At 38.4% G+C, this 288358-nt stretch overlaps 2 protein-coding genes and 2 pseudogenes across 11 annotated transcripts; all 4 read right to left on the reverse strand.

Annotated features, from left to right (window-relative positions):
- Positions 1 to 2952: 2952 nt before the first annotated feature.
- On the reverse strand, positions 2953 to 127139 carry NR3C1 (nuclear receptor subfamily 3 group C member 1). 10 transcript variants are annotated; one of them, XM_036845696.1, is made up of 10 exons: positions 126152 to 126256; positions 125766 to 125909; positions 121367 to 122578; positions 36437 to 36603; positions 30565 to 30681; positions 23717 to 23995; positions 23079 to 23223; positions 19062 to 19192; positions 7716 to 7873; positions 2953 to 7128 (listed from the first exon to the last, which is right to left on the reverse strand). In XM_036845696.1, exons 3-10 carry the CDS (start codon positions 122563 to 122565, stop codon positions 6976 to 6978), a joined length of 2349 nt encoding a protein of 782 aa, XP_036701591.1. In that variant the 5' UTR covers positions 122566 to 122578; positions 125766 to 125909; positions 126152 to 126256; the 3' UTR covers positions 2953 to 6975. The 10 variants fall into 10 exon arrangements, with proteins under 10 accessions (XP_036701591.1, XP_036701600.1, XP_036701592.1 ...); XM_036845705.1 differs by lacking the exons at positions 125766 to 125909; positions 126152 to 126256 and adding an exon at positions 126938 to 127139 and having other exon boundaries at positions 36440 to 36603; XM_036845697.1 differs by lacking the exons at positions 125766 to 125909; positions 126152 to 126256 and adding an exon at positions 126938 to 127089.
- On the reverse strand, positions 83152 to 84571 carry LOC118891874 (annotated as a pseudogene).
- A 38954-nt stretch (positions 127140 to 166093) lies between the features above and the next one.
- On the reverse strand, positions 166094 to 166781 carry LOC118893110 (chromobox protein homolog 3-like). The gene has a single exon (XM_036848323.1). The coding sequence runs from the start codon at positions 166654 to 166656 to the stop codon at positions 166165 to 166167; it is 492 nt and encodes a 163-aa protein (XP_036704218.1). The 5' UTR covers positions 166657 to 166781; the 3' UTR covers positions 166094 to 166164.
- Positions 166782 to 252292: 85511 nt separating this feature from the next.
- Positions 252293 to 253087, reverse strand: LOC118893318 (annotated as a pseudogene).
- Positions 253088 to 288358: the final 35271 nt, after the last annotated feature.

Consider the following 288358-nt stretch of genomic DNA (forward strand, 5'->3'; position numbering starts at 1 on the left):
GAGTTTTATTTTTATCTCCATTCCTTGCAATGCTAGCAAACAACCCTAATGGTTTTGGATGACCTAGATTCTTATTTCCAGCATAATCCCGTGTATACTCAAAGACAGTACTTTCCAAGACAATGCCACATTAATAGAAAAGCTATGGCTTATTTACATTGTGTACACATATTATTCTATTGACTATTTATGGTGAGGGTATAGAAGGTGAACAGTATAAACTGTCTTTTATTCAAGTGGGTTGGATAGAGTTAGGAAAGTTTTTTGGGTTTCTGATGTTGTCTGTATCAGCGGTCCCCAATCTTTTTGGCACCAGGGACCGGTTTTGTGGAAGACAATTTTTCCACGGACCTGTGTGGGGGGAAGTTTCAGGAGGTAGTGAGAGTGGTGGGGAGCAATGGGGAGCAGCAGAAGCAGCTTCGCTTGCTCGCTCGCTGTCGCTCACCTTGCCCGCTGTCGCTCACCTTGCCCGCTGTTGCTCACCTCCTGCTGTCTGGTTCCTAACGCCAACTATCAGTCCACGGCCTGGGGGTTGGGGACCCCTGGTCTGTATGAACTGTTTTGTTCTGAGATTAGCATGTCTGTAACCGAATAAAGTAAAAAATGTTTCCCTAGCAAAGTATTGTTTCATTTTAACTGGGAAACAGAAGCTTGATAAAAAAGGAGACTGCTATAGTTCCTAATGCTCTTAAGAGCCACTTACTGCCAGTTAATAGAGATTAGCTGAAGGTCTAAAAAAATATTCAACTAGTGTAAATGCCTCTGTATTTTCAACACCCAAAATCAGGCTCCTACTTGCCAAACTAAGAATAAATTTTGCATCAATTTTCATTTATAAACAACTGTCTTCCTCATTTTGAGTGTAGCCTATGTGCCTTATATAGCTTGAAGAAATAAGTTTGTTGATTTTCCTTTAGGTGTTAGTGAGACAGCTTCCTTGTATATTTGACAAACCAAAGGGTATTGTCATCTCTGGGCAGCTGTTTTTACCATCAACATCCCCAAGGGATAGGACACATGTTTTTTTAAAAATGAATTTATTTATTTATTTATTTATTTATGGCTGCGTTGGGTCTTCGTTGCTGTATGCGGGCTTTCTCTAGTTGCGGTGAGCGGGCGCTCTTCTTTGTTGCGGTGCACGGGCTTCTCACTGTGGTGGCTTCTCTTTGTTGCGGAGCACGGGATCTAGGCGCACAGGCTTCAGTAGTTGTGGCACACGGGCTCTAGAGCGCAGGCTCAGTAGTTGTGGCGCACAGGCTTAGTTGCCCTGTGGCATGTGGGATCTTCCCAGACCAGGGCTCAAACCTGTGTCCCGTGCATTGGCAGGCGGATTCTTAACCACTGTGCCACCAGGGAAGCCCAGGACACATTTTTTTTTTTTTTTTTTTTCAGGACACATGTTTTTAAGAGAAGGAATTATCATTGTTAAATGTCTAAGTCAAAATTGATATGGTAGTAAAAATGATTAGATTAAATGAGATCATGTCAAAAGGCTGATATAGAATGGTCAATATGGGTTCATTTAATCTAGTTAGGAGCTTCGTATTAATAATTTCTCAGTAGTGCTTAAGAGCATGGACTTTTGAGCCAGATGCCCAGTGTTTAAAAAAAAAAAAAAGTCATACTTAACCACTTCCAAGCTTTGTGACCTAGGCAAGTTAGTTGTTTAAGCCACAGTCTCCTCATAAAAATACAATGAGGTTAATAGTACTACTTTATAGTAGCACTTTATAGGGTTGTTAAGTTTAAATGAGATAGTATATTGAAACATGATGCCTGGCACAAAGTAAGTGCTCAGTAAATGTGAAACACTAGCTTAGTTTAACAACAGAAAACACCAGTTCCCTGGGAGCTTGTAGACTAGAGGCATGTTTTCTGACATGTGATAAATGTGGCCTCATTACAAAGATTTTTCATTCAAACTTCAATAAAATGGGAGTTAGTTAGCAGGTATGAATCAGTTTAAACTCTGAGCTTTTCCCTTTATAAAACAGAGTTAATATCTTCCTCAGAATTTGTTTTTATTTCATTCATTTATTGGGTAGGCGAGGATTAACTGGTATAATGTATGTGAAAGTGTTCTACAAATGTAAGGCTAATACTTGAAGTGAATGGTAAAGCAATAACGTGTACTGGTGCCATATCATCTGGCATTTCTGCATTGTACCTTAAGACACTGGGAAAGGAGGTTTGTTGTATACACTTTCGCAAGTGACTGACTGAGGGTAGCAATAGTATTTTTCTTGTTCATATTCTAGCTTCAGTATTTATTATATAGTGGGTACATAGCAAATACTTGGTGCACATATGATGGATAAGGCAAACTTGGTTTTAAAATCATAATACCCTTTCCTTAGGGATGGAGGTCACTTGTGGAGAGAAGAGTGTTGATAGGAAAGTTTGTTAGATCATCCAGTTCATGGATATGACCTGAACACAATATGCTTTTGGAAATACTATATAGATTGTATAGAATAGCTGGCTTACCATTTTACCCCTTCTGCTTTTATTGTCTATAATGTGCAACACTGCTATATTTACTAAATGTTTATGTCCTTTTCTGGAGAAAGAGCTGATTTTAAATTAAGATAAGAATTTTGACTAGATAATACATTTATTTACATAAAATATCAATTTTCATGATAAAGAAAGACTGTTACAGTTGGAGAAGGCTTAGGAGTGAGTTCTTCCTTCCCTTAATAGCCTTTGCAGTAGTTGGTACATGACCATTTGAGGCATAGATGGGACAGTCTTTGGGTCTTTGAAGCCAGGGTTAAGCTCATTTTGAATTTCTCCCATATTAGCGTGTAACCGTTGCCACATTGACATTTAAATGTCCACTTTAGCATCTTAAGCTTCCTGAAGTGGTAACTCCACCTTCAGTAGAAGAGGGAGGAAAAAAGCAGGAAAATTGGAACTGCATGAGTTCTACAAAAGCATGTTGGAGTCATATAATGAAAAAGCAGATTTTTTTTTATTATTATGTTTCTCCATATTTGGCATTGCTGTAAATGGCTAACTAACATTTACTGCCAATTCAGTACAAATGTGTGGTTTGGTAATACCAGAACAGCAACTTTAAATGAAAAATAAAAGTTAAACATTTCCACACAAGATTTTACAGTCTGACATTTCACTGCGTAGGTAAAAAGACACTTTTTTTTTTAAACTACAGATTATTATTCAGCATGAATAAAAAACTACAACTTTTATTTTTAAACAGGAGTCACTGGTTTTAATTTTTACACATTTTAAAATTACTGTGATAAAAAATAATGAAAAAGCTTCTTAATAATGCCATACACAGTATAATATAGATTTGTCCCCATTATATAGCATTTGTTTAATATACAAAATAGAATATTGACACACTTGAATCTATGTGTAGTTAAGCAAGTTATTCGAGGAGGGTATTTTCATACAGCCTTTCATCAGAAAATAAAATCCTTCTTTCAGGCATCTTCTAGAGAGAAGGTAATCCTTTCCCAAAAACCTGGTAACTAATCCTTGGTGGACCAGGCTGACTGAAAACGATAAACTTCCATTCCACGTGGTTAACATGTCCTCCTTACACTCTTACTTTCTCTTCCAATTCTCAAACCAGGCACAGAAAAACACTTTCATCTACAGCTACAGTCTTTTGGGTGATCCACCAAGATCAAAATCTCACTGAGGGCTGCCACAGTTCTTGACTTCTATCAGATCAAAGTATAATAATATTGTTTATCTCATGGTGATGTAGTTTTAGGATATTTAACAGAGAACTAAAATGATAAGACTTAACGATAATAGGTTGTGTAGATAGATAAGTGAAATTGGAATTGCTCCTTCTCCCATCCCCCAGTTCTGAAGTGAGGCTGGCTTTCCTTTATATGCATATCCAGAGCTCATCCTATGCTAAATATTAAGCTCTTCATAAACACTAATCATGCTAGTTTTCCTTTTGGGGTGTGTTTTTTTTTTTTTTTCCCAGGAGAAGGAAGGTGCTCTTTTAGGGTCCCCTCCCATAGTTTTAGACAGTTGGGTATACATATCCCAAAGCACTTGTATAGTATCCCATAGCAAGGCCTAAAAATACAGAGAGGGTCACTTTTTTCTACCAGTAATTAAAAATACTTTTCAGGATTTGTTGTGAGTCACCTAGGCACGTCACCTCTCGCTGAAATTACTACAAACGTCAACAGTTTGGGATGGCAAGATACAACATACATAGAAGATGAAGCTGCTTTCAAATAGCACCATAGCTTTCTTCACTTAAATCCATAATTATACTCACACATAATTCAGGTAAATTTCTTCTTTCCCACATATCCTAAATTGTCACAGCTTCTTTTTCCATTTAATGTACAGCCTCCTATAGTTTTATGAGTGTCAGTCCATTTCCTTTTAACCACAAAGTGCACATATCTTTTATTCACTGAGCTCTATTTCTGGGGAGCCAAGGTTGTTGGGGCTAAAGTCCAGATTCCCGTGTGATGTGCTTTCTGCAGCGTTCTATAAATGAATAATAATTTATCTTTCAGAAGCTCTTTCTGAAACGTAACACTGTCGCTGATGATAATATTCAAGCGGTATTTCTTAGGCACCAAAAATTTCACATCCAGCTGGGTTACAAACCATTTTAAAATACTTTGAGATCAATTTAAACAATTACAAAGGAATAGCCCCTTTTAGAGAGCATTCAAAAAGCAAATGATTACATTTTTTATTAAATAATTTCTCTAAAATACCGAAAAATAAGAACATTCAAAAAGCATTCAAAGAAAACATAAACATGTCCTCATTTGGAAAGGAACTCTTGTAGGAAAGAAAGGAGTTAGTGTATTATTGGCAACCTATGAGATTCTGCACTATTTACATATTGCTGGTACCTCTATGCGTATTATTGCCAAACTTCTAAAGCCTCTGTTTTTATTAAACTGTTGGAGAGGCTGTACGTGATGGTGCCTGTAGGTGTGTAAGCACCGCCTTTCTGTCCCCTGTTTAAACACTTTAGCGCAAGGGGAGGTTCAGTAAACTAAACCTGCGCAGACAGACTCACTGTTGGAATGAGAAGGGTGGCCATTCTGGGAGGCAGAGGGTAACTTCCTCTCTGACCTCAATGGGACGGAGCCTCGAGAACCTTCATAGCACACAGGGCCAGTCTCCATTTCCCTCTTCCTCTAGAGCAGACCTGTTTGGTTTCTGAGCCCACTGCTGCCTGTATGAATGCTCGCACACATTATAAATCATAGAGGTTATCCGTCAACATTTCTTTGACCCCTACAAAAAATATATAACATGTCATGATAAAACAATCTCATCTAAAAATCATTCTTATTTTACACTATACAAGCTATTTTACAATCATTTTAATAAATTGCATGTAAAGCTGCAGTAGCCCTTCCCTTCCCAGATTAGTGAATACCAATATGATATATATCTGAAACTATAACTAAATATAAAAATATATTAGAAGTTTCATATTTTTAATATTAGATTTTCAGTTTTCTATTACACAAATAATTTGGCCACCTTGAATAGAAATCAAATTTCTTGTGGCTTAGTAAATACAAGTTTTGAGTTTACAGAAAGTTGGTAAGGTGCACACAGAAAGGGCTACTACAGCTTCTATCTTGTTTAAAATGATAATTCTCAACAGTGAGGAGGAGAAATTCACATGACTTTTGTTGAACTCCATGGCACACATAAGGATGTGAGGGATGTATAGTTTTACGAACACGGAAGTCTGACGTATAGTCCTAAATCAGAAAAATCAGTAGCTGAGCTTTCCTGTACCCCCAGGAAAGAAAGACCAATTGGTGACAAATGGGAATGTGAAAATGGGTGTCTAGCCACTTTTGCCATATTACAGACTTTGGGGGGGGGGGTGTAAAGTTTAGAGGGAGGAATTACTTGGACAGATTAAAATCTTCTCAGCTGTGTTTCAGCTGGTTATCTGGAATCATAACTTTTAAGAAGTTATACAAACTACAACAAAAGGTCCTGAAAGACAGTTTACCAACTTTCTTGCCATCTAACCATTGCAGAGATAGGGCGTTAGGTACAAACAGGGCCTCTTGGTAGTTTTATTTTTTTTATTTTTTATTTTTTAATTTTTTTTAATTAGTCTTTTGTAATCCATGGTTTACCCAGCAGGTCACTGGACTACGTGCTCTACACCAGTTAGGACGGTTAATTTGCACAATCTATATAATTCTCCACTGAAGCAGATATGTACAAAATATGAGCTTTTTTGACAAGAAAACTGGAGATTTGAGTCAATTTTTGTGGTCTTCTGATAGCTAAGTGCCATCAGGTTAGAAGCACCAACCCATTTTCACACAGAAGATTAATGTTTAGAGTTTATTTAGGAAAGCTATGAACTAGCTGCCCATCTTAAACAGCTATACAATAACTTGAATACAAAAATTATGTAAGAAAAAATGAGCAAGCATAGTTCACTGAATATAAAGGAAATTGTTAAAACCAGACAGTAATAGCTATAAAAGGCACAACTTCCCTTTTCTGATATACACTTGTAAACTTTTTTCAGGTTTCCATGCATAAATCAAAAAATGCTATCCTAACTATACAGGGGAAAATACACCAACAAAAAGTCTAGAAAATCTTGTCCAGCCAACTGTGAAAAGTATGAGCAGAAAGTTCATCACGCAGACTTCGGGCACTGGTGGTTTAGGTGCCATCCTTCTCTGAAAGTGGAGCTTACCCCTGTGTTATTGTTTCTAATTTCTGGGATCCACCAACTATCACTTTCTACTTTTCCCATCACTGAAAAGTGATGGCTCAACTGCTTCTGTTGCCAAGTCTTGGCCCTCTATAAACCACATGTAGTGCGTATTTAAAACGAAACAAAAACCAAAACCAGACAAAAACAAAAAAGAAAAACAAAACTGCTACAGGACAGATTGACAGTGTGTACAATAAAAGCTATAAATTCAACTTTCTTTAAGGCAACCCTTCTTATTAAGGCAGTCACTTTTGATGAAACAGAAGTTTTTTGATATTTCCACTTGAATATTTTGGTATCTGATTGGTGATGATTTCAGCTAACATCTCTGGGAATTCAATACTCATGGTCTTATCCAAAAATGTTTGGAAGCAATAGTTAAGGAGATTTTCAACCACCTGCAAGAGAATATATAGTAATGATCAGTCTTAAAAACTTAGCAGTAGGGATATCTCATGCTTGTTGTTGGCCTCTATTTTTTTTTTTTTTTTTTTAAATTTCTGACTTAGAATATACCAATCTCTGCTGGAATTCCCCAGGTGAAAAAGAAGTTTACCCAAATAAAATGAGCACTCAGGTACCAAAGATCTTTGAATTTCTTAAATTGTATATAGAATTATATGGAATTAAGTATTTTGTGAAGAATTGCAGTACCATAGTATATGAAGGACACATTCGAACTTACTGGATAAATTCATACAAAAATAAGGAATTCTACCTTTTAAAAAAATAGTGCTGTTAAATTCTGTACTAGCATCATGATGTTAGATGCACATAACTAGATGAAACAGTATTTCATAATTGGCCTTAGGAGAAATGTGTGCCAAACTGAACTTTATAGGTTGAAATCAAACCATCACGAAAATCCATAAATGGGAAAAAAAAAACCCCCAACAACTACTGGTATATAATTATATACACTAATCAGGACATACTTTATGTCTCAAAAATTCTTTTGATATTTGGATTTTTGTTTGACACTTACATCATGCATGGAGTCCAAGAGTTTTGTCAGCTGGTAAAACCGCTGCCAGTTCTGACTGGAGTTTCCTTCTCTCTTGACGATGGCTTTTCCTAGCTCTTTGATGTAGGTCATTCTAATTTCATCAAATAGCTCTTGACTCTTCAAACCTTCCTTAGGAACTAAAAGGTTAAGATGTAATCAATTAAAGAATTTTCTTGTGATAACTTTTCATTTATGCAAGTAGGGCATTTATTAGTAGTAGCACATTTCATGATTTACATAGTCTTATCTGTTCTTAATGCACTCCATTAAAACATAAGCATTTTCGAAGGATTATGAAACTACAGCCATGAGAGAATATGGGATAATAGAACATTGGAGGACTTAACTTTGGGTTTATCACTTTGTTTCTCATTTATGAATGGAGCTGGTAAGCACCTTCCTCCTTAGTTCACAAAGCTAATTTGAAGACCAAATGAATAATACATTGACTGTCATTCTGCCCTTGAGTTTAATTCTAGTACAGACATAGACGGTTTCAACAAAACAGTGTTTATTCTTTCAATTACATCTTGGAATATCTGTGATATCACCAGTCAATTAGGACCTTAAAATCAGCATGCAATACATTTTATTAATCAGTGTGTTAACATACTGAGTTGGTACAATTCCAGTCTAAAAAGAAACTTGTTTTTTTATGTGGCTTATATATATGCCTTACTGGGGAGCAAATATCTGCCTTTCCTTATGTACAGAAATACAGAAAATACCTCATGGATCATAAAGTTGGTATAAAATCAGTTTTTTACATTACTCTTCAAAAAATGATACCAGTAAGAGGGACTGTGAACAGAGTGTTAACCATGGTTTCACTTAGTCTTGCAGAGATTATGACTTTTGTGGATGCTACATTTCTTAAAGTGTGCTCCTAGGAACTCTGGTTCTGTGTTAATGATGATTAGGGAAAAAAGGATTTGATGGTCAGAATTTAGCAAAACTAAGTGTTTAATACAAAGTTAGGCAGATTTCTGGATTTCAGGACTTCTCAGAGCTATAATTATGCACTCTCCAGGGAGGGGAACACATTGTTTCCCGAACTTAAACTTCATTGCTGCTGACATCTTAGAAAATGCTGGAATAGAGGAAAAGCAGTGGGTTCAGGAGAAGGAAGTCTTTTTCATTCTTACTTGCCCTGTGGACTTGAGTATAACCTCCCTGAGCCCGTTTCCTACTCTTTCTCAGTGAATTAAAAAAAAATTTTTTATTTAAAAAAATTTAGATATAATTAATATATAACATTACAATAATTTCAGGTGTATAACAATGATTTAATATTTGTATATATTGCAAAATGATCACCACAGTAAGTCTAGTTAACATCCATCACCATAAATTGTTACAAAACTTTTCTTGTGATCAACTTTTGAAGATTTTACCCTTAGCAATTTTCAAATATACAGTATCATTATTAACTGTAGGCACCCTGCTGTACATCTCCATGAATTATTTATTTTATAGCTAGAAGTCTGTACTCTCTAAACTCTTCACCCATTTCTCCCATCCCCCAACACCAGCCCCCCAACACACACACAACTCTTTATCCACCAGTTTGTACTCTGTGTCCATGAGCTTTTGTTTTTAGATTCCACATACAAGTAAGATTATATGGTATTTGTCTTCTCTGACTTATTTCACTTAGCATAATGCCCTCAAGGTCCATCCACGTTGTTGCAAATGATGAGATTTCATTCTTTCTTATGGCTGAGTAATATGCCAGCAAATATATATACCACATTTTCTTTATGCAGTCATCCATCAGCGGACACTTAGGCTGTTTCCGTATCTTGGCTATCATAAATTATTCTGCAGTGAACGTGGGGGTGCACTTCTCTTTTCCATATCTTTTTTTGTTTCCTATGGTTAAATACCCCAAAGTGGAATTGCTGGATCATACAGTAGTTCTATTTTTAATTTGCTGAAAAACCTCCATACTGTTTTCTATAGTGGCTGCACCAATTTACATTCCCTGAAGAGTGCACAAAGGTCCCCTTTTTCTCCACACCCTTGCCAACACTTGTTTTCTTTGGGCTTTTTGATAATAGTCATTCTAATAGATGTAAGGTGTGGTTTTGATTTGCATGCATTTCCCTGATGACTAATGATGTTAAGCACCTTCTTATGTACTTGTTGACTGTTTGTATGTCTTTGTGAGATGTCTGTTCAGGTCCTTCGCCCATTTTAAAAACCAGGGTATTTGTTTTTTTGCTATTGAGTTGTATGAGTTCTTTATACGTTGTGGATATTAACCCCTAATCAGATATATGATTTGCAAATATTTCCTCTCATTTGGTAGGTTGCCTCTTCATTCTGTTGATGGTTCCCTTTGCTGTGTAGAAGCTCTTTAGTTTGATATAGTCTCATTTGTTTATTTTGCTTTTGTTGCCTTGGCTTTTGGTGTCCAATCTGAAAAATCAACCCCAAGACGGACATCAAGGAGCTTACGGCCTATGTTTTCTTCTAGGACTTCTATGATTTCAGGACTTATGTTCAAGTCTGATGTATTTTGAGTTAATTTTTGTGTCTGGTGTAAGAAAGTGGTCCAGTTTCATTCTTTTGCATGTAGCTGTCCAGTTTTCCCAACATCTTTACTAAAGAGACTGTTGTTTCCCCATTGTATACTGTTGGCTCCTTTGTCAATATATGCACGGCTTTATTTCTTGGCTCTCAATTATGTTCCATTGATCTTTGTGAATGGTTTTATGCCAGTACCATACTGTACAGCTTTATAATATAGTTTGAAACCAGGGTGTGTGTTCAGCTTTGTTCTTCTTTCTCAAGATTGCTTTGGCTATTCTGGGTCTTTATGCTTCCATACAAATTTTAGGATTGTTTGTTCTGTTTCTGTGACAAATGCCATAGGAATTTTGATAGGGATTGCATTGAATCTGTTGATTTCTTTGAACAGTATGGACATTTTAACAATATTAATTCTTCCAAACATAAGCACACAATGTCCATTTTTTTTTTAATTTCCTTCAGTTTCTTTCACTGAAACGTCTTAGTTTTCAGCGTACAAGTCTTTTACCTCTGTGGTTAAATTTATTCCTATGTTTTTTGTTCTTTTTGATGCAACTGTAAATGGAATTGTTTTCTTAATTTTTTGTAAATTGAATTTGTATCCTGCAACTTCACTGAATTTATTAGTTCAAACAGTTTTTTTTGATGGCATCTTTAGGGTTTTCTATATATAAAATCAGATCATCTGCAAATAGTGAGGGTTTTACCTATTAAAAAATTTTTTTTTCAAATAGTTTTATTGATTACAATTAAACAGGCAGTAATAATTAGACCACCCAGGATGTGCGGACCCCAGTTAGAGTTTTACTTCTTCCTTTTTTGATTTTGGATGCCTTTTATTTCTTTTTCTTGCCTAACTGCTCTGGCTAGAACTTCCAGTACTAGGTTGACTAGAAGTGGCTAGAGTGGGCATCCTTGGCTCTCACTCCTTATTTCAGAGGAAAAGCTTTCAGCTTTTCACCACTGAGTATGACATTAGCTGTGGGCTTGTCATATATGGCCTTTATTATGTTCGGATACCCTATTTCTATACTGGGTTTGTTGAGAGTTTTTATTATAAATGGATGTTGAATTTTTCTTTTTAAATAACATCTCTATTGGAGTATAATTGCTTTACAATGGTGTGTTAGTTTCTGCTGTGTAACAAAGTGAATCAGCTCTACATATATCCCCATATCTCTTCCCTCTTGCGTCTCCCTCCCATGGATGTTGAATTTTGTCAAATGCTTTTTCTACATTTACTGAGATGATCATATGTTTTTATCCTTCATTTTTTTAATGTGGTATATCACTCTCATAGGATTTTGGTTAGGATTAGACCAAAGAATACATATGAAAACGTCTTGATTCCATAAAGCAAAGTCGACACTTCTGAGATGTCAGTATTAGTGTGAAAATGAAGGCCACTTAATCAGGAGTGATACTCTTATCACTGCCATGTTTAAAGTGGGTTACAAATAATCTAGTTATTGCTAATTTTTAAAATAATGACTGCTTATTTATAAATTTTTTTTCCCTGCTGGTTGTCCTCATTCTAAAAATAATTAGGGGAGAAATCCTATTCAGTATTTATATTTAAAAGAATTTCATCCATTCCAAATTACCCCCAATAATCCTTGGGATTTTTGCTTAATGTAGTTCAGGGCCATATATTCAGAATTATTTTCCTGGTGAGTAGAATGCTTTATCTAATGAGTATCTTTAAATATAGAACTGTTTTGGGGGGCCTTAGAGTCTATTTTGATAATAATGTAGCTGCTTCAGCTTTCTTTTGGGTAAAGCCGTGGTCAGCAATGACCCACTACCTGCAGCCTGTTTTTGTAAATAAAGTTTTACTGAAACACAGCCATGCCTGTTCTCCTTAAGTATTGTTGATGACTGTGGTCACGTCACAAGGGGCAGAGTTTGAGTACTACTGACAGAGACTGTATGCAAAGCTGAAAACATTTACCATCTGGCCTTTTACAGAAAGTTTGCCACCACTGGGTTACACTATGCATAGTATATCAGCCACTCAACATCTTTATTTAGGTATATCTCTTGTAAATAGCACAAAGTTGGATTGTTTTCTTAGTCCAGTCTTGCACTTTCTATATCTTTTTATCTTGGAGCCTTGGAGCATTTAGTCCATCTATATTTAATGAAATTGCTGATATATTTGAATTATTTGTACCATCTACTTGTTACTTCCTCTTATCATGCCTTTGTTTATGCTTCCCCACCCACCGCCTCTCATTTCTTTTATTCTTTTGGATTGGTTTTTCTTACCATGTTCTCCCCCCAACCCCTCATGGTTTGGTATGTACTTTGTATACTCTGTACACTCTTTCTATTTCTTGTTGTCATCCTTGAAATTTAAACACTCATTTTTAACTTATCAAACTTGCCTTTTTTTAAAAAAATAAATATTTATCTTTGGCTGCGGTGGCTCTTTGTTGCTGCGCGCGGGCTTTCTCTAGTTGTGGCGAGTGGGGGCTACTCTGTTGCGGAGCAGGGGCTCTAGGTGCATGGGCTTCAGTAGTTGTGGCACGTGGGCTCATTAGTTGTGGCTTGCAGGCTCAGTAGTTGTGGCACACAGGCTTAGCTGCTCCGCAGCATGTGGGATCTTCCCGGACCAGGGCTTGAACCCATGTTCTGCATTGGCAGGTGGATTCTTAACCACTGCGCCACCAGGGAAGCCCACCTTCTTGCGTGTATGTAACTATTGTGTACTTTAGTTGTATTTTTTAACTCCCCAAAGACACTATTACTGTTATTTTATACAGTGTTAGTTTAAATGTATCTAAATATTTACCACTTTCTGTGTTCTTTTTTCCCTCTTCAAAGATGGGATTACTTTCCTTAGCCTAAGTATATCCTTTAATATTACTTTACTGAGGATCTGTGGTGGCAAATTTTCTTTTGACCTTCATTAAAAATAAATAGGACTATTGGTATATTTAGGTCTTTCAAATTTAAAGTGGTTGAGATATTTGGATTAATATCTACATGTTTGTGACTGTTTTCTACTCACTGTTCTTGTTATTTCCTTTTTTCTGCCTTTTCTAGTTTTTATTGTGTTGTGTATGATTCTATTTTTCTCTCCTCTCAGTATATCAATTATTACTTCTTTTTAGAGTTGTGTTTAGTGGCTGCCCTAGAGTTTGCAATGTACATTTACAACTAATCTACATCTCCTTTCAAATAGCACTGCACTATTTTATAGGTAGTGCAGGTATCCTTAAAACAGAGTATTCCCAATTCTTCACCCCCATCCTTTTAACATTGCTAACATTCATTTCACTTATCCATATGTTATAATTATCCCATACACTGTTGCTATTATTACTTTAAACAGTTATTAGATCAATTAAGAAGAAAAATGAAATTTTATTTTCATCTATTCCTTCTCTAGAGCTCTTCCTTTCTTTAAGTAGATCCGTGTTTCTGAACTAAATTAATCTCCTTTCCTCAGCAGAACTTCTTTTAACATTTTATGCAAGGCAGGTCTTCTACGACTAATTCTCCCAGATTTTTGTCTGTGAAAGTCTTCCTTTTGCCTTCACTTATGAAGGGTACTTTCACTGGACACCAAATCTTACATGGGTGATCTTTTTCTTTCTTTCAACACTGAATAAATAGTTCACTACCTTCTTGCTTGCATGGTTTCTAATGAGAATTCTAATGTAATTTTTATCCTTGTTCTTTATAAGGAACAAGTAAGCTGTTTTTTCCTCTGGCCTCTTTCAAGATTTCCTTATTGTCTTTGGTTTTCTGTAATTTGAGTAAAATATGCCTAGGTGTAGATTTTTTGCTGTTTATTTACCTTTCTGGGTATTTTCCGAGCTTCCTGGATCTGTGCTTTGGCGTGTGTCATTAATTTTGGAAATTTATCAGCCTTTATTGCTTCAAATATTTCTTCTGTTCCTTCCTTTTTTTTTACTTCTGATATTCCCATTACTTGTACGTTACACCTTTTGTAATTGTCCTCACAGTTCTTGAATGTTTTGTTGCATTTTTTTCATTTCTTTTTCTCTTTGCATTTGAGTTTGGGAAGTTTCTACTGAGGTATCTTCAAGCTCAGTGATTCTTTCCTTGGCTGTGTCAAATCTGCTGATGAGCCCAGCATTCTTCATTTTCATTACAGTATTTTTAATTAATTTCTAGCATTTCATTTTGATTCTTTCTTAGAGTTTCTACCTCTCTGCTTACAAAACCCATATATTCTCTTGTATGTTTACTTTTTCCATTAGAGCCCTTAATATATTTATTGTTGTTATGTTAAATTCCCTATCTGATAATTATAACATCTGTGTTATGTCTGAGTCTGGTTTTGATGCATGTCTCTCCAGATTGTAGTTTTAAATTTTTTGCTGAGAGCTGGATATGACATATCAGAACTGAGGTAATTAATTAGGCTTTTAATCTGGTTAGGAGCAGGTTGTGTTTAAGGCTTGCTGAAGCTATAGGTGTTAAGAGGTTTCAGTTTCCTCTAATTTCCTTGTTCTTATTTTTTTCCCCCTGTTGTCTTTGAGTTTCCCTAAGAACACCTTCTTAAATAGCTGTGTTCTGTAGGTCTCCCAGTTGTAATTCTGGATTATACTGGAACTCTGTTAATATGATTGTAAGGTGTTGGGGATGTGGAGTGTTTTATACTTTTATGGTTAAATCTCAGGTTTTTCTTTTTTCTTTTTTGTTTTTTTTTAAATTAATTATAGTAGGCCTGAGTCCCTAGGCTCTGACCTTTAGACGTGCTTCTGAACCTTTTTTTTTTTCCCTCCTCCTTCTCCTCCCTTACATGAGATACGAAGGTAAAGGGGGCTGGAATTATCTATTTGCCCGTTTCGCCACGTCAGAAACATGAGGGAATCTTTCTCTGATCTTCACCTTGAAAACCTGGTGGGGCTTCTGGAGGTAAACCCCAGAAAACTGTGGGGGACAACCCCCCTAAGACTGGGTCCCCAGAGTTTTTAACATGCCAGCTTTTCCTCACTTCATCTCCAGAAATTCATCAAAAATACTGTAAGTGTTCCTATGTTACTGGCTCCAGTAGCTTCTGTTTCCAGAAAGCTGATCTCGGCTGAGCTTCTCTGTATTTGCCTGTTTCTCCAGATTTTCAGGTAGTGGTTTGCCCTGTGACCTTACTTCACTGATGGATCTAAAAAGAAGTCATTGACTGTCAGTTTGCTCAGCTTTTACTTATTTGTGAGGATGGGAATGATAACTGCCAAGCTGTTTAATTGTGAGAGCTGAAACTGGAAAGCCACCCTCATTTTTCAATTTTTTTTTCCTTAGCTTTCTGAAAAAACTTTTACTCCACTTTCTTCAATTGCTGCTGTTCTGGAAAGTTTTCAGCCATTATATCTTTTCTCCTTTCATTTTGGATCTCTGATAATTATAATAAGACCAGAGCTTTTTTCAGCTGGTGTGCTATGAATGGGTTACAAATGTGTTGATAATGTCTGTTATGCTGGTTGCCACTGGTTGCAAGTAGCCTTATTCATTTACCTCATTGTGCTACGTATGAATGATATTTTTTATGTTCATTATGACATGAAAAGAGTTGTGAAGCACTGTTTTAGACCTCCTCCCTCAATCATGCCTCTTATTGTTGTTCATTTACATACATACATAACACACATATATAAATAATGAATACATGTACATGTATACACACATATATATGCATCTTAAAAATTGTATTCTGGCTAATTTCTTCAGATATGTATTTCAGTTTAAAGTCTCTTCAAATGCATCTAATCTGCCTTTAGAGCCATCATTTTTTTTTTACAATTGCACTTGTCTTTAAACTTACTAAGTATACTAATTTACCAGGCTTTGCAAATATCCTCTAAGAGAAAGCTAGCTTCAGAATGCAGCTTACCTCTTTCAGTACCTGCCTGCACAAAGTTTTAGTCTAGCATTTTTTAGTGGGAGGTAAGGATACCTATGTCAGAGTAGAAGTCTAATTATATCTTAAGGTATGTATTTTCATTCTTCTGATTTTATTTTTTTTTTAAAGAACCAGTGATATATACTGGTTCAATTTACTTTTTCTTATCATCTACAATGGAAAAAAAAATACATATAGCTCAGTGAGTCTGGAATGTATAAAACTTAAAGCATCATTTTTTACCAGTAAGGTTAGTCAGTATCTTAGCACTGACCTGTACCTGGATATTACCAATCAAAATGATTCATGATCAGAAATTTAACTGTTTCCTCAAATAACATCAAGCTCACTTCTTTAACAAGAGTACTGCTATAGGTAACCTTAAAAATTAGTATTTTTAATGGGTTGTGGAAATTTTTCTTACTTTGATTGAAATATTAATATTCCTTAAATCTAGTGACATTAAACAACCTTTTGTAAAATGAAGATAGTATGAAAGCATTAATATTGATGTGTGCTTTGGAAAAGCTTAAACAGGTATAGTCATGTGCAGTTATTTAGCAACTTTGAAACCACAGTTGTTACTAATGGAATGAAACCTTTTTTTAAAAATTGGAAAGCTACTTGTTTGTATATGAAAGAGGTACTCAGCTATCAACTCTGTATTTTATAAATACTAACCTAATCATTTTTACTGGAGTGACCTGAAGTTTATAATGCTAACTGGTTCACAGACCTTCTTTTATTAGTTGTTGAAAATGCCACATTTTTACTAAGGTAGATAGACGAGATACTTCGTATTTTTCAAAAGTTTTCTAGTATGCCTTTCCTAGCTGAAAGTAGTCTCACTGAAGTTCATATACCAATAACTTCATCTAAACTTTCAAGATTGTTCTATAAACTCTAGATAGAATCTGTCCAGCAGTCCAGCTCCAGTGCTGCATTAACCAACCTTCTAATAGTAATCAAGCACACCTTTTGTAGGTTATATCTTTTTCTCCCATAATTTTTTTTTTAAATTAATTTTTACTGGAGTATAGTTGATTCACAATGTTGTGTTAATTTCTGCTGTACAGTAAAGTGAATCAGTTATATTGTATATATACATATACCCACTCTTTTTAGATTCTTTTCCCCTATAGGCCATTACAGAGTATTGAGTAGAGTTCCCTGTGCTATATGGTAGGTTCTTATTAGTTATCTATTTTATGTATAGTAGTGTGTATATGTCAATTCCAATCTCCCAATTTATCCCTCCCCCCGCTTCCCCCTTGGCAACCATAAGTTTTTCTACATCTATGACTCTTTCTGTTTTGTAAATAAGTTCATTTGTATCATTTTTTATTAATTAATTAATTAATTTATTTATTTATTTTTGGCTGTGTTGGGTCTTCACTTCTTGTGTGAGGGCTTTCTCTAGTTGCGGTGAGCGGGGGCCACTCTTCAATCGCGGTGCACGGGCCTCTCACTGTCGCAGCCTCTCTTGTTGTGGAGCACAAGCTCCAGATGCGCAGGCTCAGTAGTTGTGGCTCACGGGCCTAGCTGCTCTGCGGCATGTGGGATCTTCCCAGACCAGGGCTTGAACCAGGGTCCCCTACATCGGCAGGCAGATTCTCAACCACTGCGCCACCAGGGAAGCCCCATTTGTATCATTTTTTAAGATTTCATGTATAAGCAATATCATATGATATTTGTCTTTCTCTGTCTGACTGACTTCACTCAGTATGACAATCTCTAGGTCCATCCATGTTGCTGCAAATGACATTATTTTGTTCTTTTTTTATGGCTAATACTCTACTCTATTGTATATTACCACATCTTCTTTATCCATTCCTCTGTTGATGGACATTTAGGTGGCTTCCATGTCTTGGCTATTGTAAATAGTGCTGCAGTGAACATTGGGGTGCATGTATCTTTTCGAATTATGGTTTTCTACAGATATATGTCTTGGAGCGGGATTGCTGGATCATATGGTAGCTCTATTTTTAGTTTTTCAAGAAACTTTTTATACTGTCCTCCATAGTGGGTGTATCAATTTACATTCCCACCAACAGTGCAAGAGGGTTCCCTTTTCTTCACACCCTCTCCAGCATTTACTGTTTGTAGATTTTTGTGGTGCTAGCCATTCTGACTGGTGTGAGGTGATACCTCATTGTAGTTTTTGATTTGCAGTTCTCTAGTGATGTTGAGCAGCTTTTCATGTGACTCTTGGCCATTTCTTTGTCAGTATTTCTTCTTTGGAGATATGTCTATTTAGATCTTCTGCCCATTTTTGATTGGGTTATTTTTTTGATATTGAGCTGCATTAACTGTTTGTATATTTTAGAGATTAATCCTTTGTTGGTTGGTCACTTTGTTTGCAAATATTTTCTCCCATTCTGTGGGCTGTCTTTTCGTTTTGTTTATGGCTTCCTTTGCTGTGCAAAAGCTTTTAAGTTTTATTAGGTCTCATCTGTAATTTCGTATACACAGTAGTACTCATTGTATAACTAAAATTTTTCACCAAATAACAGTGTAGTAGAGAAACAAAAATCATTCTTGTTGGCATTCCTTCTCTGTGTCTTCTATACTGGCATTGTCAAAGGTTGCAGGACAGAAGAAGGCTGTAGATATTCCAGATCAGTAGAGACCTCCTCCTCCCTGCCATGTGATTCATATACCTCTCCATTTCTCCATGATACCTATCTATCTTATTAATCTTGGTATCACTGACTGTACCTTTCTAAAATTTTACATTTATGAAAATCTAAGGTACCTGACTAGCAGGAAATAGTAGACTTGGTATAATCATTAGTGCTTTGTATACAAATAAACCTGTGCTTTGTATACAAATAAACCTTTGTTTCTAGACTTCTATATTTTACGCTTTTGAATATTTAGGTGACTATTTATTAGAAGAGAGTAGGTGTTCTACCAACCTGAAGAGAGAAGCAGTAAGGTTTTCATACAGAGATACTCTTCATAAGATACCTGAAGTCTGTTTAACTCAGAGGAAACATATAGCATATGTTTACATTGGTCATACATGCAGGGTAAAGCCATTCTCTGCCTGTGAAAGACAAATATCAGTGTTTGAGTTAGGAAGAAATAATTCTTGTTCCCCAAAAAAGTACTTTTTTGTTCTATTTTGCAAAGCCATGAACTCATCTAACTATTGCAATTAATGCTAATTCTCTCTGGATTAGAATTTTGGAAAACTTTCCTTAATATAGTGGAGAAATTATTATTCTACATTTGTTTTATTTAAGTATTTTAGAATTTATTTCTACAGAATTTATTACCAGGTTTTATGGTAGTATTTGAATATGTCCAGTTAGACAACACAGTTTTTAAAATCCTACCCATTTGAAAATCAAACGGTATTTTTTTTCACAGCATTCCATTCTAAAGACAACTATATGTGATACTGTTTACAGTTATGTAGAGGGTCAGAATTAGAACTTGACTGTAGGCTTTCTGATACCCAAAATCCGCCTCTGACTGACATTATGCGACTGAATATTCTTCCAACTAAAGGTACCCCAAATGAATTCTCAATTAGGATTCTCAACAGTTAGTATCACATCTATGATTTTCAAATAGACTCTCAAACACTAAGAGCCTGAAACTGAGCCTCATTCATGCTTTTAAAAATGCCTCAAGATCTGTTTTTTTTTTTTAAATTTTCTGACAAAGTGATCTTGGACTTCTTAACAGAAAAAAAAAAAGATGATTATTATCACAACAGCATAAGGATACAAGAATGGGAAATAAGAATGCCCACTTAAAAGCTGTTGTTTCTGTAAGCCATTTATCCTCCAATAAAGTTGAACACTGAGAAGAAATTTCTGTTAACTCCTACTTTATGTAAGAAATACCAGGTTATGCTATAACTGTTAAAGTCTAAATTTGAGTGCCCCCCAAATAAAAACTCTGAATTAGATTAATTTTATAAAAGAGGATATGTTGGTGTTTCATATAAATTCAGAGTTTTAATCCCAATTAAATGACTTCAAATTGCCTTTTAGAAAGTGACTATGAAGAGTAAATATAGTCAACAACATGTTGTTTTGGTTTAAAGATTTTTTTTTTTGATGTGGACCATTTTTAAACTCTTTATTGAATTTGTTACAACATTGATTCTGTTTTATGTTTTGGATTTTTGGCTGCGAGGCATGTGGGATCTTAGCTCCCCAACCAGGGATCGAACCCACACCCCCTGCATTGGAAGGCGAAGTCTTAACCACTGGACCGGCAGGGAAGTCCCTGTCAACATGTTTTTAACTTTTTAAGTAAGCATGGTCAGATTCTGAAATGAGCAAGTACTAAGAAATTTCAAATGTCTTTGAATATACATATAAGTAAGCTACATATTTTGATCAGTTAAATTTGATCAAACAACTTAAAATCTTGTCAAATTGTGATGCAGTGGTTTGAGCAGTCTTTTTTGGCAATAGATAGTCAAGGTGACTTCTTTCTTTGAAGTAGATACCTAAGAGTATGTGTGGAGATCTGGTCTGGTGAACCACATGGCAGTGCCTACTAACTGAGAGCAGAGATATGGCCCCTTCTTGGAATACAAAGAGTCTGATTATAGTACATATTTCACATGCCTCTTGTCATGTTTCTTCTCACTATGAAGACTGGTCTTCTCCTTCAGGTCTCACTCAGCTCAAATGAATGACACCTCCTCCAAGAAGCTATTAGCCACCCTATCTGAAAAAGACCTCTCTCTAGTAAAAACTCCATCACAGTCTGAGATTATTTTATTTGATGGTTATCTGTGTCTCCCCAACTAGAGTGTAAGCAATAAAGGTCAGGAACTTTGTCTTGTCCTCTGCTAATACTGTACCAGGCACATATTAGGAGTGTGGTCAGTATTTGATGTTCCCCTGTAATCCATTTTCCATCATGTTTTCCTCTGTTTGAAACCCCCCCTCCCCCGTGCACTGGTTTCTTCATGCTCTGAGAATAAAATCTAAACTCTATTTCATGGCCTACAAGATGCTGCTTGACTTGGTCCCTGTCCACTTCTCTAAACTCACAGAATATCCTCAGTGGCTTTCTCTCAGTTCCTTACACATGCCAAGGTTGTTTCCAGCCTTTGTACTCATCTTTTCTGCCTGAGATGCCCTACCTTTCCTATAAGCTTGTTCTTTTGTACTATTTAGTGCTCAGCTATTTAGAGAGGCCTTCTATGGTCCCCGAATCTAACGTAGCCTATACCCCTCTCCCTTCTCCTCCCCACACACTATTCTCTCATGGCTCTCGGAAATAATTTTGGTCATTTATTTGATTTTCCTCATCAGTATGTTAGCAGGGGCCTCATCTATTATATAGCTCAAGCTCTTAAATAGTGTCTGGCACTTGGTAAGTACTCAAATATGATTATTACCAATAGAGCAGCAACACCAAGTTTAACTCAATAATTCAGCCTCTTTTAAAATAGTTAGAGCTAGCATCATCCAGTCTCTACTAAAATAGATACAATAATTCGAGCTTACTACATAAGGCAAGCCCCCTCCCATTTCACACTCAGCTCAGCTCAAATAGATGCTTTTCTATAACTTCTACCTGTTATTTTTGTGCCTGGCATACCCAACAGATAAAACAATATGTTTGCTTTATCTTCACAGGATATCTTTTTAGGCTGTCCTCATCATTCTCAAGTGTCCTTTTCTCCTTCCTCCATTCATCCTCTGTTCATCAGTTGATGTTAATTTCCAAACTCCTTGCCACTCTGGACATATTTACAATTGTCAGTCAGTCACTGTTACTTTTAATATGGCATCCTGAACACAAACTACTAATGCCATCATTAACTCACATAGAGTACAACAAGACTATTATTCTAATAATGTGGTTTAAGACTTCATTAATTTTTTTGGAATCCTTAGTCAGTAGCACCCAGAGCTCACAATTTTAAAATCTCTACCTTTTTTCACATGAACACGAATCTCCTTCATTTTTCACTCTGCCCAGACCAATGGGTATGTATATATGAGTGTGTGACTCTCCTGTTTGCATTCTAATAAAGGAAATAAGCTGTGAGTACTAAAAGGTAGAAAGTGATAAGAGCTAGGGATGTACAGCAGAGAGGCTTTACATGGTGGTATGAACATCATGAGCTAGGGGTATGTTTGAAGAATAGATCATTCTGAGTGGGAACAAAGAGTATGTGAAGGAGAACAACGAGAGATAAAATTAGGCCGGATTCTGGGAAGCCAGAAACCATGCTGAGTATGCACTGAGTGCTCACTGAAGACACCTGTGTGTTGGGGTGATAACATTATATGATCAAACTGCGTTAGGAAGAAAAACTTAGCATGATGGAGGATAAACTGGAGGCGGAAAACTAGTTAGAAAACAACTGCAATGGGTAAGGGGGAATGGATATCTGAAGTATTTCACAGGCCTAGAGGACTAGAGAATAGCTGATTTATCAAATCTTAAAGTGTGGTTGGTTCTCTCCCAAATTTAAAAATAAAATCTTGTTCCCATGTTCTTTCCAAGTCACAGACATTGAGTGAGCCTTGCCATGCAAAGAGATACCTCTTGTCTCTGGGTCCAGACCTGTCATCCCCTCATCCTAGTTGTCCTCATCTGTAATTGTCCCTGCTGAAAGCAAGATCAGTATGAATTGCATCATGCAGTGCAAACACTGCATCTGTTTCCTTTCTGAAATAGGGTTATATAATTAAAACAACGCCACAGTAAGATTCCTTTTTACTTGCTGTAGACTTTACTGACCCAAAGCAATGCTATTTAAAAAAATATCCTTAAATATGTCCTGGTACAGTAATAATGCCACATGTAATTTGCTCTGCATTACACTTGGCCTGCCTTAAGCATTGATAAACTCTATTTCAAGTTTGCCCAGTTCCAAGACACCTGGTAGGATTGATTCAGTCCTGAAGGAATATGAATACAGGGAAAATGACTCACAAATGACTTACTCATTAATAATCAGATCAGGAGCAAAACACAGCAAGTTTGAACTTGATTGTCTATATGATCTCCACCCCAGGGCGAATGACATGAGGAACATCCATGAATATTGCAGTAGGGTCATTTGGTCATCCAGATGTAAGTTCCTGAATCCTGAATTAAGAGGAATAAAGGTATAAGGAAACATTCTAGTTGCCAAAGAGAAGATCATCTCTCTGGGAACTGCCAAAGACAGTTTTGGAGGACTCTTAACAGAGAGAGGAAATGAAGGACAAACTGGGCACAGTTTTCCTTTGTCATCTGACATGTTAAGCACCAAAGCCCTCAGTACTTTTTAATAGCATTCAATGTAAGAAAACTTAAGAGTTGCCAGTTTTTGTCACCTTTTGCCTATGTGAGTAAATATGGACTAAATAGTAAAATGCTATACTAAATAGTAAAATAGAAAGCCAAGAGTCCTGTCCTGGGATGTTACTCATTCAGTGAATTTAAGTTAAACAAACTTCCCCTGATATTTATACCTCTTTCCCCCTTGATGGAGTGGGGATGGCAGGAGGCCATGGGACCAGGGCGATAGAAAGCCCGAATGTTTTATTTAAAAGATTCTTAAGACTTGTGCCTTAGCTACGTTATCTTTGCATCTTACCTGGTATCGCCTTCGCCCATTTCACCGCTGCGATCACCTGCCGCCCACCTAACATGTTGAGTGTGGTCATGATCCGCCAAGTTGTATCTGGAATGGAGCTGTCGTAGCCCGCATATATCACCTCCGGCTCAATGACCTCCAGCAGTGACACCAGGGTAGGGGTGAGTTGCGGTAACGTTGCAGGGACTATTGTTTTGTTAGCAGAATTTTCAGAAGTTTCCTGTGAGACTCCTGTAGTGGCCTGCTGAATTCCTTTTATCTTTTTCTTTGTTTTTCGAGCTGTGGGTATATTAAAAAAAATACACAGAAATCAGCTGTAATGGGAAAATCTGGGCAGCACAGTTTATTAAAGAGGTATTTTAATTTCTGCAACTATTTAATTTGAAAGAGGAGAAATCTTTTATTTAGCAATTATGATAAGAAGAGAAAAACACATTTTTGCCTGAAAGCAAAGGATCAAGAGGAACCCGTTCATTTATTAATTTCCTCTACAGATAAGCCATTCTTCATTATAGTTATACTTTATATCAAATTAAGTGTCTTACAACACTATGTTAAAACAATATAAACAAATCACTCACCTAGATTCTTCCATAAAGTAATTTCTGTCTCAGTTTCACCCCAAAGTAAAAATTTTCATTAGTTATACAAGGCAAATTACTTTTATTATCAATTGAAAGAAAGAATCTCAGTTTGTAATCCCAGACTAGTAACTGTGGCTTACGGTTAATCTAATTATGGGTATATGTAATGAAGAGAGTGATACTGTTTATACGCTTGCAAAAAGTCCACTTCTTATCAAGACAGTAAGATGACATAGGAGATCACACACTAAAAAGAGTATTAGTTCTAACAGCAGAAAAATCCACTTTTTACCTTTATATGATGGATACTATATGGGACTTAAAAACCTTTGAAGAGAAAAACTTTAAATTTCTTTACATAAATTACCAGTGGGTAATTTCCCTTTTATAAGAGATTTATATTCATGACTCTATAAGCCTAAAGTATCCATTTTCAGGTAATATATAAAGTAACTAAAACCATCTTTTATTTTTGACTTAGTTTGGAACAGTACAGTCAAATTACAGCATGGATTCTATAGATTTTTTAGTCTTCATACTCTTGAATTTACTTGTTCTAGTGACAAATAAAAATATTAGGCAAGAAAAGAATTTTAGTATTCCTAAAGAGAAAGCACTCAGAACTCCAAGGAAGGGCAAGGAATGTAATTTGTATGAAAGAAGAAATGTACCTATCTCAGTTGTCAGGTATACGAACCATTTTGCTAAGGGAAAAGTAAATGCTAATCACATTTAAAAATAATTATTAGATCCTCTGTCCCTAAAATGCCAAAGTACCTAGTTTGTGGAGGACAGATGTGGTGGCGAGAACTATGTATCTCAACGTACAGTGTTAGAAAGGGAAAAAACCCTGTTGTTTACATTGAATAGAATGGTCCCATTTCTTATTGTGCTCTGTGCTGAGACATTTAAGAATTTTTAGTTAACATTTCAAAACAGAGAAACAGGATCGCGATAGATCTGTTCTAATTTATTTTACCATGCTCTATTGAAGATACAGTATGCTGTAGTAGTAGAGAGAGCATAAATATGAAACCAGCATGTTTGAATATAACCCTGACTCTGCCACTGAGTAGTTGGGTATCTGTGCAAGTTACTCCCTGGGCCTTAGTTTCCTCTTCTGTAAAATGAGGATAATATTAGTACCTACCTCACAGGGTCCGTTGATAATTAAGTCAGTTAAAATATATAAAATGTGTAAAATAGTTCTTGGCATATGTTAAGTGCTATATAAGAATGATCATTGCTGCAACTGGTAGTAAAATACAGTTGTAGAATATTTTGAATTCACGTAGTCCAAGTCTACAGAGAAGTGATGAAGTTTTAAAAAAGGAAGAGCTCCTACACGTAAGGAAACCCTTTAAACAACCAAAGGTATCTCACTGACACCCAGATCTCCAAATCATGGAATGTACTTTGTTGACAAAGTAAACAAGAACATGCATATCCCCAATCAATACACTGAAACAGTACTGTAAAAACTTCAATTAACCATAACTTTAAATTTGTCTAGAATATGTGTTCCTACACTCCACATTAGAACAAAGAAGAAAGGACAATGACAAACTGGAGGATTTTAAAGTCTTCTCACCATAAAACTAGAAGAGAACATAGGCAAAACATTCTGATAAGAAAATAAGTCTGTCTCCCAAGGCAATAGAAATGAAAACCAAAATAAACAAATGAGACCTAATCAAACTTACAAGCTTTTGCACAGCAAAGGAAACCATACAAAAAAAAATGAAAAGACAATCTACAGACTGGGAGAAAATATTTGTAAATGATGTGACTGACAAGGGCTTAATTTCCAAAATATACAAACAGCTCATACAACTCGACAACAAAGAAACAAACAACCCATTCGAAAAACAGGCAGAAGACCTAGATAGACATTTCTCCAAAGAAATACAGATGGCCAATAGGCACATGAAAAGATGCTCAACATTGCTAATTATTAGAGAAATGCAAATTAAAACTACAATGAGGCACCACCTCATGCCAGTCAGAATGGCCATCATTAAGAAGTCTACAAATAACAAGTGCTGGAGAGGGTGTGGAGAAAAGGGAACCCTCCTGCACTGCTGGTGGGAATGTAAGTTGGTATAACTACTGTGGAAAACAGTATGGAGGTTCCTCAGAAAATGAAAAATAGAGTTACCATATGATCCAGCAATCCCACTCCTGGGCATATATCCAGACAAAACTATAATTCAAAAAGAGGGATGCATCCCTATGTTCATAGCAGCACTGTTCACAATAGCCAAGACACGTTAACAACCTAAGTCTCCATCGACAGATGAATGGATAAAGAAGATATGGTACATGTACACAGTGGAGTACTACTCAGACATAAAAAAAACCCCAAAAATAATGCCATTTGATGCAACTAGAGATTAGCATACTAAGTAAAATAAGTCAGAAAGAGAAAGACAAATACCATATGATATCACTTATATGTGGAATCTGAAATATAGGACACAAATGAACCTATCTACGAAACAGAAACAGACTCATGGACACAGAGAATAGACTGGTGGCTGCCAAGGGAGAGTGTGGTGGGAGAGGGCTGGATTGGGAGTTTGGGATTAGCAGATGTGAACTGGTACATAAAGAATGGATAAATAACAAGGCCCTAATGTATAGCACAGGGAACTACATTCAGTATCCTGTGATAAAGTATGACGGAAAAGAATATGAAAAGAATGCATATATATGTATAACTGAGTCACTCTGCTGTACAGCAGTAATTACCACAACACTGTAATTCAACTATACTTCAATAAAAAATAAAAACGTAAAAAAATAAAGATCAAAGGAAAAAAATGAAAAAAATCATCTTCTATACTCAATATATAATCAGTTTAATTTCTTACTGCTTATCTATAGTCCTAAGAGAGAACTGATGCTTCTGAATAAAGCTCAGAAAGGCCTATTGAGCCCAACTGTGTTGTGCTATGTACTATTTTCACATAACTGGGGCAAGGAGTCGTTAATTGAATTAGTTAAGCAATCACTATTTTTAATCACAATTTAGTTAATAAGATTTTACTCTAAAGTTCCTGACCCCTTGGAGCATACAGGAGATTAGCAGTCAATATATGATCTCTACAGAAGTGTTCGTGAGTCTGTGATAGCTCCATTTCATTCTTAAGAAAAGTAAAGAAATCTTATTTAGCTTAAAACTTAGCTTAAAAATATTAGTTATGAAATCTGATACCATAAGCCTCCTTGCCTATAAGTTCCACTTGACCCTTATGACAAAAATAAAACTATAATTACCTTAAAATGAAAAACCATTTAGGATCACCGTTAAAAACCTTACTGTACTCTAATGCCAGGCACTTTAAGCAGTGAAGAAGGCTGCCTTAAAATAAATCTTGAGAATCACTTGGTATGGAGCAACAGTATCAAAATACAGCACTTGCAGTACTAAATTACATTTATGGAGAGCACTGGGCTCTGAGAGAGTTGACTGCTTCTGCAGAATTACTCTGGCACTATCATGAAACTGCCTGGCTTAGGGGAAACACTGCGATGAACAAGAGAACATTTTTAAAGATTGTTTAAAAAAAAAACAGAGAAGAACAATGTAGTTTAGCCATGTGTTTCATGCTTAAGTACTAAGTATTATTGCCCACCAAAGACTTCTGGGACACACACATACCTACTCCAAATAAAAGTTTTATATATACTGGAATAATTAAAAACAAAAGTGAGGCTTTCACACTAAAACCACATATACACAAAAACTCCATTAGATTTTTTAAAGCCTTTCTTTAAATTTTTCTACAAGTAGAGTTACATTATCAACTGCATGATATGTGCTACCTAATAACTAATATATTATTAAATAACAAACTAGAACTGTGTAGTGTAAGTGGACATAAGGTTAATCTTGGTTCTACTTGAAGGTGGTTTCAATATGAGGGTCCAAAATAACCTCTTTGAGTAGAAGAATGTATATCAAAGATTAGCATGTAGTAGCTCTTGACAAAGGCAGGTTTCCCCACTATTCTGATATTTTATATGACAACTTATAGAAGCATGCAGTGTGGTTGTTTTTTATTTCAGTGTTTTGAGAAATTGCAGCTTAGTTTAAGTTGTACGTTTAAATTTTATTCATTCAAAAAAGTTGACTTTTCAACAGAAGACTTTTCAACGGATTAGAAATGGCAGTGATGGTATATTTGATAATACAGAGAAAATGAGATGTCACTCGCTGCCTTGGTCTTCTGGTGAGGTGAAGGCAAAGGGCACTACAGTTGTTACTAAATTGTAAGAAGGAGGAGAAATGGGACAAACTTACTAACCTGGTCCATCAGAATCATTATTTTATAGGTGATACATCTTATTTCTTTTGAATAAAAAAATTCCCTTATACTTGGGATAGGGAAGGAATTGCTCAAAAGAGCATTATATGCTTAAAGCTCCAAAGATCAAAGTTAAGCTTGATGTGTATTTGGGAAAGCACCTAAAATGTTACTGGGTAAGCAACCACACTATATTAGTGATATGACAGAATTTTATTTGAGCTTGTCCTTTGAGTAAACTTATTTCTAAATATAAGATAGCTGAGATGAAAACATGGGGATTAAAGGAAAGTAGTAAAACTGGGGCTGGAGAAAAAAATATATAAACCAAGCACTAAAACCTGACATGCGTTAGTATATATTTATTTAAATGGTGAGAGAACAGAAAAATGAAACTTAAAATATGCACAGAAATGTGATATGTAAGAAAGTTAGGAATAACTATCTGGTTTTTTTTGTAACAAGAAGAAATTATCCTTGTGGCACTGAATGTGTAATCAATCTCTGTAGCTTTTGTAACACCTACAAGAAGATGGGCATTTATCATTTTCTTTTTTCTTTTTTTTTTAACATTTTTGGGGTTTTGTTTTTTTGGCCGCAGCATGCGGGATCTTAGTTCCCCAACCAGGGATTGAACCCATGCCCCCTGCATTGGAAGCGCAGAGAACCGCTGGATCACCAGGAAAGTCCCAGCTTATCATTTTCTTTAAAGCAATGTTTAACATGTTGATACTCTGTAATAAAGTGATTGGTGTGTCATGAAGGTCTGTAAACATGGTGAAGAAAAGACTAATTTAATCTGTCTTTTTTGCTATCGAAGTAATAAGAAGAACTGAGAAGATAATGTTGTGTGTCTGGTTTGGGGAATCAGACTATAGTCACACCCATAAATCTACTTTATATTTAAAAACATATACACACAGTGTGTCCTAGATAGCACCAACAGTCTCTCTTCTGTCAAAAGAACCACATGGTTTCCATTCTCCCTCTAATATCACCATATTAGACAAGATTAGTCTTTCCAAAATACAAGTCTGATCATATCTCTGCCCTTATTTTCCACCTAACTCCTAGATTTAAAATTCAATGTTGCTTCTTCTAGGAAGCTTTCCCTGCCTTTTAGGACAGAATTAGGTGACCTTCCTCTTGCTCCTGTAGCTCTCTATTTCTTTTGTAGTGTGCTGTACCATTTTGTGATTGACTCTGCAACCTAACTAGACAGTAAAGTACTTGAATACAGGCACTATTTTACTGATGTTGAATGCAGACACTGTTTTATTCGTTTTATGTCTAGTGCTTGCCTTGGTGAGTACTTGCTGAATCAAAGTGCACAGGGGTTATTAGATCACCACTACCACCTTCATGGAACTTGCAGTTTCAACTAAGGCAAAATTCCAAACTTTTTTCCAGAGGAAAGATTTTAAATGATGAGATCAATTTTAATTATACAGCTTGTTATATAAACCAGGATATGAAACTTATAACTAGTTTCAGATTTCTTCTTTGCTTGAAAAACAAAACAAACAAAACCCATCCAATGCCTCCTTGAGGAGTTTTTCCCCCCCTGTAGATTTGTAACAAAAGATTTATATATACACATATGTGCCAAGTAAAAGGTAAATAACAGAATAATGGACATGCAACTATATCTGGTATAAAAACATTTCTAACCCTAGCAAATAGTTTTGAGGTTGAAAAAAGAAATAAGAAAGATCAAAGTAATGTTTCTTCAAGTCTTATAAGTTTCATTATTACATAATTTTCTTTCTTAGCATATAGTCTGGCTACACTGAATTCAGTGTGTACAGTAAAAGTTGGTGAATAAACAAGCAGAATATGAAATACTCATTAAAAAATCCTGCTTTTAATTATTACATCTGCTTATGTATATTTTAAAAAGTAAAACAAATTTTTATATGATGCAGAGACAGTTCATTTTAGATATTTACATTACCTTCCAGGTTCATTCCTGCTTGAAGACATTTTCTATAGCGGCATGCTGGGCAGTTTTTTCTTCGAATTTTATCAATGATGCAATCATTTCTTCCAGCACAAAGATAATTGTGCTGTCCTATATGGAAAATAAAGGCACTGTTAAAATTTCACAGGCCTTAAAGGATATTTTTATGGAGAGGCTCTTTGCTGTTGTTGTTGTTTTGGGTGGAACATAGCCAAGGACCAAAGGCACTGATTAAGGAACATATAGTGTACTTTCTTACATTCATTACAAAGTTGAGAGGTCAACTTAAAATAAAAAGCCTTTCGTATTCTGTTTGACATAGTTCATTAAAAAAAAACTTTACTGCAGTATACATATAGAAAAGCTCACAAATCCTAAGTGTACCACGTAACCTAATAAATTTTCGTAAGCCAAACACTTCCATGTAATCAGCTCTCATATCAAGCAGCAGAACGGTTCCCCCACAAACCCTCTTCTTGCCCCCTTCCAGTCACTACCTACCAGGGGTAACCTCTTTCTTGATAAGCTGTTCTTTAAATTGTGCTTTAAACAGTTTCTTCTTCTAACAATTATAGAAGATCTCTGTATTTTATTTATTTATTCTATTTATAGAAGATCTCACTATTTTATTATGACTTCTAACTTAATGCTAAGGAGGACTAGAGAAAGAGGAAACTGGTTTAAAAATACTGTGAGAGTCCCAAAGGGAAAATGACTTTAATTCAGCATTGTACCACCGTATGCAAATAAAGCGTGGTCCCCTTCCAAATTTTTAAATAAAGTGATAGGTAAACACTTAAATTATGTTAAGGTCGCCAGCAATTAGTTAGGTGTATCACAGACTTGGCAAACTAAGCTACTGTATATAGGACTTAGGGAGATTTGTTCATTATTTCACATGCTTTTTGACTCCAAATACTGAAGATCGTTACTGTCTAAAATCTTCTGCCACCCAGTATTAAATGTGCTAAGAGGTAGAAATGCAGTTTTCACCTGTCAAAAATTTTCAAGGAAAATTTAAAAGGGAAAGACAGAAAGTCTTCCTACACTCTCCCTCCCCTCAATTGTACCCTCTTTTGTTGAAGAAAACTATCTGAAGATTTGCTAGCCTGGCAAAAACTGAAAGAATCCTCCTACACAAGGCCAGCATATCTAAATAGATACACTAGATAATTAAGAGTCTGTGTCTTTACACTAGAGGGGATGGTCTTCAGAAGACTACAGGACATTTGTCTTCTCAAAAATAAATCATATTCAAAGAAAAGAGAAAACATCATAATCATCAGTTCATTAGGTTGAATATACCTAGTCTGATTTCTGGGAAAAGATACTTTATGCATAGAATAATCTACTTGACTTGGATGAAAAAAAACTATATTCATTTCTTCCTAACATGTTAAATCACAGTGCTAACTGTTAAGCATTAGTTTGGGGTAGATGGTTAACTGTATCAGGTTCAATTCTTTGTGAGAAATAGGCCACAGAATTGACTAACGGTCTACAATTCAGCTTTGTTCCAGAGTTGTTCTCCAATGCCAAATGTCTGTACGAGCTGTTTCAATTCCTTTCTGTATTGTGTAAGTTTGCTAGCTTCTTTACTTGGACATGAAATGGAAGCACTAATGCAATAATTCTATCCTCTATACAGTTTAAGTAGGAACAACAGATGCCATCATAATTGAAGCAGTTACAATACAAAGAAGTTCTACCCCATAAGAATATCCCTGAATCATTGTCCTGTAGTTGATTGAAAAAATTACTCATTGCTAAACACAGAAAAAGTTTCAGTGCGTTATTTATATCTAACCAAAAGATGAGAATGTGCATGTTATGCTAATAATGATTTCTTTATCCCAGGCATGTCTTGAGCACAATTAAGAATCTGAGCTACACAATCAGGGGGCATTGTACCTTCATAAGTTCAAATCAGCTCTATCTGGGTATTAGTATGAAGTTGGACAAGCCTTTGGGTGTCTTATCTATAAAAAGAGGAGTTTTGAATAGTGGTCACTATTTACAAGGCATGGACATGTACCACTAATAGTCACTCCCTGTCAGTCATTTTGATAAGACAATAAGACATCTTAGTTTGGAATTCCTGTGTCTTCTACCACTTGGTAAATTCCCTTTCTAACTAAAAAGAGAGAGTAGATGTCAGGAGAAGAGCCTTCGGGCCAGCTGGAATTTCTCAACATTGTTTTGTTTGCATTGTATTTATTTTTATGGTAAAAATCTATTTTTGGCAATTGATTCTATTTCTATTTCTGGTAGGTGTGGTAGCCAGCCTCCAACAAGATGGCCCCCAGTGGTCTCTGTTTCCTGGTATTCACACTCTTAGATAGTCCCTTCCCAAACTATACCAGCACTGGTCTGTGTGACCAATAAAATACGGCACAAGTGACAAGTATGTCACATCTGAGATTAAGTTATAAAGATATTATGTTCCCATATTCGTCACAGCCTCTCTTGTGGATCATTTGTTCCAGGGGAGGCCAGCTGCTATGTTGAGAGCGGCACTAGAGGAGGCCCACATAATGAGGAACTGAAGCTTCCTGTGAAAAGCAATGTTAATGGGCTGGGAAGTGGATCCTCTAGCCCCGCTCAAGCCTTCAGATGACTGCAGCTTCCACCAACAGTCTGAATGTAACTTCATGAGAGTCCCAGGACTACCCAGCTAATGAGCTGCTCCCAAATTCCTGACTCTCAGAAGCTGTGTGATATAATAAACATCTGTTGTTTTAAGCTACTAATTTTGGGGGTAATTTGTTACACATCAATAGATAACTAATACAGTAGGGATAGTAAAGTTGTTTTAAAAAAAGTTATAAAAAAGACTGATCCAAGAAAAATATTAGGTAGTAAATAGAACAGTGATGCTTGGACATGATCAAGATAATGAAAGTGGTATAGGAAATGGGCAACACAGCAAAGGGCATGTCCTAGGGTTTTCTGTAGTTTGTATACCCTATTGGAAGTATCCAAGTTTCAAATGTGAGCTGTGACTGTCAGCTTGAGCATCCTTCTTTACTGCTCTCAGAAACAGTGTGGTATAGTGCAAAGTGCACTTGGCAAAGGGCCAGGAAGCCCTTGGTCTGATCTGCAGCTCTACTGCCTAGCTGTGTGATCTCAGTAATGTTTATTAACCTTTCTGAACCCCCTGTTTCTCCATCTGTAAAGTTGGAAAATTAGCACCTACCTTGCTGTGCTTCTGCAAGGGTTAAAGGCAGTTGTGTAGAAGGTTCTTAAAATAGTGCCTAGCACATTGTAAGCACTCAATAAACACTAGCTATTAAATAATTCCCTTGTGATTGCTTTCATCTCAGTATTTAACTAGATTATAAACTGCCAGGAGATGTGATTTTTATCCTTCCAGGAAGTCAGTATAGCATTGAGATTGAGCCTGTTTGGAGACAGCTACGTTTGAATCCTAGCTCTGTCAAACCGTGTGAGCTTCAGTTTCCTAGTCTATCAAATATGGATCATAATAGCATCTAAGATCTCACGGAGCTGTTAATTAAGTGGTATGACATATAAAACACAGTGCTTGGTACATCATAAATTAAGGGTAGCTGATATCCATCTCCATTATGACCCACCAACAAAGATTATATGCAATTTGTGCAAAGGGAACATAAGAAAAAGGGACTCAGTGAAAAAAAAGATCATTCAGCTAGTATACATCTAAAGAAATGGAGCTACCCAAATTCTTCTCTGTATGCAAAAAAGCAACTCCCAGAATAATGAATAAAAAAATTCAAAATATCAACCCTCGATCTGGGTTGTATGGATAATAAATAAGTAAAACTTTTGCAAATTTCCTAAAAATATTTAAATGTTTGGGTATTTACAATACTTTGCCAGTTTGGTGGGCAACCTATAATTTCTAGCAGGTGTTAAAAATGGAATGAATGTAGTGTAATGAAAATCATACAAGCTTCATCTTTGTAACTGTTCAAGAAAGTGCTCCAAAATATGTATCTGGACTTAAAAACAGACTTCCATCATGTCTAGAAGGGAAACATGAGTTAGGTTAGCAAATGATTACAGAATTTTAGAGCTGGAAGTGACCCTGGAGAAAATTTAAGTCCAAATAAAGGATTTACTTAACACAGTTCACATTTTAACCTTTTCTTATTAATCATGTAATCTAGCCATCGTATTTAACTGAAATACTTATATGATATACATTTTGAAATAGTATAGCTAATATTCAATGAAATTTTACCTTAAAACAAATATAAGAATTTAATTCTAAAGCAGAAATTAAGCCCAGAGGGCATATGGCCTGCAGTGATGTCTTATTTGTAGTATGTTTAGCTTTTTTTTTCTTTTTTAAATTGCATTTGGATGCTTTTAGGTAGGGCATGCTTGCACTCTCTAACATAAATAACTGCCCTTCTTTGCCCAGTTGTATTATATTTGGCCAGAATGACCCACACTCAGTCCCTGTAGGCATTGGAATTGGAATTTGTAGCCCTGTTTTAAGGAATGATTTTAGTTGAAATGAGGACAAATGAAAAAAAAATTTTTTTAAATTCCTGTATTTCTCTTAAGGCTCCATTGTCTCATTCTGAATTTCACTTTCAGAATTAAAGTTTGTCAATATTATTTTGATATACAGGAATACTGTAATACTGTTACCACTGCATTTATATATACTATGGAAAGAACTAATCAGTGAAGAAAGTGCTGAATAAAGTAAAGTGAGGACAAGAAGAACCTTCCGTCTGTGGTGAATAACATCTACTTTGTTAGAGACATTGCATTAGTTAGGGGTGGGCTTTACTTAATGACTCTACTCAGTAGTTGGATGATACCAAACTGGTTAAAGCCTGCATCCCTGTGCTCTCTGCGGGATAACACAGGTAATTTTATAGTTTGTTAATATACTAAAAGCAATCCAAACAAAAGAAAATGACTCATCTAACTCTTAAGGACATGCAAACTCAACTGAAGCCAGATAATAATAATAATCTTTCTCGTACTGTGAATGAATATGTTAATTTTTAAAAAATATAATTATCTAATCAGAGCTTTAGGTAATCCATTCAGGCCACACTGCCTTCCAAATGCTTTACAAATAACTAAATTACAAAACAGTTTTTTCTAAGACGATTCACTGGTAATATTAAAAAATTTTAGTGTGACTTCCAATAATTTGCTTATGGAATGAATTTTTCCTTCTTTAAGGAGCTGATGTGCAGGCTGAACCTGTAACAAGGGTAAAATTTATATGAATATAATATTTGTCAAGTGAAATCACCTTCTCTAAAACACCTTCTTTCCTGACCTCCTCAGGCAGTTTGTCACTTTCTCCTCTGTATTATAATCTGTGTACCTTGTAACTGTTAACTCATCTTTCACTTCCAAGTACACTGTGACCTCCCAGAGAGCAGGGATCAGGTCTTACACCACATTTATATCACAAAGCACAGCCCTGGCTTATTGGAAAACAAAACAAAACACTTTCCCCCCTCACAGTTCTCATTATCACTCATTTTTGCCAGACTGGAATAGTTGGTGGCTTTAAAACCAGCTAATTCATGGGAATTGAAGCCCATAATACTAACACAATGAGCACTAATTACTGCTGAAACCTAACACCATCATTTCACATGATAGCACTTTCTTAGTTATCTTCTGTTCTCTGACCATACTCCCTCCCTTCAGTTTATAGTTTTCTATTTTATTCTAGTTTGTTTTTTAAAGTATCTCTTCCCCACTAGAGCACTTAGGAGCTACCCTCCTCTCCCTGCTTTTACTGACTTCTAGCCTTAATGGGCTTTGCATGTAATAGAAATTTCAGAATCCACTCTGAGAAATAGGAACCAAATAGAGGAATAATAAAACTCTTCAAAACACACACTACCTTCCACTGCTCTTTTGAAGAATACTTTACAGCTTCCACAAGTTAAGACCCCATAATGACATCCCGAAGCTTCATCAGAGCACACTAGGCAGAGTTTGGGAGGTGGTCCCGTTGCTGCTGAGGAGCTGGATGGAGGAGAGCTTACATCTGGTCTCATTCCAGGGCTAAAAAAGGAAGAAAGCAGTGTTACAATTTAATTGTCATGACTGTCAAAGAAGTATCAAAATACAGTTCTCTTGCCTTCTCACTCCACAGTGAGCATGTTCACACTGAAACTGGCTTCGAGTACTAGCAAGCATTAAAATATCCTACCTAGATATAGTCAAATAATGTTTTATTCTTCTTCTATACACAATTAAGAGTGAAGTAATTTCTTTTTAAGTATTCCTTGGGAGTTCCCTGGTGGTCTGGTGGTTAGGATTTGGTACTTGCACTGCCATAGTCCAGGTTCAATCCTTGGTCGGGGAACTGAAATCCCAGAAGCCATGTGGCGTGGCAAAAAAAAAAAAGAAAAGTATCCCTTAAAAAGAATGGACTTAGATATTATAATTTTTAGTTGCTTGGGAGTTGTTTATAATCACCTTTACTAAAGTATCATTTACATACAGTAACATTAACCACTTATAAGTGTACAATTGATGAGTTTTGTTAAATGGATAATTGTGTAACTACCACCATGATCAAGAGATATAGTATATATCCATCAACTGCCAAAGATTCCTTAGGACATCATTTTTTTTCCTCCAATTTTACGATATTGTACAGGCATAGGACAATTCTTTAATTGCTTAGGACATCATTTTTTTTCCTCTAATTTTAAGATATTGTACAGGGATCTTTCTAATTTCATTCAAGTCTCGTTACAATTCTACCCATTCCTCTACTTGAGTTAAAATTTCTTACAATACACACATAATTTATTCTATTGTGCTTCACTTTATTGCACTTAACAGATGCTGCAAAATTGTCAGATGGTTAGTATTTTTTAGCAACAAAGTATTTTATTTTTTTTTTGAATTTTTGAATTTTATTTAATTTACTTTTTATACAGCAGGTTCTTATTAGTTATCTATTTTAGCCATATTAGTGTATACATGTCAATCCCAATCTCCCAGTTCATCACACCACCCCCACCACCACTCTCCCCGCTTGGTGCCCATAGGTTTGTTCTCTACATCTGTGTCTCTATTTCAGCCCTGCAAACCGGTTCATCTGTACCATTTTTCTAGGTTCCACATATATGCATTAATATACGATATTTTTCTCTTTCTGACTTACTTCACTCTGTATGACAGTCCCTAGATCCATCCACATCTCTACAAATGACCCAATTTCGTTCCTTTTTATGGCCGAGTAATATTCCATTGTATATATGTACCACATCTTCTCTATTCATTCATCTGTCGATGGGCATTTAGGTTGCTTCCGTGACCTGGCTATTGTAAATAGTGCTGCAGTGAACATTGGGGTGCATGTGTCTTTCTGAATTATGGTTTTCTCTGGGTATACGCCCAACAAAGTATTTTAAAATTAAGGTATGTACATTGTTTTTCAGACACACTGCACACTTAACAGACTATAGTATAGTGTAAACATAACTTTTATATGCACTGGGAAGTGACTTGCTTTACTGCAACATTTTCTTTCTTGCTGTGGTCTGGAACCAAACCAGCAGTATCTCTGAGGTATGACTGTCCAGCATCTCTCATTCCCAACGTCATCCTAGCTGAAATAACAGTTTTTTATGACTTAGAAGAGAATGATGCAGAAACATTACCTCCTATAACTTTCTAGTCTGGCTTGCAGCAAGTAAGACTTTTTTCCAGCACTGGGCTTTCAACAGTAAGAACTATGCTGCCCTCCCCACTCTGTGTACATATGCCCTGGAGAAAAAGATGGAAAATGGGAATCTGCTTCTCCTGCTAGGTCTTGTTTTCATTTTGTAGATTTCTCGCCACAAAAGATAAATATTCTTTTTCTAATTTGTTGTTTTGAGAATTTTCAAACACTCAAAAGTTGAAAGTATTGTGCAATGGATATATAGCCTTTACTTACACTCACCAATTCTCAACATTTTGCCACATTTGCTTATAAAGATATATCTTTATAAACCAATGAAACAGTGATCCCTTTAATGCTAGAGGAAAAATTAACTATAAAAACCTTCATTATAGATGATACAGTGGTTTCCAGTGTTGTATATTTCTAAGGAATGTTCATCTTACATGCTAACTTTAGAACCAAAACTGTATTGTATAACTCAAAAGAGTTCCTAACCTTTCTAACCTTGTGTAACTAAAAAGAGTCCCTGAAAATAGTTTCTAGAGACTGCTAATTCCTTCTCTGGTTATGTGTTCTTCAAAAATATGGATGGTAGCAATCTGTTGATTTTGGAACTTTACACATTAAAGTGTATTGTTCATCACCTATATAAGAAATCTCTCTCTGAGATTTTCTTTATCTGCCTATTCTCTAAAAGAGATGGTATTTAGGAATAAATTATCCATAAATAATAAATTATTATTAAATCTCAATTACAAATACACTTAAACTAAATCACAGAGCAAACTGACTTAAGAAATTGTTTGGATTATTAACATGGTTAGAAATTATATTTATTAAGTAACATCTTTTTGTTATTCTGTTTTTGGAATAAAAGTTAAAAGTTGGACTTCCCTGGTGGCACAGTGGTTAAGCATCTGCCTGCCAATGCAGGGGACACGGGTTTGAGCCCTGGTCCAGGAAGATCCCACATGCCGTGGAGCAACTAAGCCCATGCGCCACAACTACTGAGCCTGTGCTCTAGAGCCCGTGAGCCACAACTACTGAAGCCCGTGTGCCTAGAGCCCGTGCTCTGCAACAAGAGAAGCCACCGCAATGAGAAGCCCGTGCACCGCAACGAAGAGTAGCCTCCGCTTGCCGCAACTAGAGAAAGCCCGCGCGCAGCAACGAACACCCAACACAGCCAAAAATTTTAAATAAATAAATATAAAAAACGTTAAAAGTTAATTGTAGAATGACAATTTGTTTTGTAAATGTCACTTTAAATAATTAGGTCGATAAACTCCAAAGCTCCCCCTGAATTCTGTCCTCAGAGGAAGCTAGCCAACCCTATGTTTATCTAGAGGCTTAGCGAATGACAGCATCCCCACCACTCCAGTTCTGGGAATAGGCCCCAGGGTTTCATATTGTTCTCTGAACACTGTCAAGGAGAATTTCTGGATGCTTCCGTATCACAAGGCATTGATCCCTTGCTAGATTTGGGAGAGTGTACTGAGTGCATATTGAAAGCCTACAATGGAAGAGAATAACCTGAAATGACTCTGCTGTAGGTCTGGCATGAACCATCCTTGATTAATGGAAACTTGTGACTAATGTAGCAGAGCTGCTCTGGGCCAGAGTTTTACAGAGAAGTAGGAAGGTCTTGGAGTGAGTGAACAGAGCAATGTGTTAGGGAAGCAAAAAATTCCTTGGCTTCTGTTCTGAAGATGCTCCTATTCCTGCTCAGCCAGTCTCTGTCATCTGACATCTATTTTTAGGGACCAACCAGTTGTTTGTATATTTAGTTTATGGAAAATAAGTGCAATATTTATTGATTTGAAAGGTTAACTCTGTAATGTTTCCTCAACTAATTTTATATATATACACACACACACACACACACACACACACAAAGAAATACATACTAAAAATGTCTAAACAGTACTTTGGTACTATTTTATAGTTTTAAAACACTTTCATGAATAGAATCTCATCTGTCCTCACAACAACCCTGTGAAAAGGATGCCATCACATCTAGATGAGGTCACGTAGTTGTTGGAAGTTGATCAGGGAGCCTGTTTGTGGTCAAATTGACATGTTTCAGATCCCAGTTCTACCATTTCAAAGCTTATGTGACCTTGGATAGGTATCTACTACTTTGAACCTCTGTTTTCTCACAAGTAAACTGGAAGGACATCACCTGTGTGTGTGTGTTGTGAAAACAAGAGAACACACAGAAAGTCTAGCACATAGTTCCTCCCTCTAGCAGGCACCTGATAAATGTTCATTCTTTTCTCTTTCAGGAAAATGAGATTTTATGAGAAAGCCTGATATAAGTATTATGTAAGTAGTATTAAGTCTAAAATCTAGGACAGTATTCCCAAATTCTCAGTTATAATTAGAGCACATGCAAAACATGTTCAGGCCACTCAACTGTGAGCTAGAGATGGCAAACAAAACAGAAAGTTAAAACTAAATGAACAGGGCTTTCCTGGTGGCGCAGTGGTTGAGTCCTCCTGCCAATGCAGGGGACACAGGTTTGAGCCCTGATCAGAGAAGATCTCACAAACCACGGAGCAACTAAGCCCATGCGCCACAACTGCTGAGCCTGCACTCTAGAGCCTGTAAGCCACAACTACTGAAGCCCATGCACCTAGAGCCTGTGCTCTACAACAAGAGAAGCCACCACAATGAGAAGCCTGTGCACTGCAATGAAGAGTAGCCCCTGCTCGCCACAACTAGAGATAGCCCGCAGGCAGCAATGAAGACCCAACACAGCCATAAAAAAAAAAAAAGAAAAAAAAAAAAACTACATGAACAAATGGACTGATCAAACTGCAACTAAGAATCTGGAACTTAAGTCAGGCCTTTGGCATCCCTTCTGGTAGTCATTCTAGGCTACATCAGATAAAAACTAAATACGTGGAAAGCTGCTAAGTGTACCATTGACATCAATGGAAAAAAATCAGTTTTTGTCACACAAATATGAGCACTATGATGGCCTATAGTGAACACCATTGGGAGAAATGAATGAACACAAAATGTTATTCAATTGCAAACGTGACCCTATGATACTGCTAAAAGGGCTGGGGTTCAACAAAATGGTTAGAACTCAAAGGAAAACCATATGGAATCATCATCTTTTAATAAGGATACATGACAACAAGAAAGAAAAAGCACACCATAATAAGACTGCATATTACACCCCTTTTGAACAGAAAAGCTGAAATGTCCCGGTCTTTGCTCAGTGTGTGTTTACAGCTGTGTCAAACATTCTGAAGATGCTAAGAGGTTCTATTATGAACTGACTGTATCCAGAGTGCTTTCTTTTAAGTGAAGAGTGGAAATAACAAAATGTGTTGTTTCAGGTGAATACCTGAATGCTGTCTCCCACTCAAAATGGAAAGTGTGCTGGACATCAAGTTATTCCTGAGGCTACTGAGTTTACATCAGAGAGAGAAAAGACACATATAAAGCAGGTTTTTCTATATAATTGTCTTGCAAGAAAGACAGTTGATGAAAGGAGGATCACGGATGGATGGAAGTTACACACCTTGAGAAACATGTAAAATGTGCAGGTAAATTACACCCTTTCAGCACATGATTCCTGGCATCTGAATGCCAGGCACTGTGAGGATACAGAGGTCATATCCTATATGGAAGTCATATCATACCTGAAAATGTGTTACTGAAATGATAGTGGACCTAGAAACTTTGATCCAGGTAGGAGTAGCAGAATATTTTTGGCTGCTTCAGTGTCATGGTAGCACTACTAGGAAGTGATTCAGCTATATATATAGACAAATCTGGGTTTACATCCTAGCTCCAGTGCTTTAACAACTGTGTGACTGTGGCTAGCTGATAAACCCTTGACTCTTTTTCCTTATTAGTACCATTTTAGGACTTTCTGTGTCGATTATATATTTGAGTTACATAAAGTACTGGCACACACTTGGTGATCATCAAACAATATGTTTCTCCTTAACCCTCAGGCATTAACTTCTTTTTTCTCCCTCCCCCCAACTTCTCCTTCCTTTCTGGAGGATCCCAAGGAATGAGAAGTGCTTTGAAGAACCTTCCCTGTGAGCCAGGGGAAGGTTAATGGTCCTCCAGAAACTTAAGTTCAGGTAATTGTAGATATTCTTTCTTGATTCTGCACCAAAAATCGACAATTTAGTTTTGTAAAGGTTAGTGTTGCAATGAGGAATCTAAAACCATATCAGTGCACTTTTTTGTATCTATGTTACATTAAAATCCACTGGTCTGTTTTGAACTTTGAATGGATCTTTTACCCATGCATGATTTTGAACTATCATGCATTAGTCATTTGGAAAATACTGGTTCACTAAGTTATGCAGATCTTCCAAATGTTGACACAGTTCATTATACAGTATAAGAGTTGTATTTCTCAAGTTCACAGTGGCAGATACAAGGTTTCTAAAATTCTGAATTTTGTTTGGAAAACTCTAATTTTTATTGATTGGCAACAAGTACTGTCAGTTGTCTTCCTTGAAGTGATAAGCTCACTTCAGTCATTTTTGAGAAAACATTTGCCATATTCCCAAGGCTGAAAACCCGTAGTTTATCCATTCTATACCATGAAAAAAGTAGTTTGTTCAACTCACAACTTAAAGAAAAGCACATGTAAGACTGTTTGAGACAACCCTCAAATACTATATGCAGCATAAGTGCTTTACACAAAATGGATATTAAGAAGACACATATATTAAAGGGTGGAGATTTAAGTGAATTAGTATATTGCTTCCTCAAAGGTATCTTTAAGTGGAACTGGCTTGCTTTCTTCTTTAACTGTGAGTATACTGCAGTTAAATACAATGACTACTGTACCCTAAGACACCAGCAGTTTTACTCATCATTGGTTTTGGTACCATCACTGCAAATGTCAACAGAGTGAAAAATGCAAATAAAGACTATGTATTATCATGAAAATAGTTTTGAAAGGAATGGGGACTCCCAGGGGTCCATAGATCACATGTTGAGAACTGCTGTTACAGAGGATAGTGAGAACTTTAAGTCAGACATGCTAGAATTCATAACCTAACTGCAATGTAGTAGCTTCACGACCTTTTAATGTCTCTAAATCTCAATTGCCTTATTTCTAAATGGGGACTGTAATGTACTTGGCAAAATGATACAGTATTGCTTACTAAGTGAGAGGCTTTCCCCCACAGAGGAAGGAAGAGAGATGATAAACTACTATAAACCCAAATGGTGTGGTTGGCTTAGCCTTCAATTTAAGTGAATTTAATCAACAATTTTTCAATGAAATGCAAGAAATTCATTTTGGAAAAAAGCAAAACTGATATTATCTCAGAAAGCAAATATTAATTAACATGGGAAAAACTCCTGGAAATAAAGCTGCTACAACTCGATTAATTTTTACCAACTACAAATGGAATAGGTATATTCTCACTGGCTTACCAGTTTCTATCCTTATACCATAAAGTAGTGGCTCTCAATTGGGAGCAGTTTTACTCCCCAGGGGACATCTGGCTACCTCTGGAGACATTTTTGGTTGTCACAGCTCGGGAAATGCTACTGGTATCTAGTGGGAAGAGGCTAGGGTGCCGCTAAACCTCCTACAATGCACAGCAGACAGTCTTCCACAACAAATAATTATCCAGCTTCAATGTCAATAGTGCTGAGGTTAAGAAATCCTTGCTATAAATCTTTAAGCAACATAAAAGTGGAAAAAAAAAAAACAACAAAAAAAGAAAATTCAACAAGGACCAGAAACTTATTGTAAAACCTAAACTATCGTATAAAATGGAACAACTGCCCTACTGAGGTAGCTGTAAATATTCTTTGATTCAAGACAAGTCCAAAAAGAGATTCAAAACAGAGCTGAGCCCAGGGACTATACAAGTTTAGTGATTAGCTTGAGTTAGTAATTTACTTTTATTTTTCCCTCTAGCACTAGCATTAAGAGGTGATTTTTACACATTAAAGTCACCTGCACTTTTCTTATCTTTGTTCATTAGGAAAAATGTAAATACTCAGCTGCACACACCAGGTGATTATATTTTCTGACTGCCCATTTATCCCTGCATTAGCTAAAGGATTACTGATTTGTTTGATAGTAAGCTATGGAATAGTTTTCAAATCAAATAGAAAAATACTCTGGGGGAAGGCTTTCACAATATTTCTGTTAAATGGTTTTAGCAGAGTGCATTTTATCTTATTTAGCAAGCCAAAAAAAAAAAAAAGACTGATTAAACTCTTTGTATTTGTTGAGAGAGGTTTCTATTGGTTTTAACTTTAGGTGCCTACTAAGACAGTTTCCTCCAACTATGCATCCTTTATACTCACTCATCTTAGGGAGGAAGTTAGAGCAACAAAACCTGTACTGTAAACCTGTACTGTAGTGACCAGGAACATTTTCAGTAAAGGATGACTGTTAGAGGAGATGTCTTTTTTTAGATCTCTGAGACACCAATGGCCTGTCATTTAACATCTCTGCACTTAGTTTCCCTGTCTGTAAAATGAAGGTGTTGAATCAATAAACTCCAAAGAAGCTGTCACTATTTCCCAAGGTAGGGGTAGGAAGTAGGCAAGAATATACTTGGGTCTGTGAAAGACTTCTTTGGACCTGTATTTTTATTTATATGAAGAGAGAATATGGTCACCCTATCTATATGCTCCTTTCTTAAAGTCTAATCTAACATGTTTTCCTCTGTTTTTCTTTCTCTCTGGAAGGATCAGTCCTCAGTCTAGTGATTGTGCTGGGTAACTTAGTTCCTAAGAGATGAAATCTTGTTTCATGTTTTCAGTTCCGTTTGCTCAGGCCTGCACTGAGGGACATGAGTTTCAATGAAAGGAGGAGTAATGATGCTCTAGTAAAAGAACACTAAGACCAAGAGTAAGTAGCAAGCACAGTGAGGAAAAAACTTTTTTCATTACATGGTTATTTCTAGAATGAAGACCTGATTTTGTTCTATCTGATGCTTTCTTGCTTCTTAAGAGCACACAAGAATAACTATGATTTCGTACATGCAGAATTATGAATGTGACATCTTCAAATAAGGCAAGAACAGGTTTGAGACAATGTTACACTTACTGCCTTCTTCTAATATATATATTTATATATCTAGGGTTGATGGCTGTGGAGTTGTATTTTTGAGCTTGAATCTCACTTGTGATTTTTTTAAAAATGTCCTTTCATGACTTGTTTTTTCTCATATACCAATGTATTTGTAGTTTTACTTGGGTTTTATTTTTAGGGAGTGGGGTGGTAATACCTTGTCTTCCTACAGTACTATTCAGTAGGTAACTTAGGAGTCAAGTCCCATAGCTGAATGCCGTTGTTACTATAATTATTTGTAATTCCATTATAAGCTTTAATTGGGGCTTGTACCTGCATCTTTTGTATTTTGTACATTCAGTTATTTGGACTTTGGGAGTCCTCTTTGGTTTTAGTCATGTGTGTCTACTTTGTAGATTTCACCAACTGTGGTCTATTTTGGGTTTGTACTTTAATTTAGAATAGTGGTATGTTGATGGTTTGTATTTTATTTCATTTTACATTAGTTTGAAGTAAATTATTTAATTTTTGGATTCTGGAATTTTGATCATTTACTGTAATTTGTAATATAACTGCTGTGAAATGCTTGACAAGAAAAAACGCTGTTCATTTCCACCTCAACTACAACCACCACATATTTCTAAATATCTTACTCCATTCTCAGAGAGACTTGACTTCCTCTCACTATACTTAGTAACCCTTAGTACTTAGTTGCCAATTCCAACCCTTTTCCACATCCTATTTATTATTCCCTATGATGTACCTTTCCCTTTCTGTCCACTCTGCCTCCATCTTAATGCATGTCTTCCCGCACCTCTTGCCTTAACCACTGCAGTGGTTTCTACTAAGTAGTCCTCCTGGCTCTGGCTGCTTCTCTTTCCATTATGCCCCCTACAACGCTAAAACTCATTTTTCTCATCATCACTAAAAATCTCCGAGGCTCTTCCATGTAATAAGCAGTACAAGCCCAACATGGTCCACAATCTGGTTCCTCTTTCTATCTCCAATTATATGTTTTCCCACTCCTCTACACGAACCATTTGGTTTCTTTATCACCTTAGGGATCCTGTATTCTAAAAATATTTATTTTTTATTTAATATTCATTTAATTTATTTATTTGGCTGCGCTGGGTCTTAGTTGTGGCACATGGGATCCTCATCATGTGCGGGATCTTTTTTAGTTGCAGCATGAGGGATCCAGTTCCCTGACCACAGATCAAACCCAGACCCCCTGCATTGGGAGCGCGGAGTCCCATCTACTGGACCACCAGGGAAGTCCCTCTACAAATGTTTATGAAGTGACTACTGTGTGCCTCATTTCCCTCGAAGCTTGTCCTAAGATCTCTTCTTCCAGCCTGGAGTGTCTGCCATGGCCTTTCTGATCCAAGACAACCTCTAGACTCCCTTAAACACTGCCATGTAGCACTTTACACATGATACCCTTTTGATTTATATTTCCATCAATAATTCCTTTCAGGTAGGGTCCATGTCTTAGGCCTCTTATATCACCAGCATCTTGTTACAGTGTCCAGTATATGTTATTTTATTTAGCTTATTTATATGTTACATCTTTATATGTTCTGCAAACGAATTTGAGGCAGCTAACATGTTAACTGTATTATGGGTACAATCTCATAAACATCTATCACCTCACTACTACTAGGAGCTACTCTGCAAGCTCTTTCTTTATATACATTATCCCCTTTAATCCTCTCCACAAACGTACGAGGTGGGTACTGTTTTCAGTGTTTTACAGATGAGGAAGCAGATTTAGAGAAGCTGACTTGCCTACAGTGACACAGTAACTAGCAAAGTCAGGATTCAAATGCCTATCTTTCTGACACCAAAATCGGCATTCTTAACCAGTATTCCACCTCCCTCACTACAATAAAGTGGCAAAACTGAGAAGACGAGGTAGATCTAGGTCTTCAAATTGAGGAATGAATTGCCTTCTACTTTGAGGGCTGAGGTTTGATCTCTCAGTGATATACAGCAAAAGGAAGCAAATTCCCTGTGCCTGCTTCCAAACATGATCTGCAAAAGATTTTTGCCCAAATAAGGATTGCCAGAGCAGGTCAAATAGGTAAAAACAATTGCCTTAAAATTGTGCGACAGTCTGTGTATCATTTGAAAATTTAGTCAAACTAATGTATATCTCATACTGTACAATTAGCACAATTCCTACTAAGATGTTTATAAAATCAAACAAAATGCAGAACAGCTGTGTCTACATTCATATTTATTTTAGTATAAAGGAAAGAACAAAACCCTCAAAACCAACCTGAAGTTGGTCTAAAGCCACATACTCCCACCTTCAGTCAAAAGCCAAGACTTGATTCTTAAATTAGATTAGATTCTTAAATTAGTATGAGAACTTCCTTACTTATATACATTTCCCTCAGGTTTTGATGACGATGCTCTCACTTCACACCCTGATTCTTAGATATCCACTGAAACAATTTAAAGGAATAATTTGAAGTATTTATATACAGTGAGAACATTGGTAAACTTGTCCCTAGAAGAGGAAGGAAGAAAGGAGTAAGAAATTAGTCTCTGGAATGATGTAAAAGTTACTTATTCCTTTCTTCCTTCCTCTTCTAGGGACGTCTGCAATGCAGGCAGTTAGATGAAAAATTTAAGACTGGGAAGGTTTTCAGGTAGGTGGAACAAAACACTCCCATCATAGTAATAATCATATTGGACACCAATTTGTTGACTTTTAGTTCTACAAACCAAGATCCATGGCTAAGTACTTTAATAAATGTATTATCTCAAATAATCCTTACCACTAGTCCATTTTACAAATGAGAATACAGAAATTAAGCCATGTGTTTGGCCAAAGTCGCATTAGCACAATCTGGATTTGAATTCAGCACTGTCTGATTCCAAAATCCAGGCTCCTTACCCTCATCACTGTGTTACCTGGCAGGGACCCGCAGGGTAATACCTGTTCAGCTTGACAAGAGTTTTTAAAAGTGTGTGTGAGTCATCAAGTAGATAGTCTTGAGGTAAAGGTAAACATCAAAAATAATTTCTGTTTTTCCCTCTTCTGACTATCCTGGTTATCACAATGAAGTAGAAATTATCTATAATTAAAAAGATACAAAAGTATCCTAGTCACTTCCATTTTTCCTTTAGATTCTTATTATACTGACTTAAATCTTAAATTAGCATATTCACATTCTACATTATTAAGACAATGTCACATGAGCCATTAAATACTGAATTAGTAACACGGAGACCTCGTATCAAAAATACAAAAATAGAAGTGTTTTGCATATTCAAAACACCATTTTTGCCCTTAGAGGAGCTTTGAAGCAGTTATGCCTGACTTAATTCTATTAGACCTTAGAATTTTTTGAAATGCATTTAATTTTTATGAAATATACTGCTCCACCAAAGTATCCAGCTGGGGATATACGATGATGTGAATGATTTCTGTATTATTTTGAAAAATGCATAACACTTAATAGGATCCAGCCTTAACTAGAAAGGAGCTGTCTAGCCACAGTACCAGTTTTATAGATGGAAGATTTACGTCTATTGACTAGAAGAAAATCATGGACATAAATTAACATGTCCACTGATGTCAAGAAGACTGATAGAGCCAAAAAAGAAAAAAACTGTTGTTATTTAATTTAAAGGTGCTAAGGTAGTAGAATTATATATTCAACTGGACTACATAATAACAGCTACCATTTAGCACTTCTTATGTCTTAGGCACCTGACATACTCTATAATCCTCATTAATATCCTGAAAGCAGATGTTACTAATCCCATTGTATAGAAGCATAAATTGAAACTCAGAACTTAGAAATTAAAGCTCAACTAGTTAGAGAACTAGTCCCAGGACCCTTTATACAAAATCAGTACACAGAAATCTGTTGCATTTCTATACACTAACAATGAAAGATCAGAAAGAGAAAATTCAAGAAACTATCCCATTTACCATCACATCGAAAAGAATAAAATACCTAGGAATAAAACCTACCTAAGGAGGCAAAAGCCCCGTACTCGGAAAACCATAAGACGCTGATGAAAGAAATCAAAGATGACACAGACGGAAAGATACACCATGGTCTTAACCTGGACGAATTAATATTGTCAAAATGACTATACTACCCAAGGCAATCTACAGATTCAGTACAATCCCTATCAAATTACCAATGGCATTTTTCACAGAACTAGAACAAAAAAACCTTAAAAATTTGTGTGGAGACACGAAAGACCCTGAATAGCCAAAGCAATCTAGAGAAAGAAAAACAGAGCTGGAGGAATCAGGCACCCTGACTTCAGACTATACTACAAAGCGACAGTCACCAAAACAGTATGGTACTGGCACAAAAACAGAAATATAGATCAATGGTACAAGATAGAAAGCCCAGAAATAAACCCACGCACCTATGGTCAATTGATCTACGACAAAGGAGGCAAGACTATACAATGGAGAAAAGACAGTCTCTTCAATAAGTGGTGCTGGGAAAACTGGACAGCTACATGTAAAAGAATGACACTAGAACATTCTTTAACACCATATGCAAAAATAAACTCAAAATGGATTAAAGACCTAAATGTAAGACTGGATACTGTAAAACTTTTAGAGGGAAACACAGGCAGAACGGTCTTTGACATAAAGTGCACCAAGATGTTTTTCGATCCATTTCCTAGAGTAATGGAAATAACAAAAACAAACAAATGGGCCCTAATTAAAATCAAAAGCTTTTGCACAGCCATAAACAAAATGAAAAGACAACCCACAGAATGAGAGAAAATATTTGAAAATGATGTGACCGACAAGGGATTAATTTCCAAAATTTACAAACAGCTCATGAGGCTCAATATCAAAAAACCAAACATTCCAATCGAAAAATGGATAGAAGACCTAAACAGGCATTTCTCCAAAGAAGACATACAGATGGCCAAGAGGCACATGAAAAGATGCTCAACATCATTAATTATTAGAGAAATGCAAATCAAAACTACAATGAGGTATCACCTCACACCAGTCAAAATGGCTATCATCAAAAAATCCACAAACAATAAATGCTGGAGGGGGTGTGGAAAGAAGGGATCCCTCCTACAATGTTGGTGGGAAAGTAAATTGGTGCAGCCACTATGGAGAACAGTATGGAAGTTCCTTAAAAAACTAAAAATAGAGCTGCCATATGACCCTGCAATCCCACTCCTGGGCATATATCCGGAGAAAAACATGGTTCAAAAGGATTCAGGCACCCTAATGTTCACTGCAGCACTATTTACAATAGCCAAGACATGGAAGCCACCTGAATGGGTAAAGAAGATGTGGAACATATATACAATGTCATATTATTCCACTATTTAAAAGAATGAAACAATGCCATGTGCAGCAACATGGATGGACCTAGAGATTATCATACTAAGTGAAGTAAGTCAGTTAGAGAAAGACAAATATCTTATGACATCACTTATATGTGGAATCTAAAAAAAAAAAAAGATATAAATGAACTTATTTACAAAACAGAAACAGACTCACATACTTAGAGAATGAACTTATGGTTGGGGGCGGCGGGGATAGATTAGGAGTTTGGGATTGACATGTGCACACTGCTATATTTAAAACAGATAAACAACAAGGACCTACTGTATAGCACAGGGAACTCTGCTGAATACTCCGTAATAACCTAAATGGGAAAAGAGTTTGAAAAAGAATAGATACATGTATATATATATAACTGAATCACTTTGCTGTACACCCCAAACTGACACAACATTGTCAATCAACTATACTCCAATAGAAAAAAAAAAATAATACTATTGAGAGGCAAAGTCTAAATCTGTATCAAAATGCAAATTTAAAAATTTATTTAGATGTATTTTCAGTTTATTTGAAAAGTCTACTGCTTTTTAAATTTTTAGCACATATAGTAATAGACTTCTGGCTAACTATATGGTAGATTAAATTAGTACAACATTATAGTGATAATAGGATGTTAAGAGCTCCTGTTTCAGAGAAACTAAGGTCAAGTGATACCCAAAGTAACAGTTACCATAGATCTAGAATTACTACTTTTCACCAATTCTCACTTATTATCTATTTACCGTGCATTCTCCAGGCATAGATAAAAAAGGCTGACTACATTTTGAAAACACATGTGAATTGTTCTGAAATTCCTGTGCTAAATTATATAATTAAATATCAGTCTAAACATACTGAAAATATAATGTACTATAACTTCAATATGTTTGTCTATGTACAGATTTTCTCAATAAAATTTCATAACAGTGATAAGCAACATAAGCTATCATATAGTTTCACTTTGCTGAACTTAACAATAAAGAACAAGCAAGCTTTCATTTTTCTGTAGATTACTGCAGTTCAATTTAGAATATTAGACAAGTAACGTGTTTCTTCTAAAATGGTGTCTGCTAACATTTCAGATACCATATGGGAATGGAAAAGAAACTTTGAAAGCAAGTGATGACATGATTTTTGCTTTAAAAAGTTTTGGGGATATTCCTAGGAGTATAAAAATTTCAAGGGCACGAGCAGCGCTTTTTTGAGAACAGATAAATGGTAGCTACTGTTGTAGTGGGAAACTTGCAATCTGCAAGCTCTGAATTTGATATGCAATTATGATCAAATAATAGTAATTCTTTTTCTAAAATAATTTGCAGAAGATTTGAAAACAAAATCAACGCTGTATTCTCACAAACTTAAACACTTTATCAAAAGTATTACAAAAATTGTTTTTAACTAAACCACATCCCTTCCTTAAAAGAATAAGAACGTGAGTAGTCAGCCATTAGAGAGTGTTTTAAAATTGAGTTCTTATGTAAGCAGTTAGTTCTGTACGCAGGAAACAGAACGTGCTGAATACCAGTGCAGATCTGACATCCCTGTTTGAAATTTCAATTTTTCTCACGGTCCCCAAAAAGAGTAATATAAAGGAAAATTTTTATTTCTGAAATGTAGTGTAAGCCTGAAAAGAATGAGAAACAGTTTTACGATAGAGCACATGAAAGGCTCACACTTTCTTGCCACTGCAGTGGGTAGCTGAAATGACTCGTTGACTCTATTTGTGGGCTTGAAGGTCTCATTTGGAATAGAAAATTGCTTCTCTCCCTGCAAGCATCATGCGCAGTAGAGTGTTACTTGCTAAGGCGGTTCTAGGTGTGGACTTGCCCCATTTTTCATTCATGTGGGAAAGGAAAACTGAATAAACTCAATACAACTATGATCCCCACACTGAGGAAAACTTGTTACTATGTCCATAAAAAGCCCAAACTATTTTTTCCTAGTTTATTTCTTTATATCTAATCCATAATCTACTCCAGGATTATTGCTTTACATTCATTTAGAAATATACAAGTAGATACATTAAAAAAGTAATTTGCCAAATAAAGCTAAACTGGAAGATACTTTTTAAAATTATAAAAATAATATTTAGTTAAGAAATTTGGAAAACACCAAAAAGTTTATATTAGAAAAAAATGCCATCTTACTTTTGTCAGAGAAAACCCAGCAAACACTTCTATACAAATCCTTCATCTTATTTAATTTATTTTGGGGATAACACTATAGATGGCTCAGCGTTTTATATGTGAGACATGGTTCATTGCTGTTCGTTACTTAGCATTTTGAGAAAACGTCCTATATGTCAATAGATAATCTTTTATTACATGATTCTCTGATGGTGGCAAAGTTTTAACTTAGCCAGTCCCTCATTATTGGTCATTCTTTGTTTTTGTTTTCTCACTATTATAAATACCACTGCATAAACCTTTCCAAACATCTTTGATTATATACTTAAGTTTAATACCTAGAAGGGCAAGGAAAGCCAATGGACAATTTAGGGCTTTCCACACATGGTGTTAAACTGCCTACCCTCCCTTGTTCCAGGAAAGCAGGCACATGCATGTCCCTACATCCACTCCAAATAGAAAACAAATCTGGTCAGCTGTCAATTGATGATCACTGCCTATTTCTCTACTGGGGTATTTGTCTTCTCTTGATTTGTAAGAATGTTTTAGACATTAAGTATTTCAACACTTAGTCCATTGAGGATGTATCTATAAAGCCCTAATTTTAAATCAATTTAAAAATATTTCAAGTCTGATGGTACGGTCTATGATCATCAGAGCCTGTACTATTGCTCACTTGATACTTCTTTTAGCCATATTATTGTTTGAAGTGTCTGTGAGCTTGAAAATAAAATGACCATCCATCTATATAGTTCTGGTTAAAGATGATATTTTTAACGCAAGCTTTTATTTCAGCTCCCTCTGGAGCCCAGTGAAATAAGAGTAATGACATTTGTTTTAAAAGGCATAAACCTCTAAGAATAAAGATAAGAGAAGTGATTTTTTGTCAATTATACCACAACAGCGCTGGGGGGAAAAAGAGAAGAGATAATACCAGCAATATTTTATATTGGATTGGGTGTTCTGGGGTCTGTTAAGTTACCAGTGGGGAAAGCTAAGAAGCAACCTAATTAGTATGACAGAACTTCCAAAAAGCTCAGAAACTTGGGTTAAAGGTAGGGTCAAAATCAGGAAGATTGGTTCAAAGTCTGTTGAGCATTTACAGCTTTCTTTTTATAGAAATGGCAGGCCAGGTTATGGGGCCAACTTGCCTGACAAAAACAAAATGCTGGATAAAAAATTTTTTGAAAAATCACCTTAAAAGCACTAGTGAGCTGACAAAATGATACAGGATTTAGGCTAAAATCTAAGGAAAAGCACCCTAGCCACTTGTCCTCTGAGAATATTTACAAATTTAGGTTTCAAATAAAAGGACAGAAAACCTGCTAGAAAAAATGGACAAAAAACTTATACTTTATAAAATAGGAACTCCAAAATTTTATCAGCCTTGTTAGTAATCAGGGAAATGTAAATTAGAACCACTATGAAATACCATTATACACACACACCAGATGGCCAAAAATTAAACATTTAACAATAAGAAGGAACTGAACTGAGTTTAAATGGTACATCACTTTTAAAGGCAGTTTGGCATTACCCAGTAAAGATGAAGACAAGAATGTCCCAAGATCCAGCAACTGCACCACCTGACATATACCAAGAAATTAATATTCATCAAGACATTAATGTGCATATACAGTAAGATGTATACCAATGCTGACAGCAGCATTTTTTGTAATAAACCAAAACTAGAAACTACTCAAATGTTCATAATAATGGAATGGATATATAAACAGTGGTACAATTCTAAACAGCAGTGAACTACCATTAAATATAGTAACATGGATGAATTATGTAATGTAGAGTGAAAGAAACTAGACACAAAATAGTACATGGAATATTATTCTATTCATTAAAGTTCAGAAAGATGCAAACTAAGATATTGTTTAAGGATGTATGTATAGGTAGTAAGGAAAGCAAGAAAATAATTATCATAAGTGTCAGGATAGTGGTTACCTCTAGGGAGGGGGAGCAAAATGGGACTGTAATCTTGGAAGTTCACGCTGCAGGCTTCCAGGGTACTGGCAATGTTCTTTTTCTTTTCCTGGATGATACTGACACAAGTGCTAGCTTTATAATTATTCAATAAATTGTATATACATGTGTTTTGTTTATTCTTTTTTTTAAAAAATAAATTTATTGAATTTATTTATTTTTGGCTGTGTTGGGTCTTTGTTGCTGGGTGCGGGCTTTCTCTAGTTGCGGCGAGCGGGGGCTACTCTCTGTTGCGGTACATGGGCTTCTCATTGCGGTGGCTTCTCTTGTTGCGGAGCACAGGCTCTAGGCAGGTGGGCTTCAGTAGCTGTGGCACGTAGGCTCAGTACTTGTGGCATGCGGGCTCTAGAGCGCAGGCTCAGTAGTTGTGGCGCACGGGCTTAGTTGCTCCACGACATGTGGGATCTTCCCAGAGCAGGGTTCGAACCTGTGTCCCCTGCACTGGCAGGCGGATTCTTAACCACTGCGCCACCAAGGAAGCCCTGTTTATTCTTATGTATGCTCTGTTTTATAGTAAATTCTTTTTTAAACTCTAAATAAAATAAATAGGGAAAGGCACAAATAACTTAATCGCTATATTACATCTCCTATTCCAATCCCTGATGATTTCTTTCCTTTTGTTGTCTGCATTTTCTCTTTCTGGAACTCTTTGGTCCTCTCATTTTCTCTCCTATTTTCCATTTCTTTGTCTCTTTTTTCTTATTTCTGGGTTAATATCCCAATCCTTCTACTGAGCTTTGCACCTATGCTGTCACCTTTTTAATTTCCAAGAGTTTGCTTTTATTCTCCAAAACGTCTTCCCTTTTTTAAAACCCCTTACTCTTATTTGATGAATGCAATATTTTTCTTATCTCTGAGCATACAGATGATAGGTTTTTGGAAAGTCCCTTCTCTCTGCATATTTTCTGTTTCCTCCAAGGTGGATTCCTCTGTTATTTTGATCCCAGTTTTTGAAACTAGAAGTTATCATCCTTCCTTTCACCCTATCTGTCCCCTCCTAGACAGAAGATTGAAGGCCTTTCTCTGTAAAGAGCAAAATAAAAGGGCTCTGGAATGAAGGATTCCAGACAGGGCTGAGGGCAGAGGTACCTTACAAAAAAACAGGAGGATTAAGTGAACTGTTACATACCCAATATCCATGGAATTTTCATATGGTCTGAAGAACAGAGAGGTAAAAAAGACTTGATGAAAAATTAATAGTACTTAAGGGACCTGAGAGACGATATCAAATTGCCTAACATACATGTAAATGAAGTCTCAGAAGTGGAAGACAGTGAGAACGAAGCAGAAAGATATTCAAAGAAATACTGGCTAAAAAGAAATTGGAATAAATCAATATGTTTAGTATGGTGACAGAGCACAATATATAAACCTCAACCCTCTTTCTATATATTGCAACAAACAATTCAAAAATGAAATTTAAAATTAATGTCACTTACGATTACAGCAAAACAAATACATATATATACACACAAAACATAGAATAAATGGGGAAAAAAGGTAAGAGCTCTAAGGGAAAATTAGAAAACACTGTTGAAAGAAACTAAAGAATATCTAACTAAATGGAAGGATATAAAATGTTAGTTATGTGTGTTCTCACCATATTGATTTATAAATTGAATGCAATACCAATCGTAATCTCAGCAGGCTTTTTGTGTGTGTGTAGAAACTGACAAGCCGACTCTCAAAATTTACATGGAAATGCAAAAATTTAGAAGATCCAAACCTTGGTTCTGCCTTCTGGGAGGGTTAAATATTTTGAAAGATGGTATCATTCATTTACCAAATATTTTTGAGTGCCAGCCATTAAGTATACATAATGAAGGCAGCTCATCCATTAAAAATGAAACAATTTTTCAATCTGTGGGCGTATGCAAAACTCTTCTTTCAGATGTTTTATAAGCTCTTGTAGTTTCAAAATATTAACCTATATTACTTGGTTTAGTCAAAAGCCTGAAATATACTAAACAAGTCATTGCTCCAAAGAAAAAAATCAGCAAAAATTGACAGTGGAATGTTAAAGGAAAGCAAATCAACTTAAAGGAAAGTTCCTTTTGCCAAAGGCTTGGTTGGATGTGTTGACTCCGAATTATAGCTGTTCTTTTATTTATGAGGTTCTCATTTGAGTACTTTAAAAAATTAAAGGTAAGTGCTCTGATGGCTTATAGTAAAAGGAGGTGCTCTACTTAAGCAAAGTCATTAGAACAATAGTGACTTTGAACAGAAGAAGTGAAAACAGAAGTCAATCACTCAGCAACCAGAATGCCAATCACAAAAGTACAAAGAACTACATCCACCATTGGTCTTTTCAGGGACATCTGTATATACTGTTCACAGCTGCCCTAAGGAACATGCCTTTTCAACGCCAGAAGACAAGTCTTCTAACTGCCAAAACTCTTTTAACAGGACATATGCTTCATATCCTTTAGTATTAATACAGTTATTTTGCTTTACAACCAGAAAGTTGAAAGTGAAATGACATTAAATACTTAATATAAACCTGCTCTTAAATATTCTTAGAGAATTATTATTCTTCCATTATTAAAGTAGTATCCTTGGGAAAGAAAAGGCCTATTTGAAATAAATTATGACTGAATATAGCATTATTCAATTTACAACAGATAATATACACAAATGCCCTCAATTTTTATTATGAATTGAGCTGAAATGTTCTTACTATGGAACATTTGGGCTTGACATGACTAGAGTTTTGTGGCAAAGAAAACACAGAGAAGGAAGAGAGGAGAAATGAATGTCTTTCATCACATCATGTCCTGGCTCACACCCATTTGATGCTTGTCCAGGATGACGTGACTGATGAGTCATAAGCTCTTCTACTGACGCCACATTCAAAATGACAAATTGGTCTCTCAGACCTTCAGCAGGAATCCAGGACGGCCACAGTCAAAACAGTATGAATAACAAAGAGGTGCCTTGCAGGTGTTTCACAGAAAAAAAGGCTCTGAAACATGTTCTAACAGAATTTCTTTCCTGTTGGTTACCTCATGTAATCTGCTAATTTGCTAATTTAATCTACAATTAATTATTGTTAATTTTCACTTAATATGTGTTACGCACTGTGCCAAATGCAGCACAGGAATTATCTTGATTATTTTCATCTTGGTGACATCTTTCAGAATGGGCTCTACTACTATCCTCACTTTAAGAATAAAGAAACAGGGCTTGTTTGAATAATCCAAATGATGCTGAATATATGTTGACTGAATGAATAAATAATTACTGAATGAATAAAAAAAAAAAAGAGGGCTTCCCTGGTGGTGCAGTGGTTAAGAATCCTCCTGCCAATGCAGGGGACACGGGTTCAAGCCCTGGTCCACGAAGATCCCACATGCCATGGAGCAACTAAGCCCGTGCGCCACAACTGCTGAGCCTGTGCTCTAGAGCCCGTGAGCCACAACTACTGAGCCCATGTGCCACAACTACTGAAGCCTGCACACCTAGATCTAGCCCGTGCTCTGCAACAAGAGAAGCCACCGCAATGAGAAGCCCTCGCACCACAACAAAGAGTAGCCCCCACTTGCTGCAACTAGAGAAAGCCCGCACGCAGCAACCAAGACCCACCACAGCCAAAAAAAAAAAGAATAAAGAAACAGGCTCAGAGGGTCAATTGTCCAAGGCCACCAAGGTGGTAGCTCTTTGAGAACTGGAATCTAGATTCTCAAACATCTTGCTGAAGAGTTTCTTTACTGAGTTCTGTGCTCCTCTGCATTTTGATGACAGATCAATAACATTTACTATGCATACACATTTGAAGAATCAAGTTTTAGGAGAAGTTGGAAAAGCCATCAAAAGGCAGTAAGATAAAAATGATAGCAAAACCAAGAGAAGGAGATGCCGCAAAATGTTTTGAGATGGAACCATAAAGTCCTGAGCAAGGAAGGAAGGATGACCTAATTCTTAACCAGGAGCTATAGGAGATAGGAAACGTGCTATGTACTTAGGATTACAATGAGAAGTTAGATAGACACAGATTCTGTTTTCATGAAGCTTCTATAGCCCACTATAAGAGACATGCAAGGAGATGGGCAGTTATAATATTCTATGATTCATGCTGCCATGGGAGAATATGGTAGGACCTTTAGGTAGAGAGAGGTGTCAGGGAAGTGTTCCTGGAGGAGATGACATCAATGCTAAAAGCTGGAAAGGTAAGGAGAAGAGGGAGTGAGGTCAAGGGAGAAAAGATAGCATGTGCAGAGGTCTTTTGATATAGAGTATGGCTCTTTTGGGAACCTCAAAGTAAAGACAACAGAACAGGACCAAGAAAAATACTAAAGAACAGTAGAAAATACTGTCTAACCAAGGTCCCAAGAGATCTGGAAGCCATGAAGTGCAAACGTTAGATAGCATCTAGGGAAAGGTGGTAAGACAGAAATTTTAGTAACAAATGGTCATAGTGCATTTTCATATTTAGAAAGGCACAGCATTTTAGTGCAAAGCAGATCCCTGTCCCCCCCATTCCCAGAAATGGGCAACCAGAGAAATTCCAGATGTCTTACCACCAACTCACTGAGTGACCATCGATAACTTATTCAGCTTCCCTGGAATTCCAAGCTCCCTCTTCTGTGACACACAGATAAAGCCACTTATCTTGCAGGTGGCAGGAGCTGGACCTGATACTTTTCTCAGGATTTTTTCAGTTATAATATCCATGATTCTCTAACTCAGACACATAATGGCAAACAACCAGAGATGAACAACAACAGTAACACTATCTTAGTGAGAACCGGTAATAGCAGGTGTGTATTAAGGACCAAGCAATGTGAGTGAACTCGACATTCCTTACCTTAATCAATCTTCACCACTGCCATATGAGGTAGGTACTACTACTATCCCCAAACAGACAAGGAAGATGCAAACTCAGAGAAGTTACCTGTCCAAGGTCATGTAACTAGCAATTAGTGGAGCCAGATTTCTCTTCTAGGCATTCCAGCTACAGAGTGCATGCCCTTAACCAGCAGCATGTGCTCTATGCTGCCTCTCTTTTACGCACTGTTAGTAGCAATAGTCCTAGTACTGTCATCCTGTGTATATTGATAATACTTAACCTTTTCAAAATATTTTCACATTAGCAATTTGTCTTATTTTCATAATATTCTTGGAAGGTAAACAGTATTATTATCCCTATTTAGAGATGAGGTAACTGAAGCTCTGCAAGGTCCCGAGGGATTTAGTGATGGCACTACGACTAAAATCCAGATTTTATGACCTCCATTTCTGTGCTCTTCCAAATACAGCAAGTAATATAGATTTAAAAAGCCAACATCATAGAGAGATAAATTGCATATGTTCTCACTCAACTGTTTGTGGTTAATTAATTTATAAAAGGGCAATTAATAAAAAGTATTTACTTTTATAAATCAATTTTAGGCTAGCATTTTTTCTGAATTATAGTTTTATTAATTATGTTCCTGTAAGGCATAACATGGAGCAGTCTTTAAGCTACTTTACTGTGATATAGTACTTAACATTTAAATATTATATATTATTATATCTAGTTTGGGGAATCCAGACTTTAAAAGGACTAGGATAAATTAGACACGAAAGAGAGAAAAATAGACTCCCAACAGTCTTCCACTACTTATCATCATTGTATAAAAGTTTGCTTTTCTCTAACATGAAGTCAGTTCTTAAACTTTATTTCAGTGTATCCTGTTAGCACACAAGTCAACCACATAGAGCCATATCAAAATAATAGCGATGATAACAATTAATATTGAGTAATTACTATGTACTAAACACTGGTCTAAGTATTTTATAAATATTAGCTCTTTCTAACCCTTACAAAAACCTTACCTTATTCAATCCTCACTACAACCATATGAGGTAGATACTATTATTATCCCCAAATAACCAAGGAAAATGCACTCAGAGAAGTTACCTGCCCAAGGTCATATAACTAGCAATTAGTGGCGTCAAATTTCTCATCTTGCACATGCATTATTATTAGCCCCATTTTATGGATGAAGAAATTTAGGCTCAGAAAGGTTAGGTAATTTTCCCAAAGAAAGTGACACAACTAGAAAATATCTGTATCTGGATCCCAAATGAGGTAGACTACTCCAGATGCCACTCTCTTAACCACTATGCTAAACATACAATGTTATACCTTTAATAAAGGGCAGATTATTAAGAGGCATACATTGCATGCTGTCAGAATCCTAAATCTAGGTTATCAAAGTAAGTTACTGAAAAGCTAGAGACAACTGGCAAGCGATTGAGCTGATATCCACTTGGTTAAATGAGACAGTGGCTGTGGTCAGCCAAGGGGCTATGTCAGGGTCACTGTTCCACTGTTTCCTTTTTTCCTCCTTCCTCACAACAAACTTAAAATTTTGGGCATTTGCCATTTCAGGTATGGCACAGTCTCCTAATTTGTTCCCACCTAGGTCCCACCCACAGACCTCAAATCTTCAATCCATACAGAGTGGTCTCCCAAAGAAAAGATGAGACAGGATGGAAGAGGAAAATAGGTCTCTATCCAGCTACTTAAAAAGTCAGCGTCAGTTTATGATTTTTCCATCTACTATGCCATCAATACATTAAAATAATTTGACAAAAGGCCTAGGGCCTTGAACAATATATAGGAAACTGGATTTTTGTGTTTTTATAATAAAATTATAAATCTAGAAAATTAAAATTTCCCAAATTTGGATACTCTCAGGATTACAAGGAGACGACTGCCACCAAAATAACTTTCAGATCCCAGGAGTGGTTAAAATGAAACATTCTTAAAAGATGTTAATAAAGTATAGCAGCAAAACTGAAATGACGAGAAACTTCAAAACTTAATTATACTTTTAAAAACTAAAAACGTAGCAAGCAGTTTTTAAATTTAGGGAGAAAAAATTAGAATCAGAAAATCAAATAAGATTCTTTTATAATTAAAGGTTGCTTGGCAGAAACACAGTACATGTTACAAAGGTTACTGAAAACTGGTTTCTAATGTTACCAAAGCAGCAATAAGAGGGTGACCTTGTATGTGCTCAGTGTCTTATGATTTACAATACAGGCTTCAGTAAGTAGCACTGTAAAAGACATCCCTTTTCAGAGGAGAAGCTCCTCTTAATAAGAAGTCCCCCCTCAATCTTTTCCTGATGCTTAGATGTAACAGTATATAAAATGTATATCTGATACAAAGAATGCCAAATATCCACATATCCATAAATATAAAAATCTTTTGCAATTATCTTTAACTGCAATTTATTCTAATTGTCTTTTATTAAAGTGGTAAGAAAGTAGAGACTAAAATTCAAAATATTCTCATTTGTTACAAAAGTAACATTTTTATAAATTGCAGTCACTACCATTTGTAAGAAATGAAACTGGAATTAGTACTGGCATTTCCCCCTTATTTCTATTAAAAAACAAAGAGAAAAAAACTTGCATGCGAAAACTTGTAACTTAAGCCAGTGCCACTACCTCTGTGCCCCAAATCTTATGTTAATTATTTTTACAGGGTTATCACACTGTTAAAGAATTAAAGGCCTTCTTCTTCTCTTGTAAATTCCACTTAAATTATATGACATTTCTGATATCTGTCATAGACATGAGAGGGCATACACAATGACTTTTTTGGGAAACCCATTTTACTATGCATAGAAATGGAGATTGCCAAGAGCTTAATTAGGTAGGAACTTTTGGTACCCACGAATTTCAGCTCAAAAAGGCCACCACCTCTCCCTAGTCAAGAATGTGCAATCGCACTCCCATGGTAGAAACTTAGACCAAACTGTATACGGAGGAATATCATTTGGTGAAATGACGTTGATACTTTCAGGCAGGTAAAAGCTCTATCAAATATATGTCACTAAAATGCAGTTTTGGGGGCTTCCCTGGTGGCGCAGTGGTTAAGAATCCGCCTACCAAGGCAGGGGACATGGGTTCCAGCCCTGGTCCAGGAAGATCCCACATGCTGCGGAGCAGTGAAGCTCGTGCGCCACAACTACTGAGCCTGCGCTCTAGAGCCCACGAGCCACAACTACTGAGCCCACAAGCCACAACTACTGAAGCCCACGCGCCTAGAGCCCGTGCTCTGCAACAAAGAGAAGCCACCGCAATGAGAAGCCTGTGCACCGCAACAAAGAGTAGCCCCCGCTCGCCGCAACTAGAGAAAGCCCACGTGCAGCAACAAAGACCCAACGCAGCCAAAAATAGATAATTTTTAAAAAATGTAGCTTTTATGCAATCCCTCAAAAACCAATAGCTTTGCTTTGTAGAAGATAGAGGCCAAGTTTCTTCATTTAGCAAATACAGCTCTCCACAGCCTGTGCCCAGTCTGCCTTTCCAGGTTGAGCTCTTGCTCCTTTAAGTACACACTCCAGTGTCAGCTTTCAAACTCTGTCCTCTGACCACATTATCTGAAATCCTGTCCATTTGTGTCTTTTTGGTCTGAGGCCTAGACCCTCAAAATACAGGTAGCCTGATAGAGTTACCCTGCACACAATTCTTTAGTATTCATCTCAAATCTCAGGACCTCCATGAAGGTTTAAAATTTTTTCCAGCTCAAAGTTATGATGATAGATATCTGTTGATTTTGCCTCACATCCTCAACTCACCTTTCGTATAGCATACTTTGGGACTTCAATTATAAGATATGAAACGTGACTTCTGATAAAACTACTGAAAATGCCCACTGAAACTATAAGCTACAACACTGACTAAAAATCAGGGCAGGTTCTAAGGTACTGTAAAACTACTTTTAAAAACTGATTTAATGATCAGATAAACTGGTATAGGTGATTCTCATTATTTGCAGCTTCCGTATTTGCAAGTTTGCCTACTTGCTGAAATTTACTTTTAACTCCAAAATCAATTGCTCACAGTGCTTTCCTGGCCTTTTGTGGATAAGCACAGAATGGTGAAAAATTTGAGTTGCTTAATGCGCACGTTCCCAGCTGATGTCAAACAAAATGACACTATGAAACACTATGTTTCAGATCTCATACTGTAAACAAGTGTCCTTTTTGTGGTATATTTAATGCCATGTTTTTGCATTTTTGTGTTTTTTGCTGGTGACTTCCCTGTTTAAAATGAACTGTTTAGTATTCCTAAGCACAAGAAGGTTGTGATGTACCTTAAGAGGAGTGATACAGTGTCAGAAAAGCTTTGATCAGGCCTGATGTACAGTGCTACTGGCCATGAGTTCAATGTAAATGAATTAGTGATACTTATTAAATAAGGCATCTTTAAGTAGGAACACACATGAAACAAGGTTACATATTGATAGGTTGGCAAAAACATTGTGAACAAAGGATCATAGAAACCTAACCCTGTATTTGTCCTAGTAGTATCTGCCTCTCAGTATTTGCTAACTTGATGTTCATTGAGAGTACTCTGGAACATAACTAGAGTGAATAATGAGAACAGACTATATATATCCATATGATGAATATCATACACCCACTGAAAAGAATGATTAGATGAAGGGTCAGCAATTTTTTTCTGTAAAGGGCTAGACAATAAATATTATACGCTCTGCGGACTGTGTGTCACGTACTCTTTGTTTACTTGTTTGTTTTTACAATCCTTTAGATATGTAAAAACCATTCTTGGCTCATGGCTTTTGAAGGGCCAGGTTTGGCTTGTGGGCTGTAGGCCTGCCAACCCCTGATGTAGATCTAGATGCATTATCCATACCCATCCATTATCCTTATCATTATGCATATCCATCCATCTATCCATAAATACGTTCATGCATTTATCCACTGAATCACTCCTTCATTCAACACATTATTATATGAATATACTTTTTTGTCAGAATATTAATTGCTTTTCCTTTTTAAAAAAATCTAAGGGCTCAATTTAAAGTTTGTATATGAATATAGAAAGAGAATGGGTTTTACTATATTGTAAATATTTTTCCACAAATACTCCTTGGATTGGCGGAGGAAAACATCCAAATAATTACTTTTCTCTCCATGCATGCCATCCTAGTGAAATTTTATACAAATTCCTAATTATTGCTGAGTAACGTGTGGTAAAAACTGAAATAAGGAATGGGTGGAGGGTAGAAGCTTCTTAAACTCAGAAGAAGAATTCTCTTCTTAACCCTCCCAAGTCCCTGAGAAAGGATGGAGAGTCAAAGATGATCATACTGTCTTTTTTTGGTGCTGGTGGTTAAAAAATGTTCACACAATCTCCCTTAGCTGCACTGCTTTACAAAACAGCCGAGCTTCCCCATTGACACCATTTTCCTTACGACACTGTCTGACGATGGCTACTCTCCTCTCACAGCTTCAATCTGAGATTAACGGCCAAGAAGAGGAATTAGAAACCTCTTCCTTCCCTCTGCCACTGCTGTTACTCTCTTTACCATGACTCAGTAATCCCTTATGTGCGAGAGCTGTACGTGGAATAGGCTTTTCTTTCCATCCCCTAATCCTCCTTGCTAGTATTTATCATTTCAGAGGATTTTAATCCTTCTTCTAGGTCTACTTTGGAGCTTGGATATCTTTCCATTCTGTCACCTACCACTATCCATTGGCTGAATATTCTGCCCACACCCAGGCCTCAGTTTTTTGCTTCAGTTACAGTGGTCTAAAACACAGTATTTCCTAGAACAAATTCAACTCTTCTACCTCTTATCCTGCTCCTTTCCTACATCTTTCATAGTCTTGTTTCCTTGCCTTCCAACTTCCTCTCTCTTCCTGCTCACTTTTTCATATTTATTTTTTGCATAAATATTTTGAATATTTATTTAATATTTATTGAGCACCCATCATGTACCAGACACTGGGTATATCACAGTGAAAAAGACCGACACAGTCCTCTACTCTCACAGAACTTTTAGACTAATGGGAGACAGAGATAAGTAATGCTAGGATAGAGAAAATGCCTGGTACTGAGGAGGGGCATCTAACCCGGATGTGGGGGATCAGGAACGGGCTTGCTTGAGGATGTGAGTTTTAGCTGGCTTTTGGCTACCCAGGAGGAGGAGCTGGCTAGCCAGGTGGAAAGGATATGGGGTTAGAGGTGGGGTGATGTATACAGAACAGCATTATGCAAAGGCACAGACACAAGAAAGAGGGAAATAATAGCAGTTTGGAAAGGTTACACAATAAAAAGCTTATTGCCAGATCCTAAAAATCCTTGAAATCACGGTAAACTGTTAGACTGTCCTGAAGCAATGAAGACCATAAGGCATTATAAAGAGGGGAGTGATCTGATCATTATCTGTATGTTTGAATGCTCTAGCTGCAGGACAGGGTATAAGATCAAAGAAGGAAGCAAAAGGAAGCATGGCTTGGAATAAGCTGATGAATTATTTTGGACGTGTTGAGCTTGAGAGGACTATAACTCATCCAAGAGAAGACAGTCAGTAGGTAGTTGGAAATAAGGGTCAGGAGGTCGAGAGAATGCATCTGAGCTGGAGATACAGAAAATATGGGTGTCCACTGCATGTGGACAGGTTGTAGCCAAAGCAACAGAAGAGATAAGATTATTCAGGAAGAGGGAGAAAGTGAGAAGAGGGCCTAGTTCAGAGCTCTGAGAAACTCTAAAAGGAAGAGGAACTTGCAAAGAGGAGGCCAGAGAGGTAAAAGGAGGAAAACTAGAAAGAGTACTATGTTACAAAAACCATAGGAAGAAGCCTTTACAAATAGGATCCTGGTATCTAGCACAGGGCTGGTACACAGTAGGTTCCTGGAAAGTGTCCACTGGATTTAAGAACAAGAAGGTAATCGGTAACTTTGGAAAGATGTCAATAGTGTAGACAGAAACCAGTGATTCTCCAAGGTCAATCGGTTGCCTCATCATATCTTCCAAGTGACTCTCACATCTGTCCATGTATTTCCTTCTCCACTGCCACTACTCCAGTTCATGCTTTTACTACTACTTGCCTGATCTTTGTTAATGGCTCATATAACCACCTTTCTATATGGTCTCTCTTCTGCAGCTCTCCCTTCCTCAAATAAAACAAAGCAGTATATAACTAATCCTACAGGTGACTGCCAGAGTAATTTTTTTAAGATACAGCTTAGAGCAAATCAGTCCTGGGTCAAAAACATAATGGTTGGGGCTTCCCTGGTGGTGCAGTGGTTAAGACTCTGCCTGCCAGTGCAGGGGACCTGGGTTCGAGCCCTGGTCCAGGAAGATCCCACATGCCATGGAGCAACAAAGCCCGTGCACCACAACTACTGAGCCTGCGCTCTAGAGCCCATGAGCCACAACTACTGAAGCCCGCGTGCCTAGAGCCCGTGCTCCGCAACAAGAGAAGCCACTGCAATAAGAAGCCTGCGTAATGCAACGAAGAGTAGCCCCTGCTCCCCACAACTAGAGAAAGCCCGTGCGCAGCAGCGAGGACCCAACACAGCCAAAAATAAATAAATAAATAAATTTATTTTAAAAAAAACCCAAAGAACATAATGGTTCTCTACTGCCTTCAGAATAAAATCCAAACTCCTTAGAGTGACACTGAAAGACTTCCATTATTTTGTACCAATCTGTGTCCAGTCATTTTGCCCACACTCTTAACAGCCCACACTCCACACACTTGACTTTGTAAAAAAAGGATCTTAAAATTTTTTTTAAACATTTTTAAAAAGTCAAGATTTTAATTATAAGCACATAGGTGAGAGTAATTTTTTCTTTTATTAAGAAAAAGGGGGGTGGATGGGTCCGGGGCTGTATTTACCCCACCACCATGAACAAAAACATCTGATAGAGCAGAACTGTCATATAACTCAGATACTCCCTGTTGTGTTATGGCATGAAACATATAGCTTAAAGAGGGAAAATGGTGTTTTATTTTTTTAATATTTTATTTTATTTTTTTGGAAATGGTGTTTTAAACACTTAAAAATGAATTTTATAAATACTAAACTGTTTGTAGAAAATATTTCCACCCTCTTATCAGTTCACTCATTCTACTACATTCTCAGCTAAGTAAAATGACAAGAAATAATGGCTTTCTTTTTAAAGGTTTTCCCCCTACCAATCTTGTAGAAGCTGTCCAATGGTTTGTAATTGGAAGATAGTAGTTTGTACATACTGTACTAGACCAGCAAGTGTCATAGCTTCATAACTTTCCAGTTATACCACATGCTTATCAGGAAATAATTATATGGGTCAAAAGCCATTTAAGACTTTCAGACCAATTTTACTCCAAACAGATCAGAGAGGCCTGGGACACATCTAAAAGAGATATTAAAGATGACCTAACAGGTCAAGTGGGTTTTGTTATGTAATTTTAGGCATAGCTGAATCCCTCACAACATTCCCATTCCCTTAATTTTGGGGGTTTTTTTGGTGGCTTTCTAAGATTTTGCACAATGACATATGTGGGTAAACACACACTTGATGCAGTGCAGTGATGATAAAAATGCTTAGCAATATGTTGCCCTTTTATAATTTATGCTGCTTGCCTTGGTACTACATTACGTGGTGAATGAAATAAATGATATACAAATATAAATGCATATATATGTTCACATATATACAGATATATAAATGAAATGATCCTAGGATCAATCAGAAGATTACTGTGCACTTTATAAATCCTATATCCCAAACAAATAATATTTATGCAAAACTTTTTCTTACTGAGATCGGTACAGCAAAAATTTATTATTGTGGACTTAAAATTTCACTTAATAGCATGAATTGATTATCATGGACATATCTTCTTGGTTTATAGAGGAATGCCATGAAGTCTGTTTCCCTTCTGTAATTGTAGTTTATCATGTTCTCAATTAGAGAAAAAACATTTTCATTCATATTGCTGAAAATCTCAACATCTTCTATAACGTGTCTTTTTTACATGCCGGGTTAATTTTTCAGTCACAAAATATTGTTAATATTTAAATATGACAGAATACTCCTACAATGGCCACAGCTATCATGTTAACAGCAATTCTCAGAAGAAATATCTGAAGCATTTAGAAGGCTTTATCAATATATAAATAACCAATCCTGAGCCCCCAAATTTGAATTTATTAAATCTGCTATTTTCTCGGCAGCCCGAGAATTTCCCAGGGGATTCTAATTTGGTGATTAGCTACTTTTTACTCATCACAGTCTTTGCACCAGTTAGAAGTGACAGAACATATAATTTATATGTTACATACTTGGCGCACACAATCAAAATAATTTAGTGCCTCTGTCATTGCTAAATTCTAGTTTAATTCAAATTAAGATAAATGTCTTGACTTCACGTCTTTTTGGTAAACTGCCATGGATACTTTTTAGAGATAACGGCCAATATCTTAGTATTGTTTACATCACCAAATATCCTAATTTTTAGCCCATTACTACAGTTCAAAATAAGTAAAGCATTATTGTACAAAATGGCAAATGCTAATCCCAGTTCTGACCTGCTTTTTTAGTTTTCAAGAGGAAAGGAGTTTCACGTTATTTGAGTTCCGTAAACTTTGGTAACAACAGAGATGTTCAAACCTAACCCTTCTAGATTTTATTCTTTCTGAAATGTTGACAGAACCATAGGGCTTATTTATTAACTTGAGTTTCATGAATGAGCTTTTAACTAGTTCCAAGAATTTCCTCATTGGTAAAATGATAAAATATTGTATGTATCTGTGTCTCGTGAAGTTTTTCTTTGGGAGCAGGTCAGTTACTTTCATCAGATTCTCAAGAGGGCTTATGGCCCAAGAAAACTTAAAAATACTGATTCAGTGAGAATTGAAACATTCACTAAAGTACACTGTATGCTCTAAAAAATTTATTTTCATATTTTAACAATGAAAGAAGGACAGGCTATCTAAAATCAAATGTCCTTCTGTTTACAGCTTGCAGTTATATTAGTTTTAAATGCATTGAAAGAACAGACAGGAATATAAGTGATCTTAGAAAGGGAAACATATGCCACCTCAATAAATGTCTCCTCACCGAAAGAAAACTTACTGATTTGTTTTAATAATCAGGTATTACACCATGCAGTTAAATCCTACCTGAAAGACTTTCAGGTATGAAAGAGGTTTTAAAGTATTTAAGGGTGCAAGATACAAACTAATGTATCACTTCATTCTTAAGTGATAATATAAGATTTTACTGTCAAAAGACACGTTATTTTTCTTAGATTTTAATGCTTTAATTTTTTCTTAACATCTTTATTGGAGTATAATTGCTTTACAATGTTGTTAGTTTCTGCAATATAACAAAGTGAATCAGCTATATGTATACATATATCCCCTCACTTTTGCATCTCCCTCCCAACCCTCCCTATCCCACCCCTCTAGGTGGTCACAAAGCAGAGCTGATCTCCCTGTGCTATGTAGCTGCTTCCCACTAGCTATCTATTTTGCAACTGGTAGTGTAAATATGTCAGTGCTACTCTCCCACTTCGTCCCAGCTTACCTTTACCCCTGCCCATGTCCTCAAGTCCATTATCTAGGTCTGCGTCTTTATTCCTGTCCTGCCCCTAGGTTCATCAGAACCTTTTTTTTTTTTTTTAGATTCCATATATATGTGTTAGCATATGGTATTTTTCTCTTTCTGACTTACTTCACTCCGCATGACAGACTCTAGCTCCATCCACCTCACTACGAATAACTCAGTTTCATTTCTTTTTCTGGCTAAGTAATATTCCATTGTATGTATGTGCCACATCTTTTTTATCCATTCATCTGTCAATGGACACCTAGGTTGCTTCCATGTCCTGGCAATTGTAAATAGTGCTGCAATGAACATTGTGGTACATGACTCTTTTTGAATTATGGTTTTCTCAGGGTATATGCCCAGTAGTGGGATTGCTGGGTCATACGGTAATTCTATTTTTAGTTTTTTAAGGAACCCCCATACTGTTCACAGTGGCTGTATCAATTTACATTCTGAACAACAGTGCAAGAGGGTTCCCTTTTCTCCACACCCTCTCCAGCATTTACTGTTTGTAGACTTTTTGATGATGGCCATTCTAACTGGTGTGAGGTGATACCTCATTATAGTTTTGATTTGCATTTCTCTAATGATTAGTGATGTTGAGCATCCTTTTATGTGTTTGTTGACAATCTGTATATCTTCTTGGGAGAAATGTCTATTTAGATCTTCTGCCCATTTTTGGATTGAGCTGTTTGTTTTTTTGAGATTGAGCTGCATGAGCTGCTTGTATATTTTGGAGATTAATCCTTTGTCAGTTGCTTTGTTTGCAAATATTTTCTCCCCTTCTGAGGGCTGTCTTTTCATCTTGTTTATGGTTTCCTTTGCTGTGCAAAAGCTTTTAAGTTTCATTAGGTTCCATTTGTTTATTTTTGTTTTTATTTCCATTTCTCTAGGAGGTGGGTTAAAAAGGATCTTGCTGTGATTTATGTCAAAGAGTGTTCTGCCTATGTTTTCCTCTAAGAGTTTTATGGTGTCTGGCCTTACATTTAGGCCTTTAATCCATTTTGAGTTTATTTTTGTGTATGGTGTTAGGGAGTGTTCTAATTTCATTCTTTTACACATAGCTGTCCAGTTTTCCCAGCACCACTTAACTGAAGAGGCTGTCTTTTCTCCATTGTATATTCTTGCCTCCTTTATCAAAGATAAGGTGAACATATGTGCACGGGTTTATCTCTGGGCTTTCTATCCTGTTCCACTGATCTATATTTCTGTTTCTGTGCCAGTACCATACTGTCTTGATTATTGTAGCTATGTAGTATAGTCTGAAGTCAGTGAGCCTGATTCCTCCAGCCCCATTTTTGTTTCTCAAGATTGCTTTGGCTATTTGGGGTCTTTTGTGTTTCCATACAATTTGTGAAATTTTTTGTTCTAGTTCTGTGAAAAATGCCATTGGTAGTTTGATAGGGATTGCACTGAATCTGTAGATTGCTTTGGGTAGTACAGTCATTTTCATAATATTGATTCTTCCAATCCAAGAACATGGTATATCTCTCCATCTGTTTGTATCGTCTTTAATTTCTTTCATCAGTGTCTTAGAGTTTTCTGCATACAGGTCTTTTGTCTACTTAGGTAGGTTTATTCCTAGGTCTTTTATTCGTTTTGTTGCAATGATAAATGGGAGTGTTTCCTTAATTTGTCTTTCAGGTTTTTCATCATTACTGTATAGGAATGCAAGAGATTTCTGTGCATTAATTTTGTATCCTGCTACTTTACCAAATTCATTGAGTAGCTCTAGTAGTTTTCTGGTAGCATCTTTAGGATTCTCTATGTATAGTATTGTCATCTGCAAACAGTGACAGCTTTACTTCTTCTTTTCTGCTTTGGATTCCTTTTATTTCTTTTTCTTCTCTGATTGCTGTGGCTAAAACTTCCAAAACTATGTTGAATAATAGTGGTGAGAATGGGCCTCCTTGTCTTGTTCCTGATCTTAGAGGAAATGGTTTCACCTTTTCACCATTGAGAATGATGTTGGCTGTGGGTTTGTCATATATGGCCTTTATTATGGTGAGGTAAGTTCCCCATATGCCTACTTTCTGGAGATTTTTTTTATCATAAATGGGTGTTGAATTTTGTCAAAAGCTTTTTCCTGCATCTGTTGAGATGATCATATGGTTTTTATCCTTCAGTCTGTTAATATGGTGTATCACATTGATTGATTTGCATATATTGAAGAATCCTTGCATTCCTGGGACAAACCCCACTTGATCATGGTGTATGATCCTTTTAATGTGCTGCTGGATTCTGTTTGCTAGTATTTTGTTGAGGATTTTTGCATCTGTGTTCATCAGTGATATTGGTCAGTAGTTTTCTTTGTGACATCTTTGTCTGGTTTTGGTATCAGGGTGGTGGTGGCCTCATAGAATGAGTTTGGGAGTGTTCCTCCCTCTGCTATATTATGGAGGAGTTTGAGAAGGATAGGTCTTAGCTCTTCTTCTCTAAATGTTTGATAGAATTTGCCTGTGAAGCCATCTGGTCCTGGGCTTTTGTTTGTTGGAAGATTTTAAATCACAGTTTCAATTTCAGTGCTTGTGACTGGTCCGTTTATATTTTCTATTTCTTCCTGGTTCAGTCTCGGAAGGTTGTGCTTTTCTAAGAATTTATCCATTTCTTCCAGGTTGTCCATTTTATTGGCATATAGTTGCTTGTAGTAATCCCTCATGATTCTTTGTATTTCTGCAGGGTTAGTTGTTACTTCTCCTTTTTCATTTCTAATTCTCTTGATTTGAGTCTTCTCCCTTTTTTTCCTTGATGAGTCTGGCTAGTGGTTTATTAATTTTGTTTATCTTCTCAAAGAACCAGCTTTTAGTTTTATTGATCTTTGCTATTGTTTCCTTCATTTCTTTTTCATTTATTTCTGATCTGATCTTTATGATTTCTTTCCTTCTGCTAACTTTGGGGATTTTTTGCTTTAGGTGGAAGGTTAGGTTGTTTATTTGAGATTTTTCTTGTCTCTTGAGGTAGGATTGTATTGCTATAAACTTCCCCTCTTAGAACTGCTTTTGCTGCATCCATTGGTTTTGGGTTGTTATGTTTTCATTGTCAGTCATTCGTTTCTAGGTATTTTTTGATTTCCTCTTTGATTTCTTCAGTGATCTCTTGGTTATTTAGTAGTGTATTGTTTAGCCTCCCTATGTTTGTATTTTTTAGTTTTCTTCCTATAATTGTTATTTAGTCTCATAGTGTTATGGTTGGAAAAGATACTTGATACGATTTCAATTTTCTTAAGTTTACCAAGACTTGATCTGTGACTGAAGATATGATCTATCCTGCAGAATGTTCCATGAGCACTTGAGAAGAAAGTGTATTCTGTTGTTTTTGGATGGAATGTCCTGTAAGTATCAATTAAGTCCATCTTCTTTAATGTGTCATTTAAAGCTTGTGTTTCCTTATGTATTTTCATTTTGGATGATCTGTCCATTGGTGAAGTGGGGTGTTAAAGTCCCCTACTATTATTGTGTCACTGTTGATTTCCCCTTTTATGGCTGTTAGCATTTGCCTTATGTATTGAGGTGCTCCTATGTTGGGTGCATAAATATTTACAATTGTTACAACTTCTTCTTGGATTGATCCCTTGATCATTATGTAGTGTCCTTCTTTGTCTCTTGTAATAGTCTTTATTTTAAAGTCTATTTTATCTGATACGAGTACGGCTACTCTAGCTTTCTTTTGATTTCCATTTGCATGGAATATCTTTTTCCATGCTCTCACTTTCAGTCTGTATGCGTCCCTAGGTCTGAAGTGGGTGTCTTATAGACAGCATATATACGGGTCTTGTTTTCATAACCATTCAGCCAGTCTATGTCTTTTGGTTGGAGCGTTTAAACCATTTACATTTAAGGTAATTATTGATATGTATGTTCCTATTACCATTTTCTTAATTGTTTTGGGTTTGTTTTGTAGGTCTTTTCCTTCTCTTGTGTTTCCCACCTAGAGAAGTTCCTTTAGTATTTGCTGTAAAGCTGGTTTGTTGCTGCTGAATTCTCCTAGCTTTTGCTTGTCTATAAAGGTTCTAATTTCTCCGTGGAATATGAATGAGATCCTTGCTGGGTAGAGTGATCTTGGTTGTAGGTTTTTTTCCCTTTCATCACTTTAATATGTCCTGCCACTCCCTTCTGGCTTGCAGAGTTTCTGCTGAAAGATCAGCTGTAAACCTTATGGGGATTCCGTTGTATGTTATTTGTTGCTTTTCCCTTGCTGCTTTTAGTATTTAATTTTTGATAGTTTGATTAATATGTGTCTTGGCATGTTTCTCCTTGGATTTATTCTGTATGGGACTCTCTGCAGTTCCTGGAGTTGATAGACTATTTCCTTTCCCATGTTAGGCAAATTTTCAACTATAATCTCTTCAAGTATTTTCTCAGACCCTTTCTCTCTTCTTCTTCTGGGACCCCTATAATTCGAATGTTGGTGCGTTTAATGTTGTCCCCGAGGTCTCTGAGACTGTCCTCAATTCATTTCATTCTTTTTTGTTTATTCTGCTCTGTAGTTATTTCCACTATTTTATCTTCCAGGTCACTTATCCGTTCTTCTCCCTCACTTATTCTGTTATTGATTCCTTCTAGAGAATTTTTCATTTCATTTTTTGTGTTGTTCATTATTGTTTGTTTGCTCTTTAGTTCTTCTAGGTGCTTGTTAAATGTTTCTTGTATTTTCTCCATTCTATTTCCAAGATTTTGTATCATCTTTACTGTCATTACTCTGAATTCATTTTCGGGTAGAATGCCTGTTTCCTCTTCATTTGGTCTGGTGGGTTTTCACCTTGCTCCTTCATCTGCTGCATATTTCTCTGTCTTCCCATTTTGCTTAACTTACTGTGTTTGGGGTCTCCTTTTTGCAGGCTACAAGTTCACAGTTCTCATTGTTTTTAGTGTGTGTCCCCAGTGGGTAAGGTTGGTTCAGTGGCTTGTGTAGGCTTCCTGGTGGGGGGACTGGTGCCTGTGTGCTGGTGGGTGGGACTGGATCTTGTCTTTCTGGTGGGCAGGGCTGCATCTGTGTGTGTTTTGGGGTGTCTGTGAACTTAGTATGATTTGAGGCAGCCTCTCTGCTAATGGGTGGGGTTGTGTTCCTGTCTTGCTAGTTGTTTGGCGTGGGGTGTCCAGCACTGGAGCTTGCTGGCCGCTGGGTGGAGCTGGGTCTTAGTGTTGAGACGGAGATCTCTGGGGGAGCTCTTGCCGACTAATATTACATGAGGCTGGGAGGTCTCTGGTGGTCCAATGTCCTGAACTTCCCTCCCACCTCAGAGGCTCAGGCCTGACACCAGGCCGGAGCACCAAGACACCGTCAGCCACATGGCTCAGAAGAAAAGGGAGTAAAAAAGAAAGGAAAAAAAAAATATTTTTTAATAAATAATTAAAATAAAAAAATAATACTAAAAAAAAAAGAGAGCAACCAAACCAATAAAGAAATCCACTAATGATAAGAAGTGCTAAAAACTATACTACGATAAACATAAAAATCAGAAACAAGTCAGTCGCAGAAAGCAAACCCCAAGGCTACAGTTGCTCCCAAAATCCACCGCCTCAATTCTGGGTTGATTCATTGTCTATTCAGGTATTCCACAGATGCAGGGTACCTCAGGTTGATTGTGGGGATTTAATCCACTTCTCCTGAGGCTGCACGGAGAGATTTCCCTTTCTCTTCTGTGTTTGCACAGCTCCTGGAGTTAAATTTTGGTTTTGGCCCCACTTCTGCATGTAGGTTGCCCTCGGACTTCTGTTCCCACCCAGACAGGACGGCGTTAAAGCAGTGGCTGATTAGGATGCTCTGGCTCACTCATGCCGGGGGGAGGGAGGGGTACGGTAGTTATAATCAGAATGCGGGGCGAGACTGCAGCGGCAGAGGCCAACATGACATCGCAACAGCCTGAGGTGCGCCGTGTGTTCTCCCAGAGAAGCTGTCCTTGGATCACACAACGCTGGCAGTGGGGGGCTGCACAGGCTCCGGGGGCGGGTGTGTGGATAGTGACCTGTGCTTGCACACAGGATTCTCGGTGGCTGCAGCAGCAGCAGTAGCGGTTCATGCCCATCTCTGGGGTCCGAGGTGACAGCCGCGGCTCACACCTGTTTCTGGAGCTTGTTTAGGCGGTGCTCTGCCTTCTGTGGGCAGACAGGGAAGGAATCCCCTCTCCTCGCGCACCCCGACACAGTGGTCTCTTGCCTCTTAGGCAGGTTCAGAGTTTTTCCCGGACTCCCTCCCGTCTAGCTGTGGCGCACTAGCCCCCTTCAGGCTGTGTTCACGCAGCCAACCCCAGTTCTTTCCCTGGGATCTGACCTCCGAAGCCCGAGCCTCAGCTCCCAGCCACCATGCGCCCCAGCGGGTGAGCAGACAAGCCTCTCGGGCTGGTGAGTGCTGGTCGGCACCGATCCTCTGTGCGGGACTCTCTCTGCTTTGCCCTCTGCACCCCTGTTGCTGCACTCTCCTCCGTGGCTCTGAAGCTTCCCCCCCGCCCACCCCGTCTCCGCCAGTGAAGGGGCTTCCTAGTGTGTGGAAACTTTTCCTCCTTCACAGCTCCCTCCAGAGATGCAGGTCCCGTCCCTATTCTTTTGTCTCTGTTTTTTCTTTCTTCTTTTGCACTACCCAGGTACGTGGGGATTTTCTTGCCTTTTGGGGAGTCTGAGGTCTTCAGCCAGCGTTCAGTAGGCGTTCTGTAGGAGTTGTTCCTCATGTAGATGTATTTTTGATGTATTTGTGGGGAGGAAGGTGATCTCCACGTCTTACTCCTCTGCCATCTTGAAGGTCCCCCCTACTGCTTTAATTTTTAAAATAAATTTCAATTTAGACAAAATGTCCTCCATCCAATTTCCAAGTAAATAAAAATCTACAAAAATCTTTTAGAAACCTTCAAATTAATAATTTGAGTCCACAAAACTGCTCTAACCTTAATAGAAAAAAAAAAAAAACTAACCACAAGCATTTCTTGAATTGTGGATACAGTATGATAGAATATTCAAGAAGACCATTACGCCTTGACTAGTTTTTCAATAAAAAATTGTACAGAATTCAGGAGCCTCCACTTTTCATACAGGGATGACCCTCAGTTGGCTTAGGCGGTTAAATGATTCACTAGCTCCAAACAACTGCTTTGGGCATAATACATCTTTAAAGGAAAGGTAAGTTCTTTCCCTCTTTTCCAAGATATTTTTTGGGTTTATCTTATGTAAGTAAAAAAATAAAATGAAAAAAACTCAGTTTTTTATATAATATTTTTTTCCCAAAATAGTGTTGGCCAGTAAATTAAATTCTTTGAAACTAGGTCAGAGAAGCTCCCAAATAGAATCCCAAATAGACAAGGTGAGGGCAAGCCAATTCGAAAAATTTGTTTTAATATTTAAAACTGCCTTTTAAAACTTATCATTGTTATGTGAGAGGTATTCAGATCCAGTGAAATAGTACTGATAAGTTCCATGGGATTCCTAAAAGATCTTGTAAGCCTTGAAAGATCTTATGAGGTACTTAAATCAGTATAGTTGTGCCTTTTTTCCCTGTTTAAAAGAAGCGGAAATGAATAAGTTAAAAGGCATTTTCCTAACCCTGACTGCAAATCACAAGCTTGAGGCTGCTTGAAGCCAGCTGGCATGGTGCCCATTTACAGTAAGTTGTTTACTCCTTGTCGACCAATCATGCCACAAAGAATGAATGCCTACAGACAGAGTCAGACTGTCTTTTCAAGACAGAGCAAAAGAGAGGTTTATAAGCTTTATTAAATTCTTAGAGGTATTACTTTTAATACTGCTCTAAAATATTATAATCCAGTTTCCATAACCTCAGCGTTTTAAAGTCAAATAATTGCCCCTCAATAGACAATCTTAAAATAACAGTTTATCAGTGGAACGAGTGGTGTCCTCTAATCATTTTAAGTACCTTTTAAGTATAACTTTTAAAGGCTACAATATCTATCTTAAAATGGATTTGAACTTAATTAGACTGAAACCTTTAAATACACAGTGTTTAGCACGCAGATTGAGAATAGTAAAAGAAACAGAATGTCCAGAGGAAGAGTAAAAAACATAAAAAATGAACTCTCATTAACAAGAGAGACGTGGGTAAGAATAACACGATGATTCAAACAAGTGATTCCTGGTCTGCCCTCAGAAATCATGTTTGCTACCTGGCACTTGGAGAGCCTCTTCCCACCCACACTGGCTAGTTTAGGGAAAACCAGGTAGTAATAAACCTTTTTCTTTTGGACCAAACTTGTCTACTATTGCTATTCCCTAAATGTCTCCCCAGGGTTATCTGCCATCATTGTTATCAGCTGCCATTGAAAAGTTCAGAACATATCTTTCACTCAGTGTGTTCAATGAATGTTAAAATGAGTGACTGACAGACATAAAAAGGGAATGTCTCATCAAATAATCCTAGAATCAAGTCACCAACCATTCTGAACAAACCCCAGCTCAAAGGGCCCCAAGGAACCAAAAGTACTTTTAAAGCTGCATATCTGGAGCAAAAAGATGACCAAACACAGAAATGAGAGATACCTTCAACAGCCTCTGTGGAAAGAGGACGAAGCTAGTAAGACCACAGAAACATCCAAAGCTAACTACTGTAAAACAGAAAGCACTAGTATGTACGACTTGGCGTCTCTGGCTTCTTCCTTATATGCTTCTTGAGTCAATTTTTCAGTAGGTTCTAGAGACTTACACCTTTTACTATTAGAGGACCCTAAACAAATCATTTCATGACAGACATTTTCTAGTTATCTCAGTAATTTTACCTAATTTCCAAGCCCAAATGGCAGAGTGAATCATTTTATTAAATGTAGGATTATTTAGGCTCTCAGAGCTAGTATGGGTTGTTTTTTGTCTGTTTGTTTCTCCATGTTCTAAGTCCGTTATGCCCAGTAAATTCGGAGTGTTAGTTCCTGCAACCTTTGGTCCTATGATAATAATTCTTCTGCCATGTCTTTAAGTTTTTTGTGTTTCTCACTTTCCATTTTTTTAAAAAAATCATGTTCAAATTCTATCAAATAACTTACTAAATTATCCTATACTACTTTCTAAAAAAATTAGGGGTGGGGGGTTTAGTGTTAATGATCATCATACTTAGGTTAAATTTCTCTTCTAAGAGCCCCGAAAGAGGCCCCGAAAATATACACAGAGTACTGGGACTAGTTACAGGTCAGAGTACATGATATTTCTAAGATCTCACTAGGGTGTGAGGTTTAAATTAGACTTCACTAGGTAAATAAAATCAAATTCTATCTTTGTTACAATAGTAAATACCTGGAAAGGTGCCACACTCATGGCCTTGGGAATTATATAGTTTATAAACAGGATTTCAAAATAATGATGAGGCAAAAGTGGTACTTCCTCACTTCCTCAGTCACTTCTAAACCCAAAGGGCTAACAATCATCAATTATTCATTAAATAGGTTGAAAGTTTTATTTTATATGGGTAATGTATTTCCTAGTACATTTGCTACAGGACAGCAAGTTGGTTTGTCAACACAATGATAAATAGCCTGGTAATAAGGTTATGCATAGTATTGACAAAATTCAAATTTAATAGGTTGATAATTAAATATAATTCTTCTATAAATAGTTCCATTTTTCAGATAAATTTCTAACCTCACTTTCCCTTTCGATTTTAACCAATGAAAAAAACATAAACAAAAAACAGTTTTGTTTAACAAAACAACTCTATTCCGTACAAAATTGAGCATCAAAGCATGAGAAAGCTGAAACTGAAGGAAATCAAAAGATGTACATTTTACCTATTAAGTGAAAAATAATTCTATAATTAAAAAAATTTAAATGAATTCTGTAATCCTCATTTTAGAGCTGAACGAAAGAAGGGCAATGTAGGCACTACAAATAGGGTAATGAACTACAAGTAGGGTAATGCCATAGGCTTTTTTTCCCTCCTTTTCTTCACCTCCCCCACTATTTTTTATAAAAGTTTTTCAGAGTAGTACCTTCAAATTCACATTTTTAACATTCGATAAGAAAGAAAATTCTGTGGTATTAGTTGTCCTCACTGAAAAATACATACCTTCATAATTGTAATTTAATTGTCTCATATTAAGGTGGTATGTATTCCTAAGTATCATCTCATCTTCCCCCAAGCCTCACCTTCTCTTATATAGTTGTTACACATCCAGAACTAAAAGTAGTTCTGAAAGTTTGGTTAATAGGTAACCAAAAAACCTGAGGTAAACAAGAAAAAACTTTAGCAGATATTTTCTTGAATATCTTTTCAAGCCAAACGAACAGTTCTTTCATCTGAAAACAGCCCAGTTAAGATGCCTTGATCTTTAGGTTATTATGTGCTACTGAATAGGAAATTTATTTTCAGTAAAGTATGTCAGGATTTGGCTAAATGGGGCTGGGCTACAAGGAAATGAAAGTAGACATCTCTTCTCTTCGTATCCTCTCTTACCAGCAGCTCTTCCCATTCCCCACCCCAATAAACAAAACATTTATAGAATTGTTAAGTTTTGTTCTTTTTACTTCTTTATTCATCCTTTCAAATATTTTGCTGCCATTTTCCAAAAGACATTATTATTTAACATTCAGTATATAGAGAATTCTCCATCAGAGAATTTTTCTTAATCATATTCGGTGAGACCCATGTTAGTTCAGCAGTGGACAGGTCACAAGAGGACATGAGAAAGGAAGAAAGGCTCTGGGACACCTGCATTAACAGCAAGTATTCCACACAAGTAAATGATGTAATTTTGAAGAGGGATAGCCTTAATGTCATTTTGATCATGAGTCATGAATATCGTAGCATCCTCTGAACACTTTAGCCATTACAACCGTCTAATATCTGGTACCATTAAATACTTCTGAAAGGAATTCTACTGTGTAAATGTTACCAAAGAAATCTGAACACAAGAACCTCGTAACTATTCTCTTTGTCTGTAGTTTTACCTGCTTTAATCCGTTTTCCTAAAACAAGAGTTTTCAAGCCCTTAGCTGCAAAATCCTTCGTTTTAAAAAGTAAACCTTATGCAGAACCCCCAACACATAAAACAGGTAGAAGTGATATTATACTGATAAAGCATATTTTATACAAAATCATAATACTAATCTATATAGGAAGCAATCAGATCAGTGAAGCTGTTTTGCTAAAACCAGTAAAACTGAAATTGGAACGCCAGGCTTACCATCAAACTTGTATTTGTATTTAAACAGAGTTTGGAAACCGTTGCCCTAAAAAACCTCACATTGTCTCCATTATCAGCCCCAAGCCTCATTTCCAAACCTCTATCAAACCTTCTTTTCCTTGTAAAAATAAAGCCCGAACTTTAACAAGGCCCACCAAAATCTGGACTGTAACATATCTCTCACCAATTTCTTGCGGCAACTGTCTTCCAGTCAGTATGTTTTCTCAGTGTCCCTCAATATGCCAACTTAAATTCCTTCATTCGTTTACTTAACGTATATGTTCTGAGTGCCTATAATGAACCTCTAGATTTTTGCTAATTCTGTCCCTTTTTGCCTTAGAATCTTCCTCAATGATCCTCAACAAAAGCTTTCTCCTCTTATTTCCCAAAGTACTCAGTGACTTCTGCCACTCATGAATTCTGAAGTGATTGCCTTTATTAATTAATGGGCCACATGGTATATAGTCAATACTAATAGAGAAATGTACCAAAGTACACAATTGTTTCCTCAGTTTGGATTTTTAAAAATCAAGCTTTTATTTCTACTAAAGAAAATAAAACCATTTTTGAATTTCAAAATTAAAGATTTGAGTTTCATATATTTTATAGGAAAAAGCATACATGAATGCATAGTTTAAGTGGTATGTGTGGTTTCAGCTTACTCTGTTGAGTAATTAAAAATTTAAAAGCCACAGTGACACTGTGAAAAGCTTACTAGGTTGCAAAAGAAAAGCCACATTTTTCACATACGTGATTAAAGAATAATTATCCAAGGTATTTTTTTATAGCACAATATTTGATCAAAATTTTGTAATATAAAAATTTTGTTTTGAAATATACTAAATGCATGAGTTCTAATCTCTGCCACTATTTGCAAACTTAGTAAAACTACTTCTAGTGGATTATATATGATTTGGTTTTGAAAGATGTTTAGATTTTTTTCTCTGCAATTTTATGTACTATCAAGCTATTTTTTTAAAAAATTGGTAAAAGACGCCAGCCTTGTTTCAGAGAGGACTTGAATCAGCTTTAAAAGATAGGTAAAATTCAAGGTGGTAATTTTAAAGAGGGTGAAGTTTTCAAGCTCATCAATTACATTTCTATAGGAGTAGCTTACTAGATCACTGTTAAATTATTTAGAAACAAAATATTCAGGATACTCTCAGACTTTTTCTTTGCTGATTAATATAAGACTAATCTAAAATTTACTACTGCCACATAAAACATCAATATAAGAATAAAGAAATTTACCCATATTTAATCACATAGTTGCCAAAAGTGGTACTAGGCTTTGTCTTACCTGTAACATATAATGAAACATTAAAGACATTGCTCCACCTACTGACGTTTCTTTGGTTTCTGTTATCTCATTAAGGGACCCCTGTAAAGCAACTGATAAATAGTAAGCAGAGTGACTTCCAAGTTAAGCACACAGCCTAGCTCTACTGTAAATTGTCTCCACTATAAACTGACAGCTACTGCTGTACAGCACCTGAAGAGTTTTGTCTAGAGTCTATCCAGTGAAAAATAAAAACAAACAAAGCACACAGAAGTTACAACATACTGATTACTATTTAAAATAAGTTAAATACCCCACAGAAGAAGGAATGGGGATGAAGAAAAATAATCATGTCGCAGAACAATTCTGGATGGAGCATTTTCCTTTCAGCAACTGGAGAGTACTGAATATTTAGGTTGAAAACAGATTAGAGCTGTTTATCTAAACTCAGTCAATAGCTTGCTTTTTTGATTGTTAGATTAAGCTAGTTTTATTGACTATAAGTAGGAAGCACTGCTGAATGACAGAAGACAAACTAGGCAGCAACGATACAGGAATTAATGTCCCTGGATTAAGACCTTTGGATTACGGCATAATTAAAAATAATAAATTTTAATAGAATTATAAAAGAAAAGGAAATAAGAAAAGGAAAAAAGATAAGTTAACTGGCAAAAGTCTTCTATCAGTTATTTCCTAGACTATGGAGAGTCTTATTTTTTTTTTCATTGCCTCTTTGATCAGGTCTTTATTCACAATCAGCTGTCCAAAATGATTTGACCTTTACAGAATGAACAGATGTAAGTTTACGCAGCAGCCTTCTTTTCCTCTGTGGTGGGTTTTTTTTCTGTGGGCTTCTTTTTAGTGGGCTTCTTTTCAGATGCTGGTTTCCTGGTCACTGCAGCTTTTTTTCCCACCAAAGGCTTCTTTGGTTTCTTCAGCTTCTCAACGCAAACAGCCTTCTTTCCTTTCTTTTCCACCACAGGCTTCTTGCCTGGAATCCCCTTCTCATCTGATTTGGCTTCTAGCGCTGCTGCTGCCCTATCCATCTGGATTTTGTGGTTCTTGGCCTGGCGAAGAATGGTGTTCCGGCTCATCGTCTTTGCATATGGGTTTAGCTTCAACACGATTCTCAGGTTTTTCAGTGGATTCTTCTTTAGGACTCTGCGATGAACCTTCTTGCATGGTGCCCGGAGGGCTCTTTGGATCTCTGGGCTTTTCAAGATTCTGCTAAGGTGTGTGTTGAGCATCTTGTGCATGGGGAGGTTGTAGTTACTCCTGAGGAGGCAGCTTTATGCCAAGTGCCATACAGCTCCTCTAACTTGGGGAAAGCACTTGCAGTCCAAATGCAGGAACGTCCCACACGCCCACTAGGAGCAAGTTTCAAAATGTTCCGTTTGCTTACATTAAGCAAAGTAATTCCAGGGATGTTTCTGAAGGCCTTGATGATACCACTGTCCTCATTATAGATGATGCAGGGTCCCCTGCACTGGATACGGCGACGGTTTCTCATTTTGCCTTTGCCAGCTCTCATTCGCTGTGAGGCGTAGAACTTTTTGATAACATTCCAGGCCTTAAGTTCCTTCAGAAGCAAAACAGCCTCCTTGGTCTTCTTGTAGCCTTCAACTTTATCTTCAACCACCAAAGGAAGTTCAGGAACTTCCTCTATACGATGACCTTTAGACATGACCAGCGCTGGTAAAGCCGGGGCAGCCAACGCAGAGCAGATGGTATATCGCTTCTGCATTGTATTCACCCTGTGGTGCCAACGTCGCCAGGTCTTGGTTGGCGCAAACATGAGCCCCCCCCACGACACATATTTCCAAAAGCACCCTGGCCAGAACGGTGAGTGCCGCCACCTCGAACCCTGGGAATTCAAGCCACAGCTCTGCCAGTACCCCAAGACTCAGCACTGGTTTGATGACCTGCTAATTCACTGGCAGCATAGGGCTGTCTGTTGTTTTTGCGCAAGTTGGTGTGAAAAAGGTTCACAACATCTGGTTGAATGGGAGCCTTGAACACAGCAGGCAAAGTGACATTTTTGCCAGATGACTCCCCCTTTTCAGAGTACACTGATATCAGTGGACGAGCACACGCCATGGCGAGGAGAGGAAAAGGCCACACTCCCCTCAACCCGGCGGCTTCCACAGGAAAAGCCGATGGAGAGTCTTGATTCGGTGATAAATCAAGCATTCCCTGTTTCTATACACAATGCTTTTTAAAAATCATTTGTGATAAGTGAAAAGACACATGTTTTACAAGGGGGTGTGGGGATGAGGTGGGTAATGTCCTATTCCAAGAAAGCTAAAGTATACTACAGAATCCCTAGTTGTACTTCATTCTAAAGATACAATATTCAGTGATATATTTCTATACTTCACACGTTCTCTGATTTTTTCCCCCCTTTATTACTGAACAAAAAGTACACCTGATTAAGTGTAAGGAGCACGCAGGTAAAGCCAGAGATTGACTATTTGGTGCACACTCACAATTTCTATCACTGTCCTAATTTTATTAAATATAGAAACCCAACATTTTAATCCCTAAATCAGCACCATAATTTTTTCTCTTTTCAATTAATTTCACTAAAATTACATAAAAATATAATATAACAAATGGCATTTGAAATAAATTTTCAAACCCTAGAACTCTTTCTTCAAAGAAAAGCTTCACTGGAAATAAGGTATGTAATAAAACCTGGGTAGATTTCTCTGTGTTAGACCCCATCTCCTGGAGTTACCACTATAGTTCGTGACAGTTCTTCAGAGTAGTCTGAAAAACACTACTAAATCAATCAGTTGCTCAAATACCACCATACAGATAAAGATGACACTACTACTGAAACTTTTGGACGGTGGGCAGTACCACCAAAGAGTGGCTTGAAATGTTTGTCAGCTGCTATAAGAATTTTCTAGGTTTACCAAGAAAAGCAGTTTGGTGGAAAAGGCATAAATATGTACTTTTCAAACAAGTGCAGCTTCTTTACAAAATAGCTCATTTGTTCCAAAGTTGAACTTGTGACAGTTCAGGACCACTTGTGTAGTAGCCAATATACAAGACGATAGATTGTGAAGTTAAGACCAACAGTAAAACAGTTTGCAAGAGCTCTAATGCTGGCTTTTGGTGAATATGAATTCAGTTTCCAAACCAAAGGGCCATAATAGTATTTTCCATTATTCAGAATTGGAGAGACTTCAGAGAAAAAACATTTGGGTTTTACAAAAAGCACTTTTAATACAAGAGAGTGAAATTAGCACTCTGTAATGACTTAAATGGAAAAAGAATCTAAAAAAGAGTGGATATATGTGTATGTATAACTGATTCACTTTGCTGTGCAGCAGATACTAACACAACGTTGTAAATCAACTATACTCCAATAAAAATTTTAAAAAAGAGAGTGAAATTAGCAAAAATGGTGGAGTAAGGAACTCCAGATTCCACCCCCCACACGAGCAAAGAATAAAAAGGCACAAACGGTCAGAACCAATGTTTCTGGAACCCTCAAAGGCTTGCAGCAACCCAGACAAAGCTTATTCCAACACCCACCCCCCCCCCCCGCCACAGCCCCGCCACTGATTCTTGGTTAAGAATAGCAAACTTTGTGGTGTTTTTAACTTACCCAGTCCCATCCCCTACTCTCCAGCTTAGCAGTAGTCATGAAAATAACAGCCCACATTCCTAGTACCAGAGGTAGTAAAATGAACCGTATTTGCAAAGAATTCTGATTATTTGTTCTGACCATTCTGGTGGCTCCCTAGAAGACCACCTCAAAAAGACTGTCTTTATTTTGCCTAACTCAGACCTGGCTCAGTGCTAAAGTGCTATATTTCAGCGGTAGGGGGCAGGGTTGCAATGTGTGGCTGGGGGTGAGGGATTTGTTGGCAATGTTCATGCTAATGTCTTAGTTTGCTGTTGCTTGGGGTGATGGATAACAGTTGGGGGCAAACAATAAACTAACCAGAAAGCTTAGAAGGAAAGTCTGGAGCTTTGAAAAGGTCTGACATATTCTGGAAATCTAGAAGGCCGAATGCATGGCCTCAGGAAAGATCTAAGAAGGCCCTAGGATTTCACCTCCTATTGACCTTGAAGCTCTATGGAAGCTGGCAGTAAAGGCTAAGGCAGAGTTGGAGTTGTAAACTCCAGGAGTTAAAAGTTAAAGGCTCACCCTAACACACACACTGAGCCCCTGGGCAAAGATTGGAAAATTTTATTGTTTCCAGATATCTAATAAAACCACTGTTCAATCATTAATTGACACTAAGCAAATGGAACAGAGACTTCAGGGTCCACAATGGACAAAGAATACAACCTTTACAGAATTAGTTCAAACAGTCACTAAACAAACAGCATCTACAATACACATCGAAAACAACAAACACTGCAAAGGGGGAAGAGGTACCATATTGTAATATTTGAAATATCCAGTTTTCAAAAAAAATTACAAGGTATGCAAAGAAATAAGAAAGTATGGCACATGCACAACAGAAAAGAATAGAAGCGGACTGAGGAAGCCCAGATGTTGATCTTTCTAGACAAAGCTATTTTAACTGTGTTCCATGACATAAAGTAAACTATGTCTAAAGAACTTAAAGGAAAGTAAAAACAAAAATGTGTCATTAAATTGAGTAGATTAATAAAGAGATGTTATAAAACTGAACCAAATGGAAATTTTGGAGCAGAAAAGTATAATAACTGAAATGAAAAATTCACTGTTGGGGCTCAAAAGCAGATGTGAGCAGGCATAAGATTCAGTAAACTTGAAATGGAAAAAACAAACAAAAACACCAGAGGCTCAGAGACCTGTGGGACACCATGAAATACACCAACATATGCATAATGGGAGTCACATAAGGAAGAGAGAAGGGGGCAGCAAGAATATTTAAACAAATAGTGGCCAAAAATATGCCAAATTTTATGAAAAATATCCAAGAAGCCCAACAAACTCCAAAAGAATAGACACAAAAAGATCCACACATAGGCACATCATAAACTATCAAAAGCTAAAGACAGAATTTTGAAAGCAGCAAGAAAGATGCAACTCATTATGTTCAAGTGATTCTTAATAAGACTAACAAGTGATTTCTCATCAGAAACTACACAGGGGCAGGCCAGAAGACAGTAGGATGACATATTCAAAGTGCTATAAGAATTCAGAGTTAGTCAAGAATACTATATCTGGCAACACAATCCTTCAAAAATGAAGGAGAAATTAATATCTTCCCAAATAACAAAAACTGAGGCAGTTCATCATTAGAAAACCTGCCGTCCAACAAATGCTAATGGGAGTTCTTCAGGCTGAAATGAAAAGACACTACACAGTAACTCAAATACACATGAAGAAATAAAGTACACTAGGAAAGGTAACTACATAAGTAAATGCACAAGACAGTGTAAGTGTACCTTTTGTTTATCACTCCTTTTCCCTTTCTTATTGAAAAGACAACTGCATCAACAGTAATTATAAATCTAGGTGGATAGGCACACAATATATAAAGATGAAATCTGTAACAATAACAGACAATCTAATATAGAGATATATATAGACAATATGTAATCTCCAGGGCAACCAGTAAGAAAATAACTCAAAAAATAGAGTAAAAGAAATGACAAGTGAATTAAAATTATCACACTAGAAAACTTTAATACAAAAGAAGATAGTAATGGAGAAACTAAGGAACAAAAGAGTCCTCCTTGCCAGTAATTATATTAAATATCAACAGATTAAACTCTCAAATTAAAACACAGAGGATGGCAGAATGGATTTAAGAAAATGATCCAACTATATGCTGTCTACAGAGACTCAGATTTAAAGACAGAAATAAACTGAAAATAAAAAGATGGAAAAAGATATTCCATTCAAACAGCACACACGAGTGGCTACACTAATATCAGATAGAACAGACAACACAAATATTGTCTCCAGAGACAAAGATGGGCAGTGTATAATGATAAAAGTGAGTAACAAATATAAACATATATGCACCAAACAACAATATGAAGCAAAACCTAACAAAAGAGAAATAACCCAGTAATATTAGTTGGAAATTTTAATACCCCCACTTTCAATAATAGAACTAGAAAGAAATTTAGCAAGGAAATAGACACTTGAACACCACCCTATAACAATTAAATCTAAGAGACATCTGTAAAACACTCCAAAAGAAAAACACTACAAAAGAATAATATTAATTCTTGTCAAGTGCACATGGAACATTCTCTAGGATAGATGATACATTAGGCCATAAAACAAGTCAAATAAAATTTAAAAGGCTGAAATCATACAAATTATGTTCTCTGACCACAACAGAATGAAGTTAGAAATTAACAGAAGAAAATTCAGAAAATTCACAGATATATATAAATTAAACATTCCAAATAATCAGTGAGTTAAAGAAAGAAAAAAAAATCACAAGGGAAATGAGAAAATACCTTGAGATAAATGAAAACAAAATATAAAACATACCAAAATTTATGGGATGCAGCAAAAGCAGTGCTAAGAGGGAAATTTATAGCTGTAAATGTTTACCTTATAAAGAAGAAAGAACTGAAATCAATAGCTTTATCTCCCACCTTAAGAAACTAGAAAACAAAGAAGCATAAATAAAGGAATAATAAAGACTAGAGTGGAAATAAATGAAGTAGAGAATAGAAAAACAATAGAAAAGATCAACAAAACCCAAAGTTGCTTCAATGAAAAATCAATAAAAACTTTAGCTAGATTGACCAAAAAAAAAAAAAAAAGAAGACTTAAATGACTAGAATCAGAAATGAAAGTGTGAACATTACTACTGACCTTAGAAAAATAAAAAGGATTATAAAGGAATACAATGAACAACTGCATACCAACAAATTAGATAACCTGGATGAAATGGACACATTTCTAGAAACTACCAAAACTGTCTCAAAAAGTAACAGAAAATATCAAAGACCTATAATAAGTAAAGAGATTAAGTTAGTAATCAAAAAAATTCCAACAAAGCCCAGATGGCTTAGCTGGTGAATTTAACCAACTGTTTAAAGAAGAATTAAGAACAGGAGAGGAGGGAACACTTCCTAACTTGGTCTGAGGCCAGTATCATGATATCACAGCCAGACAGATACATTACAATGAAACTACAGAACAATATCCCTTATAAAGATAAGTGCAAAATCCTCAACAAAATACTGGCAAACTAAATCTAGATGCATACAAAAACCGTTATAAACCATAACCAAGTGAGAGTAATCCCAGGAACACAAGGTTCGTTCAGTGTATGAAATCAATTAATATAATAAACTATACAAGAGACTGAAAGCAAAACCACATAATCTTCTCAATAGATGCAGAAAAAACATTTGACAAAAATCCAACACCCTTTCATGATAAAAATACTTAACAAACTAGGAAAAGAGGGAACTTTTTCAATCTGATACAGGATATCTATGAAAAACCCACAGCTAACAACATACTGAAACTGAAAGTTTTCCCTCTGAGTTCAGGACCAATACAACATGCCCACTTTCACCACTGCTATTTAGCATTACACTGGAGGTTCTAGCTAGGGCAATTAGGCAGGAAACAGAAGTAAAAAGCATCCAGATTGGAAAGGAAGAAACAAAACTATTTCTACTTGGAAATGACAGGATCTTATGTATAGCAAATCTTAAAGAATCTACCCAAAAAACTTACTAGAGCTAATAAATTCAGCAGTTGCAGGATACAAAACAACACAACATATCAGTTGCATAACTATACTGTAGCAATGAACAACCTGAAAATGAAACTAAAAACAAACACAAAAAAACAAATTTACAACAGCTTCAAAAAGAATAAAAATACTTAGGAATAAATTTAACCAAAGAAGCACAAGAGCTGTATACTGAAAACTACAAAACACTGTAAAGAAATTAAAGATCTACACAAATGGAAAGATATCATGTGTTCATGAACTGGAAGACTTTAATATTGTTAAGATGGCAATATACCCCAAAGTGATCTACACGTTCAATGCAATCTCTATCAAAATTCCAACTGCCATTTTTCGGAAATGGACAAGCTGATCCTAAAACTCATGTGGATCTGCAAGAAACACAGAATAGCCAAAATAATTCTGAAAAAAGAACAAAGTTGGAGGGCTCATATTCCCAATTTCAAAACTTAGTATGAAAAAATAGTAATAAAAACAGTGTAGTATTGGCATAAAATCAGGCATGTAGACTGATGGAATAGAACTGACTGTCCAGAAATAAACCCATACTTTTATGGTTGGTCAGTTGATTTCAACCAGGGTATAGAAATCATTCAATGGAGAGATTAGTCTTTTCAACAAATAGTGGTGGGACAACTGGGTATCCATATGTAAAAGAATAAAGTTTGATCCCTACCTCATACTATATACAAAAATTAACTTAAAACAGATCAAAGAGTTAAATGTAAGTGCTGAAACTATAAAATTCTTAGAAGGCAACACAGGTGAAAAATCTGTGACCGTGGATTAGGCAACATTTTTTTAAAGATATGACAACAAAAGCACAAGCAAAGAAAAAATAAATTGGACTTCATTAAAATGAAAAACATCTGTGACTCAAATAACACGATCAAGAAAATGAAAGGACAACCCTCAGAATGGGAGAAAATATCTGCATATCACGTATCTGATAAGGGTCTAGTATTCAGAACATATAAACAACTCTTACAAACAACAATAAAAAGACAACCCAATTAAAAAACAGGCAAAGGATTTGAACAGACATTTCTCCAAAGATATACAAATGGCCAAGAAGCACTTGAAAATATGTTCAATTTCATTTGTCATTTGAGAAATGCAAATCAAAGCCCCAGTGAGATACACACACCCACTCAGACGGCCCTTATAAAAAAGAGAATAACAAGTATGGGCAAGGATGTGGAGAAATTAGAATTCTAATTTGTTGTTTGTGGAACTGGAAAATGGTATAGCCACTGTGCAAAAGTTTGGCAGTTCCTCAAAAGGTTAAACATAGGTATCTATGAATGCCCCTCCTAGGTATCTATGAAAGATAAATTAAAAACATATGTCCACACAAAAACTTATACACGAATGTTCGTAACAACATTATTCACAATAGCCAGAAAGTGGAAACAGCCTAAATGTCTATCAGCTGATGAGTGGATAAACAAAATGTGGTATAGTCATGTAATGGAATATTATTTAGTCATAAAAAGGAATGGAGTACTGTTAAATGTGACAACACAGATGAACCTTGAAAACATTCTAATTGCAGGAAGGCAGACACAAAAGGCCACTTACTGCATACCATTTATGTGAAATTTCCAGAATAGGCAAATCCATAGGACAAAAAGATTAATGATTGATCACCAAGGATGTTGCTAAACATCCTACAATGAACAGAACGTCTCCCAACAATAAAGAATTACCCAGTTCAAAATGTCAGTAGTGCTGAGGCTGAAAAATCCTGTTCTAATGTGAAGTTTAATCTATTAAATAGGAAAAAATAATCCATCATGTAGAATTATATTAATATGATTTTGAGACTACTCCAAATTTACTAGAGCTCTAATTCCTCATACATTTTGACAATATCAAATCAGATGGTAAAGGTGTGTTCAAATATCAGTTTCAAGTTTAGAGTGTACCTTAAAGGTCACCTATTTTAAGACATCCTTAAGATTTTGCAATTCAAGTAAGTTTCTTTTTCTGAGAAGAGTTCAACCATATTGGATATAAGGATTCTGGGAAATTTGAAAGCCATCACAGTGTTTTTAGAACTTGTTTTAAGGATGTTTCATCTGTAGAAATCTCCTGCCTATTGTACATTTACCTCTACTCATTGGAGAAGATGAGATTATGGGTTCTGAGGTTGGGATCCAGGACTTCATATTTGGCTTGGTGATCAGGTCATCTGGGCATCGTGCTGAAGAGGCTCTACACAATAATGTGTGTAACTGTAAGAAAGCTGTGAGCACACTGGTACCTGTGCATCTTTTCTAATCAGTTTCCCTGGAACTGGAATCTGACCAATCACTAGTCATTTATTCTTCTTTGAAAGATGAGATAAAAGACGTTCACAAAAGCTTTCAAAGGGAGCTCCTTATGGATGAAAGTGTTTGAAAACCATGAATATGGGCAGAAATGCCTTAGTTTACAAAATCAATGCACTTTTGAATGAAAAATATGAGAAGTAAATATTCATGTTTATAATTCTGTGAAGCAGAAAGCACTCAAGTATAGTGGGAAAAGGCACAGACTCAGAAGTAATGACCTAGTTTCAAATCGTGGCTCTGCTGAACTAACATCCAAGTCACTTAATCTCTCTGAACCTGTTTTCTTATTCAAAAGAATAGGGATAATTTTATATTTGCTCTAAGTACCTCACCAGATTATGAGGATCAAACAATAATACAATTTGTGAAAGGTGTTATAATAAATACTTACTTGCCTAATAAAGAATGTATTTCAATGGAGAGGTTTTTTTTAATGAACAAAGTTAAAAATTCATGGAAAAGGAGATTAAAATGGAATCTTGCTCTTTGGTTTAAGATACTAGTACAATACTAAAGCAGCTCAATGGATCTTCATGATAGTAGTCCCTCCAAACCCTTTTCCCCCAACCCTCAAAAAAGATGTTTTCTGATATCTACTCAAAAATAATAGCTCTGAAACACGTTGCAGATGCTATCAACTTAAGTTTACTCTCTTTGGCTGACTTTATGTCATCTTGGGCTGGCAGCTAGGAGCCAATGACAAAATGGTACCACTTGCACAGTCTCCAGGCAGAGGAAGCCTATTGACTTTTTGTTTTTAAAAGACCTACAAAATGGTAACTCTGAGGTATAATGTGCATTATCATCATCCTTCTCAAAAAGCCACTAATTATAAATATGTCATTACTATTTAGCCAACTTTACTTAAAATGAGGGAATAAGTTAATTTTCAGACTCTCTCTTCCGGGGCAGAATGATAATGAATTTCTTAAGCTGCATATTTACAGAAGGGAGTCTTGAGACATGAAGCCAGTATATTAAGGACACTGGCTACAGATGTGTGTTTTACAACACATTGGTCTTCCCAGGCTTTAGCAATGACTGGCCTTTAGCTGAAGTTATATTGGTCTGGCTTCAGGCTATTATTGGTTGTACCCCTACTCAAACACCTACTCGCCTGAGCAGTTTCATGACAGATGCAGAAGCCCCAAAGTTCTCACTTACAAGTTTTTATTGACTCCCAAGAAATCAATAAAATGGCTTGAAGAAAAGAAAACTCAAGTTCAAATACAATGGAATTAGGTCTATATAAAAGCAAATTATCAGGAACTATAAGTAGTTAGAAGCTTAGTATCTGAGATCATGAAGGCAATCTGACACTAACGATGTATCAATTCAGAAAAACTGTTAAAATTTGTTTTTAAAATGTCCATGAATTCTTTAGACCACAGCCAAACGAAAAATAAAATGAAAAGTATGGAGGGCTATTAATAAAAGTATAGAAGTATAGGAAACTAAATGTTTTCCATGAGTCTTACTCATAACTGAATGAGTCCTTAAGTGACCAAAGACCAGAAAAGGAAAAAACTGTATTTTACATTTGGGTGGTAGTCTTTAAAAATGTTTTTGTTTTTTCATTATATGTACATCCATGTTACATTACGTGGCTACTTGAAGTTACCAGACAAATTAGTAATACCTTAAATACCAGAATGAAAGTGTTTTTCTTAAAAGAAAACTCAATTAGAATTTTGAAAATAACTTTAACTTTCAATTTTCACACTTTTATTCCATCCTGGAAAGTGCCCTTGATTTCTGATTTACAACTAAAGCAGATTTGTACTGCACAGTCTAGCATTTAATTAGAAACCATTTTGATCTCTTCTTGTTACATATCAGTCTTTTTCATCATTCCATAAGACTGTAAGCTCCTGAGCAGGAATTCGGCTTTTTCTTTTCAGTCCTTACCAGGATATCAGAGTGCTCAGAAGACAGAGGAGCAGTGCTTGTTGACAGGCATTACCCTCAGCAGAAACTGCAGCTGTGACGCTCAGGAGTAACCAAAGTATGAAGCAAAAGAACTGTGAGCTTGAGAAGAAGAGCCCTGAGGATGCACCACGTCTCTGTCACTTACCAGATGGGTGTCAACTTGTTTCACCTCTCTTACCTTTTGTCTCTTTATCAATAAAGCAGTGGTAAATGATACATTTCTCCTAGCATTATCATTAAATGAGATCAAAAATGGGAATGTTCTGTATATTGTTAAGAATTCCGTGTTACTATAACTTACAATTATCTATGCCGCTGTTGCTAGGGTAAAATACTAATCACGTTTTTCTTTCCTTTCCCAAAGAATTGTTTTGTCTACCCACAAACTGCTCAACTGATTTTCTCCAACCTTTTTTCCCACCTCTCTTCCTTAGCCTTCATTTAACACTTCTAGTAAGTTTCAAAATTTTCTGCAGTAGGCCCCTATGTTTTAACACAGCTTGGTCACCATCATTATCATCTAACATGAGTCTTTAAAGCTTGCTGCAACTTTTAGCAACTAAAAGTTGGGGAGGCCGAAAAGGACCCACAGCACGTGTCCTTAGTACAGTCACTCAGAAACAGCTTACTATCATTCTGTTCAATAAGCAAAATTATTGCTCTGACTTCTAAACCATACATGTGTAATTTAACATACTAGTTTTATTCAATGAGGCAGAGTAGCTCCAGAACACCAAAAAGATTTCCTTTTAGGCACTTTTGTAAACAATGTTTATTCCAAGTCCTAATCTCAATTTCTGCATTAAAAGAAAACAAGCAAAAAAAAACTGCCTTGATTTCTAAATATTTTTTAAAAACCTACTTATATGGCACCATGAAAAACCAAAATGTAAATATTTCACATACACCAAACTGGCACAGAAGACCAGCACTACCACATGTTGGTGAGCATGTGGGGCAAAAAGAATACTTATAACACTGCTTGGAAACAATCTGGAATTATCTGTAAGTTGTGGATGTGTATACCTTCTCACTGAGTTGTTCCACTTCTAGATATAATTCCCTAGGAAAACACTCTTACAGTATGTACACTAAGAGACATTTTCACAGCAGCATTGTTCGAAATAGCAGAAAACTGGAAACAAACCCAAATGTTCATTAACTGGAGAGCAGATAAATGTACTATATTTATTCAAAGGCATAACATACATCTGTATTAATATACTTCAGATTATATGGATGAACCTTACAATACTGAATTAAAAAAAATATGTTGTAAAGACTACATTCAACCTGAGTCCATTACATGAAGTTAAAAAACATCTAAAACAAAATTATGTATCATTTGGGGATACATAAATAGGTAATAAAATCATAAAGCAAAAGAGAGCAAAAACACAAAATTCAGTATTATAGTTACCAAAGGTTGGGCAGGAGGGTGATATGACTGGGAAGGGGCATGCAGTGAGCTTCAAAAGTAATAGTAATGATCTCTTCCTTATGTTAGGGAGGTGAGTACAAAGAAGTGTTTGCTTTATTATTCTGTAAATCATACATATGTTATACACTTTTTTTGATATGTATGAAATAATTCATTTAAAAAGGTACCTATGGGAGCCTGAACCAAGACGGCAGAGTAGAAGGACGTGCTTTCGCTCCCTCTTGCGAGAGCACCAGAATCACAACTAGCTGCTGGGCAATCATCGACAGGAAGACACTGGAACTCACCAAAAAAAGATACCCCACATCCAAAGACAAAGGAGAAGACACAATGAGATGGGCACAATCACAGCAAAATCAAATCCCATAACTGCTGGCTGGGTGACTCACAAACTGGAGAACACTTATACCACAGAAGTCCACCCACTGGAGTGAAGGTTCTGAGCCCCACGTCAGGCTTCCCAACCAGGGGGTCCGGCAACAGGAGAAGGAATTCCTAGAGAATCAGACTTTGAAGGCTAGTGGTTTTTGATTGCAGGACTTCGGGAAACAGAGACTCCACTCCTGGAGGGCACACACAAAGTAATGTGCGCATCGGAACCCAGGGGAAGGAGCAGTGAACCCAGGGGAGACTGAACCAGACCTACCTGCTACTGTTGGAGGGTCTCCTGCAGAGGCGGGGGGTGGCTCTGTTTCACAGTGGGGACAAGGACACTGGCAGCAGAAGTTCTGGGAAGTACTCCTTGGTGTGAGCCCTCCCAGAGTATGCCATTAGCCCCAGCAAAGAGCCCAGGTAGGCTCCAGTGTTGGGTTGCCTCAGGCCAAACAACCAACAGGGAGGGAGCCCCGCCCCACCCATCAGCAGTCAAGTGGATTAAAGTTTTACTGAGCTCTGCCCACCAGAGCAACACCCAGCTCTACCCACCATCAGTCCCTCCCATCAGGAAACCTGCACAAGCCTCTTAGATAGCCTCATCCACCAGAGGGCAGACAGCATAAACAAGAAGAACTTCAATCCTGCAGCCTGTGGAACAAAAACCACATTCACAGAAAGAGGGACAAGATGAAAAGGCAGAGGGCTATGTACCAGATGAAGGAACAAGATAAACCCCAGAAAAACAACTAAATGAAGTGGAGATAGGCAACCTTCCAGAAAAAGAATTCAGAATAACAATAGTGAAGATGATCCAGGACCTCCGAAAAAGAATGGAGGCAAAGATCGAGAAGATGCAAGAAATGTTTAACAAAGACCTAGAAGAATTAAAGAACAAACAAACAGAGATGAATACAATAACTGAAATGAAAACTACACTAGAAGGAATCAATAGCAGAATAACTGAGGCAGAAAAACGGATAAGTGACCTGGAAGACAGAATGGTGGAATTCACTGCTGCAGAACAGAATAAAGAAAAAAGAATGAAAAGAAATGAAGACAGCCTGAGAGACCTCTGGGACAACACTAAACGCACAACATTCACATTATAGGGGTCCCAGAAGGAGAAGAGAGAGAGAAAGGACCCGAGAAAATATTTGAAGAGATTATAGGCGAAAACTTCCCTACATGGGAAAGGAAATAGCCACCCAAGTCCAGGAAGTGCAGCGAGTCCCATACAGGATAAACCCAAGGAGAAAAACGCCGAGACACATAGTAAGAAAATTGGCAAAAATTAAAGACAAAGAAAAATTATTGAAAGCAGAAAGGGAAAAACGACAAATAACGTACAAGGGAACTCCCATAAGGTTAACAGCTGATTTCTCAGCAGAAACTCTACAAGCCAGAAAGGAGTGGCATGATATACTTAAAGTGATGAAAGGGAAAAACCTACAACCAAGATTACTCTACCCAGCAAGGATCTCATTTGGATTCGATGGAGAAATCAAAAGCTTTACAGACAAGCAGAAGCTAAGAGAATTCAGCACCACCAAACCAGCTCTACAACAAATGCTAAAGGAACTTCTCTAAGTGGGAAACACAAGAGAAGAAAAGGACCTACAAAAACAAAAACAAAACAATTAAGAAAATGGTAATAGGAACATACATATCAATAATTACCTTAAATGTGAATAGATTAAATGCTCCAACCAAAAGACACAGGCTTGCTGAATGGATACAAAAACGAGACCCATCTATATGCTGTCTACAAGAGACCCACTTCAGACCTAGGGACATATACAGACTGATGGAAAAAGATATTCCATGCAGATGGAAATCAAAAGAAAGCTGGAGTAGCAATACTCATATCAGATAAAATAGACTTTAAAATAAAGAATGGTACAAGAGACAAGGAAGGACAGGACGCTACATAATGATCAAGGGATCAATCCAAGAAGAAGATATAACAATTATAAATATATATGCACCCAACATAGGAGGACCTCAATATATAACACAACTGCTAACAGCTGTAAAACAGGAAATCAACAGTAACACAATAATAGTGGGGGACTTTAACACCTCACTTACACCAATGGACAGATCATCCAAAATGAAAATAAATAAGGAAACAGAAACTTTAAATGACACAATAGACCAGATAGATTTAATTGATATTTATAGGACATTCCATGCAAAAACAGCAGATTACACTTTCTTCTCAAGTGCGCACAGAACATTCTCCAGGATAAATCACATCTTGGGTCACAAATCAAGCATCAGTAAATTTAAGAAAATTGAAATCATATCAAGCATCCTTTCTGACCACAACGCTATGAGATTACAAATGAATTACAGGAGAAAAAAGGTAAGAAACACAAACACATGGAGGCTAAACACTATGTTACTAAATAACCAAGAGATTCCTGAAGAAATCAAAGAGAAAATCAAAAAATACCTAGAAAAAAATGACAATGAAAACACTATGATCCAAAACCTATGGGATGCAGCAAAAGCAGCTCTAAGAGGCAAGTTTATAGCTATACAAGCCTACCTCAAGAAACAAGAAACATCTCAAATAAACAAGCTAACCTTACACCTAAAGGATCTAGAGAAAGAAGAACAAACAAAACCCAAAGTTAGCAGAAGGAAAAAAATCATAAGATCAGAGCAGAAATAAATGAAATAGAAACAAAGAAAACAATAGCAAAGATCAATAAAACTAAAAGCTGGTTCTTTGAAAAGATAAACAAAATTGATAAACCATTAGCCAGACTCATCAAGAGAAAAAGGGAGAGGACTCAAATCAATAAAATTAGAAATGAAAAAGGAGAAGTTACAACAGACACTGCAGAAACATAAAGCATCCTGAGACTACTACAAGCAACTCTATGCCAATAAAATGGACAACCTGGAAGAAATGGATGAATTCTTAGAAAGGTATAACCTTCCAAGACTGAAACAGGAAGAAATAGAAAATATGAACAGACCAATCACAAGTAATGAAATTGAAACTGTGATTAAAAATCTTCCAACAAACAAAAGTCCAGGAGCAGATGACTTCACAGGTGAATTCTATCAAACATTTAGAGAAGAGCTAACACCCACTCTTCTCAAACTCTTCCAAAAAATTGCGGAGGGAGGAACACTCCCAAACTCATTCTATGAGGCCACCAACACCCTGATACCAAAACCAGACAAAGATACTACAAAAAAAGAAAATTACAGACCAATATCACTAATGAATATAGATGCAAAAATCCTCAACAAAATACTAGCAAACAGAATCCAGCAACACATTAAAAGGATCATACACCATGATCAAGTGGGATTTATCCCAGGGATGCAAGGATTCTTCAACATATGCAAATCAATCAGTGTGATACACCACATTAACAAATTGAAGAATAAACACCATATGATCATCTCAATAGATGCAGAAAAAGCTTTTGACAAAATTCAACACCCATTTATGATAAAAACTCTCCAGAAAGTGGGCATAGAGGGAACCTACCTCAACATAATAAAATCCATATATGAGAAACCCACAGCAAACATCATTCTCAATGGTGAAAAACTGAAAGCATTTCCTCTAAGATCAGGAACAACACAAGGATGTCCACACTCACTGCTATTATTCAACATAGTTTTGGAACTCCTAGCCTCGGCAATCAGAGAAGAAAAAGAAATAAACGGAATACAAATTGGAAAAGAAGTAAAACTGTCACTGTTTGCAGATGACATGATACTATACATAGAGAATCCTAAAGATGCCACCAGAAAACTACTAGAGTTAATCAATGAACTTGGTAAAATTGCAGGACACAAAATTAATGCACAGAAATCTCTTGCATTCCTATACACTAATGATGAAAAATCTGAAAGAGAAATTAAGCAAACACTTCCATTTACCACTGCAACAAAAAGAATAAAATACCTAGGAATAAACCTACCTAGGGAGACAAAACACCTATATGCAGACAACTCTAAGACACTGATGAAAGAAATTAAAGATGATACCAACAGACGGAGAGCTATACCATGTTGCTGGATTGGAAGAATCAATATTGTGAAAATGACTATACTACCCAAAGCAATCTACAGATTCAATGCAATCCCTATCAAATTACCAATGGCATTTTTTATGGAACTAGAACAAATCATCTTAAAATGTGTATGGAGACACAAAAGACCCCGAATAGCCAAAGCAGTCTTGAGGGAAAAAAAACGGAGCTGGAGGAATCAGACTCCCTGACTTCAGACTATACTACAAAGCTACAGTAATCAAGACAATATGGTACTGGCACAAAAACAGAAACATAGATCAATGGAATAAGATAGAAAGCCCAGAGATAAACCCATGCACCTATGGTCAACTAATCTATGAAAAAAGAGGCAAAGATATACAATGCAGAAAAGACAGTCTCTTCAATAAGTGGTGCTGGGAAAACTGGACAGCTACATGTAAAAGAATGAAATTAGAACACTGCCTAACACCATACACAAAAATAAACTCAGAATGGATTCGAGACCTAAATGTAAGACCAGACACTATAAAACTCTTAGAGGAAAACACAGAAAGAACACTCTTTGACATAAATCACAGCAATATCTTTTTTGATCCACCTCCTAGAGTAATGGAAATAAAAACAAAAATAAACAAATGGGACCTAATGAAACTTCAAAGCTTTTGCACAGCAAAGGAAACCATAAACAAGACGAAAAGACAACCCTCAGAATGGGAGAAAATATTTGCAAATGAATCAACGGACAAAGAATTAATCTCCAAAATATATAAACAGCTCATGCAGCTCAATATTAAAGAAACAAACAACCCAATCCAAAAATGGGCAGAAGACCTAAATAGACATTTCTCCAAAGAAGACATACAGATGGCCAAGAAGCACATGAAAAGCTGGTCAACATCACTAATTATTAGAGAAATGCAAATCAAAAGTACAATGAGGTATCACCTCACACCAGTTAGAATGGGCTTCATTAGAAAATCTACAAACAACAAATGCTGGAGAGGGAGTGGAGAAAAGGGAAGCCTCTTGCATTGTTGGTGGGAATGTAAACTGATACAGCCACTACGGAGAACAGTATGGAGGTTTGTTAAAAAACTAAAAATAGGGGCTTCCCTGGTAGCGCAGTGGTTGAGAATCTGCCTGCCAATGCAGGGGACATGGGTTCGAGCCCTGGTCTGGGAAGATCCCACATGCCACGGAGCAACTAGGCCCATGAGCCACAACTACTGAGCCTGCACGTCTGGAGCCTGTGCTCCGCAACAAGAGAGGCCATGACAGTGAGAGGCCCGCGCACCGCGATGAAGAGTGGCCCCCACTTGCCGCAACTAGAGAAAGCCCTCGCACAGAAACGAAGACCCAACACAGCCAAAAAGAAAGAAAAAGAGAAAAGAAAACAAAACAAAACAAAAATAGAATTACCATATGATCCAGCAATCCCACTACTGGGCATATACCCAGAGAAAACCATAATTCAAAAAGACTCATGCACCCCAATGTTCATTGCAGCACTATTTACAATAGCCAGGTCATGGAGGCAACCTAAATGCCCATCAAAAGACGAATGGATAAAGAAGATGTGGCACATACATACAATGGAATATTACTCAGCCATAAAAAGGAACGAAATTGGGTCATCTGTTGAGACGTGGATGGATCTAGAGACTGTCATACAGAGTGAAGTAAGTCAGAAAGAGAAAAACAAATACCGTATATTAACGCATATATGTGGAACCTGGAAAAACGGTACAGCTGAACCGGTTTGCAGGGCAGAAATTGAGACACAGATGTAGAGAACAAACGTATGGACACCAAGGGGGGAAAGCCGTGGGCGGGGTGGTGGTGGTGGTGTGATGAATTGGGTGATTGGGATTGACATGTATACACTGATGTGTATAAAACTGATGACTAATAAGAACCTGCTGTATAAAAAAAAAAATAGAAAAAACCTATTTATTAGGTTTACAGACATGTGCAATTAAAAAAAAACAAAACAAAACACTACTGTTACCTTGAGGAAAAAAAAAAGGTACCTATGGTAAAACAGAAAAATGTGTTTTCAAGATATCACATAGATTCATTTTTTTCTTTCCTGTCTTTCAGCTTCTACAACTGTCTTATTTTTAAGCCACTCTATTAATATATAAAATATGCCACTGCCTTTATTGTCTTTTCCAAACGTTTGTTCACTCTTCAATATTTATGTCGTTTAACTTTCCAATATTCTACATTATTAATAACTTGCCTCAGCCTCATATCAGCCTAGGGAGTGTTTTACAGAGCAGCAGGATTAAAAACTCATGGTGAATCAAAAAGACAGAAGATGGGACTTGAATTGTCAAGTCACGTTTTCATTTAGTGTCTAGATTATGCTACTTTTCCTAAGCTCCTTAGGCCTTCATATTCTACCTGTTTTCAGAGGCCCCATCTTATAACTTGGGATAGTTATCATGGAGTGATGAAAACCACAAATCTCAGTAATGGGATGTTGGCATGCAGGGAGATGCTAGATTCAACACAGTACCTTGCCAGACTCCAGGCTGACATCAGGTCAGCAGCTATATTTGAACTTATCCAAAATCCTTCTCAGGCCCTCACTCTTTCAGCTAAGAAAGTCTAGTCATCCCACCTATTCCTTTTTCTTTTTTTTTTTTTATTATTTATTTTTGGCTGAGTTGGGTCTTTGTTGCTGTGCGTGGGCTTTCTCTAGTTGCGGTGAGTGGGGGCTACTCTTCGTTGCGGTGCTCGGGCTTCTCATTGCGGTGGCTTCTCTTGTTGCAGAGCATGGGCTCTACGCACGCGGGCTTCAGGAGTTGTGGTGCATGGGCTTAGTTGCTCCACGGCATGTGGGATCTTCCCGGACCAGGGCTCGAACCCGTGTCCCTTGCATTGGCAGGCAGATTCTTAACCACTGCGCCACCAGGGAAGCCCCCACCTATTCTTAAACCAAAGATTTTAGGAATTTTCTGCAGAACATGTTAGTGAAAGCTAATCATTGGAGGACATATAATTTTTAAAGAAAAATACAAGAAAGCTATTTAATGCTTCTTATGTTACTTAAGGCAGTTTCAGAACTTTTCTCCTTTCTAAGACTTAAACCTACAGAAACACTTGAAAGAGTGAGGGTGAAAATATACGTATATAAACAAACACAGAGATGAACACTGCAACACTGCATAGCAACAAATGAGTTAATCTAAATTCCCTTCAGTGGAGATCTGGTTAAATATAGTATATCCATTTAGCTGTTAGAAAGAAAGAAGCAGATCTACCATATGATCCAGCAATCCCACTCCTGGGCATATATCCAGAGAAAACCATAATCTGAAAAGATACATGCACCCCAATGTTCACTGCAGCACTATTTACAATAGCCAGGACATGGAAGCAACCTAAATGTCCATCAACAGAGGAATGGATAAAGAAGTGGAGTATAACAATGGAGTATTACTCAACCATGAAAAAGAATGAAATAATGCCATTTGCAGCAACATGGATGGACCTAGAGATTGTCATACTGAGTGAAGTCAGACAGAGAAAGACAAATATCATATGGTATCGCTTATATGTGGAATCGAAAAAGGGTACAAATGAACTTATCTACAAAACAGAAACAGTTACGATGTAGAAAACAAACTTATGGTTACCAGGAGGTAAGGGTGGGGTGGAGGGATAAATTGGAAGATTGGGACTGACATATATCTACCACTATATATAAAATAGATAACGAATAAGGACCTACTGTGTAGCACAGGGAACTCTACTCAATACTCTGTAATGGCCTATATGGGGAAAGAATGTAAAAAAGAGTGGGTATGTATATATATATATATATATATATATATATAACTGATTCACTTCGTTGTACACCTGAAACTAACACAACACTGTAAATCAACTACACTCCAATAAAAATTAAGAAAAAAGAAAAGATTTGTTTGACATAGAAAGATGTCTGTGATACATTTTTAAGAGACAAAACTTTTATATATACACACATTTTACAAATTAGAATGTTACTCAAATTTTTAAAATATTTTAAAGAACTGAAGATCATGTACTTTCATTTACAAGCAAATTGTCAACTTCTGGAAAGCACAAAAAATATCAAAAGTAATCAAAAGATCAGCACCTATCATAATAGCACACCGCCACTTAATTTCTGTCAATCTACTTCTCTGAGAACTGACTATCAGTTTGCATTACTTGCCCAATTGATTAATGAAAGAGGAATAAAAGGGTTAAGTGTAAAGTGCTTTTTTAAAAAACTAAGAAAAAAATCTTTATTTCAAAAAAAGTCATGTTAACTTCTTAATGGTCTCTGGATGAATATTTGAGAGATGCAAAAACAGGGCAGGGTTTGGTATTTGGCAACTTTTCGCTATTTTTCCCCTTTTAAAGGAGGCACAGTGCTCTACCATAGTTTTGGAAACCCTCAGTGTTATTTATTTAGCTTTCAAGTGAGGCTTCCTGAAATTAGGTCTGTGCCAATTAGAATTTTTCTAAGGCAAAATAGGAAAAGTCATTACCCAGTAGAAAGTTGAAAGGTGTAGAGGAAAAAAAGAGTAAAACTTAGATAATTACAGGAAGCTGAAAAAGTTCTCATACTTGACACACAAGAGAAGTGGGAGAAATAAACTGAGAAACTGAAAGGGGTTAAAGCACAGCCTTTCTATGTCTCACAAATGCAGTAACAAGTTGATTGCTAAGAGTGGTAAGGAACCTTAGGTAAGTTCTCAGATAAGGACTTGGAGGCCCTACAGATCTACGACATTAAGAGAGCCTCCTCTCGTACAGGATTCTTTCTATCTCACCTTCTCCGTCTTGTCCTGGAACGCTCTCCAGCACCTGCTACAGTTCATTGTTTCTTAATTACTTTATGGATCTATACATCATGTCTCCCCAGCTAGATGGAGGCTCCTTTGAGATCAGGCAGAATATGATTTCTCCACCTTCCCTGAAGCACAAGTGCAACACTGAACAGGTGGAAGGTCCTCAGTAATACACTTAGTGACCCACATGATCAGCAGATACTAGTGGGGAGAAACACTCTTCTACTGCCATCTCTTTATGACCATCCACTTCTGAGAACTGAACTTTTTACAAGCATGACAAAATTTTCTTCTTTCCAAGTAACTGTCCTTCCAAACTAAGGTTCTTTCCTTAGCACAGTCTATTTTTGTTGGTTTGGCAAACATGTACTGACATGAAATTAGCATTAATGTTTCGGGAAAATATCCCTGGATCCTAAGTATATTTGGGGAAGCTGGTTTCCCTTGGTTTACGGTTGAAAATGGCCTTTGTAAAGAATGAAATTCGGAAATGATCCAAAAAAAAAAAAAAGCGAAGATTGAAATCCATAAATACCAGTAGCTTAGCGTTAAAAAAAACTAAGGGCTTCTAAACTGAACACTTTCATTGTCCACGCTAAAGTATTTTATTTATCATTAATCAAATAAGTACAGTTGACCCTTGAATAACATGGGGGTTGGCTGCCAACCCCCATAATGCAGTGAAAATCTGAGTATAACTTTACAACTGGCCCTCCATATCCCCTGTGTCCTTGGTTCTGCATCTGTGGATTCAACCAACGGTGGATTGTGTAGTATAGTAGTGCATACTCAGATTTTTTTCAATAATATAAGTGGACCCTCAAGATTCAAACCTGTATTGTTCAAGGGTCAATTATATACCCAAATGTTCTTCTCTTAGAATAACGTGTAATTATTAAGCATGAAAGGTGGCTGAGGTACAGACAGATCACCTGACTTGTGTTCACACCCTCAGGTAATGCCAGAGGTGGTTCAGTCTCAGTTTTCAGTTTTTGAGAACATGTACCTGGGTACCCTCCTAGAAGAGGCAATAAGAACTCCAGCTAACGTTTCTGATTGTCTGGATTCTGAAATACCTGGCTCTTTGTGTGAGTTGAGCTAATTTAATTTTACCATATATATATGTGTTTGTGTGTGTGTGACCTTTCCTATTTCCTACTAGTAGGACAGAGAGATTTGTGTCTAGTTGCTACCCGATACAACAACTGTTTTCAACACAAGGAAAAGAATTCATGTGATTTTATTTCTAGGTGGCTCCTTTAATTTTTTAAAAGCAGTCTACTTAGAACTGTTACTGTGGGATGATACTGCTCTTTTCCCTATCTCATGTAATACCTGATTTAGGCATGACAGTTCCCAAATCTGATGTTAAGGCACCCAGTGTGTCTAAGAGGGGCCAGAATTCTTTTTTTTTAATGTAGATTTGGATTGTGTCTAATGTTACAACTCTCACCCCACGAATCACAGTGAATCCTACCCAAAGAGACCTATGGATTTTTCTCTCTTAACTTTAATTTTTTCTCTTATGGGTCTCAGCCATTCTTTTCTTATAGGGAAATACCCCAGTGAATGGTCACTTCATTTTGAGGCCACAATTAGTCAAATATTCCTCTTCCCTTCCCTAACATGCTTTCCCTTCCTTTTTATTCCAAAGAAGTAACTGAGTCTTACACCTTGATTAGAGTATGGGAGCCAGGAATAAAAGCAATTTTTACCTTGCATGAATAAAAGCAATTATTTAAGTACTTAGCAGATACCTAACCTAACCCTTTCTTTATAATAAATTACACATAAAGAATATGAAATTCAGGTGAATCAACCATTACTGAGTGCCTACCAGGAAGGTTAAGTAAGTTGTGCAGGACTGCAGAAATAAGTGACAGAGCTGGAATTTGAACCTCAGTCTCTGAATTCCAGGCTTTTATCCTTTTGATCACAATGACTCTGCCTTTCCACCCTGGGCAAGTTTCATAAGCAATTAGAGTATCACCAACCGAAGGATCACAATTTCAAATCCACCCAGTTCCCATAACTGTTGGGACACAACGCAAAAGACGACCCCTCCCTCTAGTCATGCCCTTTGCAGTGTAACTTTCCGGCTCCTGCACCTCCTACCTGAATCTTGACCTGGACTTGTAACTTGCTCTGACCAACAGAACCTTTGACAATAGGCAGAAATAAGTCTAGGCCTTACGAAGCTTTGCATGCTTCTGCTGGTTCTTTTGGAGCCCTGCTGGTACACTCTGGATAAGCTCTGGAGAGCCTGTTGGATAATGAGACATGGCTGTCAGACTTCATCACTACAGTCAACCAGCCAGCTGCCGCAGACACACTGAGTGAGCCCGGCTGAAATCAGCTGAGCCTGGCCAGATCAGCAGAACTGCCCAGCTGACCTGAAGACTCATGAGGAAAAAAAAAAGGTTATTATTTTAAAGGCATTAAATTTGGAGATGGTTTGTTATAGAGCAAGTACTACGTGATACAGCTATCAAACAAATTCACTTTGAGAAAGCAGAGAAAGTGAAACAAAGTTGCTCCTAAAAGATGGCTCCAACACAGAAAAGCTTGTTGAAATATAATAAATTTAGATATCACAGGAACAATTAGGTATTTGAAAATCTACATCCAGAAAGTAAAGTCCTTTTAATTGTGAGATTTAATTCATTTTGAATCATTAAAAAACTATTTTCTTAAAGTCCCTCTTTGAAGAGGTAGAAACTTTATACAGTAATATGACTTTTATAGAGTTAATATTCTCCTTAAAAAGAAGCTAAAGATACATAAAGAGATCAGATGATAAAAGCAATGAACTTACTTATAAAACCGAAAAAGTTTGTCAAGACATGAGAGGATTGTTCTTCTTCAATTATCCTGATTTACCTTAACGGAGTTCCTAAGAGGTTCAGGTAGTGGAAGAGTGGCTCGGAGTAGAGGAACTTGGTGGGGAGGGAGGACGGAGTGGGGAGGGAGCCAGAAGGGAAGCACTCTGCACTCATTTTAACAAAACATCCATCACATATGCATTTTTCAGTTCCTCTTCAAACTTACGGCCAAAAAATCTGATAATGGTACCAGAGGTTAAAGTCTCCATTATGTAACTATAATTACTTAGTTTGAAAGTTAAGATCATAACGAAGCTAGTTTAAGAATTACCGTAATTAAAAATGGCTTATGAATAGCATGGTATGGCATAATGGACACAGTTCTCAAGCAGGAACCTTTGGCATTTAAGGAGCTGTCTAATCTTAGCCATGTCACTAAAATTAGCTAACAGTTTCACAAGTGCTTTACAACTGCCAGACACTGTGCTATGAGGTTTATACCCATTATCTCATTGTGCCCATTTTAAAGGTGAGGGAGCTGAGGGCTTACAGGGTTACAAACTTGCTCAAGGTCACACAACTGTTAAACAGTCATACCCAGAGGATTTGACTGCAGAGTCCTAATTCTTACCCACAGTACTGTACTAACTGTACTCGGCCTTAGTTTCCTCATATGAAAAGTGAGGACTGGACAGAAAGACTGGCTTCCGCTGAAGTGAATGACAGGAGCACACTCCTTAGTGGTTTGTGTTTTAGGTAGTGATGGGGATTGGCACCCTTCCTGAACAAGGAATGCCCTTGGAGTACATGCTAACATTAACTACTCTGTCTATTCCTTTGCTGCTATACACAGATACAGAAACGGTGAAGCTAGTTTGGGAAACAGGTGTATCACCAACAAGCAGTCACTCTGGTTAGTTTGCTGCCTCCCAGCAAAGGTCTGGCTGCCTTTGGGCTTTCTCTTCAGTGCCTGGCAGAACTGGCACTAAATGTTGAATGAATAGATAAATATTCCACAGCCTCTGCTGGAAAGAGCCTGAAATTGGACACCACTGTTTTAACATTTCCTACAAATATTTTAAATGTAACATCCATAAGACCATAAGCTTCACAAAGACAGAAACAACACTGGCCTTTCTCACTGCTGTATCCTTTGCAGCTTGACTTGTGCCTTGCAATATAGCAACTGCTGGACACAAGTGCTGTTACTGTTATTGCTGGTACTGGATTCTTAAAGTTCCAATTTGCCCTAAAAGGGGTAAAATACATGACTAAAGGTAAAACCACGTTATTTGCTCTTCTTCTCTGTGGTTCTTTGTTTAAAAAGCCAACCTAAATTGAGTATCTTAAGTGCTAAGTGCTGTAGCATTAGCTTTGCTTCTTAAAAGAATGGATCTAGTTGAAGAGATAAATAATAAAGAAAACAGTATTAGTCCAACAAATATTTACTGGGCACCTACTATGTGCTATATCACTGACTTAGGTATAAAAACCTGTATGGTTAGTAGTTGCCATTGGATACCATCAGATGAGGGAAGAGGTTGCTATGGGATGGGCTACATAAAGGAAAGTGTACCAAGTGAGTGGGCATCAAACTGGTCTAGAAGGTCACACAATGTTAAAAGCAGAGAGGGTGAGGCTGAATTCCAGACTGCAGTAGTCCTCAGCTACATCATATGGCACGCTGGTATGTTGTGATCAATTTTAGGATTTGTGGCGAGGAATCTTATTAATAATGATTTACCTATTTTCATTATAAAGTAAAAACACTGCCAGCTTAGACTGATTTGCTGTAATCCTTGTGAAAGGATTTTGGAAATACCTGTCAAAAACGTAAGTGTATATACCCTTGACTCAGCAACCCTACTTTGGGGGAATCTATGTTTAGAAACAAAGTTGCTATTTGTAAGGATACATAGAAAAGGGTGTTTATTGGAGCCTTGTTTGTAGTGGCAAAAATCATGAAACAACCTGAATAGAACACTGTACAACTAATTAAAAAGAATGGGATCTACATCTGTTAATCTGGAAGGATGTTCAGAGTGTACTGTTAGAAAAGCAAGCTGCAGAGAAACTGGTATATGATGATCCTATTCTTATTTAAAAACAAACAACCCAGAACGCTTTATATGTGCGTGTGTATGCTTATATGATTATACGGAAATGTGGAAGATAAGGGGAATCAGGAAAGGAAAGGAAGGAAGAAAGAGGAAAGGAGAGACAATGAGGAAAAGTTTATTAAATTTTCTTGGTATAATTTTGCTGAAGGGAATGAACACACTATTTTTGTAAATTTTGAAAAGGCATTTGTAAAAATAGTAATAAACAAAAACAATCTTTAAAAGAGCCAATTCACAGACTATCCTATGATCTCAGTTACACTCAGATGTGCTTTCCTGGATATGATAGATCAGGATACAGCTGCATGAATTGTGCATAACCCACGTTCTCCAAGGGTTCTGGAGTATCCATGTGGCTGCTATTTGGCGTATGGGTTGTGGCGGAAAGAAGATGGAGAACCACAATGCTATAAGTAACAGAACCACTGACATTTTTTGATTAGGGGAATAATAGTGAAAGCAGTGTTGCAGTCAATTTGAACTAGGGTATGGCCAGTTTTTTTTTGGTTTTTGTTTTTCTGTTGTGCTGGCTTCTCCGGGAACAGAAACTTAATTCCCTCCTGGTTTCCTGCCTTTGTCTCTTACTCCTAACCCAGTGTCAGGGTCTTTGTGGTCTCACAAGCATGTTTCTTATTATCCACTTCAATATTTTCATCTAAACTTGAAAGACTGATTAGGCTCTCAAACTTAGGGTTTCTTCCTTTCTTTCTGAATTTAAATAACTAAATTAAATCTAGTTGTGTTGTTGTTCCATTTAGGATTTCACTGATTTCTCTTTGACTTTTGAGAACGTTTATATATTTTAAAGACTGGCTTCAACAACCGTCTCTCATATTTATGATATTCTGTTCTCTCTCTTCTACCCTAGTTGACTTGACCGCATATACTACTCTCTCCCGCACCAATTTAAAATTGCTGTCTCCTAATTCTCCAGCTATTATCTTTTGTGGCTGCTCTCTCTGGATGCCTTCCAGAGCACTGTCCTTGGTCCTCCCCTCTTTTTTTCCTGAATACTAAAGCAGTTCATTCTTAAATGACCACATCTGATTTTCTGGCTTTAGCTAATACCTACTTACCTTACATTTTCTCTTTTCTGTGACTGTCTTTACCATATTAGGTTGAACTCTCCTACCACTCTTAGTAGAAGAGATAACTTATCTTACTAACTTTGAATTGCTGCTATATACCATGGATAGAAGAAGTCAAAACTACAGGTAGAATAAGTCAAATCTAAATAAGCTGAAGAACGATAATTTGGAAGTTCAAGCAAAAATAAGATACCTCCTCTCTTGGAGTATTCAGTCATTATACACACAGTTATCTGAAAAATGGGCAAATTGATTTCTTGCCTGACTTGTCTAGATAAATCAACACAAATGTATACATTAGATGTCTGCAAGCATAACCTCAATTCTTAAACAAGTGAAAAACATAAAGATGAAAGCTACAAAAGGTTACTATCTCAAGCAGGATAAATTTTTAAAAGCCAAACCTCAAACTCTTCATTTCAAAGCTTTGGTTACGCTAATTTGTTCAATGGTAAATGTACCAGAGTTGTTGTAAGACACTGTGAAAAAGCAATTCATTTCAAAGTCTTAGAGCAAACTTAAAGGCTGACAACAATTAAAAATAAAATTCTTTATGTACACTTTGTCTCTGGATACATAAGCACTTACCCATCTTAAAACCTGTTTCCTATCTGGAGAAGATAACCTGGGCTATCATCTCTCAGTGATACTCACTTTCTGCTGACATTTCCTTTCTCTGGAAAGACAGCAGTGCAATCCATTCTTATACATCTTAGTTGATATGTCAAGTTTGTTTATTCATACATTCAACGTGCATTTATTGAGGTCTTACTATGTGCTAGACGCTCTTCGACTTGCTGGGATATAGGAATAAGCCAGGCAGACAATATCACTGCTCTTATGGAACTTAGATTTCAGCAGGTGAGCAGATAAGACACAAACAATTAGGTATATAATGTTGAGGGGAAGGGAAGAGTATGTGAAAGATGCTACTATTTCAGATAAAGCAGTCAGAGAGGTCTCTCTTAGGAGCTGATGTTTTAAGTGGAGACCTAAATAAAGTGAGAGAAAGAGCCATGTAGATATCCGGGGGAGAGTGTTCCCAGGCATAAAATGCATCAGGGGACCTAAAAAGAGGGTTATGCTTCTTCTAGAGAGTAAGGAGATATTCTGAAGTGACTAGAAGACAAAGAAAGTCTTACACCAAGGGTGCATAACCTGAGGTTATGCACTAAGCGTGCAAATCATGTTTTCTCCTTGTCTTATATCACATAATGTATAGGGTGACAACACTGTACATATTAGTTTCCTCCACAGGTGACAAAGTCTCCTGCTGGCTCATTCCCAACTACTCATTCCTCATCTAATCAGCTCATTCTTTCCATCTGTCTCAGACTCCTTGTTACCACCTTTTTATTCCAAATAACTGAGGCAACTCCTGTTTCCCAGGCATCCACACACTCTCCTCCTCTGTGAAGTTTCAGTTATGCCTTCTGGGGTAAGTGGACATTTCAAAAAGCAAAATGGATGTGGAAAGTTGTGGGGTGGGGTGCAGTGGGAGGCAGGGTGGAACAAGTATGAAGGTCTCGAGAAGATCTGTGAAGTCGTGGTTGGGGATATTTCTCTTCTGTATCTGTGGATGCCCAATGCCTAGCTCAGTAAGTGTTTGCTGCTGCCACGGCAGCTGGAAGGACCTTTGAGATGTTGTAGTTAACCTCCCACTCCACCTATCTCAAGAATTCCCTTCCTAGGACAGGCCTTTGTGGCTCGTCCACCTATTAACACAGTGCAACTAGGCTGCTTATATATTTCCCAGTACTCATACAGAAGCACTTAGGCATTAGAAAAATCAGATTCAACCAGGCACTGGAACTGGCATTTAGAACTTCCATTTTCTTCTTCCATGGATTTCTTAGTTCTAACTTTTTCTTCTGGCTTCTCTGTTTTCTCTTTCAAATAATGTCTTTGGTACCCCCAAAGCACTGCACAGTCTTGTTAAGTGATTATTATCTTGTTAAATGATTATTATCAATTAAAGGATCACTCACCCCTCATATATTGAATTAGAGATTATTTCACTTATTTTTCTTACCTTTCCTTTAAAAACACTTCTTCTTAGATTATATTCAAAATCTAGTACTCATAGACTGCACCTACACCAGCCCATTGTATGTGTTTAGTGATAAGAAACTGCCACTTAACGTGTTTCTGTACTTGGTTCTTTGTTATCTAAAGAGATTTATATCTTTGGTTTAATCCACTAAATTTGTTTTTCTGAAGTTTTTTTCAACCACTGTATCAAAAAGAAAAAAGTTAGTAAATAAAGTCAAATGAGCTTCATAATTCTCCCAAATTTATGAACTTAGGATAAATTTTGGTATTCATTATAGTCAGGAGCTCTTTTTCTCACAGCATTTCAAATTAAAGTTTCTTAATGACAAAGAATCTTTGCATACTTGATTTTACAAGAATACCAGACAGTAAAACAGAAAGGGGGGTATTCTAGCATTTATTAAAAAAAAGATAACAATGTGATTGAAGTTATCAGTATGGCTATTAAATTTAGATGGCATTGAAAAGCTAACAAAAACCCCAAACTGAAAAATATATCAATGTAAAAAAGTGATCTTGGCACTAGAAAGTTTTAAATATATTAGTCCTTATAAAACTGGGATCCATGACCCTTCAGGGATTATACATAGTAGACACTGAAAAAGTCTTAGTGCTTGATAAATAGGAAATACCTACATAGGCACAGATGTCCCAATGTACTTAAGCCAGTGAGGGTCATGCTGGTTTGAGCTCAGTAGACTTTGCAGAGCTTTAAGAATTCCACGTTGAATTTTTATAGTACTTTTTAATTTTCAAAGTAAACAACCATGCACAAATCTCGCAAGCAAGAATGCTGGATGCTCTCACTATTTTACAGAAGCTGAAACTGTGACAGGGAGCAGTTAAGTGACTACACAAATATATGCAAGACAGCAGAGAGGCATGATCCCATTTCTCCTGTATATATTGTTTAAAAATTCACTGATGACAAATAAAAATTATTAAAGATCCAAGAGGGATTTCTAACACAATATTAAATATTTCCCTTCAGATCACTATTAAGTATTCCTATTTTTTTCTCTTTTTCTTTAAATGTCTCAAATTTCCCCACCTATAAAATTAAGGTAAATAACAGCTGCCTTCAATACTACAAAGCTATGGACAGAGTCAGTAACAATATAGAAACTAGAATTAAAAATCTTCATAGGATTGTTAAGAGGTTTAAATGAGATGAATGCATACAAAGTCCTTAGCATAGTGGTGCCACAAAATTATATTAAAGATTTTTAATAATCTTTTTTCCTAAGATTTTTAAGGTTAAAAATATATAGGAAAGAATATGGATAATATAGTTAACTTCAAAGTAACTTTTGTAGAACACCTGCCTAATCTGTATTATGTTTCAGATCTCTACAACTAGAGACCAGATGTTGAGAGAAGCCTGCTGAGGAGCTTAGACTATTGAGAATTAGGTATTCAAAGTGTGATACCACTAATTAATTCTGTGATCTTTCTCTAGACACTTTCTATAGGTCTCATTTCCTCATCTCAGAAATGAGAGTGTCGGGAGTAGATGAGCTTCAAGTCCCTTTAAGCTCTAATCTAAAATCATTGTACCAAACATAGAAAGCAAGCTTTGAGAACCCAAGAGCCCCACCTCTCTGGCTCTACCAACAACAGTGTTTACATATTATTTTCTATGTACCACCAACTACATTATTTTAAATCTGGGTTCATTCTTGTCTTGTACTTCTTGATAATGTACAAAGACCCAGTTTTAGTATATCATTCCCTACCCCAGTTGCCTCCTTCACCAAAACAATAGGTTAAGATGATTGTAGAATTTTAGAAACAGAAGTACATGTTTTGAAAATAATTCATATATAATTGTAAAGAAAATATTTTGACTCTAAAACACCTAATTACTCAAGGTCATAGATTGGTTCAGCTCAGCCTTAGAACTCAAGTCTTCTAATTTTTAGTCTAGTTCCTTCTACTATGTCTACTATTGAATAACTAAATTAAATTGTTTGGAAGGGATTTGAAGATTGAAAAAAAAAACCCACCAAATTTGCAATTTATATCATCTTAAAATTAAGAAAATCCTTATCCCCAATAATTACAAAAACACAAAAACATTAAAACAACAACAAAGTAAAACAGTGTCCATAGCAAACCGGTAGAGCTTTAAAGTTCAACATGTGACAATCATAAGGTCATAAGTCATTGCATTGCCCCAACCAGCATGAAATAATAAAGCATGTACTAAATTAGATGTCATTTCACAACAGCTTTAAAAAATTGGCTATCAAATATACTTTCATAATAGCCACAGCTAAATATTAAGAATTATGAAATCAACTAGAATAAAGGTTAATTTTATTATAAAAAGAAAAGTTAACATTTATTGCAACAAACTGTATGCCCTAAACACTGCATACTTAAGTTGAACTCTCAAATTGTTAAAAACATAAAAATTCAATGTAAGATAATGTGCTAAACATTTACAACTAATCATATCATTAAACCTTTCTCTCCCCATAGATATTTTTGGAGCGCTAATAGCGTGAATGAAAAAAATTCTAAAATAAGAGGCTTTCGCTAAATTTGTTGTATTATAGACATTTTTAATCTCGCTGAAACTTGCTCAAAAGAAAAAAAGTTTTAAAGCACTCAATATTAATATTTGAGTTACTCTGGAAAAGTATGTTTAAGCATGCAGCTCTACTAAGATAAGTCATTAATATTTAAACTGGCCCAGAGATAAAATTAGGTGATGACACATTTCCATTCAAAATAATTGGCTTTAAGGACCATATTGCAATATAAATAGTTTAAATGACCATCTGGCAATTGCAGAATCCCATAATTTATTATATATATGTAACATAAATAAGAACTTATTTCCTTAACATTCCAGCAGAAAAATATGCAACCCATGGAAATATATTGCTAAAGAAGAGGGTTGTACTCCATAGTTAGATGACAGTGTATGTCAAAGTGCACTAGGAAATATAAAGTGGTTATATCAACATAACACATCGTTTCAACTACATGCCAGTAATTAGGTTTTTATTGATTAAATAGCAGCCTATAAAAATGGGGAAAATATCAACTTGATCTTAGCTGAAATAATCTAAAAGGAATTAAAATTTCCATTCCATCTTTTTTTTTTTTTTTTTTTTGGTAATAAAGTATAGCAAAAGACAACAACGTAATCCTATAAACATCAGGGTTATATTGCCACAAGCAGCTTTAGATTTTTACCTCAAATAAAAGAAACTAAATTGTAATCCTGGTTAATGCACTCCTTTGTACATAAACACAGCCCCAAATTTTTCTTTTTTTAGTCCTCTGAATTCATGACAGCTGATCCAAATTGTTGGTTTTTGGAATTGCTCTTGATGTTTCTAAACTTATCTTCCACCTTTCCACATCTCTACTGCTCCTCCCTCTCTTGCCTCCCTTCCCCCAATACCCTTTAATTCACAAACTCCACTGGAAACCCGTATTCAAGGGACATTTGTGACGGTAGTGAGGAATAAGAAGGCAACCTGTCAAAATTAGGTGTTTGGGGGTTGAAATCACTCTCTACAACTAATTTTTGAACCACTATAAAACTGCTTACTTTCTAAAATATAACTTACTGGGTAAAATCAGTACAAAAATTACCATTAAAACTCACACTCTAATCCAGGTTAACATAAAAATGATCATGCACAATTCAAAGAGAGAGGAACGCTTAACAGATCTTTTCTTTTTTTCTTCCCCTAAATGGAAGTTCTCCATAAGAATATTCTTATTTACTTGAAAATACACAACACGAGTAGAACAAGCCAGAAGGAAACGAGCGGCTGGCTCTCTGCAATTACAGAGACAAGGAGAGCATGGGCTTCAAACACTCCTATAAAGGTCAATAAGTAAGTGATTTTTTTTCAGTTATAGTTTAATTCAACAAAATATTTCTTGAAAATTCTTCTGCAACACGATTTACCAATATACATTTTCCTTGACTCAGAAATACGGAAGCAAGTGCCCATTAATTTGGCAAATACCTGTAAAAACGGCATCACACAATTACCAGGATGTCCTCAGAAGGGTAAATGCTATTAGGCACAAACCTATTTTGTCTATTTAATTTGCTCAGATAAATAGTAGTACATAATGAGAATTTACTGCTCTGTAAAATTAGGTGTGATCTTAAAAGTAAGAAAAAGTGGGTTTTAAGAAATATGCCCCAGGCTTATTTTAAACCCAACGTAAATTAAGATTTCCTAACAACTAGCCTATTACAATCACCTGCAGGCCAGAGTGGATTAAGACTTATAATCAACCAATTAATACAGATGTTCTTTCACATTAGCCACTCATACTAAAATAAACCCTTTTGATCCAATCTCTCCTTCACTAAAATCTCAAAAAGCCCCTAAAGTGATCGCTACACACATATGAATTTTACTACTATTACAATTTGCATTTAAGCTGCATTTATGGAAGGTATGTTTCAGAGTAGGTCTTTCATAAAATTTGTAAACAGTCAACGTAATATTGAAAGTGGTCAGATTAACTAAAATATCTGTAACATCAATAGATAAAACCAAAACAGCATTATAATACAAATTATTTTATCAGTTATAAAAATATAATGGAATAGCCAAAGAAACATCACAAGAAGTAATTTCAATAAAATCTGACCACACGCTAATCACACATTTCTGTACTGGAGTCATTCCACACTAAATTGACACACCTGAATACACAATGTGTTTTATACCTGGTGGGTTTTTTTTTTTTCCTTTTACTAATAATATAGCCATAAAGAAGTACAGGGTTTTAAAAAAAAGGAAAATATTATCATAAAGCTAAAAATAAACAAATAGCCAAAAGCAAATCTCCTTTAACATTCAGAAATCATTTTATGAGTGAATATCAGAAACATTAAGGTTAAAAAAGACACTGATTGAAACACTCACTGCCAGAACCTTTGGAGGGAGAGGAAAAAGGTAGAAAGTATCCATTAAAAAGGGGGAAAATCAATAAAAATCTCTTCTTTATGCCTCCCTTCTCTGAGAAAACATTCAACACGATGTTAATAAGAAAAATAAAAAAGGGACAGAATTTGCTTCATTCATCCTGTGTTTGTACAGGTCTTCATTTGCATTATGTTAATAAAATTAGACATAGGTACAATTAATAATGAGATGTTAAAATCTACATAAATTTTCAAAGCTTCATTAAATGGCAACCAACAGAGCCCTAAACTCCACCTAAGACTGAATTTACAAATTCATCTTGCATCATTCTTTCTCTCCGATAATCATACCCTTCAGAAAACGATCAACTTTTTAATCAACTTTTTAATACTAAAGTTTCAACATAATCCCAATAAAAGCTCTAATTCTACCTGAAACCATTTACTTCTTTGCCTCTTTTCAGCACTTTCACCATTAATGCTCAAGTGAAACGATGCTGAAAATCAAATCATGCAGAAATCTGCCTTCATCAATGTTACAAGTTTATGCTAAATTTACTGAATTTCAGAATTTAAAAAGCATATTAAGGTAGAATGGCTAGTTCGTTTTACTTAAAGAATGTATTTGAGTATCAATAAGGTTTCTCTTGTTTTACTATCAATGAACTTAAACCTTAAAAAAAATACTTTACTATGCTCAATCATGACACTCATAATTTTACAATTTAACGTAATAACGGGATGTTGTGCTATGTTGACACATCAGAAGGAATTGCCTTCCCTCCCAAAACAGAGTGTAAAGTGTCTTTTTTCAAGCATACTAAGAAAAAGCAATTTTAGGTGACATCTTAAAAAGTCAAATTACAATTTTTGCTTTAGACAAACTTAAATAGAATGCAAGTTATTAGTGGATTTAATATTTCTGTATCTAAATTCAGAAAGTCAGTATTCAGTATAGTTGTGGTCTCAACATGTTGATTTACCTGCTGATTACTCAGGGTCACTGGTCTTAATGTTTGGCTGGAACCAAACAGTAACATATAGAGAAGAGAAAGCAACCAATTTTAGTTATATCAAGGCTATTGTTTGGAAACAACAGGCTAATTCAATGATGGTAAAAAAGAAACATTGTTTCAATTTATTTGGAAGAAACTTTGTTCTGGGTAATCACAGTTCCCAATGTTAATCCCATAAGGTACAAAATTTTCAAACTTTCTCAAACTATCCTATAAAGATATTATACCTTTTCATTAGGACACAAACTACTGATTATAATCCCAAATCACACATTGGCATAAAATAATCATTTCACTGGATATTAAAGAATCTTGAAAGAGCCACATCATCATTGCTTTGTCTACCATCATATGGCTGTTATGAGGCTGACACACTTTAAATGTTATAAACTACTAGAAAAAGTATTAAAATGATCTTTAATGATTTAAGGATAACTATATTCATCTAAGACTTATTCTACAGATCCTAGATTCTATAGGGCTTAATGAAAGTTCATTGTGAATGGAAAATGATAAGTTCTTGTTCCATGCCTTTTTTATAGTAAGGAAAATGATAACATTACCATGCTGATTATCAGAACAAAAAGCATTAATAATCACCAAGCTTTTCCTAAGATATATGATTTTTCTTTGTACAACTACATGTTTTATAAATCAATGTAAGTTTCCTACAGAAAGCTTAAGTCAAACCAACTGTACTTACTCTTTCAAGACAAACAAGCACATTCAATCATGAATTCCACTGCCAAAACTTTGAGATTGAAAAATTTAAAACACAGCATGTCTTTTAACATTTAAACACAACAGCTTATGAGATAATATCTCAAATCTCCCTACTGAAAACATTTTAAACCTTCAATTCAGAATGATAGCAATAAAAAGTTGAAGTGTTCTTCTAAGTAAAAGATAATTATTATTTTAATAATAGATTAGTAGGTAGTTTACATTAAGACACACAAGAACCAAGGATTTTTTTTTTCTTTCGATAAGAAACATCTAAGCCTTTTAAAGGAACAGAACATAGCCTAAATCTAAGTCGAAATTTTCTCCCCAAAAAAGCAAAGCTTCCTACTTAAAGAGGAAAGAAAAGAGACACCTCAGTATTAGAATATACCTTTAACAGAAAAAGCATTTTTGAAGATTGTTTTAAATAAAATCTTCAATGACTAGTTAATGTGAAGTGACTATCACTAATATTTAAGAACTTACAGTACTTACATACAAAGAAATCACTGTGTCTACTATGCCCTTCCTCCCCCCTCAAAAAAACCCACTGATTAATCAATCTTGTGTCTCTACAATTACATTTTTATATTTTCCTTCACAACTAAAATGTGATATACATTTATCTGAACTGGGGGTGGGGGTGCAGGATAGAGAACTTAACCCCTATGAAGATACACCTACATTTAGAACTTTCTCCTGGTAATTACATTTTAACAGACCTTTTTGAGGTCAAACGGAAATGTCAATATACTTATAAATGATGGAGAAAAAAGGAGACAGAGAAACAAATCAAACACAGTTGAGACTGAAGCTCAACAACGTTGGCCATCAGCGAATATACTTGAGAACTTGTAGGAACATTTGAAAGTAAAATCAAGCACCGTGTTGCCACCAATTCCTTTCTTAAAGAGACCAATCAGCAGACACAACTTATCTGCTTTAGGTCAGGAACTCTGTGGGCAAGTCCCACGTCTAATACTCTTGTCAGGTACACTGTGCACTGATTGCATTGCTTTAGCAATCTCAGAGCTCAGATTCTTCAAGGTTCAGTTTGAAGAAAAGGGTTCATTGTTAGTACCTCTAATTTTTAACCCTTTAATCTCCTCAGGCTAACACTTCACAAATGTACAAATACAGCACAACGTTTGATTACGTGAAGTATTACGGGTGTTTTTCATCGTAATGTAAGAGCATATTCTAAAACAGCTTAAAAAATATGCACAGTAAATATATATTTCTAAACATTACACCCCCTTGAATTTACATAGTTTTTACTAAAGACACCTGTTAATGAGCAGTATTCTTTTAAATTTTTACATAAAAATTTCAATTACTGGCCAATGGGATACTAAATACCATTATTTCAGGGGAAAAAAAAAAAAACTGGGAAGGGTTTTGTACAGACCAATCACTTAGGTTTTCTACCATGCCTACTTTCAAAAGCCCGCTTAAACTTTTTCACATGAAAAAGCACTTGAATTGTTGTCGAACACATTCAAATAAATGAATATTTAAACCTATCAATTGATCTTAAATGCACCATTCTCAAGAAACAGAAAGCATTAATCTTACCTTGAATAGCCATTAGAAAAAACCGATCGACCGGAGAAGTTCAAAGTCCCTAAGGAAGTCAAGTTATCATCTCCAGATCCTTGGCATCTATTCCAATTTTCTGAACCAACAGGAATTGGTGGAATGACATTAAAAATAGGTTTCTGATCCTGCTGTTGAGAAAGGGATGCTGTATTCATGTCATAGTGGTACATCTGTCCCCCAGAGGTACTCACACCATGAACAGAAATGGCAGACATTTTATTACCAATTATATTTGCTCCAGAAAAGCTGGCCTGACAATAAACTGGGCCCAGTTTCTCCTGCTTAATTACTCCAGGGGTGCAGAGTTCGATAAAATCTTCTTTTTCTGTTTTCACTTGGGGCAGTGGCACACTGTTAGGGCTTGATAAGATAAGATCTCCATTATCCTTAATTTTAGGTTTAGTGTCCGGTAAAACAAGAGGCTTACGGTCCTCTTTCGAGTTTCCTTCCAGAAGGAATGGATCATCCTCTCCTGCCAAAGGAGAAAGCAAACAGTTTTCATCTATCAAGAGGTCTGAGCTCCAAGGACTCTCACTTGTCTCTTTACCTGGGGACCCAGAAGAAAACTCCAAATCCTGGAGTTTTTTCCTCCATATGTCAAAGGTGCTTTGGTCTGTGGTATACAACTTCACATTACCCCCATTAGTGCCAGTCTGGCCCTTCAAATTTTGCTGTTCTGAAGATACATCAGAGTGAGGTTTTGGAAACTCCTTCTCTGTGGGGGCAGCAGAGGCAGCAGCTGATGCTGAATTCTTGGGGTTCTCTGGAACACTGGTCGACCTATTGAGGTTTGCGATGCTTTCTTCCAGAAGCCGAAAGTCTGTTTCCCCAGAGGAAAGGCTCATTTGGCCCTGCTGTGGGAATCCCAGGTCATTTCCCATCACTTTTGTCTCTGTCTCTCCCATATACAGTCCCATTGAGAGTGAAACTGCCTTGGACAGGTCTGGCTGCTGCGCATTGCTTCCTGAGCCTTTTGGAAAATCAACCAAAAGTCTTTGCTGCTTGGAGTCTGCCTGAGAAGCAGCAGCCAGTGAGGGTGAAGATGCAGAAACCTTCCCAGTAGCTCCTCCCCTTAGGGTTTTATAGAAGTCCATCACATTTCCCCTCTCTCGACCAAGCACACTGCTGGGGATTTCTTCTCTACTGGGGGGGCTTAATGATTCCTTGGGGTCCATCAGTGAATATCAGCTACAAAAAAAAAGAGAGGCGGACATAATAAGCTATAAAATCACATTATCTCTGTGATCCGATTAGTAAGAGCCTGTTAAATGAACCTGTTAGTTAATTCCGAATCTAATTCCTTGTTATCAGAAGAGTAGATTCTGTCTTCCACAATATAAAAGCCGTGTCTCCTGCTCCCATTCAGTGTGCCACATTTAAAAGTACAATGCAGTCCATTTGCACAGCTGAGAACAAAACTGTATCAAACTAAGCTTGGCTATTCATCCTGCCACTCACAAATTGGTAACTTTGTTAATCACAGACATTATAATTCATTACATCTGATTATTCTGAAGGTTCAAGTTGATGTCAAAGTATTTAATTAAAAAAAAGGAAGTATGATCATTGAAATTCCTACCTCTTTTCAACCAGTCAAGGCTGTTGGCTTTTCTGAGAACTAATAAACGTAAAATCTGATAAACACTATGCTAGAATTCTCTATCTCTGATTACTCCCAATTCCTCTCCTACCGGCTGGTCACACATCCAAACCTTTTAGTACAATCTACTAGTGAACCATGCACTTCACTTGGAAAATAAACAATGATGGTCTGCTCATCTTCCAATAGGGTAGGAAAAGGCTCCTATTTTTAACCCATATTTCTTACTGAATGTGCCTAATAGTGCCTGCTTTCAAATTTTGGACATATGAAATGAAACACACTGTATACAGGCTAACTAAAATTTAGATTTAAAAAAGCAGAATGTGTAGTAGCTTCTCATTACAATTTTTAAAATATGGTATAAGAAATATAGCTCTCTCAAACCCTTACAACACAATAAATTCTAGATGAAGCTACATTTTCTTTTAAAACTGCTTAAGACCCTCAGTATGAAATACTATTATGTCTGTAAATTAAGATTTTTCCTTTCCAAATATCGAAGTATTGAAAAACAAAGGGGAAAAAAACCACCCCAGAACTGTAAAATCACATTCATATAAATCCAAGTAAAATAAAACATAATACAATGCTCAGAATAATCCTCCCTGCATTCTAAACCTTCACCTATCCTAATTCTGAGCCTACTCTCAAGAGGGTTAGGTTGCTAGAAGATTGTTGACAATCAAAGATGTTTTAAGAGGCGGGCAGAGACTTTGATAAGCATATTTGCGACAGTATAGTCAAATCCTGTCCAATGAAAGAAAACTTTTCCCGTACAGAGACTTCAAGAAGCATAAACTTCACTGGCCCTCGCTAAAAGTGGAGCGTGATTAAGGTAGACAGAGAGGTGGGGACGTGTCCCTACAAATCTTGAGGGTAAACTGCTTATCTCCCCGCCCCTCCGCCGTGTTTAGCTGATAACGATCTCTAAACACAAGGTATCAAACGGAGCCTAATGAATTTCCACGCCACTTTGACAGCTGCCTTCAAACTAGAAACCAAAACAATACTTCATAAAACGAAACAATCCCTCAAACGATTTTATCCCTCCGTTTAAATTGCAAATAACCCTGTCACAGTAATTGGCCTTAATGAACCATGCCAAGGGGTCTTAAGCGGCATTACAAGGCTGCAATTACCAAGTCTGCAACCTCAAAACGTCCGACTAGCGCTTGTCAAAAATCGCAGCACGAAACTATTACGGTTAGGGAGGGTCTTCTTCTAAAAGGGGCCACTTCAAAACGTCAGGAGCGAAGTGATGCCAAGCGCTAAAGAACAAACCCTCGCGGGGGCCGGGGGTAGAAAAAAGCGCGAGGTTAAAAAAGAAATGTGTCCAGACCTGTTGAGTTCTTTCTCCGACACGCCCACTTCCACCAGATAACACCAGCCCTGGCCGAAGTCTCCGAGTAGCAGGCTGTCAGCCCCCTGCGTGTGTACACGCGCGCACACACACACACACTCACACACACCCCTGCGCGCCCGCCAGAAAGGAGACGCGCTGGAGCCTCGACACAAACCCTGCTCGCGCTCGGGCGCTCTAGGGTGGAGCGGACAGAGTCGGGCGAGCAGGATTCAGACGCGGCTCAGCGTTCACCAGAAAAATGGGTGTCTGGGAGGCCCCCTGGGAGGGAAAAGAAAAGGGACTTAGAGAAGAAGAATCAGAAAAAAAAAAAGAGGCCAGGATTCCTCACCAGGGAACGAGAGCCTGGAAACCCGGACGGCTCGACGAGGCTCCACTCGCAGAGAGCTCGGGTTCCTCCCCCTCGGCCAGGGGACGGCGGTCCAGGGAGAGGAAGAGGCCAGCGCTGTCACCCGCGCGCTGCCCTGTCGTCACCGTCCCCCGGCCCTCGCCAGCCCCCACCCCCACTACCCGAAGCTAATAAAACTTTGCAGGCTCCCGCGGCGCCCCCGAGCCGGCCTCCCGGCCCCGGCCCGCACCTCGGGGAGCGAGCGCCCTTGGGGGCCCAGCCCCCGGCCCTCCCCTCCCCTTACCTCTGCCGGCGGCGCCACTCACCCAACACCGTCCGCCGCTCCCACCGCAGCCGAGATAAACAACTTAGCGTGTGAAAGCAGGAGGAGCGGGAGCGAGAGATTTTTTTTCTCTAAAAAAAGGAAGTAAACAGCCGCCCCCTTCTCCATGGGGGGAGGGGAGAGCCCCTATTTGAGAAAGTCTCCCATTTCCCGGCTGACAAGCCAGCTCCCCGCCCCGCGCCCGTCTTCGCGGGCCGGGGCTCTCGGGCGCGCGTCCTTCGTGCCGGCGCCCCGCCGCTCCCGCCGCTCCGGCTGCGGCGTCTCTTTCCACCCACTAGAATCCGTCCCCGACGGGCGGGCGGTGACTGGGGCTCCCGTCACAGACTCTAGCTCGCAAAATGGAGGAGGAGGAGGAGGGGAGGCAGCGCGGACACGCGAAAGGGCCGCCCGGCCGCTGCAGGCGAGCGGGACCGAGCGGGGGGCGGGCGGAGGCGGCGCCGCGGCGCGCACACACACGCGCTCCCACCCCACCCCCGGCCGCTCCCCGCCCGAGGGGCCGCGCGGCGGCGCGGGGAACGGTGCAACCTGTTGGCGACGCTAGGCAACTGCAGGGGCGGCCGCGGCCCCCGCCCCCACGCCCTCCGCGCGGGCCCCGCCACCCCGGCCGCGACGGCGCCTGCCCGCCCGCGGCCCCCAGGCACAGCCCCCGCCGAGGCTGCCTCCCTGGCGCGCGAGGCTTCTCCTCGCCCCCCACCCCTCACCCCCCAGGAAAAAGGAGAGGAGGCGGCGGCGGGGGCCGACCTGGTCTTTCTGGGGCGGGCTTCGGAGGGAAGCCGAGTTTCTCTAGTTTCTCTTCTCGCTGCTCCTTCCCGCCCCAGCCCAGCTCCGCGACTCCCGACCCACTCCGGAGCTCGCCCGGTCCCTCGGCGGCAACCGTCAGCGCCCCTGCGGGTGACAGCGGACTGGCTGGGGGAGCCGGGGCGCGGCCCGCAGCAGAGCCGCGAGGGTGGTCCGCGCCGCCGCCCCCGGGCGAGTTGAGCGAAGTGTGTCACTTCGCACGAGGCTACAGGGTTGCACGGAAACGATGCAGCGGCGTCTCGGCCCCTCGTAGGGCCGGACGGCCAGACACGCCCTCTGGGGAGGCTTCAGGGAGGGGAGGGCAGGGAAGGGGGTCGGCGCATACATACTGTGGGCCGGGGGGGAGTCGCGTGCCGGCGGGTCCCCCACCCCCGCATCGTCTGGGCGGCCCAGTCTGCACCCGCCGCCGCGTGCTCGCACCGGGAGAGAAGTTGCAAAGCAGAACCCACCCTCCCCTGCGCCCCGACTGTCCCCCACCCTCTTCTCCGAGCCTGCGAGGCGGAGGCGGCGGCGGCGGCGGCGGCGGCAGAAGGAGGCACCGCCTGCCAAGTTCAACCCCCATCCCTCCCTCCCTCCTAGCGCGCTCACACTTGAAGGAAGTTGCACGCCAAATGCAAAACCTCCAGCGAACTGGATTTCTTTGCATTTTTAAATTATTATTCTTAAGGAAAGCGGGAGGTGGCAGGCTTAAAAGCAAGTTGCAAGCGAAACAGTAAGTTGCTTGCACAGTACGCCCTCCTTCCCCCCACCCCAACTCCTGACCTCTCCTTCCACCCCCTTCGGGGCCCACGTCCAAGTTTCCCGCGGAGGCCCCTCCCCCGAATCTTGACATTTGCTGCACTCGCCTCAATGCGTCGCCCACCCCTTCGTGTTCGTGGGACCCCCATCCCTCCAAATAAAACAGAACACACGCAGCTTTAAAATGTCAGCATTAAACTCCTTCCAGCTCTTCCCGTTACGTGCCTTCCCCCTCTGTCCGAGGGAAACACGTGGCCGGTCCCCAAAGAGAGGGGAGTGGGGCTAGAGGAGTCCGCGCCAGAGGCCCCCGCCCCCGCCCCCTTCCCCAGCTCGCCGCGTCCGGAGGGCTTGGGCGACGCCGGGATCGAGCCTCCTACCTTGGGCGGCACATATTATGATTTGTGTGACTCGGAGAAAGGTTGTCCTGTGTTGCTTTAGGGTTTGGGGAGGTAACTTTTGCGACCCCACAGGTGACAGCGCTTGCCAGCTGCAGCCGGGGGCGGAGGCTGCCGCAACTCCACCTAGCCCTGCCCGGGCACTCGGCCTCAGCCACTCTCTCTCCAGGCCGCGCTCAGACTGGCGGCGGCTGCTCTGCCCTGACATGTTGCAGAGGATCTGGGGGGAGTGCGTGCCGGAAGTCGCCTGCCGCCATCTTGGTAAAGGCAGCTGACACCGCCCGGCCGCGCGTCCACCATCTTGGCAAAGGTTCTCGCTAGCGGGCAGCCTAGGTCGCCCTTCCTCGGTTCTGGGGGTGTAGGCGCTGCCCCGTGTGTCGTTCGAGATGACGGGAGAGAACTAGGCTATTAGCGAGCCGCCTGCCCGGAGGCGATCTGCGCGGGCCGCCTCCAGATGATGCCAGGGCCGCCATCTTGGCAAAGGAAGATACGCTCACAGCCTCGGAGGAGTGAAGGGAACCAAGACCTTTGCCAACCCTCAGCCAACCCTGGCTGGTAGAACCCTCAGCCAGGAGAATTTTTATGAAGGGCACCGAGCAACCCAGTTGTTAACAAAACCTCTCTGGATACAGACGAGATGACTCCTCTTTTCTTTCCCTTGGCTTAAGTCAACTGGAGGGAGGCCCCTGTCTTGGGTGCTCATAGTGGATACTAAATGAGAATTGACTCGAGAACGCTACTTTGCCTACTTGCCAGGTGTCCTACCTTCTGAGTCTCAAATACTAGAATCAGATGTCTTGACTGCATTGGGTCCCCAGACAACCAACAGCTTCATGAAAAAAAATCAAGACTCAAACCTACAATACATAATATGTTACGCATGTTTTAAAAATGAGTTAAATAACATACTGAAATGATCATCCTTGTACATCTGCTTAGAAGTTATAGTAGGAACTATTTATATATGTAATATATTATATATAATAATTTGTACATATATATGTAAGGGGACCATAACAGATACCTAATCAAGTACCTCTTCCCATACCATAAACCTATTTCATAGTTGAATCTGTGCTCTAAAAAAAATCCACCTCATCTCTCTTACCTGTTCACATTGTAGGTGGTGGATACCCTGCTTTTAAACAACATCTGCTTTTATAAGAGTTCCCAATTAACTTTCTCCCCACTCATTTTTTCCTGCAGGTCCAGTGGATCACTTTAAAATGGGAGAGGACACATCATTTCAGATTAAAAATCGCCCTTGAAAACACTTTCAATGGAGCAAAAGTGTGGAATTTTCCTGATTTTTTCTTTTCAGTGGTCTAAATATGCCTGTTAATTTTTTAATTTGATAGAAAAAACTCTCATTCTTTAGTCTTGCATGTTCATTTGAAAGCATGCACAAACTGTAGATTAGCCCAGTGTTTGCTTTTCAGAGTTAGAATTGTGCTTTATGGCTAACATTTACTGATTAACCCAACACACACATACACACACGTCTGCTGCCCACTTCTGCTGACAATAGCTGAATAGATAGGTATTACTCTAATTTTTCAACATGAGGAAGCTGAGGCTTACAGAGCTTGAGGTGTATCCAAGATCACACAGCTAAGCATGGAGGACAGAAATAGACAATATTAAAGAGATTTTTCTTCACTGATCTTGTAACTTCCATGAAAGAGTATGTAAATTCCATGATAGGCTTGCAATAAGTGTGTATGGGATTTAATTCAAGAAATGAAATCCAGTGTACCAGAAAAGACATGAGATTAAGCATTGTAATAATAAAAGCAATTCTAACAGTAGTTAATATTTATTGAACTTCTACTATCTGCCAGGCACCATTGAAAGTGTTTTATATATACTATCTTAAATCTGTAGATATGAAAATTACTAATCTGTAACCTGGGAAGTTATAATTACTACAGGAGAAGAAATAGGATGAATCCTCATCTGAGGGGGAATATATTTGATTGTCTCAGAAGCAAAGGTGAGAATGAAGGTAATATATCCAAACTCCATCAAGGCAAGAACCTTTTCTGTCTTGTTCATTGCTATATGTCCCACTCCTAGAACAGAGACCAGTACGTAGTTATAATAAAACATTCAGTCAACTAGTCATAATATCACTTTTACTGAATTGTTGTGGAGGCCAAATGAGTTAATGAAATGTGTCCAGGTAGTACTCAAGATCCTCATTTTAACTGTCTTATGTTTAAACACCTGAGTACTCCTTCCTAAAACAAACAAAGACCTATTACTGTTTGTTCCCATTACTGTCCTGTACTTTACTTTGGTAGCACATTACAGTGATAGTTTGTTATTTCTGGATTCATTTGTTAAATTTCTGTGTCCCCCACTAGAATATAAAAGCCCTGTGGTGGCAGAGCCTGTGTCTGTCTTTTTCATCGCTATATCACTAGTGCATAGTAGGTGCCCAGTGGATATTTGTTAAAGGAATGAGTGAAGGAAGGAAGGAAGGAATGGAAAGGGTCTGAGACTGTATCCTAAGGTCGATAAAACCTTAAACCTGAACAGTAACCAAACCACTTTTTACATTTATACAGCAGTTGATGTATTATCCAAGTGAGTTCTCCCATTTTGTTCATCTCTTGTATCATTTCTACTAAAATAATCCAGGCCTCACTGCCAGATTACTCCTCCAAATCAATTAAATCCTGTCATGCTCCTGCTCAAGTATCTACAGTAAATCCCTATGCCAGTGTACACAGATCTCAACTCCCATTCTGGTATGTATTTAAGACCACCGTTTTCACTTGCCCCTTTGTAGAGGGCAAAACCTTCTCACTGATGGGATTGGACTGGTATTTAATTCAATTAAAAAGTCAGTTAAAAAAAAAAGTTAAAGCAAGGAAATCGTAAAAAAAAAATTATACTTGGAAATTTTAAGCTTTAAAACCTACAACCTGTGATTGAACATTTATTTTCTAATCCTCTGATAAAGGTCTAAAGCTTTGGGGAGCCCACTGACTGGCATTCCATGTTTTCATTCATGTATAAACTGTACCCACATGGCATCAGTACAGCATAGCTGTTAAGAGCCAGACTGGCTGGCTGGCCTCCACCACCTCTATGAAGAAAGTAACCTTGGGCAACCTAACTCTCTGTGCCTCAGTTTCCATCATCTGTAAAATGGGGATGATAATGGTACTAATTCAAGTTATTATAAACAGTAAACAAGTTCGATATATGTGATGTGCTTAGACTAATTCCTGGGGTATATTAAGTGTTCAATCATCATTAGCAATTATTATTAATATGTAGTATTACTATTTCCCCAGTTTTCCTTAAAGAGCAACAAATTAAAATACTTACAAAATGAGTGTAGAAATTTTTATGGTTCATGCCCCCTGCCCTTGCCACAATCTTTTAAAGTAGTCATACGTCCACCTAGTTTGACAGCAATTATTTATAGGGCGTTTTTCCATTTAGATTTTATAGAACAACAACTATTTCTTCTATTACTCATATTTCATCATTTTACTTAATATTTAATTAAATCGAGTAATTACAAGAATGACACAAATGGAATAAACATATTTTTTGGGGGAAAAAACTCCCAAAACACCAGGAAGTGTTGGTAAGCATAGAGCATAACTGATGGGAATAGCAATGTGTGGAGTACAGGAAGTCATCCTGGCCCCAGTGTTCAGCCTGCCCTGCATCAATCAGTACGTTTTCCAGGGAGAATGGAGAACCTGGATTACGTGAGATGAATGCATTCAGTAGTTTCAGTTAAGAGACAGCCTGATGAAGAAAGAGCACAGCATATACCACATTCATTCCCACCTTTACTGTTGTTTATCACATATATTTCCTTTGACATAAGGACACCTTGTAACTTATTTTCCTATAGCCCATGATTCCTTGTCATGGCTGTAGTTTCCATTTATTCTATCCTCCTATCCCTCCACCCCACTTTAGATCTATGATATTAAATGAAAATTGGAATCAAATAAATTTTTATCATTTTTGTATGTATTAATAATTTTGAATATGATAGTTCACTGAATATGTTAATTTTATATTAAGCCAACACAAGCATCTTGTTTGGGTTGTCAGAACTTACTTTAAAAAAACTGTTCCTGGAATGTCTCTGTGTGTCTCATGGTTCTGTTCAGAATCAGCTAGGACCCCGTTTGACCAGGACATCTTATTGCCGTGTGGCTGACAGGGTCTTGGTGCTACAGCTGGGTGTCAGGCCTGTGCCTCTGAGGTGGGAGAGCCGAGTTCAGGACATTGGTCCACCAGAGACCTCCCGGCTCCATGTAATAGCAAACGGCGAAAGCTCTCCCAGGGATCTCCATCTCAACGCTAAGACCTAGCTCCACTCAATGACCAGCAAGCTACAGTGCTGGACACCCTATGCCAAACAACTAGCAAGACAGGAACACAGCCCTACCCATTAGCAGAGAGGCTGCCTAAAATTATACTAAGTTCACAGACACCCCAAAACACACCACCAGATGCAGTCCTTCCCAGCAGAAAGACAAGATCCAGGCTCATCCACCAGAGCACAGGCACTAGTCCCCTCCACCAGGAAGCCTACACAACACACTGAACCAACCTTAGCCACTGGGGGCAGACACCAAAAAAAACGGGAACTACGAATCTGCAGCCTGCGAAAAGGAGACCGCAAACACAGTAAGTTAAGCAAAATGAGAGGACAGAGAAACACACAGCAGATGAAGGAGCAACGTAAAAACCCACCAGACCAATCAAATGAAGAGGAAATAGGCAGTCTACCTGAAAATGGATTCAGAGTAATGATACTAAAGATGATCCAAAATCTTGGAAATAGAATGGAGAAAATACAAGAAACGTTTAACAAGGACCTAGAAGAACTAACGAGCAAACAAACAATGATGAACAACAAATTAATGATATTAAAAATTCTCTAGAAGGAATCAATAGCAGAATAACTGAGGCAGAAGAACAGATAAGTGACCTGGAAGATAAAACAGTAGAAATAACTACCGCAGAGCAGAATAAAGAAAAAAGAATGAAAAGAATTGAGGACAATCTGAGAGACCTCGGGGACAATGTTAAATGCACCAACATTCGACTTATAGGGGTCCCAGAAGAAGAAGAGAAAAAGAAAGGGACTGAGAAAATATTTGAAGAGATTATAGTTGAAAACTTCCCCAATATGGTAAAGGAAACAGTCGAGCCCAGGAAGCACAGAGTCCCATACAGGATAAATCCAAGGAGAAACATGCCAAGACACATATTAATCAAACTATCAAAAATTAAATACAAAGAAAAAATATTAAAAGCAGCAAGGGAAAAACAACACATAACATACAAGGGAATCCCCATAAGGCTAACAGCTGATCTTTCAGCAGAAACTCTGCAAGCCAGAAGGGAGTGGCAGGACATATTTAAAGTGATGAAAGGGAAAAAACCTACAACCAAGATTACCCAGCAAGGATCTCATTCAGATTCGACAGAGAAATTAAAACCTTAACAGACAAGCAAAAGCTAAGAGAATTCAGCACCACCAAACCAGCTTTACAACAAATGCTAAAGGAACGTCTCTAGGCAGGAAACACAAGAGAAGGAAAAGACCTACAATAACAAACCCAAAACAAGAAATTGGTAAGAGGAACATACATATCGATAATTACCTTAAATGTAAATGGATTAAATGCTCCCACCAAAAGACACAGACGGGCTGAATGGATACAAAAAAGAAGACCTGTATATATGCTGTCTACTAGAGACCCGCTTCAGACCTAGGGACACATACAGACTGAAAGTGAGGGGATGGAAAAAGATATTCCATGCAAATGGAAATCAAAAGAAAGCTGGAGTAGCAATTCTCATATCAGACAAAATACACTCTAAAATAAAGACTACTACAAGAGACAAGGAAGGACACTACATAATGATCAAGGGATCAATCCAAGAAGATATAACAGTTGTAAATATTTATGCTCCCAACATAGGAGCACCTCAATACATAAGGCAAATGCTAACAGCCATAAAAGGGGAAATCGACAGTTACACAATCATAGTAGGGGACTTTAACACCCCACTTTCATCAATGGACAGATCATCCAAAATGAAAACAAATAAGGAAACACAAGCTTTAAATGATACACTAAACAAGATGGACTTAATTGATATTTATAGGACATTCCATCCCCAAACAACAGAATACACTTTTTCTCAAGTGCTCATGGAACATTCTCCAGGATAGATCATAGCTTGCGTCACAAAGCAAGCCTTGGTAAATTTAAGAAAATTGAAATTGTATCAAGTATCTTTCCTGACCACAAGGCTATAAGAGTAGATATCAATTACAGGAAGAAATCTGTAAAAAATAGAAACACATGGAGGCTAAACAATATGTTACTAAATAACCAAGAGATCACTGAAGAAATCAAAGAGGAAATAAAAAAATACCTAGAAACAAATGACAAGGAAAACACAATGACCCAAACCCTATGGGATGCAGCAAAAGCGGTTCTAAGAGGGAAGTTTATAGCATCACAATCCTACCTCAAGAAACAAGAAACATCTCAAATAAACAAGCTAACCTTACACCTAAAGCAATTAGAGAAAGAAGAACAAAAAAACCCCAAAGTTAGCAGAAGGAAAAAAATCATAAAGATCACATCAGAAATAAATGAGAAAGAAATGAAGGAAACAATAGCAAATATCAATAAAACTAAAAGTTGGTTCTTTAAGAAGATAAACAAAATTGATAAACCATTAGCCAGACTCATCAAGAGAAAAAGGGAGAAGTCTCAAATCAATAGAATTAGAAATGTAAAAGGAGAAGTAACAACTGACACTGCAGAAATACAAAGGATCATGAGAGATTACTACAAGCAACTATATGCCAATAAAATGGACAACCTGGAAGAAATGGACCAATTCTTAGAAAAGCACAACCTTCCGAGACTGAACCAGGAAGAAATAGACAATATAAACAAACCAATCACAAGCACTGAAATTGAGACTGTGATTAAAAGTTTTCCAATGAACAAAAGCCCAGGACCAGATGGCTTCACAGAGGAAGTCTATCAAACATTTAGAGAAGAGCTAAGACCTATCCTTCTCAAACTCTTCCAAAATATAGCAGAAGAAGGAACACTCCCAAACTCATTCTAAGAGGCCACCATCACTCTGATACCAAAACCAGACAAAGATGTCACAAAAAAAGAAAACTACAGGCCAATATCACTGATGAACATGAATGCAAGAATCCTCAGCAAAGTACTAGCAAACAAAATCCAACAGCACATTAAAAGGATCATACACCATGATCAAGTGGGGTTTATCCCAGGAATGCAAGGATTCTTCAATATATGCAAATCAATCAATGTGATACACCATATTAACAAATTGAAGGATAAAAACCATATGATCATCTCAACAGATGTAGAAAAAGCTTTTGACAAAATTCAACACCCATTTATGATAAAAACTCTCCAGAAAGTAGGCGTAGAGGGAACCTACTTCAACATAATAAAGGCCATATGTGATAAACCCACAGCCAACATCGTTCTCAATGGTAAAAATATGAAACCATTTCCACTAAGATCAGGAAGAAGACAAAGTTGTCCACTCTCACCACTATTACTCAACATAGCTTTGGAAGTTTTAGCCACAGCAATCAGAGAAGAAAAAGAAATAAAAGGAATGCAAATTGGAAAAGAAGAAGTAAAGCTGTCACTGTTTGCAGATGACATGACACTATACATAGAGAATTCTAAAGATGTTACCAGAAAACTACTAGAGCTAATCAATGAATTTGGTGAAGTAGCAGGATACAAAATTAATGCACAGAAATCTCTTGCATTCCTATACAGTAATGATGAAAAACCTGAAAGACAAATTAAGGAAACACTCCCATTTATCATTGCAACAAAAAGAATAAAATACCTAGGAATAAACCTACCTAAGGAGACAAAAGACCTGTATGCAGAAAACTCTAAGACACTGATGAAAGAAATTAAAGACGATACAAACAGATGGAGAGATATACCATGTTCTTGGATTGGAAGAATCAATATTATGAAAATGACTATACTACCCAAAGCAATCTACAGATTCAATGCAATCCCTATCAAACTACCAATGGCATTTTTCACAGAACTAGAACAAAAAATTTCACAAATTGTATGGAAACACAAAAGACCCCGAATAGCCAAAGCAATCTTGAGAAACAAAAATGGGGCTGGAGGAATCAGGCTCGCTGACTTCAGACTATACTACATAGCTACAATAATCAAGACAGTATGGTACTGGCACAGAAACAGAAATATAGATCAGTGGAACAGGATAGAAAGCCCAGAGATAAACCCGTGCACATATGTTCACCTTATCTTTGATAAAGGAGGCAAGAATATACAATGGAGAAAAGACAGCCTCTTCAGTTAAGTGGTGCTGGGAAAACTGGACAGCTACGTGTTAAAGAATGAAATTAGAACACTCCCTAACACTATACACAAAAATAAACCCAAAATGGATTAAAGACCTAAATGTAAGGCCAGACACCATAAAACTCTTAGAGGAAAACATAGGCAGAACACTGTATGACATAAATCACAGCGAGATCCTTTTTGACCCACCTCCTAGAGAAATGGAAATAAAAACAAAAATAAACAAATGGGACCTAATGAAACTTAAAAGCTTTTGCACAGCAAAGGAAACCATAAACAAGACAAAAGGACAAACTTCAGAATGGGAGAAAATATTTGCAAATGAAGCAACTGACAAAGGATTAATCTCCAAAATTTACAAGCATCTCATGCAGCTGAATATCAAAAAAACAAACAACCCAATCCAAAAATGGGCAGAAGACCTAAATAGACATTTCTCCAAAGAAGATATACAGATTGCCAACAAACACATGAAAGAATCCTCAACATCACTAATCATTAGAGAAAGGCAAATCAAAACTACAATGAGTTATCACCTCACACCGGTCAGAACGGCCATTATCAAAAAAGCTAGAAACAATAAATGCTGGAGAGGGTGTGGAGAAAAGGGAACCCTCTTGCACTGTTGGTGGGAATGTAAATTGATACAGCCACTATGGAGAACAGTATGGAGATTCCTTAAAAAACTAAAAATAGAACTACCATATGACCCAGCAATCCCACTACTGGGCATATACCCTGAGAAAACCATAATTCAAAAAGAGTCATGTACCACAATGTTCATTGCAGCACTATTTACAATAGCCAGGACATGGAAGCAACCTAAGTGTCCATCAACAGATGAATGGATAAAGAAGATGTGGCACATATATACTATGGAATATTATTCAGCCATAAAAAGAAACAAAATTGAGTTATTTGTAGTGAGGTGGATGGACCTAGAGTCTGTCATACAGAGTGAAGTCAGAAAGAGAAAAATAAATACCGTATGCTAATGCATATATATGGAAACTAAAAAAAAAAAAAGTTTCTGCAGAACCTACAGGCAGGACAGGAATAAAGATGCAGATGTAGAGAATGGACTTGAGGACACAGGGAGGGGGAAGGGTAAGCTGGGATGAAGTGAGAGAGTGACATGGACATATATATGCTATCAAATGTAAAACAGCTAGTGGGAAGCAGCCACAGGGAGATCAGCTCGGAGCTTTGTGTCCACCTAGATGGGTGGGATAGGGAGGGTGGGAGGGAGACGCAAGAGGGAGGAGATATGGGGATATATGTATATGTAGAGGTGATTCACTTTGTTATAAAGCAGAAACTAACACACCATTGTAAAGCAATTATACACCAATAAAGATGTTAAAAAAAAACCACAAAACTGTGCCTACAGCTATCATAGCTATTAGATGTCTCTTTAAAATAGTATCTTGTCTTTGGGAAACACTGCTGTTTTTGTTTAAGTTTAGAAGGTAAGAGGTTCAAGGGAATCCACCTGAGCTTCGAATGCCCCATCTCTCTCTGTTTCAATATTTGCATGTTACACCAGACATGCCTTTTATAAACAATTCACACTTAGAACAGCAAGTTCTTAATCATAATGAATTCCACTTCGGCACTTCTTTTTGTAATTGGAATTAACATTCTCACATGAACTGGGAAATGTTAAATGGTTATCAGCATCCCTGGTGTTTTGCTGCTTCTCATGATGCTTTCAATGATTTCATCATAAGCTACCTAAAATATCACAATTTGTACTCGTATGCATGATATGCTTCTGAGTGTCCTGTTAAGTCTATATTCTTTATGCCGGCAGAACTTAGTCTAAGCAGTACCTGATTCAAAGTTGAAGTAAATATCAGCAGATAAATGAGATAAATGTTGCGGTGAGCAGGAACGTAATGTTTTTAGTGTCTGGAGATATTACAGCAAGCACACTGAATCACTGTAACAAGTATTATGTACTTTGTTTTTCATCCGTGGCATTTGTGGCTGGCCATTATGTCATTAGCTTTCTTCCTCTTCTGATTTAATCTCCTTTTATAACCCGTGTTCCTTTAGTAGAGATTGTCTCAATTGGCTCCATTTCTAGGTGGGACCTCAGCTCATTTTTGAAAACCTACATTTCCATTTTAGTGCTTACACCTTATTTATTTATTAGGTCACCCTGGGCTTTTGTTTTGTTTTAAGCTAAGTTAGAAATAGTGGCGTTAAAAGATCAAAACATCCTTGGCATGGGGGGGGGGGCGGGGTCCCTTAACAGGATATGAATGTACTTTATATCAGACTCTGAAGTGTTAAAAAGGACATTGGTTGCAACTTCTAAATTTGATGTCAGTATTAGTCAGTTAAATTTTCTGTAGCCTCTTGTTTGTCAATATGAGACCTGAATTTGAAATCCAGTTCTGTCACTGGCTTAACTGAATCAGCTGGGGCCAGTCATTCAATTCTCAGTCTTGCTTTTCTATTTGTAAAAGAAGGATAATGATATCTACCCCTGCGACCTCACAGGAATCTGTAAGTCAAACAGGATGATGCACACAAAGGGGTTTTTAAACACCAAGTTTGGGAAAACAGGGAGCAATGTGTAGAATTTTTTCATTGTTAATTCACCACAACAAAAGTAATTATTAATTTTATAGAGAATTGTCATTGCCTCTCTTTACTCATTGCCCAGATAATCAGTGCAATGGGTGGCCTGGAAGTGTGAGCAGAGGAGTGACAATTCAGAAGAGTGCTGGCGCCAGCTGTACCAGCTTGGGGAGCTGATTGCTAAATTTTCAGGACTTCTGTAAGTCAGTTGTTCATCATGGCCAAAATTAAAAATGAAATTATTTAGAAACTTTCAATTAAATAAAATACTTTAAAAAGAAGGGTAATAAATGCTCAAAACTTTACTTAATTATTTTAATATTATCTATGCTTTAAAGTTATTTCTGTCCGTCCTGCATAATGGATAGCCTATATAATTGGTGTGATACAGCATCTCTTCCCAACTTTGCATTCAGAAATGTTATTTCAGTAGTTTGAAATCAATCATGGTGTAGTATTTACACTATGGAAATTGGAAAACACTGCAAATCAGAGCTTGATTTATTGTGTTGGTTGTCTAAACCTAAGAAAGTGATAGGAGAAAATTTTAACAATAAAGATTGAACTTCAAAGTGTGTTCCTTTATGAATAACACAAAAAACTGAGGAAATATTTTTCTAGTACTTGAAAACTATTATCTGATCAGCAAAGAAGCACTCATGTTGTTGACAAAGTGTAGTCCGAACGTACATCTTTGCTGTTTCACTTTCATCTCGCCCATTAATGTGAAGAAATCACCAACATTCATGTTTGAACTTCAGTGCCATGAGCACCTTCTTTGCTGAATTGAATATTAACCAAACATGATCTGCTTTTGCCAAACATAATTGAATTGCAGCTGTAGGTTGACTATGGATACAAGAGTTTGGCAAAAATCATTGAAACCATTCTGTGAAAATCAATGGGTTATATATGGATAGAATTTACTGTAAAAAAAAGTGTTGTATATTTTACTCCTTTTTGGTAAATTGTGTGATATGCATTCTTTATATCAATAAAATGTATAATAGATACACAGATACTCTCTCCCAGCAGCTGTTAAACATTTATCAGCACACTGATTATGGATGTAATCTAATTTACTACTTGAAAGCTTATTCCGCCTGTAACATGGAGCCTGGGGCGCAGAAGCTAAGACAGGAAGCAGGGAGAGCAGTGAGGAGGGGGGCGCATTGGTCCAGGGTAAGACACAGGTTTGTACTGGGGTGGTGGCAGCAGAGGTGGGAAGATATGGTTGGACAGGGGAAGCATTTTGGAGGCCAAAGGAAGGCGAACCAGTCATTTAGCAGCTCCATGGAAGAGATGGACTTTCAGAAACTGCTCTTGCTGGAGGAAGACTGTCTGGCAAAGACTGAGAAGGCCCAGTGGTTGGAGGAAGTGAGTGCATAGAAAGCTGCACCTGAGAGAAGGAGTCGGGAGCGGCACGTGGAAGGAGGAAAGGAAACAGAGGCAGTGCTAGAGCTCAAGTCCAGATCTTTGAAGCACATGAAGAAAGTTAGGCTTGATTGCTCTGCAGTGGGAAAGGGGAGGGGAAACCCCAAATACCAGTAACATGTCATAACTGGAACTCAAGTACTCAGAAGTTTTCTTACTCATCTCGAAATTTTATTAAGATTTTTGCCCATATATCTGGAGAAATTCATAATTCGAAAAGACACATGCCCTGCAGTGTTCATTGCAGCACTATTTACGATAGCCAGGACATGGAAGCAACCTAGATGTCCATCAACAGAGGAATGGATAAAGACGGTGTGGTACACATGTACAATGGAATATTACTCAGCCATAAAAAAAGAACGAAATAATGCCATTTGCAGCAACATGGATGGACCTAGAGATTATCATACTAAGTGAAGTAAGTCAGACAGAGAAAGGCAAATATCATACGTCATTGCTTATCTGTGGAATCTAAAAAAAAGGGTACAAGTGAACTTATCTACAAAACAGAAATAGAGTTATAGATGTAGAAAACAAACTTACGGTTACCAAGGGGAAAAGGGTGGGGGAGGGATAAATTGGGCGATTGGGATTGACATATACACACTACTATACATAAAATAGATAACTAATAAGGGCCTACTGTATAGCACAGGGAACTCCACTCAATACTCTGTAATGACTTATATGGGGATAGAATCTAAAAAAAGAGTGGATATATGTATATGCATAACTGATTCACTTTGCTGTACAGCAGAAGCTAACACAACATTGTAAATCAACTATACTCCAATAAAAATTAATTAAAAAAAGATACTTGCCCACATAGAGGGATTATTTTTTCATCCCAATGCCTTGATCCTATCCCGATCTGCAGTAGATTTTTTTTTCTAGAGTTCGCCCATATTAATTGTAAAACTCACTCTCACTCGATCACCCTGTGCTACACAGAGAGTGCTGCCTCTTTTTTATACTTCTCAGGATCTTGTTATTCTCTGCTTTGTCACAGAAGGCCCCTACTGTAAGCCACCCTACTGGATTGCCCACTAGTCACCAGCAAGCTTCTGGCTACCACTGCCCTCCCTGCTTCCACCCTTACAACCTACAACCTATACTCCATGTTACAGGTTGTATGTTTCAGTCTTAGCATTTTGCGAGAGGTTATTAAATTTTATGGAAGTTAAAACATAGCCGATGTTTTGCAAAACAGACAAGCAAACATAAACAACCACCACCTCCTTCCCATTCACCCAGCTTCTCAATCCTAATGACCAGAGAAAAGACAATTTCTCAACTAAACAGCCACCAACGACTGACAGTTTGAGGATTCAGTTTGGATATAGCAGTTTGGTGTACTTTGGTCTTCTGATACTAGTTATTTTATCCACAGTTCCCATTAATCATGGAATCTTTATTAATAGAAGGGACTTTTCCAACTATTTTTCTCTCCCATTCATTCATTTCTTCAGCAAAATACAATTTCTTCAACAAAATAGCAGCTATTACATGTTAGGCCCCAGTGTAAGGCTGCAGGGATATAAAAATTATGAAGATACAATCTGTGTTCTGGAGGACACGGAGACAGACACAGTAACAAGTCATTATCAAATAAGGCAGACTGGTAGAAATGTGGTGATAGCTGCATCTGCACTACATATGCATCAAGTCATCTGGGTGTTTAAGGGTAGGGAGGAAGGTGTGGGTGTAGAGATGGTGGTCAGGGAGGGCTTCTAGGAGGTGAGCATGACTCGTTTGAATTATGAAAGGTCTTCTCCAGCTTATTTGGTTATTTCTCATGGGAATAACACAAAGAAAACTTGCCATTAGTATTTTATCAGGACATTTTTGTGATGGATTTAAAAGAAACCCAACTGTTAAAGCATAAAGAAAGTTTCTTGATTTACTTAAAAGTCAAAAGGAAGTTTAGTTTTAGGCATGGTTGGACGCAGGGGCTCAAATGATATCAAAAGAACTTGAACTCTCTCTCTTAGCTTTACTTTCCTCTGTTTTGGCTCTATTCCTGGGAAAGTTATCTCCACCTGGTGGCCCGCAGCACCTGGATTTAGAACACTCTACCAGCTTAGCAACTTCAGTGGAAAGAAAGTTCTCTTCCAAAAATTTTAGTGGATGTCCTTGGGAGGAGCTTCGTAGGTCTAGTTGGGTCATGTGCTCATCCCTGAAGCAATGACTATGACCAAGAGATGTAAGGGATGTATACTCTGATTGCCAAAGCCTAGGTCAAGTGCCCACCACTGACATTTAAGAGTAGGGTACAAATGGGAGAGAGCGAGAGAGAAGGAGAGAAGGACAGAGAGAGAGAGAGGAGAGATGCTCCTCCCAGTAATTGGGCTTTTAAATTAAAGTAGGAGAAAAGGCCATGCAGAAAACAACAGATGTCCACTACAACAGCTATTCATCAAAATACAGTGACACAAATATCATATTTTACATTTTAAGGGAATTAGTCATGACCTAAAATGTTTGTCAGCAAAGAACCCTGAAAACTTAGTTGTTACAAGTCCTACTGTTTCCTCTTCCTAACTTTAATAGAAGAATAAGGATTTGTACTTTAAAAATTTCAAATAGTGTACAAACAAACTGACTATTGCTTTGCAGAAATAATACCTCTAGTAATCGGCTCTTTTCAGTTGATGTAGTGATGTTTACAACTTTTAAGCTAGTTTTATAGTCTTTCACAGAAGGAACTTATCTCACTTGCTTGTGATTCCAGTGAACGTGATGGGGTATTAGAAGGCTGCTGTGAGCCTCTGCCTGCTTATTTTGCTCCTTCTGTCTTGACAAGCTGACTGTCACGCAAATGTCTCCAGCCTGGGCACTGGGCAGGCAGGAAGCCAGAACCAGTAATAGAAGCAGGAGGCACTCCATGAATACTTGCTGATTAATTTTAGCTCCATAGGCCTGATGGGTTTTCCATCCCTATAATTACCATCAGCAAATAGTTATTGAATTATGTCCAGCATATTTTTATTCCTCTTTCCTTGGTCCTGATTTTCATTTCCTATTTTATCTCCCTGCGATTTCACATGTGTTTCTGTTCATCAGACCAACAAATCTGTTTTGAATTGCTCAATTTCATTCCACATATGAGATATCTATCTATCTATCTATCTATCCATCCATCCATCCATCCATACACCTATCCATCTACCTAAATTTAGTTTTATTATAAAGAGTTCAAGTACTCCCTGATATTAGTGAGGGGATAAATTGTGAGGGGGGAAAAAAATAAAAGGTTATTGAATGGCTATTCTGTTAGTACATTCCACATATGCCTTACAAGTCCATCTTTTTTACTAGAAATAATGCCTAATAATGCTGTAAGTCTCGACTGGGTCGTTCCGTAGAGCAAATGGAGAGCAGTGAGGAGTGAGGGTATGAGTTATGAAAATGATAAGTGGAGAAAGATTTTACAGAGGGAAGATTGGGGGCTCCCAAGAAAAAATGACTAACTTCGTATGGATGGCATTAGAAGAAGAAAACATAATTTTAGATATTACTTCTGTCTTAAAAAAAACTTTAAAATATACATGCTAAAAAATACATACTTATTTTTAAAAATCCAAACATACAGAAGACAGAAATGCATAAATTAAAAAGTAAAAACTCTCCCCCATATGATCCCATCTTGCAGGTGTAACAGTTTTAACGAGTTGGTGTGCATTCTTCCAGACCCTTCTTGTCTATGCATGCACACACAGTTTCTTAAGAAAAAAAAATGGGATTTTACTATATGTTTTTTCAACTTTATTCATCAAGTAAGATGTTTCTGGACGTCTTTCCATAAAACATTTTCAGGTAATACAGCACAGCTTTCTACTGTTTGGCTATAATTTATTTAACCTTTCCCTTATTGACAGATATTTAAGTTGTTCCCAACTTTTCACGATTGTCAGCCACGCTGCAATGAATCTCTTTGTATCTATATCTTTAGGCACCATCGTGAAAGTATTTCTGTAGTATAGAATTGGAATTACTAAGGCAAATGTGATTCATGACAACCATTAAGCACCCAAATGTGCCACACTTATGGGCTTATTAAAAAACTGCTTATCTATTACCAGCTCACTTTCTACTTTCATCTTCCTCCAGGCATTCTAGAAAAATTCAGTTAGAGCACTAGTCATGGATGGCTATGCAAAACAAGCTACCACCTGAAGATCCTTCACGTCTTGCTTATGGATCCAGTTTTGCTGGATGCATCCTTATGTTAACTTATTATAAATTCAAGAGGATTGGTTTACCTATGAACTAAGAAGAGTCACCTGCATGGGATCATTTAGGGGCACCACAATGCTTCTGATGCTCAATCTCCATCCTGTGAGGGTACCTGGTATGTCTTCTACGATAACCAGATGGGGTAGATACCGTTCATGCCTGCCACACATTCACTCTCCACATATGGTACTAGGACCTCAATTTTCCTTTGGAAAACTATCCTCTTCCCAACTTGAGTCCATATGTTTGTGGTGGGATTAACCCCATCCCAAACTCTATAGATGGGATAGGACTGGCCTTAGGTCAGAGATGGGCATGTGACAGGCACAAATGAGCCTTCATTCTAAGGCCTTCAGGGACTTGCCCTTTTTCAACAGGAGTAGCTAAGCTGATAAGATTCCAGCTTGGAGCAGCTGTATTCTACTACTTAGAACCTCTGTCAGGAAGAGGTTTACAAAAAAAATAAGAAAAAGGAAAGGGATCTGGAGATAGACAGATTCTCAATTACATAATATGAATGTCTAGATCCTAAGGCTAGGGCTACCCCTAGACTTGACAATTACACACTCCGATAAATTCTTTTTTTTTTTTTTTTTCCCTTCTGCCAGTTCGTGTTAGCTCTTTAACACTTGCATCTGAAAGGATCCTGACATAAGAAGTAAAGGTCTCAAACACAGGGCGCTGCTCCTTCTGGAAGAGAGAGGCAGGCTAAGGTTACTAGGCATCTAGGGTGACCCCAAAAGAGAAGCCAGAGAGAGAAGCCAGTTGAACGCCTGAAAACAAACTTTACCTGCTTCATGAGTTTGGCTAGAGTTTCCTGTTAATGATTAACTAGGTGAGATGGTCAATCTCCTTCTTTATTTAAAACACGTGTCTATAAATGAGAACATCAACCTGCAGTTAATTCACTCATTCTGGCTACATCTGCCTCAGATTTCCATTTTTTAAAATTAATATAGAAATTGCTTCTCTATTTTAGGTTGTGCTTTAAAAGAAAAAATAAAGCCTGGTAATATTCCAAAAGAAATGTCTTACCTAGTTTCTCTTTAGGGAAGCCTAAATTATTACTCTGCTTTCCATATTGATCCAGCCTTATATTTTACTGCTTTGTTTAGAGTAGACTTGATAATATATTAACTGAAATACAGTATCTGTAAATACAGCTTAGTGAAGTATATACTAAAATATTTTTATATCTTCTTCTCATTTGTGTTTTGAAACTCTAACTTGATAGCTGAAGGAAAACCTCCAATAATATGAAAAACCAATCCTCAGTTGAATTAAATCCACAATACTTATACAAATATTGCTACTGTTTTCCATATGCAAGCTTTATACTTTTCTCTCATCTGTAGCAGGGGAATGAGAGGTGGTGGTAGATAGGGATATCATTAATTGGATTCAGTAAACATTTATTTAGTTATTAATAGCTCCAGCTCTCTCTGAAATAAACTTGAGACTGTACTTCTTAGTAGACATGTGTCTTTAGGCAAGTTAGCTAACCTCTCTGAGTCTTAGTTTCCTTATTTGAAAAATAAAGGTAATAATAGTATTTGCTTCATAAGTTTCTTATACAGCTTAAACAAGCTATTCTATGTTAAGCATTTAGCACAGTCTCTGACATTTCATAAGTGCTGTTATGTTACATGATTATTGTCACTAAGCCCTGTGCTAATGACTGGCAATGTAAGGAAACCAACAAATCATAAGCCCTACGGAAAGTGAGACGGACACATAGGCATACACCAATCAGAAAAGACACACACACACACACACACACACACACACACACGCACTGCACTAGCTTCCTTCAAATTGAGCCACTTTCCTCCTTACATCATGGAGTGTGAAGTGAGACTCGTTGAGCACCTGCTGGGGATTCTGTAAAAGAAATTCAGCTGGAAAATTTCACTGTATGATTTATCAGGCTCCCCAGAGCTTTGGGGTTCTATAATTGTATAAACCACACAAGTTACAGATCACTGTGGGATTCTATCCTTCTAAAACCCAAGAGAACTGCAGATTTTCCCAATCCAGCTGAGCATGCTCAAATAGAGAAAGACATTTAAAAGCACAGAAGCTGATCACATGCTCTTTAACCAGCAAAATTCCACAGCCCAAAGAAAGAAAAGCACAGAGAAATGGAATGATTTGACTGGAGTCTCACTGATTTGCCAAGGAACCAAAATGAACATGCAAGCTTCCCTAACTCCTGGTCCAGTTCTCTACACAGTAAACATAGTGACATATAATCTTCAGATGTCAATATTTGCCTTTTATGAATTTATTGTTGGCCATGTGTCAACCCACAAATTCATTTGTTTACTTATATCAGTGCCATCAAAACCCGTTTCAGGGGCTTCCCTGGTGATGCAGTGGTTACGAATCCGCCTGCCAATGCAGGGGACACGGGTTCGAGCCCTGGTCCGGGAAGATCCCACATGCCGCGGAGCAACTAAGCCCATGCGCCACAACTACTGAGCCTGTGCTCTAGAGCCCACGAGCCACAACTATTGAGCCCACGCGCCTAGAGCCCGTGCTCAGCAACAAGAGAAGCGACCGCAATGAGAAGCCCACGCACCGCAACGAAGAGTAGCCCCCCGCTCGACACAACTAGAGAAAGCCCGCGCAGTAATGAAGACCCAAGGCAGCCAAAAATAAACAAACTCACTTCACCATCAATGTTTGTATAACACAGTGGACAAAGCACTGAGCAGGGGAACAGGGACTGGGTTTCGGTTTTGGCTTTGGGGACCGCTTCTTGCCACATCCTCAACTATGTGATCTTGGGAACGTTTCTTTTCCTCTTTTCAACTGTCTTTCTCCGCTCTGGTCCCTGGACTTCTCCTCCCCATCTCTTTCAACCCATGCGGAAGTAATCCTGTTCCTAGCTGCAAAGTTTTTACTGGACAGCCCATATTTATTGGGCTCCTCCTGTATGCCTATATGTAAGGCACTGCAGATAGAGATAAATAAGGGAAGCTTCTGACCCTCAAAGCTCTCCCAGTGAAGAGGGGTCAGAAACACAAACAGATGATGTGATACAGTAAATGCAGTAATGAAGGTGTGTACAGGGTGTGACAGGAACAAAGGAGGTCAGGGATCAGGGAAGTTTCTGGAGGAGGCAGACTGAGACTTAAAGGATGAGCAAGAGTTGGTGTCGAGTAGGGGCAGATAGATATAGTGTGAGCCTCTCGAGAGATGACAAAGCTCAGGCTGTGAGAAAGAAACTGGCTTGGACTAGGGCAGAACCAGGAAGAACACAGGCTCTGATGCTTCTGATCTGATATGTGATCTTGACTTAGTTACCTCAGTTTCCCAGTCTATTAAATAGGCATAATGATTGGATTCCCTCTTAGGGCTGTTGTGAGGATTCAATGAGATTATTTATGCTAATTTTAGCACAGTACTTGATACTAATAACAGTAGTAGTAATAGTTAATAGTAATAATAATAGTAGTATTAACCAATTTACTATCACCAAGAACATATGTGTCCCTCTTCCAAGGACACAAACATATTCATATTCTGCTATTAAATGTATTTTGTTTATAAATATTTTTAGGGATAACACCGGAGTATTTGAAGCACTGTGCTTGAAATGTGAACATTTCATGCAAAGCGTGAAGAGATCATGGAGGAGCCATTAATTATAATGGTTTCCCCCAGATCAGTAGTTGTCAGCTGGGGGTAATTTTTGCCCAGTGAACAGTCGGCGATGCCTGTTTATCACAGCTGGAAGGGGGGAATCTCACTGGCATCTGATGGGTAGATGCCAGGGATGCTACCAAACATCCCACAATGCACAGGACAGTCACCACGACAAAGAATTATCCAGCCTAAAATGCCAGTAGTGTGGAGGTTGACAATCCCTGCCCTAGATGTAACCCACTCACTGCTGGCTTTCAGTCACCATCAGGAAACACAGCAAAGCAATGTTTCTAAAGATTCTAAGGTCAGATGCAAAAGTATATCCTCCAGACCTTTCACATGTCTTAACATCTCCAGAGATAAAAAGGGGCTCCTTTAGAGCTCCTGGTAGCATCATTCAAACTTTTCTTGCTACCAAAATAGTGGTAATTAAAAAAAGTCATTTTCCCCTACCTAGATAACTCAGGACAAGTACATTCTTTTTTTTTTTTGGATGGTTGCTTTAATGAAATTTACCAAAAAGAGACTCAATTAACCCTAATTTGGGAGTCTTAGACACTTGGAACAGTCTTGGCTTGTCTCCACTGCCACAGGAGTCCAAATGACCAGCCACCCATGGTGGCCCCTGTAGTCTCTGGGAGGAGGGAGCTAAGCGCCCTTTGGGCTCCCATGGTCTTCCTAACATTCCTGCCAGAGCTGGGCCAGCAACAGGGGGCCTCAGAAGGGTTTGTGTGTTCACTTCTCTCAAATGAAAATTCGCAACCAAGTCACTTTTTTTTTTTTTGGCCACACCGTGCACCATGTGGGATCTTAGTTCCCCAGCCAGGGATGGAACCTGTGCCCCCTGCATTGAGAGTGCAAAGTCTTAACCACTGGGCCTCCAGGGAAGTCCCTCCAAGTAGCTTTTCTGAATCGCACCATTAATGGCCTCATCCTTTATTCCTTCTTTTTATCTTTCGTCTAGAAGCAGCCTGAGAGTGTGAGCTCTTGTGCAAAAGTTCCTGGGTTTGAATCCGGCTCTGCCATTTATTACCATGTGACCTTGGCAAGCTTCTTAACCTCTGTGTACCTCAGATTCCTTACCTGTAAAACGAGGGAAGACGATAGTACCTGCCCCATAGGATTGTTATGAGAATTAAGTATAAGTTCTTATATATAAAGCATCTAGAACGTAGCCTGGCATATAATAAGAAGTAAATAAATGTTAGTTCTTTCTCTTACTATTCGTTCTTATTTGCCCTTATGGTTCATTCATTTGCCCATAGGACGCTCTGAAATCCTATGATTTTAGGTATGATAAGGACTTGGTAGAAGGTACGTGTCATTGCAGGATACGCCATGCAGTGACAGCCAGGGCCAGCTGGGGGCCAGAGTAGGGGGCGGCTGACGTGTTGTTCACTGCTCGGTCAGTCCTATTTCTTGTTTAGACTATCAGTAGCTTGTGTTTTTCTTTCCCCCTCGTCTTTACTAGTACCCAGTTTTCTCTTGCTTTTCCTGGTGTTTCCTCCCAAGTGTGACATCACAACAAAATCCTCCTTGCTGTGACCCTCCATTGTGTTTTATTTGGCCATTCCTTACAGCATCGGTTTCCAACTGAGCTCTCCACCAAATCATTTGGGACTTTGTTTAAAGTACAGATATCTGGGCACCACCTCAAACCTACTGAACCAGTCTCTAAAGGGAGCCCAAGGATCTTTATTTTAGTCTTTATTTGAGAGGCAGCCTGGCATAGTACTGAAGAACATGACCAAGGAGCCAGACTGCCTAGGCTACTTGCTAGCTGTGTGACTTTGGGCAAATTGTTGAACTCTGTCACTCATGTTCTTTTTTTCAAATTAATTAATTAAATTTTGGCTGCATTGGGTCTCTATTGCTGCACGGGGTTTCTCTAGTTGCGGAGAGCGGGGGCTGCTCTTCGTTGTGGTGCACAGGCTTCTCATTGCGGTGGCTTCTCTTGTTGCGGAGCACGGGCTCTAGGTGCGCAGGCTTCAGTAGTTGTGGCGTGCTGGCTCAGTAGTTGTGTCTCGCGGGCTCTAGAGCTCAGGCTCAGTAGTTGTGGCGCGTGGGCTTAGTTGCTCTGCGGCACGTGGGATCTTCCCGGACCAGGGCTTGAACCTGTGTCCCCTGCATTGGCAGGCAGATTCTTAACCACTGCGCCACCAGGGAAGCGCCATCACTCAGGTTCTCATCTGTAAAGTGGGGATTATAGGAGTACTTATCTCATAGGGTTGCTGTGAGAATGCATGAGATAACGCCTCTTAAAACAATGCCTGGAACATTATAAACATTTAGTAAGTGTTAGCTATTTCTTTTCTCTTTCTCATTTACTTTGCTTCCCTTCTCAAGTATCCTCCCTTCTTTCATTATTGTCTTCTCTCTTTCCAACAAACACATATTGGCCTTCTACTCAGGACATGACTTTGGGGATCCAGAGACAAATTAGACATGATTCTAGTCCTCTATGGGGTTATAGTCTAACGGGGGGAAATAGACACATAAACAAATAAATATAATAAAGTGTTCCAGGTGCTGATAGATGTACGTATAGTGTATGAATGAAGAAGTTACTGGTTTTCTTAGAAAGGAGAAAGGGTTGAGGAAAGGCTCAAAAGAAGAAGTGACTTTGGCATTCAGAATTAGATTAGAGATTAAATCAATCCAGTCTATGCAATAAACATTTCGAAAGTAGCATATACCAAGCACAGGTCACAGTGCCTGCTTGAAACTGTCTTTCTTTAGTGAGTTGCAGCTTCATTTTTAACTTGATGTTTTAAAAAGTTATTAACCCAGAACAGCAAAATAATCTTTTAAGAGGAGAGTAAAGTTGGAGGACTCATAATTCCTGATCTCAAAACTTCCTACAAGGTCATAGTAATCAAGATAGTGTGGAATGGCATAAGGATAGACACTTAGAGCAATGGAATAGAACTGAGAGTCCAGGAACCTTTATGTCCATGGGCAACTGATTTTTGCTGAGAATGTCAAGACTATTCAATGAAGAAAGAATAATCTTTTCAACAAACGGTGCTGGGACAACTGGATAGCCATATGCAAAAGAATGAAGTTGGATCCTTACCTCATATCATATACAAAAATTAACTCCAAATGGAACAAAGAATTAAATGTAAGAGCTAAAACTATAAAACACTTAGAGAAAACACAGGTGTAAATCTCCATAACCTCGGATTAAGCAATGGTTTCTTGGATATGATACCAAAAGCACAGGCAAACAAGGAAAAAAATTGATAACCTGGACCACATCAAAATAAAAAGCTTTTCTGCTTTGAAGAACACAATGAAGAAAATGAAAAGACAACCCACAAAATGGAAGAAATATTTGAAAATCATGTATCTGATAAGAGTCTAGATGCAGAATATATTAATAACTTTTACAACTCAATAATAAAAAGACAACTTTATGTTTTAAAAAATGGCCAAATGGCTTGAATAGACAGTTCTCTAAAGAAGACATACAAATGGTCAATAAACACATGCAAAGATGCTCAGCATCATTAGTCATTAGGGAAATGCAAATAAAAAACACATGAAGTATCACTTCAAACCCACTAGGATAGCTAGAATTAAAAAATAAAAAAGGAAAATAATAAGTGCTGGTAAGGATGTGGAGAAACTGGAACTCCCAAACATTGCTGATGGGATTATAAAATGGTGCAGCCACTGTGGCAGTTCCTTAAAAAGTTAAACATAGAGTTGCCATATGACCCAGCAATTCAACTCCTAGGTATCTACCTAGGAGAAATAAAGATATATATTCACATAAAAACTTATACATGGCAGTTCATAACAGCATTATTCATAATAGCCAAAAAGTGGAAACAACCTAAATGTCCATCAACTGATGAATGGATAAACAAAATGTGGTGCATCCATTCAACAGAATTTTATTCAGCCATAAGAGGGAATAAGTACTAATTGATATATACTATAACATGGATGAACCTTTAACACATTATGTTAAGTGAAACAAGACAGACACAAAAGGCCATATATTATATGATTCCATTTATGTTAAACGTCCAGAATAGGCAGGTCCACAGAGACAGAAAGTTGATTAGTGGTTGCCAGGGGGTTTCAGAAGAAGGGAATTGGGAGAGACTGCTAACAGGTGCAGGTTTTATTGTTGGGGTGATAGAAATGCTCTGGCATTAAATAATGGGGATGGTTGTACAAAATTAAGACTATACTAAAACCCATTGAATTGCACTTTAAAAAGTGGTGAAGTTTATGTTATGTGAATTATGTCCATAGTAATAATAAAAAAGAAAAAAATTATTAAAAACCAAAAACATATGCTTTCTATTTTCTTTGGAATGTTGCTACTTTATTACAGATCAGCTAAAAGAATAAAGCACAAGAGTTATTCCATTACTATTTGTTTTGTAAGAATACATGTGTTCCATTCTAGGTGAGAAGTTAAGGTTCATTTAGATTATGATCAAGAGTAGTTAGGGGGCAAGGGAGGGCCAAGTTTAAAGGACCTGCTTGTTAAGAGTCTGTTGACTAATTTTTAAACTCCCACATGATAATTCATCTGCTCATTAAAGCAGCACTTTGAAAAAACAAAGTTTATTACAACTTTATGGTGCACTAATTCGTGGGTCAAACACTGTCCCAAAGTCACAAGTTCGTCCTTTTGAGAGACGTGCAGGCTCTGGAGGGCACTGAACAGCTGTGTATCTGGGGCTAGCCCATGGGGCCCCGTGGTTACTGGCTCCCCCAACATGTTTCACAGTGAAGTACCTCGCTTGTTCTCTGGGTGGTGCATCCATGTTAGTAGACGGAGGATTTGACTTGTTCGTGGGGATGTAATTCATAAGTCGTATGGACCCCGTTTTGTTTACTGAAGCAGACCTTTTCCTCCATTGCTGCTTTCTTTGAAGGAGTTCAAAAGTTGGATGCTCTCCCCAGTGAATATTTCTAACCCTTGAGTAAGAGCCCTGGTCCACACTGTTAGAGATAAGGATTTTCATTATTTAGTGGGACAAACTGTGTTCTTCTTAAACATCCCACTTCAGATAGGGCTGCTTTCTTTCTTTCTTTCCTTTTTTTTTTTTTTTTTTACAGAAGGATATAAATAAGGATTCTGAAGCACTTTGCATATTACTAGGTAGGGATGATTAATCATGTTTGGGGACTGCCCTGATGGTGGGGTGGGGTGGAAGGAATTACCCTCATAGTTTGACTATGAAATTCACTTAAAATAGATGCAAAGTCCTCTAAAGGGGCAGAATGGCAGATAAGACCAGATGCAGAGGGAAAAGAGAGTTGGCAAAACAAAACTCAGAACTGCTTTCTTAGGCCCCATCTAGGAGATAACAGGATTTGGGAATGCCTGTTTTAGCAGGAAGGCCATGGCCAGGGTGGAAGTGGGTGGAAGGTTGTAACCAAAGGACTTTGTGAGGTGAGGACCGGCTGGCAATATCACTCTTCTGTGAAACGGTTGCACCTTAAAACTGGATTTTCTGCCTTCCTTTCCCTCATGGATTTAGTGTCCCCTAGCAACCTTCTGAGCCTATTTGCCTTCTCTGGGACACCGTGTCGTAGCAGTTAAGAGCCCCGACTCTAGTTTGTACCGTGTGGTTCAGTTCCTGGCTCTACCGCCCACTAGATTCGTCATCTTACAAGTTACATAACCTCTGGCTTTATCTGTAAAGGGGGCTTAACCACAGTTCCTACCTGATAGGCTTGTGGTGAAGATGACACAAGGTAATCAGGCTGAGTGCTTCATACCATACTCAGCACGTGTTAGTAGGTGCCAACCATTATGATTATTGTTATGTTATTCCAGTGGAGGCATGTCAATGGGGATAGCTCACCTGTGGCAACTACGGTTTTCATTGACAGTTACTAAGCTGGGCTTCTGACTTAACACGTTTATCACTTGAACTTAGTGTAAGTCTGACAGGAAGAAAGAGATGTGGGCTGACAGATTCGGGGTTCCGATACTGCCTTGGATTAATGCTAAAGCCACGGCAAATTCACCAAGGTTATAAATGCTGCCTCATGAGGTGCCTTGGGGTCTGGCTGCTGATACCATCTCAGTCAGAAGCTTGCTCTGAGTTTCCATAGGAGGCTCTACAGAGGAAGTAATCAAGGGGGACCAGTGGTTCACATGGGGATTGAAAACTGAAATACTGGTCGACTGAGGGCTTATACATACCAGATCATACTCTTTCCAAAACCCTATGAAGGCGTCCCTTCTGCTCTTCGGGTAAAAAGAAAACTTCATGCTGGGGTCCACAAAGTCTTTCCTACGGGGCAATTTCTGCCTTTCCAGCCACGTGGTACAACTCTCCCTTGCTTGCTGCGCTCCAGTCCAGGGGCTGGCAAACTACAGCAAAGTTTCATCAGGTTGCATTGGGATATAGCACACGCATTTGTTTGCATACTGCCTAGGGCTGCGTTCATGCAGCAGTGGCAGAGGTGGGTGGTTGAGACCGAGACTACAAGGCCCACAATGTCACATAGTAACACTTAACCGCAGGGGACCTGGGACATGGGGTCCACTTGTGGGTCCAAGGAGAAATGGTTTTGTTCATCAGCTAACAATTTTTGCCATGAAAACAAAGCTATGTTCTTGGTGGGGGGGGGCGGGTCTTGAAATTCCCATTGCCCTTACCATTCAATTTAGTATGCCGTTCCCTACCAGGTCCCTGGGGCACACTGCAGAACTGATAACTTCCAGGCGCACATTTTGAAAAACACTGACTTTACTAATTTGCTTGGGCCTTTTGAATAAAGTTACCTCGGTCTTCTGATAACATTTGTAACTGCGTGATATAGACATACTCACACCACCAGTGCTTTAAGAACATTCAACGGGAAGCCAGTGACTTCCAAACAGCTTCACCCTGAGTCTAAACCCACTGCTTAATAGTAAGTTACAATGACAATAATAGTAACTCACGCGTGCTACATGCTTTAAAAGCATGATCTTACCTAATCCTCACCTATGAGGTGCTTTTGTTACCCATTTGATAGATGAGGAAATGGAGGAAAAGAGAAGTTAAGTAACTTGCCTAAGTTACATAATAATAAGTAATGAACGAGGGATCCAGAAATCAAAATCAGCCGTCTGAGGCAGAGCACTGATGAATTCACTTAGCTCTATAAGCACATTATATGGTTAAACGAATGCCTCATCTTGTGTAGGAGTTTACCGTTTACAAAACCCATGAGGTTGTCCTTGTTTTCTACATAAGGAAACTGAGGCAGGTCAATTAAGTGATTTGACAAGGTCATGTATCCACTTTAAGATAGAAGAACATTAGGAACTGGGTGTCTGGATTCCTCCCACCAGAAACAAAAGCTGAAGTTGAACCATGTGCTGCTGCCTGTTCTCCAGCCCAGCCGCCCACCTAGAACCCGGTACCACATCACAACCGGCTGTTTGCATGGCATTATACCCACAAATGCCAAATATCTATCCCTTGAGAAAGAAGTTCTGCTCCTAAGTATATGTCCTACCTCACTAAGAATAAGAGAGGCACTGTGTGCTAATAAAAAACTAGAAAGCACCCTAATCTCAACCAGTGGGAGAATGGTTAAATAAATTACGTTGCATCCGTAAGATGGAATGCTGCCATCATAAATCATGATTTCCCCTTAAAGGAAAATGACATTTTTTCTTCTCAAGCTAGGACAGGTAACGAGAACTAACAAAGGGTCAAAGAGGATTTTTGCATGTGAACATGCAGGTTTTGGTTAACTCCGTATCTATTTAATACAAAGAATATGCTATACCTGAAACACTGTGGTCTATTGTTATTTAATAAACAAACCTATCTAAAAAAACCCCATGATTTCCTAATGACCTGGGGCATGTTTGCAACCTTGGAGAAAGGCACAGTGGGTGTGACTTGGGAGGATGATAACCCTACAACGGTAGGAACACATGGGCACTCAAGCAACTTTGCAGTGGGCCCCCTAGCTGAGTGTACTTCAGCAATGACATCCTTTGGCTTGGAATCCCAGTTAGCCTGGCTTGGGCACAGAGATGACTCTCCCCGGGGAGATGAGGGCAGCTGCAAAGGTGACAGCAGCAGAGTTTCAACCTTGGAGACGCAGTGCTCGGGGAGAGCTGTCAGGGTGTGGGCTGACAGCGCCCTGCTTGGCTTCCCACACCCCCGGGTGAGGAAGCCCTACCACAAGCCACTGTGACCTCTGAGGCTGAGCACATGTGCCCTGGGACTTTTGGCTGAATGTCACCCCGAGCGTTCTCCTCTTGCCTTGCTGAGCGGGGAAGTGACAAGAGCTTCCAGTTTAGGGAACTGGCAGGTATTCCCAATTCACCAGGATTGCAGGTGGTGGTCACTGTAACAGCCACGGGGATGGGGACAGACTTCTAGCCCTGACGAGCATCCCTGGGGAAGCGTCAGAGTCTGGGTCCATGGATTCCCGCCGTGGTGGGGACACTCAGCCAAATTATTTCTGATCACGTGTCAGTATCCCTGGGCATTTCCAGAAATATTTAGGGGAAAAGAACTCTGTAAAAGGCTGAGGTAATGTAGGGGCACTCATAATTAGAGAAGCATGAGATGTTTGGGGGGAGTTTGTTTAAACAAAGCAAGCCAAAGGGGCTATTAAGGCATGCTATTCTCCATGAACTCAACGTTTTTCTGAAACAGTTTGGCTTCCGTAGCTGCTTGTTGCAATTATTTCAAGGAGCTGCCCTTCTAGGACTGCATTATTATTAGATGAGAGAGACACTACGACGTGAGGCAAATCTGGATAATATTTCACAATAGACAGAATTTATTTTTGGAGGTTCTCCCTGCAAGGGATCTTCTCAATCTGTCCACAACATACTCAGCAACTCCCCAGCTGTCGCATTCTCTGCCCCATATTTATTCTTTCCTTCCTCCCATTCAAACTTAAGTCAGCTATAATGGCAGAGAGGCAATCTGATATGTAAATTCACCCAGAATGGCAAATGACCGGCAGTAGCTCGAGTTAGAGTTTCTGTTTTAAAGGAGGATGTCTGGGGTCCACGATGCCTGAACAGGGAAGAATCAGACTAATTGTGAAATCCTTTCATCATGAGAGGCCATTAGAGGGAGACTTTTGGGCAGGGGAGCTTCCTGGAATCTATTAATGATACCCCAAAGGCAACTCAGCTGACTCATAAAGTTAACTCTGAAGGTGCTTATGACGTTAACTAATAATCCCTTAGCCTGAGCTGCCTAAATTCTAGAGTTTTGTTCAACACCTCCTTCTGAAGTAAGTAGAGAGGAAATGACCATCCCTAATTCTCAGCCAAGATACTGAGGAGCTCTCACGTGCCCTAGTCTCTCACCTACTAATGGGTGGAACCAGGACTAAACAGATAGTCATCTCGTCAGGCTGAAAGGCCGAGTGTCCAGGAGAAGGGTGGGTATTACCTTGGCCCGATGGGTATCCTGGAATATGAGGTTGTAAGGGATTGCCAGCACAGCTAAGTTTTCTGATCTGCAAGCCTCTCTTCCTTCTCATCCCCCATCCTTCAGCCAAGCCTGCAGACTTCACGCTGAGAACCCGTGCGGAAACAAGCACCTTCACCAGCCCCTCTGCTCCAACCTCCACCCGAGGCTTCACCGTCTCTCATTTACAGGATAATTTTCAGCAACGGTTTCCTGACTGCCTCCCTGCTTCCCCTCACCTCTCTCCAGTCTGTGCACACACCAGCCAGAGGGATCCTGTTCAAACTAAGTCAGGCCATGGCAAGTCCTTGGCTTAAAACCCTTGATTGCTCCCTGTCTCACTCAGTGTCAAAGCCAGAGTTGACCCCCTGGCCCCTGGCGGCCTTCCTGGCTGCGTCTCCCCACCACCCAGGTTCTGTGTGCTCCGGCCACGCTGCTGCTCAAATTTGCCAAGCACCTTCCTTTCTAATTGAGGTTCCCCTGCCCCGAGTCCCCCAGGTAACCACATAACGAGCTCCTTCCCTTTATTCAGACTTCTGTTCAAATGTCACCTCCTCAGAGAAGCCTCCCACCCACTCCATCTAAAACAGCCCCCTCCCAGCATGCTCTATCCCCTATGTTTTCCTTTTCTTCATAGCACTTTCCACCTGATGCACCATATATTTTTTAAAAAAATGCCTTGTCTGGCTCTCTTATCTAGCACCATATGAGTTTCGTTATATCCTCATTGCTCGAATAGCGCCTGGGACCTACTTGCTGAATAAATGAAACCGAGAAACTCAGAGGAACACATTTCTTTTTAGATAAGAATGTTTTCTTCCTTTTCATTTTAAACTACTCAGCTACATGACATCAGCCCTGTGATCAATTTTTTTTTTTTTTCTGAAGTTCTGACCTCTGGGCGACCTTTAGCAAGTAACGTGACTTCGTTAGAACTCACTTTACCCAGCTGTAGAATGGGAATGAAAATACCACCTACCTCCCTTCCCTGACACTTGACTGAAGCAGCCTCTGACATGCCTTCTTTGTTCTTTGAGGGAAGGAGCCACACACAAGAAAATTCTCCTCGCGAAGTTACAGTTAAAAGCCCCAAGAGGGTAGGAGCTGTACTTTGTTTCTCTCCATTCTTACACAAAGTAGGCCTCCATTAAGTGCTTATCAAAGTTAGTATCTGTGGGACATAAATTGCACCTGCTTCTGCAGCCCTGCTCACAGAAGCTGGCCCCTTTCTGGGCTAACACTCAGAAATAGCAGAAGAACGAAATCTAGCTTAGTAGTGACGCAGATTCCTTTTTCCAGAGGAAGCCAACTGCACAGCCCTTGATGGACAAATGGTGACCATCGATGTGTTCTTTGCTTTGAAAGTGGAGCAGGGAATTTCACAAGATGAGAAAAATTCAGATCAGAGGATTCTTCCTCTCGGCTATAACTTTTTTTTTGGAGCGACCCTGATTGATACCATGATTCTCTTAATTTGGGTGAATTTCCTTGTTCAGCTCAGAGCTACTGATTCAGCAGATATTCCCAGAGTCAGACCCTAGTGGAAGCTAACATGTGACATCCGGTGCCAGGCACTTCCCCATGCTCAACAAGGATTTATAGATGAGTGCGTGGATATTCACACCACACTGTTTCTGTCTTCATCTCTTTGTCTTTCTTTCTTCTTCTCTTCCCTTTCTGACTCTTTTTTATTCCTTCCCCATTTATGCCCCAGTGCTCCTCTGAGACACGTGGGTATTTTATGGTTTTGTTGGTCTTGACAGATGACTGACCTTCCAAAGCCCAGTGATTTGGTATCAGAAGATCTAAGTTTTTTCCTTTTCTCCACGTTCTAAAGAAGCGTGCTGTAGTTTCCCCAGCAGAAGTGAAAGTGATTAGCGGGCGACTCAGATGTCTGCACAGGCACAAGAATGAAGGGGAGAGGGGGCAAGACAAGAGGAAGAGGGGACTTTTGGAGGGGCTGAGAGCAAATCCGCACACACGTTCTGACTACCCAGTGGAAAGAAATGAAATCCTGTGTTCCAGGGCAATATTGCCATTGATGATAATTCTCTGTCATCCAGCAGGTGCCAGGAAAAAAACCTTCATTTTGATTTTTATACGTTCATTTTAACAACTGGGACTTCCTCATTTGCCTGAGGAGGAGGTATACAAGGGTGCACAATTTATAGTTAATTTGAAGATGAATAAAATATTAGCATATCTTTTGTTGCCCCTAAAACACAAAACCTAAATTAGCACAGTGCCCTGACTGCCATCCCCGCACACGCATTTAGATTGTAAATGAGCTCCATTTCAAGCACATTTGTAACGGTTGAGAAAGTGAGGGACCAATTATGTGGCCATATTGATACTAATGATGGTGACGTCCAGAGAACCGTCCCAGCCTAAGAACACCCACAGTGCAACCAACAATCATGGCTTCAGTCCCAATCAGAAGGTTTTCATTCAGTCCTAATCATAGTGGAATCTGTCAAATGGATTTGTTTCCAGAAAGCTTGCTCGACACAGGTCAAATGGCAGAAGTTGCAAAAATGTCATTGTTTTACATAAAGTATCTGCAGAAATTACACCTAGAAACTGCTGCCCTTTTATCCCATTAACTGGCATATACAAAGTAACAGCCAGGTCAAATGGTTACCATGGTGGCAACCATCATTTTATGGTACATTTGTAATTGTTCTAAAACAATTAATATGAAATAAAAGTTACCAGAATTAAGAGGTGATGTTTTGCTCAAGAAGGGGAAAAGATGAACAATTCATTAAGAGCCTAAGAAGAAACTGGTTCTAAGAAACGTGTTATTGTATTTGTTGAAAGAATATTGTCAAGGTCTTTATCCATATTATGTGGCTCCACAGAACATAGCTTCTTTAGATTTTAGTCTTAGCTTCCACGATACTGCTGGTTTATTTTAACCTTATAGAAACTGTAGGTTTTTATACATTATCATATTTTCTTCTTTGCTTTGGTTGGTAGGGAGCTCAAAACCAAACTTATAGACTATCTCTAATGACTCTGCAGAACTTCATGTTTGCATTTGTTTTTCTTTCTTTTGCTGAGGGAGGTGAGTGGTTGTGTATTAATTTTATCCTTCACTTTATTTTCTTATCAATATTTTCTCTTCACTCTGTTTCCTTCACTTGTTTCTTTTCTGCTTTTCTATTATATACATTCTTAAAAGCTATCATACAAGGATATGGAGCATGAATATATAAATAAATCTGGTCTCAAGGTGATAAATTTAACACATCCAAATCATCATCCTGATGCTACTATTTATCCTATCTTGCTATCTTTTTAGAACAATAAATTTAGAATGCTGTCCTCCTTCTTGAAGTTATAAAAACATTTTTCTGAATTAGCATATACTGAACTTAGGTTTTCCTCTTAGTCTTTTAAATTTTGTTCTCTCTTTTTTTATCCTTTGCCTCAAAATAAATTAATGTGAACTATTACCCTAAGTTCTATTAGTCATCAGCTTGGGGACATACTGCTGCTACACTGGCTACACTTATTTTTTTTTAATTGTTCCAAGAGGGGTGATGAATCTATCCTGAGCCATCACATTCTTTTACTCTGTCTGCCCAGTGGATGTCTCCTTGCATTTACTTCTTTACTTTCCAACTCAACTTACCTATTTATTATTTGACCATTTCATATTCTCTCTCTCTCTCTCTCTCTCAACAAACCACGCCCCCCCCCCAACCTTTGCCTAGCTTTTCCCCTTTAGCTCTCTTTTTTTTAAAAATTGAAGTATAGTTGAGTTACAATGCTGTGTTAGTTTCCGGTGTACACCAAAGTGATTCAGTTATATATATATATATTCTTTTTCAGATTCTTTTCACTTATAGGTTATTACAAAATATTGAGTAGAGTTCCCTATGCTATACAGTACGTCCTTGTTTGTTATCTATTTTATATATAGCTGTGTGTATATATTAATCCCAAACTCCTAATTTATCCCTCCCCCTGTTCCCCATAATCATAAGTTTGTTTTCTATGTCTGTGGGTCTATTTCTGTTTTGTACATAAGTTTATTTGTATCTTTTTTTTTTTTTTTTTTTAGATTTCACATATAAGCAATATCATATGACATTTGTCTTTCTCTGTCTGGCTTACTTCACTCAGTATGATAATCTCTAGGTCCATCCATGTTGCTGTAAATGGCAATATTTCATTCTTTTTTATGGCTGAGTAATATTCCATTGTATATATGTACCACATCTTCTTGATCTATTCCTTTGTTGATGGACATTTAGTTTGCTTCCTTGTCCTGGCTATTGTAAACAGTGCTGCAATGAACATGGGGGTGCATGTATCTTTTTGAATTATGGTCATATGGTAGTTCTATTTTTAGTTTTTTAAGGAACCTCCATACTGTTCTCCATAGTGGCTGTACCATCCCTTTATCTCTTTCCTCATCCATCCATCCATCCATCCCCTCCTCCCTTCCTTCATCTCTCCCTCCCTCCCAAGTATGCTTCCCCAGTTAAAAAATAACAAAAGCTCATATACAATCAGGCCATGAAAACATAAATAAAATTCTAGAAACCATAGGAAAGGAAGAAGAAACATGTACAACAAAAATCTAGTTACAATGACAGTCAAACTCAGTCTGGACTCTGTAAACTCATATGAAGGGAAAATCAGAATAGATTCTGTAAGGCCTAATGGCAGACAACTTGTATTAACATATTGGCTGTAAATACAACTGGACCTGGGATGGGTGGAGGTAGAGAAGAAGAGGGTTGTGGTGGATGTTGAAGATTTATGTGGCTATATAATGGAATGAAGGTAACGAGACCGTACTGAAATCATCCTGACTCCTCCCTTTCTTTCATACCTCACATGCAGTCCGTTAACAAATTCTCTTATTTCTAGTCTCAGTATATCAGAATCTGCCACGTACTTCCTTCCCCAGTACTATCATGACACAAACCATCACCTCCTGCATGGATTGGCATTATCCCTTTTGGTGGGTCTGCCCCTGCCCTTGCCCCTCTTGCTGTTCTCCACCCAGCAGCCACTGTGATAGTGTGAAAATGCGGATCACAGCCCTCTGCTCGAGCATCCCCAGTGTCCTGTCTTTTCATCTCACTCACAGTTAGAGCCAAAGTCCTTCCAATGGCTACTCAGCCCTACAAGCTCTGGGCACCAACCTCTCTGAGCTCTCCCCTTCACTCACAGTGCCTCCGCCACTCAGCCCAAAGGTCTCTCCTCAGGTTTGTTCCCTTCTCCTGAAAGAAGCCTCAGATAAAGTCAGCCCTCGGTATCCGCAGGTTCCACATCTGTGGATTCAACCAACTGCCGATGGCAATTCGATCACTTTACATAAGCGACTTGGGCATCCATGGATTTTGGTGTCCGCCGGGGATACTAGAACCAAGGGACCGTATACCTGTGTCTCACTCCTTATCTCTTTCAGGTCTTTGCTCAAGTGTTTTCTCATCAGAGAGCCCATCTGCCTCGGCTCCTTATCTTCCTACTGAAAATTAAGGCTCCTTCACTACCCCTGCCCTTTCTAGCCCCTTGTTTCATTTTCACCGTAGCACTTATTACTTCCTAACACACCATATGTGATCATACCAATTTATTTATGGTCTATCTCTGCCCACCCTCCCACCCGAGTGCCAATTCTGTGAGGGCAGAGTTTTTAATCTGTGATGTTTATGCTGTATGCCCAACATCTAAAACAGTACCCAGTGGGTACTTGGCTCAATACGTATTTGTTGAATGAATGGATGAAACTAAATACTCTGACGGCATTGGCACCAATTCTAAACAGCTAAGCTAATATAGCAGAGTGCCATCCAAAATAAATTAATAGAATGAAGCAAGTTCCCCATTGCCAAAGTAAAATAGAAAGTCAAAGCAATAACTGGGTCATTTGTAGAGACATGGATGGACCTAGAGACTGTCACACAGAGTGAAGTAAGTCAGAAAGAGAAAAACAAATATCAGATATTAATGCATATATGTGGAATCTAGAAAAATGGTACAGATGAACCGGTTTGCAAGGCAGAAATAGACACGGATGTAGAGAACAAATGTATGGACACCAAGGGGGGGAAAGCGGGGGGCAGGGGGAGGCGGGGTTGTGGTGGGATGAATTGGGAGATTGGGATTGACATATATACACTAATATGTATAAAATAGATAACTAATAAGAACCTGCTGTATTAAAAAAATAAAATTCAAAATAAAAAAAACGGGCTTACAGAAAAAATAACTGGTTATTTAGGGCAAAGGGATTTTTTTTTTTTTTTTTTTTACCGTTAGAGGATCATAGAGAATCATAGGAGTGAAAGAAATCTGAGCTCTCACTCAGTCCTGCCTCCTGACAACAAGAATGAGGGGCACATTTACATCAAGTGAAAGGGGAATCTTTTCTGTGTTTAAGGGCATTTGGAGAAATACTATGGTTTTCCAGTCGTTCATAATTTTTCCTTTTGATGTTCAACCATTCACCATCCACTCCCCTTCTTAGGAAAGTCATATCTTGAACTTAAATCACACTCACTGAAATGAAAAGCCAACTGCAATTACATCCACCTCCCGCTTCTCTTTCTCTTTGACTATCTGTTCCTAAACAGCAATAGAAAAAAGCACAATGTTTCTCAGGTATCTATGGCACAAAATCAAAATTCTACCAAATAGTAATAAAGACTTTGGCCTTTTCCTAAGTTAAGTCATTGCCTTTGAAATACATTTTTCTATTATAGGTTGCAAACAGCTTTCCCTTTTAATTTTTTTTTTTAAAGTAGGAAGGAACTGCTAGCTCATTTGTTTTTTTTGGTGTTTACACATTATAGGTTAAATTCTGTTATGACAATGTGTTACAATTTAAAAAAATCACATGGGGTAAGATTTTCTGGTCTAGCAAAAGGCCCACTTTTGGCTATAATATTATTTATGTTGGAAGTTGTTTGAAGTCAACTCAAACCAATAGCAAGTTTCCAGTGAAACAAAATGTGAGAGAAGGTATATTAGGCTGGAAGTCAAGAGACTAGGCTGGAATCTGATTCTCATTCGGTTATGAACATGCTGTGTGAGCTTGAGGGAATTTACTCAACTTTACTGGGCTTCAGTTTTTCTTCCTGCAAAAAGAGAGCTTTAGATTTAAAGGAACTTTGTATTCCCTTTCATCCCTAGGATTTATGATTCTTTGTATAATTGAAATGAATTTAGCCTGAAGTTTTATATTTTGATTTCTCTTTCCGCCCTCCCTCCCCCCCTTCCTCCTTTTCCCTCCCATCTATCCATCCATTTACCCATCCATCCATCCATCCTCCATCTTTACTTATATTTTGATTCTCTTCTTTCTTTCCTTCTATTCTTTCTCCCTTTTTTACCTTTCCATTTTCTTTCAATAACTTTCTTTTCTACTTCTTTCTTTGTCTTTTTCTTTTCCTATTTCTTTCCTTTTCTTTTATTCTGTCCTTTCCTATTCTCTTTGTTTATTTTCCCTCTCCCTCCTTTCCAGCTTTCTTTCATTCTTCTCTTTCTTAAATTCTTTCTCTCAGCAGCAAATCACTCAACATTTCAACAAATCCATAAATTAGCGGTAGTTTTATGGGCTGGCGTTAACACCTATTCTGATCAATCAGGCATTGCAAACTGATGTGAGTGCTGATAGATAGTGTGGCTCAGGCCTTGCATGGAAAGTAGCCAAATCAGCACATGGCTATTATTTAATGATGCCAGAGACTACTAGGAAGTCTTCTGCAAATTGCCTCACAAATTATACAGTGGTTCCCTGCCTTTTCGTTATTGGCATGAAATAGATTTGTGAAACTAGGCTTAACATCCAAATTCTTTCTCTGTTATAGGAAGTATCAAAGCTACCTTTTTAAACATAAAAATGAAAAAATAAATTTTTACAGAAAATGCCATAAACAAAGAAAGTATAAATGACAAACTTGGGGAATACAGTATAATGACAGTCAAAAGGTCTAATTTCCATAACATAAAATGTTCTTGCAAATTATTTATATATACACACATATGTTTCAATACAAAATGGCAAATTTTACGGATAATTCACACAGAAGGAAATAAAAATGGCCAACAGACATAGGACGCTCAACCTCAAGAGTTAAAGAAATTCGGTTTGAAAGGTCATTTTTTCAAAAGAAAATTTATTATTTTTAACAAAGTGTAATACTTTAAATTAGCCTGAAGAATAATATTAGTATACATTTTATCAACTTTTTTTTTAAAGGAATATAAAACTATTTATTGACCACTGTTCACCAGTATTTACAATAGAGTAAACAATATATAGTTGAATAATATTCTGATTACTACAAAGTTATTGTTTTTCCTGGCTTCTGCTGAACCAGTAACCCCAAATACTGAGAAGATTGAGCTTACATGTAAGGAATGGGTTGGGGTAAAGTTTGAAAAAACATGCAGGTTAAGTTTAGATTAGAAAAGTTTGTTCACTCATTTATTCCTGCAGATCCTAAATTGCCAACATCTCTAACCATCTGATTAGGTTTCCATTAACAAGTCTGAGACATTCCATGTATCACAGTCTTTCAGTAAACACAGCACGGGAATTTCAACTTCTTATAAAAGAATGGTTTGCCAAAAGGAAGCTTTAAATGTCCATTTAACTAAGTCTTGCTTGGCTAATTAAAACATACCAGAATTTTTCTAGTTTTTTCATTTGGGTTGACAGAGATAAAATTTTCCTTTCAGGGGTTTTACATATAAAACTTCATTTATATGATGGTAGATACGGATGCAGATTCTGATGGGGCTGTTTTAAAAAATTATCCAATTTAAATTGTTTACATTAATTTGTCTAATTAATTACAAAATTATTTAATTTGAAAGGTTAAGACTTAAATTTTCAGTTTAAGTTGAAGTGATTTCTTATATTGCTCAAAATGACAGAATCCCAGAAACATGGGCTTATCCATGGTTGTGAAAGGCTGGTTTTGTTTTGGTAAATGTGTTTATACAATAACCAAAAAAACCCCCAAACCATTTACATATGTACTTTATGTATACACATACAAAAAACCCAGAATGGTCCTTAGGCATATATGAGTTAAATGCAAATTCTAAATTCTGATTAAGTAATGACTATGGAGATTTTCCCCAACATTTAGAAAAGCTGTTCTCTAATGCAGAGGAAATAATATACCGTGGTATCAAACGTTCTTTTCTGCTAAAGGAAGCAACTACAGAAAGCTTTATTTGTTCAAAGTAACCAGTGCTACAGATGCAAAAAAAGCAAGAACAAAACCCCCAAAAAACCCCCCCAAAACCCAACAACTTCCCCAATACTACTTCAAAACGAACATATCAAACTTGATTTTCATTAGAATGCACTTATTTCTTCACACTAATAAATCAAAAAACCAAGACCCAGATTTTATATATACATATAAATATATATAAAAAGCAATGCAAACAATTATTGAGCTTCATCTTCTGGACAAGAATGCTAAGTTAGTCTCTCTTCATAAAAAGCAATTACAATTTGAGGACACTTCACATTTGCCTCTTTTGCCAGCACCAAGTCCACCTCATCTGAATCTTTCCATTCCATGAGAAACATGAATTCTCCACTGCTGTCTGTGGCACCAGTTATTCGCTCTGGGTCGAGACCTCTGGCTAAACCTCTTGGTTTGTCAGCAGTATCTCTTTTCTTCTTTGATTTACTATCATCAGGTTCACTGTCAGATAAAGATTTTCTTTTTGTTCCATCTTTCTCTTTACCAGCTTTTTGAGAATTAAGAAATGCTTCAATTAACCCTGGACAATCTAAATTTTCTTCGGGTTCCCAAGTATTGTCTGCATCTGTCAATCCCTTCCACTTCAGGAAATACTCCACCTTCCCATTCACTACACGATGGTCCAGTACTTCTTCTACCACAGATTCTTCAGGTTCTGCCTCTTCGACTTTTTTACTCTTTCCATTCTGTTTCTTTCCCATTTTTTGCAATGTTCTTTTTATTGGAGGCCATTTTTTATTGCAGACTTGAAGAGCTATTATTCACTGCCTCTGAGTTGCTCCGGGTCCCGGGTCTGCCGCGTCTCTGGCCCTGCACGCCTCAAGCTCCAGCCACATCTGAGGCGGAGGGGGCTGGGGAACTATTTTTCCTTAACTTTTTTAATCTCGCCATGCACACCTTTTTTTTTTTTTTTTATAAATTTATTTATTTATATTTTTGGTTATGTTGGGTCTTCGTTGCTGTGCACAGGCTTTCTTTAGTTGCGGCGAGCGGGGACTACTCTTCGTTGCGGTGCACGGGCTTCTCATTGTGGTGGCTTCTCTTGTTGCGGAGAACGGGCTCTAGGCATGTGGGCTTCAGTAGTTGTGGCACACAGGCTTCAGTAGTTGTGGCACACGAACTTCAGTAGTTGTGGCTCATGGGCTCAGTAGTTGTGGCTCACGGGCTTAGTTGCTCCACAGCATGTGGGATCTTCCTGGACCAGGGCTTGAACCCGTGTCCCCTGCATTGGCAGGCAGATTCTTAACCACTGCATCACCAGGGAAGTCCCTAACCATGCACACCTTTAAATGTGACTTTTAAAAAATACTGTCTCTCAATAAACAATGTTGCCAAATCGTCTCCCCTTCCTGTTCTCTTAAAAATGTAGGTTATAAAGAAATGGGGGATGTTTTTCTAAGTAATGTTTTACTTAAGCCCAATTCTTCAGACTGGGCTGCCAATTATTCTTCCCCATTTCCCATCCCTACTGAAATACTCAGAATATTAGGTATCACTGCCATTTTTCAAATATATGTTTTAAAACTTAATGAAACAGGAAGGAATTGGGTCACCTTTGAGATCCCCTTCATGTTTATCTCTTGCTTAGTCAGTACAACGGCAAGGTAAGATCACAGGATTTGGAGTCAAACCGAACCTGAGTTTAATCTTTGCTCTGGTATTTAGTTACCTATATCTGATATCTGATATAAGTTTCTTATTCTCTTGAACCTCAACTTTCTCATCTGTAGAATAGGACTAATACTGGCATGTGTTTCACTACTCTAAGTGATACAAGGCATGTGGAGCACTTAGAGTAGACAGAGTAACAGAGGACCAGATAAATACACTGCTGAGACAATGATGGTGATGATGACGGGGGTGGGGATGATGGTGATAATGACGAAAGCTTAAGAACGTAAGAGAACTGATCAGAACTATGAGGGGAACTCCAGGTCGTATCTACTTAATTTAGAAGGAACAGACGGAATCTCACCTAAATGCTAAGAAAAGAACTTTGCAACTTGTTCAAGGCTTGAATCTAAGTCCCTTGAAATCTCACCGAGTCAGTATAATACAGAATATCTCATTCCGGTAAAGAGCCAGGCTTTAAAAATCTTTCATCAATTTAAATACAGTAGAATGAGGGAAACAGATGAGAAAAGAGAGTGAGAGTAGTCAGAGCAGTAGGGGAGGCAAACACACATCCAGGTCTATGTATAATTTTGACACAATATGGGTCAACATCTAATAATATTTCAAAGATGATGAGGGTAACCTTGACAACCTAGCTGATGCAGGCACTGAAAGAATAAGAGATTCACAGGGAGACCCAGGAGAAAATCTGGGCCATTTTCTTGGTCGACTGATGGCTCATAGCTTTTACTCTGTAGAAAATTTGTTATAACTCGTAAAGCAGTCTTTTTTTACTTAATCAACAAACATCTATTAAACGTGTGTAACATGCCAAGACACTGTGGTAGGTCTTGGGGATATAGAGACATTCCCTGCCCATGAGAAGCTTCTCAAGAAGGACATTCCCATTTACAGCCAGCTAGAATGCAACCCCGCACTTCATCCCCACTCAGGAACCCTGCAAGTCATGGCTTATTAGTGCCATTTTATCGACCAACGTAACTGCAGTTCAGAGAAAATACAACTAGAAAGGGCCAAGGCTAACATTTCAACTTCACTCTGCCTGGGCTCGATTCTCAGGAGAAGAGTGACAAAAATGAAGTGATTTATTTTGATTGGGATAATGCTAATAATGAAAATAAAAATAGGCTAGGTTTGTTGCAGCAGCAGCAGCAGCAAAAAAAAAAAAAAAAAAAAAGCTTCACATCTCAGTGGCTCAACACAATTTCATCTCTCGATCATGCGCCATGTCCATGTAGGCTGGCAAGGGACTCTATGACATGGAGCTACTGAGCTCCACCATCTAGAACCGGCAACCTCCTCAGTTGCAGAGGCAGAGGAAGAGGGCATGGAGGATTGTCCAGTACTGGCTCTTGAGGGTCACTTCCAGGTGCAGCTCACTGGCCAGCCCTCATCACATGGCTTTACTCGGGGTTGGGACGAGGCTGAGAGGAGTGAAGCCCTTAGTGTGACATCTAAGGAGCCCACTGGCTCTTTGGGTCATGCAAACACAGGACTGGCACTGGTGTGACCCCAAAAGCCAGTGGCTCCTTATATTTTTTATCTTAGGCAACTTACCGGTCTCACCCTAGTCCCAGTCATGGCCCCCCACCTAACTGATAGGGGGCTGGGAAATGCAGTGTCTCTCATGTTTGGGAGGGAGAGATAAGGTGGATACTGGTGAGGACTAGGAATGTCTAGTAACCTGGGCTTGAAACCTAACCTTCATCTGTGACACTGACTTCTGCTCCTTTTCTCCCTACCTCTCTACTCCAGGCAGTTGCCAAGCTTTGGGATTTTAACCAAATATAGCGAAAGCTGTATGTCAGATGCTTGCTGTGTGTCAGGTATTACACTATCCATGCTTAGGCTCATCAGTGCATTTATTCATTCCTCACAACAGCCCTCTGAAGAAGTTCCTATGGGTGGGATGGGAGGGAGGTCCAAGAGGGAGGGGATATGTATAGCTGATTCACTTTGTTGTACAGCAGAAACTAACACACCATTATAAAGCAACTATATCCCAATTTAAAAAAAAATTCAGTTTTTAAATGAGAAAACTGAGGCTTAGAGAAACTGAATAACTTGCCCAGGTCATTTCTATAAGAGGTACAGTCGAGATTTGGACTCATATCTAACTAGAAAGACTTTTTTCCTGCTCTTTAACCCTATGCCACCCACCCTTGTGGGAGCTTACAGTCATGTTGTATTCCAAGTTTATTAAATGAGAGTGTGGTTACATCAGCCCAACCCATGAGACAGTTGGAGAGAAATACTGACTTGCCACTGGTAGGAAGTATCTGTAGCATCATCATCAGTGACACTAAGCCTATGTCATTGATAAAAGGTGATGGGATTTTGTTGTTGTTGTTTTCTTTTGGTTTTCCGAATGAAAATTCAGTGTCATCTGTTATTAGCAGATGTGAAATAGAGAATGAGGGTCAAGATGTCTCTACCAATTAGATGTATGACTAGGGTAACTCCCTCTGTTTTGCCAGCTACCAAAAAAGGGGGCTGAATCAGATTTCCTAAGGTCACCTCCACTACTGACCTTACAAAATTCAGTGTCGATGGCAGAGATAGGTAAGATCATAAGGGTGGAAAATATTTTATTATTATTTTTTAAATTTTTTTATTTTTTAATAGATCTTTATTGGAGTATAATTGCTTCACGATACCGTGTTAGTTTCTGTTGCACAAAAAAGTGAATCAGTCATAGGCATACACTAGTCCCCATATCCCCTCCCTCTTGAGCCTCCCTCCCATCCTCCCTATCCCACCCCTCTAGGTCATCGCAAAGCACCGAGCCGATCTCTCTGTTCTACGCTGCTGCTTCCCACCAGCCAAATATTTTACATTCGGTAGTGTATATATGTTGATGCTACTTTCACTTTGCCCCAGCTTCACTCTCCCACCCCATGTCATCAAGTCCATTCTCTATGTCTGCCTCTTTATTCCTGCGCTGCAACGAGGTTCATCAGTCAACTTTTTTTTTTTTTTTTTTTAGATTCCATATATATGGGTTAGCATACGGTATTTGTTTCTTTTTGACTTACTTCACTCTGTATGACAAACTCTAGGTCCATCCACCTCACTACAAATAACTCAACTGCATTTCTTTATATGGCTGAGTAATATTCCATTGTATATATGTGCCACATCTTTTTAAATTTTTTTATAATAACTTTTTTTAAACATCTTTATTGGAGTATAATTGCTTTACAATGGTGTTAGTTTCTGCTGTATAACAAAGTGAATCAGCTCTACATATACATATATCCCCATATCTCCTCCCTCTTGCGTCTCCCTCCCACCCTCCCTATCCCACGCCTCTAGGTGGACACAAAGCACCGAGCTGATCTCCCTGTGCTATGCGGCTGCCTCCCACTAGCTATCTATTCTACATTTGGTAGTGTATATATGTCCATGCCACTCTCTCACTTCGCCCCAGCTTACCCTTCCCCCTCCCTGTGTCCTCAAGTCAATTCTCCACATCTGCGTCTTTACTGCTGTCCTGCCCCTAGGTTCTTCAGAACAACTTTTTTTTTTAAGATTCCATATAAATGTGTTAGCATATTTTTGTTTTTATTTCTGTTACTCTAGGAGGTGGGTCAAAAAAGATCTTGCTGTAGTTTATGTCAGAGTGTTTTTCCTATGTTTTCCTCTAAAAGTTTTATAGTGCCTGGTCTTACATTTAAGTCTTTAATCCATTTGGAGTTTATTTTTGTGTATGGTGTTAGGTAGTGTTCTAATTTCATTCTTTAACATGTAGCTGTCCAGTTTTCCCAGCACCACTTATTGAAGAGGCTGTCTTTTCTCCATTGTATGTTCTTGCCTCCTTTTTTTGTAAATTAGGTGTCCGTATGTGTGTGGATTTATCTCTGGGCATTCTATCCTGTACCATTTATCTATATTTCTGTTTTTGTGCCAGTACCATACTGTCTTGATTACTGGAGCTTTGTGGTATAGTTTGAAGTCAGGGAGCCTGATTCCTCCAACTCTGTTTTTCTTTCTCAAGATTGCTTTGGCTATTCGGGGTCTTCTATGTTTCCATATGAATTGAAAGATTATTTTGTTCTAATTCTGTGAAGAATGCCATTGGTAGTTTGATAGGGATTGCACTGAATCTGTAGATTGCTTTGGGTAGTATAGTCATTTCCACAATATTGATTCCTCCAATCCAAGAATATGGTATATTTCTCCATCTGTTTGTGTCATCTTTGATTTCTTTCATCAGTGTTTTATTGTTTTCTGAGTACAAGTCTTTTGTCTCCTTAGGCAGGTTTATTCCGAGGTATTTTATTTTTTTTGTTGCAGTGGTAAATGGGACTGTTTCCTTGATTTCTCTTTCTGATTTTTCGTTGTTGCTGTATAGGAATGCCAGAGATTTCTGTGCATTAATTTTGTATCCTGCAACCTTACCAAATTCATTGATTAGTTCTAGTAGTTTTCTGGTGGCATATTAAGGATTTTCTATGTATAGTATCATGTCATCGGCAAATAGTGACAGTCTTACTTCTTCTTTTCCAATTTGTATTCCTTTTATTTCTTTTTCTGCCCTGATTGCTGTGGCTAGGACTTCCAAAACTATGTTGAATAAGAGTGGCAAGAGTGGACATCCTTGTCTTTTTCCTGATCTTAGAGGAAATGCTTTCAGTTTTTCACCATTGAGAATGATGTTGGCTGTGAGTTTGTCATATATGGCCTTTATTATGGTGAGGTAGGTTCCCTCTATACCCACTTTGTGGAGAGTTTTTATCATAAATGGGTGTTGAATTTTGTCAAAAGCTTTTTCTGCATCTATTGAGATTATCATATGGTTTTTATCCTTCACTTTGTTAATATGGTATATCACATTGATTGATTTGTGTATATTGAAGAATCCTTCCATTCCTGGGATAAACCCCACTTGATCATGGTGTATGGTCCTTTTAATGTGTTGCTGGATTCTGTTTGCTAGTAGTTTGTTGAGGATTTTTGCATCTATGTTCATCAGTGATATTGGCCTGTAGTTTTCTTTTTTTGTGACATCTTTTTCTGGTTTTGATGTCAGGGTGATGGTTGCTTCGTAGAATGAATTTGGGAGTGTTTCTCCCTCTGCAATTTTTTGGAAGAGGTTGAGAACGATCGGTGTTAGCTCTTCTCTAAATGTTTGATAGAATTTGCCTGTGAAGCCATCTGGTCCTGGACTTTTGTTTGTTGGAAGATTTTAAATTATGGTTTCAATTCCATTACTTGTGATAGGTCTGTTTATATTTTCTATTTCTTCCTGGTTCAGTCTTGGAAAATTGTACATTTCCAAGAATTTGTCCATTTCTTCATGGTTGTCCATTTTATTGGCATATAGTTGTTTGTAGTAGTCTTTTATAATCCTTTGTATTTCTGCAGGGTCAGTTGTGATTTCCCCTTTTTCATTTCTAATTTTATTGATTTGCATCCTCTCCCTTTTTTTCTTGATTAGTCTGGCTAAGGGTTTATCCATTTTGTTTATCTTCCCAAAGAACCAGCTTTTAGTTTTATTGATCTTTGCTATTGTGTTCTTTATTTCTATTTCATTTATTTCTGCTCTGATCTTTATGATTTCTTTCCTTCTACTGACTTTGGGTTTTCATTGTTCTTCTTTCTCTAGTTGTTTTAAGTGTAGGGTTAGATTGTTTATTTGAGATTTTTCTTGTTCCTTGAGGTGAGAATGAATTGCTATAAACTTTCCTCTTAGAACTTCTTTTGCTGTGTCCCATAGGTTTTGGGTTGTTGTGTTTTCATTGTCATTTGTTTCTAGGTATTTTTTTATTTCTTCTTTGATTTCTTCACTGAACTCTTGGTTATTTAGTAGTGCACTGTTTAGCCTCCGTGTATTTGTGTCTTTTACAGTTTTTTTTCCTGTAATTGATTTCCAATCTCATAGTGTTGTGGTCAGAGAAGATGCTTGATACGATTTCAATTTTCTTAAATTTTCCAAGGCTTGATTTGTGACCCAAGATGTGATCTATCCTGGAGAATGTTCTGTGTGCACTTGAGAAGAAAGTGTATTCTGCCACTTTGGGGTGGAATGTTCTAAATATCAATTAGATCTATCTGGCTTATTGTGTCATTTAAAGCTTGTGTTTCCTTATTTATTTTGTGTTTGGATGATCTGTCCATTGGTGTAAGTGGGGTGTTAAAGTCCCCTACTATTATTGTGTTACTGTTGATTTCTCCTTTCATGGTTGTTAGCATTTTCCTTATGTATTGAGGTGCTCCTATGTTGGGTGCATAAACATTTATAATTGTTATATCTTCTTCTTGGATTGATTCTTTGATCATAACAGAGTGTCCCTCCTTATCTTTTGTAACAGTCTTTATTTTAAGTCTATTTTATCAGATACGAGTATTGCTACTCCAGCTTTCTTTTGATTTCCATTTGCATGGAATATCTTTTTCCATCCCTTCACTTTCAGTCTGTATGTGTCCCTAGGTCTGAAGTGGTCTCTTGTAGACAGCATATATATGGGTCTTGTTTTTGTAACCATTCAGCAAGTCTGTGTTTTTTGGTTGGGGCATTTAATCCATTTACATTCAAGATTATTATCAATATGTATGTTCCTATTACCATTTTCTTAATTGTTTTGGGTTTGTTTTTGTGGGTCTTTTTCTTCTCTTGTGCTTCCCGCTTAGAGAAGTTTCTTTAGCATTTGTTGTAAAGCTGGTTTGGTGGTGCTGAATTCTGTTAGCTTTTGCTTGTCTGAAAAGCTTTTCACTTATCCATCGAATCTGAATGAGATCCTTGCTGGGTAGAGTAATCTTGGTTGTAGGTTTTTCTCTTTCATCACTTTAAGTATATCCTGCCACTCCCTTCTGGCCTGCAGAGTTTCCACTGGAAAATCAGCTAGTAACCTTATGGGGATTCCTTTGTATGTTATTTTTTGTTTTTCCCTTGCTGATTTTAATATTTTTCTTTCAATTTAATTTTTGTTAGTTTGATTAATATGTGTCTTGGTGTGTTTTTCCTAGGGTTTATCCTGGATGGGACTCTCTGTGCTTCCTGGACTTGGGTGACTATTTCCTTTCCCATGTTAGGGAAGTTTTCCACTATAATCTCTGCAAATATTTTCTCAGACCCTTTCTTTTTCTCTTCCTCTTCTGGGACCCCTATAATTCGAATGTTGGTGCATTTAGTGTTGCCCCAGAGGTCTCTGAGATTGTCTTCAATTATTTTCATTGTTTTTCTTTCTTCTGCTCCTTGCCAGTTATTTCCACCATTTTGTCTTCCAGCTCACTTATTTGTTCTTCTGCCTCAGTTATTCTGTTATCAATTTCTTCTAGTGTATTTTTCATTTCAGTTATTGTGTTGTTCATCTCTGTTTGTTTGTTCTTTAGTTCTTCTAGATGTTTGTTAAACATTTCTTGTATTTTCTCAATCCGCGCTTCCATTCTATTTCCAAGATTTTGAATCATCTTTACTATCATTACTCTGAATTCTTTTTCAGGTAGATTGCCTATTTCCTCTTCATTTATTTGGTCTTGTAGGTTTTTACCTTGTTCCTTCATCTGTGACATATTTTTTTGCCATCTCATTTTTTTGTGTGTGTGTGTGTGAGATTGTGTTCCTGTTTTACTGGTTGTTTGGCCTGAGGCTTCCAACACTGGGGTTTGTAGGCTATTGGGAAGAGTTGGGTCTTGATGCTGAGATGAGGAACTCTGTGAGACCTCACTCTGATGAATATTCCCTGGGGTCTGAGGTTCTCTGTTAGTCAAGGGGTTCGGACTCAGAGCTCCCACCGCAGGAGCTTCCCCCCAACCCTGGGCTTTCAAATCAAGATCCCGCAAGCCATGTGGGGTGGCAAAAAAAAAAAAAAGAGAACAATAACAAAGTAAAAAATAAAATTAGACTAGGAAACTAACAGATATGTTAGAAAGAATGTAAAAATAAAAATATAAATGAATCAATAACTGGAAGGTACATTAGTACCACAATAGTAAAAAAGGGGAGGAGGGAAAAGAAAAAAAAGGGGGGGGAAGGTCTTGGCTTTGGAGGGCGGGGCCTAAGCAAGGGCGAGGTTTGGGTGTGGGCGGGGCCAATGCTCAGGACCCACAGGGCTGGAAAAGGTGCTGGGGGCTGTGGAGGATGGGGCTTAGGCTCAAGGAACAGAAGGGGCCCAGGCCTGCCCCCCAGCCCGGTCTCAGAGGGCAGGGGACCTCACCTGGGAGCTAGCAGGCTTCCTGGGCTCGAGAGGGCAGGGCAAACGCCCTCCTCTCCTCTTCTGCTCCTCCAGTCTGGGGTCTGGGAGGGCCCCTCCCACCTGCCTCTCCTGATCTCCCCCTCCTCAGGGGCACGGATCTTCTGGAAAATATTTTAGAATACATAGAAGTATTCTCCAGCAAAGCTGAAAACCTTGCTATGTGAAACAAAATAGAGCCTGACTGCTAATACGGATGCAAACTTATCATAATATTTCAACACAGAGTGTAGAATCATCCCTTGATGAGACAAAACTGTAAGGTTAACTGGAGAGAGAACAGCAGTTTCACATGTTAATTTGCAGTGATTGAGTTCTCGTCGGTCAAAAAGCTGAAGTGTTTACTCTGGGTTTTAAAAATATAGGATGAGTGTGAGTGAAGCTGTTTGACCCCTCCTGAGGGCACACAGGGCAGTCACACATGGCTGAAATGCTGAGAGTTTGTGAAGATGGAGACAATAGATGTTCTCTACACAGGAACTGGGGGAGAACTAATTCACTTAATTAAGGAAGCGGAGCATTTTGAGGCAGTTATTAAGGATGAAGTCATATGCACCAATGCACACAAAAAACTTTGCCTTACACTTTTTTTTGGTGGAAACATCTGGCAAAAATATGTTGAGAAAAGAGAACTTTTGTGTAGCAGGATCTTGCTGTGAAGAGACGAAAACTTGAGCTAATTACAGGATGTCTGTAAAAGGAAAGGGCTAGCTTTATATTTTAGACCCATTTTTCTCCCGATAGGGTAAACATCTAATGTAAAAGCAGTGGTATGCTGTGGGAAATAAATATGGGGTGAGAAACAATGAATTGCATCTAATATATAATACTGTACCATAAAGGTTATTAAAATAGCATTCAGTTTATACTTGTTTTTATAAGTGTGCCAAGAGAAAACCAGACAAGTCTGAAACCTGTATGATAAAGACCACAAAACTGCACAATTTCTTATATGTAGAATGTTGCAGACCTCTTAATTAAAAATGATCCAGCTAATGTCTTATGTAGAAGTAAATAACGCACAGTTTGGAATTTTGCTTCACATTTATTTTAAAACTATGATGACCCCAAACTCTTCTGAAATCTCCTCTCTCAATGTCCTTTAGCTCCTTTTGCCTTTCCCTATAATCCTACTTTCATTCTGTTCCTTATCCAGAGTCCTGTGATGCTTCAGCCTAAAGACCAAAATTTTAAAAAAAGAAAAATTAAAAAAAAGTTGGGTGGTCCTAATCTCTCTTGGAGCATCCCATGTGACTCTGTCAAGACTCTAATCATAGGCATCCAGGAGATTAAGACCAACCCCAGCCATTTAACAAGTCCTATAGACATTAACCATTCTAAAAGCACTAAGATTTAATCTAGCAGAGGGATGCTTAATTCTATTGGCTTCTTCCCACAGGAACAAGATACTTAAAATCACCTGGAGAGGAATTTTCTGACAGTCTTCTCAAGACGATTGAATGAAAAGTTTTTTTTTTTTCCTTCCCCATCTCTATAATTTGGGTGAATATTACAAATATCTTTATAAAGAGGTAGGCCAGTCATTATCGTCCTAGTTGTGCAACATTGCCTACACTGTCAGGTACGTGGCTGAGCCTTGTGGGCTCAGGGACTCAGGGAATATGGCTCCTATAACCCAGTCTTCTGGAAATCATACTATATCTTACCCATGGCCCTCGCAACTGCCTGCCACCCTCTGTCCATTACAAGCACCCCACTGTCGAAAATCAGTTCTCTTCAGACTGATCTGAGCCAGAAATCTCAAAACCATTCGGAGACTGTGCCAGCTTTACTGTTCAGTAGTGGCATTCTCCTCTCCAGCGAACCACACTTCTTACCACGCACTATTGTCTCTAAAACTGAGACTATAGTGTCTGCCATTTACTAGCATTTTTATAATGCTGTTTTTTTTAAAGTTGAAAATGATTTCTCTATAACTATGTGTCTACCATAAGTGGGAAAATTAAAGAGACCAAAAAGATTGTGTGGCTTTTCTGACATCTGCCTGTTCCCTGTGAGTTTTTGATTTGCAGTCTTTGCAATAGGACTCTTGTCTTCATGAGGGCCATGACTGCACCTGTCTTTGCTCATCTTTGTTCCTTCTTCCAGACCCTAGAACTGTTTTTGGTACCCAGCAGATGCTTAGAAATTTAACCTGTCAAGTAGAGGATTGAATGCATCTACTTTGGCCATACATTGTGCTAGGTGCTTTGAGTATAGATATGAATAAGACACAGTTCTTGCCAGCAAAGCCTGACAAAGGACTAATCTTTCCAACATGACTTTCTGTGCCGTTGGACTTAAGCAAAGCAATTTAAGTGGACATTCCCATTAAAGCTCTGGTTTAGGGATCCTAAAGGAAACTCTGCTCCCAAATGTCTCCCCCATGAGCCAGACAGCACGTAATATTTTCTGCATTTATTAACAATGGTAACAGCCATGACAAACATGACTTGTGGGTGCCTCTCCTATGTTGGACACTTGTACAATGTGCCTTGCATATATTCTATAATTCTCACAGTCTCCCCTTTATAGTAGATGTTACGATCATTTTATTGATGAGGAAAGAGAGGCTAAGAGAGGTTATGTGTCCTAGTCGGTATACCAGCTACACAACTGGTAAGATGAGGTAGCTGCTTTCAGCCTTGGCTGGTCAGATTTCAAAGACCAGACCCATAACATGCTCTGTTCTACCTCCCACTGAGAAAGTAATTTTCTCAGGAAAGGGCATTACATTGACAGGTATTACTTGGTCTGACTCTGTCACTTGTGAAAAACAAAATTGGGTACCTTTTGATTTCATTCTTCCAACCATTCTTTGATATGCGGACCAAGTATTGTACCAGTACTTTGTATAGTTGAGGGACTTGGGACTCCCCAGAGTCACATGGGTAACAAGTAGCAGACTGCTGGTCTGACTAGATGCCTGTACAGTATTCTCTCCACTGTATAGGGAGGGGAGCCTCCAGGCATTTCAGAAAGACATTTTCTGTCCCATGTTTTCACCAAGGGATGGGACTCTATGAAGCATTTCGGCATCCAGTCCAAAGTGGTTTAAGGAGACCAAATTGATGACTGGAAAAACACATGACCAAAAAAGCCAATGATGGGTCTTGCCTCATCTAGGTCTGCCTTTCTTGAAGGATGAAGAAACAGTCTCTGCCTGCTAGCTTCTCCCACCCTCTAAACCAACGGTTCTCAACAGTGATGATTTTGCTCCCTGGAACATGCTGGGAAACATTTTTGATTGTTATAACTCTAGCTGGGTGTATGCCACTGGAATCGAGTAGGAGAGGCTAAACCTCCTACAATGTACAGAACAGCCCCCCAAAACAAAGAATTGTCAGGTCCAAAAACCCTGCTTCAAAGTAATGTTCTACCTATCCCATAAAAAATCCTTATTCTTTCAAAAAGTATAGAAAACCCAGACAGTTCAACAGCCTGGATATCTAAATTAATCGTATAAAATACGACGCGTAGGACCATTGAAGAGAAGGGAGATGTTTTACTTATTTATTTGAACATGATGTTCTTAAAAATTACTTCTCTCACTCCCAAATAGGAAAGACATGTATAGTATCCTAAATTTTAAAAAAATCCAGTACTTTGAAAACAAATTATTATATAGCAACTAATAAAATATCAATTGGGGTCCTTTTTCTGTTTAAATAACTTAGAACAAAACAGAATGTTGCAGCTATTTTTTTAAAATACAGTCAGTGACATAAACACCAAACAGCTGCACACGGAAAATTAAAACAATTTCCTGTAAATGAAAAGAAAAGTGAAATGAGGTTAATATAAACCTTTAATTCACTGACTCCTTTCTGAGGCTTTGAGAAGCATTATTTTTAGCAATAATTCTGCTTATGTGGCACGTAGTCTGTGCTTCGTTCCCTCTGCTATTTGTTTTGGGGACATATGTAGGTAACCAAGTATTCACCCTTAAGCATACTGCAGCAGGAACTGGGACCCCAGAGGAGCCGTTGCCAGGGGCCCAGGGCTTCAAACCCAGAGGCTGGGTGGTATCTCTCCAGGGACAGCAACAGCAACCTGTTTTCTTCTTCTTCTTCTTCTTCTTCTTTTTTTAAGTTGAAGTATACTTTATAATCTTATATTACCTTCAGATGTACAACATAGTAATTCAATACTTTAATAGATCATACTCCCTTTAAAGTTACTACAAAATAATGGCTACATTCCCTGTGCCTTGCAATGTAGTATTCTTGTTGCTTATCTATTTTATACATAGTAGTTTGTATCTTTTAATCCCATACACCTAGTTTGCGCCTTCCCCCTTCCCCCTCTCCCCTGGTAACCACTAGTTTGTCAACATGGCTAATCGTCAGGGAGATGCAAATCAAAACCACGAGATATCACCTCACACCTGTCAGAATGGCTATCATCAAAAAGACCGCAAATAGCAAGTGATGGGTAGGATGTGGAGCAAAGGGAACCCTTGTACACTGTTGGTGGGAATGTAAATTGGTGCAACAACCTGTCTTCTGAGGCCAGGCTCCTCATTTCAGCCTTCTCAAGGCTGTGTCCTCTGCAGAGTAAATGCTTCTTCTCATTAAATATTTCAAGAAACATTTATTTATTTTTTGATGCAAACCAGGCACTGTGTGAAACACTGAGTATGTACAGCAAGAAAATGATGGACGTGACCCCTGCCTTCAGGGAGCTGATAGCCCAGTTAGGGAGAGAGAGAGGCAACTGATAATCTCGTAAATGACTATTTACAAATGTGATTAATGTGATGGGCTAAATAACATAGGATTTGGTGAGGGCATATACAGGGGACCCTGATCCAGTCTCCATATCTGGGGGTAGGAGTGGGGTAAGGGGGTGACGATAGGGTTGACTAGGGAGGTTTCTTCAGGGAGGTGACGATTAAACTGAAATCCGTCAGATTAATGAGCAGTCTGGGGAAAACGTGTTCCAAGCACAACGAGCCACCTCACAGTTTGTGCTTGCTTATACTTCTGGCTCAAATGTAAATTTACCTTGCACACAGGTCTTCCTGCCTTTTTAGCTGCTGCTATTTCTGCTTATAGCCTTACTATCGAATAGTTCCTCCTTCATTTCATAAGGGAAGCTGGTGAGGTTGGTTCATCTTTTCACCCTTGGCCTGTAGGACTTTTGAGTTATTCCTATTTCTGTAACTGGAGTCAAATTTTTTCTTGGGCAGAAGCCAGGGTCTTCAGATAATCTTGCTTTGCGTACTCTGGAAATCTTCCTGGCCACACGACAATCCCTCTTTCATATGGGCAAAGAGGGAGTTTTGGACTGCGTGGCAAATGCACCACTTGGGCTAATCCAATGTCATGTGTAATTTCCTTTGTGACAATGAGAGGTGGAAAGGAGAACATGAGATACTCTTCTACATCTTTATATCTTTCTCTGAATAAATCATTTGGGGCACAAAAGAGAGAGAGGCATGTCCTCCCCCTACATCTCCACTGAGCTTGACTATAGATGGACCTCTCTATCTGTGCTTCTGAAAATAGGGTATGATCTTGTTTGGATTTCTCAAACTATTTAAGTAAGATGCCTTATACTTAGAACCTGAGAAACAGCGTGGATAATATCTTATTATTACTTAATATTATCTTGAGTAGAAAATAAAAAGTCTTTATTGAAAAACGCTTTTGGATGATTCCCATCCTTGAGAGTTCACAATCTTTCACCCAATTACTTAATTTAGGGTTGACAAGGAGAAGGGGATCTCTTATGTCAGGCCATGAATTATCCTAAAATACACAGGGATGCCATCTGATACTTCTTTTGTATTCACGACAATGCACAGTAGGGTCTGAACAAAAGGTGATGCCTAAGAAGACCGCCCCATAAATATTCAGCTCAATGAACAAAAGAGGGACAGCATGAAGTCTTAGCCCTAACTCTTTGGAATCTCACTGACACCCTTTCCCAGAACATTTTCTCATTCTTCTGTTGTAGCACTTACATTACACAATCATCAGTATTATTATTATTGTCATCATCATTGCCAACACCCATTCTGAGTTGCCTACTAAGGGTTGTTACTAAGGGTGACCTCGGCATGATTGCAGAAGCTTGACTGTCTCGGTCATTCACTTTTCTGTCCGTCCGTCCATCCATCCATCCATCCATCCATCCATCCATCCATCCATCTAATCACCCAGCCCTTTAAATAAGAGCGTCAGGTCCCTAAGTTATTTAAAGTCTGAAAGCACCCTTTTGACCACAGACAACTACTTCTTAGTGGTTTGAGTCCTTAAGATACATACAATGGGAGAGTGGGGTAGAGTGGGGGACATAAGAGAATGTGTATGTGTGTGTGTGTGTGTGTGTGTGTGTGTGTGTGTGTGTGTGTGTGAATATGAGTACTCATAGTAGCAAGGACGTACAGATTCCCTTATCAGCTACTTTTGAATGAGACTAATAAATATGTAAAACTGTTTTAGAGATTTACATGGCTTTCTCTGGGAAAACCCCAAGGTCTTGAACAAAGACCTTATATGAGAAGCCACAAATAAAGAAAGCCACCTGTTTAAAGAAAGCATGCACAAAGAGGAGAAACTAACTCAAGGGAAACGTTGAGAAACAGGGAAGCATTGAGAAACAAGGAAGAACCTTAGTGAAGAGGAAGTAGGGTGGGAAGGGGGTAAGCAAAACCCATTATGCTTAAAAAAATTAGTGTCACTATTTTACTTCTCTGCCAAAAATAATCTCAGGCATTGAGGCAGAAAGTGGGACTCCGGAGGAGAAAGGACCCTGACTCTGGCCCTGAAGAATTCCTTGCAGTTTCTCTAGACTCTGCACCCCACCCTGCCACTCAACACCACTAAGCCTGTTTTTTAAATCTCTGTGAAGCTGTCCTTGATTTTCCAAGTCAGTATAAGGCATAACCTCATTTCTGCAACCATAACTCCCACCCTGTTCATCTTCCTACTAAGAATTAATTGTTTTATCACACGTTATTTACTTGTCTGGACCCCCTCACCTGGCTGTGGACTTGTGGGCAGGAATTCTGCCCAGGTTGTCTTTTGATTTCTAGAGTTTAGCACAGACAACCTGTTGATACTTAATAAACATTTGAGAAAGGGAGGAGAATTAAAGGAGCAGGTAGATGACTCTATTATAGTTACTAGATAAAAAGACACATTCCGTGAGACTTTAGACATTCATTCATTCATTCATTCACTTGTTCAACCAACCAACAAATACCAGTATTTACTAAATGGCAATCACTGGGATAAGATGTGATTCTAGCCCTTGAGGGTTTACTCTCTATTAGGGGATTCACACTTATCAATAGCCAAGTAAAATGCAATGTGATACTAAGAGGTAGGTAGTAGTAATGGTTGCACACATTGTGAATATGATTAATGCCATGGAATTGTATACTAAGTGATGGTTAAAATAGCAAATTTTATATTAAAAAAGAATATATATATTTGTGTATAACTGAGTCACTTTGCTGTACAGCAGAAATTAGAACAACATTGTAAATCAACTATACTTCAATAAAAAATAAATAAAATTTTTAAAAAATGGCAAAGTTTACTGGTGATTACATGGGTGTATACAATTGTCAAAACTCATCAAACTGAGCATTTAAGATCTGTGCTTTTACTTGTGTGTTACGTATTTCTCAGTTAAAAAGTAAGGTAAATTTTTAAAAAGGAGGTTAGGAGAGGCGTTTATATGAGCAACAGGAAGGGCACCAAATCCCCCTAAGTGATGGGGGTCAGGGAAGGCTTCTTTAAGGACAGACACCTAAGTATGTGCAACATCAAAGAGATGTTTACACATTTGAAGGAAGGGAAAAGAGACTCAGAGATGGGAAGTGACATGTTCAAGGTCACACCTGGCTGATGGCAGAGCTGGAAAGAAAACCCAGTGTTTTGATGCCTAACCCAGGGCTCATTCCCTAAACCTGTTGTTCTGGTTATTATCTAAGGTCTTTCAGCCCCAAGCTCACTGCCCCATGTTCTGCTCTGTGATATTGCATTTCCCAGACACCTGAGTTTCCAAGTTAGGTTCTGCCGGTGGGAAGCAGTGGTGGAAATTTGGAAGGCAGGAGACAGGCAGGGAGAGGGCGCAGCGTGAAGCTCTAGTCCATTGTTTCTCAGGGTTCCAAGTACCAGTGACAAACATCCATTGGCGGTCTGAGCACCAGCCCTGCAGTTTTCCCACAGAGGTTCAAGTACTAGTCACCTAGTGATCCCACTGGGAGGTCCCAGTGCCAAGGTCCTAATGCCAGAGGTATGAGTTGAGGTCTGAACAATGAAATGAAAACCAAACTCATGATCTTCCCCCCCCCCCCCCCCCAACCAAGGCTTCTTTTGGTGCTTCCAAGCTTGGGGAATGACAGGTTATCCAAAGAGTTACTCTTGACACCTGCCTCTCCCTCACTCCCTCTGTCCAAAACCAACACCAAGTCCTGGCCATTCTACTTCCTAGAAGCCTCTTAGATATGTTCACTTCTTCTCCCTACTCTCACCCTAGGCTAGGCTACCATCATCTCTTGCCTGGACCTCCATAATCAATTCCTAACTGATCTGGCCTTCACTCTGTCCCTCCTTGTTGACTTTCCATTCTCCCTTGATTTAATGCAGTTCTCAGCCACCGAATCAGGAGACTTGATGTCTAGTCACAGCTCTATTGGTATCCAGTACAGTCTTGGGCAAGTCAGTTAATTTCCCTTATTTCTAGTTTCCCCAAATATAAACTATCAGGATCTATACATACGCCAATGTTTTTATGAAAAAGGAAGGTTTTACAGAGGAAGTAGCACTGGACCTGGGCATTGAAGGATGAGAGGCTTTTGACCTGTGTTTCAAGTGAAAACTATGGCCCAAAGAATGGGTAATGTGTCCTTGTGTGTTTGGAATAGCACAAAGATAGAAAATAGCTGACAACTGTATTACAAAGTTGATTTCCTGGGATATGTGGTGAGATGGCCAAGAACAGTGCTCCTTTCCGTCCCCCTCATCTTATTAAATGGCACCACCGTCTAGGAACTGCTCAATCCAAAACCTCAATCCAAAGCCATCATCTATGATTCCTCTATTTTTTCCCCACCAACCCACATTCAGTCCATCAGTGAATCTTGTTGACACTGTGGCCAAACCCAGTCAAACTCCTTCCCACCTCCCACTTCTCTCCTCCGCTGCCACTCAAGTCCATGCCACCACTGCAATTGCCTCTTAAGTGCGTTCTCTTCTTCCACACTCATCCACTTAAAATATGTACATAAAGCAGCCAGACTACTCTTCAGAAAGGTCAATCAGATCATTTTTCTTACTGCGTAAAACTCTCCTTTGGCATCCTCCTTCACTTGGAATAAAATTAAAATTCTTTACCATGACCTGAAAGGCTCAGAGGGATTTGCTCCTACTGTGTTTTGCTGCCCAGATTCCCTTCCAGGACAAAGGAATTTATCCTGGAAGGGAATCTGGGCAGCTGTTGGCAGTGCTGCCATCTGACAGTCCTCACCTATCAGCACTAGCTGGCAGAGAGCAGCCCAGGCCTACTGACTATTCAACATTGGGACATGAAGGCTGTCCCCCTTGTCCCAACACTGAAGGGCATCCCACTTCAGAGCTCCCTGCAGAGACAGCTGAAGTTTTCTTGTGACCGCACCATAGCCCAACTTCTCCGTCCACGTAATCTTACTCTTTCCTCTTCTCCTCCTAGCTGGTGATCCCAAGAGCCAGGGAACCCAACTGACAACAGCCCCTGTGTAGCTTGTATGCCATTTCCCTTCTCCAAGCCAATCACCTCACTCTTCTTTGCTTCCTATATGGCACCATGCTCCTTCTGGCCTTGGGGCCATTGCTCTTCTGGTTTTCCCCCTCTGTCTGGGAGTCTCTGTCTGCTTTTTGCCTGATTAGTTCCTACTCCATCAAAACTCAGTTCCAAAGAGACTTCCTCAGGGAATTCATCCCTGATCTGTCAGACTAGGGCAGGGGTTCCTGTTACAAACTCTCACAACACCCTGTAACTTTTCCTGGCATTTAGCTCTTATGACATGTTTAAGATCAACCTTTCATGCTAGAATATAAGCTTCAGGCAGGTAGTGACTTTGCCTGCTTTTTTCCATCATGTCTGCTTAGCACTGAGCAGGCTGCCTTACGTTTAATAGATGCTTAATACATTCATTTGTTGGATGAGTGAATGCGTGAACGATTTAATTGCCTTGTTTTGGCCCATGGTGACAGGCAGACAAAGGCAATGATAAGGGTCTCTGAGTAACTGTGACTGACAACTGCTTGTTTTTCCTGCTCATGAGAAAACAAAGCAAAACAAAGAAACGCAACAATAGAAACAAAAGCGGCAACTTAGAAAAAGTGTCTGGACCACAGCCAGAGCGAGAAACATGAGTTCCCAGTTAGAGCTGCCATCATGTTTCAGCCAACGGGATAATCAAAGTAAAATGTCCCCAGGCAAGATTAGCAAGATTCCTTCTCTGTGTCTAATGTGGAGTTAAGTGGGTCCCCAAACATGCAAAATGTGTCAATTAAATTGGACTCAATTCAAGTCAAGAAGCATCTGTCGTTTCTTTTAATACTCCCGAGGTTTCCATTTTTACAGTGAAATCTTCCATCTTTTTGGATTGTTAGCTGTTGTACAATGAAACAGCCAAATCAAAAAAAAAATATGAAGGCCTTAATAACTATGACTCAAAATCTAGTAGCCATAAAATAAAAGATTAATAAATTAAAGTATGTAAAAATTAAAACCACTTTGCCTAGCAGAAACCGTAAGAGCAGAGAATAAATTCAAAGGACACACTGAGAAATTGCAATTCATACTGGAAAGTATTCATCTCTCTGATACATAAGGAATGACTTGAAACTGAAAAGAAAAAGGCCAACAACTGTAAAGAAAAATGGGCAAGGGATAGGTATAGACAATTCACAAAGAAGGCAAAACAAATGGTATATAAACATATAACAAGAGTCTCAGGTTCCTATAAGAGAAACTACATTGAGACACCATTTTCTACTTATGATTTTGGTAGAAATCCCAGTGTTTGATCACTCATTTATTGGCGAGGCTGTTGGGAGACAAGCAGTGTCATTCATCGTTTGTGGATATATAAATTTGTAAGCTCCTAGGGAGGACAATTTGACAATATCAATTAACAATGCATAGATTCTTTACCCCAGAAATTTCACTTTTAAGAATTTATACTACAGTTGTACTGGTACGTGTGTGAAAGGCCTGTAAAAAAGTTTTTCACTATAGCATTTTTGTAACAGCAAAAGATTGGAAATAACCTGTAGCACATTAATCAATGGGACATTTTATGATTGATTTCTATGAGTGATTTGCAAAGAGGTTCAAAATATATTGTTAGTTGAAACCAAACAAAATGCACAAGTGTTATGGTAGCTACCTTTTATGTAATGAAGAGGGAAAAATAAGAATACGTATCATATTTTCACAGAGAAATATGTGGAATAACAGGAGTTTTCTTTTTTTTTGATGGTATTGGGGGCATGCGAACCAGATAGAAGAGAGATTGGGAAGAGACTCGTCACTGAATATTTTTTATTATTTAAAATTCTTGAACAATGTGAGATTCATCACAATATTCCACCTTAAAATTTTGTACTACCTATTCACAAATTAAATAATAACACGGAGAAGCAACTGTGGAATACCACCTGGGTACCTCCCGTACTCCCGGGGCGTGGAGATAGCAGAGAGAGTACTGGCCTCAAGGAGCTTGCAGTCTACTGTGGGGATCACATTTAAACACAGGGAAAAGGAGGAGAGTGTTAGAGGGCTCTATGAAAATGTGAGGTGGAGAAACAAAGTGCTGAGCAAGATAAGGATCAAGAACAAAGTGGTGAGGGTTAGAGTTTAAGAAGTTGAGTTCATAGAAAAGATACAAGGACTAACTAGGTCTTCAAGACTGAGCCTATTTGGGAAGGCAGGAGATCAGGTCAGGCACTGTGCTAAGCTGATTTCAGGCGCTACATTTTTTAATCTTCCCAACAAACATAATGAGATTGGTATTATCATCATCTCCATTTTTAGATGAGGAATGTGAGTTACGGAAGGGTAAGTAACTTGCTCAAGGTCACTTAGCTAGTAAGCGGTCAAGCCAGGATTCATAGGTACATCTTCCTTCAGCAGCACCCTGTCTCCCCTTTAATAGAAAAGAGATCATTGTTTCTACTGAGGTAAATTATACATATGGTGAAATGCAAAGATCCCAAATATTTGTTCAATTTGGTGAGCTTTGACAAACATATAGACTTTTGTAACCAACACTCCAATCAGGATACAGAATGCTTTCATTACCTCATTATTATTTCATAACCTTATTATTACCTTAGAAAGCACTCTCATGCCTCCTTCCAATCAATCCTAATCTACTGCAGAAAACCACTGCTCTGATTTCTGTCACAATAGTTTTGTCTATGTTGTTGGACATATCAGTACTGTGTTCATTTTTATTGCTGAGTAGTATTCCATTATACGAACATACCACAGTTTGTTTATCCGTTCTCTTGCTGATGGACATTTGTTGACAGGTTCTGGATGTTAAGAATAAAGCTGGTATGGATATTCTTGTATAGGGTTTGTGTAGACATATGCTTTTACTTCTCTTGAATAAATACCTTGGAGTAGGATTGCTAGGTTATAGAATAAGAGTATCTTTAACCTTATAAGGAATTGCCAAACAGATTTACAAAGTGGCTATTCCATTTTGCAATCCCACCAAAAACGTATGAGAATGCCAGCTGCTCTACATGCTTACCAAAATTTGGTATTGCTTTTTTGATTTTAGCTACTCTAGTGGATATGAAATTGTATCTCATGGTTTTAATTAAAGGTATTGAGCACTTTCATGTGTTATTGGCCCCTCATACATCTTCTTTGTGGGGTATCCAAGTCTTTTTGCCCTTCACTGTTTTTTTAAATTAATTTGCAATAGTTCTTTATATATCTGGATACAAACCCTTTGTACATAATCTATACATTATATTTTATCCCTATCTTTTGATGAGCAGAAGTTTTAAATTTTCATGAAGTCTAATTTATCATTTATGATTAGTGCTTTTTGTATCATCTAAGAAATCTTCATTTATCCCAAGCTCATGAAGATACTATCCTAAGTTTGTTTGTTTGTTTTTTCCTAGAAGTCTTCATGTTTAGGTCTAAAGTTCAAGCTTTTATGTTTAGCTCTAGGATCCATTTAGAATTAATTTCTGTATATGGTATAAAGTCCTTCCTTCCTTCCTTCCTTCCTTCCTTCCTTCCTTCCTTCCTTCCTTCCTTCCTCCCTCCCTCCCTCCCTCCCTCCCTTCCTTCTTTCCTGCATACTTATCTAGTTTTTCCAGGACAAATCATTGAAAAGATTTTATTTTCTCCAGTAAATTGCCATGGGTTCTTTGTTGAAAATTAATTGAAAAATACGAGTAGGTCTACTTCTGGATTCTGTATTCAGATTCATTGATTTGTTTACCCTTATACCAATGCCACACTGTCATGATTCCTGTAGTTTCATAGAAAGTCTTAAAATAAGTTAGTGTGAGGCCCTCCAAATTTATTTTTCTGGGTCAAAATTGTTTTGGCTGTTTCAGGTTCTTTACATTTCCATATACATTTTAGAATCATCATATCACTTTCCTCAAAAAGCCAACTTGACTTTTATTGGGATTGCTTTGAATGTCTTTCAAGGAAAGACAAGTTATTTTTCAAGGAATTTGTCCAATTAATCTAAGTTATCAAGTTTTATTGGTATAAAGCTGTTTATAATATTTTCTTATTACCCTTTAATGTCTGTAGGATCTGTAATGACACGCCTTCTTTCATTACTGACATTTGTAATCTGTATTCTCATCCTTTCTTCGTTAATCAGTCTCGTTACGGGTTTATCAATTTTATTAATATTTTCAAAAAACAGCCTTTTTGTTTTGTTAAATTTTTCTATTGTTTGTTTTTCATTTCATCTCATTGAATTTTGCTCTTATATTTATTATTTCTTTCTTTCTATTTACTTTGGTATTGATTTGTTCTTTTCTTTCTAATTTCTTAAGGTGTAAACATAGATCACTGATTTTTGCCCTTTTTCTTCTTTTCTAAATAAGCATTTAAATTTACAAATTTCCTTCTAAATGCTGGTTAACCAACATCCCACATATTTTGATATGCTGTATTGTCTTTAGCATTCATTTTGAAATATTTTCTAATTTCTTCTTTGGTCCATGTGTCATTTAAAAATGCACTGTTTAGTTCTAAAATATTTGGAGAGTGTTAAGATATTTTACTGGCATTAAGTTCTAACTTAATTTTGTTGTGGTCAGAGAATATGCTTTTATCTTAATCTTTTAAAAGTTATTGAGACTTATTTTATATTTGAGGATATGGGGTATTCTGGTGAGTGTTCCACATGCACTTGGAAATAATGTATATTCTGCAGTGATTTCATATGGTCTATAAATACCATTTAGGTCAAGGTGATTAATAGCATTTGGATAGTCTTTATACATCACTTGCTCTATCAGTTACTGTCTACTTGTCTACTTGTTTTACCAATTACTGAAAGAGGGAGGTTAAGATCTCCAACTATAATTGTGACTTTATCTTAATTCTGCCTTTAGTTCTGTCAGCTTTTGCTTCATGTATTTTGAACCTCTGTTTCTAGGTTAATACACATTTATAACTGCTATGTCTTCCTGATGAAATGACCCTTCTATCATTATGAAATATTTGTCCTTTTCTCTGATGTTACTCCTAAGTCATCTTTGTTTGATATTATGTAGCCACATTAGCTTTCCTATGCTTACAGTTTGCATGAGATATTTTTCCATCTTTTTGCTTTTAACCTTACTTGATATTTAAAGTGTGTATCTTACAGACAACAAATAGGTCTTGCTTTTGTTTCACGTTTAAAAGTCTCTGCCTCTTAATTGGTGGCTTAAGCTATTTATTCTTAATGTAATTATTGATAAGGTTGGGTTTAAGACTACTGTCTTATTATTTGTCTTCTATCAGTCCATTCCTCTTCATCCTCTATTTGTTCTTTCCTATTTCCTGTTAGGCTAATCAGGTATTTTTAAATATTCCATTTAATTCCTTTCTTGGCTTTTTATTTTTTTCTCTAGGTATTTAAATAGGCATTATCTCCTAATGGCAGTCTATTTAGAATTAATATTGTACCACTTCCTACAAAATACTTAGAAAAGTATTTTATTATCTCTATGTCCTTTGTGCTATTCTTGTTTTGCATCTTCCATCTGTCACACAGTAGGAACATGATAAATATGTATTGAATGAATCGATGGCAGGTCAGAGTAAAATATCCGAGAGAAGAGAAATGTCTCATTATAACTTTGACCACAGTTAGTCTTGCTGTGTTTCCTAAGTCCAAGGTTAGTGGTACTCGTATGACTTCACTGCGATCATCATTTTCAATTAACTGCTTACTGAATATCTAGGGGGTGCAGTGGTGACAGAGCAGAAAGAGGAGGAAACAGAGTCAGGACTCTTGTTTTGCAAGTTAAAGAAACCCATGTCAAACTGGTTAAGCTAAAAACGAAGGAGAAGGACAGGTACTGATCAGCTTTCATAAATGAGAAGTTTAGGAATGCTTTCTCCAGAGGCTCAAACAATGTCATTAAGCCTCTCTGTGTCTTTCTCTCTCCCCTCTCTCCCCTCTGTCTCTGCTTCCCTTTGTTTGTTGGCTGCAGGTAGACTCTCCCTATGTGGCAGAAAAATATTTTCTGGAAACCCCAGGCATGTATTTTTTCAGCTTGTCAGAGTTACAGATTTTGATTGGCTCTGCCTAAGTCACATGGTCTATTCTGACCCCATCACTGTTCACCAAGGAACTTGGTATTGTGATTGGCCACCACTGAGTCATGGCTCTCATGCTCATTGGCCAGGGAATGACTGATACTCCCAACAGGGTCCCGTGGAATGAGGAATGAGTTCCTCTAAGGAATCTGAAGAAAGCAAATGGGAAAGTCTGTTGGGCAAACAAAAACTGGCCACTGCAGGGTACTATAATTTCCTTTAAAGTCCTGTGTCCACTAGCTTCTCTACGACTTTAGCCAAATCACTTCCCTTCTCTAGCTCCATTTTCTCATCTGCACAATGATCTCTGATACTTATTCTATCTCTACTTTGGAAGCAATATAAATGTCTCCCAAAAGTGGAATGAATAAATTATAAAATGCTCCTATAATGAAATACAACACAGTAATGAAAATTAATTAACTAAAATTACATATTCCAACACAGATAAATCTTAAAAACATAATGTTGACCAAAAATGTAATTTGAAAAAGGCTACGGACCACACTATACCACTTAAATAAAATTTTAGAACACAAGATAAAAATATAAAAGCATGATTAATACAAAATTTAGGACCGTAGCCGCTGCTATGAAGGGAGGGATGGGAATGGGAGGTGGGAAGAGTACAGAGGGGGCTTCAACTCAGTAACACCTGGAATGTTTTGCTTCTTAAAAAAGATATGAAAAAATATGGCATAATATTATGATTTGATAAAGTTGAGTGGCTGGGGCATGAGTATTTGTTACTTTCTATGCTAAACTTTTCTGTATGCTCAAAATATTTCAAAATGCCAATGCCAATAGCTATCAATACAATACTATTTATCATGTTCCAGGTATTCATGTAATGACTTTACATAAATCATCTCATTTAATCAATGTATTAGCTATCTATTGGACGGCACACAGCATGACTGGGAAACTCTGAGTGACTGTGCAGGCAGGTAGTGGGAGGCAGGTCTGGAACTACGGGATGTAGTGTAGTGATGGAGGCCAAGAATACCAGCCCAAGGCCTAAGGAAGTCTAGAAAGATAGCAAGGCGGAGAGAGGCACCTCAGAGCTAGGCTTTAGGAAGGACAAGGGCAAACTGGGAGATTAGAGGGAGGAGCCTAAAGTATGGAACCAGCCATGAGGCTATCCAGCGAAGGGGGGGGGAATGGAGGTGGTGGTTGACAGTTGGACAGGTGGAGATAGACCAAGAGTGTCCGAGAACTGAACTAAGTGTTTTACAGTTGCTGTCTTGTTTAATCCTCACCAAAGCCCCATAGGGTAAGTACTATAACACCCATTTTGTTGATGAGGAAACTGAGTCCCTACTCTCTGAGACCTGGTTCCTGATGGCGAATCCCTCTGCTCTAGAAGGAAAAAAAAATCTATGACATCTACCTTCTGTCAGCCCTTCCCAACGTGCAGTTTCTGAGAACTTCCCTGCAATGACCTAAAAAAAAAAAATCTTCCTTGCTGCTAAATATAGACCAGTGAAATTACTCATTATTAGATTGTTCTTGCCTTAAAAAAAAAAAATCTACAGATAGATTCCTGGAATGGTGGAGTAGAGAAGAAAATAGCCTCATTTCTTTAAAAAGTAAATGCGACTGTTAGAAGTGGCTCATGCATTGGAGTTTCACAAGGAGAGTTAACCCCAGGTAAAACTGTGTGCGGCAGGAAGTTTGCTTTGGTAGTGCTGTGCCTCTCTGTTCAGGAACTTTTAGGAAGAGAGGTGGTGCTTCCTAGAAGTTTTTCCCGGCAGTGTCTATTACCAGCTTTAATGAAGACCCACTGCAGGCCAAGCCCTGTGTGTGGATGGGTGGTACAGGACCCTGCCCTCAAGCTGCTGATGAAAGCTTAGCCACAGATAACAGGAGGGCACAGGGCACAGAGAACCTTCACAACTACGCTCGTAAAATTAAGTTTGTCAGTTTGCCTGTCATCACATCCCAGGAAACAGCTGGATAGACTTTCATGATATCTGGAGGGTACGTTTGGGATAGTCTGACATAATACGTAGGCTCTATGGAGTAGACAAAAATTAACTTTGGATGCCAAGGAGGGCATTTCAAATAGATGGGCAATTACCCTCCAGGGCACCTGAAACTGGATAGAACAAGTCTGTGAGACCAACAATTGGGAGAAGTATGGCGTGGCATAATAATACTATTAAGAAGAACTAATGTTTGTTGAGTGCTTACTTTGTGTTAAGATGAAGCGGACAGAGTACCAAAACAATGGCTTTATATATGAGCCTCAAGAGGAAAGTCACTGACAGCAGATGCTCCCAACTGTCGACACTTATTAGCAACGGTCTAGTTGCTCTCACAGGGCAAATATATACAGTGCTTCAGGATGAGTAGCAGCAGGAATTCATTTATTTCACTATACTTATGAATTCTCCTGAGCAATGTCAAGGAGGCCCATTACTTCTTCTACTACCACCATTAATAATAGCTACCATTTGCCATGGGCTTGCTACGTGCCAGGAAATGAGCTACATGCTTTTACATTGGTTATCTTGTTTATTCCTCGCAACAACCTATGAGGCAGGTACTATAATGATGCCCATATTATAGAGAAGGAAACTGAGGCTGAGTAATGAACCACTAACATGTGCTAGGCTGCCACGATTAGGATAAAACCTTCTCAAACCCCTCAATCAGACACATGGAACGACAAAATATCTCTGCGTGATTTATGTATTTATAAGAATTTTAACCAATGTATAAAAATTCACATACACTCATTCAATAATGAATCACTTCTGTTGAAAATATTAAAATGATATCAAATTAACACTGTCCTTGGAAAGTCTGGGCTGGAGGGTTACTGGTTTGGGGTACAGAGGGGGAAATCATCCCTATCAGAGGGATGCCAGTGCCACTTGATTCCTCCCTGTACCACCTCTGCCCTGTTTTGAGCATCTCTGCCCAGACTTCTGTGTTCTCCATGACTCCAGCCTCCTTCCTTTGCCAGTCCTGAAATTCCGATCCAATCGCACTCCTCTTCTGCTAAGAAACCTTTAATGATCCATTATTTTCAGAATCAAATCCAAACTCTTTAACATATCTTCTGGGGCTGTTCATAGTCTTCTCGCAGCCTGCCTAATCAGTCTCTATGCAGCCTCACACCAAGAATAATTTTAAATATTTAGAAGTAATTTAATAATTTAAATTAAAATTTTTTTAAATAAAAATAATTGTATTGAAATAAAATCATACTTAAATCCCTTTCATATCTGTGGTGTGCAGCAGAGTTTAGAAAGTACACTCACAGACATTAAGCCATTTGATATTCATAACAACAATACCAGGCAGGCAAGCAAGTGAGCATCCCTATTTTTTAAAATAAACTTTTCATTTTATAATAGATTTAGATTTACAGAAAAGTTTAAAGACAGTGCAGAAACTTCCTAATACCCCACAACCAGTTTCCACTATTATTTATATCTTGCATTAACGTGGTACATTTGACACATTTATGAACCAGTATTGATCCATTACTATTAGCTGAAGTCCATACTTTCTCCAGATTTCCTTTCTTTTTCCTCACTGTCCTTCTTGTGGTCCAGGATCCCATCCAGGAAACTACATTACGTTTAGTTCTTATGTCTTAGGCTTCTCTTGGCTGTGACAGTTTTTCTGACTTTCCTTGTTTTTTATGACCTTTGCAGTTTGAGGAGTACTGATCAGGTGTTTTGTAGAATGTCCCTCAATTGGGATTTTTCTAATGTTTTTCTCATGATTATTCTGAGGTGATGTATTTTTAGGAGGAAGACCCCAGAGAAGAAGCACTTTTCTCATCCCATCGTACTAAGGGTGCATACGTTCAAGATGTGGTACATATATACAATAGAATATTACTCAGCTTTAAAAAGGAATGAAATTTTGCCATTTGCAGCAACATGGATGGACCTAGAGATTGTCATACCAAGTGACGTAAGTCTAACAGAGAAAGACAAATATTCCATGATATCACTTATATGTGCAATCTAAAAAAGTAATCCGGATGAATCTACTTACAAAACAGAAACAGACTCACGACATATTAGAAAACAAACTTGTGGTAATGAAAGGGGAAAGGGAGAGATGAGGGATAAATTAGGAGTATGGGATTAACAGATACACACTACTATATATAAAATAGATAAGCAACAAGGATTTACTATATAGCCCAGGGAACTGTATTCAATATCTTGTAATAACCTATAATGGAAAATAATCTGAAAAAAATATAAAACTGAATCACCTTGCTGTACACCTGAAATTAACACAATATTGTAAATCAACTATACTCCAATAAACAAAAAGACGGCTTATCACGTTTGATGCGAGCTTTGGTCACCTAGCTCAGTCAGTGTTTGTCAGATTTCTCCCCTGTGAAGTGACACTTTTTCCTTCCTTTTCCACGCTGCACTGTTTGGAGGGAAGTCGCTATGCACAGCCCACCTGGTGGTGGGGACAGATGCCCTCCTTCTTGAGGATATTTACTTAAGTTATTTGGAATTCTTCTGCATGGCAGATTAGTTCTTTGCCCCCATTTATTTATTCCATCCATCATTTATATCGGTGTGGACTTATGAGTATTTTTTACTTTGGGTTCTAATTCAATACTACTTTATTTCTTCCTCAAATTGCTCCACCTGGGGCCACTGGGAGCTCTTTCAGTGGCTCTATGCTCCTCTGACAGGCTTAACTTGTAAATTTCCTGCCCCAGTTCTAGGGTTTGTCATTTCTCCAAGCAGCCCTGGTTCCCTTCATTGGAGGATGGTATTAGAAACCGAGATCTAGGCATTGGGAGGTAGTTGCTCCCAGGCCTTCTCAGCTAAGGTAGCTATCACCCCTATTTTCTGTTGGAGAACAGTAAGGGTCCAGGATATTTTCATTATTTCTTAAAAACACCAAAAAACGTCCTACAGTCTCACCACCTTTGAACACCTCTGCCTCACTCTTCTGTGCAGTGAAGTAGCTTCTGGGGTGCACCTTGTGAGTTTCCTCCTCTGAAACGCCCTCTCCCACTGCACTTGTTAATAGCATCAGCATATGTTAGAATTAGTTAACATCTGCCTGATCAGCTGCTCTGTGTTGCTCATCTAGCATACCTAGTAGGTGCTCAATAAACACTGAATGAACTGTGTTTACAAACACAGATACTATTTGAAAATAAAGAATAGGCAGAGGTATGAAGAGGACGCCTTGCAGGATGCCTGAAGTCCCCTGACCTCTGCCCTCCCCACTTCCCACTAAGAATTCTTCCGTTTAGTTAAGATTTATGGCATCATATGTGGAAGACAGGGCCATCGCGTCCTTGTAGGTCATCCAGGTAAGGTTTTCTTGGCCTGAGTCCTATAGCAGCTATTCCTAAACATGACTACACATAAGAATCCCCTGGGAGCTGTTAGTATACTGAGTCCTTCCCCCAACCTCCACTCCAGATATGTGGTTTCCGAATGTCTGGAATTGGGACTGGAGAACTGTATTCAACACCCTCCCCCAAAGAAAGCAAGCCAGTAAAGCCAAAGCAGACTGTCTGCAATCTAATAATTTTGGAACGTCTGTGAAATACAGCCTCTCCAATCCAATCTGTAATATTTGAACAGTTAAAAAAACTGCTGCTGGAACCTACATCTCCTCCCATGGTAGACATACAGGGGAAGTAAAATATACCAGCTTAAGTGGGGAGGTTGCCTCAGAGGATCCTGTTGAAGACTTTTCAGTATTATAACCTTAAAATTCTCTTCACAAGGTTCAACTGGGCCAAATCAAATTTGAAAGGGACAGTTCAGAGTCTGATAAGTGGGCAGTCCATCTAGTCTCAATGGTCACGATTTATTTGAAGCTCCCTCATCCCGTGCTGTTGTTTTGAGAAATATTCTGCTGGGAACAAAGGACTGAGTTCACAGGGTAAAACCTGTCAGTCCTTACAGCTGTTCCAAAGTTGCTTAGGGATGTGGCCTTACTCATCTTCCACAAGCAAAGATGGTTTTGCAGTAAACCTGTTTTCTAGCAAATATCTTCTTTACAAGTAAATTTATAAAAGACTTTTCTTTTCTTTCCTCCTTTCCCTTTCCTCCTTCCCTCCTTCTATACTCACAAAACTCATTTGTTTGAATTCAGAATAGGGTAAAACCTGAGTTTTAGAATATTTTAAAAAGAATTATACTTTATAGCTTTCAACTATATTTAGTGACACAAATGAAGCTGGAAACACTGACAGAAATGTTGATACAATGAGATTTTTCAAAGCTAAGCATTATAGACGAGCACACTTGTAACTAGTTTGAATGCACCATTTCTGGGAAATTGTTTTTTGTAAAAATTAGTGTTGCTGATGTCTTAACATTTTTTTAATTATAGAAGTATACTCTTTCTCTCACAACCTTGCTTATTTTATGATTTTTCTTAACAGGATGAATTTTTTTTCATAGTCAGTTAAAGGTAAACACTTCAGTCTGGTCCCAAATGACCACACATTTTACTAATTTTTGTGATGATGATGATGATGATGATAATAATAAAAAGTCAATGATTTTGAGTGCTTGCCTTGTGCCAGGCACTTTACACGCATTGTTTTATCCAACCCTCATATCAACCCTATGAAGTGGATAGATATTATTATTCTTCCCATTCTCAGAGAGGTTAAATAACCCGCCTAAAGTCAAACTGCTAATCAATGGAAGACTTAGCTTGACTCTATAGTACAAGAGACCACACTTTGGACCATTATGCTATAGCATCTCCAGTGACTCATACAGGAGCTAGGGCTGTACACATTGACATGAAGATGACAACAATGATGATAGAAAAAAATTTATATACAAAATTTTTAAAGTCTTCTCAAGCTTTCATTGAAGAGTGACATCAGCAAAATGGTGGAATCAGAGTTTTCAGCTGTCATCCCACCCACAGAACATCAATTTTGACAACTTCCATGGATGAAAGTACCATTGTGGGAGTCTGAAAATCCAGCAGAGAAGTTCCAGCACATGACTGGAGAAAAAAGTAATCCATGAATACACACAATGAAGAGGGTAAGAAGAACAGTTTCACTTTATCAGCATCACCTCGCTCCCAAGGTGGCACAGCCCGATGCCAAGAAAGACCTCCTCAGCCCCAATTTCTCCCACAGGGGAAAGTGAGAGTGTAGCCAGTAAGAGCCCAGCTTTCCAGCTGTATGGAATGTAACCCAAGAGGCACACTTGTTTCTCCCTCACCCAAAATACTGAGGGGATCAGCATGGCTAAATTGTTGGGAGAGACTGGGAGCAGGGAAGAGAAGTGCGGACTCATATAGCCACCAGGATTCAGAACTCAACAAAGAGGGCTGTGGGTCCCATTAACTGCTTTACAGACCCCATCAGGAGGTCAGCCTTGCTTGTGGACTCCCCAAATGGCCCAGAGGCACCCCCAATTTTCTGGTGCCTCCCCCCAACCATAGCTGGTTCCCGTGTGCTCCCCCACCACTAGGTGAGTGCGAGTTTTTGCAGACAGCTCACAAGCAAACCCAGAAAGCTGGCTGTGGTATTGGGAGAAGGCACACAAACTTGAGCGTGTCCAGGTAGCACCCTGGGGAAAACAAACAGAAGGCTCCTTGTTTGGTCTTGGTGATGATTTTTTGGGTTTGACAGCAAAAGCAAAGGCAACAAAATAAAAAATAAGTGGGATTACATCCAACTAAAAAGCTTCTGCACAGCAAAGGAAACCATCAACAAAATAAAAAGGCAATGTACTGAATAGGAGAAAATATTTGCAAATCATATATCTGATAAAGGGTTAATATAAAAAATATATAAAGAACTCATGCAACTCAATAGCAAAAAAACACAATCTGATTAAAAAACGGGCAGAGTATCTGAATAGACATTTTTCCAAAGAAGATATACAGATGGCCAAAAGGTACATGAAAATGTGCTCAACATCACTAATAATCAGGGAAATGCAAATCAAAGCCACAGTGAGATATCACCTCACACATGTTGGAACAGCTATCATCAAAGAAACAAGAGATAACAAGTGTTGTCCAGGATGTGGAGAAAAGGGAACGCTTGTGCACTGTAGGTGGGAACATAAATTGGTATAGTCACTATGGACAACAGCATGGCAGATCCTCAACAGATTAAAAGTAGAACTACCATATGATCCAGCAATTCCACTTGTGGGTATTTATCTGAAGAAAAAAACACTAAGTGAAAAAAATATCTGTGCCCCAGGGATCACTGCAGAGTTATTTACGATAGTCAAGACATGGAAACAACCTAAGTGTCCATCAATAGATGAATGGATAAAAAATGTGATATATATATCCACAATGCAATATAAAAAGAAGGAAATCTTGCCATTTGCAACAACATGAATGGACCTTGAGGGCATTATGCTAAGTGAAATAAATCAGACAAAGAAAGACAAATACCATATGATCTCATTCATATGTGGAATAAACAAAAACAAAAACAAAAACAACAATGAACCCAAGAAAGCCTGAAGCCTGAACTCATAGATACAGAGAACAGATTAGTGGTTGCCAGAGGTGGGGGTTAGGGAGTGGGTGAAACAGGTGAAGGTGGTCAAAAGGTACAAACTTCCAGTAATAAAATAAAATAAATCCTGGGGATGTAATGTATAGCAATGGTGACTATAGTTAATAATACTGTATTGTATATTTAAAAGCTGCTAAGAGAGTAGATCTTAAAAGTTCTCATCACAAGAAAAAAATATGTAATGATGTGTCGTAATGGATGTTAACTAGACTTAACTGTGGTGGCCATTTTGTAATATGTACATATATCAAATCATTCTGTTGTCAATTACATCTCAGTTAAAAGAAAAGAAAAAATTAAATTGAAGAAGTTGATCTGGTGTGATGATAGGTATGCCTGAAGAGGCATCTTTGAGACTCACATATCCCCTTGGTACTTGATAATGCAAGAGGAAAGCATTTCTCAAATAAAAGCAAATCTTCCAACTAAAGCATGGGCAACATTTAGCCTGATTTCTTACAAACCTTATAGACAGGTGTTTTTTAATGCTTCACCACCAGGAGTTGAGAAACCATGTCTGTGGGCCAAATTCTATGGTTTTTTTTTGGTAAGTAAAATTTTACTGGAACACACACACATACACACACACACACACACAATGCAACTGACTTGTATGTTGATTTTGCATCCTGAAAACTTGCTGAATTCATTTACTAGTTTTAACAGGTTTTTGATAGAGTCTCCAGGATTTTCTATATACAAGATCATGTCGTCTGCAAACGGACAAATTTACTGTTTTTTCTGGTTTGGATGCCTTTTATTTTTTTTTCCTGCCTAATTGCTCTGGCTAAGGCTTCTAATACTATGTGGAATAGAAGTGGTGAGAGTGGGCATTCTTTCTTGTTCCTGATCTTAGAGGAAAAGCTTTCAGCTTTCACCACTGAGTATGATGTTCACTGTGGGCTTGTCATACGTGACTTTTATTATGTTGAGGTACATTCCTTCTATACCTAATTTGTTGAGTTTTTATCATGGAAGGATGCTAAATTCTGTCAAAATCTTTTTCTCCATCATTGAGATGATCATATGATTTTCATCTTTCATTCTGTTAATGTTGTGTACCATATATATTCACTTGCATGTGTTGAACTGTCCTGGAATCACAGTGATAAATCTCACTTGGTCATGGTGTATTATCCTTCTAATGTGTTCTTGAAATCAGTTTGCTAGTATTTTGTTGAGTATTTTAGCATCAATGTTTATTATGGATATTGGACTGTAATTTTTTTTTCTTGTAGTGTTCTTGTCAGGCTTTGGTACCAGGGTAATGCTAACCTGGTTCTGGAAGTTGTCACTCTTCTTCAATTTTTAAGAAGAGTTTAAAAAGGATTGGTATTAATTATTTAAATGTTTGGTAAAATTCACCTGTGAAGCTATCTAGTCCTGGGATTTTCTTTATTGAGAGATTTTTGATTACTGATTCAGTCTCTATAATCATTATTGGGCTATTCAAATTTTCTTTCTTTATGACTTAGTCTTGGTAGGTTGTATGTTTATAGGGACTTAATTATTTCTTCAATTTGTTGTCATATAATTGTTCATAGTAGTCTCTTATGATCCTCTGTATTTCTGTGGTATCACTTGTAATGTCTTTTCTTTCAATTCTAATTTTATTTACTTGAGTCCTCTCTCTTTTTTTTCTTGGTAAATCTAGCTAAAGGTTTGTCTATTTTGTTTAGCTTTAAAAAAACAGCTCTTAGCTTCATAGATCTTTTTAACTGTGTTTTTAGTCTTTATTTCATTTATTTCTGTTTTGTTTTGTTTTTAGAATTTTCAGGATTTGGTAAGCTTTTCTTTTTTTTAAATATTTATTTATTTGTTATGGCTATGCCGGGTCTTAGCTGTGGCACACAGGATCTTCATTGCAGCATGTGGGTTTCTCAGTTGCAGCATGCAGACTCTTAGTCATGGCATGTGAACTCTTAGTTGTGGCATGCATGTGGTCTGATCTTTTTTATTTCCTTCCTTCTACTAACTTAGTTTGCTCTTTTTCTGGTTCCTTGAGGTATAAAGTTGTGTTGTTCACTTGAGACTTTTTTCCCTTAATGTAGGCATTTATCACTATGAACTTCCCTCTTAGAACTGCTTTTTTTGTTTTGTTTTGTTTTATATCCCATAAGTTTTGGTATGTTGTATTTCCATTTTCATTTGTCTTAAGATTTTTTTTTTTAACAGATCTTTATTGGAGTATAATTGCTTCACAATACTGTGTTAGTTTCAGTTGTACACCAAAGTGAATCAGCCACATGCAAACATATGTCCCCATATCCCCTCCCTCTTGAGCCTCCCTCCCATCCTCCCTATTCCACCCCTCTAGGTCATCGCAAAGCACTGAGCCGATCTCCCTGTGCTATGCTGCTGCTTCCCACCAGACAACTATTTTACATTTGGTAGTGTATATATGTTGATGCTACTCTCACTTTGCCTCAGCTTCCCCCTCCCACCCCAAGTCCTCAAGTCCATTCTCTATGTCTACCTCTTTATTCCTGCCCTGCAGCTAGGTTCATCAGCCATTTTTTTTTTAGATTCCATATATATATGTTAGCATACGGTATTTGTTTTTCTCTTTCTGACTTCACTCTGTATGACAGACTCTAGGTCCATCCACCTCACTACAAATAACCCAATTTTGTTTCTTTTTATGGCTGAGTAATATTCCATTGTATACATGTGCCACATCTTTTTTATCCATTCATCTGTCAATGGACATTTAGGTTGGTTCCATGTCCTGACTATTGTAAATAGTGCTGCAATGAACACTGTGGCACATGTCTCTTTTTGAATTATGGTTTTCTCATAGTATATGCCCAGTAGTGGGATTGCTGGGTCATATGGTAGTTCTATTTTTAGCTTTCTAAGGAACCTCCATACTGTTTTCCTTAGTGGTTGTATCAATTTACATTCCCACCAACAGTGCAGGAGGGTTTCCTTTTCACCACACCCTTTCCAGCATTTATTGTTTGTAGATTTTTTGATAATAGCCATTCTGACTGGCTAGAGGTGATACCTCATTGTAGTTCTGATTTGCATTTCTCTAATAATTAGTGATGTTGAGCATCTTTTCATGTGCCTCTTGGCCGTCTGTATGTCTTCCTTGGTGAAATGTCTATTTAGGTCTTCCGCCCATTTTTTAATTGGATTGTTTGTTCTCTTGATATTGAGCTCCATTAACTGTTTGTATATTTTGGAGATTAATCATTTGTCTGTTGCTGCATTTGCAAATATTTTCTCCCATTCTGAGGGTTGTCTTTTCGTCTTGTTTATGGTTTCCTTTGCTGTGCAAAAGCTTTTAGGTTTAATTAAGTCCGATTTGTTTATTTTTGTTTTTATTTCTGTTACTCTAGGACATGGGTTAAGAAAGATCTTGCAGTGGTTTATGTCAAAGAGTGTTTTTCCTATGTTTTCTTCTAAGAGTTTTATGGTGTCTGGTCTTACATTTAGGTCTTTAATCCATTTTGACTTTATTTTTGTGTATGGTGTTAGGTGGTGTTCAAATTTCATTCTTTTACAAGTAGCTGTCCAGTTTTCCCAGCACCACTTATTGAAGAGGCTGTCCTTTCCCCACTGTATGTTCTTGCCTCCCTTGTCATAAATTAGGTGACCATATGTGCATGGGTTTATCTCTGGACATTCTATCCTGTACCATTGATCTATATTTCTGTTTTTGTGCTGGTACCATACTGTATTGATTACTGTAGCTTTGTGGTATACCTTGAAGTTGGGGAGCGTGATTACTCCAACTCTGTTTTTCTTTCACAAGATTGCTTTGGCTATTCGGGGCCTTTTATGGTTCCATACGAACTGTAAAATTTTTTGTGCTAATTCTGTGAAGAATGCCATTGGTAGTTTGATAGGGATTGCACTGAATCTATAGATTGCTTTGGATAGTATAGTCATTTTCACAATACTGATTCCTCCAATCCAAGAACATGGTATATTTCTCCATCTGTTTGTGTCATCTTTGATTTCTTTCATCAGTGTTTTATTGTTTTCTGAGTACAAGTCTTTTGTCTCCTTAGGCAGGTTTATTCCGAGGTATTTTATTCTTTTTGTTGCAATGGTAAATGGGATTGTTTCCTTAATTTCTGTTTCTGATTTTTTGTTGTTGCTGTATAGGAATGCCAGAGATTTCTATGCCTTAATTTTGTATCCTGCAAGCTTACCAAATTCATTGATTAGTTCTAGTAGTTTTCTGGTGGCATCTTTAGGATTTTCTATGTATAGTATCATGTCATCTGCAAAGAGTGACAGTTTTACTTCTTCTTTTCCAATTTGTATTCCTTTTATTTCTTTTTCTTCTCTGATTGCCATGGCTAGGACTTCTAAAACTATTTTGAATAAGAGTGGCGAAAGTGGACATCCTTGTCTTGTTCCTGATCTTAGAGGAAATGCTTTCAGTTTTTCACCATTGAGTATGATGTTTGCTGTGGGTTTGTCATATATGGCCTTTATTATGTTGAGGTAGGGTCCATCTATGCCCACTTTCTGGAGAGTTTTTATCATAAATGGGTGTTGACTTTTGTCAAAAGCTTTTTCTGCATCTATTGAGATGATCATATGGTATTTATTCATTAATTTGTTTATGTGGTGTATGACATTGATTGATTTGTGTATATTGAAGAATCTTTTCATCCCTGGGATAAATCCCACTTGATCATGGTGTATGGTCCTTTTAATGTGTTGCTGGATTCTGTTTGCTTGTATTTTGTTCAGGATTTTTGCATCTATGTTCATCAGTGATATTGGTCTATAATTTTCTTTTTTTGTAATAGCTTTTTCTGGTTTTGATATCAGGGTGATTGTTGCTTCATAGAAAGAATTTGGGAGTGTTTCTCCCTCTGCAATTTTTTGGAAGAGGTTGAGAAGGATCGGTGTTAGCTCTTCTCTAAATGTTTGATAGAATTTGCCTGTGAAGCCATCTGGTGCTGGACTTTTGTTTGTTGGAAGATTTTAAATTATGGTTTCAATTTCATTACTTGTGACAGGTCTGTGTATATTTTCCGTTTCTTCCTGGTTCAGTCTTGGAAAATTGTACATTTCCAAGAATTTGTCCATTTCTTCGTGGTTGTCCATTTTATTGGCATATAGTTGTTTGTAGTAGTCTTTTATAATCCTTTGTATTTCTGCAGGGTCAGTTGTGATTTCCCCCTTTTCATTTCTAATTTTATTGATATGCATCCTCTCCCTTTTTTTCTTCGTTAGTCTGGCTAAGGGTTTATCCATTTTGTTTATCTTCTCAGAGAACCAGCTTTTAGTTTTGTTTATCTTTGCTATTGTTTTCTTCGTTTCTATTTCATTTATTTCTGCTCTGATCTTTATGATTTCTTTCCTTCTACTGACTTTGGGTTTTCTTTGTTCTTCTTTCACTAGTTGTTTTAAGTGTAGGGTTAGATTGTTTATTTGAGACTTTTCTTGTTTCTTGAGGTGAGAATGAATTGCTATAAAATTCCCTCTTAGAACTGCTTTTGCTGTGTCCCATAGGTTTTGGGTCGTCATGTTTTCGTTGTCATTTGTTTCTATGTATTTTTTTATTTCTTCTTTGATTTCTTCAGTGAACTCTTGATTATTCAGTAGCGCACTGTTTAGCCTCCATGTATTTGTGTTTTTTACAGTTTTTTTCCTGTAATTGATTTCCAATCTCATAGCGTTATGGTCAGAAAAGATGCTTGATATGATTTCAATTTTCTTAAACTTTCCAAGGCTTGATTTGTGATCCAAGATGTGATCTATCCTGGACAATGTTCCATGTGCACTTGAGAAGAAAGTGTATTCTGCCACTTTTGGATGGAATGTTCTATAAATATTAGATCTATCTGGTCTATTGTGTCATTTAAAGCTTGTGTTTCCTTATTTATTTTCTGTTTGGATGATCTGTCCATTGGTGTAAGTGGGGTGTTAAAGTCCCCTACTATTATTGTGTTACTGTCGATTTCTCCTTTCATGGTTGTTAGCATTTTCCTTATGTATTGAGGTGCTCCCATGTTGGGTGCATGAACATTTATAATTGTTATATCTTCTTCTTGGATTGATCCTTTGATCATTATGCAGTGTCCCTTCTTATCTTTTGTAACAGTCTTTTCAAAATTTCAAAGCTATTTTAGTGAACTGGAAAAAAATTTAGTCTGGGGACTCATACTTGAGTAAAATGTGTTTCTCTTGCTATTTTTCTTCCATACTAGGCCACCTTTAGAGTAACATCAGTAACGGTAGAGTTAATTTTGACCAAAAAATACTGCTCTTTGCAAACCAATTATTTTTAACCAGTCTTAACTCTGGCACCAAGTCCCCTTAAGGCTGTAACCTTCCATTCTGTGAAAAAGTTTCTTCCCAGGTTCTGTTTTCAACATTCTTTGAAAGGTTCAGATAATTTAGAAACTTAGAAACTTAGTGCAACCTTTTCACAGCCTGTGTTGACTCAGTGGGAAGAGAGACTGAAGCAGTCATGCATCAAACACCCATGGATTGTTATCTTCCTCTCAGTACCAGCATCTCCTTCCCTACCTAATTGACTCTTTGAAGAATCCACCAATGTGGTCACTTTGCAGAAAAATGTTTTTCCATGTTCGGTTATTGATGTTTCTGGAATGAAAATCGTTTCCGTCATTCATTTGGCTTCCTCTTGACCTAAAGCATGTTTCTCTTCATTTTACATCCAAGAGTGGTGAGGGGAGAAAGCTATAGTCTTACAGTAGCATCACATCATAGTTCTTTTCATAGAAGAGAACATATTTACCAAAAATGTGCCATTCTTAACACCAAGCGGTTATGAGAAAATTTTATAGCATGCCTTTTTCTACATCACGTGTAAGTATCATTCTTTCATCTAACTGGTCAACAATATTTAAGGAGTACTCCCTGTGGAGGTAGTCACTGCTTAGTGAACAAAATAAACAAGATCCTTGCCCTCATGAAGATTATAGTCTACCACAGAAGGTGTAAGAACAGAAGAATAAGTTTTTCAATTTTGTTTACTGACACATATTATGATTTGCCCTAAATAAAATAAATAAGAGAATGAATAAAGATTTTTGTTTTGGACCTTGGTAAGGATGGAATGGCCTCCATTTTGGTTTGGGCTAGCTGATTTCACTCGGTTTTTCCATGGTTATTAGAAATAAATCTCTCACCTACCAAACCTCTTGCAAAATTCATTTTATTGATCACAGGGGGCCTGCATAACAGAATGTAGATGGATGAATCTGCCCTTACATTGATACCTAGACCCAGAAGTCAAAATGTGTGTCATATGGTCTGACTGATAATGCATCCAGATGGCTTATCTATCATCAAATGCCCAGATTGCCTCTTCATGATGCCTCCTGAACACTTGCTAATAAACAGAATTCAGCCTAAATTATATCATGGAGAAATAGATCATCTCTCTATGTCTTTTGGAGTTAAACAGAGGCTTCAAAGTTCAAAAGTGAAGGCAGTCCAATTTAGCATTGGAGAAGGTAACATTTTAGTTTGCCTAATAAAATAATTCCAGTCTTTTATACTAAAACAATAGAACCCACTATTCATTTGTTCATTCATTCACTCACTTATTTTTTCTACAAGCACTTTTTACCTGCCTGTAATGGGCCAGAAACTATGCAGGAACTGCTGACAGAAACCTGAATAGTATTTGGTCCATAGCTTGAAGCATCTTGCAAACTGGAGATGGAGGAAAACACATAAGCACAGCATGCAATTCAGGTGTTAAGTGTGTGGGACCTGAAGCTTGTATAGGGGCTCGATCTGATGCTTAGGGAGGCCTCAGAATATGCACCATTTTTTCCCAGGTGGAGGGAGGGGATTGGGGGTAACTTCAGAAACTGTGAGTGGCTTAGCAAGGCTCAGCATAGCTTGTGTCTGGGGAGATTAGTAGGGAGGGTAGCCAGAGAGGAACTGGTCAGGTGTAAGATGTAGGAAGTAAAGAGGATCCTACAGCATACAAATGATTGTAGAGTTTCACAAGTTGTTTAAAAGACCTCTTAGAGAGAAACAAGTTTGTGAAAGTCTATTGATTTTCTTCTCTCTCTTTGCATTAGCGTCAGGCTGTTTGGGTGCTGTTTTGTTTCCACTTGTACAAACTTTGTCCTACATCATAATGCAATCTCATTGCTGTAGTTTTACATTTTTGACTGTAACCTCTCCAAGCAGGTCAGAAGTACTATAGCAGGAAAGAAAACTTACACAGTCCAGGAACTTTGTACCTCAGATCAGAGAGAAAATTCAGCATGGGATTGCCAAACTGGCAGCTTTCTTGGTGCTGAAATCAGTGTGAATTTGTCGAACTTTTTACAAAGAAATTTAAAAACATCAGAAGTTATGTAACTTGGCTTTGAGAGCCAGTTTCTCTTTTGGGGGGTATTGGGCCTCTCCTCTCTGCCTGGTGTGAAGAAATGTGCTCATCTGAGTTGCTCTCAGAATGGGCCTTGCACGTTCCTCCTGGGCCTTCATTCACAGTAGATTTTTCTAATTGATCACAGCCCCCCTTTCTTGGTGAGTCAGATATGCCCAATGGAGGAGCGAGGCAGGAAAAGCAGAAACCTCTGCATTTTTTTGTCTGAATGTGAGTCACATAAAGAAAATTTTCTAGTATCTGCATTAGAACACATCCCTAAAAAGGGACAGGGGAAATTAATTTTAATCATAGATTTTATTTAACCAGATGTATGCAAAATATTATCACTTCAAGATGGAATCAAAGTGAAAAATTAGTCACGAGATATTTTACATCTATATTTTCATAGTAAGTCTTCGAAATCTAGTGTGCATTTTTATATTAATAACACATCTTAAGTCACACATTTCAAGTGTTCAAGAGCCACGTGGGGATAGTGGCTGGTCTGTTGGTCAGCTTGGGTCTTGATGTTACCCCAAGTTGCACAGGTGAACCTGCTCAGAAACACTTCTCTTCCTTTGGTGGCCAAGCCCCTTCTGTGGTGGGGAGGGGTCCCAATTGGGGTGGGACTAGAGAAAGCCCACTGTCACACTGGCTCCTACAGAGCACGTCCTAGGGCAGGAGGAACCTAGGGAATGTTTTTAGATTGGCAATTGACAGAGCCTATCAATATTGTTACATATTTCCTATGGATGTTAGAGAGAAAAATTGTGTGATCAAAGTGAAAAACATTCTTTTCATTCAGCTTTTGTTTTTTTTTAAGAATAATTTAAATTTGGAGATCATAAGAGGACTACAAACAGAATGTTGGTATTTAGAGAAGATATTTAGAACAGATCAAAGACTCCAGAATGTTAGAGCTGGAAGAGACTTTGAGTTCAAGTTTACATGTTTGGACACTGAGAGCCACAGAATTTAAGGGGCTTTATCCAACAGCTGGGTGGAGACAATGCTGGGTCTAAAACTCAGTTCTCTTAAATCGTTATCCTAATACAGACACCTTGGCCCTATATCATGAGGCAACATGACATCAAAAATGAACCATTACTGAAGGAATATGGAGCTAATTTTAAGACTGCAGTTCATAGCAGCATTATTTACAATAGCCAAGGTATGAAAGCAAGCAACCTAAATGTCCATCATCAGATGAATGGACAAAGAAGATGTGGTGTACATGTGTGTATATATATATACACACATACATACACATATATGTGTGTGTGTGTGTGTGTGTGTGTGTGTGTGTGTGTGTATTGGGTTGGCCAAAAAGTGCCTTCAGTTTTTAAGTAGAAATGAAAGACACAGGTTTCATTTTCACCAAGAACTTTATTGAACAACATATTCACCCTTTTGTTCCACTACCTTCTGACATTTTTCAGGCAACTTCATAATTTCATCTTCCCAAAACTTGTAATCTTTTGGAGCAAAGAACTGTTCCAGGTACCTTTTACAGTCTTCCAGAGAATTGAAATTTTTTTCCGTTAAGAGAATTTTGTAAAGATCTAAATAAATGGAAATCTGAAGGTGCAATGTCTGGTGAATACTGCAGATGAATCAGAACTTCCCAGCCAAGCTGTAACAGTTTTTGCCTGGTCATCAAAGAAACATGCGGTCTTTCGTTATCCTGATGGAAGATTATGTGTTTTCTGTTGACTAATTCTGGACACTTTTCATCGAGTGCTGATTTCAGTTGGTCTAATTGGGAGCAGTACTTGTTGGAATTAATCGTTGGTTTTCCAGAAGGAGCTCATAATAGAGGACTCCCTTCCAATCCCACCATATACACAACATCACCTTCTTTGGATGAAGACTGGCCTTTGGTGTGGTTGGTGGTGGTTCATTTCGCTTGCCCGGTGATCTCTTCTGTTACACATTATTGTATGGTATCCACTTTTCATCGCCCATCATAATTTGTTTTAAAAATGGAACGTTTTCACTACGTTTAAGTAGAGCATCTCATGTGGAAATACGGGCAAGAAGGTTTTTTTCTCTTATGTGGAACCCAAACATCAAAGCGATTAACATAACCAAGCTGGTGCAAATGACTTTCAATGCTTGATTTGGATATTTTAAGTATATTGGCTATATCCTGCGTGGTATAATGTTGATCGTTCTCAATTAATGTCATGATTTGATTGCTATCAACTTCAACTGGTCTACCCGACCGTGGAGCAACGTCCAGCAAGAAATCGCCATCACAAAACTTTGCAAACCACTTTTGACACATTTTATCAGTCACAGCACCTTCTCCATAAACTGCCCAAATCTTTTTTGTGTTTCAGTTGCATTTTTACCCTTCTTGAAATAATAAAGCATAATATGCCGAAAATGTTGCTTTTTTTCTTCCATCTTCAAAATTAAAATGGCTACAAAAATTCACCAATTTAGACAATTTTTTTTTGTTTTAAATGCACGCTGATATGACAATTGTCACAATACAATCTAACAAAATTGTTTCGAATAAAGTTAAAGACAACTAAGCACTACTAGAGCCATCTTACGGAGTAAAAGGAACAAACCTTTTGGCCAACCCAAAACATGCATGCGCCCGCGCGTGCGCGCGCACACACACACACACACACACACACACACACACACACACACAATGGAATACTACGCAGCAATAAAAAAGAATGACATAATGCCATTTGCAGCAACATGGATGGACTTAGAGATTATCATACTAAGTGAAGTAAGTCAGACAGACAAATATCATATGATATCACTTATATGTGGAATCTAAAAAATACAGCAAACTAGTGAATATAACAAAAAAGAAGCAGACTCACAGATATACAGAACAAACTAGTGGCTACCGGGGGGCGGAGGGGCAATATATAGGTGGGGAAGTGGGAGACACAAATTATGGGGTGTAAGATAGGCTCAAAGGATGTATTGTACAACACAGGGAATATAGCCAATATTTCATAATAACTGTAAATAAAAGTAACCTTTAAAAATTGTATTAAAAAAAGACTGCTTCTACGTATCATAAAGTGGAAACCTAGACATCATCTGGCTAACCTCATCTATGAGAGCAAATAAATAAATTGTTAACATGAATTTTTTTTTGTGGGTGGAGGTGGAGGTGGATATTGGCTTCCTTTTTCAGATGTGCTTGTTTTTATCCTGGTCAATTTACCAAGCAACAGTTACTTTGCTCTACATTATGGAGGGAAAAAAAATAAAAAGAGAGAGAGGTGTACACAAAGAAAGTAAAAGAAAGAACAAGGGCAAATATTTGGATAAACGAGGCCAAATAAGACTGTCATGTGAAGACTGGGGATGAATGACAGCCAGATCCTGCCTCTCCCACCCACCCCATTTTGTTGGACTTCTCAACCTTGAGGGTTCCCTTCAATGTCAAACGCCCAAGAGTCTTAAGATCTGTTTGACATTGCTTCCCAGAACTAGGGGGGAAAACGGTTCTGGTTCTGAGTGATTTTTAAAGGGAAAAAAATGTAAGCAGATGATTTAATTACCAGCTCTTAAACTGATTTATTTTCAGCAGTAACAATAAAGTCATATAAACCAGTGACATGAGTCAAGTGATTACTCTTTAAATGTGGGCGATAAAGAGGAGAGAGAGAGAGAAAAAAAGCTCTGACTTCATATGATGGCTTCAAGCCAGACTGCAAAGAAGGAATCTGTGAAATTCAAGGTCTTGGAGTCTATTATTTCTCTTTGCTATTATTTCTGAAAGAAGACCTGGGCAAAATCAATTCAGGTTCAGAAAGAATATGACTTTAATTTTCTACATAAAATTTTCAGGAAGTCTGGGCTAGAAGAGGGGAAAAGACAGACAACTATCACCCAAGAAGAAATTAAATGAAGAAATTAAATGAAGCACAGTACATTTATATTACCAGAACTCTGGCCATGAGACAAAACAAATCTTCTGGCACAAACTCATAGGGATATAAAAACACTAACCAGCAACAAAGATGATGAGGTAATGCCCCCCAAAATAAACTCTCCCTTGAGTGTTAGAAAATCAGTGCTAGATCAATCAAATAGAATTAATTTTATTTTGATGCAAATGTCTCCTTAACGCTTTGATTATATTTCATCCTAGAATATGTGATTTTCCTAAAAGTTTAACTTATATTTCCCCCTCCTCAAGTAACTGACATACAATTTTTGAAAAATGGGGAAGCTCTTGGGCAAGTCATTCTGCCTAACAACGATGAAATACTGACTTTTTTGTCCTCCTTTCAGATTAGGTTTTCCACCAACCATAAATTCAATCTGCCTCTCATTCAATCTCTACCAGATGTCAAAAGAATAGCAAAGGAATCTGAAGAAGTGGGTGATAACACTTAGATGAGTCTTCCCTGCAAATGTTCAAGTCGTTCACAGTCTGGTGGGACTATCTTATTGCTGTTAAGCTTTCAGCATTTTATGGAGCTTTAGTTTTTATTCTTTAAGTTTTTGTCCTTCCCTCTCGGTTGGCAAAAGCTTTTTCAGAGGTTTTTCGGGCTGAACTGCAGGCCTTGTGGGAATCTGTCAGGATAGTCTGTGGCTGTTTTTATAATGTTTGTATGATGTTTCCTTCACTCTCCCCTTACCAGGTAAATGCCAGTCCATCCTCTGGGTGAAGAAGCAGAAAAAGTTGGGTTTTGGCATTCCATTCAACAAAATTGTTGAGTGCTTACTCTGTGACCAATGCATGCTAGATGCTGTGTCTGTGAGTGGCCACATGCTCTATGTGGTGAGCTTACATCTGGAGATAAAACCGTTCTATTTTTCATCACTTTGTTTTGGATGCACACTAACCTTATTCCCTCTTAAGTATACAGAATTCATGTGCTGCCCAGTTTGGGCTGGGGTATTGCCTCCTGGTTAGGACTTATTCTGAATCTTTGCCCGCAAATCAAAACTTACTTTCTCTGTGTCTCATTCTCTCCTGATTTTTCTCTCCAGTGACAAGAGCTAGACTGATCCCTGACCTTTCAGAGCTGGAAGGAACCTCATACCTTATACAGTCCAATGTTCTCATTTTAGATAAGGGGGAATGGAGTTCTGAAATGTTCAGTTCAGTAAATATTTAATAAGCATCTCTTTGGGGCCAGTGAGCATGCCAGCACCTGGGGTGGTATATATAAGTAAGGTGAGATTTCTCCCACAACTATTTTGTTGGATTAGAATCACAAGAAGGTAATTAGAATACTTCAAGTGCTAAGGGAGAGGTATCTTTAGGGTATGATGGTGCTCATGGAAGCACAGAGTGGAGGGCTTCTTGTAGATGATGTCTAGGCCAGGTTATCAAGGATGAGATGGAGTTGGCAATGGAAAAGTTGGGTGAGGAAAGGTGAAGGGCACTGCAGGGAAAGGCATGAGCAAAGTCATGAATAGACTCAGCCTGGGGTGTGTGTGTGTGAGTGTGAGCTACATGAAACTCAGGTTGCTGGGATGACAGTGTGAGGCCAAGGGGGATGAGGTAGGAAAGCAGGCAGAGGGTCTTGCATGCTACTGAGGGGCTTTGGACTTGATCCTGCAGGCAGTGGGGCTGGGGCTGGGAGATGGGGGTGGGATGGGTGGCAGTGAAGAATTTCAAGCTGAGGCATGGTTAGAGTTGCATTTTAGCTGGGTCAGCATGGCAACACCGTGGAGATGGATCTGGGGATAGACAAGAGGCAGGAGAAATAGCGAGTCTAGAACACTGGTCTCTTCCTTCAGCGCCCAGTGTTTCACCTACTACACCATGTTGCCTCCATGCACTCAGCTGGAAGCAGATGCCTCCAGAAAGCCTTAAGTGATTCCCTTGGTTTTCTGGGCATCTGCTATTTTTGCCTGATGGGCATTCATTCCTTTATCTTATGGTAACAACATTTCGATTTCCTTTTTGGGGAACCATTCCCATCCCAAACTCAACCTGAGCTTCCACGGGAGGCTGACCATTCCCCCAGGCTCCAGGGATTGGTACCTGACCCAGATCTAGCTAATCAATATATCCTGTCTTCCTAGGAAAGTGACTGGGTCAGCGCTGGACGTGTGACCAGGACAGAACAATGAGACTCAGCACTACCCCAGAATTTTCAGTTATGTGAATCCCTCTTTCGGCTTCAGTTTCATCGGCTATTGGAAGGTTCCTAACAGATACGTCCAGAAACATTTCCAAATGCTTTCTCTATCACAGGCACTGTTTTAGGATAGACCCCACATGGAGAGTCCAAGTGCCGTCGCATGGGTGTGGACAAGGATATTTGGGGACTTATAGCTAATGGTTAACTGTTTTCTACTTTGGCCAATCCTGAAAGCCAGCCCTGATCTCCAGATCCAACTGACTATAGCAATATAAACTTATTAAAACATTAGCCCTACAAAATTACTGGCTTCCTTGGCAGGTAGAATAGGTGGTAAAACCTCCAAGGGTGAGGCTCAGGGAAGCTCAGGGGCTTGGTCTCCTTCTGTGGGTGGTGACCCATTTCTCTCTTCTTATCGGAATCAGAGCTCCTGGCACTGAGGGAGCCACTCAATGATGACTGGTTGATTGAAGAGATCACTGAATGAGCCCTGTCCTTGGTCCCTCTGCATTGCAGTTTGGGCTTCTAAGGAGCCGAGTAGTTTGGAAAACCCAGTAAGGCATAAAGAAGAATAAAAATATTGCCCGAGTCCCACTGTGCAGATCTACCTGCTGTTAAGAGTTTTTTGTGTACTGACTTCTAGGCTTCTTTTCTACGCAAACATATTCATGCATACTTATAAGTGCATGAGCACTTAGAGACACCCAGGGCGTTAGATGCTGCCTCTGTTGCTTTGCCCCTGGCTTTTCCCACTGCACAGTGTAGCTTGGGCATTTCCCTCATATGCATGGCATTCTTAAGCAGGCTAGTTTAACCTCCAAACAGTTCCAAGATGCCCTTATCTAACTCTCACGTTTCTAAGTGTGTGCCAGCTGCCTGAAAGCAGTTTCTCTTGGCTACTCTTCCAGGGGAACATCTGCCTGCTGCCTCTTTCTCCCTCTGCTGCAGCCAAGTGATCCATCGACCCCAGAAAAAGTGCAGGGGCCAGGGTCAGGGATAAACCCTGTGGACATGAAGAGGAGGGAGCATCTTACTAACTCCAAACATGTATGCAGTGCTAGTCGCAGTAACATTCGCATTATTGTTGGTGTTGACGAGGATTCAAATATAAATCTGATCTCTCCACACACACCCTGCTTAAAAATGCTCCTTGGCTGCTCAGTGCTTGTAAGATAACTACCTACATCCTGATCAATGGAGGGGGCCGCTGGGTAGTTTGGTCTGGGGACCTCCCTGGCATCATGGCCCCATCTGCCCTTGTGGTCTGGCCTTACTTCCTCATTCTTAGAAGTTAGTCTGCACTCAGCATATTTGCAAACGCACACCAGCTGATGTGATTGCTTGCTTGAATCAAATTCCATGAGGGTAGGGATACTGCCTGAGCTGTTCACTGGGTAATCCTTAGTGCCCAGGTCAGTGTTGAGCACGTAGTAAGTGCTCAGTAAGTCAATGAAGGAAGGAATAATGCTGTCATTATTGTCACTTGGGTGGGAGGAGAGGAAGGGGGCACACAGAGCGGAATCTGCTTCATGGCTGTCCCTCCCTCCCTCTCTCCTTGCCTCTCTTTCCCTGCCACCAACTCTGTTGCCTCTTCTAGCAGCCCCTCTCCCGATGCAAACCCCCAGCCAGGACTCCAAACCCCTTTAGCTGGCTTCCCTCCTCTATTTCCCTGCTAGAAACGGGAGGCAGGAGGGAGAAGGGTCAGGACCATAGCATTTTGTTTCTAAAACACACAGATGTGAATCCCTGCTCCCAACTGCCCTAAGGGCCTTGAGTCTACCAGAGCAAGCAGAGACCTCATGCTAGTCAAATTAGCCAAGGTCCTGGAGGCAGAGGAGATGAAAGCTCTGCTGTGGGAACCTTGGATGTGGTGCAGCCCATGCTTATGTAACTCACCAAGTCAGAAATTATAAAAGGACAGTAGTTACTGTTTTCCTGCTTTCTTTCTGCCGGGAGCTCTGGTTTTCTACTCTTCTCCTTGGAGGGAGAGGCAGTGGCTATTACTATAATAACAACACCTCTAAATCGGGCCTCCCTTTGAGGGTGGAGAGTTTCCCATCCGTGAGCTCACAGAACGGCGCAACAAATCTGCCCACTCAAAAGAGTGTTTTTGTCCTTCGTTGCTGAATCTCAGCTTGATTTTGTGTTTCGGAAGTGTGCCCCCACCCAGTTACTGAGAAGGACCGTACCTCCCACAGCTACCAAACATCTGTCACGGCTTTACATAGTTACTTCTGGGCTCAGAAACCAACGATGGGTCTTTTTTATTGGAGAGGAAGATTCCAGTTCTTCGCCAGACATCCAAGGCCCTCCTGGCCCAGGCTTCCTCTCCAGGGTCCCCTTCCGGAAGGTGACTGAACAGGAAAGTTCCACTGTGACACACATTGTACCCCAAGGGCTACTCTGCTGTTTGGGTTTTAGGTAGTGCTGTTCCCCGGCCCAGAATGCTTGTCCTCCTCCTCTCCACGTCTGGGTACCATCCCCACCCTGCTCCTCGGGATCAGCCCAAGCCCTGACTTCACCACCTCAAACTAAAGCCAGTAACTCCTTCCATGCCCTCATTTACTTGGCATCTCAGCAGCATTCAACTCCCCTGACCTCTCTTGCTCCCTCTTCTCTGTGATACCCACCCCTGCCTTCCTCTGTCTCCTCTGTGGATACATCTTTTTCTATCCAGCGTTTCTCTAAGTATGGCCCTAGGCTCTCTCTTCTCATTTCTCACCTGTGTACAGATGACTCACAGATCTGTATCCTATCCTAGATATTTCCTCCGAGCCCTAAACTCTTGCATCCAGCTCTCGGACTCTCAACCATACCTCATCCCCAGAATGGCCAAGACAAATTCATGATCGTTCCCCTGCTCCCCGCTTCCTCGGCTGTCAGTCTCCACCTTTCCAGTGTTTCTTCTCTCAGTGAATGGCTTTACCATCCGTCCAGGCACAGAAGCCAGAGCGCTGGGGTCCCTCCTGGGCCCTCTTGTTACAGACACACTTACTGATGCTGACTATGGACCAGACTCTGGCTTCCATTCATGTCTGTCATATTGTCTTTGTTCTCTGTACACATGTGACCTCTCTCTCCACTAAGACTGCAAGTTACTGGAGAGTAGAGACTCTATCTCTCACACATCCTGCCGGTCCTAACTCCAACACACCATCGCATTCCCAGCAGGCACTCGAGTAGATGTTTACTGACCACTTAAGTGGCCATATACCAATCTACGATGTGCAAACAAGGTAGATATTCAGAGGGTAAAAGAGGAGTGCTCTTTCATTCTTTAGTGCTGCCCAATACCAGAGGCCCGACTTGAGTAAACATAAAGGATTTTACGGTCTCTTCCTGCTTTAAAATCTGTGATTCTAGGAGAATGTGTGTGTTTTTAAACCAATGGAGAGCCTAATTCCAAGCTTTACTTCTAAGTTTTCAGATGCATGTATGGTAATAGAAGGGCTGGATTCAGAGCAGTAATTTTGTTCCTCATAGAGTAGTGCTGGGATAGGAAGCAAATCTTTCTTCATCTTTTCTCAAGCGTTATGGTGTAACACATTAGGTCATCTGCATGAAAAAAAGGTTGAATCCTTTCTGTCATAATGTGAAGGGTTATGTAAATTGAAAAGACCGTAAGGGAAATGATTTATGAAACTAACCACAGGCATAAGAAAGGGTCAGATTTATGGCATTTGGTGAGCAATCGCAAGCATGTGAATATGAAAATCATCAGATGGACAGATATGAATTTTACACTTAATCATGAGGGATTTTTTTTTAAAAAGTGGGATCTTGGGACTTCCCTGGTGGTGCAGTGGTTAAGAGTCCCCAGTGCAGGGGACTAGGGTTTGATCCTTGGTCTGGGAAGATCCCACTTGCCCCGGAGCAACTAAGCCCATGTGCCACAACTACTGAGCCTGTGCTCTTGAGCCCACATGCCACAACTACTGAAGCCCATGCGTCCTAGAACCTGCGAACCACAACTACTGAGCCCATGTGCCACAACTACTGAAGCCTGTGTGCTCTAGGGCCTGCATGCTGCAACTACTGAGCCTGCGTGCTGCAACTACTGAAGCCTGCACGCCTAGAGCCCATGCTCTGCAACAAGAGAAGCCTGCAATGAAGAGTAGCCCCCGCTCGTCGCAACTAGAGAAAGCCTGCGTGCAGCAATGAAGACCCAATGCAGCCAAGAATAAATTAAAATAGTAATAATAATAATAAAAAGTGGGATCTTGAGTGAACTAAAATGATACACTGCATTTTATAAAATTTCCGGGAATAGAGAAAGACCTTACTAGTCCAACTCCTTATCTAATGTTTTATTCCTTATACAATGGGTTTGCTCGGTAGTTAATCAGGCTGTTCTTGAATACCTCCAGTGATGGGGTATTCACTACCCTATCTTTGAACATATCTGATTATTAGAAAGTTTTTTGTTATGTTTGAGCCCAAGTCTTTCCGTGTAGCTTTTACCTGTCTAAAATTAGTCTTCCCTTTAGAGCAATACAGAGTAAGTTTGAGGACTTGTCCACACAAAGACCACAGAGGACAGCACCCAGATTCCTTAGAATTGTGTTTATTGGTTGTTCATTCATTCAACAAATCTCTTTATGTGCCAGACAGACTTTAAGAACTGTAAAGACATAATAATATCTCCAGGGCAAGGATCTGTATCCCCAGTGCTTTCACAGTGTCTGGCATATACACTAGTGGATATTAATTGAATGAATGGTGGAAGCCATGACTCAACTAGAGATGCTCATGGTCTGCGGGGGGAATGAGACATAGAAAGATGTGAAAGATAAGGAGAAGAAAACGAATTCATGGGAAAATGCGTGAATGAGATCAATAGGAAATTAAAGGAAGGGGAAAGCTGAACGGCCAATAAAAATCTGACATAATGCTCAATCTCGCTAGTAATCAGGGAAATTAAAGAGACAACACACCATTTCACACTCATGAGATTGGCATAATCTGAGAAGCCTGACAATACCAAGAGTTGGTGAAAACGTGGAGCAATTAGAACAATAATACCCTGTGTTGGATGGCTAACTGATAGATCAGTTTGGAGAGCTGTTTGGCAATATTTTGTAACATTAAAAGTTCAGAGAACTTTTGACCCAGCAATTCCACCTCTGGGTGTATGCCTCAGAGAAATAATTTCATGTATGCAGAAAGAGGCATGTACTAGAAATTCACTGCAGCATTCTTACAGTAGCAAAGAATTATAAATAAACTAAATGTCTATCAATGAAGGAATGGATAAACAAATTGTACTATTTTCAACAAATGCTTTTTATACAGCAGTTGAAACTGAATGAACTAGACCATATGTATAAACATGAATCATTCTCAAAAATTATAATTAGCTAAGAAAGGAAATTGAAGAGGGCTAAGTTACAGTATTTGCACAAATTTTAAAACAGCCCAAGTGAGATTATGAGAATAACCATATATAGTGAAAATACGTGTGGGAATAATAGATCCCAAATTCAGGATAGTGGTTGGTTATGGGGTCAGGGTAAGGAAATGCAACTGAGAAGTGTACAGGAGGCTTCAGTTGGATTTGTGAATTTTTTTTTTTTTTTTAAGCTGAGTATTCTTGCTTGGGTGCACATTACAAACACTTTTTATAGTAATGAAACTTTTGCAGTTGTGTCTGTATCTTAGCCATAGCTGATGGGTCAGGGTGGATACCTGACTAAGGTAGACCAATCAGACTCTCTCTTTTATATATACCTGAAATGTTTCTTTTTTTTAAAAAAGGAAAGGAAATAATGCCAATCGTGGCAGATAGTAGTGTTTGGCTGAAATACAGCTATTGTAGATCTCATTTTTCCTTGTCACCTTCTAGCAAATACCTCCCCAGCCTCTCTTGCATTAAAGGTGACCGTGAGACACAGTTCGAATGAATGAGATATAAGAAAATGTCTTCTTTGAGTTTTCTCAGAGAAAGCTTTTGCTTTTCTGATACTGTGGACAGATCAAGCTAATAGCCCTCTTTCTCCACTTTTCCCTGCTTTGAACATGGATGAGATGTCTGGAGTGCTGACAGCCATCTTGCAACCATGAGGAAAGGTCAATCACATCACAGAGATGCTAGCCTTAACATCATTGGACCAATGACCCGACACCAGAAACAATCTTCTGTAGACACTTTCCTATGTAAAAATAAATAAATAAATACATTTCTAACTGTTTAAGACCCTGTGGATTGGAGTTTTTTAAAGCTTTTCTAACTTATATGAAGGTATGCTGTAAAGAAGTATTGATATTATTAAATTCTGCCATATCCTGTCTCAGTTTGCCAATATCTCTTTTAGTGAGGTACCTCAAACTCAAGACTCTACTCCACAGGAATCAGATTTTTATCCAATAGAAGAAGGTTGTCATCGCTCTCATTTTAATGCATATACTTATATTATTATGATCCAAGATCATGCTTGCTTTTTTGGCAGCCTCATAAGACTCGTGATTCATCTTAAACTTACAGTCAACTCAGGTCCCAAAATCCTTGACTAGCAATTTAAGGTTTACAGAGTAGTGATCCTTACAGTAGGAGGTATAATCTATTTTACTGATAAACAGAGGCTCACAGAGGTGAAATCACTTTCCCTGAGGTCACACAAGTCACAGAATTCCTTTAACCCTTCTTTCCTCTGAGAGCATCTCTTCAGTCTGCTCGGGTCGGGTCCATGCACCCATGCTTGCATTCTTGGTCCTAGTTGTTTGGCTCAGGGATGGATACCTGATTGAAGCTGGACTATTTACATTATTTCTGTGGAATGCTTTCAGCGTTGGAAACTGGCTCTGATTTTTTTAGAATTCACTGCAATAAAATATGAAGTGAGACTCAGAGACCAAATATTATTTTAGGGACATGTTAATCTTATAGAGCTGGTATGCACAGGTAATCAGAGATGGGAATGGAAAATGCCATCTGCAGAGACTGGTGTGCCTCTCTTATTTTGTGCTCACACCTTACCTGACCCAGCCTGGTGAGCATGTCCAGCCTGGTCCAACACCACTGTGGTTTAGGTACCCCATGCCTTTATCTCTGTCTCCTGTTTTTGTCTCTCCACATTCAACCTAACATTCTCCTTCCTTCCTCACTTGAAGCAACTGTGTGCTACCACATCTCTTACCATGGAGTAAGAAATTAACATTTTTTTTTTCCTAAGTAATATACACTCATTCTCTCTCTGTATCTACCTATAGGCATATCTACAAAAAGAAAGCAATGGGAAGAAAACACTTATAATTCCAAGGTAGGGAAAGATTTAACAAATTGACTGCAAGTTATTAGGGATTGATTACATTTTCCCTCCTGTGGTTATTAGGGATTTTAGGGCAGTTTTCACAAAAGGTAGAATTCACGCATTAGAGGGAGAGAGATTTTAGGGCCTCTCTGGCAACACAGTGACAGCACCTAGGGGTTGGCCTTCTTGGCTTGTGCATGCGATTAGCTGTGAGTATAAACCAAAAGTTTATGCAATAACTTGGGTGGATCTTGGACTTTCATTCCTGAGGAGTACAATGAACTTTTTCTCCTGAGAAAGCCTACATTTGAATGACATGTTTTAGATTACAAGAGCCCTCAAATTTCAATTTTAATTAGCTGAAACAATCTGACATTTTTTTTGGTGTAGAAGATTTGAAGAATAATGATTATTCTTTGTCTCTGAAACAGTCTTGAGGAAAAACAAAATAGTTAAGGTAATTTCCATAAAGACCCCTGTGCATGGCAGCAAACTCCATTGATAGTTAAACCCATTCAGAGAGATGGGTATGGAATTCAGCTAACGTCTTTTTTTCTCTGCAGGAAACATTTAAATATCTCCCATACTGCTGACTGTCACTTGGGACTAAGAAAATTTTAGAATGTAAGGGGAAGATAGAAGAGACAGTTTGGAAGCAAATAAAACAGCCTATTAGGTCAGGATGATCATGCAAGGAGTCCCTGTGGGGTTTGCATTGAGCATAGCTTTACAGAAAATACAGATTGAGGCAATTAGTCCCTTCCAATTTTAAACAAGCAGTAGCAATGGGAAGTATGCCAAGAGGGATGATTAAGGATTAAACAACAGCATGGGCACTTGATCAGAAGTTCCAAAATTTTGTTGCCAGCACCTGATATTTCTACGTCACCAACTCCTTGATTATGAAAGGTGGGGGCCCTTCTCCTGGACCCCACCCCTTAGTCCACTTATTGCTCAAGGGAAAGTTATGGAAGAGAAGGCTTCTGTCTCCACCAACTTTTAAGAGAGAACACAGCCAAGAGAGGCAGGAAGAAGCATGCTCACTTCCAACCTTTTTGGCAAGCTTGAGTGGGAGCAAAAGCCATTGCCAGTTCTATTTTTTAATACAGATTTAAAAAGGGTTGTGTCTACACATGCAAAGGGAAGTGCTCAGTGAGCTGTGTTAAACAGCACAACAATTTTTTTTAATTAAAAAAAATGCCTAAATCTTTGCCTGACTATCCAGGTATTTGTTTTCCGTGTGGTAGGTAGACCTAGTGGACCCTGATGTGAGTGGCACTTTGGTACTTCTAGCTGGACAGCCGTCAAAAGAGAGGAAGATACCAAAGGGAAAAGCAGGGGAGGGATAAATTAGAAGGTTGGGATTAACACATACATACTACTATATACAAAATTAACAACAAGGACCTACTGTATAGCACAGGGAACTATACTTGATATTTTGTAATAACCTATATATAAAGGAAAAGAAAATACATGTATGTGTGTGTATATATATATATATATATATATATATATATATATATATATATATAAACAAACACACAACTGAATCACTGTGCTGTACGCCTGAAACTAATGTGACATTGTAAATCAACTATACATCAACAAAATAAATAAATTAAAATAAAAAAATAAATTAAAAAAAAGAAGAGAGAGGAAGAGAACGAGAGGGAGAGAATACACAAGTTCCAATTCTCTCTCATCTAATCTATGAATATTTCCCACAGTCTGTTCCCCAACAATATTTAAAAAGTCAATTTGTACAAAATTAATGCACAGAAATCTCTTGCACTCCTATATACTAATGATGAAAAATCTAAGAGAGAAATTAAGGAAACACTCTTATTTACCATTGCAACAAAAAGAATAAAATACCTAGGAATAAATCTACCTAAGGAGACAAAAGACGTGTATGCAGAAAACTATAAGACACTGATGAAAGAAATTAAAGATGATACAAACAGATTGAGAGATATACCATGTTCTTGGATTGGAAGAATCAACATTCCAAGATTCAAAGCAATCAAGATTCAACGCAATCCCTATCAAACTATCAATGACATTTTTCACAGAAATGGAACAAAAAATTTCGCAATTTGTATGGAAACACAAAAGACCCCAAATAGCCAAAGGAATCTTGAGAAAGAAACACAGAGCTGGAGGAATCAGGCTCCTGGACTTTAGACTCTACTACAAAGCTACAGTAATCAAGATAGTATGGTACTGGCACAAAAACAGAAATATATATCAATGCAACAGGATAGAAAGCCCAGAGATAAACCCATGCACAGATGGTCACCTTATCTTTGATAAAGGAGCTAAGAATATACAATGGAGAAAAGACAGTCTCTTCAATAAGTGATGCTGGGAAAACTGGATAGCTACATGTAAAAGAATGAAATTAGAACACTCCCTCATACCATACACAAAAATAAACTCAAAATGGATTAAAGACCTAAATGTAAGGCCAGACACTATAAAATTCTTAGAGGAAAACATAGGCAGAACACTCTATGACATCAATCACAGCAAGATCCTTTTTGACCCACCTCCTAGAGAAATGGAAATAAAAACAAAAATAAAAAAATGGGACCTAATGAAACTTAAAAGCTTTTGCACAGCAAAGGAAATCATAAACAAGACAAAAGGACAACCCTCAGAATGGGAGAAAGTATTTGCAAACGAAGCAACTGACAAAGGATTAATCTCCAAAATATACAAGCAGCTCATGCAGCTCAATATCAAAAAAACAAACAACCCAATCCAAAAATGGGCAGAAGACCTAAATAGACATTTCTCAAAAGAAGATATACAGATTGCCAACAAACACATGAAAGGATGCTCAACATCACTAATCATTAGAGAAATGCAAATCAAAACTACAATGAGGTATCACCTCACACCAGTCAGAATGGCCATCATCAAAAAATCTACAAACAATAAATGCTGGAGAGGGTGTGGAGAAAAGGGAACGCTCTTGCACTGTTGGTGGGAATGTAAATTGATACAGCCACTATGGAGAACAGTATGGAGGTTCCTTAAAAAACTAAAAATAGAACTACCATACGACCCAGCAATCCCACTACTGGGCATATACCCTCAGAAAACCATAATTCAAAAAGAGTCACATACCACAATGTTCATTGTAGCTATATTTACAATAGCCAGGATGGAAGCAACCTAAGTGTCCATTGACAGATGAATGATAAAGAAGATGTGGCACATATACACAATGGAATATTACTCAGCCATAAAAAGAAACGAAATTGAGTTATTTGTAGTGAGGTGGATGGACCTAGAGTCTGTCATACTGAGTGAAGTAAGTCAGAAAGAGAAAAACAAATACCGTATGCTAATGCATATATATGGAATCTAAAAAAAAAAATGGTTCTGATGAACCTAGGGGCAGGACAGGAATAAAGATGCAGATGTAGAGAATGGTCTTGAGGACACGGGGAAGGGGAAGGGTAAGCTGGGACGAAGTGAGAGAGTGGCATGGACATATATACACTACCAAATATAAAATAGATAGCTAGTGGGAAGCAGCCGCATAGCACAGGGAGATCAGCTTGGTGCTTTGTGACCACCTAGAGGGGTGGGATAGGGAGGGTGGGAGGGAGATGCAAGAGGGAGGAGATATGGGGATATATGTATATGTATAGCTGGTTCACTTTGTTATAAAGCAGAAACTAACACACCATTGTAAAGCAGTTAAGCTCCAATAAATATGTTTAAAAAAAAGAATACATATATATTCAGAGCTGTCCTGATGGATATCCTTAAGATTTCATTTCTATGAAGAGGAAAGCTGGGAACAGAGAAGCATGTGACACCAGAGATCTGTTAAATCTTTTAGTCCAGAAATCAACAGAATCACAGGACTACGTATATTTCTTAGACTGGGAATTAAATGGCACTGATTAAGGAAGTTGTAATGACTATAAAAAATTAACCTTCCATCTGAGGAAACCAAAACAGGGGGGTGGAGCTAGTTACATAACATGAACTTGGCTGGGAACAACGGACTGTCAGGCCAAACAATCTGGAGAAATTCTTTCCAATCAAGTAAAGTGTGATATTCCAGAAGGGGTAGGTTGGGTTCCTAAAGGGTGAGACTGGTTGCTCCAGGTTAAGTCCTTTACATGCATCATCTCATTTAATTCTCACAGCAGCTGACCGAGGCAAATGGGATTATTGTCCCTGTGTGGCCAAGGAGGAAACTGAGGCACAAAGAGGTGATGTGACCTGCCCAGGAGTCTGTGCTCTTACCCATCACAGTTAGCCTGGACAGGAGGTACAGGTTTGTCCCACAGAGAGCACGGTGAAGATGACATAGATGGGGGTTTGTCCAGGTGGGTAACATTGGGCCACATACCTCATAGCTGCAATCCTCTGTGTTCTCATCTGTAAAACGGACATAGGCATGGTATCTAACTTATAGGTAGAGCAGTACATAAGGCAACTCATATAGAACACTGAGCACAGTGGCTGGTACATGGTTAGCACTTGAGAAATACATTAAGAACCATAATACACAGATTTCTTCTTTTTTTTTTTTTTTTACTGGTATCAAAAATCACAATGATTAAGATTAGGCCCTTTATATATAGATTGTAACTATTTTATATTGTAATGAGTATCAAAGTGCCTCTTGCCCAGGAAGTAGAATAAATATAGCGTAGACCATATGTCACTAGTTCTAATGAAGCCAAGATGACAGTTATGGATTTACTATTTTTACCAGCAACTTGCTGGACTCCATGTGGCTTCAGAATTGTCCTCTGTGGGACTCAACTGTGCCATCCACAGAATAAGGTTCCAACTACAATTTCTAAATTCTTAAGAAAACTGAGAAATCTAAGAAAATTCTAAAAATAATCCCCCTGCACACAGAATAAACCCTTGCTTGGCTCTCACTGATGGAAGAGTTTGTCCTAGGGGTAGAAAGTCTGAGTTATGGATTTTTTTTTAAAGAGAAATAGTGTTGCATCATAATATGATGATAATAGTGACCGTTTATGAGCCTTATGACTCGGCCTGGGCCATGTGCCTGACACACATCAGCTTATTTAGTCCTCTCAACAGTTCTGTGAGGTCAATAGTGGTATTTATTCCTTCTTAATTAATAAAGAAGTTGAGGATCTCAGAGAGAAGATATATCAGCTTCTCTGTTATCCCATTTCCCCCAAACCTTGTCATAACAGATATATGTGTCATGAAGTCCCTGTAAATAGCTGGAATGAAACAGCCAAAAGAGTCCTATAATGGGTTATCTAAAAATTGTTTTACATATAGTTATGGTTTTTATTGTATGACATGATGACCTGTGGCAAGTAGTTTCCTGGCTTAGTTCAAATCACAGGCTTTCTCAATTATGTGCTATCATGAGCTTCAACCACGTAGGCTGTGCTGCTTTTGAAATCCTGAAGCAAAAAGGACAGGGAAACAGACTGGCTGACTCTCTGTGCCCCTAACCCAGCAAGGTTCCCTCCTGTGTGTAGTTGGCCCAGGGCCACTGTCCCCTCCCATAACCTCAGGAAGACCCCTTCAGGAGGGTCCCCTTGCCCTCCTGGTGTTCGTGCCGGCAAGACTGTTCAGCCTCCTGCTTGTAGGCAGCGGGGAATGATGACGAAAACGGCTGTCCTTTAAGTTGTTCAGAGAGAAAGCACTTGGGGAAAGATTAACCTGGAACTAAGAACCTTTAGTGTGATTCCCAAGTCAAGGTCAGCAAGTTTCAGAGAAGCACGCTTGGAGGGTGCCTCTGAGCCAGAGTCTTAGGACAGGTCTGCTGCAAATAGGAAACAGATGGGGGGGGGAAGTCCAGGCTCCCCATGGAAGTCTCCTTGGTGGACCCGCCTTCAGGCTGAGAGAATCAGGCTGCGGAGGGCGTGCCAGGTTCACCATGGCCAAAGGCAGCTCCAGAGGGTCACACCAGCTACTCTGGCCTTAAACGGCTTCCATTCTGCACAATTACGCCCATGATTTTCAGTTTCCTCGCTTACGTTTCCTTGAGCACTTCCCACGCTTGCTGTCCCCTCTGTGAGGAAATGTCTTTCCTCAGATCCTCCTATTTCAGGTCTCGCCTTCTCAGAGCTCTTCCCTGACCATCTTCTCTGTAAGGTCTTTCCTGCTGTCCTCCCTTCACTCTGTTTGCTCCCTTCACGGCACGTGGCATGAGTCTAATTCCAAATCTTTTTATTTGTCCGTCTGTTCAGTGTCTGTTTCTGCCATCAGTCTGTAAGTCCCAGAAGGGCAAGTCTGACTGCTCAGCGTTGATTCCAGTGCTGAGGGCAGAGCTGGGGACAGAGTGTGTGTTCAATAAATGTTTGCCAAATAAATAGAGGGAGGAATGAAGCTCCCAAACACCCACAACATATTTGGAAGAAAATTTCAATACAGCCATGGAGTAAGGAATTATTAAGGGCCTTTGGAAAGAGCTTATTCAACTTTTCAAACATCCTCAGAAGAATCCCAGGAGGAAAAGACACATAAGTTTGCTTGTGGTATTATCTGAAACTGTCTTAATGACAGACCTATCTGACATCCAAAACCTGTGGGAAGGTTGCCCCTTTCAGAGTCCTTCTCTTCCCAGTCTCATTTCCAACACATTTATCACGATAAAAGTTCTAAAAAATACCAGAAGAGTTAGGTTTTTCATTATCCTGGGATTACATTCATGGATTTGAAGGGCTGTCATGCCAATGTTGTCATATTGGCCACTTTACTACTCCTCAGCACGAAAAAATGAATATGAAGTCTGGATATTTATGAACAATTTTAGTAAAGATATGGGAGGAGAGGGTGTAAAAGCTATTGGCCAGACTGAAGTTTATATTAGAACAGAAAATTTCATTTATTTAGATATCCCTAGGCCCCATGACCGTGGTCTAAGATTGGGAGTATATGAATCACAAACCCGGCTCCAGATTGAGACAGTGATGGTTGTGACTGTGACCGGCTGGGGCTGGACCTGGGCCTGGTGGGGCCTCACAAGTGGCTGCACTGACCTGCTGGTTGAGGCACTTACCCCCAGCTTCAGGGCCATTATCAGGGCTGCAGAATTAATTTGAGCACAAAGCAGATCTACTCCTTGGAATATGGGCCATGCATTCAGATGGAGAGGAAATGTCAAATCACACTGGCGAGGGAGGAAGGGAATATCCTCTTTCATTCTTAGTGTTTATATAGGGGAGGCCCACGTAGGATTCATTCATTCAGTCATTCATTCCCTCACTCATCCAGACTCAAAATTATATCTGTGTGAGTGTATGTAGCAACTAAGTACAATGCAGCAGTTCTCACTTTGCACATAAAAATTACCCTGCAAACTGAAACTGGCAAAGTGATCATCGATCGTAATCAATGGGAGAAGTATGATTTTTCCAGGACCTTTAAAAACTCTCTTATTGTTGGTTATAAATGTACAGGGAAATGAAAAAAATAGTAAGACCATTATTTATTTAGTACTCTGTAATTTAAAACATTAGAACATTGAGAATTAGTATAAAAAATGTATCCAGAGTCATTTGAACAGTGCTTCCCTTCTCTTTTCATCATATAACAACACGGAACAAACGTACTTTCTATGTCTTGGGAAATGATCATACTCCTTTTTAAATTTGGATCAGCTTCTAACATTTTACCCTTTGCTCTTTCTATGTCAACGTGAAGTATCTCGGAGAGTTCCTTCAATGTGAAATGGTTTGCCAGGATCACTTCTTCTGGGACATCAATCATCCTTTTTGTCATGACCACTTTGCTCATTTATGTTAACAAATTTGCCTTCACCAAGTTCCTCTGGCTGCATATCTAGACCACGTCCAATGGGAAAGATGTCAACATTCCATGGTCAGCTCTTTCTTCTATAACTCCATGTACATTTGATTTAAGTTTGACTTCCAAGGTAATCACTCTTCATTTCTTTGCTGTACTTCAATCTTTTCTGGCTAATTCCCTCTTTCAATTATCCATATTTGTAAAATGTCACATGGGTTTATCACTGGGAGACAAGGAGGCAACACAACTACTCCCTTTGCTGCCTTTGTGTGAAATGAGTAACAAAAGTGCAGTGACCACTCACCAATAGAATTTTGAAAAACTGACATAATTTGTTAGTGATCATGATGTGAATCTGTTCTTCACCAAGTGATTTGTGGACTGAAAAGCCAGCAGTGAAGTTTATACAATTACTCACCGTTCACATACCGTGGTAACTGAAGTTTGAACTGTGTTGTTGGAGGACTGATATTATATAACTAAATAGCGGTAATTGAAGTTCATGCATACCAGAACTACACAAAATGAGGACTGCTCACACATAATAGGGGTAACCAGAGAATGTCATGGCGGGTGCGTAATAGAGATTCCCAGCCTGTGGAGGCAGAGGTTTCTTGGAGAAGGTGACATACAAGCTGAGACTTGATAAATGAATAGAAATTAATCTGATGAAGGAGTGTAGGGAAGATTGTTCCAGGCAGAGATTAGAGTAGGTATAAAGCCCCAAATGTAACAAAGTGCATGGGGCTTGGGGTGGCAGCGATGATTGTTGCAGGCTGATTGTGGATGATAATCCCATTCCATTATCTTGACTGCAAGCTGTTGTTCCTGGTTACCAGGCATCACTGGCTGCTGTGATCGGGAATCTGGAATGCTCTGTTTTGGGACAGTCACCTGAAGAAAGTGTTAAAGGACAGTCTACTGCTTCCCCCAGACCAAGGGGCCCACCTCTGACAGCTAGGAAAGTCACCAGGAAAATGGAACCAAATCAAAGTGACCTTAAAGGCTGGTTTGTTTACATGATCCAGGAAACACTAATGATTCAGATACAAATGCCCTAAGTACGGGATGGTATAAAGCAGAGAAAATCCCTTTCACAAGTCACAATTCAAAGGTTCAAATCTCTAAATGATAAACTGTATTTCTAGTCAATCTAAATACAGAGCACAGTATCTTAATCTATTTTGCTAAAATCTGAATGGTTTCAGCCCAGGCAAAGCACTGAAAATAATCTCATGTAATTTCCACCACACCCTTATGACTTAGCTATTATTGTTCCCATTTTACAGATGAGGAAACTGAGGTTAAGTGACCATGGGGTCACAGAGCTGGGATTCAAATGTAGGACTTACCCTAAAGCCTGTTCCTTTAGCTAATACAACATCAGTATATTTAATCTCAATAAATGTAAACAAACACAAATGCCAAATTGAGTTATTATTCCGTATAAGATAAATAGACCAAGATAAGTGCTAGTTGAAGAATAGGGCAAGAATGTTCCATCCTCATGGAAACATTGAGACACAGAGAATGCTCAAGAGCAGCAGTTTTAAGAAAAGTTTGGTGCAACTGTGTGGAGTCCCAAGCATGAGAAATGCATTCAAGATTCTATTAGGAAAACAAAACAATGAGATTATCTCAATTATTGAGTTAACCATGAGATTTCACCATCTACCTTCTAGCCATGAGTAAGACGTTTGTTTGAATTAGATAAGAAGATATAATGTCATTTGAAGGAGGCCCAGTAAAATTAATAACAGAGATAAATGAAACTGACAGTGATCTCACAGTTTATAAATCTAAACATGGGACCAAGGTTAGACAAAGGGACCCTAGCAGTTGATGAATGAGCTTGAATGCTGCTTTTTACACCACCAACGGGAGACGGGACATGATTTTTTAATGTTCCTTTCTTCTAACCAAGGAGATTAAGAAAGAATTAATTCAATTCCCTTTAAACCAAAGCGCAGGAGGAAGAAACAACCTTGAACCTTTCCTCCTCAAACAGCAGCTTTGTTGGTAATTTAATCACTAACTGAGTTGTGTAACTTGCCTATGACAAACGGTAAAACACCTTTCAATGTGGAAATGTGCCAGAGCCATTCCTTCATAGGAAGGGGAGGGAAAGCCTTAGCTGGCGTACATACATTTTCTGTCTCCCCGTCTTTTGCACCCTGCCTTAATTGCTGAAATTACTTCTGTATTAGGAGAGAATATGGGAACAAGTCTGGATCTAGCAAGAGAATGAAGTCACTGAAGCGTTTAGGATATCGTGCTTCCCTCCCCACCCTTCCCCCCCAGTTCTGTACTTGTCAGCATGTAGCCCCATACCAGGCTCCGTCAAGTTGAAATGGCAGCACTGTGGAGAACAGTATGGATATTCCTTAAGAAACTAAAAATAGAGCTACCATATGATCTTGCAATTCCACTCCTGGGCATATATCCAGAGAAAACCATAATTCAAAAGATGCATGCACCCCTATGTTCATAGCAGCACTGTTCATAATAGCCAAGACATGGAAGCAACCTAAGTATCTATCGACAGATGAATGGATAAAGAAGATGGTGGTACATATATGCAATGGAGTACTCCTCAGCCATAAAAAAGAATGAAATAATGCCATTTGCAGCAACATGGATGGACCTAGAGATTATCATACTAAGTGAAGTAAGTCAGAAAGAGAAAGACAAATATTATATGCTATCACTTATATGTGGAATCTAAAAAAATGATACAAATGAACTTATTTACAAAACAGAAACAGACTCACAAACATAGAAAACAAACTTATGATTACCCGAGGGAAATGGGGGGGGTAGGGAAAAATTAGGAGTTTGGAATTAACATATACACACTACTATATATAAAATAGATAACTAACAAGGACCTACTGTAGAGCTCAGGGAACTGTACTCAATGTTTTGTAATACTGTATAAGGGAAAAGAATCTGAAAAAGAATATATATATATAGTTGAATCATTTTGCTGTACACCTGAACTAACACAACATTGTAAATCAACTATACTTCAATTAAAAAAAAAAAAGTTGAAATGGCAGCAAGGAATGAATGGGAGGTCCTGCATGGTCTGGCTTCTTCCTCATTATCCAGCCTTATCTCATACTTCTTTCTCCCTTGCTTGCTCCAACGTTACTTTTAGACATGGACATTTGGAATACAATTAATCTGGGCTGTTCTTCCCTTTCCTAATAACTAAATCTTTTCATTCTTCAGTCTTGGCTTAAGTTTCATTTTCTCTTGGAAGCTTTCCTAGGTCATCTGAATTATAGTTGGTCTCTGTGTCACAAACTTCCATAGCCCCCTGTGCTGCCTAGCACGACACCTGCTTCTTCTATCTTCTCTGCTAGATGAGAGGGTCTGTGACAGCAGGTGCAGCGTCTACCTTGTCACCACGTACTCCAGTACCCAGCACCATGCCTGACATGGTACCTGCCCTCAGTCAATGTTTGCAGAATGAATGATTGCCTTCTTCACTTTTCTTTTTGAAAAAGGTATTATAAAATATTTAAGACATACACAAACGTGTAAAGAAAAACATCACAACCCCCAGGTATCCATTACATATGCAAGATTTACATCCCTGCTTACCACTCCCTGATCACATTCTGCTCTTTGGAGGCAGCTAGTAGTCTCAATTTGGTTACTATTTCCACACATTTCTTAATACTTTCACTACACACGTATGCAAACTTATAGTATTATTCTGTGTTTTTATAGTTTATATAAGTGTTATAGGTATCCTTCTGCAACTGGCATCTTTCGGTTTTTGTGATTCACTCACGCTGTTGAATTTAGCTAGTGGTTATTTATTTCACTGCTGTGTAGTATTCCATTGTATGACTACCCCACTATTCATCTGTTTTCTCGTTGATGGATTATTTTCTAAATTTTTCCTTTAACACATTGCCATGAGTATCCTTACTTGCAATGTTTTTCTTTGTTTGGATTGCACTGTGGTATCCAATATACTGGATCTTTTCATTATTTGCCCATTAACACTGACATGGACTGAATTTCTGCAATCTATATGAGAGACAGATAACTGGACAACCCGATTAATGTCTGTGTGAAAGTGTGTATGAGTGGATTTTATGAGAAGCTGTGTGGAATAATGATAACTGTAGAGCACTGATTTGGGAGTTAAACATGGGTGGGTTCCAGTGCCCACTCAACTGCTTAGCCATTGTGCCACATCCAAATACAAAGCCTCAGTTTTCATTCTGTAAAACTGGAATAATAGTCTCCTATCTGCCTACCTCACAAAATGATCAGATGAAATAATGCTGCTGAAAAGATTTTGAAACCTGATGTATTATACAACACTGGAACACCAACAACCAAATTTTATTACCCAAGTGTAATATGACAGAAGAGTTGTAATAAAATAACAAGACCACAAGAATGTTAAATAATTTATCATCACCTGTATTTAAATTTGTTATTACCTATAACTTATTATCTCCTACCTCTATTTAACTGGGGTGTTCTAGAGATAATACCTTACCCCCAAAGGGCAGACTAGGGGAAAATCAGGCTCTTGAGAGAAATATGTTTAGGTCAATGGGTTTCCACTGTCTATAAAGTCCTACTGGGAAGGTTACTGAAATGAGTCAAATTGGTTCCAGAAAGGTATTTACCGCAAAGGTTATTTCTTCATGCTTAGATGTACGTTGAGTTATGAGACTTGTAATGGTTAGAGGAAGGGTTTTAGAGCTTGAAAGACTTGGGTTCAAACCTTGCTCTACTTTCCTCCTCTTTACCGAGGATAATAAGATAATCACGTAGGACTGTTGGGAGGATTAAACGAGCTAATGTATATAACGCAGCATACTCATGCCCTTCAGGATGTGGCTGAAAACCAGCCTTAGTTGAAATTTCCCAACGGGTGAGGCTAGGTTGTTGGGCTTTTGTTCCTCCCACGTGATCTCAGTTACCTCGGTTTAACTCCTATTTTATTTATTTATTTTTTACAAACTTATTTCTCACAGTTCTGGAGGCTGGGAAGTCTATGATCCAGGTGCTGAGTGATCTGGTTCCTGGTGAGGGACCTCTTCCTGGCTTGTAGATGAACAACTTCTTACTACATCCCCAGGTTTGGAGAGAGAGAGAGAGATCTCATCTCTCCCATGTCTCTTATTTTTTATTTTTATTTATTTATTTTTTTGGCCGGTCTGCATGGCATGTTGGATCTTAATTCCCCAACTGGGGATCGAACCCATGTACCCTGCAGTGGAAGCATGGAGTCTTAACCACTGGGCCTCCAGGGAAGTCCCCCTCTTCGCTTTTTTAAAGTGTTGGTCAGGCCATTCTGTCAGGACCTTCAGCTGTCATATGTCTAACTGCCACTTCTGAATATATGACCAAGGCAGCTACAATGTGTTCAGTGCACAAAGAATGTTGCCACTGCTACAGTTTTAGATGTGCCAGGGGCTTCTGACCAGAAATCTTGACTTCTGGTTTGGAAACTGAGAAAGAGCAGCCTGGTTAATTTGTCTGATTCATTAGCAAGGAACCAAAGAGAGGGCTCCAAATGAGTCAATAAAATCCAATTTTAACCGTGCCGTCTTGGTCTCTTGTAAATGCTGGGGACAGATAAGGTTAAAACCCAGTGTCACAACTCTGGGTTTCTGCAGAATTTTCGCTCTCCATATTCTGCTGTACCAGAATCCTGTTTTATTCTTACAATGATAATGGGTCAAAGAATAGATTTACTTTGTGCGTTTGCTGATATCTGGGTTCCTGGGAACTGGCTTGCTTTGCAAAGCACACATTTTTCTCTATAAACATATCCCCTGTAAAGGTCTTTCCACGACTAGGAAGGAGGTAAAAGAGCTGGGAGGAGGGACAACAGAACAATGTCCTTTCTGTTCTAGTAATCTGGGGAGGCTTCCTGGAGGGCCTATGCCTGGAAAAGATGGGTGGAGGTGAACAGATGGAATTTTGCTGTCGTAGATTTCTTTTGTTGCTCTATATTCTCTCCTTGTTTACTCAAAGAGGTTTATTAAGCTCCTGCTACCAGGCAACATAGTCTAGTGGCTTGGGTGCTAGAGTCTTGGGTTTAAATCCCAGTTCTGCCACTTACCAGTCGTGTGACCTTGGGCAAGTTATTTAATCTCTCTGTATCTCAATGTCCTCATCCGTAACATAGGGATAATAATAGTACCTATCTCATAGGGCTGTTGTTGGTAAATTAATTATTTATATCTCTATCTCTCTATCTCTATATATTTAAAGAGTGGCTGGGCCATTGTAAAAGTTCAATAATTATTAGCTGTTATTATCACTCTCTGCTAGGGACTGTAATTGGTACTAAAAATAGTAGTCTTGCGAATCTTAAAGATGGAGCTTTTCTGATAGGTTATCAGTTCTTCAGGGTTAAGAAAAGGCTTAAAACAAAACAAAACAAAACAAAAGCGCTGAGGTTATAATCTTCTTGGTCATGACAAATAACTTAAACTTGGTGGGCTGATGCCTAGAACTGGTTTGGGAGGCAGACACCAAACTATGTTCAATGGTAAAGAAAATAAATGTTATTATATATCTGCTAAATAAGCCATCCTTTCCAAATGGAAAACATCACTGTCATTTCAGTTTGCCATTGAGCTCGGCCAGTGCCATTGGAGAGCACAAATGGAAAGTAATATAAAAGTATACACATAATGTACTGTTCTAAATTCAGAGTGCATTTCTCTTACATGGCTGTTCTCTGAAATTTTCAGAGAGAGGATGCATAGAATGAGGTGGTTATTAAGCTTAAAAATGAACAACAGTAAAACAGAGGAGAGATCCCAAGGCCTGATAGAGTTGAAGGGAAACCATGAAATATTATAGGTAATAGGAATGAAGGGGGATTATAAGAAAATGCGTTTGCTCTCTTACTTTATGAGAAGACGAAACCCACTGCAGTTTGGAGTTCACAGATGAAAATCTTTAAAGAAACAAACAAACAAACAAAAAGATGTACATAGATGGAAAACTTACATGTTTGCTCAATAGCCCATTGTTCAACAATGTTCCTAAGAAAATGACTTTTGTGTAACCTAAATTCCTCAAGCTGCAGCCAACGTCTGCCTAAAAGATGCTGCCGCAACTACAGAAAAAACTCCACATAGCTAGAATTCTTAGGGAATGGGTTGGTCTTATTGTTGCTGTTTTAGTTGTTCTGCTTAGCTTGGACTAAGAAGAAAATTTATTTCAATCTTTCTGTTCACAGACTTTTTGGGGTTGGGGGGAGGCTTAGAAAACATTAGAGAGAAAATATTTTAATTTTCTTTGAATAATTCAGGACTCTCTAGGGTTTCAGGGCTCAGTAGGAGGAAGATGATTATGACTGGGCAGGAGAGCAGATGTAGAAAGTTTAGAAGACCTGACCTAATCTTCATTTCTTCCACCTCAGTCTTGGAAGTGGCGTTTTTTTTATGGGAGACGGAGGGGTGGAAAGACACTCAATATCAGAGCCTTTTCTCATGAGTTAAGGGTGAAAAATTAAAAAAAAAAAAATGCAGTTCTACCCTCTTACACTGTTGGTGGGAATGTAAGTTGGTACAGTCACTATAGAAAACAGTATGGAGGTTCCTCAGAAAACTAAAAAGAGAATTACTGTACAATCCAACAATCCCACTCCTGGGCATATATCCAGACAAAACTCTAATCCAAAAAGATACATGAAACCCAATGTTCACAGCAGCACTATTCACAGTAGCCAAGACATGGAAACAACCTAAGTCTCCATTGACAGAAGAATGGACAAAGAAAATGCGGTACATATACACAATGGAGTACTACTCAGCCATAAAAAAAATAAAATAGTGCCATCTGCAGCAACATGGATGCAACTAGAGATTATCATATTAAGTAAAGTAAGTCAGAGAGAAAGACTACTACCATATGATATCACTTATATGTGGAATCTAAAATATGACACAAATGAACCTATCTACAAAACAGAAACAGACTCACAGACAGAGAGAATGGACTTGTGGTTACCAGTGGGAGGGGGTTGTGGGAGGGATGGAGTGGGAGGCTGGGGGTAGCAGATGTAAGCTATTATATATGGAATAGATAAAAAACAAGGTCCTACTGTATAGCACAGGGAACCATATTCAGTATCCTGTGATAAACCATAATGGAAAATAATATTTAAAAAAATGTATATATAACTGAATCACTTTGCTGTACAGCAGAAATTAACACAACACTGTAAATCAACTATACTTTAAAAAAAGCAGTTCTAGTAAATCTGAGGATTGTAACAGTACTTCTAGTTCTTATAAGTTTTTTAAAACACCTTTATGGAAGTATAGTTTACATACCATAAAATTCACCCATTTAGAATGTACAACTCAATGGTTTTTAGTATAAGATGTTATGGAAAAACCCTAACGAACTTTTTGGCCAACCCAAATTATTTAGAGTTCTGCAACTGCCACCACAATCGTAGAACATTTTCATTACCCCAGAAAGAAACCTCATACCTATTAGCAGCCACTCCCCATCCCTGTCCCAACCTCGGGCAACCACTAATCTACTTTCTACCTCTGTGGATTTGCCTATTCTGGAAAGTTCACATAAATGGAATCAACAAAATACTAGCAAACAGAATCCAACAACACATTAAAAGGATCATACACCATGATCAAGTGGGATATATCCCAGGGATGCAAGGATTCTTTAATATACACAAATCAATCAATGTGATAAACCATATTAACAAATTGGGGAATAAAAACCATATGATCACCTCAATAGATGCAGAAAAAGTGCTTGACAAAATTCAACACCCATATATGATAAAAACTCTCCAGAAGGTAGGAATGGAGGGAACCTACCTCAACATAATAAAGGTCATATATGACAAACCCACAGCAAACATCATTCTCAATGGTGAAAACTGAAAGCATTTCCTCTAAGATCAGGAACAAGACAAGCATGTCCACTCTTGTCACTATTATTCAACATAGTTTTGGAAGTCCTAGCCACAGCAATAAGAGAAGCAAAATAAATAAAAGGAGTCCAAACTGGAAAAAAAGAAGTAAAATTGTCACTGTTTGCAGATAACATGATACTCCACATAGAAAATCTTAAAGATGCCACCAGAAAACTACTAGAGCTAATCAATGAATTTGGTAAAGTTGCAGGATACAAAATAAATTGCACAGAAATCTCTTGCATTCCTATACACTAACAACGAAAGATCAGAAAGAGAAACTAAGGAAACAATCCCATTCACCACTGCAACAATAAGAATGAAATACCCAGGAATAAATCTACCTAAGGAGATAAAAGACCTGTATGCAGAAAACTATAAGATACTGATGAAAGAAATCAAAGATGACACAAACAGATCGAGAGATATACCCTGTCCTTGGATTGGAAGAATCAATATTGTGAAAATGACTATACTACCCAAAGCAATCTACAGATTCAATGCAATCCCTATCAAATTACCAATGGCACTTTTTACGGAACTAGAACAAAAAATCTTATAATTTGTATGGAGACACAACAGACCCTGAATAGCCAAAGCAATCTTGAGGGAAAAAAACGGAGCTGGAGGAATCAGACTCCATGACTTCAGACTATACTACAAAGCTACAGTAAGCAAGACAATATGGTACTGGCACAAAAACAGAAATATAGACCAATGGAACAGGACAGAAAGCCCAGAGATAAACCCAAGCACCTATGGTCAACTAATCCATGAAAAAGGAGGCAAGGATATACAATGGAGAGAAGACAGTCTCTTCAATAAGTGGTGCTGGGAAAACTGGACAGCTACATGTAAAAGAATGAAATTAGAACACTCCCTAACACCATACACAAAAATAAACTCAAAATGGATTAAAGACCTAAATGTAACACTTGACTATAAAACTCTTAGAGGAAAACATAGGCAGAACACTCTATGACATAAATCATAGCAAGATCTTTTTTGACCCACCTCCTAGAGAAATGGAAATAAAACCAAAAATAAACAAATGGGACCGAATGAAACTTAAAAGCTTTTGCACAGCAAAGGAAACCATAAAGGAGACAAAAAGACAGACCTCAGAATGGGAGAAAATATTGGCAAATGAATCAATGGACAAAGGATTAATCTCCAAAATATATAAACAGCTCATACAGCTCAATATTAAAAAAAAAAAACAACCCAATCAAAATATGGGCAGAAGACCTAAACAGACACTCCTCCAAAAAAGACATACAGATGGCCAAGAGGCACATGAAAAGATGCTCAACATCACCAATATTAGAGAAATGCAAGTGTAAACTACAATGAGGTATCACCTCACACTAGTTAGAATGGGCATCATCAGAAAATCTACAAACAACAAATGCTGGAGAGGGTGTGGAGAAAAGGGAACCCTCCTGCACTGTTGGTGGGAATGTAAATTGATACAGCCACTATGGAAAACAGTATGGATGTTCCTTAAAAAAGTAAAAATAGAACTACCATATGACCCAGCAATCCCACTACTGGGCATATACCCAGAGAAAACCATAATTCAAAGAGACACATGCACCCCAATGTTCATTGCAGCACTATTTACAATAGCCAGGTCATGGAAGCAACCTAAATGCCCATCTTCAGACAAATGGGTAAAGAAGAAGTGGTACATATATACAATGGAATATTACTCAGCCAGAAAAAAGAACAAAATTGGGTCATTTGTAGAGACATGGATGGACCTAGAGAGTGTCATACAGAGTGAAGTAAGTCAGAAGCAAGGGGGGAAAGCAGGGGTGGGGGCAGGGTGGTGGTGGTGGGATGAACTGGGAGATTGGGATTGACATATATACACTAATATGTATAAAATAGATAACTAATAAGAACCTGTTGTGTAAAAAATAAATTAAATTAAATTAAAAAATTTATAAGAATAATTCTTCTATGAACATCTGTGCACAAGTTTTTATGTAGACATATGTTTTCATTTCTCTTCATTACAGTTGAATTGCTGAGTCATATGGTAGCCCTAGGCTTACCATTTTAAGGAACTGTCAAATTGTTTTCCAAAGTGGCTGCACCATTTTATATTCCCACCAGCAATGTACGTTCCAATGTCCACATCTTTGCCCAACATCTGTTATGTCTTTTTTATTATGGCCATCCTTATGAATATGAAGTGGCATCTCACCAAGGTTTTGTTTTTCTAGTCCCTAGTGACTAATGATGTTGAGCATCTTTTCATGTGCTTTTGGCCATTTGTATATCTTCTTTGGAGAAATGTCTATTTAAATCCTTTGCCCATTTTAAAATTGGGTTATTTGATTTTTAATCATTGAGTTGTAAAAGTTCTTTATATATTCTGGATACAAGTCCCTTGTCAGATATATATGATTTGCAAACATTTTCTTCTATTCTCAGGACTGTTCTTCCAATTTCTTGAGAGGGTCCTTTGAGGCAGCGCCATTTTAAATTTTGATGAAATTCAATTTGTGTTTTGTTTTGATTGCTTGTGCTTTAGGTGCCATATATAAGAAACTGTTGCTTATTCTAATGTCAAAAAGATTTATATTTATGTTTTCTTCTAAAAGTTTCATGGTTTTAGCTCTTACATTTAAATCTATGATCCATTTTGAGTTAATTTTGTGTATAAGGTAAAGAAGGGGTCTGACTTTATTCTTTTGCATGTGGATATCCAGTTTTCCCACCATCATTATTTGAAAAGACTATTCTTTCCTCATTAGTTCATATATAGTTGATCCTTGAACAATGCGGGGGGCGGTTAGGGGCACCGACCCTCTGCTCAGTCGAAAATTCTCATATAACTTTACAGTCAACTCTCTGTATCCATAGTTCTGAATCTGCAGATTCAACCGACCACAGATCATGTAGTACTGTAGTATCTATTTACTGAAAAAAATCTGCATGTAGGTGGACCTGCACAGTTCAAACCCATGTTGTTCAAGGGTCCACTGTACTTTTAAAATTTATAGCTAAATATTAGAAAAATCAGCTATAAAATATATATGTGTGTGATATGAAAAATTGATTTTATGGATTTTTTTCCTCCCTAGCACAGTTGTTTGACTTTGGAGCAAACAGTTTTCATGCACTCGTCCATTTGTTTCATTCATTTATCAGTGATGTGCTGAATGTGTATTTGGCAACAGTGGGCACACAGTGGAGAATGTGACAGTGGGTGGATTTAACTTGAGGCTATTCCCTCTCTTGGTAGAGAAAATGACACAAGAAGGTATAAGAGAAGGGATGAGGACAGTACATTCTTGCATCTTCTGTCCTCTTCCCCTCCAACACACCACTATTTCTTAATATGTCAGGGTCTTCAACTATACTGTTCCCCTCTCTCTGAAATGCTTTCCCTTTTCTCTCTCCTGGTTAACTCCTCATGTCAGCTCTCAACTGAACCATCACTTTCTCAGGGAATATTTCCTGATCCCCCAGGTCAATTCCTCCCGTTCAACACATGCACAGGGTCCTCTACTTCAACCATGTAAATAGTACTTTCCATAATGGTAGGAAATAATTAATTGGGTAATTAGTGGCTGACTGTACATCTCCTCTGTTGTTCTGATAGATTCCACAGGGTGGGTATCATGTCTATCTTTTCATGCACACTATTCCATAGTACTTAAGAGAGCACACTCCAGAGTCAACAGACAGACCTGCTGAGAATCCCAGCTATAGTTAACAGCTATGGATTTCTCTTTTCCCATCTATAAAATGGGGATAATAATGGCTCCTACCTCTCAGGGCTTTTTTGAGAATTAAAGAATAATAGCACGTGAAATGCCCAGGTTGGTGCTTGGCACGTGGCTGTCAGTTGGTTAAGATATACTGAATGAATGAATGCATCAGCCCTGTGGGGCATCTGCCATGCCCAACGGACCTGTGTGGGGATGTGCACTTCCCACGGTGGCTGGGCAGAGAATGCTGAATGACAGAGCGGCCCAATGACTCCTTAATAACATCCTGGAATCACAGGTATTCCCTCAGCAACCTGGGTGGAGGTCAACCCACTCTAAGGGGGGGATGATGGCTTTCTGAAGCATTGTCTATAAAGCCATTAAAAACAATTAGCCAAACTATATATATTTTTTATTTCCACAGAATTCCAAGCAAGCAATTTGGCTAATTTAAAGAAAGAATTTTTATGCCAACATTATTCTATCTTAGTGTTTAACCTAGTGCTTAAGAGGGGAAGCTCTGGAGTCCCATTGCATGGGTACCCATTCTAGCTCCTCAACTCAACATCTAGGCAAGTTACACACTCTTATCGAGCCTCAGTTACCTCATCTGTAAAATGGAATCATGCATCATATCTTCATTGTGGGTTTGTTGAGCCGATTCGGTGGGACAGTGTACACATAGCACTTAGCTCAGTGCCTGGCACATCCCACGGGCTCAGAGAACTTGAGTTCCTTCCAGTTGTTAGTGTTGGAGAGGCTCTGGTTTCTTGTTATGAGAGATTTAAATCTCCAAGTATTAGCTTCATTAAACCCTTGACAATCTTCCAAGGAGAATGGGAAACAAAGGGCATATAAAACACCCATTTAGTGCTATTTTATTGTAAGCTACAGTTAATCGGATTGCCAAATTTTCCATTCATTCCCAAGAAGTCATAATTAGGAGAAAAAACACTCTGTGTGTGTGTGTGTGTGTGTGTGTGTGTGTGTGTGTGTATTCGGTGGTGGTTAAAATTCAGCCAACTTATTTTTGTCTGAGTTTATAGAACATGAAATAAGTTAATCTCTTGAGTATTTCCATTGTTCCAAATTAAGGTAAAATGTCAGTATACACTCATATTATTCCTGTTCTTCAGGGAAATTTCTTTTGCTTTAGGTCTCCCACAGTCATTTTTCCTTCTATCCCTGAAGAAAGCTGAGAGCTCTGCCCCTTTCTTCCCCCCTCCCTCCCTTCCGTCCTTCTGTCCTTCCTTCCTTCCTCTGTTCCCACCACCGCCCCCCCCCTTTTCTTTCCTTTCTTTTCTCTCTCCCTAATAACGAGATAATGGCATCTCATTATTATTTTAATTATCCCCATTTGACGTAAAGATGCAACGCAAAGTGACACCGTTGCATCTTCATGTCAAATGGGGACAATTAAAATAATGACGACTTCATAGGACTGCTGTAGAATTAAACGAGGCTTGTTGGTTCCTAAAGCAGGGCCTGGCATGTAGTAAGCCCTTCTACCTTTTGGTCATGGTTCTGATCACCGTTTGAAAAAAGGCAAGTTACCTATCTTATTCCTTTCCTCTTGGTTCTTCTGTTTTGTCTTTTCAAACTCCAAGGCTTGGGGACAATTTGCCTGTATTTCTTCCCCTAGTTCTTTCCATTGAGGCCTGCTAGTGGCTGTCAGTAATATGAGAGAGTCAGAGCTGTGTACGAGATGCCTTAGGAGCCATGCATCGAGCCAGTGTCTCCTATGAGCTGGGATATGCTCAGGGCACGGTTAGTGTCTGCTTAGGCCCTGGTTGCCGCTGTCATGTTCAACCTGCCCCAAGGGTGCAGGGGCTGTGCAGCAGATGGGCAAGGGCAGGCTCACAAGCAACACCTGTTTCCATAGCAACGGGTCAATACCCCCAGGGTCAATCGTGAGTGCCTACAGCCTTGTGCACCATATTAAGTAGCATCAATGGATCTCTGAAGTTCAGTGTCTTAAATTAATGCATAGAGAGGGCCAAGTTCAATTCTTCATCTTCTGATTGTCGGTCGTTTAGCCTACTGGAGATGATTCTCTCTAGTCCTAAGGACTGGGCCCATAAGAAAAGTAGGAAAGATGCTGGTGTTCTCCTTCTCTGATTCCTCTCCTGTGCCTTACCAGGGGGGACAGTGGTCCTTAACTTCAGCGAGCATCTAAATTCCCTTGTGAAAAGCATATTTCCAAGATTCCACGCCCCAAGACTCAGATTCAGTACGTCTTGGGGGAAGACCAGGAAACTGCATCTTGAGAAGAACTCCAGGTTTACCACTTTTGAAATCCTTTCTTTATCTGTGGTCCCTTTTGCCTCCCTCCACCAGTGTGGAAGCTGTTGGAAGACAGGACCTTGTCTATGTTGTTTACTGCTGTATCCTTATGGCCTGCCTTCCAGGAAGGGAGGGAAATGCAGTCCAGCATCTCCCAAACTTCAATCTGCACACGAATCACCTGTGAGCTTGTGAAAATGCAGATTCTCATTATTTCAGTCTGGAGGAGGGTCCAAGAGCCTGCATTTCTAACTCTCTCCTGGGTGATGATGCAAGGTCGCCACTCCGAGTAGGCAGGGGGGCATCTCGAAGAGTACAACTGGTATCAGACCACCTGGATTTGAATCCTGCTTCCACCTCTTGCTAGTGGGGAGGCCCTGGGACATTCTCTTTTTTTGTAAAGTGGGGCAATGACAGCACCTCCCTCACAGGGTCCTTTTGGGGTATTCAGGAGGTAACATATTGGAAGCATTTAGCCCCATATATGGTGAGTGCTCAATTAGTTTTAACTGTTATTATAATTATTATGAAAAATACTAGGAAGTTAAATATCGGTCACAATTTAAGAAACTGGCCTTGTGGTTAGCACACAAAGTTCAGCATCAGACTGCCTGGGTTTACATCCTGGCTCCACTACTTATTAGTTGTATGACCTTGGGCAAGCTTCTTAACCTCGCCATGCCACAGTTTCCTCATCTGTAAAATGGGGCAAATAGTGGCACCTACCTCCTATGGTTGTTGGGAAGTTTGGACAAGATAATGCATCCAAATTCCTCACTCCAGTACCAGGCATCTGGGAGCCCCTTTTACTCTTACTATTATTATCGATCAGTTGTAGCTGGAGAATTTTGGTGTGAGGTTGTAAACTACTGGGACGTCTGAGCTGGCTATTCCAAACTACTGGTCAGGTGCATCGAACACACCTGTCTAGCCCTAAGATGTCAATGCAGGTACCACTCTTCAGCTATTCCTTTAGAATAATCACAGCTGCATTTATTAGCTGTATGCCTTTGAGAGTTATTTAACATCTGTGTACCTCGCTTTCCTAATCTGTAAATAGGAAAAATAATAGTAGCTGACACACAGTATTATTATATGCATATAAAGCAAAGAATAATCAGAACAGAATTTGGCCCATGGTAAGTGCTCAATAGATGTTAGCTATAATAGCAGTTATTATTATTGTTAGATTATCATTATATTATAATATAGTGTATAAAGTAGATGTTAGCTATGACAATAATTATAGTATGGTTGTATATTATACAAAGTATATATTATAATATAATAATTAATATCATATGTTAATACTTATAATTAAACTGTAATAGTTTGCATTATTTATATCTGGAAATATCTTTATTTTGCCTTCATTTAAAAAATTTTAAACTGTGGTAAAATACACATAACGTAAAATTTACCATATTAACCATTTTTAAGTGTAGAGTTCAGTGGTGTGGAGTACATTCACAATGCTATGCAATCATCACCACCATCCATCTCCAGGACTTTTTTCATCTTGCAAAATTGAAACTCTGTACCCATTAGGCAATAACTCCACATTATCCCCTCCTCCTCACTGCCTGGCAACCACCATCCTGCTTTCTGTCTCTATGAATTTGTCTACTTTAGGTACCTCACATAAGTGGAATCATACAGTATTTGTTTTTTGTGACTGGCTTATTTCACTTAGCATAATGTCTTCAAGGTTCATCCATGTTGTAGCATGTATCAGAATTTGCTTCTTTTTAAGGCTAAACAATATTCCACTGCATGCATATACTACATTTTGTTTACCCATTCATCCATCAATGGACACTTCGGTTGCTTCCACCTTTTGGCTACTGTGAATAATGCTGCTGTGGACGTGGGTGTGCAAAATCTCTTCAAGATGGTATTACTTTTGTGGTCACAGAAGTTGTATCTGTCCTTGTAACTTCTGACCCTAGTCAGAGGTGTTTCTCTTTTACACTGTCATACACCATGGAGAGAAGAAAGCCAAGAAACAAATAAGCAACAAAAACTTCTTTCATTTATTTACTCATGCTCTTGTCTATTCATTCCCAATATTTCTTTTTTTTTTTTTTTAGGGTTCTAGGCAGATTTTTTTTTTAACCTGGGTACATGTTCACTTTTTAACAATTCACTGAGTTCTCTGTGCATTTTTTGATACATGTCTTCTGATACATAATGCAAAAGATTTTTTTTAAGATACTTTTTTAAAAAACAACAAAAAATAAGTACTTAGAAATGAATCTAACAAAGGTCATGCAAAACTAACATAGAGAAAATGATAAAGCTTCACTGAAATATATTAAGGAAGACTTAAATAAATTCAATGAATCGCTACTCAAAATTCCAGTAGAATTTTTCATGGAACTTGACAGGCTGATTCCAAAATTTTTTGGAAAATCAAGAAGTATATTTAAAGAATAAGGTAAGGGAACTTGCCATACCAGACATCAAAAGACTTATATGTGTGTGTGTGTGTGTGTGTGTGTGTGTGTGTGTGTGTGTATACATATATAAAATTTATATATAATTTATATATATATAAAATATATATATTTAAGACCTCACTTGCAAAGGAATAAACAAAGAAAAGTGGAACATGTTGACCCAGAAACACACCCATGAATGTGGAAACTAATATATGACACAGATGACGTAACAATCTTGATCATCTCCTACGTAGCAAGGTATGTGCTAGGTGCTGTAAGACCTTAACAGTGGCCAGTATTCTAGTTGGCTATTGTATAGTGTGGAAAAGTTATATATACATAGTGACTTTTCTTCTTTCTCACATGGCTACCTGGAAGCTCCTTCCTCTGGAGGAAGGAGAATTCCAGCCTCAGGCACACTCAGGAACTTTGCCTGAGTCCCAGAGGGAACAGCCCTCTCAGATGCAGCAGTTTTTTTTTTTTTTACCCGAAGGATTTCAAAATAGTCTCAATCAAGACTCTGCAGGAATTGGGAGTCTGTAGAGGTAAAACTTGTGTAAAAATTGGAGAATTTTTTTTGGGGGGGGCAGGGGGAACATACAATTTCGATTTAACTTTAGGCAAGCCAAAGACATAAACTTCTACACAGAAGCACTTTCCAGTCCCCTGTGTCTTAAAACCCTTGTGGTGAGGTGCCTGCAGTGGCAGGACCCCGTGCCTGTGGGGAGGCACAATGGCTAAGAGTGTGAGCGTGCACGCCAGACAGCCTGGGTTGAAATCTCAGTTCACTTCCAGGAGGTGAGACCTTTGGTTCAGGTTTAATATCATGAATCCTAACCTTCCTGATTCACAGTTTCCCCTTCAGTAACACGAGGTGAACCATGGTCCCTACCTCAGAGGGTTGCTGTGCAGATTTAGTGAGCTAATACTCATAATGGGTCTGCTTGTCAAAGGCCCGGCACAGAATAAGTGCAAATTAATATTGGCCATCCATCACCAAAATGAATGCACTCCCTGCTCCCTGCTGCAGCTGCACAGACCAGTTTTTAATCCCTCAAATATGCCACTCTCTTGCTCCTCATCTGGCCCTTTTTTTTTTTTTAAATGGGAATTATTTATTTATTTATTTTTGGCTGTGTTGGGTCTTCGTTTCTGTGCGAGGACTTTCTCCAGTTGCAGCAAGCGGGGGCCACTCTTCATCGCGGTGCGTGGGCCTCTCACTATCGCGGCCTCTCTTGTTGTGGAGCACAGGCTCCAGACGCGCAGGCTCAGTAGTTGTGGCTCACGGGCCTAGTTGCTCCGCGGCATGTGGGATGTTCCCGGACCAGGGCTCGAACCCGTGTCCCCTGCATTGGCAGGAGGACTCTCAACCACTGCGCCACCAGGGAAGCCCTCTCATCTGGCCCTTTGCCCATGCTCTTTCCTCTCTTCTCCTCCCCAACTCTGCTCCTACTGTCATTCTAACCCTATTCATTCTTCATGTCCCATCCAAGCTGTTTTCTCCAAGAAAACTGGTTACATGTGTCTTCCTTGAGCTCCACAAATACCCTGCATGTATCTCTGCCAGGGCACCCATCACCCTGTACTGTCACTCCAATCTGGTCACACTCTCCCTGAGCTGTGAGCTCCATGAGGCCAGATGGAGGTCTCTGGGGGACCTCAAGTGAAAGGAGTTAATGAAACATAGACCTGTACGTGGAGTCAGCTTCCACCGGCAGGACTGCTACTCTGGACCCCCAATCTCAGTCACCCTGGAGACCCCTGGTGCAATGTACGTCACGACCCTCCCACACAGCGTGTCTTAGAAAGGGTGTTAGTCAGCTCCCAAGGCACCACTGGTTGGGTACCAAAGTGCCAAGACTGACTTAGCTTCTCAGGACTCTAATTCAGCTCTTGGATGGAGCCATGAAGATTTTTGGATACATGCTCTTGTTCGGGACCACGGGCTGGAGGTTCTGTCCACAGCACACTAGACTGACTGGTCTTTTTTCTTCCTCAAACCACTGTCTCAGTCCTCATTAGCCATTCTCCATCCTGATTATTACAATGGCATATTTGTCCCTCTTTCATTCCAAATGAATTGTAATTAGCTATTGGCCTTGCTGGGCGGTTGATTTCTCAGAAGGGCTATGTTCTCGGTGATAAGACACTTCTGTGCTATTTCTATTCAATCTATCAACCTTCCTGCCAAATTAATTCCTCTTGGATTAATGTAAGACCCATGGCTATAATAATAAACATTTATTAAGCGTTTCTTTGTGCCAGGCACTTTGTGAGGGCTTTACCTGTGTTATTTCATTTAATTTTTACAACCACCTTGTTAAATAGAAACTGCAAATATCCCCTTTACAGCTGAGGAAATTGAGGCACAGAGAGATTAAATAATTAGTTCAAGGCACACAGGAAGAAAGTGACAAAACAGGAACTCAAACTCATGTCTGCATAACCTCAAAGGCTGTGCTGTTAACCATGAGTTTCCACCACTGACCTATAATTTTCAGTTATTATAATGTCCTGATTTGAAAGCACCAGGTACACTCAAAAATATACACTTTGTACCCAAAGTGACTTAGCTACTGTGATCTTACTCAACTTGTGCTTTTTGTATTACATCTTACCTTACATTCTGTCTTTTGTTTGAAAAGTAAAAGGGACAGAAATATTTCATTTTCTCCTCTACTTCCTTTTGGAATCAGGCACTGTCTTGTTTGTTTTGGATGAATGCAGAAGGTTATAGGATTGTCAATGGTTACCTGGTTAGCTGGTTACCTGGCTAAGCAAGATGAATCTGATGATTGTTTTTATGGGAGGCACTTTGCTCCTCTTTGATTCCAGAGCTCTGGCATAACCCATACCACCCATTTAGCAAAAAATATTCTTGTACATGAGAGGGAACGAAGGGACAGTCTGGATAGCTCTGTGTGCAAATCCCTTCCTGTTACTGAACAAAATAATACGCTCACTAAACTTCCTCCGTTGTTCGTGTGTGTGCGCGTGCGCGCGTGTGTTTCAAGATGAAGAGAGATGGGGAGAGATGAGAGAGATTGAAAATCAGTAACTCCCACCTTTGATTTCAAAGTAAATTCTTCTGATTTACCAAATTCAGAAAATTAAATTTGATACACATAGCAAATTGTTCGTTCTTATTCAAACTGCTTTTATATACAAACTATGACAGTGGAAGAACTTAATACTTCTTGGAAAAAACAATAAGAAATAGTGTTTAAATCTCACATTCATCATTCATTAAACACTTATTGGCCTTCTAACATATACTAGGTACCACGTTCAGCACGGGGCTTGTGGGGGCAAGTCAAAACTCCCACCTTCGCTAAATTTATAGTTTGCATACAAATACTTAGAGGTGATAAACAAGATTAATTTGACCATGGAACATAGAAAGCAAGAACCATCTCACAGGTATTGTTAACACAATGGATGAGACTCTTGGATGGAATATAAAATGGAGGAAGTAGTACTCCCTTGCCTTTGGTCTACATAATCTTCTATTAGGAAAGTATTTTCCATATATTTTTTTTTACCTAGCTTGGTATCAATAGAAATCATAGTTAATGTCTATTGCTTTTTATTTTTTCTATATAACATGACAAGCGCTTGATTTGCTTTGGCTTTATCAGTCAAAAATATGGGGGAAAAAAACCCCACAAGAGGTTTCCACTGTTTTTGCAATGGGTAAAAGTCCACTGATTAGTGATGTGGAAAGGATGAGGACCTGGGAGAAGGTGACCCTGCCATTAAAGCTAGGTGATTCTAGGCACTCAGCCCAGGTTTTGGAGATAGCTTTCAAATGATCTGAGCACGAATGTTACGGCAGAAATTCTAAAAGAGATCTAGATCAAGAGATGTAGGTACTAAAGATGGTAATGTTGACTGCCTATTTGTGAATAATTCCAACGAAGAGAAAAGGGAATATCTAAATCAGGCACAGTGAATAAATGTGATCTCAAATGTCAACCCAGAATAATTGGTAGCAGGGATTGAAACACTGTTTGAGAAGGATTCTGAATCTTATCTAGAATACCACTGATAACAGACTAAACACTAAATGCACTGACATTAGATTCAGATGTCCTTGTATATTGTAACTCCTCTTGAATGTTTGACTGAGTTAGGATTCAGAATAACTTTAATATACTAAAGCAGTGAATCAAAACCAACAAGATAAAAGCTAAGGAAGATAACTATATGTTCCTGTATTTAAATTCAAAATTCAGTGATGGTTTCCATTGTGGGATTGGGGAAACTTGGCTTGATAGCAGTTCAGGAGAAAAGACTTGACCCTAAACTCCATATGAATCAATAGGATGGTGTGGCTAAAGAAAAATACCAGAGCAACTGTGGACTGCTAGTGTTGAACAGGGTAGCCTAACATCAGCCACTCCACTGGAAATGAATTTCAGTGTCTCTTTTTCCCAGCCTGCTGCTTTGCTTGTAGACTTGAGGATGTGGATAAGCTCCTAGTTTCTGGAGCTGGACATTTTCCCTCTCTGAGGATGGTAAGGAAAGTGCTCATATAGAAACAAAGAGTAAAGGTGCCTAGAAAAATCAGGAATTCTTTGTCCTTGAAATAGGCTAGATTTTGAATCAGTAAAATAAGTGCATCAAATGATTTTTGCAAATATATGGGTTTTTGAAAAGCTTGGAATATGTTTTGCCCCGATTGCTCTACCCTTAAACATACCCACATGCATTTCAGGAAAAATTTCATCCATATGGTATATTCATTGGCAGTTAACTCATCAAAATCACTGTTGTGTCAGAACCATTTGATTTTGGACTTGCCATTTAAGTTGTTCCAAAAAAAAAAAACCCACTCCTGAAAGCTTATTTTCTTGAACTAGGATATGGAGTTGGTAAAAGGAATAAAGAGGGCTTCCCTGGTGGCGCAGTGGTTGAGAATCTGCCTGCCAATGCAGGGGACACGGGTTCGAGCCCTGGTCTGGGAAGATCCCACATGCCGTGGAGCGACTAGGCCCGTGAGCCACAACTACTGAGCCTGTGCGTCTGGAGCCTGTGCTCCACAACAAGAGAGGCCACGATAGTGAGAGGTCCGCGCACCGCGATGAAGAGTGGCCCCCGCTTGCCACAACTAGAGAAAGCCCTCGCACGGAAACGAAGACCCAACACAGCCAAAAGTAAAATAAATAAAAATAAATAATATAAAAAAAAAAAGAATAAAGAGAATGTAAATTTCTCAGTTTGAATTTACTTATTTATTTATCAAATAACTTTAATCAAGTTAACAGTAAGCAGTAAAAATACGATTACAGGAAAAGCTCCATATTTTACATGTAAATTGTTTTTCATTGTCTTTACCTGTAAGGTGTTGAAGGTGGGACCCACTCCTGAATCTTCTTTCTAGTGGTGGAATAAGATACATATTGTTGTGGAGTGCCACTCATGTTGAATTTATGGTTTGTCCAAATGAATTTACTAGCAGTAGGTGGTTTTGTTGTTGGGGGATCATCAGTCTTAGAGTGAAGCCAACGATGCCGTTCAGGGGGGCACCATGCTTCCATCCACACCCCAGAATGTGTTTTTTAAAATTAATTAATTAATTAACGTATTTATTTATTTTTGGCTGCGTTGGGCCTTCGTTGCTGCACGGGCTTTCTCTAGTTACAGCAAGTGGGGGCTACTCTTGGTTGCGGTGTGCAGGCTTCTCGTTGCGGTGGCTTCTCTTGTTGCAGAGCACGGGCTCTAGGTGTGGGGGCTTCAGCAGTTGTGGCACGTGGGCTCTAGAGCGCAGGCTCAGTAGTTGTGGCGCACGGGCTTTGTTGCTCCACGGCATGTGGGATCTTCCCGGACCAGGGCTTGAACCCATGTCCCCTGCATTGGCAGGCACATTCTTAACCACTGTGCCACCAGGGAAGTCCCCCAGAATGTGTTTTTTCCATCATTTCAGTAGTATATATAACCCATCGGTGACGGCCAAAAAACTGCTTGTTGTCTTTGTAGCATTTGTTTCCATATTTGTGTTTCCCTACTAATGCGCCAGCCCTCACATCACTTGCCCTGAAAAAAACCTGTAGATAGCCGCGGAGGCCACTGTGGCCACTGACCTACTGCAGCCGGAGCTTCAGGACCTGCAGCAACTCCATCTTGTCCCACAGGCCCCACCTCTCTGGCGCACTGCCTCAGTTTGAATTTAACACAGAGAGAACATTCAAGAATTTTAAGCTTCCTGGAATCTTTTTTGTTTGTTTGTTTTGTTTTTTATACCAGGTTAACCTTGCCACCTTCTTATAAGGACAATGATGATGATGATGATGACTGTGGTTATTCAACTGATTGGGTTTGGATTATTTTCTGATTGTTCCTGGAACAAAATTTTTCCTAATAATTATGCTGTAAAAATAGAACAGGCATAAGAACTGGAAGGGAAAATTAGAAAACAGGGATAGTCGGGCTAAAAGCAATGGCACACATAAAGGACATTAAGTTTGAAGGCAGAAAATCTAGTCTGTGAATTGACTTTCTAAGTAAAAGGTATCTAATCAGCTTTCACTTAGTCTCCTTGCAGGAAGGCAAGTTCCAAGGTTGGGAAGTTAACAGTTGGGTTGTTAATGCCTATGCAGGGGCCATCTGGTTGACATGCAACTCACAAGAGGGACTAGGGACCTGGCTTAAGCTAAGATAGTAAATGCAGACTGGAGCACAAGTTTCCAATGGCTGTTTAGTGGACATTTGCAGTTTTTTGATGAATTTTCACATTCTCCTCATCTAATTGTCTTTTCATCAAAGACGTGAAAAAAGACTAGAGGAATAGTCTCTGGCGTCTTGCAAAGTAAGTAAAAGTAACCCATGTGTAGACTTGAATCCACAATTTTGGTCTCATTAAGACTTGGTCTAATGATTGGTCAGAGGCCTGTTTTCAGGTCAGAGCCCCTTCTGACTTAACAGATAACAATTGGGAGGGGTAAGCAATTTCACTTTATAGCCTTTGAATTCCCTTTTCTCAACTGATATTTGAAGAGAAGGCCATGAAGAATTTTACCTAAATTGAGATTCATGATAAAGGTAAGAGAATAGATACCAAATCAGAAGGAAAGGTATAGGTGGTTGTAAGTACAGTTGACTTGAACAACACAGATTTAAACTGGGTGACTCCACTTACACGCAGAATTTTTCAACAGTAAATACTAAAGGACTGTACAATCTGCAGTTGGTCGAATCTGTGGATGCTGAACTGTGGATACGGAAGGACCTCGAATACTGAGGGCCTACTATGAACTATACACAGATTTTCTACTGTGCAGAGGGTCAGTACTCCTACCCCTCATGTTGTTCAAGGGTCAACTGTAACATCAACTTGGGTATTTTGGTGAGTACATAATGAAAGGCCATGGAATAATAGGTAATTGTTGGATGGTAAGGAATCAAGAGGATTTAGCGTCTCTCATTTTAATTCTAGCATCCTCTGGAAAGTATTATTTGTTACGCACTGTATTATTATTCTATAGGAATAGTTAACTTCAAACAGGCCATGCCTCATCTCCTATGTTTTTTCTAGCCAAGGAACTTCAAACATTTTTAGTGACAAGAAGTCATTACTGTAAGTTGTAAGTTATAATAGACACAAACAAGTTGCACGTTTATGGCTGCTAGGTGTTCATTTTGCCAAGGCTGTCATAATAAATACATATTTACCCTAGCAACTCTTCATAATATTCTAGTTCTGTGCTCCTTTGTGAGATTCTAATATTTTCTCTAAGGCCAGTGGAACTGTTAAATTGGCTCCAACATTTTATAAAACAGCCAGGGTGGTTTTGATTTTGAAAACAAAAATGTAAATATACTTGTCCAAGGGAAGAAAACTCACTGTCTTAGGAAGAAACTTCCCAGGTAGCTGGCTAAACCAGACTTACTTCATGAACAATTTCTAAGAACAATTTAGACTCAAACTTTTAAAAAAGCCTGAGTTCTATTTACACATTATAGATTTTCTCATTCTTCCATTGGTTTGGTCATTGATTCCAACCTCTTTTGGGCAAAGAGTGTTAAGTAAGTAAGGGAAAGGGGAAGGCTTTGGTTTACCATTCTACGTAGCCATAGAGAATTGGATTTCAGGGAGCTGGCTTTTCCCATATCATCTAATGAATTCTCTGACCAACATGATGGTATTCTTTGAATAAATAAAAAGGATTATACTGTTTTCAGGAAACTGCAAATCATATCACAATGGTAGAATTCCATTTTGCAGTGACCAAAAACTATCACTTTCCTTGGCAAGCTCTTTTTCTGTTCTTTTTCTTTTTTAATGCTCAAAGAATTTGTCTTACTTCCCGTTATTTTATTTTTCCCTACTTCTGTCATTTCTAAGCCCAATTAAAAAAATCTCATTATATGAATCTACTGTTTATTACTTATTTTTACTTCTATTAGCGTTAAATCACTCTTTGAAGCACACTTACAGCCACGGAATAGGAAATTATAACACATCCCCTGAGAAAAGAGGAAGTTCTCAGTAAAAGTTTGTTATATCAAGTAGCCAAAACAATAAGGTCTAATGCAAGAATCTAATTGCCTAGGAATGCTTCATTCATTCATTCATTTGTTTATTAATTTAGCAAATGTACCATGTAGCGGACACTGTTGTGGGCATTGAGGACTTTGCGGTGGATAAGACAGATAGGGTCTTTGTGCACATGGAGTTTACTTTCTAGTGGAGGGAGGCACACAGCAAGCAAGGCAACCAAACAAATAAGGAAACTAGCAGAGTGCCTTGCATCATTTAATTTTATTAAAGAAGGTGATGAGATAATTGGGTCACCACTTTAGATTGGGTGGTCAGGGAAAACCTCTCTGAGGTATTTACGCTGAGGCCTTATTTCAGCTACTACGGCTGCATACTGAAGTACCCAGGACCTTGGTGGCTTTAAAACAACAGCTTATAATGTTCACAGATTCTCTGGATCAGGGATTCTCAGAAGGCATAGTGGAGACAGCTTGTCTCTGCCTCATAATATCTGGGGCCAAGCTGAAGGGCTCAAAGTCTGGGGCTTGGAACCATTTCAGGGTTTGCTCAGTCACATGTCTGGTGGTTGATACTGGCTGCTGGCTGAGTGCTTAAGTGGGACTGCTGGCCAGCCCACCTCCACAGGGCCTCTCCATGTGTCCCGGTCTCCTCACAATGTGGTGGCCGGGTTCCAAGGGTGAGTGTCCTGAGAGAGAGAGTGAGTGAGCCAGGTGGAAGCACTATTATTTCTTGTGACCCAGCCTTGGAAGTCACTTCTGCTGTGCTCTATTGGTTACGATGATTACAAAGATCCACCAACTTCCAACAGGGAGCAACAGAGACCCCACCTCTTGAAGGAGGAGTATCAACCTCATATCGCCGGATATATAGTGATGTGGCCATCTTTGGAAAATCTCATCTGCCACAGGTCTGAATGACAAGAAGGAGTTAGGAACGTGAAAATCAAGGGGAAGAACACTCCAGGCCAAGGCCCTAAGCGAAAGCTAACTCGGCACATATTTGAATCACAGCTGGAAGCCCAGTGTGGTAGGATAAAAAGAACAAGGGAAAGAGTAGTACAAGATAAGTTGGGAAGGTAGGTAGGGCAAGATCATGAAAAACTAAGAAGTACCTCTATCTACTCCAGGCAAAAGGAGAAAGAAGACTGGGTTTGTCTTGGAACTCATTCATGCCTTCTTTGGGTCAGTGTCGATTTAGACCTAGAAGTCTTTAGATTCTCACAGTACTCTTCCTAGCAGTGCTCTCATTGGAAATTCCCCCAGCTCTAAATTTTTCCCCTTTCTAGATACTGGACATTGTGGAGTGGGGAATGTAAAGAAGCATTTTATTCCTTCAGCCTTTCAAGTTGCTTTTAATCTAGTTGGAGAGATTAATATGGGCAACGCACATACACAGATGGTAACTAAAATATGAGTCAGTAAAAGTTAAGTATCAAATATGTGCTAAGAATCATGTGATTCAAGAATTATGAATTCTTGATTCTGATTCAAGAATCACAACATTCTGATTCAAGAATCAGAAGTCACAAAAAAAAGAAATCATCAAATGTCTAACTAAAATGAATATATTCCAGCAGTTACAAAGGAAAACCACATAAATGAAACAATTCTGTATTGTAAAAAATGCCATAGAGAAAGTAAAAAGATAAATAATAAACTAGGAAAAAAATATTTTTCTTGAATGACTTTTTTCCCTTTTCAGTTCAAAAAAACTTATATACTCCTTAAAAACAGATTTTTCAAACTTTGGTTTTTGACCTATCACTCTTGAGAATCCATAAATAGTAAAATTGTACTAAAACAAAAGGGTTAAGATAGTTTAATGACAAGGACAACTACATCAATTAAGACTGTCCTGATTTAAACAATGTTAACTTGTGAAAATATCCTCAAATAGCTGTGTACTAAAAAAAAAAAAGAAAAAAAACTATTTGCTGCACACATGACAAAGCCTATCTTTATATAGAGATAGCTTGTAGCATTCACTGTACAAAATAGAAAAATTTAAAAATGAGCAAAGATTACAAAGAAGAGGCTCACAGAAAAAATAAAAGTGACCAATAATCATGAAAAGATGTTCAACCTCATCATAATGAAAGAAACACAAAGTAAAGCAACACACTTCACTAGACTGACAAAACAGTATCAAACAAAATCTTTTTACTAACTCGACAATAATTACTCTGCATGATAAAACTCAGTATTGGTGAGGACGCAGGGGAATATAGGCACTTTTGTACACCACTGGTATAAACTTTTTCCATGGAAACTTGGTAATATTTATCAGTTTAAAATGCATATTTTCTTTGCTCTAGCAATTCCACAGTTTGAAACAATTATATGAACATACTCACTTCTATATGCAATTATATATATTTGAGGATGTTGATTTCCATATTATTTATAATAGCAAAATAATTAAAATTATTCAGATGCCTGTAAGTAGGGGACCAGATTTATAAATTATGGTGTATGGACCTCCGAAATACGATGCAGCTATTTAGAAGAATGTGGAAGATAAAAAAGTACTGACTTAGAAAGATGTCCAAAATGTATTAAGTGAAAAAGTGAGGTAAAGATAGTAGGAATAAGAGGATGTTATTTGTTTAAAGGGCTTTTATGCACTGACATTTATACATATATGTCTACCTTTCTATCTATCTATCTATCTATCTATCTATCTATCTATCTATCTATCTATCTATCATACACTACCCGATTTCTGGAAGGATATATGGCTTATGAAATGTTAATAGTAGCTTAGTAGCTTTTGAGGTATACAACTCTAGGCTGAAAGAAGTGGAGAGAGAATTTTAGCTCTCATTGTATAGCCTCTGTAATATTAAAAAAATTTTCTTTATAATCTTGTACATTGATATTAATTTTAAAATAAAGACTAATACTAAAAACATCATGAGCATGTCTCTACCAGGCCCTTAGGTAGTGAGGTTAATGGTGGGAATTTCAGGCACTGATATATTGTCATATTTTAGGCCCTTTGGTGCCCCTTAAATTATATCATTTGCCATCCTTGCTGGCTGGGTGTGCCAAAGCATAGACCACAAACAGTACTCTGAGTTGAAAGTAAAAAAGTCATAAACCATTGTTCCTACCTCTTTGACTCCTATTACCAAATCTTAAAAGTTTCCATCCTTGAGGAAATTATACTCCAGGGTATAATTGCAAAAGTACCCTGCTCTAATTTCAGTGGCAGATGCTTACGTCACTATTCGACTCCTTCATTTTAATTTAGAATCACTGTGGAGGTGTTGGGAGTATAAGGGGTGATATGGGTGGGGGGACAGAAAGAACTGTATTATGTAAGAGATGACAGTAGTCTTTCTTGGTCTCCTTGGGCCTTTAACACCTGTAGATGCCTATCTTTTGTTTTCCCATTTTTAAAAGTTCCATGATATGACACATCATCATAAGAACTCTGTGCCTAGATTCTGCAGGAAACAAGTATCACGAGTAGTGTACTTACAATTGTTATATCTAGATTTAAAATTTAAGTCTGAGGTTTTAAATGTTCTTGGGTTTAGAAAACCTAGTTGATTACAAATGGGTCACTAATTTCTTGCTGATAAATACCCTACTGCTCTTCAGTGTAAATCTGTCATCTTCTGTGAAAATTCATCATTGTGACATGTATATTCTTTTTTTCTTTTTACGTGGTGTAACAGTATATGAACTGGCTGTCACTTATCCACTTCTTTCTCACTAAATAAGAGTTCTTTAGTTTCCCTTAAACATAATTCAAAGTCACTTTTCAAGTCAATGGTAAACATTCAATGATAATACATGCCTGTCTGACTCACCCACGTGTGTGCACACACACAGTCTATAGCAGGTAAGACCAGGATACCCACTTAAGCAGAATACCCAGCAGAGTCTGGAAGGAGAATAGAAGGCCCAGAAAGGCAGAAGGCAGTCTTTGGATTGAGAAAAGATCACCATAACTTTAACCTTGACAGTGAATGGGTTTCGGGGGCTGTTGGCATGAAAATAAATCTTGGAGGCTTTTTAAAAGCAGCTAATCACCCACCTCCTTCATCTCCTTTCTGACTTTCTTGAGTCCCTGTAGAGACCCCTTCCCTTGGCCCTCTTGCAAATAAGAGCTCTTTGCTCCAGTTTGGCAGCACCATTTAAAAATAAAAATGTGCCCCGTGACCCAGCAGTAACATCTCTAGGTATCTACCCTAGTAATCCCTTGATTGTGCCCAGGGGCCCACAGATAAGGATGTTCAGCGCTGGATGGCTTAGAATAGTCCCACAGTGGAAACAACCTCTAGGTCCAACAGAATGGAAATAGAGAAACTACATCGAAATCATAAGAGGAGATGCCACACGGCACTTGAAAGGAATAACTGGATATGTATCATTATGATAGATCTCCCAAACACATTTTGCACCGAATAAAGGAAGTTGCAAGCAGTATGATACCATTACTGTCAAAAAAAAAAAAAAATCCAAAACCATATCATATATTTTATAAAAATTATGAATATGTGTGTGCACACATGGGCACGGGTATGCTTAGGAGGCAAAACACTCTCATTACCTCTGAGACACGGGGGATGGGACTGAATGTGAGGATATTGGTCAAAGGGGACCTCAGCTTTATTTGCAACGCTCCCATTTTTAAAAGGAGGATTGAGTCATGTGTATTACTTGGGGAACTAAAAATAAGTTTAAATATTTAAAGAATTCTTAACATTCTGCCTTTAAACAAGGTCTGGATAAGGTAAGATAACATTCTCCAAACTGGGTTCTATGGAACATTTGTGCTCTGTCGGGGTCAGAAGGTTTTTATTGAGATTTAATGTTATTAATCCAACAGAGGTCAGAGACCGAAACAGAATTAGCAGTGAACTCAGAGGGAACAGAAAACTCTCAGACTTTCTTCCCATCTTTAATCCCTGCCAGGATGGTCCTAACGGCTCCAGCAGCTTCCCTTTCTTTTAGCTGCATTAGAATATTTCTGATAAACAAATACCTCTTTAGAGGTAAGGACTTAACTTCAGGCCTCTGTAAATGAGGGTGAGGGAGGTAAAGAATGCATGTTGCCTTCTACCTATAAATTGAGGTTTCTGAAACCTAGTAAAGGTTCAAAGCAGCCTTGCCGTGGCCTGTGTGCAATATTCAAAGAAAGGATGAGACCTAACAGGACAGGGGCTGCCGTCTCTCTTGGTAAGCTCCACCTCCTCCTCTCCGACTTCATCATGACGTAGGAAATCACGTCATCGTGACAGTGTCCGTTAGGAGTGGTTTAGAACTGCCGGAGCAGATTGTGGGCAGTTGTTTTCATTTTGGATCGCTGTGAAAACCTTTCTGGGTCAGGATGTTCCGGAACTCTCAAGAAGGAGGTGGGGCACCATGAAGTCAATGCAATTCCTTGATTCCCTGATTCCATTGTCTTTTGCATGCTGTATTTTTCATTTTCATGACCCCAGAATCCGGCGGGGCCATGGCCACTTGGGGGAATGTGGCTTTAGAGCCACACGAACTCCCATCCTCAAAAAGCGTTGGGCAACACTTGGGAAAGCGAAGTTAATATGTGTCTATACTGCAGGACTCCTCAGAGCTTTTGATAGATCCTCCCCTCCAAAGGGGGAGGAGCAAATGTAGCGGGTTTCCACCTGCTTTTGACCTTTTCTCTCCTGGTTCCTTGCCTAGCCCTGCAGCGGGGAGCACCTCTGGAACACAGGTTGGTAAAAGGCAGAATCAGGAAGAATGACCTCATCTCAGTGAAAGTAAAGTTCCCAAATCGCCAACTAAAAAGTGGCGCTTCCTGGACTCAGTGGCTGGCTCTCACACTGATTCTAGCGAGGGAAGAGTTGAGACTGTGTGCCACTGTGCGAACAAGAACTTATAATTCTTCTTGTATAAAAGCCTGCTGTCGAGGCCAGCAGAAACGCCATGCCTTTGGTATGCGGAGCTGCTGCCAACGTGGCTGGCACATGGCGGGCACGCATCACTGTACTCATGGCCTCTGACAGTGAGGCGAGAAGGCGCGTAAACAAGTGAGCAGCTCTGCCCCACTCAGGGGAGCGATCCACGGGGAGATCTAAAATTCAGGTTCGGGAGTTTTGTGGGCTTTGAGCAGAATTCAGTTTCTGCTCTTTCTCCATTTCTTGGAGGACACAGTGTCATCTTAGCCATGACTGGTGTCTGTCTGAGCTGTATGGAAGTCCATGGTGACAAATGACCAAAAAGACTGAGGCAATTACCCCATTAATTTAGGCTGAGCACCTATATTATCTTCAACTCCGTAAAAATGGCCTTCTGCTTGCAGTAGAGCTCATCTATTAACAGGATGGCTGTATAACAAAAAACGGCGATGCAAAGCAGAGGACGACTGGGTCCTGAAGTCTACATGTGCTTGCTGACAATGAACAGCCCAGATAAAGCGTGACAGGTCGTGATTAACTTAAAGTGTCTAAATACGTCTGAACCCTGCAGAATAAAATACGTAAATCTCAGAATGGCTGTCAGGGCAGTGCAAGCTTGTGGAGGATTTCCAATGTCTGTTTTCTTTTACGGGTACTCTATGTTAGATGAAGTGCAGAGATGTGCTTCTAAGCAAAGGCTCTGGAGTCAGGGGCCTGAGGCCACATCCCAGGCCTGCTGTGTCCTAGCTGTGCATGCTTGGATACTCGGGCAGGATTTTTGTGTGTATGTGTGTCTGCCTTACACACAAAACCCCTGGCTTGTTGTAAAAATGAAAAGGGTCAGTGTGAGAATCCAAGTACTTGGTACACAGTGCGTGCTCAGTAAATGAGAGATATCATTGCCACTGTCACCACCAACATCATCACCATCATCACCATCATCACCATCATAATCATCAGCACGTCACCATATTTACAAGTAGATGCTTGGACAGGAGTACAAACCATAATGTTTGGTTTCTAGTCTGACAGAACCGTTAAATAGGTGTTCCAAACCCATCTAATCCTAGTCACCTATGGGAAAGCAGCTTTTTCCTTAATATGTTCCAGAAATAGTTTTTTCTTTTTTTTAAAGGTTATGGTTTGGTGGTTTAGTTGGGTATGTGGTGGGGAGGACACAATTTTTTATTCACATGAACTCGGGCTTGAATTCCAGCTCTACTCCTAAGCAGGTAAGTGACCTCAGGCAATTGGCTTCACTGCTCTGAGCCTCAGTGGCCTTATCTGCAAAATGGGGATAACAGTTTCTGGGTTTCAGGGAGGATTAAGAGTCAGATAGCATTTGAACGGCACCAGGCACATCCACTTTCCATCACTGTTAGTTCCCATTTCCAGGGGGACCTGGATGAGCTCATGGGAATTTTAAGGGAGCGTTTTTAAACTGCCTTACAACACAAACACATGGCTCACAGGTGGCTGGATCTAGTATTTCAGCAATGCCAGTGACACAACTAAATCATAACTCAGTTGATCCGAGCTGTGGGGGTCCCTTAACCCGGCAGAAAAACCCATAAGGACGCAACAGAAACTCTTCTGAGAACACATAAGTCCTCTGCCCATACAAGGTATTATTATTAGCGGCTCATTCCTAAAACAGGCTAAATCTGGGACTGGGGTCCCTGCCAGAGTTGTTCTCCAGGTCATAGATGAAAACATCTGGGCTACATCCACAAACTGATTGCCTGGGTATTTTCTGCTTCCCTCATCACGGTCAAAATGCCTTCCTGGCACGTTTCCGCTGGTCTTGCCTTCATTCCCACCCCAGGCATCATGGCAGCAGCATAACTTCAGGATGACGGTGTCTCAGGGGCTCTGCCTTCAGCATATCAGCTGCCAGCTGGTCTTCCTCGGGGCTCAGAGGGGCTTCTACTCTGGCCTGGCCAGCCTGACAGGGGAAGGATTGAGGAAGAGGGCAGCAACGTGGAGGTGGCCTGTGGAGGAAACTCCTGTCTGAGGAGGGGTCTGGGGCAAGGGGCAGTTAATGTGCAAAAGGGGAAGGGCAGAACCAGCTGCCTTGAAGGACTGAGGGGGTCAAGGATGCTGCTACAGCATTTGTAGTAGTCAAAATCTGGACCCAATCAGAATGCTTGTCAATAGGGGAATGGCTCACTAAGGAGGGATGCATCCCTGCTATTGGAGAATACTACCTAGCTCTTAGAGTTAGTGAGAGCTCTATCCCTTTACCCTGAGGAATGTCAGTGCTGCAAGGAACACATGGCCCAGAGAAACGTATGTAAAAACAACCTCTGTATATGCACAAATAATAATGGTTTACATTTAGTATCTATTGCATGCCAGGGACCATGCTAAGTGCTTCTCAGGTGTTAACTAATTTAAATCTCACAACCATCTCATATAGGTACTATTATTACTCTGATTCTACAGAAGAAAGATTCTAAGGCCTAGAGATGTCTGTGGACGTAGAGTTGCTAAGAGCGGAGGCAGAATTTTAATCTGGATGGCAGCCAGAGCTCTTGACCTCTTCCTGTACTGTTTCTCATATATGCTTGTGTGAGCAAAGAAAAAGCTATGGAAGGATTTATATCAGAACCAGGCCATCCGCGGTTAACTGGAGGAGATAAGGAGAACATATTACCCAATAATATGGGAAAACTTTATGATTTTTTCCTACTTTTATCTATGATTACTGCAAGTATGAAAAAAATGGATGTTCACATGGACAAAGTTCAGAAGGGAACATAAACAAATGAAAACTTCGATTTGATAGGAAATCAGGCTATGGCAATTTAAACTTTGGATTTCATTGATTATTTCAGTTCTGTTCTAGCAATAGAGTAATTTTTAAAGGGAATAATCCATATGGTGATATTCATGGTAGGTAGGCTGGTCATTCCTGTTCTCAAAGGGTGGTCTCTGGGCCAGCAGCAACTTGTGAGAAATGCAAATTCTCCGGGCTCACTCCAGAGCCATCGGAAACCTCAGGGGAGGGGCCCAGCAATCTGTGTTTTCACAAGTCTCCTAGGTGATTTTGAGGCACCAAAACTTGTAAACCACTCGGTTAAACAAACAAATGAACCAGCATACCATTCCAAGGCAGAGGAGGTATTAATGAAGGTGGCGCTTGCAGAAAAGACAGAGGGCTCCTCTTTGCTCGTTTATCCCCTTGGCAGAATGTAATTCATTCTTCGGTCATCTCTGAAGGTGCTCAAGTCATTTTGGCCAAGTCCAGCCTTTGACCATGCATGGTCTCAAATGGTTCTGCCATTATTTTAGATGGGTCATTGCACCAAATGCACTGGGAGATTTCACAACATTCCCCTCACCCCCCCTTCTGGGGCAGAGTCAAGACTAATAGTCACTGGGACTTCCCTGGTGGTCCAGTGGTTAAGAATCCACCTTCCAATGCAGGGTATGAAGGTTCGATCCCTGGTGGGGGAACTAAGATCCCACACACAGAGGGGCAACTAGGCCTTCATGCCACACTTAAGGAAGCCCGCATGCCACAACAAAAACCCAGCATGGCCAAAAAACCCCCCAAAAACAAAAAAACCCAAAAAACTAATAGCCACTAACTAGTGGTGACCGGTTGTTAGCTGCTGCTGTTTCAGGTCATAGAATTGACTCTGGGGTTTGAATTTTTTAATTTGGTTGACCTCAGTGGTCAAATTAACTAGACACTTGATCACTTGATTAATCTCCCTTTCTTACAATGTGGAAATGGTCTTTTGACTGCGTTCTGTCTCCTATTATGAAAGTAATAGATGCTTACTTTTAAAATTTTGGAAAAATACAAGTAACTATAAAGAAGAAAAGGAAAGTCACCTGTAATTTTATAACACAGAGGTAACCACACTAACATCAACTCAATATTTAAGATATAGATTTCTAGGCTTTTATCAATGTGCACATATACTTTTAAAATAAAAATGTGATCATACTATCAATTGTCCTCTAATATGATTTTTTTCACATAACACAACACAGACATCTTTCCATGTCAACAAATACTGATCATTTACAATGACTGCAAGGTTATTCCATTGTATGGACAAAGTGTTTTAACTAGTTCCCATACGTATGCAAATTCTAATGTTACTTACGTCCAAGATATGACTGTAATTTATATACATGTATTACAAAACACCGGTCTGATGATTTCTTCAGGCTAAATTATTAAAACTGGTGTTTCCAGGCCAAGGGACTTTTAAGGATATTGATATATATTGCTAAGTTGGCCTTCAGAAATGTCCTAATTTACACTCCTAACAGGTATATACAAAAGTGCCTGTTGCTCTAACCCCTTGGTAATATAGGGTGTTATCACTGTTTTCATTTTTGCCCTTCTAATAGGTCAAATGTGTTTCTTCATTGTTTTAACTCCCATTCTTTGATAACTTGTTAGGTAGACAAATTCTTATATTTCCTGGCCATTTATGATTGTATCTCCCATTCTTTTACTGATTTTTCTATTGTGTCAGTCTTTCCTTCACATAGTACCATACTGATGAGGTGATTTCTCTGAATGCCTTCCTTTAAAATTATAATCCACAATAGTATTTACTGACCAGTTATGTAAGAACTAGATGCGGTAGTAGTAGTGATAATATCAGCTAGCATTATTCTAAGTATGCTTAAAATATTAACAATTTAGTCCTCACAACAACCCTACAAAAGTAGATGCTAGTATTACACCCATCTTACAGCTGAGGAAAGTGAGATCCTGTTTGCAGTCCAGAGCGGGTGTTCCCAAGCGTGCAGCCTGTTCCCAGAGCCTTTGCCCTGAACCACCACACTTCACTACCAGTCTTTTCCCATCCCCACCTCCGTCCACATCACCGCCGTTGCCGCCTCAGCCACGGCCGCCGCCACCGCCATTTCTACTGCCTGTCATCACTGTCGTCCTGTACTATTCACTGGGCACTTACTAGGTACATTCCAGTTTCCAAGTAAATGCTCTTTCTTTTGATTCAGCATTCTTTCAACTAATGTTGCCTTTGTTGAAGGCCTACTATATCCTTGGCACTATTTTAGTTGCTGGAGATATTATAGTAAACAAAACCAACGAAGTTCCTTGCCCTGATGAAGCTAACTGTTTAGTGGGGAAGAAGACAACAAAAATTAACTGTATAAAATTTGGTGCCTTGGGGGCTTCCCTGGTGGCACAGTGGTTGAGAATCTGCCTGCCAATGCAGGGGACATGGGTTCGAGCCCTGGTCTGGGAAGATCCCACATGCCGTGGAGCAACTAGGCCCGTGAGCCACAATTGCTGAGCCTGTGCGTCTGGAGCCTGTGCTCCGCAACAAGAGAGGCCACGATAGTGAGAGACCTGCGCACCGCGATGAAGAGTGGCCCCCGCTCGCCACAACTGGAGAAAGCCCTCGCACAGAAACGAAGACCCAACACAGCCATAAATAAATTAAAAAAAAAAAAAAAATTTGGTGCCTTAATAGGTGGTCTCAGTCAATCCCTATGGCAACCACATGAGGTGCTGTTATCACCCCCATTTTGTAGATTAGGAAACCTAAGCTAGAGAGATTGAGGGGATCTTGCCTAAGGTCACTGAGCTAAAAGTTGACTGAGTCTGTGCCTTCAGACTCTTTCTCCATTAACATTCTTGTATATCCATCTAATGGTGACAAGGGCACATCTGCCATGTGCCATGTTCCCAAACCATGCTCTCTTCTTGAAGATGAGGGCAGAGAGTTCTGTGAATGGAAATCATTTTTTGTGGTTTCTAGCCCCTCCCAAATTAATTCACTTCAGGATCATTTGGTTTCCTTTGTCAATCTCAAGAAAAAGTACTGAAGCACCTAGAAGTATATCAGTATGAATGAAAGACAAAGATGGGGGTACAGAAGGTATCATACACACACATATGTATGCATGTGTATATATACCTATATAGACATACATACATGCATATACACACATACATATTATATGTATTTAATCTTTAGACACTTCCCTAGAGAACTGAAGACATTTAATTGAAAGGGGAGGATGGTCAAAACCCCTCCCTACACATATTCTCTCTACCTCTCTCTTTCACTTATTTTAAAATATATGTGAACTAGATGAACCTGTTTGGCTGTGTCTATTCAATCACTAGATTTAATTTGTGTTGTCTGACAGCTTTTCTTTTTTAAAATAATTAATTAATTAATTAATTAGGCTGCGTTAGGTCTTCGTTGCTGCTCGCAGGCTTTCTCTAGTTGCGGTGAGCGGGGGCTACTCTTCGTTGCAGTGCGCGGGCTTCTCATTGAGGTGGCTTCTTTTGTTGTGGAGCGCGGGCTCTAGGTGCGAGGGCTTCAGTAGTTGTGGCATGTGGGCTCAGTAGTTGTGGCTCGCAGGCTCTAGAGCACAGGCTCAGTAGTTGTGGTGCACGGGCTTCGTTGCTCTGCGGCATGTGGGATCTTCCTGGACCAGGGCTCGAACCCGTGTCCCCTGCATTGGCAGGCAGATTCTTAACCACTGTACCACTAGGGAAGTCCTGACAGCTTTTCAAAAGAAAGTAGCTTCACTGAATCCTCAGGACCCACATACAACACACATTAAAAACCAAATATAAATAAGGTACCACTCACCCCAAAATACTATCAAAGGTTTTTCCTCAAAAAGTATATTTTTGAGGCCTTAAGTGAAATATACACTGCTTAATAAAAGCCTTTACTCTCCACTCCATAATTGAGTGGAGAGTAAAGGCAGTAAAAAGACAAACAGAATCAACAATTGTTGTTCCAAGAGTTCAACTGCAAATTTAAAAATAATGTACCCATGTTGGCTATGTTAAAATGTCCTTTTATATAAAATAAGCTTTAAACCCAAGAAGGCCAAATAGTGCCTATTAATTGTCATTATTTATAAAATATTGAAAGTGCACAGGGAGACTCAGGGCCATGTAGAGGTTATGGTCTCCCCCTGGAAGTGTTCTACTTGTTTACAGATGAATTTAGTGCCTGAGAAAGCACGTCTGCCTGAGGATTTAACAATGGGGCATGGGTGTTTGAAAATATCAATATTTTCTGAAATTAGGTAAGTTTTATGGATTAATTTCAGTGCAAAGCAGAAATAGCCTAAGTTTTTTCTGATTATATAAAAGAAATATCCTACCCGTGTAAAACATTCAGACTATAATGAAAAGAACATGGAACAAATTAAAACATAGAAACTATCTTTAATCCTACTCTTGGAGATAATTTCTCACATTTTGCCATATTTCTATCCATTATCATAGTAAGTTTTATGATCAGTTATAGTCTAATAATTTTGATGACCTAGTTAAAATGGATCAATTCCTATACAAATGATGAACTGCCAAAGCTGGTATAGAGAAGAACTATAGAACTTGACTACATCAGTGTGTACTGAATAATTTGAAACAATAAACAAAGACTTGTCTTTCTCAAAAAACTTCAGGCCCAGATGGGTTTTTCTTTTCCTTAATACTTAGCTATACTTTATTTTTATTTTTCCTCTTCAAGAAAGAAGAGCTAGCGAGAGCAGAAAGGAGACAGAGACATTCATTTGGTAATTCAGTCAGACTGAGTTGCTAACGTAAGCCTTACGGAGGACCCTGAAGGAAAGCGTGAAATGAAGGGCACATAGCAGCTCTGCTCGCACGGGCTGTTATCCGCAGTCACTGTCTACTGAAGTGGACCGGCCAGTTAATTTACAGGGAAGGGACTCTTCCATGTGCAGGATTATAACAGAATTTCAGCTATCAACAGCACTGGATTTAGAATCACAAAACCTGAACTTGAACCCTACTCCTGTTATTTACTAGCTCTGTAAACTTAGGCAAGCTCTTTTAACCTCTGAGTCTGCTTTCTTATCTGGAATGAGAATTTTCCAGGATCTTCTGACTGGAACAGGAATTTTCCTGGGCTTTTAGAGGGATTAGATTGAAATCACAAAAGAAGAAACACTCCAGACAATACCTGATACATGATAGACATAGAATAAATATTAGGCTATTTTCTTCCTTCCCATTTTAATTAATAAAGTATAGCTTTTGAAAAATTGTTTCTGAAGTTACACTTCTAACTACTTAGAGCATTGGCAGAGACAAAAGTCTGTGTAAATTACTTTATAACGATTTTCAATGCACTATCAATCACATGCTATCCCAGTGAAAAGGGGTCTGACCTTGGCAATCTTCTAATCCAATTCCCTCATTTTGTAGACAAGAGAATTGACACAGAGGTGTTAAGTGAGACACACGGGTACATGGTAGCACAGTCAAGACTTGAAGCCAGGTCTATTGTCTCGAGTCCAGAGTCTTCCCTGTTGAGGCCCAGATGGTTTTAATGGAAAGTTCTACAAAATTTTTAAGGAATATTAATTTCTATCTCATACAAGTCTTCAGAAAATAGAAAAAGGGAAAAATCTATACAGATCACCTTACAAGGCTAGCCTAGCCTTATTCCAAAATTAGATAAGGACAACACATAAAAGAAAATAATAGGCCAATTTTACTTATTAACATGGATTAAAAAACCCTATATAAAATATTAGCTAACATAACTGTAGTTTAAAAATAATACATTAAGATCAAGTAGAGTTTATCTCAGATATACAAGATGGTTCAACAGAGAAAATTTATTTATATATGTTAGTGTATTAACATATTAATGGAGAAAAAATTGTATGATGATATAAATCAAGATAAAAATACATTTGATAAGATACTATTCAAATTTATAATTAAAACTCTTAGCACTAGGAATAGCAGAGGATTTCCTTAACTTGATAAAGGTTATTTATACTAAGAACCTATAGTAAGTATTATACTAAATGTAGAAACTTAAGATTTATTCTCTTTAAAGTAAAAGTAAGATAAGGATGCTTACTATTATCATTAGAAGTCTTGGCTAAAGAAAAAGAAGCTAAAGACAAAGAAATAATATGAACGAGGGTTAGAAAGGGCAGTAGATTATATTCTTGTTCACAATAATTTACTATTCCCTTCTCAGCCATATAATTTGCAGAGCCTTCCTCTGGAGGAGGAAACTTTAAACCCTGTTGTCATCAGGCTTGACCATGGAATTTATTTTTGCCAATGAATATGAATGGATTTGGCACTATGCCAGTTCTGAGCAGAAGCTTCAACCGTCATCATGTGGATTAACTGGCTGCCCTGTGCTTTTCCTCTGCTATAAGAATGGCACGTTGCTGATTAGGGCAGAGCTGCAGCCAACATGTATGCAACACGTTACAGAAGTGAGATATAAATTTTTGCTGTTATAAGTCATTGAGATTTGGGATTGTTTGTTATCATAGCATAACTTAGTGAGAGCTGACTAACAGAGAATGTAAGAGATAGAATTATCTTCATTTGCATATGATATGATCATTTATCCAGAAAAACCAACAGATTCAAAAGACAGACTATTAGAACCAGTAAGAGAATTAAGTAAGATCAGTGACTACGAGATCAATTTTTAGCACTAGCAACAACAAATCAGAAAATATAATAAATAATAATATATCATTCCCACTATCAAGAAATCTATTAAACATCTAAGACTTAATTATATTAATGAAATAATGTACAAGGTATATACAGAGAAAACAGAAAACTTCAAAATATTCATAAAGTATGTAAAAGATGATCTAAATAAATGAAGAAAATCCTATGCTTTTAGATGAGACAACTTAATATTATACTACAATGACATCAATTCTCCCATTTAATTGATAAATTCAATACAACTCCAAAAAAATTCTACTTAGATTTTTTTGAGGAACATAACGACTTACTTTAAAATTTATTTGGAGGAATAAGAGTTTAGGAATAGCTAAGTCAAGCTTGAAGAACATGAATAGAAAGGGAGCTTGCCCTACTAGATATAGAAATACACAACAAAGCCATAGTAACAGAAACAGTGGTGCATTGGTAAAACAAACAAACAAACAAAAAAACAACCAAAAACCAAAAGAAACAAAAAAACCAGATAAATAGACCTATAAAATAGGACAGAGAGTTCAGATACTGATATTATGTATATGTGGAAAACTAAATATGATGAAAAGGATATCACAACTCAGTACCTAGAAGCTTACATTGGGAAAATTGGCTCACTGTAAAGACAGAAATAAAACTGGATCTTTGCCTCATATAACATACAAATGTGGACTCCACATGGATTAAAGATCTAAGAGAAAAAGGTACAACTATAAAGTTAGTGGAGCATAATGTAGAAGAATATCTTGGTGACCTAAGGGCAGGGAAAAGCTTTTCAAAAAAATTTTTCAAAAGCACAAATCATAAGGCAAAGTACTGATGACTTTGAGTTCATTTACATTAAGGCTTTCTGTTCAAAGAAGACACCATGGACACATTTATTACACAGAAGGCAATATGAGAAAAATACTCAAAATGTCTAAACACCACTACATGAATAACACAAGTAATTTCTACAAATTAACAAAAGAAAGGCATTGACCCCAGTAGAAAAGTAAGCAAAGGATTCAAAAAGGCAATTTACAGAAGAAGAAACTTGAATTACTACTACACAAGTGAAGAGAAGTAATGCCTCAAATCATTAGCAATCTGAGAAATTTTAAAGAGATTGCATTGAATCTGCAGATGGCTTTGGGTAATATGGACTTTTTAACAATATTAATTCTTCTGGAATATCTTTCCATTTGTTTGCGTCTTCTTCAACTTCTTTCATCAAAGTCTAGTAGTTTTCATTGTACAGATTTTTCACTTTGTTGGTTAAATTTATTCCTAAGTATTTTATTGATTTTGATGCTATTGTGAATGGGGTTATTTTCTTTATTTGTTTTACTTTGTATTTCATTGTTAGTATGTAAACATGCAACTTCTTTGTGTATATTGATTTTATTTTTATTTTTAATTATTTTTTTTTTTTTTTTTTTTTTTTTTTTTTTTTTTAACGAAGAGCAAAACCACATTATCACAACAGTTTAATAAATCACCTGCTCTGATTTTCTCTGGGCTAAGTACTTGGATGTCTCTCTCTCTCTTTTTTTTTTTAATAGATCTTTATTGGAGTATAATTGCTTCATTATACTGTGTTAGTTTCTGTTGCACAACAAAGCGAATCAGCCATAGGCATACACATGTCCCCATATCCCCTCCCTCTTGTGCCTCCCTCCCATCGTCCCTATCCCACCCCTCTAGGTCATCGCAAAGCACCGAGTCAATCTCCCTGTACTATGCTGCTGCTTCCCACCAGACAACTATTTTACATTTGGTAGTATATATATATTGATGTTACTCTCACTTCGCCTCAGCTTCCCCTTCCCACCCCAAGTCCTCAAGTCCATTCTCTATGTCTACCTCTTTATTCCTGTCCTGCAACTAGGTTCATCAGCCATTTTTTCTTTTTTAGATTCCATATATATGTGTTAGCATATGGCATTTGTTTTTCTCTTTCTGACTTCACTGTATGACAGACTCTAGGTCCATCCACCTCAATACAAATAACTTAATTTCATTTCTTTTTATGGCTGAGTAATATTCCATTATATATATGTGCCACATCTTCTTTATCCATTCATCTGTCAATGGACACTTAGGTTGCTTCCATGTCCTGGCTATTGTAAATAGTGCTGCAATGAACATTGTGGTGCATGTTTCTTTTTGAATTATGGTTTTCTCAGGGTATATGCCCAGTAGTGGGATTGCTGGGTCATATGGCAGTTCTACTTTTAGCTTTTTAAGGAACCTCCATACTGTTTTCCATAGTGGTTGTGTCAATTTACATTCCCACCAACAGTGTAGGAGAGTTCCCTTTCACCACACCCTTTCCAGCATTTATTGTTTCTAGATTTTTTTATAATAGACATTCTGACCAGCAAGAGGTGATACCTCATTGTAGTTCTGATTTGCATTTCTCTAATAATTAGTGATGTTGAGTATCTTTTCATGTGCCTCTTGGCCATCTGTATGTCTTCCTTGGTGAAATGTCTATTTAGGTCTTCTGCCCATTTTTTAACTGGCTTGTTTGTTTTTTGATATTGAGTTCCATGAGCTGTTTGTATATTTTGGAGATTAATCATTTGTCTGTTGTTTCATTTGCAAATATTTTCTCACATTCTGAGGGTTGTGTTTTTGTCTTGTTTATGGTTTCCTTTGCTGTGCAAAAGGTTGTAAGTTTAATTAAGTCCCTTTTGTTTATTTTTGTTTTTATTTCCATTACTCTAGGAGGTGGGTCAAAAAAGATCTTGCTGTGGTTTATGTCAAAGAATGTTTTTTCTGTTTTCCTCTAAGAGTTTTATAGTGTCTGAGAAATATACCATGTTCTTGGATTGGAAGAATCAATATTATGAAAATGACTATACCACCCAAAGCAATCTACAGATTCAGTGCAATCTCTATCAAACTACCAATGGCATTCCTCACAGAATTACAACAAAAAATTTTACAGTTCGTATGGAAACACAAAAGACCCCGAACAGCCAAAGCAATCTTGAGAAAGAAAAACAGAGTTGGAGTAATCAGGTTCCCTGACTTCGAACTATACCACAAAGCTACAGTAATCAAGACAGTATGGTACTGGCATAAAAACAGAAATATAGATCAATGGTACAGGACAGAATGCCCAGAGACAAACCCATGCACATATGGGTACCTAATTTATGACAAAGGAGGCAAGAACATACAATGGAGAAAAGACAGCCTCTTCAATAAGTGGTGCTGGGAAAACTGGACAGCTACATGTAAAAGAATGAAACTAGAACATTCTTTAATACCATACACAGAAATAAACTCCAAATGTGCATACTGATTTTATATTCCACAACTTTATTAAATTCATTGCTTAGTTTTGACAGTTTTTTGGTTGAGTCTTTAGGATTTTCTGTATTTAAGATTATATCATCTTCAACGAAAGACAATTTTATTTCTTCCTTTCCAATTTGGAAGCCTTTTATTTCTTTTTCTTGACTGATTGCCCTAACTAGGACTTCCAATACTATGTTGATTAAGAATGATCATAGTGGGCACACTTGTCTATTACTGATCTTAAAAGAAAAAGCTTACAACCTTTCACCAATGAGTATGATATTAGCTGTGGGTTTGTCATATATGGTTTTTATTATGTTAAGGTGTGTTCCTTCTATATCCAATTTGTGGAGAAAAATAAAGCTGGAGGCATCATACATCCTGATTTCAAACTATACTATCAATACAAAGCTACAGTAATTAAAACACTATGGTACTGGCATAAAATTAGGTGCATAGAACAATAGAATAGAATAGAGAGCCCAAAAATAAACCCCCACATATATGGATAACTAATATTTGACAAGGGAGCCAAGAATACTCAATGGGAAAGTATAGTCTCTTCAATAAATGATGTTGGGAAAACTAGATAGCCACATGCAGAAAAATGAAATTAAACACCTTCTTACACACTCACCAAAATTAACTCAAAGTGGATTAAAGACTTAAATATAACTCCTAGAAGAAAATATAGGGTAAAAGCTCCTTGATATTGACCTTGGCAATGATTGTTTTGATATGACACCAAAAGCTCAGACAACAAAAGCAAGAATCAACAAGTAAAAAGCTTCTCTACAGCAAATAAAACAATCAACAAAATGAATAGGTAATCTATAGAAGGGGAGAAAATATTTGCAAGCTATATATCTGACAAGGGATTAATATCCAAAATATAGAAAAAACTCATACAACTCAGTAACATAAAAACAAACAAACCAATTAAAAAATGGGCAGAGGAACTAAACAGACATTTTTCCAAAGAAGACATACAAATGGCCAACAGATACATGGAAAGGTACAGAATATCACTAATCATCAGAGAACTGCAAATCAAAACCACAGTGAGATATCACCTCACACCTGTTATTATCAAGAAGATAAAGATAACAAGGTTTGGTGAGGGTGTGGAGAAAAGGGAACCATTGTATAGCCTTGGTGGGAATGTAAATTGGTACAGCCACTGTGGAAAATAGTATGGCGGTTCGTCAAAAAATTAAAAATAGAAGTACCATATGATCTAGCAATCCTACTTCTGGGTATATATGCAAAGGAAATGAAAATAGGATATCAAAAAGATATCTGCACTCCCATGTTTATTGCAGCATTATTCACAGTAGTCAAGATATGGAAACAACCTAAGTGTCCATCGATGGAGGAATGGATAAAGAAGGTATGGTATAAATGTATACACACACACACACACACAATGGAATATTATTCAGTCATGAGAAAGAAGAAAATCCTGCCATTTGTGACAATCTGGATGGAATTTGAGGGTATTATGCTAAAAGAGAGAAGTTAGACAAGAGAAAGACAAATACTGTACGATATCACTTATATGTGGAATCTGAAAAAGCTGAACTCAGAGAAACAGAGAGTTGAATGGTGGTTACCAGGGGCGTGGTGTGAGGGAATTGGGAAGATGTTGGTCAAGGGGTATAAAGGTAAATAAATTCTGGAAATCTAATGCATAGTATTGTGATTACAGCTAACCATAATGTATTATGTACTTCAAAGTTGCTAAGAGACTAGATCTTAATTGTTCTCACCATAAAAAAGGAATGACACGGGGAGGGGGAAGGGTAAGCTGGGACAAAGTGAGAGAGTGGCATGGACATATATACACTACCAAACGTAAAACAGATAGCTAGTGGGAAGCAGCCGCATAGCACAGGGAGATCAGCTCGGTGCTTTGTGACCACCTAGAGGGGTGGGATAGGAAGGGTGGGGGGGAGGGAGACGCAAAAGGGAAGAAATATGGGGATATATGTATATGTATAGCTGATTCACTTTATTATAAAGCAGAAACTAACACACCATTGTAAAGCAATTATACCCCAATAAAGATGTTAAAAAAAAAAAAAAGGAATGATAACTATGTGACATGATGGAGTTGTTAGCTAACACTATGATGGTGATCATATTGTAATATAAATGTATCAAATCCACGTGTTGTATACCTTAAACTTACACAATGTTATATGTCAATTTAAAAAATAAGATAGACTTTTGGATGATGCTGAAAGATGCTGAAGGAAGATGATAAATTTCACTCACGTGGATTAATCTTAGCAGTTTAAAAACAACTATGTCCACAATGATTTTTCTGGGCATGCCTCAAAAGAGCTGATTCTATTCAAGAAGATAACAATAGCTTCAAAGGATGTAAGCTCATGAGAAGGGAAATGTTTAACAGCTTGTGCTGGTTACTCTTCGTAATAATGATAGCACATGGCATTGGAACAGAGCTTTACACTTTTTAAACTGCTAGCACAGCCACTGACCCATTTGATCCTCACAACAGCCAAATGACAGTGGTCAGGGAAGTGACATTATCACCTCCTTAAAAATGAGGAAACTGAGGCTCTAAAGATTTAAGAGATTTCCCCAAGTTCACAGCAGTATCTTCCTGGGAACTCCAAGTTCAGTGTTCTTCCTACTACTCCATACTTGCGTACTTCCTCTGAACCTGAAAGGGAATGGCATTACTTATGCTGAATTGTACAAACTAATTAACTTAAAAAAATGATGTAGAGGATGTACAGTGGCAGGAAATATCAGAACTGATTTCCATGCTTGTTTAGATGAGCCTGCTTTGTAGTACATAGGTTTAGCAAGCTCATGCGCAAACAAGCGTTTTAACCAACAGAATGCAGTCCAATAGTTAATAACTTGTCTGTACTCCCACACAGTGGATTTTGGTTGGAGAGGAGAGTGAGGTGAGAGAGGGTGGGAATTCTATACTGTTTTGAAGCACACAGGGTGGAGTTTATCTGAGAGGCCAAGTGTTGACAGATTTTGTCCCCTGTGGGTTAGACAAAGGTCATTCACTGTGATGTCATGCAATAAAACAAACCTCAAAACAATGCAGATTTCCATCAGATCTACTGCAAGGAGCAGCTTTACAGAAGCCCTTATGCTGAGCAGTGACAGTCTATTTAAGACACATATGTTGAGTATTTGCTCAGTTACCAGTTTGATATTTTGCAAAGGTAGTAGAAATACATCAATTGCCATTTGGTAAACAGAAGAATGCAGCTGGCCTTCCATTAAAATTGGAGGTACAAAGTACTATCAAAACAGAGGGCAGAAATGGATCACACTGAGGGGCGTGGGAGAGTAGGGAAAGCAATTTGAATGGGAATTTCAGGTCCAGGAAACTGTTAATAGGCAGAGATGGAGGGAAGAGGCAGGATGGGATGGTATGACAGCCCAAGAGGTCAGAGGTGGGGCACCTGAAGGCATTTTCAGCAAATCCCTGTTGAGCTGGTATCGCTGTGGGTAGTAGGGTCCTTTGAATGTCACATACCTTTTCCTATTCCCATTTGGGTCCCCCTGCTTTGCAAACATGGCTTATTCCCTCTCCCTCCTTGCTATGCTGGAAAATCCCTATTCATCCTCAAGAGTAAGCACAGGTGCCTCCCACTTTGAATGCACCCTTTTCTGATCCTTCCAAACATGATGCATCCTTGTCATTGTATCTAAACACCCCTCCATTGCACTTGTCCCGCAGTATGACATCCATCTGCTTGGGTGTCAGTTTCTACCACCAGCCTGTTGGCAGAGTAGGAGCATCATGTCTTATTAGCCTTTTTATTTCCACTGCCCAGCAGAGTGCCTAGCACACTGTAAGCACTTCATAAAATATCCTTAAATAGATTGCTAATTTTCTACATAAAGCTTTACACGTCCATTGTAGGATTTGTTCCTCAATACCTTACATTTTAGAACCTATTATAGTGGTATCTTTTTAAAAATATAAATTTTCTACCTGCTTATAGCTGGTAACTAGATTTGCAATTGACTTTGGTATATTGATCTTATATCCAGTAATATTGCTAAACTCTCCATTAATTTCAAGAATTTCTCTGTAGATGTTTTTGTGCTGTCTATGTAGATAATTATATCAGTTGTGCGTTTTATTTCTTATTTTCAGTGCTCATATGTTTTCTTTTTCTCTTGCTATTCTGGCTAGGATCTCCAATACGTTGTTGAACACAAGTGGTGATGGAAGGCATCTTGTCTTGATCCTGATTTTAATAGGAAGGCGTGCTGTGTTTCTCAACTGAATATGATGGTGGCTCCAAGTTTTCTATAGATACCATTTATCAGGTTAAGATTGCTCCTTCCCATTCCTAGTTTGCTAAGAGAGTTTATCATGTATGGTTGTTGAATTTTCTTAAATCCTTTTTTTGATCTATTGTAATGATCACTTTTTTCCTCCTTTCACTGGATGGTGGTGGTGAGCTACATTCATAGATTTTTGTATATTGGAACTAAATTTGCATTTTGGAAATAAGCCCAAAATTTGCATTTTGGGAATAAGCCCATAACCCAAGTTATGAGTTACGTCTTTTTATACATTGCTTAATTTGGTATCCTAATATATTGTTTAGGATTTTTTGTATCTATGTTCATGAATGAGATTGGAGGATAATTTTCCCTTCTATTTTTTATTGTCAGTTTTCTCTATCAAGGTTACATGAGCCTCTAAGATGAATTGGAGAGTGTCTCCCCTTCCATCATTTTCTTCCCCCCTATTTTCTGAATAGTTTGTCTATGGTTGAGATGATCCGTTCCTTGAATGTTTGATAGAACTTATCTGTAAAACTGTCTGGATCCTATGTAATATTCAAGGAAGTTTTGTAACTACTGATTGATTTCGATTAATAGTGATAGCACCATTCAAGTTTTCTACTTTTTCTAGGATTGGTTTGGGCAATTTTCATAGTCCATTTTATATACGTTTTCAAATTTGTTGACATAATGCAGTTTATGATATTTTCTCACGTTGTTTATTTTGAGCATCTTTACAGCTTTGGTGCATAATTTAAACGCAATAAATTAATCCATTTTAAGTGTAAAAGTTCAACAAGTTTTGGTAAATACGTTCAATCATGCAAACAACGCTACAGTATGCTCTAGAATACTTTCATCACCTCAAACAAATTCTCATACCCTATAGTGTTCAATCCCTGCCCCTATGCAAACATATATCTCTTCTGCCCCTATAGTTTTACCTTTTTCAGAATTTAATATAAATGGAATCATATGATATTTAGCCTTTTGTATATTACTTCCTTCAATTAACATGATGTGTTTGAGATTCATCCATGTTATTGTGTCAGTAGTTTATCTCTCTTTACTGTTAAGTAGTATTCCATTGTATGAAGTAGTATTCCATTGTATGAACATACCACATTTTGTTAAATCCATTCTCCAACTGACAGGCATTTGGGTTGCTTCCACTTTTTGGCTGTTATGTATAATGACTGCTATGAACATTGTGTACAAATCTTTGTGTGAACATACGATTTCATTTCTTTTAGGTAGATACTGAGCAGTGGAATTCCTCGGTCATATAGAAAGTATATGCTTAATTTTTTCAGAAACTTTCAAAGTGTTCTTCAAAGTATCTGTGCCGTTTTGTATTTGCATTAGTAATATATCAGAGTTCCAGTTGCTCCACATACTTCTCAACACTTGGTATCATCAGTTTTTTTTTTTTTAACCAACCTAAAGAATTTTAGCCATCCTAATATATGTTTAGGCATATCTCATTGTGGTTCTGATGACCAATGATATTGAGTATAATTACCTATACTTGTTCATATATCTTCTTTTGCAAGTCTTGTTCAAATGATTTTCCTATTATTTATGCATGTGCCCATTTAAATTTTTTTATTAGGTTGTTTGTTTTCTTGTTATTCAATTTAAGATTCCTTTATATATGTCTCAGGTCAAATCTTTTGCCAGACTCTATTATCTTTTTAATGCCTGAACCATATGTTTTTTGCATTTCTAATATTATTTATATATGCCTTCTTTCATTTTTACCTTGATCAAGCTTGCCAATTATTTATTGTATTGTAAATTTTATTAGTCCTTTCAAAGAGCTAACTTTTGGTCTTGTTGATCTTCTCTATTGTATGTTTTTTATTTCATTGATTTCTACTCATATCGTTATTATTTCCTTCCTTCTACTACACCTTTCACAATTTTCCTTACAACCAAAATTGATACTTAGCTAGATCATTTACAACCTTAAAATTTTTCTAATCTAAGCATTACATTTCCCTTTGATTGCTACTTTAGCAGTAGCAGCACATATATTATTGCTGTAAAAGATTTAAATTCCATCCTGACTTAAAAACTTTGCAAATTAGACAATTTCTCTTTGCTTTCAGTTTTGCAGTGTCCACTATATGTCCACTAGCATGCATTATTTCTTTTCATTTGTTCTTTTTCCTCCTCCTTCATCTTCCTCCTTCTAAATCATGCTTAATTTTTTTGAAGTTGAGTGTTTCATCAATTCTGGAAAATTCTAAGCCATTTTCGTCATCAAATATTCCCATTATGTCTATGATCTCCTTCTGTAACTCCAATGAAATGTATATATAGATTCTACCACTGTTTCCTTTGTCTATTATCCTCTTTTACAGCCCTTTCTCTTTGTGCTTCTTTTTGGAATTATTCTTGTGTTCCATCTTCCAGTTCATTAACTGTCTCTTTAGTTATGTCTAATCTGCTTTTTAATCCCTCCATTGAATTTCTAATTTTTATATTTTCATTTATAGAAAATATGTTTGGTTCCTTTTTTATATCTGCCTAATCAATCTTGATAGTTTATTATTTCTTTGTTATAACTTCAGTAGTATTTTTATTTGTTTAGATATTTATTCAAATATTTTTATGTTCTGTAGCTGATACATTGATTGTAAGTAGACTTTTTGATTTGTCTGATTCTGTAGTTTGTAGTTTTACTGTCTTTCACTAATGGTGGCTTACCTCCCATGTATTTATAAACTTCTGATGGGGCTCTCATTTTTTTTTTTTTTTTTGCAAACTTTATCTGTAAGATATTTTTGAGATCTGTTTTGAAAATATATTATTTCCAAGAAGATTTCTGTTGGCAGAAGCTGGCTTCTGGGGAAACCCCTGACCCCATACCACTTTAAATTTTCTCTTTTTTTTTTTTGCCACAAAAGTTTTATGAATTATGGTCCCAAATCTGTGGGACTGCAGTACTATATTTAGGAATTCTCAGAGAGACTCTATTTTTTCATATGCCACCTAAGGCTTTAACCCAAATTGGCTCTATCTCCACAATCTCCTTCTGGATTCTGGAGATTCTTTTCTTTTTTTAAATAATGAAGCACCATCTATGAGTCTCATGATCTAGGGTCCTACTCTGCTTATGTCTCAGAATTTGCCTCTATCTTCTAGATTCAAGTCCTTTTAAAATCCAAATTTGAATTTGCCAGGAATTGGCAGATAATCCCACGGCAAATGCCACTCCAGTGCTTACTTTGCCTTCTAGGCTTATATTTTTAGCCTTCAAGGAATTCCTTTACATTTATGCCAGCTCAACATACATTTGTGGGTGTGTGTGTCCATCACCTTTAGATGTCCTGTTACAGGAAGGGGCTCCCTAAATATCTAGTCCACCTTTGACTAGAAACGGAAGTTTTCACTTGGATGGTTTTAAAGCTGTTTGGCAGTGTTTAATCCAGAGTTCCACCTGATCATGCCTTACTCAAAGGCCTCCAGTGACTTTCCATCATATTTAGAATGGTATCCAAAGTCCTCACCGTGGTCTGTGAGGCTTGGCAAAATCCAACTTCTTGCTGCTCCTCCAACCTCATATTCTCTCACTTCCTCCTCACTCATTCAAACATACTGGCTTCCTTACTGGTCCTTGAGTATGGCCAAGGATGCTCCTGCCACAGGGCCTTTGCCCTTGTTCTCCCATCCACCTGGAACTCTCTCTAGATATTCGTACGCCTTGCACTCTCATTCCATTTTGGTCTCTTACCTAATTACACCTCTTCTGAGATGCCTTCTACTTCTGCGTCTCTTATCACTCATCATTCTTTATCCCCTTTCTCTACTTTCTTTTTCTTCACAGTACACGCCATTATATATCTACTTATTTGTGCATTTGCTTTTGCTTTTTTGAATGTAATCACTATGAAAGTGTGTCTGTGTTGTTCACCACTGACTTCCCAGTGCCTAGAACAGTACTGCACACAAATAGGTACTCAAATTTTTGCTGAATCAACAGATGAATATCACTATCATTTTAATAAAAAATGGAGTCATTCTCTTTTAGAAAGGGAGCTATATTCTGGGGCATGTGGCTTTGAAACTAACACTAAAAGAATATCATGTAACACATGGAATAACATTTTTTTTAAACAGGTCAGCTTGGTTCTTGCAAAATGCACAATTTCCAAGCAGCTGCTTAAAGACGAGGCAATTCATTTCCAAGCTGTTTCCTGCAAGTACATTTGATAGTGTCACATATTTATTAAGTGCCAGGGTGCTAAATTAGGTAATGGTGGAGAGTGACCACATTTCAGTTCAGCTAGTGTGGGTCTAGAGAACACAAGGAAGAGAGTTGTGGAGTTGGCCTGGCCCCCCTTCCTCAGAGCCCTCAGGATTCACTCCCCAGATGGGGAGAGGTAGCTTTAGAGAAAGTGGAATTATTGTGTGTTGAGTGTTACAGTGGCCCCAAGCATTTCCCAATTCAGTTTCCCTTGTTGCAAAAGTAATTTAGACAAGAAGGTAGGTTGGGACTTCCTTCTGGGCCACCTTGTTGTTCTTGGAATGACTGGGTGCTTCTTAGTAGTAGGAAACTTAAGAATCTCATGGTATAAGCTTGCTATGTATTCCTGAAAATGGGAATTCTACCTGAATCTGCTCCATAAGGAGCTGTTAAATTATGTTCCTGGGACTGTGCTTTAACATGGGCTCTCCTGGTTCCTTTAAATCCCCTGAGTCCTGACTTACCGTGGATCCTAGCTGCTTCCAGCAGCAGGTCATCCTCCCAGGTGACAGTGACATTTCTTACATTCTTGATATTGTTGCAACTTCCATAAATCCCCAATTACCTGCTGAACTTAGCTCTCTGTTTTGTCAACCATTTCCTTAAAAACACACTGAGCCTTCATAAACTGGCATTTTAGCATCATGTTCTACCCGCACTTAATTTCTTCCTGGTGAGTCCAGCTCTATTACCTGACCACCTTCATCAGCCATCGTGAGTCAGAACTGTCCACCAAGGCTGAAATGAACGGCAGGAAGAGGCCATTCATATGCGGTAATAACCCACCGTGTGGGACCACACTCAGCTCAAGACGGTGCAGTGGGGCCCCCCTCGGCTGAGAGGGTGGGCTGTGTGGTGCAGTGAAATTTAATGGCTGAAGTGGAGGAGAACTCTCTCCAGTCCTGGCTTGAGTTTAAAAGTGTACGTTAAGTATATACGGTGACAGATCATTTTACCTTTTCATTTAGGAAAATGTTCCAGAGATTTTATTGTAAAGAATCGGTACTATGCAGCGTGGCTTTAACCAGAGAATGCATATTGTAGCTGGAATTCTACAACATAACTGACTTTAGCTGTGGTCACACACAAATGAGTACTATGGGCTTTTTATAGTTTTTATGTGGGAAGATCCAGGGCATAGCCTGCCCTTTTAGGATATCCACCCACACAGGATATTTATGTAATATGTACATGTATGTAAACATATATTATAGATATGTATAAATTTTGCAGCAATTCAATTTAATTTAGTAAAATTTTACTGAGCACTCACTGTGTGCCAGACAATTTTCTAGAATACAAAGATGGATCAGGAATAGACCCTGCCCTCAAGGAGTTCACTGTGGTTAAATAATATATGGACTTATTCCTTCACTCCTTCTTGGCAAGGGTGGGTATAGTTCCCAAGACCAAGAGGGGTTAAACCATTCATTTATTTATTGTTTTAGCAACCACATGGCAAGTTGTTACTTGGCTTGAGTTGGATGGTAAGTTACAGTTTGGCTTTTTCGTATTTTTTTTTTTTTCATAAGCTTTCAGCTAAAAAATATCCAAACCCTGCAGCTAATTTAAATAATTAAATTATTGCTTAAGGTCTCTTCTATTTTGACATATAACATGGATTCTTTTTTAACTTTTTATTTTATATTGGAGTATAGTCGATTAACAATACTGTGATAGTTTCAGGTGCACAGCAAAGGGACTCAGCCATACATATACATGTATCCATTCTCCCCCAAACTCCCCTCCCATCCAGGCTGCCATATAACATTGAGCAGAGCTCCCTGTGCTATACAACAGGTCCTTGTTGGTTATCCATTTAAATACAGCAGTGTGTACATGTCGATCCCAAACTCCCTGTCTATCCCTTTCCCCCCATCCTCCCCCCCCCCAGGTAACCGTAAGTTCATTCTCTAGGTCTGTGAGTCTGTTTCTGTTTTGTAAATAAGTTCATTTGTATCATTTCTTTTTAGATTCTGCACATAAGGGGTATCATACGATATTTCTCTTTCTCTGTCTGACTTACTTCACTCAGTATGACAATCTCTAGGTCCATCTATGTTGCTGCAAATGGCATTATTTCATTCTTTTTAATCGCTGGGTAATATTCCATTGTATATATATACCACATCTTCTTTATCCATTCCTCTGTCAATGAACATTTAGGTTGCTTCCATGTCTTGGCTATTGTAAACAGTGCTGCAATGAACACTGGGGTGCATGTATCCTTTCAGACCATGTTTTTCTCCAGATATATGCCCAGGAGTGGGATTGCAGGGTCATATGGTAGCTCTATTTTTAGTTTTTTAAGGAACTTCCATACTGTTCTCAACAGTGGCTGTATCAATTTACTTTCCCACCGACATTGTAGGAGGGTTCCCTTCTCTCCACACCCTCGCCAGCATTTATTGTTTGTGGATTTTTTGATGATGGCCATTTTGACTGGTGTGAGGTGATATCTCATTATAGTTTTGATTTGCATTTCTCTAATAATTAGCGATGTTGAACATCTTTTCATGTGCCTCTTGGCCATCTGTATGTCTTCTTTGGAGAATGTCTATTTAGGTCATCTGCCCATTTTTTGACTGGGTTGTTTGTTTTGACGATGTTAAGCCTCATGAGCTGTTGGTAAATTTTGGAGACTATTCCCTTGTTGGTCACATCATTTGCAAATATTTTCTCTCAGTCTGTGGGTTGTCTTTTCATTTTGTTTATGGTTTCCGTTGCTGTGCAAAAGCTTTTGAGTTTAATTAGGACCCATTTGTTTATTTTTGTTTTTATATCCGTTATTATGGGAGACAGATTGAAAAAGATATTGCTGTGATTTATGTCAGAGAGTATTCTGCCTACATTTTCCCCTAGGAGTTTTATAGTGTCCAGTCTCACATTTAGGTCTTTAATCCATTTTGAGCTTATTTTGTGTTAAAGAATGATCTAATTTCATTTTTTTTTTTACATGTAGCTGTCCAGTTTTCCCAGCACCATTTGTTGAAGAGACTGTCATTCTACCATTGTGTAGTGTTGCCTCCTTTATTGTAGATTAATTGATCATAGGTGCATGGATTTATTTCTGGACTTTCTATCCTGTTCCACTGATCTATATTTCTATATTTTTGTGCCAGTACCATACTATTTTGATGACTATAACTTTGTAGTATAGTCTGAAGTCAGGGAGCCTGATTCCCTCAGCTCCATTTTTCTTTCTCAAGATTGCTCTGGTGATTCGGGGTCTTTTGTGTCTCCGTACAAATCTTAAGATTTTTTGTTCTAGTTCTGAGAAAAATGCCATTGGTAATTTGATAGGGATTGCAGTGAATCTGTAGATTGCCTTGGGTATTATAGTCATTTTGACAATATTGATTCTTCCAATCCACAAACATGGTATATCTTTCCATCTGTTAGTGTCTTCTTCAATTTCTTTCATCAGCGTCTTATAGCTTTCAGAGTACAGGTCTTTTGTCTCCTTAGGTAGGTTTATTCCTAGGTATTTTATTCTTTTTGATGCAATGGTAAATGGGTTTCTTGAATTTCTCTTTCTATCTTTTGTAACATGGAAAATTTTTGATTATGTAAAGTGAAAGACCACTTAGTGTTGAATGTTTAAACTAGACTCAACTCAGCTTGGTTCCACTTACCCCATATCACAGATAGTTAAATAAATGAGGAGGATGGGAAAGGAGGAACAAAAACAAAAAAATGGAGGAGAAACAAAGAGTAAATATGTCAATGAGCTGATGATATTTTTCATGTCCTAGAGATAATCTTTGAAGGCAGAACATGAACTGAGGAATACATTTGGTAGAAGCTAATCTCTCTAATCTCTTTCTTTGTATAATGAACTTTCATTCACTCAACAGACAATGAGCGCTGACTATGCCAGGCACTTTGCAAGGCACCCAGGAAATGGAAATAAACCAGTTATACTCCCTGTCTTCAAGGAATACATAATTTAATAGGGGGAACTAATCATATTAACAAATATGTGCTAAATGAAAAAGAGAGAAAGAGACAGAGACAGAGAGACAGATTTTTTTAAATTAAAAAATATCCAAAAAAACCTTATGGTTACCAGAAGGTAAGTGGGGGCAAGGGATAAACTGGGAGATTGGGATTGACATATACACACTACTGTATATAAAATAGATAACTAATAAGGACGTACTGTGTAGCACAGGGAACTCTACTCAATACACTGTAATGACCTATATGCGGAAAGAACCCAAAAAAATAGTGGATATATGTGCATGTATAACTGATTCACTTTGCTATACATCTGAAACACAACATTGTAAATCAACTATACTCCAATAAGCATTTTTTTAAAAAAGTATCTATATACAAGGGTAATCTTGATGATGGGTCAGAACTATTCATCTCTTCAGGGACATGAGGATTTTTTAAAACCTGGCTTGTGGCATTTCATATGAGTAATCTACTCCATTTGGTTGAAGAGAGTACATGTCATAGACCTGGATTATGGCCAGAGTTCTTCCAGCTTATGGCTGAGTGGCCTTGGGCTAGTCACATCACCACTCTGAGCATATTGCCTCATTTGACAAAAATGGAGTTAGCTTTCTACAGGAGGATGTTGATAGAAGAAAGCACTTTGCAAATGAGAAGTACTATAAGGTATGACTACATTCTTCTTAAACACCCTTTTAGCAGTGTGATCTCTAATTTTTCCAGTTGCCCATCTTGCATATCCAGTAGACAAAGGGATCTTAACCTAGGTCCACTGATTAATTATTGGCTCCCAAGTTTGGGATACTTGCTAAGATCACTTGTAAAGTTTTGCATATATATTCACATGCACATTTTACTAGTTCTACAGTTTTCATCAGATTCTCAAAGGGGTCCATGGCTGAAAAAGAGGTTAAGAACTACTGGTCTAGACAGAGTGATTGTGGGGGAGGGGTGTGGAGAGGGTACCTTATTTATCTTTGTATTCCAATACCTATGTCACAATGCCCTGTACACAGTAGAGGCTCCTAAATTTGTTGCAAAAATACATATCAAAATGGATATGTGTTATGATGGCAAACATCCACTTTCAAAGTGAGTCTGGCTTTATCCTAGGGATGAAGTATTGAATTTTGATGAAGCCTATCACTGGTTGTCAAGTAGGAAGAGGTGCTAAGTTTTAGAAGTCCTGGCAATGGCACAGTTCTAAGCAATTGTTTTCAGAAATCTATGTTGCTTATGTTCTCAACCAACTTTGAGAATTTTGAAACTCCATCTTCCCTCTTTGTTGAACTTGCAGGTGGTTTTGTTTGATTGTGTCAAGGTTGAAGGCTGCTCAGTCATGCAGGCGTCCTAAAGACTCTCCTCCAAACACATGAGAAGGACCTGGTGATCATGTGCTCCCTCCAGGAGAAACCACAGCCTAAAAGCAGAGGCAACTTCAGGGGAACTGTAAGGTTCAGGGGAGCTACATCAGAGACTGTAAAGTTTGAACATATGTCTCATACAGAAGAACAACCAAAACAGGTGAAGCACTTAGCCTGTCAAAATGTATCACAGGTACAAGGCTGTTCATGGCATCATTACTGTAATATTGAAAAATTGGAAAACAACCTAAATGTCTGGCAACAGGAGACTAGTTAAAATCAGTACCCTATACCCTAGCAATAAAATACTAGTAAAGCATTCAACAGAATGAGGTAATTATAATGTACTGAAGTGGCAC

The sequence above is a fragment of the Balaenoptera musculus genome, chromosome 3 (assembly GCF_009873245.2).
Source record: "Balaenoptera musculus isolate JJ_BM4_2016_0621 chromosome 3, mBalMus1.pri.v3, whole genome shotgun sequence".
Lineage (NCBI taxonomy): Eukaryota > Metazoa > Chordata > Mammalia > Artiodactyla > Balaenopteridae > Balaenoptera > Balaenoptera musculus.

Bases quoted from the DNA above. Each gene is read 5' to 3' on its own strand.
- LOC118893110 (XM_036848323.1), bottom strand. From the start codon at position 166,656: ATGGGAAAGAAACAGAATGGAAAGAGTAAAAAAGTCGAAGAGGCAGAA.
- NR3C1 (XM_036845697.1), bottom strand. From the start codon at position 122,565: ATGGACCCCAAGGAATCATTAAGCCCCCCCAGTAGAGAAGAAATCCCC. The intron at 30,682-36,436 runs GTGTGTGTTTTG...TTTTCCATATAG, and splicing joins CAAAAGAGCAGTGGAAGGTA to GACAGCACAATTATCTTTGT. The intron at 19,193-23,078 runs GTAAGTCATTTG...TGTCTTTCACAG, and splicing joins CCTGATCTGATTATTAATGA to GCAGAGAATGGCTTTACCCT.